The 288,358-nt window shown below is 42.1% G+C and overlaps 2 protein-coding genes across 2 annotated transcripts; both read right to left on the minus strand.

Annotated features, from left to right (window-relative positions):
* Positions 1–317: 317 nt before the first annotated feature.
* Positions 318–128,687, minus strand: samd12 (sterile alpha motif domain containing 12). Its single transcript, XM_060824179.1, has 5 exons — positions 128,555–128,687; positions 94,239–94,414; positions 63,037–63,172; positions 53,129–53,269; positions 318–1,663 (listed from the first exon to the last, which is right to left on the minus strand). The coding sequence occupies exons 1-5, from the start codon at positions 128,565–128,567 to the stop codon at positions 1,641–1,643; spliced, it is 489 nt and encodes a 162-aa protein (XP_060680162.1). The 5' UTR covers positions 128,568–128,687; the 3' UTR covers positions 318–1,640.
* Positions 128,688–272,598: 143,911 nt separating this feature from the next.
* LOC132815327 (tumor necrosis factor receptor superfamily member 11B-like) lies at positions 272,599–282,397 on the minus strand. The gene is made up of 4 exons (XM_060824181.1): positions 282,156–282,397; positions 277,597–277,969; positions 276,652–276,834; positions 272,599–273,987 (listed from the first exon to the last, which is right to left on the minus strand). Exons 1-4 carry the CDS (start codon positions 282,171–282,173, stop codon positions 273,668–273,670), a joined length of 894 nt encoding a protein of 297 aa, XP_060680164.1. The 5' UTR covers positions 282,174–282,397; the 3' UTR covers positions 272,599–273,667.
* Positions 282,398–288,358: the final 5,961 nt, after the last annotated feature.

Raw genomic sequence — 288,358 nt, forward strand, 5'->3', positions numbered from 1 at the left:
ACATAAATCCAATAGATTGGTATAGTCGAGAGAATCATTCATAGTTTCTGCAAGTAAATTAACCATATGCACATTTAGGTATAGAGAAAATGAAAAAGAAACCCAACTAACCTAAAAAAATTACTTCACAGTATACAACAAAAGCACTTGAATCAAAGCTGGTTATCTGTAAGATTAATTTGTATGATTAATTTAACCTTTAAAACAGAAAGTATAATTCCACATTTGTTAGACTTCACCTTTCAGTTATGAAGGATGCAAAAGTGAAAATCTGAAATATTCTTTAGTAAATCTCTACTTAAAACTTGGGTATTTGCAGAGTTTTTTGAAAGAACATTAAATTAAATCAATCCACAATGAAAGGATTCTGCTATTAACAATTTACATCAAGCATTTTAGGAAAAAAATCAATTTCAATTTTCTCCACTATATATTTTTGCATGGCATATTGCTACAGACTGGGGAATTAATAGGTCCTCTGCCATCAACAACTACAAAATTCTACTGTGTTGATTTTGAATATATTAAAGTCAATAATTTTGCAGTGCAACTTACTAGTAAATCTTAGTCCTAATCTGGTGTTTCGCCAACCTTGTTCAAGCTGCTGAATGTTTGGGGAATGCATGCAAATGTATGTAGTAGAGAGAAGTATTGAAATAAAGAGCTTCTCTCCAGGTGGTATAATGCCTAAGTATGAAGGGAGACATATTACATATGTTTGTATATGTTGAGAAGGGAAACAGCAACAAAGTTGTATTGGCAGTTAAACATGAGCTTGAATGTCCTTGGAATACTTTGACATCCTACAATTTAAGAGCATCCCAGTTTTGAGTTCTCTACCACTGACAGTGCTGTCTTCGGTTGTCAGGTCCTTAAGTTCTGGAATTCTCTCCCTAAATCTCTCCTTTCTTCCTTTAAGATACTCTTTAAAATCTATCTTTTTGACCAAATATGCTCATGTGACTCAGTGTTAAGCGTGGTTTGATAACATTCCCACAGCAGGATATTCAACTATGTTAGAGTTGGCTATGTTTTCCAAAAGTTGTGTACTACCAAAAGAAAGTCTAGTGAAAAAGATGTGTTGGACAGTATTTACTTAAATTCATTGTTCCAACTACTTTATCCCAAGGATAAAGATGAAAGCTTCTCTCCTCCAACTTCCAATCTGTCCATTGGTTGAATTATCTCTGCACATTGGTCAAAAATTGCAGTTCTGAATTCTCACTACATTACCTTCAGGTGTAAAGGAGCACTTGCTCTGGCAACACATGGAGGACCTAAAGGGTGAAACTCACATCTGATGCTCTCACTAAATAAAGCTTTACCACACATCACTGTCAGAAAAATCAAAGCTTTATGGTCTCCAAGCATCAGATCAATTCACAAAGGTCAGCCGACGTATTTAAAGAATTTAACTTCTTGATTTTTTTCATGTCTGGATGGTTTCAATAATTTACTTGCATATACCCAAAGTCCATGTATTCCCAAAAGCTTTAGCAAACGTTGTTCAGAATATCTTTTTTTTAACTATAGGAGAGTTGTTTCCAGCGTGAGAGGGCACTTCTGGTTAGGAGCAGAGTGGAAAGCCACAGATTTGCTTTGTGTCGAGAATTTGTCGCAAGATCTTCAGAACCACACATTTATGGTGAGCTATCCAGTGAAGCTGCAGGGAAAATAAAATAAGATCAGCTCCAAACACATGATATGGTACAGTGTAAGAATGTAAACAGACTATTTAGAGCAGAATGCAAAGTCTCCATACAAATACACTGACTTTGTTCCCTAAAACTTGGGTGGCATGGTGGCTCAGTGGTCAGCATTACTGCCTCACAGTATCAGGGACCCAGGTTTGATTCCAGCTTTGGTCGACTGTTTGCGTGGAGATTGCATGTTATCCCCATGTCTGCATGGGTTTCCTCCACATACAAAGATGTACAAGTTAGGTGGATCAGCAATGCTAAGTTATCCTGTAGTGTCCAGGAACGTGGGACACGGGCGGCACGGTGGCACAGTGGTTAGCACTGCTGCCTCACAGCGCCAGAGACCCGGGTTCAATTCCCAACTCAGGCGACTGACTGTGTGGAGTTTGCACGTTCTCCCCGTGTCTGCGTGGGTTTCCTCCGGGTGCTCCGGTTTCCTCCCACAGTCCAAAGATGTGCGGGTCAGGTGAATTGGCCATGCTAAATTGCCCGTAGTGTTAGGTAAGGGGTAAATGTAGGGGTATGGGTGGGTTTCGCTTCGGCGGGTCGGTGTGGACTTGTTGGGCCGAAGGGCCTGTTTCCACACTGTAAGTCTAATCTAAAAAAAACGTGCAGGCTAGGTGGATTAGCCATGGTAAATGCTGGGTTACGGGGATGGGTAGTGGCTGGGTTTGGGTAGGATCCCCTTCAGAGGGTCAGTGCAGATTTGATGGGTGAAATGGTCTCTTTCTGCATTGTACAGATTTCATGAAACATAATAACACTTACATAAAAACTACCTTTAATGTGGGAGAAGTCATCCCAAAGTGGGAATGGACAAAAATGCCAAATGAGAAGATAGTAAAATGGGTGACATCAACTTGGACAAAGAGCTGAATTCAACTAGCATGTTACATGATTTTGAGGAAGGTAGAGACACAGGACAGTTTTAAGTGGAAATTTTAAAAGTCAGAAAGGCACGAAGACAGAAGGAGTTTGAGCACTGGAGGAAATTAAAAAGGAGCAAGTCCATAAAGAAATTTTAAGCAAAGATCAGAATGCTGAATTCAAGGAGTCAGGGAGCGATGAGCCAGTGAGATTATGTTTTCCAAGTGAAAGACTGGAGATCAGGTAAAAAAGTATTAAAATACTCATATCCTCAGAAATTACGATTCAGGGTGCATGGAAGTGAGAAAAACAGAGGAAAAAAGGATAGGCAGTATGATGCTGTTAATACTTTGGTTTTCCACTTTAGTTTTAAAAAGATGTATAGTGCTCCTTGCAACTACTTATTTTAAAATTACTTCAGCTACTATAATTTTGAATGGCTTCTGGCATTAGGAGGTACTGTACATCAGGACAACAGTAACGTGCAAAGTTATTGCTGAACATCAGCTTCTACCAGTATTTACAAAGTCTATCTGTATAACAATGCCATTCCATTAACTTTTTGTTTAATTCTAATCTTCTAAACGAGAAAACAATGTATTTTGAAGAAGGATGCACACTATGAGCTAAATTGTGCCAAAAGAAAGAATGCTCTGATGTCAGGAAGCAATTGGGGTCATTTAGCTGCATCACCATTTGGTAGGACAGACACAGGGATTTTGCCTGCAACGGCCATTGAAAATCCAGCTGGCTGGGAAGCTAGTTAATAACTAGGTGGCATCAGAGTTCACGTCCCTCCATCCCAGAGGAGTGTCATAACAACTCCAAATAGGTTGATTCAAAATATTAAACTAATAAGTGGCAGGCAGGTGGTTGCTCTGGCAAGTTGAAGGCAGGAGCAATATTTAACAGGCGGTCAGCATCTGTGAGGCTAACTGCAGACAAAGCGGGCAATGAAAAAAATGTTGAATAAGGGAGACTGGGCAGGATCAACAGGTATCAGAGGAATGATTCCATCAACATCTAATGAAGATTCATTGGAAATACTGCTCCAGGCTGTGAAAGGTATGGGGAGAGAAGCGCCTCCCAGTGAACTGGAGGGGACAGCAAACCTTACCAAGAAGGGTAGCTGGAACTGGCTGACAATGTCAGCAGTCAATGTGGTTATGATAACATGGATGTAGATGGAATTGTTTCAACAACATGGTATATATGATATAGCAAGATGATTGACATAAATGATAGCAGGCATGCAGCTCTGCATATCATACATGGTGCCCATGTGGGAACAGGTGAAACCCATGCACCATGTATGACCAGGCCAAGAGACAGTGAAGGCTCAGATCTGTCAGAGTTGATCACTGCATTTCCAAGACTGAATGGCAGTTAACAGCAGACTCCCAGTGTCCATGACAAGGAATGGGAAAGCTGGCATATGCATCAGCACTACGAACATGAGACACAATAGACATAATGTCTAAATCTGATTCCAGGAGAGAGGCATTCATAGTGCCAGGGAGCACAGAAGAACTGGAGGTGCAGGTACGAAAGCTCATAGCAGTGGTGGTCCCAATGGAAAAGCTGGCATGGAAATGGAATGGGTTGCAGAGGGCAGCCTGTCACTGAGGGCAAGGAAGGTGTAATGTCCATGGAGTAAAGTGATGAGTCTATCAATCCTTCTGACTAACACTGGTCTTCCTGTGGACCTTGATGATCTCAGGAAGCTACAGATCAGGGACGGGCAACAGAAGTTGACTGGAGGCGAAAAATGTGTATATCACTCTTATTTTTCCCCTATTTCTAATAGTGGTTGAGGCTCTGACATCAGAGGAACTGCCACCATTTGATGAGAGAGTGACTCATCAGTTCATCGCACCCTTCATAAGCACAGTCACATTCAAGTCAGTGAACATGGATTCATGGTTAGAGATGGGACACTTGCTGGTGAGAAGTGCATAATGTGCATGAATAGACAATGGAAGCAGTGACAGCTGTGGCCTTAGTTCTTACTTGGTTTTGCTTATAGGTAACTGTAATCTCAAACTATGTGGGCAATTGTCAGTTACACAATAGCTTATCAAGGCAAACTGTTATTAAAAAGTTACAATTTCAAAATAGTGATGCAATATTACACAACAGCAATGCGGAATGGGCAATAAGTAAGGAAAATAAATCTGCATTAACTGTGTAACAGTGGCATGCTGAATCTTTGGATCACTATTAATACATGATCTGGTAAAATATTTCCAGTCTCAGATTCTGATTGTTTACTTATTCCTATACAATTTCTTAAACTTGGAGGAACTGTCTGGGCGAAGTTCACAGCAGATAAGTGTCTTATTTTTAAGTGTGACCTCCAGAAAGTCTGCAGTAGTGTGTAGAGTGGCTTCTTTCTTGATTATATGTTTTCTGAGATATGTTTCTTGATTAAACTTAAAATATAAGCAATAACTATTAAGTTAACCTGGGGCATTGTTTGTAGGGGAATAAGACAATGTTATTTTCTGGGTGTGTAGATTGTGAAGGAGCAAAAATGGCCTTAGTAGAGTGATATGCGCTTCTTGTCAGATGTGGGAGTTGAAAGAGAGTTTAAGGGTTACTGCGGATTATATCTGCAATAAATGCTGTTGGTTGTGATCCTTATTAGATCGAATGGAGAGACAGTTTGAAGCAATGAGAAATTTTCAACAGCAACAGTATGTGATGGATGGCAGTTATAGGAAGAGGGTAATGTCTCAGATACAGTCACAAAGATGGGATAACTCTAGGAAAGGTAAGAGAGGTAGACAACTAGTGTAGGGGGAGTCTTCTGTGGCTATACCCATTTCAAACAAGTATGCTGTATTGAAAAGTGTAGGGGTGATTGATTCTCAGGGGAACATAACACCAACAGCCAAGTTTCTGGTATCAAGACTGGCTCGAATGCAACGGGGCTCGTCGGGTTCCAAGAGATCAATTGTGTTAGGGGACTCTCCAGTCCAAGGTATAGACGTTTCTGTGGCCAGCAGCAAAAAAGCAGAATGGTGTGTTGCTTCCCTGGTGCCAGGATCAAGAATATCTCAGAGAGGGTGCAGAATGTTCTACGGGGGCGAGGGGCCAGCAGGAGGTCATTGTCCACATTGGAACCAACAACATAGGAAGGGAAAAGGTTGAGATTCCGAAGGGAGATTACAGAGAGTTAGGCAGGACTTTAAAAAGGAAGTCCTGGTGAGTAGTAATATCTGGATTACTTCCGGTGCTAAGAGTTAGTGAGGGCAGAAATAGGAGGATAGAGCAGATGAATGCATGGCTGAGGAGCTGGGAGAAGGATCCATACTTTTAGACCATTGGAATCTCTTTTGGGGTAGAAGTGACCTGTAGAGGAAGGACGGTTTCCACCTAAATTGGAAGGGGTCTAATATACTGGCACCGAGATCTGTTTGAGCTGCTCAGGGGGATTTAAACTAGTCAGGTTGGGGGGTAGAATGCAGGAGATAGTGAGGAAAGAGATCAATTGGAGACTGGTACAGTTGAGAACAGAAGTGAGTCAAGCAGTCAGAGCAGGCAGGGACAAGGTAGGACTAATAAATTAAACTGCATTTATTTCAATGCAAGTAGCCTAACTGGGAAGGCAGATGAACTCAGGGCATGGTTAGGAACATGGGACTGGGATATCATAGCAATTACAGAAACGTGGCTCAGGGTTGGGCAGGACTGGCAGCTAAATGTTCCAGGATACAAATGCTACAAGGAGGATAGAAAGGGAGGCAAGAGAGGAGGGGGAGTGGCTTTTTTGATAAGGGATAGCATTACAGCTGTGCTGAGGGAGGATATTCTTGGAAATACATCCAGGGAAGTTATTTGGGTGGAACTGAGAAATAAGAAAGGGATGATCACCTTATTGGGATTGTATTATAGAACCCCAAATGGTCAGAGGGAAATTGAGAAACAAACATATAAGGAGACCTCAGCTATCTATAAGAATAATAGGGTGGTTATGATAGGGGATTTTAACTTTCCAAACATATGACACTGCCATAGTGTTAAGGGTTTAGATGAAGAGGAATTTGTGAAGTGTGCACAAGAAAATTTTCTGAATCAGTACATGGATGTACCTACTAGAGAAAGTGCAAAACTTGGCCTACTCTTGGGAAATAAGGCGGGGCAGATGACTGAGGTGTCAGCGACCATAATTCCATGAGATTTAAAATAGTGATGGAAAAGGACAGACCAGATCTAAAAGTTGAAGTTCTAAATTGGAGAAAGGCCAATTTTGATGGTATTGGGCAAGAACTTTCAAAAGCTGACTGGGGACAGATGTTCACAGGTAAAGGGACGGCTGGAAAATGGGAAGCCTTCAGAAACGAGATAACGAGAATCCAGAGAAAGTATATTCCTGTCAGGGTGAAAGGGAAGGCTGGTAGGTATAGGGAATGCTGGATGACTAAAGAAATTGAGGATTTGGTTAAGAAAAAGAAGGAAGCATATGTCAGGTATAGACAGGATAGATTGAGTGAATCCTTAGAAGACTATAAAGGCAGGAGGAGTATACTTAAGAGGGAAGTCAGAAGGGCAAAAAGGGGACATGAAATAGCTTTGGCAAATAGAATTAAGGAGAATCAAAATGGTTTTTACAAATACATTAAGGACAAAAGGTTAACTAGGGAGAGAATAGGGCCCCTCAAAGATCAGCAAGGCAGCCTTTGTGTGGAGCCGCAGAAAATAGGGGAGATACTAAATGAGTACTTTGCATCAGTATTTACTGTGGAAAAGGATATGGCAGATATAGAAAGTAGCGAAATAGATAGTGACGCCTTGCGAAATGTCCATATTACAGAGGAGGAAGTGCCTGATGTCTTGAAACGGTTAAAGGTGGATAAATCCTCAGGACCTGATCAGGTGTACCTTAGATCTCTGTGGGAAACTAGAGAAGTGATTATTGTGCCCCTTGCTGAGATATTTGTATCATTAATAGTCACAGGTGAGGTGCCAGAAGACTGAAGGTTGGCTAACGTGGTGCCACTGTTTAGGAAGGGTGGTAAGGACAAGCCAGGGAACTATAGCCAGTGAGCCTGACGTCGGTGGTGGGCAAGTTGTTGGGGGGAATCCTGAGGGACAGGATGCAAATGTATTTGGAAAGACAAGGTCTGGTTAGGGATAGTCAACATGGCTTTGTGTGTGGGAAATAATGTCTCACAAACTTGATTGAATTTTTTAAAGAAGTAACAAAGAGGATTGATGAGGGCAGAGCGGTAGATGTGCTCTATATGGACTTCAGTAAGGCGTTCGACAAGCTTCCCCATGGGAGACTGGTTAGCAAGGTTAGATCTCATGGAATACAGGGAGAACTTGCCATTTGGATACAGAACTGACTCAAAGGTAGAAGACAGAGGGTGGTGGTGGAGGATTGTTTTTCAGACTGGAGGCCTGTGACCAGTGGAGTGTCACAAGGATCGGTGCTGGGTCCTCTACTTTTTGTCATTTATATAAACGATTTGGATGCGAGCATAAGAGGTACAGTTAGTAAATTTACAGATGACACCAAAATTGGGGGGTAGTGGACAGCGAAGAAGGTTACCTCAGATTACAACAGGATCTTGATCAGATGGACCAAGGGGCCGAGAAGTGGCAGATGGAGTTTAATTAAGATAAATGCGAAGTGCTGCATTTTGGGAAAGGAAATCTTAGCAAGACTTATACACTGAACGGTAAGGTCCCAGAGAGTGTTGCTGAACAAAGAGACCTTGGACTGCATGTTCATAGCTCCTTGAAAGTGCAGTCACAGGCAGATAGGATAGTGGAGAAGGCGTTTGGTATGCTTTCTTTTATTGGTCAGAGTATTTTCAGGAGTTGGAAGGTCATGTTGCGGCTGTACAGAACATTGGTTAGGCCACTGTTGGAATATTGTATGCAATTCTGGTCTCCTTCCTATTGGAAAGAAGTTGTGAAACTTGAAAAGGCTCAGAAAAGACTTACAAGAATTTTTGCCAGGGTTGGAGGATTTGAGCTATGGGGGGAGGCTAAACAGGCTGTGGCTGTTTTCCCTGGAGCATTGAAAGCTGAGGGGTGACCTTATAGAGGTTTACAAAATTATGGGGGGCATGGAGAGGGTAAATAAACAAAGTCTTTTCCCTGGAACCGGGGAGTCCAGAACTAGAGGGCATAGGTTTAGGATGAGAGGGGAAAGATATAAAAGGGGCCTAAGGGGCAACATTTTCATGCAAAGGGTGGCATGTGTATGGAATGAGCAGCCAGAGGAAGTGGTGGAGGTTGCTACAATTGCAACACTTAAACGGCATTTAGATGGGTATATGAATAGGAAGGGTTTGGAGGGATATGGGCCGGGTGCTAGCAGGTGGGACTAGATTGGGTTGGGATATCTGGTTGGCATGGAGGGGTTGGACCGAAGGGTCTATTTCCATGCTGTACATCTCTATGACTCTAATCACTGATCTGTTAATTATTTGTAAGATAGCCAACTTGTGTCCTTCAACAGCATTGAAGACCAGCTTATGACTTACAATTACTGTCAACAGATAGCAGTGCTACACCTATTTAATGTTATGTATTTCAAGAATCACCAATAATTTTGTCTTGGCATGAAACCATTCGCAGTTATCACAGAAAACAAAGACAATTGATATAATAGTAAATAGTTCTTTTTTCATAAGTATGTCTAACATTAATAAAATAATATTTAAAAGCTATTTTAATACATAAATGTTATTATGTTAATAAAATATAAATGCCAATAAAATCTAATTTTGCAGCAGGCATTCAACAAGACAAGATATTTAATGTTTTGGGGATAATCTCCCAGAGCCTAAGCAGAGGAAAGTTTCCTCTATGCTAGACGTGGTAATGTCAAGTCCACCTATGAATTTGAGTTTTGCTATGATTAACGTAGAAGAAATTTTCCAGTTTATTTAATATTTTGCAGTTACAGAGTCAAATTTCTGAAATTAAATACCTCTGATTTACAGTAGCCTTCCGGAACTAACTTAACACCACAGCCTCTGTAGAGGTTTCACTTCTATTTTCTCATTGCTCTTTCGGACAAATGAAGCTGAATTCTTATGCTCAAGGCCAGATACACTCAACATCCCATTTTGTTTCCTTGCAACAGTACATTGCTGTTGAATATTTTTTCCCACATCTATCTACATGTCTGGCCTTTGTCTGCACTTCATTTGATACTTAAGAAAAATACATGCCTGTTCTTATGCTCCTAAAGTTTATCTCATTTACATTGAAATCAGTCAGAAGGCATGTTTTCAGAGAGTAAGGGACAGGAACGAGAACAGATTCCAGCTGTTGCACTGAATAATTTGACAGCCGGTTTCACACAAGCTGTTGGATTCCCAAGAATAGAGCAGACAGTCATGTCTTTTTAAGTAGCACATGGCTTAGGAAGAGGAACATGGAAGAAAAGAAAAATGGAAATTGACAGTGGAAGTAACTAACGTATTCAATTACTCATGCTATACAATGAAAATAATGCAGTTTAATTTTTAGAAATTATTTCTCTTCCATCCCCCACCTCTTACAATAATGACAATGAGCAATTTAATTTTGTTAAAGGTCTGACGTAAATGAATATGATCAAGAAACAACAGAACAAATGTGTGTTTTTAAACCTAGTTGCCTGCGAAGCACTTTACTAGTGTACTTCTAAAATAAAATTTTAGGCTGTTTGTCAATTTCAGCCAGGACTGTGGCCACTGAAGTTACTCATGGACATAGTCAACATTATGGTCAGCTAGCAAGGAGTATGACTCTAGTAGTCTTTCATTCCACCCCAACCACATTTCAGTGGTGCAGCCCTAAGCTTTAGTGTCAATTAGTTAAGAGCTTTAGTTGTCAACTAAGAAACTCAGTTAACCAAAAAGGCACAGTTGAAATGTCATGTGTAATGTTCTGGGCAAGCCTGTAATCCATTAAATAGAAGCAGAATTATAAGAACGGTAAACAGGAAGTGACAGTGTCCACATCAAGAAAAGTCCAAAACCATCGAAAACAAGGAAGAAACCAGCCAGTCTGGGGCAATGGGGGGACTAGGTTTCAGTCAGTCACTCGGGCTGACCCTCTGGGAGCTCTTGTCCAGAATGTTGAAGGGTCTGTCCAGAGCATTGTCAAAGCTGAAGCTGACTCATGTCAAGGGCTTAGATGAGCTGTCACAAAGCTAGTCCTTTTTTCCTAAAAGCTGTTCCTTGACTCAAGGATACTCTATCCTTGATTTTTTTTCAGAGGGTAATAAACCAGGCCAGACTCCGGTCAGTCTGGTTTGGTACAGAGATGAAAAGGATTTTGAGAGGCCTTTTGTTTATATGTAAATGGATGAGGCTTCAGGCCAAAGTGGTCATGTTTTAGAAGTGACCTGTATAATGAAAGGGGAGTGGTTAGCTTTCTAGCCGAGCAGTTCTGTCCAGAACTAGTTGGGAGTTCAACAATAAGCTGTGTGGAAACACTCTTCTCTCTTTCTGCCCGTCTAATTTCAACCTTTAAACATCTGTTCCATTTTTTAACTGTGTTTTAAGGGGATTTGCTTATTGGGACTGTTGTGTACATGTGGACAGCATTATTACGTCTAGTTTGGATGGACTGAGTTCTGTCAGAGTTCTTTATTTGTGTTTCACCGTGTAATTTTGTAAGTAAGTTTTTTTTGTCTGTTTTAAACCTGGAAGTCAACCTCGCTAACATAATCCAGGTAATTTTCACTATATGCTTACTAAAACAAATTGCAAAGTATGGTGTGGGCTGCCTGTTTAAGGATGTTTTGAGTGGTCTGGCTTAGGCCATAACAGATTGGGGGATCTTTGCGGGATTTAAAACAGAGAGCGATGGGTGCTAGTGTCTTTATTTCAGATGTGGGTTTGGTTGGATGGACAAAGCTTGGGATAATAATATCTCGTTTAATAGCCAAAAGGTTTCTGGAAGTGAATGTAGTGATACTGGAAGTTTTGCAAAAAGTGAATAAGACCAAGCTGCAGGAATTACCAGAGAAGCTGGAATTGGAACTGCCTGCTTCTGTGAGGAAAGGAGAGATAATTACAACAGTAGCTCAACATTTAAACCTGGTGGAGAAACCATCAGAATCTAGAAAAATGCAAGAATTCAATTGCAAATGAAGAAGCTTGTATTAGCGGCGAGGAATAAGGAAAGGGCAGCAGAAATGAAACAGCTTGAGTTATGATTAAAAGCAGAAGAAAGAGAAAAGAGAGAGCAGAAGAACAGAAAGAAGAAGAGAGAGCATCAGAAGAGAGGGAAAAAGAGAGAGCTTTTGAACTTCTAAAACTGATACTTAAAATGAAAGTCAGCTTAAAAGGCTGGAGATAAAGGCTGAAGATAACCTTAGCAAGGAAATAGTGCGAACTCATGTGGAAGAGCAGAGAGTTAAAACAACACGGTTAGCAGCTGAAGTAGCTGATGATTATGAGCTGGTCCATAAAACTTGGTTTTGCTTCCAGAATTAATTTCAGTCCATAAGAGATAGAAACTGGGGCAAAGAGAAATCCTCACATGGCAAGGGAAAGGTAGATCTCAGTGAAAGTCATAAGGATAACTTACCACAGGGTAAAAAAGAAACCCTTGAGGGGGACAGAGAAGTTAAAAAGCTCAGGTGTTTTCATTGTAATAAAGTGGGCCACACAAAATCACAGTATTGGTGGGCTAGGAGAAAGCCAGATGGGGGAAACTGGACAAACATGGAAGTTTTGTTGGACTAGTAACAAAAAACATGACCGACGTTAGACAACTGCCTCAGAGTGTACAAGATGATCAGAGGTTGATTAAGGAGGAAGTGCCAGATCGGCTTAAATAATATACATGCAAGGGTAAGGTTTATTCACATAGGCCAAGAGCAGTAGGTAAGGAAGTTACAATGTGAAGGGGCACTGGATCCTCTCAGTCGGTAATGCTGATGGGTAAGGAGATATGTACTCCTGAGGGACTATTGCCAGAAAAGGTACTGGCAACAGGAATTCATGGTGAGACAAGAAGTGCTCAATTATGTAAAGTGAGGCTACAGAGTCCACACAAGGGTGGAGAATTTATGGTAGGAGTGCTGGACAAACTCTCAGCTCCAGGAATACAACTTGTCCTTGCAAATGATATAGCTAATTCATCGGTAGGTGTGCTGCCTCCTCCAGTTGAAAAGCCAATGGAGACGCTGGCAACTGAAGACCTGGAGGATGTTTATCCAGAAATTTTCCCTGATTGTGTAATCACAAGATGACAGAGGCACAAGCAGGAGGGATCAAAAGGCACAAATAATGCTATGTCAGCTTCCTTATTCGAGACATTTTTTGATCAGATAAGTGGAACAGAAAAGGAGCAAAGAGAAAGCTCTGCTACAGTTATTGAATTACAGCAGAAAGATGAGAAGTTAAAAAACAGTTATATGAAAAGGCACTTTCAGAGAAGAAAAATGAATGCATCCCTGTGTGTTATTACTTAACAAATGATGTCTTAATGAGGAAATGGAGACCATCACACATTCAAACAGATGAGAAATGGGCAGAGATTCATCAAATTTTTGCCAGTGTATCAAAAGAAAGAGCTGAAAGTGGCGCATAAGCTACACTTGGAGGTCATTTAGGGGTGAGGAAAACATAGGCTAAAATACAAAGACATGTTTATTGGCCTGGACTACACAAGGATGTAGTTGCATTTTGTCAAATGTGTCATACATGTCAACTGATCAGAAAACCACAGGCAGTAATGAAACCTGCACCTTTACTATCTATTCCAGCATTTGAGGAACCTTTCACAAGAGTCTTGATTGATTGTGTAAGTCCCCTATCTCAAACAAAAAGTGGGAATAAGTATTTATTAACAATAATAGATGTGTCAACTAGATTTCCAGAGGCAATCCCATTACACAATATCAAGGCAAAAAGGGTTGTAGAAGAATTACTTAAATTTTTTTACTAGGTATGGACTGCCAATAGATATCCAGTCAGATCAAGGATCGAACTTCACATACAAACTAATCAAAGAGGTTATGGATAACTTGGGAATAAAGCAATTCAAATCTACTGAATGGTAGGCACGTTGCTGACCATTATCATGCCAAGGCCAAATCAGAAGATGTCAGCCTCCCTGCAGGAATGGATGGTAGATGGGAAGGTACACTGGTATGATTTCAGTAACATGGACATGTCATGTTGCTCACGAAGAGCTGTCATTTCCAGCTGCACATGATGCCACAATGTGTGGAGTGGAGCCCAGGTGGGAAATGCTGCATATGAACTGAACTCTCCTAGGCACGATGAGGCCAGCTGGCAGTGTGAAAGTCTCAGAGAAACATCAGATTACTGTCTCCACAGATCTCCTGAAAGCACCATAACGATGACACAGATCAAACCTACCTTCACTGTGGGTCTTACTTCTCTGAGGAAACTGCAGGCATTGCCTGCTCCGACACCAAAGCCAACAAGAGCAGAATCAGAAGCTGCACCAGCTACACAGGCACAACAGCCTGCACAAGATGGCCAACAGAAACAATGTTCCATCAGCTATCTGCACATGACCCAGCAGCAAAGTCAACAATGCCTTAGGACAGCACTACCAGCTGCCGAATGAGCATCAGCACCATCTACCCAGGAGCCTCGATGGAGACTGTCACTCTCCATTCCTCTGCAAGTGCTCCATTTCAATGAGCCACTGGAGACTTCTGCACAATCTCAGTGGCATCCAATCACATATTCGGGAGGGGGGGGGGGGGTGAATGATATTCTTCTTGCTAAGGCTCACCCATCTGTTAACTAGCCCTTGGATACAGGATGTCAGGCAGCCAGGGTAGTTGGCTTTTCCACCATTTCAAGATTTCCTTTAGGGCAGGGTCCAATCAATGATAGCACAAAGCAATCAGAGCACCCTATCAGTAACATCGCCCACTCCATGACTGTGTAGACTATAACCACATCAGCCAGATTTTGCAGGTCTATGTCACAAAGCCGTCATTCTGGAACACTCAAGTGACTGCACATTTTAGCCCTACTTGGTACGAAGGGATGTGTTGGTGACAAAACTACCTCCTCAAACCTTGGCTCCTGACTCCTGTCAGAAACCCACAAACTTGATGTTGAGGAGAGGTGCAACTCTGTGCATGTGTCCACATGGGCCATTGTAGAGCAGACCATTGGGCTCCTAAAGGTGAACATAGAAAAATACAGTGCAGTACAGGCCCTTCAGCCCTCGATGTTGCACCAACCGAAGCCTACCTAACCTACACTAGCCCTATAACCTCCATATGCTTATCCAATGCCCGCTTGAATGACCATAAAGAGGGAGAGTCCACCACTGATACTGGCAGGGCATTCCATGAACTCACAACCCACTGAGTAAAGAATCTACCCCTAACATCTGTCCTATACCAACCCCCCCCCCTTAATTTAAAGCTGTGTCCCCTAGTAACAGCTGACTCCATATGCGGAAAAAGGTTCTCATGGCCAACCCTATCTAAACCCCTAATCATCTTGTACACCTCTATCAAATCTCCCCTAAAGCTTCTTTTCTCCAATGAGAATAGCCCCAAGTGCCTCAGCCTTTCCTCATACGATCTTCCTACCATGCCAGGCAACATCCTGGTAAACCTCCTCTGCACCCGTTCCAGTGCCTCCACATCCTTCCTATAGTATGGCGACCAAAACTGCACACAATACTCCGGATGAGGCCGCACCAGAGTCGTATACAACTGCAACATGACCTCAGGACTCCGGAACTCAATTCCTCTACCAATAAAGCCCAGTATGCCATATACCTTCTTCACAGCACTATTTACCTGGGTGGCAACTTTCAGAGGTCTGTGTACATGGACACCAAGATCCCTCTGCTCATCCACACTACCAAGTAGCCTACCATTAGCCCAGTAATCCATCTTCTTGTTACTCCTACCAAAGTGAATGACTTCACACTTAGCTACATTGAACTCCATTTGCCACCTTTCTGCCCAGCTCTGCAACTTATTTATATCCCGCTGTAACCTGCCACATCCTTCTTCGCTGTCCACCACTCCACCGACTTTCGTACCATCCACAAACTTGCTCACCCAGCCTTCAAGCCCCTCCTCCAGGTCATTTATAAAAATAACAAACAGCAATGGTCCCAAAACAGATCCTTGTGGAACACCGCTAGTAACTGATGTTCGTACTGTTCAGTAGTGAAATGCAGAATATACTTTCCCAAAACAGACAGAAAGAGTGTGTCCAATATCATAGCTGATTATTGTATTTTTAGATTAGATTAGATTAGACTTACAGTGTGGAAACAGGCCCTTCGGCCCAACAAGTCCACACCGACCCGCCGAAGCGCAACCCACCCATACCCCTACATTTACCCCTTACCTAACACTATGGGCAATTTAGCATGGCCAATTCACCTGACCCGCACATCTTTGTGACTGTGGGAGGAAACCGGAGCACCCGGAGGAAACCCACGCAGACACGGGGAGAACGTGCAAACTCCACACAGTCAGTCGCCTGAGTCGGGAATTGAACCCGGGTCTACAGGCGCTGTGAGGCAGCAGTGCTAACCACTGTGCCACCGTGCATTTGCAAGTGTGTGTGTGTTCGCGCATGCATGTGCTGTATGTGTGTGTATGTGTGGGACTATGGTTGGACAAATCAGAACAGAACGTAAAACCTCACAGCCACGCACTTCCAGGGGACTCAGATACATGGATATTATTCTCTTCCTGTTCTGTTTATCGTGAACCAATTTGTTGAGAAGCTATTATGTATTCTTTTCAACAAACCTCATTGACTGAGAAATGTTTAACTTTGCACTATCGATTGCGAATAAAGCCTGTCTTTTTTTTCTGCTTGTGACGTCATAACTTTGACACTGCAAGCTAAACTGGGAGTTGGGGAACTGGAGCTGGAGCTGGATGAACTACGGATCATCCGGGAGGCTGAGGAAGAAATTGAGAGGATGTACAGTGTGGTGGTCACTCCTCAGACACAGGATAAGGACAGCTGGGTTACAGGAGAAAGTGAGGTCTGCAGATGCTGGAGATCAGAGCTGAAGTCCTGATGAAGGGCTTATGCCTGAAACATCGAATTTCCTGTTCCTTGGATGCTGCCTGACCTGCTGCGCTCACAGCTGGATTACAGTCAAGGGGAGGAAAGGGAACCAACAGATAGAGCAGGGATCTTCTGTGGCCATTTCCCTTAGCAATAAGTATACCGTTTTGGATACTGCTGGTGGGGATGGCCTACCGTGGGAAGCCATAGTTGTGAGGTCTCTGGCACTGTGGCTCAGAAAGGAAGGGGGAGAATAGAAAAGTGCTAGTGGTCGGGGACTCAATAGTTAGACAGGAGATTTTGCAGTCAGGAACGGAACTCCCAGAAGGTATGTTGCCTACCTGGTGCCAGGGTCAAGGATCAGGTTTACAGGATTCTGAAGGAGGAGGGTGAGCAGCCAGAAATCATGCTGCATATTGTCAACAATGATATAGCCAGGAAAGAGATTGAGGATCTGAAAAGTGACTACAGAGAACTAGGTTGGAAGCTGAAGAGCAGGACAAGTAGAGTACTGATCTTAGGTTTGCTACCGGTGCCACGAGATAGTGAGGTGAGGAACAGTCAGCAAATGCAGCTTAATATGCGGCTGCGAGGCTGGTACAGGAAGGAGGGATTCAGATACCTAGACCATTGGGATACCTTCTGGGGAAGGTGGGACCTGTACATGAAGGACGGGTTGCACATGAACTGGAGGGACACAAATGTCCTGGGAGATTTGCTCGTGTGGTTCAGGAGGGTTTAAACTAATTTGGCGGTCAGGTGGGACTGAGACTTACATATCTAAGAAGGGGGGGCAGTAGTAGATGGGGCAGTGACAGGATGTAGTGAATCTATCGGGAAGGTTTCTCACGTGATGAAGCAAAGGGAATCGGTTAAAATGTGTTTGCTTTAACGCAAAGAAATAAGAGTGATGAACTTCGAGCATGGATCAGCACTTGGGGCTTTGATGTTATGGCCATAACGGAGACATGGGTTTCACAGGATAGGAATGGTTGCTAGATGAACCAGGGTTTAGAACAGGGAGGGTGGAAAAAAAGGAGGGGATGTAGTATTGCAAATCAGACAGTGCATTACAACTGCAGAAATGGAGGTTGTTTAGGAAAGTTTGTCGACTGAGTCAGTATGGGTGGAAGTTAGGAAGAGCAAGGGAGCAGCCACCTCATTGGGGGTTTTCTACAGACCCCTCAATAGCAGGAGAGATTAAAGAACTCATAGGCCAGCAGATTTTAGAAAAATGGAGATGTAGCAGGGCTGTTGTTATGGGTGATTTCAACATTCCCAATATTGACTGGAACCTCCTTAGTGTAGATGGTTTCAATGGAGCTGTTTTTGTCAGCTGGGTTCAGGAGGGTTTCCTTACTCAGTATGTAGACAGGCCAACGAGGGGAGAGGCCATTTTGGATTTGGTGCTCGGCAATGAGCCAAGACAGACGTCAGATCTCGCAGTGGGAGAACACTTTAGTGACAGTGACCACAACTGCCTCACATTTACCATAGCCTTGGAGAGGGAAAGGAGCAGTTACCAAGGGAAGATATTTAATTGGGGAAAAGGAAATTATGACAATATCATACAGGGGTTGGGAAGTACAGACTGGGAGCAATTGTTCCACAGAAAGGGCACAACAGACATGTGGAGACTGCAGTTGTTGCGAGTGATGCACAAATTTGTTCCTCTGAGACAGGTAAGAAGAGGTAAGATTAGGGAACCTTGGATGCCAAGAACAGAGGATCTTCTCATCAAAAGGAAGAAGGCAGCTTACATAAGGTGGAGAAAACAAGGATCTAGCACAGTTTTAGAGGATTAGAGGTTTGCTGAAAGGAGCTCAGAAATGGACTGAGGAGAGCCAGGAGGGGGCATGAGAAAGTCTTGGCAAGAAGGATTAGGGAGAACCCACAGGCATTTTACTCATACGTGACGAATAAGAGAATGGTCAGGGAGAAGGTAAGGCCAATCAGGGATAGTGTAGGGAACTTGTGCATGGAGTCTGATAGGGAAGCCCTAAATGAGTTTTTTCTTCAGTTTTCACTGAGGAAAGGGACCTTGTTGTGAATGAGAACTTTGAGGAGCTAGGATACAGGCTTGAACAGATCAAGTTTAATGAAACTGATGTGCTGGAAATTTTGGCAAACATTAAGATTGATAAGTCCCAGTCCCAGATTAGATTTTTCTGAGGCTGTTCCAGGAAGCAAGAAAGGAGGTTGCTAAGCCGCTGGTGAGGATATTTCCTTCCTCACTCTCCACGGGAGTCGTACCAGAGGATTGGAAGGAGGTGAATGTTGCTCCTCTTTTCAAGAAGGATAATAAGGAAATCCCTGGCAATTATAGATCAGTCAGTCTGTGGTCAGCAAGGTTTTGGAAAGAATTCTGAGGGATAATATTTATGACTATTTGTAAAAGCATAGTGTGATTAAAGGCAGTCAGCATGGCTTTGTGAGGGGCTGGTCATGCCTCACAAATCTTACTGAGTTCTTTGAGGAGGTGACAAGACAGGTCGATGTAGGTCGAGCAGAGGATATGACGTATATGGACTTCAGCAAGGCATTTATAAGGTTCCCCGTGGTAGGCTCATTCATAAAGTCAGGAGGTATGGGATACAGGGAGATTTGGCTATCTGGATTCAGAATTGGTTGGCTGACAGAAGGCAGGGAGTGGTTGTAGATGGAAAGTATTCTACCTGGAGGTCAGTGTTGAGTGGTGTCCCGCAGGACTCTGTTCTTGGGCCTCTGCTCTTTGTAGTTTTTATAAATGATTTGGATGAGGAGGTTGACACAAAGGTTGGAGGTGTTGTCAATAGTATTGAGGGCTATTGCAGGCTGCAGCGTTGACATAGACAAGATGCAGAGCTGGGCTGAGAAATGGCAGATGGAGTTCAACTTGGATAAATGCAAAGTGATGCGTTTTGGAAGGTTGAACTCAAATGTTGAGCATAGGATTAAAGACAGGATTCTTGGCAGTGGGTTCAAGTACATAGGTCCCTTAAAGTTGCCACCCAAGTGGATAGGATTGTTAAGAAAGCATATGGTGTTTTGACTTTCATTAACAGAGGGATTGAGTTTAGGAGCAGCGAGGTTTTGCTACAGCTCTAGAAGTCCCTGGTGAGACCACACTTGGAATATTGTGTCCAGTTCTGGTCGCCCTACTATAGGAAAGATACAGAGGCTTTGGAGAGGTTGCTAAGAAGGTTTACCAGGATGCTGCCTGGACTGGAGGGCTTGCCTTATGGAGAGAGCTCGGACTTTTCTCGCTGGAGAGAAGGAGGATGAAAGGTGACCTGATCGAGGTGTACAAGGTAATGAGAGGTATAGATAGAGTTAATAGCCAGAGACTTTTCCCCAGGACAGGATTGACTGGTACGAGGGGTCATAGTTATAAGATATTAGGAGAAAGGTATAGAAAGGGCATCAGAGGAAGGTTCGTTACGCAGAGAGTTGTGAATGCAAATGTTGAGTGCAAAGCAAAATAATAATATAATAATATAGTCAGGAACAGAAACTTCAAGTCATGGACTCTAAAGTGGGAATGCAGGTTTACACTTGGGTCAAGCAACATCTGTACAGAGAAGAAGGTAGGATTTACATTTCAATGTGATAGCCTTTAGTCAAAAAGGTCATCAATCCAATTTAAGCTTCCAATTAGGAGTGGTAGCAGAGGAAACATATTCAAATAAACTACATTTCTAAACTGAAAGTGAAAAAGGATTTCCAAAGGGCAAAGTCAACTATTACGATTCCTGAAAAAAACCTGAAGGTCTAACCCCAAGATCATATAATAGCAACAACTATTGGCACTTTCAAATACTACATCTCACTACTTTAGCACAAGGTTTTCCATACAATGGAGCTGATTGAAAGACATGTTTAAAAGCTACCTTGGAAAACTGAGATACAATACAACATAAACTAAAGATATGAACTGGTGAAGACTTGCTACTTGCTAGCATTGGAAATGGAATAGAATCTCTACATTCAAAATTGTAATAACCATGTCCTCTGTATGTAACACAAATGATTTATGTGGACTCCATTTATTTGAAGGTCTCTGGTGGGTTTATTTATAGCTAAACAATACATGCAGTATGAAGCTGAAAAATGTGTTGCTGGAAAAGCGAAGCAGGTCAGGCAGCATCCAAGGAGCAGGAGAATCGACATTTCGGGCATAAGCCCTTCTTCAGCAATGAGGAGGGTGTGCCAAGCAGGCTAAGATAAAAGGTAGGGAAGAGGGACTTGGGGAGGGGCGTTGGGAATGCAATAGGTGGAAGGAGGTTAAGGTGAGGGTGATAGGCCGGAGAGGGGGTGGGGGCGGAGAGGTCGGGAAGAAGATTGCAGGTCAAGAAGGCGGTGCTGAGTCCGAGGGTTGGGACTGAGATAAGGTGGGGGGAGGGGAAATGAGGAAGCTGGAGAAATCTGCATTCATCCCTTGTGGTTGAAGGGTTCCTAGGCGGAAGATGAGGCGCTCTTCCTCCATGTGTTGTGTTGCCATGGTCTGGCGATGGAGGAGGCCAAGGACCTGCATGTCCTTGGCAGAGTGGGAGGGGGGTTATAGTGTTCAGCCACGGGGCGGTGGGGTTGGTTGGTGCAGGTGTCCCAGAGGTGTTCTATGAAATATTACGCAAGCAGGCGGCCTGTCTCCCCAATGTAGAGGAGGCCACATCAGGTGCAGTAAATGATGTGTGTGGAGGTGCAGGTGAATTTGTGACAGATATGGAAGGATCCCTTGGGGCCTTGGAGGGAAGTGAGGGGGAAGGTATGGGCGCAAGTTTTGCATTTCTTGTGGTTGCAGGGGAAGGTGCAGGGAGTGGAGGTTGGGTTGGTGGGGGGTGTGAACCTGACGAGGGAGTCGCGGAGGGAGTGGTCTTTCTGGAACACTGATAGGAGAGGGGAGGGAAATATATCCCTGGTGGTGGGGTCCATTTGGAGGTGGCGGAAATGACGAAGGATGATACGATGTATATGGAGGTTGGTGGGGTGGTAGGTGAGGACCAGTGGGGTTCTGTCCTGGTGGCGATTGGAGGGGCGGAGGAACAGAAAGTGGAGGAGATGCGGTGGAGAGCATCGTCAACCACATCTGAGGGGAAATTGCGGCAATCTGGGTTGTTCGGTATTGGAATTGGTCCTCCTGGGAGCAGAAGCGGCAGAGGCGAAGAAATTGGGAATATGGGATGGCCTTTTTACATGGGGCAGGGTGGGAGGAGGTGTAGTTTAGGTAGCTGTGGGTTTATAGTAAATGTCCGTGTTGAGTCGGTCGCCCGAGATAGAAATGGAGAGGTCTAGGAATGGGAGGGAGGAGTCTGAGACGGTCCGGGTAAATTTGAGGTCGGGTTGGAAGTTCAGAGTGAGGACCAGTTCAGTCAGTTGAAGGAGGGTGTCAGTGGAAGGGTACTGGTTGGGTCGGCGGGCAAGGAAGAAGCGGAGGGCTTTGAGGCCTTTGTGATGAGGGATGGAGGTGTATAGGGACTGGATGTCCATGGTGAAGAGAAGGCGTTGGGGGCCGGGGAAGTGAAAATCATGGATGAGGGAGAGGGCGTGGGTGGTGTCCCGAACGTAGGTGGGGAGTTCTTGGACTAAAGGGGACAGGACCGTGTTGAGGTATGCAGAGATGAGTTCAGTGGGGCAGGAGCAGGCTGAGACAATGGGTCGGCCAGGGCAGTCAGGTTGGTGGATTTTGGGCAAGAGGTAGAAACGGGCGGTGCGGGGTTGTGGAACTATGAGGTTGGAGGCGGTGGATGGGAGGTCCCCTGAAGTGATGAGGTTATGGATGATCTGGGAGATGATGGTTTGGTGGTGGGAGGTGGGGTCATGGTTAAGGGAGCAGTAGGAGGAGGTGTCCGCGAGCTGGCATTTAGCCTCAGCAATGTAAAGATCGGTGTGCCAAACTACCACTGCGCCTCCCTTGTCTGCCGGTTTGATAGTGAGGTTGGTGTTGGAGTAGAGGAGTGGAGGGCTGTACATTGCAAGGGTGAGAGGTTGGAGTGGGTAAGAGGGGTGGACAGGTTGAGGCGGTTAATGTCGCGGCGGCAGTTGACTATGAAGAAATCGAGGGCGGGTAAGCGGTCAGCACGGGTTGTCCAGGTGGATGGGGTGTGTTGGAGGCGGCAGAAGGGGCTGTCAGAGAGTGGGCAAGAATGATGGTTGAAGAAGTAGGCGCGGAGGCGAAGGCAGCGGAAGAATTGTTCGATGTCTCGCCGCATGTTGAACGTGTTAATCCGAGAGTGTAGGAGGATGAAGGTGAGGCCTCTGCTGAGGACTGATCTTTCATTCTCAGAGAGGGGGAGGTCTGGAGGGATGGTGAAAACATGGCAGGGCTGGGAGCTAGTACCTGGTGTGGGACTGGAGCTGGGAGTGGGGGTGGGGTTAGGCGTGGGGGCGGAGTTAGGCATGTGGGTAGGGTTGGGCGTGGGGGCAGAGATCAGCATGGGGGTGGGGTTAGGAATGGGGCAGGGTTATTTTTCAGAGTGAGGACCAGTTCAGTCAGTCGAAGGAGGGTGTCAGTGGAAAGGTACTGGTTGGGTCGGCGGGAAAGGAAGAAGCGGAGGGCTTTGAGGCCTTCATGTTGTCGGATGGAGGTATATAGGACTGGATGTCCATGGTGAAGATATTTTTCAGAGTGAGGACCATGCAGTATGTAGTAAACTCTGGTCAGAGTCATACAGCATGGAAACATACCTTTCGGTCCAATTTGTCTATGCCAACCAGATATCCCAATCTGACCTAGTCCCACTTGCCTACATTTGGCTCATATCCCTCCAAATCCTTCCTATTCATATACCCATTCAGATGCCTTTAAATGCTGTAATTGTACTAGCCTCCATCACTTCCTCTGGCAGCTCATTCCATACATCCACCATCCTGTGCGTGAAGAAGCTGTCCCTCTGGTCCTTTCCCCTCTCACTTTAAACCTACGCTGTCTAGTTTTGGACTTCCCCACCCTCAAAAAACCTTAGCTATTCACCCTATCCATGGCCCTTATGGTTGTACAAATCTCTATTTGGTCAATCCTCAGCCTCTGATGCTCCAGGCAAAAAAAGCTCCAGACTATTCAGCTTCTCCCTTTGTTCAAACTTTCCAGTCCCAGCAACATCCTTGTAAATCTTTTCTGCACATTCTCAAGTTTAACATCATCTAGGGTCATTGCCTGTGCTTCAGGTTCTACAGTACAGACAGCCTGTGGTAATATCATGATGTGCAGGTCTTGTGGAGATCTAGAATGTAGGACAGTTTTATGGTGGGTATGAAAGACTATACTTGCCACACAGCTTTCTTGCATTTGATGTCCTGGTTGCAGTGTCTATACTATTTGTTAGATCTAACGCTTGCAAGTGCTGTCATCCAGCTACAATAGCTTCATATTTTCTATCACCACCAGCAATAAGTCAGTGGTCTGACATTTCTTTTTTCCAAGTCATTTTTTTGGAATGTTTCAATAAGTATTGAGGAAATCACCAGCTCCATTATCTGTTCTGATAGTTCAGCCACTAAAACGTAAATTTCCATTGTCTTTGTTAAGGTATCTACTGACAAAGTGATCTATTAATCTATGGAACAAGAATCCCAAGCAATGAGTTCTAAATTTGACTCTAACAGGCAGTCAATTTTCTAGTACTTTTCGTATCTTTTCGACACTTTCTGGTCCTGTTCAGATAAGTCTGTGATATCAACTTCAATGAAACCCTGATTATGAATCGTTGAGTATTTTCACAGAATGCCCTACTGGTTCTGCAGATGTTTGATCTGTGAAGCACAGCTGTATCCTTTGTTTAAAAGATTTAGTCTCTTATAGGAAATCTGTGGTTTTCCAGTTCATGGTGGGGGATTTGGCATAAATTCTTACACTATTCTTTTGTCTTTCACTTTTATATTTCACAATGTGCACTCCTTTTGTGTTTGCAGCACAGTCTTTGGTGTTCGTTTCTATTTTTGACTTGATTCTATTTTACAGCTTCTTTTATTGATTCCATCCTATTCCCAGCTGCAGCTCACTTATTTGTTGTTTGAATTTAGGAGTCCTTTCTCATAGTTCGGTGCCAGGCTAATTCACCATGGTCATTCACATTTGAAGTAGCCTTTGGAAAGGAAAGGCTTGAATGAGCTGGATAGCTGCATGAACCTGGTTAACTCAGATCAATTTCTTTTGTTGTCTGTCCCCTGGAAACTTCTCGATTGCTGTTGTATTATGTTTGCTACTCTTCCCCTTGGTCTTCTGTAGACTTGAATATTTCAATGTTTTCCAAGTCAGTCTTTCATCTTCTACTGATCAAATATAGGAGCTATTTTGAACCCTTGTTGTCCATACCCTTACTTGTATCACGTTCCATTTACTCACCACCCATGTTACTAACCCACCCTGGCGAATGCTATCTGAATGCCTTGATTTCAAAATTTCCTTCCTTGTGTTTAAATCTCTCCATAGTCTTGTACCCTTCCTTTTTCTGGAACCTCCTCTAGCACTACAATATTTAGAGAACTCCCTGCTCCTTCACTTCTAGCTGTTTATGCATCCCTGACTTCCTTTGTTCCAGCATTTGTGTGCATATCTTTGGCTAAGATTTACATTCTGAAATTACTTGCCTGAATCTCCCCAACTTCCTCATTCATCTTTAAGGCACTCCTTAAAACCTACCCCGACTCTTCTAAATGGTTTTGTGCCTGCTTACGTTCCCTTGAAGCCTTCTGGTGCACTTCACTATATTAAAAAGGACCATATAAATGCAAATTGGTGTTTCTATAAACGCTATAATGAAAATCAGTACTATAGAATTACGTTTCCTTGTAAAAATGTTGAAATGATTTAAGATAATTGTTCGATTTGAATTTTATCCTGAAGGGTAATGAATATTATCTGAGTAATAAAGAATTGAGATGTATTTCAAGTTAAAGGCCAGACAGTATTACTTCTGTAGTGGGGAAAAGTGATTGAAAACATTAGCAGATTCCATAAAATGTTCAAACAATCTAGACAAGAATGGATTTAGAAGCATGTCACATTAAACTGAAGCACTGTAGATTTTTCAGGGAGAATTGAGTTTGTGGTATCTGGTGAAAATAATTTAATTGGATGTTCAAAGGGTTTGAAAAAAAATCACAACAGAAACTTCTGAGAATGTTTAAGGCATGGGGGCTGGTAATTAAGAGTACTAGCTATAAATTAAGTTTGCAATGTTATTCTTAGCATGTAAATATAACAAGATTTTTTGTGAGTCACTATATTCACAGAAACAGTATCGAATTGGCTGGGTATATGGAATTGAAAGCTGCATTTAAATCAAATGAAATTAGAATCAATTAAAGGGAATTGCTAGAAAATTCTGGAGATCCTCAGAAAGGTAAAGATGCCTTTTAAGGGTCAAGATTTAACTGTCAAGAGGCCAAGACATTGAATGTCTCTGTCCCCTTTTCCCTATAGTGATACACACTGAGCTGGTACAGGTTGTGAGCTCACGAGAATTATGGTTCTATGGAATTAATGGAAAATTAGCTAACTGGATTGACAAGAGACTTGGCAATAGGAAACAAACGGAAATAATTAAAGCAGAACAAGCTGTCTGTGCATTGACTAAACAAATTACACTAGCAACTGTTTTAAGTCCCCTGCTGTTCAGACTATCCAGAATTGATTTGGGAAGCAGGCATCTGCTGAAATCTAGCATTGCTAAGCAACCAATTTAAAGGTCAACAAATAGCATTTAAAAAGTAGTTCAGTACTCAATGATGCAGACTTACTAAGCAATAGCAGGTGAATTTTTGTTGCAGATATAAATCTGACATATTGCATATTGGAAACAAATGCAAATTTACTTTTATCTGTCCTTGGGGTGCAACTGTTGCTGATAAGGCCAATATTTATTGTGCATCCCTAATTACCTTTGAAATACCACTGGTGAGCTGCTACCTTAAACCCCTGTGGTTATATGTTTATGTATGCTAACAATGCTGGTAGGAAGAAAGTTTAAAGATTTTGACCCAGCAACAATAAAAGAAAAGCACCTGCAATGCACCCTGACGTGTCTGTACTTGTGTTCTTCTAGATAGAAGAGGTTGAGAGTTTAGAAGGCGTTACTGAATTAAGTTTGCCAAATTGTGGCAGTGCACTTATAGATGTTACACATTACTGTCACTGTCTGCTGGTGGTGGATGGGGTACTGAACAAGTGGTTTGTTTTATCTTGGATTGTGTTGAACATTTCAAGTCCTGTTAAAAGTGCATTAGCTCGACAAGAGGAGAGTATTCAATCATATTCTTGACAAATGCCTTGCACACAGTGGACAGGCCTTTTTCCTGGGCTAGATTTGCACATCACGATGGGTTGGAATGGGGTTTTCCCAATTTTTCCTTCCCCATTGCTTTAGCTTCTATCTCAAATTTCACCTCTTTCAGAGGATCATGTGACTTTGGTTGTGGTGCACAGTTTGCCTATTAGGCCAGAATGGTCTTCCAATTGTATGGAAAGGGCGGCTTGGTCAGATAGTTCTTTGCTGTCTGTTGCTGTTTGTACAACTGATGAGGGATCATCACCAAATAAGTTTGCATGTAAATACATCGTTTCCAGGGAGCAGCCATAACATTTGCATCATAAGTTTGCTACCCATTTCTTTTAAGATCAAAATAATGGAAATATTGGTTATCCATTCAAAACATAGCTCAATATCATTGCATCTCAGAGCATATTACTAGATACTTTTAAGATATAATCTAAACATTCAAACAAAAAGTCACAGTATATAGAAGACATGATGGGGTGGTAGTTCTCCACAGTTTAATATCGTCTCTGTTCTACCTAAGACAACATTCTCAAAAATTGCATAATGGTGGCTTTGACAGAAACATCCAACTGTTTGTGTAAAGTGAACAGAAATAAATCACAGTGAAAGGGAAATAGCTTGTAAAAAAACACAGGTTTTTCTATTTAGACACTTGCATAACTTTTTTAAAAAATCTGTAAAATAATTTCACTGGAGCCATTTCTGGTATGGAAATCACTGCTCTTGGGAAAACATTGCTTGAAGGTGCAATTCTTTTTATTTTGAAATAAACAGAATCTATTCAAAATAAACTAACATGTGCTTAACACAGCATAAGGGTAAGGAAGTTTTGTTGAACTTATAAAAGACACTAGTTTAGCCTCTGCTGGAATATTGCATCCAGTTCAGGGCTCTATATTTTATTAAAGATGTAAAGCATTGGAGATAGTGCAGAAGAGGTTTTCAAGAATGGTTCTAGAGGATGAGGAACTTTAGTTATGAAGGTACATTGGAGAAGCTGGGATCTGGGAGAAGAGATGGCTCACAAGGGATCAGATTGAATTCTTTAAAATCATGAGAGATTTGGACAGAATAAATAGGGTGAAACTGTTCTCACTCATGAAAGGATTGAGAATCAGAGGGCACAGATTTACATTTATTAGGAATAGTAGAAATGATGTGAGGAAAAATTTCAAACAATGATTGGTCAGAACATTTCATGGAAATGTGGTGGGGCCGGTTACATTAAAGTGTTCAAGAGAGACTTTGACAGTTATTTGAAAAAAGGAATACTGCAGAGCTACAGGGAGAATGCAGGAGAATAGCACTTGGAGAGCTGACGCCAACAAAAAAGGGACTGAATGGACTTTCTGTTCCGTAATAATTTGTGAACACAGGTCATCATGCTTACTTCACATGATGCATAGAACATAACTCAATGCAGCCTTTCATTTCTGCTTTTTGATTTTAAAAAAATCTACAGGAAGATCTCATTGTAACTTGATAGCATTTGTACCAGTTTTCTATGATTTTAAAATCTTTTTCTAAATTTAGTGGTTGAGTGAGACACCTGTGTGAAAAGTCATCCCCTGTAGTTCCTACTGGAAGGCTTAAGTGTGGAACCTCTTTGTCCTGGTGCCATGTATTAAGCTCCATAAGTCTTAATCTGTAAAATCTTTCACTGTATTTTTCAGAGAAATTGTGTGCGTCACAGAGTGGTGTCCATCAATCTATTTATACTGGTTGAGTAACTGTTCCTCTTATTGAGCAACACGGGAGCCATTTTCCAATTGGGTCTGTTGTGGATTTCTTTAACAATACTATAATGGAACTAAACTTCTAAAAAACAGAGCAGAGCAAAGTTCTTAAATCCCATTTTATGGATTACGTGTTAGCAGAAGAATGTCACCTCCTACAAATCTCATTTTTTGTCATGCTCTTTTTAATTAGAGTTCCATTCAATAGCCTATTGAGGAAATGCCCTGACATTTAATGTAATTTAGTACACAACAATATAGAATAACAGCTCCAAAAGCCTGAGCTGTAAGCTTGATTTATTTTTTGCAGAAGAGAAAATAGGAAGCTATGGTGGTGGAGGAAAAATGAGATTTGAGAGTTTTTTGCTTGGCTGAGATTCTAAACTTCAAAATTCTGTTGTGAAAGAGTGAACCTGAACTGTTGGCTCATGTTAACAGAAAAGATTAATATGCAAACACCGTTGGACTGTGTACACTCAAGTTTCAATGTGGGATATGTACAGTGGCAAACAAATAGAGGTCTCAGTTCAAACATTGACTGTCTTTCTTTCCAGTATAATAACTTCATAAAATGCTATTAATTTTAACCCAGTTGAATAGTGGATTGCAATCTTCTCGAATATATTGTTTGACTTGATGTCCACCAATATACAATGAGTAGTTTCATTTTCAAATGTCTAATTAAAGATGACTCATAAATCTAAATGAAACCTAATTAATTTTGAACAGTAAGTCAGGACAATTCTATTGTCCACTTTATGCTACAAAAACGTAAAGGTGAGAGATATTTATATTAATTTACAAACATTACTCCTGTAACGCAATTTATTTATCAGATTGCGAAGCTATTAGCTCATCTGATGTTTTCCAAAAAAAAGGGAAGATTTCACATTAAAGTAACTGTTCTTGACAGAGGCCTTAACTTGGTTGGAGTGAGAGGATAAACAGGGTAGGAGGATTTCAAAAAACAATACACACTGAAAAACAGAGAAGTAGCACTGTTAGAGAAATGCACTGATTAATTGTCTCATCTTGAATGAAAAGTTTATCTATGAACTACTTCCTGTTTCTATGAACATAATATAGACACTGTATTATGCTGCCACTCTCAAACTATGCAAGAGCAACCCATTCCTAATCATGTTACAATTAGAATTTACAATTTACGACACAAATATAGATTTTTCATAAGAAACTCCAGAGTGTTCAACCAAACCAGAGTCCACGAATAATGATCTAATTCAGAACTTTCTTTCCAAACCACCACCTACTTCAGAGAATTTTCTTCATGATTTCTCATTTCAAATACTTTTAAAACTTAATGGTGAAAGTCTTAGATCAAATAAGCACATGTTTATTTGGTGAAAAAATGCCGCAGTGATTTGAAGAAGAACTTAAAGAGCATATTAATTAAAACAACTAGGCTGAGATAATCATTAAAATCTCTGGTTTATTTAGGAAGTTGTTGCAGAAGGGAAAGCAGGCAACCACAGTGAACAGAGGACAGACATTAAAATGAATTAAGATTTTAAAATTCACCCATTTAGTTTTCATTATTCAAGGTGCTAAATACATTCCAAATAATGACAAATATAAACTCCATTTCTCGACTGGCGAATCATGTTTTTGTGGATGATTCATACTGATGGCATTATTCCTGGATTTGTGTTGATTTGTTGAGAGAGTCCAATATGGAAAAGCAGCTCCCTGGAGTACTCTCGGTTAATAACTAATGAAATCAATTTATATTGACCATATTCTGAGGCTCAGTATCTTAAGAATATTCATTTTGCAAAATTAAAAAGCCCTGAAATTGGTTTTTAAAGAAATACTGACATCAAGGTTCCCTTCAGTTTGCACCAATCATAGCTTTAAACTAAATAAATTGTTCTATATTTTGTCCTTTCTTTCAATGTTGTTATGATTTCATTTCACTTGAATAGAATTGCCTTTCTTCAATTTATAATGCTTCCACTTTAGGATGCAAGTTCAAGTAAGTGTTACAGCATTTTATCACATCCTGTAGCTAACAAAATTGGTTCTATTTACAATACTGTAAACGATTACCTCCCAAAGCATATTGAAAGAAAAATGATTTGCACCTGACTTTGCAGACAGAATTTACTCAACACTAGAAACCACCAAATAATGATCAACTTAAACTGAACACTGCAGATTAGAAATGTACATGTGTGACAGCATAAGAAAAAATACTGTGGGTGCAGGAATAGGCCATGTGCCCTCACAAAACTGCTCACCATTCAATAAGATCACACCAATTCAACCATAGGTTACAAAGGAGCTTAAAGATTACATTTGATCAAGGGAATGGCTTATGAGAATGCTAGAAATAGTGATAGGTCTAAGCATTGGGAGTAAAGGAGGCTCAAGAAACCAGTATGGATAGGGAAATGAGAATATGAATATAGGCTATTGAGAAACAAATGCAGATTGTAAAAGCTTCTATTGATATGTGTAAGGAGAAGGATTAGCACAATAAATGATGCCATTACAGATGGGGAAAGGAGAAGAAAAAGAAAAAGGTGGAGAAACTAAATAGATACTTTGTGACTGTGTTCATGAAAGAAGTTATGGAAAATCTCCCAGAAAGAGAGTCATAGAGACGCACAGCACAGAAACAGAGCCTTCAGTTCAACTTGTCCACACCAATCAGATATTCTAACCCAATCTAGTCCCACCTGCCAGCACCCAGCCCGTATCCCTTCAAACCTTTCCTATTCGTATACCCATCCAAATGCCTCTTAAATGCTGTAATTGTACCAGCCTCCACCACTTCCTCTAGCAGCTCATTCCATACATGTACCACCCTCTGTGTGAAAAAGTTGTCCCTTAGGTCTCTTTTGTATCTTTCCCCTCTCACCCTGAACCTATGCCCTCTAGTTCTGGACTACCCCAGTCCAGGGAAAATACCTTGTCTATTTATCCTATCCATGCCCCTCATGATTTTATAAATCTCTATAAAGTCACCCCTCAGCCTCCTACGCTCCAGGGAAAACAGCCCCAGCTCTCCCTATAGCTCAAATCCTCCAAACCTGGTAACATCCTTGTAAATCTTTTCTGAACCCTTTCAAGTTTCACAACATCTTTCTGATAGGAAGGAGATCAGAATTGCAGGCAATATTCCAACAGTGGCCTAACCAATGTCCTGTACAGTCGCAGCATGACCTCCCAACACCTGTACTCAATACTCTCACCAATAAAGGAAAGCATACCAAATGCCTTCTTCACTATCCTATCTACCTGCGACTCCACTTTCAAGGAGCTATGAACCTGCATTCCAAGGTCACTTTGTTCAGCAACTCAACCTTACCATTAATTGCATAAGTCCTGCTAAGATTTGCTTTCCCAAAATGCAATACCTCTCATTTATCTAAATTAATCTCCATCTGGGATACCTGATTGGCATGGACGAATAGGACCAAAAGGCCTGTTTCCATACTGTACATCTCTCTGACTGGATGCAGAATGCCAGGTTCTTTTCACTGAATGGCGCACTCCTGTTAATTTTCCTGCCTCGATAGCGTATACCTTGATTCTGGTTAGCTTGTCCACTCCTCCAGCCTAGCAATCCTGGTTAGAATTCCCTTTCTTCTCCTCCAATGAATGCAACACATCTCACTATATCCTCTCATCCTACACAAACACTCAACCAGGATTGTAACTCTCACTTCCTTATATAGGACACGTTGAATATCAGCTGTTTTCCAAACACTATAGTGGATTGATGTCCTGATCCCTGCTTTCTTGCAGAAAGTAGTCAAAGTTTAAGTTAAGATGACTCAACTGGGTGAAGTCAAGCTCATTTGTGCCTCCTTGTAGTTTCCACCTTGATAGGCTAAACTTTTTTTTAAAATGAAATTTGCTTTTTCCAGTTCTTTGCGCAAGCAAAATACTTCAGATGCTGGAAATCAAAAAGAAAACAGAACATACTGAAAACACGCATCAGGCTGTGTAACGCCTGCGGAGAAAAGCATAGCTAACACTCGAGATCGATGATCCTTCACTAGAACTTTGCACAGGTTTTTGTCTTAACTCAAGGAATTTGAACATTTCCATAGTTTAAAAAAAGATTTTCAAACAAATGTTATTCATTGAACCAGGAAATAGTGTGTTTGGTGACCTCAGGAAGGTGGACACTGGGATGCCAGGATTTAGGATCAGTGTAAGCCAATTAGCTCCTCAAGCATACTCCACCATTCAATTAAACCATGACTGGTTCATATCTTAAATCCATAAAGTGCCTCATTCAGAATCTCCACAAACCCTTTCTTAACAGAAATCTCTCACTCAAATTTTGAAACTTTCAATCAACAGGCTAATGGAGGAAGATGATTCAAACATCTACTGCACTCAATGTGAAGAACTGCTTCCCTACATCAGTGCAGAATAGTTTCAAAGTGGCTTGCTAAGTGATTATAGGGGGCAGCTCAGAGCCAATAACAGAAATTGCTGGAAAAACTCAGCACGTCTGCCAGTACCTCTGAAGAGAAATCAGAGTCAATGTTTCAGGTTGAGTGATCCTTCCTTAAAAGCTGAAGAAGTTCTGAGGAAGGGTCACTCGAACCATAACATTAATTTTGATTTCTGTCAGCAGATGCTGCCAGACATGCTGCTTTTCCAGCAATTTCTGTAGTCGCTTCGGATGTACAGCATCCACAGTTCTTTCGATTTTTACTTAGCACTTAAGAACAAAGCATGTTGCTATGGATCTGGCCAAGGATAGTAGATTTCCCTTCTCTAGCCGTCATTCATGATCCAAATGCATTTTTTTTTAAAACAACAATTGATGACAGTTTCATGGCACCATTACGGAGACTAGCTTTCAATTCCAGATTTTGTTTGAGGAATTAATTGTATTTAAATTGCCATGGGGAATACACCAAAGAAACATTATTCCCCAATCTTTACTTGAAAAAGCAGAATGTGTGGGTGTGTTCTTTCTATGCCTTTCAAAACTAAAAAGAAGTTTGAAGGACAGCTATTCCCTGGTGCATTCTCCATAGCAATCAGAACCATCGCCTCATGGAGAATAAATTATTGTTCCCTTTGGGATTTGGTATTCTTACATTTCTGTCCTAATGATTGCAAGGAGAAAGGCTGGAAAATTTGTTGAAACAATTCTCAAAATAAATAATTAAATATTAAAATGGTGCTTCGTTTAGAAAATCATTTTTGTAACAGTCTTATTTGTACCTTCAAGATGGCAATTGGTGGCACCTTATAAGTACCTAATTGCGTGGTGAACATGTACCTTCTTAGGTTGAGCATTGAAGTTTTTGAATCAAGATATACAAGAGCATCTGGTTTGAGAAACTCAAAGTAATTGCAAGTCAAAGATTGACCTGTGTGTGTTTAATAAGGTAACAGTGGAATATATTGGAAACTAAACTGAAAACTACCTCTGAGCTTCTTGAAGTAGATAGGATGCTGACTGTGGTCTCAAAAAAAAGTTTTAAATTATTCAAAGGGTAGGAAAGGGAAATTGGGCAACATTATTTCAAATCTTCTCATGGGTCATCAAAGACACACCACATTGATGTGGGGAGAAATTATGAGGAGGAGTGCTTTTCTTTGTGTCTGGTTTAGTTTTATATGGGCAATTCACCACAGAAGCAGGCATTTGAAGTCTGGGTCCACAGCAGTTTTGAGGAAGCAGACAGATTTCCAGGGTCTGGGGACCAGAAATAGCAGATATGGGGGGAAAAACTGTATTCCTGCAAAACAAGAACATAGTGAGGCTTACTCTTGAACTGGGTGGTATTGAAGGAGAATTAGAGGGTCACACATCAAAATGTTAACAGGAGGAACTCAAGAAAGCTCATACACTGAAGAATAGCAGGGACACTGAAGTGAACCAAAATTTCAAGACAAGGGGGGCACATAGTTAATGGAGAAGATTTTAAAAAGATATGAGGTACTTTTTTTTTACACAGAGGATGATTTGCATATGAATGAACTTCCTGACAAAGTGGCAGATGCGGGTACGATTACAACATTTAAAAGACATTTGGATAGGTACTGGAAAGGTTTGGAGGGATATGGGCCAAGAGCAGGCAGGTGGGACTAGTTAATGTTTGGGATTATGTCTAGCATGGACTGGTTGAACTGAAGGGCATGTTTCCATGCTGTATGACTCTGTGAGACCTCGCACACCTTGGCTTGGAGAAATTAAGGGACCGCAGGATCCTGTAAAGTATAAGGAAACTCTTGGGGGGTGGGGGGAAATAAAAGTGCACTAGCAAGTGTGTTGTGATTCAACAGATAAAGTACAAACATATAGTACAAATATAGCTTTGTTAATACCACCTTTTTAAATTCATACAGTATGCATATTTTGTTAAACCTTGTGGCGTAATTCTTTTAGTCAATAACCATGTGTTTGAATTGCTTTAAAAAGATGGCATTCTCCACTGCTATTATAACAATATAGTTTGAGCAGCAACTCCACATCAAGTGAGACAAGGTAAGGACATGGGCTGACATGAATGATCACAGCTGGAATGGAAATTAAACCCATGCTGTTGGCATTATTCTGTACCACACACAGAGCTAAGCCAAAGCAAATGATCTTTTTAAATGGAAAAAAAACTTTGTATCTGGAATTTATTATGGATAAATTTAACATTTCACAAATATAAAATTGGCTTTTTGCGCCAGTGTGGGCGTTTAGCAGCAATGACGAAATTAGAATGTAATTAAAACCCAGCTACACCTTTTTCAACTAGCTAGATCAGTTTTCAAGTATTTGAGTGTTTACAGTGAGAATAGCTCCCTTCGATCAGAAGCCACTGTCAACTCTACTAATCCTCGCAATTGCATTTGGTGAGCTGGGCTACATGATCAGGAATGCCTCTACACAATTCCAGAGCACGGGTAATGAATCGCTGATGGCATGTCTTATATTTCTCTGTATATCTGCAGGCTCCTGGGCTAAGATTTATACAGAAGTGGTGGTCCTGCCCACTGGCTCAAAACCCATCTCTGTTGGCCTTGGAAGCAATGCAGTTATTTGGGGTGGAAGCCTGAGATCATGACTCTGCCACTGGATGGATTCCACTTTAGTTGCTTGATTAAAATCACTCATATTTTGATCACTTGTATAAAATCTTCTTTGCTGTAGAATGACTCCAGGCTTTCTTGTGGCAAAATGGTAGTGTCCCTACCCCTAGATCAAGAGGCCTATGTTCAAGTCCCAGCTGCTCCAGAGGTAGATAATAACATCTCTGAACAGGTTGATTGGAAACAAAAGGTTAAATAAATAAACATTTTTTTTAAAAAATGACTCCAGCTTTTCCATTGAATCGATGTCCATTCCTTGCTAGTAAACCTCAAGCATTCTCTTAAAGCACAATGCCCAGAATTATACACAATACTTCAGCTCAGGGTTAACCAGTGCATTGTAAGATTTAGAGCAATCAATTTATCAGCAAGATTAAGTCAATCTTTCATCCACTTTCTTTACATCCCAACATTTAGGCATTGTTGGCAAAAACAGGAATGCTACACAGTTTTGATTTCAATGACGAGCTTCTGGTGAAGGTTACAGTGCTTAAAATGAACGCAGAACTTAGGCAAAACTAAATGCCAAGACTAATTAGATGATCAAATTGTGAAGATAAACTTCACTCAAAATATTCACTCCGGTAGTAAAAGCAAGTTCCTGTTAAGCAGAACAGAAAATGAGGTTGTTAACTTTCCGTTAAGAGATAACACGGGTTGTCCTCTGACGAACAAATCAATTCTGACAATAATAATCAGCTGGAAGTATTCACTTTGTTTCTCTCCTGGCAGACACTAGCTGGCCTGCTGTGTGTTTCCAGCTGTTACTTTGTAGTTGCAATACTTCATTCGGTTTTTCCAATTTAGCTAGCAGGATCCAACAAATCATTCAAAATGCTTTCTCATTTGTTTTACTTTCCCAGTAAATGAAATTTATTCATTGAAATGGTTTTAAAGGTCTACATCAGAGTTTTTACTAAAAGGTCACAGCTTCCTCCAAAAGCGTGGGTCTGATTTGTTTGCCTAGAGTTAATGGAGTTGTATTTGAATTATATATTTCAAAACGTGTGCCAAATTTCCCAGAATGAATCAGTACCCATTAGCTTAATCGATGAAACAGTTTTCTTCAGATCCTATCCTTGCTGCCAAATCTCTTTTCTTCAAATTATTTTGAAATACAAGCAAAAATTTGAATATTTTCAATGAGTTTATTCTTGTAATTGTGATTTTTCTATTAAGTGGCTGCTTGAGAATGAGAAAGGACACTTTGATTTTATATTTTTGAGCCCTTTGAAAATGTTGCTCCTCAAACTTGAAATGATTTTCTTTCGAAATGCCAGTCAGACTTTTCTTCAGCATTATTAACATGATGAGATTTGATCACCTTCCTGGACATTCAAGACCAATGAAATACTTCTACCGGGGGTGGCATTTTTCCCTTCTCAGTCAAACTCTGTTGCACAGGGAGGTAGCATTTGGAGATCTTTGTTCATGGGATCATGCACAGAAGTGGTTACTTCTCTTCAAGAAGGCATTTGAAGGAAGGAATCATGGACTTAACGAAAGGGAGTAATGTTATGTCCCATGATTTCATCATGGGCGCAAGAGGAAAATGATATAATAAGAACACATCGAGGAGGCAAGAACAAAGATTCTGCCAGTCTTGCCTGAAGTTGCCACCTCAGTCAGTGCTGTCTCAGCCAACTGGAAGAATGCCCAGCATTGTAAGAAGGTCAATGACCTTCTCTGATCTGCTGGTGAAAGGCCACTATTTACTTTCTGCTACCTCATACCTCTATCTGTGCTCCAGTTCCCACCTCCCGCCAAAGTTCATGTTTTGTCACTCTCACTATTGCCTGCAATGTCTTCCCTCACCCACTCCAAACCCCATCACCACAAATACTGAATGTCCTCTGCACTGCCTACACAATCATTCAGGACAATTCTCCATTTTACACCCCTCCTCCCCCTGTCCTCCCTGCTCCACATACAATAACAGTAACAGCTGTGTCAGTCATTTTCATCTCCCTCAAAGCCTCCCTTTCTCACATTCCAGGAGAAAACAGCCCACAATAGGGCAGAAGGAGCTGAGACTAGTATTGGGCTGCCCAACAATCAACTCTTCATCCTATACCTGACACCAACTGCTCAAGTGGCTGACTGACCACGTCGAAACCCTGGGCCGATACAAAAGGCTGCCGTTGACTTATTGTGCTGGGACCCTCTGACTGAAGGCTGTTTCCCTTACTTGACGGAGGACTGCTGAATACTGCAACAAGCTTCTTGCCTTTGTTTCTGTGCTAAATGGCAGGATAAGACAGAAAAACTCTAAGACTCATATCTCTGGTTCGGGGGTAAAGAACAAAATGCCTGAGTAAGGCAAATTTGCTGTAAGCATCCAAGTAGGCTCAAAATGAGACAGTAAGCAAGCCATCCTGAGATGCAGCCTGGTCAGTCTTTGAGCTGGGTTCCTGTCCCTGTGTGCGAAGTATCCTTGCAGTAATATTTCAGAGAGAGTGGGCCCTGAAGAGCAGCTTTAAAGTGGAGAAGTGTCCTGGAAGTGGATTGTAGATGTGCCAATATGATGCAGTGGGACATACAAGTGTCCATGGCCCTGTGGAGTGAGCAGTTGTTGCCCATGCACTTCACCTAGAGTGTGCCCAGGATGGAGGTCCTTAGGGACAGGCAGGAACCTGCTCAGGCTTCCATGTCAAGATTTCCCACCATCTAGCTTGTTCACAGCAGTTATTCGATACCAGCTGAGTATTAATGAAGTGAAATCTGCAATTTGTTCAGTTGAGAACAATCGATTAACCTTCTTAAGAGGCACCTCATCACTGCCTAGCAAGAATATCATCTCACCTCTGGAACGCTATTCAAAAATGCAGCTGATTGCAGCTGACGTTGAGATAGACCCCGCTTGACTTTTCACATGATTCTCCCAGATTTATCACCATGGTCCAAGTCATTTAGACTTCTAAAAGATTCCACCCAATGTTTTAAAAGGAATCAGAATAACATCTTGTGATATATTCACTTTTGTGTGCCATATGACCCAAGTTCAATGATGACTGCTGCTTATTGTACACATTTTCTACTAAGTCACAGCATTTTGAACAGATTTCTGGGAATTTTGAGCATAGTGAAAGGCGCTATACAAGTAAAAGAATGACCTTATCTGCACACTGTTCAAATGGTTTCATAAAGCTCTTCAATTTACTCAAACATATTTTCTTCTGACCATTTCTGTTTTGTTTTTGTTCCTATCCTTGTTTCAAAGCATCATATTTATCAATTTCAATTGCTATTTCTCAGCTTGACTTTGTAATTGATTTAGAATTCTCATTGCAATGTTTGGCCTCCTTCACTGTTTGCACTCCTTGTGTTCTCCCACCTCCCCGTCAGTCTTACCTTTATCCTCACTTCTAAATCATTGATTTGCATGGATCCTCGAGGCATCTCATTAGTCACTCTGTCACAGCTCCAGAAATTATCATCATCTTTCTTATTTGATGCAGTCATTTGCCAACTGAATTCAATAATTCTCTCCTTACTCAGAGATTTTTACCTTCTAGGCCAAACTCTGTTGCGCAGTGTCAACGTCTAGATACATAAAGGTCCATAGAATTCCTTTCAATTCTTGTAATTGATTTCCTCCAGATCAATGCCATGTATGCAGGCAATTGAACCTTGCTATCTTTATCTCTTTCAATACCTTCAGTGGTTGAATTTCCTTGAAAGTGATTACTTTGGACCTTAATATTTGAGGAAGACAATATTAATTCTGTCAAATATTTCAGTAGATATGGCCACTAGAAAATAAAATGGATTAAGCTGCTTTAAAGTAGTATTTAAAGATATTTTAATGACAAATTTACATAATCCACAGTTTTACACCAGATATGACAATTCTCTGTGGTGTTCTAGATAGACCAGTGGGTCTTTTCTGCTCTTTTTTTTCCTCATATTGTTTGAAGGTATGAAGAGAAGAGGAGAGTAGCATAATTAAGAGTTTGCACAATTGGACAATTGCAAAATTGGGGCGGCATAGTTGCTCAGTGGTTAGCACTGCTGCCTCACATCACCAGGGTCCCAGGTTCAATTCTGGCCTCAGGTGACTGTCTGTGTTGAGTTTGCACATTCTCCCAGTGTCTGCGTGGGTTTCCTCCGGGTGCTCCGGTTTCCTCCTACGGTCCAAAGGTGTGCAGGTCAGGTGAATTGGCCAAGGTAAATTGCCCATAATGTTAAGTGCTTAAGTCAGAGGGAAATGGGTCCCAGTGGGTTACTCTTCAGAGGGTCAGTGTGGACTGGTTGGGCCGAAGGGCCTGTTTCCACACTGTAGAGAATCTAATCTTTATATTGATAAGAGCAGCTTGTAAAGTTTAAGTTAGCTCGGCTGGCCAGAGAGCTGCTTGGTGATGCAGGATGATGCTAACAGCATGGGTGCAATTCCCATACTGCAGAGGTCACCATAAAAGCCTCAATTTCACCCCTCACCTGAGGTGTAGTCACCTTTATGTTCAGCTCACCACCAGTCAACTCTCTGAGAGCAGCCTACAGTCCTCTGGGAGAATTGTGATGTCCAATTTTCACTTAACAAGAACTCGTGCAAAGTACACAGAAAGGTTAGTGAGAAAAGATATATGTTTAAAAAGAATAACCATTTACAGTTTTAAAACCAATGTTACAATCACTAAACAAACAGATTGGCAATTATGTTTAAAAGGATATTGACAGAACTGTGGAAACATGCATCAGATTTTCTCAAGTGGAAAATTAATACCCACTACTAGATCAAGTTACTTCTTCACAGACTATGTTATAAATTGAATTACAATGTATTGTATATGAAATGCGATAAGTTAATTGCAAAGGTTAACTTTCTTCTCACACACCATTCATGTGATAAGGTTATTCATCTATAGAAATTTTGAATCCGTTTATAAAATCTCTGCAATTTACCACAATAATTTATGGTAGTTATAAATCTTTATCAATTCCTCAAAAAAGCTATTCTAATATAGAAAATTGAACTAAATATATCACTTTTTGTTTTGATAACTCAACAGATTCATGGAGTAGGATAAACCAAATAGGCAAGATTAGGTTTAATTCTGTCTATGTAGAACTGGCTAAGCTACAGCTCAAGAACATGGAAATGAAGAACACAGGCCACTTGGACTTTCAAGGGATAGGACACGAATAGGAGAGGTTTAAGAGGGATATCGACCAAATTTAGGCAATGGAGACTAGTTTGGCTTGAGAAAGCTGGTCAACATGGACAAGTTGGACTGAAGGGTCTGTTTCCATGCTGTATGACTCTACGATTCGATGAAAGATCATCGTAGTACCAACTCCACACAATTGACAAGTGTGGTGTTTCACTTTTAAATTAAATTGTCGGTTGCCTCATTTCCTACCCAAATCGCAGGCTAAGTGTTGAGCACTGCTTTTGATTTTATGACAGATATTTACTCAAAATATTTTCCATGCTAGCATTTGAATTTTTGAAATTTTTTGCTACATACTCTTCGCAAAATGTTATACTGCTGCATCTGAAAAATTGAACCATTGAGGTGTGTATTATTCAGATGGCATATAGATGAAACACAATGTGTGTGTGTGTGTGTGTGTGTGTGTGTGTGTGTCACACACACACACACTTTATTATAATTAGTAATACAATGATTAGAGATTCTCAAACATTTACAGAATGGCAATGGTTAATGCAATATTGGGGCCTATGTCTAATGGGCAAAATGAGGGATTGTTGGCTTTGCTTAGAATAATTGCTGAGGTGTGAATTTCAAATCACAGATCTTTGTTCTGAAGAAATACACCAAAGACACTTAGTGCAGCAAGAAGTCATTTGATCCATGAAGGTCATTTAGGCTCTTTGCTTGAGCATTCCAATGCTAGTTTCTCTGCCTTGGGCTCTATCCATATTCCATATTTTCCATTGTTAAAAATATCTTTTTTTCAATCTCTTCCTCTGCAATGGTCTTTGCTTTAGTCAGTTCCGAAGGCAAAGAATTCCATGCATCAACAATATGCAATGTAAATTAATTTTGTACAAGCTCTCTTCACTGTTTTAATAACATGCTTAATTTACTGTTCCCTTAGTATAGATTCTATAATTGGAGGAAACAGACTTGTTTGCCCAACTAAAGCCTTCATAATTATAAGAAATGTAAATTAATCAATGTTGTAATCATGTTTGTTTAACAACACTAGCAAATACAGGAGCAGGGATGTTTTGCACAATTGAACAGGGCCTTGCTGAGACCATACTGAAACCAAATGTACGCAGTTTTCATCTCCTTATCTGAGGAAGGATTTTCTATCTAGGAGGAGAGTACAACAAGGTTTTACCAAGTCGGTTCCTGGAATGATAGGACTGATGTATGAAGCGAGACTGGATTAGTTAAGACTACATTGGGGTGGCATAATGGTTGGTACTGCTGCTTCATAGTACCAGGGTCTCGGATTCAATTCCACTTTCAGCTAACTGTCTGTGCAAACTCCACAAGTTCTCCCAGTGTCTGCATGGGTTTCCTCCTGCAATCTAAAAATGTGCAGGTTAGTTGAATCAGTCATGCTGAATTGTTTCATAGTATACATGCTAGGTGGGTTATCCATGGGAAATGTGGGTTTGGGCAGGATGCTGTTTGGAGAATTGGTATGGGCCTAATGGCCTGCTGCCACACTGTAAGGATTTTATGTTATTTTAACTGAAGTTTAAAAATCTCATGGAAACATCGGCAGAAGGAGTGATCCCAATGAGCTGGGGAGCTGAGAAGCAGAGGTCACAGTCTAAGGATTAAGGGAAGGCCATTTAGGACTGAGATGATGAGGAATTTCACCACTATGAGTGGTGAACCCATGGAATTTTCTGCCACAGAGAGTGATTGCAACCAAAACATTGAATGTTTATAAGAAGGAATTAGATATGCTTCTTAGGGCTAACAGCATCAAAGGGTATGGGAAGAAATTGGGATTGATACTGAGTGGGATGGTCACTCACTGGATGGTGGAGCCGGCTCGAAGGGCCAAATGGCCTATTCCTGCTCCTATTTTGTAAATTTAAATGTTTCCACTTCACCATCTTCACACTCTCCTCTCCCAATTACCTTTGTCTCCCTAATCAAAATCTGTCTAACTCAACTGACGCAGTTTCCACAGTTTTCTGAAGAAGAGAATTTCACAGACTAATGACTCTCAGAAAAAAATTGTTTCTCCTCATCTCAGTTTTAAGTAGGAGACAACTCGCCTTTAAACTGTGCTGTAGTCCTAGATACCCCCTACCTCTGCAGAGGAAAGCATTCTTCCCAGCATTCATCCTGTCAAGTCCCCTTTGGGGACACTCTCATTGGGTTTATCAGTGGGGGTTAGGATGGGGAGAAAACCTGTGCATTTTCACTATTTTTCACCCCACCCGCACCCATTTTCACCAAAGCAAGACTGGGCTTGTCAGTAATGCTTTGCAGTCATAAAGAGTTCTTTTTTAATATTCACACAAAGCATTATAGCCAAGTGAGCCTGGTACAAAAATTGCTTCTGCCTGCAATCCGCGCACACACACACACACACACACACACATCAAGGAGTCAAGCTTTCAGAACAGCAGGGGAGAAAATAGTTAAAAAAGTGAAATCTAAAGAGTGAAAAGTGCTTCTCAGAACTGCTATAATTGCATATCTACAAATATTAAAAGCAGTTCTAATCTCTGTAAATTACTCAAATTAGGAGCGGAATTCAATTACATTAAGCAATTTAAAATGTGAGACAATAGCCAAGACTGACAAAGAACAAAACATAAAACTCTGAACGCAATCTGCTAGAATTAGCTAGATATTTTTTCACTGCTTCCCTTTAATTACTTTTGGCTTTCTGCATACCACTTTCATTACTAGCATTGTAAAAGGCTCTCCTGGGTTTTGAACAATTAGTGTTGTAAAACATTTACAAAAGGGCAAATGTAGTCTAAACAGAACTACCCAATGGGACTGATTACATCTATTGCTAATAACAGGACATTCAGTTTGTAGGTATGTGTGCAATGTAAACCATTACAGTGTAAATTCATTCAAACAGATTTGCTATTTCTAAAATGTTTTAGCACCAAAGCTGTTAATTTTGATACACAAAAAAGTACTTTCAATTAAATGCGATGGCTAATATTTATGGAGCTTAGATGAGTGACAATCATAAATTACTAATGCTATAGTACAGACTGCTTAAAATGATCAGTCACAAAGGAAATTTATCAAAACAACATCCACCCTTAAATGTTTGCGCAGTTCTATATAACAATAGAGATATTGCAGTAATTGTAGCAAGTCAAGAATAATTAAACAACTTTTCCTGATTATGTTGGCAATCAAATACACAAAGGAAATGTTCCCAAAATAGTTTAACATAAGCATATTATAATGTTTAGACATCTTTTCTACTAGCACATTGAACAGAATTTCTAGTGGACCAAAAACAACTGGTAATTGTAGCTTTCTCCATCTATAAAATATGACCGGAGTATGAACTTAAAAAGTCATAGACCAATGGATGTTCTTCAGAAGTTTGAGACTGCGACTAAGACCTTAGGATTGTGAAGCAGATTTAGGCCATTCAGCCAATCAAATATGCTCTGCATTCAATCATCTTCTCGACCCAATTCCCATGGCTTCTCCCTTTTCTCATCTTTAATCAAGAACCTATATGTGTGATAAATAAACTCAATGGCTTTGCCTCAACAGCCTTCTGTAGCAATGAGTTCCACAGATTCATCACCCTCTGGCTGAAGAAATTCCTTGTAATCTCAGTTCTAAAGGTCATTCCTTCACTCTGAGGCTGAGCCCTCAGGGCCTACTCTCTCCTACTAGTGGAAACATCTTCTCTGTGTCTGCTCTATCCAGGCCTCTCAGTATCTGGTAAGTTTCAATGAGAACCCGCCTCATCCTTCTAAACTCCATCGAGTACAGACCCAACGTACTCAACTGCTCCTCAGGACAAATCCTTCATCTCTGGGATCAACCTTGTAAAGCCCCTTTGGACCCCCTTCTAGGCCAACATATCCTTCCTCAGATACAATGACAAAAACTGCTCAAAATGATCCAAATACAATCTGAGCAGAGCCTTATATAGCTTTAGCTGTATGTCTCTGTTCTCGTATTCTAACCCTCAGTTCAATCATTGCATAAAATATCAGAAACTTCATTCTACAATTGATGATGTCACCAAACGTTCATTCAAACATGGGAATGTTCCAAATATAAATTCTAGATATTTATGAATACAAAAGTTTTTATAATCACTCATTGCTACTGTTGAGTTGATTATACAATTGAGGATACTGATTAACTGGCAGGATACAATTCTGAAAGGATACAGAAAGTAATTAGAAATTATAAGTCTCACTCTTCACACTCATGATGATTGGAACAGATGCCAACAATAGCCTGATCTCCATTTCCAAAGGAGAATGCAGACAAAAACAAAGTAATTCATGAATAGATAACAGGTTCAGATAGCATATGGTCACTACCAGTGGTCAGATATTCAGTTCAGAGTTTTCTTTTAGGTACAAGAGTGAAATTAGACTTGGACGTCTTCCCAGAGTAACAAAAACAAAATGTCAATATAAAGTTTGAATGACTAAAAAAAAGATTGTGTACATAGTACACCAATCACATCTTCAAGTCAATTCAAAACTTTTCATAATTAATTATTTCTGAAGCTCCTCCTTAAGAATTTTTCCTAATTGTTGGAACGTATCTATTCTGCACTTTCTAGAATATCCCTTTAGATGTTTGTCACTGCATCTCTACTGAGCTGTTCCTTAATCAAAGTTGCCAGTTCACATGCACTTGCCCTCATAATTGCCCTTATTTAAATTCAAAATACTTGGACTCATATGTCTTAAACTGTCTGTAATATCCAATCATTTTATGGTCGCTGGTACCCAAGGTTTCTTTCACTATGATGTCAATAATTAATCATATCTCATCAGTTTAAAACCAAGACTAGTATAGCTTGCTCAATGGTTGGTGCAATAACATGCTCGTCTAATAAACTGCCCGAAAATGTTTGATGAATTCCTCATCAACTATTTTCTCCCCCATCTGATTTTTCCCCTTTACACGAAGGTTAAAATCCCCAATGATTATCACTATGTCCTTTTGATAAACTCCCATTATTCTTGATACACTGGCCTAGCATGTGGTTACTGTTAAGGGGTCTGTACATAACACCCACAAGTGACCTCTTGCCTTTGTCATTCTTCATATTTTCCCAGATTGCTTCTATGGCCTGAATTTAGGTCATTTCTCTCTATTGTACTAATGTTATCTTTAATTAACAGAGCCACTCGTCTATTCTTTCCTTGCTTCCTGACTTTCCTAAATGTCACATGTGCTTCAATGTTCAGGTTCCAATCTAAGGAGCAGGAAGGCATCTCTTGCAACGTAGGCATCCTTGCAAGAGGATTCGCAGTGAGGTTAAAAATGAGGCAAAAGTGTGGACTACAGATGCTGGAGATAAGAGTCTAGATTAGAGTGGTGCTGGAAAAGCACAGCAGGTCAGAGAGCATCCGAAAAGCAGGAAAATCGACATTTCGGGCAAAAGCCCTTAATCAGGAATGAGGCAGGGAGCCTCCAGAGTGGAAAGATAAATTGGGGGGGGGGGGGGGGGGGGAAGGGCTCAGATGCTGCCTGACCTGCTGTGCTTTTTCAGCACCACTCTAATCTAGACTCTGATCTCCAGCATCTGCAGTCCTCACTTTTGCCGAGTTGATTTTAACCTTACTGCAAATCCTGTTGCAAGGATGCCTGCCTTGAGGAAGTTCTCCTTCTTCAGTGAGTCTCTCTCTCTCACTGCAACCCCCAGGTCATCTCCTCTGCCTTGAAGCTATTATTGGCTATCTTCACAACCAGCCCCACCCCCTCCCATTTATCTGTCCACCCTGGGGTCTCCCTATCTTCATTCCTGACGAAGGGCTTTTGCCCAAAACGTCAATTTTCCTGCTCCTGGGATGCTGCCTGACCTGCTGTGCTTTTCCAGCACCACTCTAATCTAGACTCTGATCTCCAGCACCTGCAGTCCTCACTTTTGCTGAGATTCCAATCTAGGTCATCCTGCAGCCAACTCTCAGTAATGGCCACAGATTGCACTTACTTATCTCAATTAATACTACTAATCAATCTGTTGTTTCGAATACTACATGAATTCAAATACAGTGCCTTCATTTTTGTCATTTTATTACTTTTATGGATTTTAGTCTTGTCTGATTTGCTCTTAGATCTGTATTCTTTGTCCTTTACCGTCAATGTCTGTTTATCATTTCTCACATTATCCTTGCAAATGTTTTTGAACAAGGTCATAATGTTTGTAATTCTCCAGTTTTCTGGCATCTCCCCTGAGTTTAGGAAGGCTGAAAGATTATGGTGATTGCCTCTGCAATTTCCACCCTCATTTCCTTCAATATGCTTGGATTCATCTCATCCGGTCCAGATGCTTTGTTAACTAAGTCTCAATGGCCTATCCAACACTACCTCCTTATCCAACTGATCTTTGGCAAGGCTGTGGTAAACCTAAATAACAATGAGACATGGAGTGGAAAGTTACCAGTGTTTATGCTTGTAACCACTACCAGCCTGAAAGTGATACCTTTGGATAGTTTAGGTTTGGCATTTCAATTAATCAAACAGTCAACCACTATTCAACTCGAAGTAACCCAGAGGCAAATGGCTATTTTGCTGAGGTTTGCAAGGTACTAACTGCCTGTAGAGATATTATGCAGCAAACAATCAATCAATGCCTGTGGAAAAATAAAGGAATTCTATTAGCTTTAAGATCTTATGAAAGGAGTGTGCTGAAGCGTTAACTGTGTATGCACTAAAAACACAAGGCACACCAGCAGAAATTACAGAAATATGAAATTTAGGATTGAATGTTTGAACTGTTATTGAAGTCAGCCCAAGTGTAAACCACAGCAAGTACACAAACACTATTTTGAAAACAATTTAATTACGAATCTGATCAAATATTTTGGAATTTTCAAATGTATGCATTGGATAATTCATTTGCATTAGGTTATTTGATCAGTAAACACCATGGGGTACTTTCATAACCTTTTCTCTCCCAACAGTACAACTGTCTTAACCAGTATTACTTGCTTAGAATGAACAAAAAAAATGAAAGAAAGGATATTTCAAAACTCTTTATTCAAAATAAGTCATAGGAGAAACTTGAAATGTTGAAAAAGAATGTTTGTTACTTTGCAGCTGATTTAACAGCATACTTTACGGCTACACTTCAAAAGGACATACACACTGACACCTTGTTATAACTCAAAGTACAATTTTCATGCAAACAAAAAGCATGTTAACATCAAACAAGTCAAAAGCTCCTAAACATGCAATTTCATATTCTACGAAGTCTTATTTCGTAACTTGACAACTGTATTTAACACATAACTGCTGTTGATTCACTTTTCCCAACATACCTCAGATGTTAACTATTAGAAGAATATTGACCTGCAGTTTCTACTGGCCAAACTATTGCACTGGCTACTCCATTGCAAATGGGAGTTGCACACAGGAACCCTGTGGAACTTCCATAGTACTATAATATAAAGGAATTGCCCAGGGAATGGAAGGCTACACTGGACCATTCCAGTATGCTCTGGAATCTACCAAAAGCCACTATGTTAAGAAAATGGCGTCTTCGAAAGGGTCCGACAAAATTGAGTAATATAGGTCAAGAGAGGTCAGATTATTAAATATGTAGCCTAACTCCTGAGTAACTACGTAACAGATCCCATACTTGCCACATACACATCCAACAAGTCCTCCTTCAAAACATTTCCATCCACAATATCTGACCCAAAACTTCATAATGGACCCACCCTGTCCCCACCAATGTCAGACCCAACCCAAACACCTTCCCCATTTCCTTCCACTGGACCCAACTCTCCCTCCTCCACTGCCACTAGTCCAGAGTCTACCCCAACCACTTGGCCTCTGGATTGGACCTGAACCAACCTCTTGCTAATGGACCAAACAGCCATTCTTCTGTCACCCCACCCACCCTACAAGACCCAAACTCTACCCTCCCCACCTACCATACACACCCCATCATGACCAGATTTCACCAATCCATCCCAACATATCCTAAATACTTCATCACTTATCTCATCTGCTTGGAGTTACCCAAGTTCTTAGAATGCTTTTGAATCCCTCTAGGTAGACACATTATTCAGGACACCTTTTAACATGAGAATGCTGTTGTACACCAGCCAACACATGGTCCTTGACAGAAAGTTTATCCGATTCCAGTGGCAAGGATAACTCAATGACTGGGGATCTCCTTACTGCTTCAGCCTTCATCCGCCATTGCACATGAATATCTTCCTCCTGAATCACTGTTTAGGACTTGTTTAGGATGGCACTTTGTCTGCTTCTTCCCCTCTGACCTTACCATGGGTAGCTTTGCCAAAGGGGTGCTGAGAATTCCTGATGGCATTGCTCTTAGGATAGGAAGGGGAAGAGGAAGGAAATTAGAAATTGGCGACTAATTTCGCTGCTGAATTCAGACTACAAAATCCTGTCCAAGGTCATCGCCAACCAGGTCAGGTCTGAGGTGGGATCAGCGATTCACCCTGAGAAAACCGCTGCTGTACTAAGTAGGATGATCTCTCAGAACCTCGAGCTCCTCAGGGATACGACTGCCTAAGAGCAGGACAGAGGGCTACATTCAAAGTTTGGGAGAAGATTTGTATCTCGGGTGCTCGTTGTTGTGGTTCTGTTCGCCGAGCTGGGAATTTGTGTTGCAAACGTTTCGTCCCCTGTCTAGGTAACATCCTCTGTGCTTGGGAGCCTCCTGTGAAGTGCTTCTGTGATGTTTCCTCTGGCATTTATAGTGGCTTGTCTCTGCCACTTCCGGTTGTCAGTTTTTGCTGTCCGCTGCAGTGGCCGGTATGTTGGGTCCAGGTCGATCTCACCCACAGATTCTATCAACAAACACATCGACCTGGACCCAACATACCGGCCACTGCAGCAGACAGCAAAAACTGACAACCGGAAGCGGCAGAGACAAGCCACTATAAATGCCAGAGGAAACATCACAGAAGCACTTCACAGGAGGCTCCCAAGCACTGAGGATGTCACCTAGACAGGGGACGAAACGTTTGCAACACAAATTCCCAGCTCAGTGAACAGAACCACAACAACAGAGGGCTACATGCCTGCTCATCAGCCTGGACCAGGAGAAGACCTTTGACAGGATATTGCACACCGACACGTGAGCTGCGGTTTCCAAAATAGGCTTTGGGGAGAGAATCTGGAATTGAATCTGACTGCTCTACACCAACAGCAGTAGTGCAATCTCCATCAGAATGCTTCCCAATCATATCTGGAATCAGGCAGGGCTGCCCACACTCTCCTGCCTTGTTTTGTGCATTGTATTGAGCCTTTTGTGGAGTGTGTAAGGAAGGATGTGACCCTGAGAGAGGTGACCTGCAGTCAGTGCACAGACTCATGAGCATTTGTGATCAGTTTGAACTGGCCTCAGGAGCCAATGTAAATCGAAGAAAAAGTGAGGTTATGTTCGTTGGGAACTGGGCCGACCAATCTTACATCCCCTTCACCATCAGGGCAGATTACCGGATGGTGCTGGCAATATTGTTTGGAGGGGCTGGGACATATACAAAATCTTGGGAGGAGTGCATCACCAAGGTGAAGTAGAAACTAGGCTGTTGGGATCACCGCTCCCTCTCCATTATGGTTGCTAGGTGTGAAGCACTCTCTCTGTCATTGTACATGGCCCATTGCCAGAATCTGTACTGTTGCAATCACCTGAGCCATTTTCCACTTCACCTGGAGGTCTAAGATAGTCTGTAGCCACAGGGACATCATGTCAAAGCTCTGGATAAATGCTGTGGAATGAATGAATGTACCCAACACTGCCCTCATCCTGATGGCCACCTCAGTATGCAGCTGCATCAAGCTGTGCATAGACCCTTTGAATGCAAAGACTAAGTGTCACTTTATTCTGAGGTTTTACCTGTCCCCAGTGTTGCCAAGGATGGGGCTAGTTCATTGCTGCAGAACACTCCAAGTAGTTGGACCGTTGAGTATCACCTGTCCTTCTGAGAGAAATTTGCAAAGTCAAACACCTTTGACAACAAATCCATCTGGAAATAGTCAACACGTGGCATCTTTCAGACTCTTCCAGAAAAGCAGCGGGTGGATCCTATCAAGTCGTTCCCTGAGCAGACTGCCAAAGTCATTTGGCATAATGCCTCATTACCAGATCTTTCCAATAAACACCAAGACATCACTTGGCTGGTGGTGAGAAGGGTACTAGCCAAGAGATTCTTCATGTACCCCTGGATGCTCTCTGCCACCGCACCCAGGTCTCGAAGCAGCTGCTGGGGGATGGGGTGGGGGTAGAGACTGCCATACATCTCATTCTGAACTGTGTCTTTGCAAAGGAAGTCTGGAGAGACATGCACTGGTTTTTGTTGAGGTTTTCTCCGAACAGCCCTGTGACACACGGCTCTGTACTCCATAATCTGTTCACAAAATGCATGCAGAGACAAACAAACATCGACTGCACCTGGAGAACTACCAACTCGGTGAAAGATGCTGATTGGTCTGTCCAAAATTGGTCGGTCTTCCGGAGCAAGGAGTTGACCTGGACCAAGTGTTACAGACTGGCACATTTCAAGGTTCCAGGACTGTGTCCAAAGATACGCAGGTTAGATGGATCAGCCAAGCTAAATTGCCCAAAATGCCCAGGTATGTATACGTTAGGTAGATTAGTTATGTGAAATGCAGAATTGCAGACAATAAATGTTAAGGAGAATTGATTTGGATGGGAAGCGCTTTGGAAGGTTGGTGTGGACTTGATAGAATGAATGGCATGCTTCCACACTGCAGGGGATTCTATGATGCTGTGTGCTAAGGGACACATTAAAGCTTGGGCAGATGCCACCAAGGCCCAGTGGGGAAAGACTAAGGTCTTTCTTTCTGCCCAGATTAAAAGTCTGTTCAGGTATCAGACCCTTGCAGTGCCTTAAATGTACATAAATATAGACTTGTACAAGAAAGAAATGCCTTGGGTTTGTTTGTTGGTTAGAGTCAAACTCCAATGCTTGTTTATTTCTCCATATGCTACTGTACAGAATTGAATTGGTCTAGTGATTATGTATGTATATAAAAATATTTTATGTATAAAGTACATTATTGAAATAAAAGAAGTCACAATAGTATTTAGGAAATGTAATAGCCAATTTGCAAACAACAATCAGACAATGAGCTGATAATCTGGTCTTTTTTGTGATACTAGTTGAAGGTTAAACTTACAAAGCACATCAGGGAAAGCTCCAATCCTCCTCTTTGTGCTATCATAAAGGATCTTATACGTTTACCAGATGTATAAGGACCTTGGTTTAACACTGCAATCTCTGGCAGTGCAGCATTTGCTCAGGACTGCACTAGAAATGCTAGCTGTGATCTTTGTACTCAACTCCTGAAGTTGAATGTGAACCCAGACACAGGTGTGACTCAGAGATGACAATGCTGCTAATAATGTTAATTTGCAAATACAATCATTTTCATGTATTTTGCATCATTTAAAAAGTATCAAGGGAAATTCACAGAATTTCAATGTAAATCCAATAAAAATGGACAATAACTAAAAAGAGACAATAGTAGGGGGTAACATTTTTCAAAATAAACTCATGGGATGTGGATATGACTGACTGGGCTAGCATTTATTGCCCATCCCAAGTTGCCCTAGTGGTGGAGAGCTGGTTTCCTGAGCCCCTGCAGTCCATGTACCGTGGATAGACCCACAATGCCCTCAGGGAGGAAGTTCCAGGAGTTTGACTCAACTTAAAAAGAGGTTGGTTTTAAAAAGAATCTTGAGGGAAGAGAAAGAAATAAAAAAAAGGTCAAACTGTTGGTAATCTACTCAAGTAGATGGCTGAATGGAAGACTTACGATGGTACGGTGGAAAGAGAGGATGATCAAATTGCTGGAGAGGGAGTTATGTGGAATTTGCTGCTGAGGAGTGGGGGAGGGGAAAGTGGTCATAGAGCCAGATGAAGTTAGGGAGAGAAGATTTCCAAGAATTGAAACAGGCAGAGAAGAATTACAAAATTAAGCAAAAATGTTTCTATTCCTTACAGTTTTTCATTTCAAAACTTGTGTTTGTTGTTAAACACAAATTGGATATAAAGATCAAAATCATATCACATTTTACCAAAGGGCATAATTGTTGCCTCTTTTAATTTAACTTGTTTTTTAATTAATGCACATTGCAATGAAACTCATCTAGTCAGGGACATCAATAAATATTTTTATTTAATCTTGACTTTAGAATAATTAAATGTACTACTTCAAAATTCTTAGTTTGATTTAAAACAATTTAACAATGGAGTTAAAATGATGGTTACTGATAAGGAGGATGGCAGCTATTGATTTTTTGGAAGCCTTCAGCGTATATGAATTTGGCCCAATAGCTTTACCCAACACAGTAATCTGTACCTTGTGTAAGTAGCTGTAAATTGCGGACTTCCTCTCTGACTCTCAGGTGCAGAACCTGCTGAAGGACATGCTGTCGTTGAGTTTCTTGGACAATACCCATCCTTTCCAACTTCTTGTCTGTCAATCTTAGAAGCGCTCGACCTGAGAATACAAAAACATTTACTGCTTCTGATGAAAGGTCACTGTCTTGAAAACTTAAATACTGTTTCGTTCTAAAAAGATACTGTTAGAGCAAGTACATTTTTCCAGAATTTTCTGATTTTATTTCAGCATCTGTAGCCTTTAATTTTGCAAATTTTACTTACGTTTTAAATAAGCAACAGCAGGAAAGTAAGTCAACTCTTTCTGTTGGGAGGAATAATCTCAGAACCATTACCTTTAACCTGATGAGCTGTCTTTGTGGGCAGCACGGTGGCACAGTAGTTAGCACTGCTGCCTCACAGCGCCAGAGACCCGATTTCAATTCCCGACTCAGGCGACTGACTGTGTGGAGTTTGCACATTCTCCCTGCGTCTGCGTGGGTTTCCTCCGGGTGCTCCGGTTTCCTCCCACAGTCCAAAGGTGTGCAGGTCAGGTGAATTGCCCGTAGTGTTAGGTAAAGGGGTAAATGTAGGGGAATGGGTGGGTTGCGCTTCAACGGGTCGGTGTGGACTTGTTGGCCCGAAGGGCCTGTTTCCACACTGTAAGTTATCTAATCTTTTATGAGCTTTACTCACAGATAACCAATATGGCAGAGCTTCCCAAAGCTGGGGTGGGCATACAAGTGGGGTCACTGACTGACATTTATGGGTCATGACCTGAGGCTACAATGGCTTCAATAAAGCTCTGACTGGCTCCTAACAGCCATAGTCCTGCTCCAACAAACTCCTGTTCTGACAGTACCTACCCCCTCACCATTTATTCTCAAATCTGCACTACTTCTTCCCTTCCCCTCTTCCTCCTCCCCTTCACTGCAAGGTCATATCAATTTTCAATCCTTGAAATGGGGCGTCATAGTGGAAGAAATTTTGGGAAGGACTCATAATTACATCCATTATAAATATACTATGCAAAACACAGTGGCCTTAGACATATGAGGTCTTCACTTCAATACATGATCACTAGAACTGTAGATTTATTATGTCTGTCTGCATGTATTAAAATGCACTTATAATTCTTGCTCTTCGATTGAGCGCTGGTCCAGTTTTATACAGGTGGTCAAATTGTCATCATCAGTTCAGAATGGGATAAACCCACTTAAGGAAAAGCACAGCAGGTCTATTTGGTGAAGTTATCTTCCAGCATAGGAGCCTGACATCGAGATCCAGTAAGGTTTCAAACATGGCAAGCACAATGTTCACATTCTGGAAACATACCTCACCTCAAAATAGACATCTTGATTCCACTCTTTACAATCAACATTTACATTTGTAACTTTCCTCATTAAGTTTCAGCCGAGTCAGTGCTTGTCAAACATCATGCCTATGTGTGACCCTGTTTTAATGCCTCAGGCTTCCTGTGACTCCACAGTGAAATCTTGGGAATGGGAAGGGAAGGCAGTGTTCAGAAAGTTGTTCACAGAGGGGAGTTGAGACTTGTTTAAAATCAGCTGGGTTTTCCCTAAAAAAAAACAAAGGCCCAACTTTTTGCATGCTGCGGTTGGAGCAACAATCAATCTTCAGAAAAAAGGCACACCCACTGATCAAAAGAAACATTTAAAAAGATACTAAAACTCAGTCATAGCTCCATCACCATTGCAGTCTCTAAGCTTGCAACCCTAAAACCTTGTCCTGTGACCCCACTGGTGATAACGACTCAGTTTATGAAACCTGATCAATCACCTACAGATAATCAGCTGGTTTGGCCTTACCTGTGGTGAGAGAAACAGTGTTCACATTTCAGCTTGTGCTCCATTACCATAACCTGAAACATGACCTCGGATTCTCTCTGCACAGATGCTACTCGACCTGGTGAATATTTCCATCTTGTGCTTTTAGATTTTAGCAACCAAGATATTTTGCTTTCAATCAAATAGCTTTCTGCTTGGCTTGTAGTCAGAATGCAGCTACAATGTAAATGAATATCTGTCAGTAACTAGCATATTTGTCACTTGACTATCAATGATCATTTTACAAATCAAAGTGAATCAATCAAATGACTCTCAACTGAAGTATATTTATTTAATGGGTTTGTCTTTTTGTCTGGGGAGAATGTCCAGCTCATTCAACTGGACACAAAAGGAAAAGGATCTTAGTTTCAGCAATTTATGAACTTGAGCTGAATAATTGCTACAAAAATGACTACAGTTTAAAAAGGTTAATAAAAATAAAATGCTGACAAATTCGGAAACCTGCAACAAAAACAGGTTACACAGTTTAAACACTCAGCCGATATTAATCAGAGAGCTCAGGGTGCTCTTGATGATAAAATGGAAACAGTCACCAATGCAATCACTTGATCTCCGATTGGTCACAACATAGAGGACACTGCACCACGAGTGGCAAAAGATTGCTAGTTTCAAAGGTAGATACTATGATCAGAACTGTGTTAAATTCTTATTTGTCATAAATATTTTCACAATATTGCCCCTGTTAACATGAGACCAATTCTGCATGAGAATAGTTCAATGCTTCACATTAATTGAATTGTAATTACTATCCCAGAAGGATAGCAATTCTGACTTAATTCTTTTTGGCTCAGGTATAAGTTCCTTTGATGTTCACAATTGATTAATCTAAGATCAATAAACACAAACAGTGAAATTGTGGAGACTACAAATTAGGCATTTTAAAGTCACATCAGCATTTTTATAACAAATTTATTCAGTATTTTAAGGAACCATTCAGATAACCTCTTAAAATACTACAGTACCTCTGAGAATTACCAAAATGAAAATCTTGTACTTAGCACCGAAGATTTATGAAGGAAAGAGGAACAAAGTAAATGAAGGCAGCTGCATAAAGCATTTCCCAAAGCAGCCTCAGTTTTGAGGTTATGAAAGTTCGGATATTTTTTAGTCTGTCATTTGCAAAAGAAGCAAACAAATGTTTTCTCTCTCTGGAAATGATTTATACTATTGAATGTCCTTGTGTCGTAATATCACAGATATGTCACTGGTTGTGTTCTGAAAAAAAAAGGTATTTCATGATTGGAAATTACCAGTACCTTCAAATTCAAGTTAATACTGCTCTTAACCCATTTGAAACCTATTCACTTTCACAGAACTAAAAATCAAAAGTGGAGTGAAAATGCATTTGGAGAAGAGAAACCGTGGACTTTCCAAGCGCACAATTATTTGGGAGGAAGTGTCAAACTTACTTCTAAAAATCAGAAAAGACAACAATTAGGAAGATAGACCATCTGCTTATTCTATTCAATTAGGGAAGAAAGAGAATCTTAACATGTAAAGTGAGTGCATTGCATTTGGACGGGTAATACACCAGCATAAACAGTAGAAATTTGAAAGGCAGCTTAAGCTGAGCTGAAACATGTTTAGCTGAGGTACAATTAGCTGTTTGTGGAAACAGTATCATCATTAGGACAAGAAATTTCATTATGGAGTTCTGGGAACTCAAAATGGACCAGTTAAAAAGGAGATGACATTCGTCTGCACTTTATGGAGGTATTTAATGTTGAGGGAATGTTCATTGCCTGTTCAGCCAATGACGGAGTCACTGACTAGACCTGCATTTACTGTCTATCCTTAGTTTACCATGAGAAAGTGGTGAAGAATTGCTTTCTTAAACCGTTGCAGTCCTTGGAATGCCAGTACATCCCCAGCTCTGGTTAGGGAGGAAGTTCCAGGATGTCATTTCTTCACTGTAGTTGAACTAACAAGTTAGTTCCAAGCCAGAATAATGTACGGTTTTGAAAGCTACATATATTTGGCGGTTTTCTCATGCACGCTCTGCATTTGTCCTTCTGGAGGTAGGGGCTTTGAAGGTGCTGCTGAAGGAGCCTAGGTGAGTTGCTGCAGTGCATTCTGTCATTGGTACACACTACCATCACTGTGTGTTTGGGGGTGAATGTTGAAGGCAGTGAATATGGTATCAATTAAGCAGGCTGCTGTGTCTTGGATGGTATCAAGCTTGTTGAGTGTTGTTGGAGCTGAATTCACTCACTCATCTGCCTGACTTGTGTCATGTCCATGATTGGCATGGAGAGACAAGTTACTCACTGCAGAATTCCCAACCACTGGCCTGTCGCCACCATTATGATATTATACATGCTGGTTCAGTTCAATTTATTTCTTATTTTAAGCTTACATTCTGTTTGCTTTTTAAAACATAGATTGATGCTTTCTTCCATCCAGTTGTTTACTGGTGAGTCTACTCTTTCCTTCTTCCATCACGTTACCTTAAAGTCATGTAGGTTCAGTGCTTAGTGGTTCCCATCAGCATAGAAGCTTTGAGAAGGTAAAGTCAGTTAAGTAGATCACAGTAAGGTGGGGGAGGTGAGAGGACGTGTACCAAAGTTTAGGAAAAAGACATCTAGAAGTGACAATCATTTGTGACATTTCTGACAGTGACATTGTGCTGTGGTTGCACAATACAGGCTCAAGTGGAAAGAAACCGAGAACTGGCCACATCGGTGGCACCTATCCCATGAAAGGTTTGACTGAGGCTCATCTTTAATCTATTTGAAGAGCTGATTACCACCTCAGGTGGTCGCAAACACTTGTGGCTTCCTTCAGGAAGAGCCGCCTCCTCGATGAAGCAAATGGCCAATCAGTACCCACTGTCCTCAGTTTGTTTTACTCTGGTCCCTTCCAACACACCAGCAAAGATAGAGTCTCTCAATTGGTAAATATAAAAGGCAGGTCACTGGTTCTTTGCCTGAACATTGGCTTATGTCAACATCTTCAGTGACAGCAAGAAAATGGTCAATTGCATTCCCCTCTAGCCCATCCAAGGTGCCATCGACTGCACGGATTTAGCAATGAGGAACAATTGATAGTGACTCTTCTTCCTTGAATTTCCAAAAGGTTAACTCTTTTTGTCCACAAAGACTGCCAGACAGGCTGATCTTATCCAGCACTTTCTGTTCTTGTTTCAGATAAGGAAATTCGTTTCCTTCCCAAAAAGACATTTGTAACCCAGCTGATTTTTCCTAGAATGATAATGGTTTTGTGGTTATAATTAAACTCCTAATTCCACATATTTATTGAATTCAAATTTCACCATTTGACATGGCAGGATTTGAACCGAGGTCCCCAGAACATTACCTGGGTCTCTCTGGGTTAATAGTCTTGTGATAACAGCACAAGGCCATCACTTGCCCTTATAATATTACACAAAATATTTGTACAGCATTTTCTAGCATCATGCTTAACCTTGGTCTGGACAATATTTGACAGAGGTCAAAAACATTGCAAAAACATCCAAATCTAATCTATAACATTGCAATAGCTATGCATCTGATTATACAAATTTTAATTTTGATATGCAATATATTTAAAATAAAATCTGCTATTAGTTATTCTCAGAGTGGAACAATTTCCTGAGAATAGCAGGAATTAATTAAAATAATTCATTCTCTCACTTGCAAAGGCAAAGGGAAGTACAAATGAAAGTTGTATCATTCTTCATTTTAGTTAATGGCTTTGACAAGCCACGTTTGTTCCAATAACAGTACGTGGTACAGAAATGCAATTAAGACAAGTCAGCACAATTTATTCCCAACAGTTAGTCACTCCAAACACTTCCCTAGCAACTTTTGAAATGCGTTATTTCTTAGCTTTCATCTTTACCCGTGAAAGAACAAGAGATTCACTTCACTTCAAAGAAGGGGAATTCAGCTTGAATGCAAATATTCCATGGAACACCTTCACAGTACAGTTTTCTTTCTTGGCTCAGACATTAAGAATCAATACAGATAACAGTATCTAGGAGCCCTAGTTCAAAAGTAGAGAGCTTGTTCTGGGATGAGGTGTCAGGCATCTGGTCAATATTGCCCACACGGCACAGCTGACTGACAGAGCCAAGTGAGTCAATGCTGGCCTGAGAGAGGACACTGATATTAGAGTCAAGAGTAGAGTGGTGCTGGAAAAGCACAGCAGGTCAGGCAGCATACGAGGAGCAGGGGAAAAGAAACACCATTTTGGGCAAAAGCCCTTCATCAGGATAACTGATATTAGAGTGCCTATCCTGCCAGTGGGATTTTGAGGAGCATCGCAGCTCATATTTTTCTAGTGACTGAAGATTTACTGTACTCGGTTCATGTCTCTGATGCACTTGGAAGGACAGGCAACGCTGTTGCCTAATAGATCATAAGTTTGGGGCTAGGTTTGAGGTTCTTCTCATACTGTTCTTCATATGACCAAAGGTTGTGTTGGCACACTGGAGGCAATGTTGAATTTCATAAATCTTTGTCCTTGCTGAAAAAGAAGCTCCCAAGGTAGGAGAATTGATCCACATGGGAATGTAATTCACTGTGGTTCGTGATAGTCATGGGATAGTGTTGCATGGTAGGAGCAGCCTGATAGTGTACCTTTGTCTTCCAGATGCTTAGTACAAGACTCATTCGCTCATTCGCCTGCATGATCGGTTAATGATAGCTTGATGCTCAGCCTCAGATTGACTGTGTGCACATGTAAGCATCATTTGCAGACTGAAGCTCAATGACAGGGGTTGAGTGGTCTTGATTCTGGACTGGAGACGATGTAAACAGAGCAGACTTATTCATCTTGTTTCCAGCTGGAAGCTTCATTGATATTCGGAGTGTTGCAGTGAGGAATTTGGAGTTGGCATTGGTGCATTGACATACCCTTGCTTAACACCCCTTTGCACAAGCATTTGGTCTGTGTTGAATTAAGGATAACATGTTCTTGTATAGCAGGCAGAGAATTGTGATGACTCTTTACAGTCAACCAAATAGGAGGTAGACTCTCTATAGTCCCTCCCAATTGACTTCATGAGATAAAGATGGCCCATATCTGCTATTCTCTGCACTGTTCTTGGTTTTGTCTTGTTGTGAAGATTACATGCGCTCAGTCTCTTGAATGACAGAACCTAAATTGTGACCTTTCTTGTAGATCTTCATTGCCATGCCTCCTGGTGGTTGATCGACATTTTTCACTTCTCCACTTCCAAGCCACAAAACCAATCCTGATTTACTAAGAAGTGAGACATCTTCTTTTCCAGGATGGTATCTTAGAATGAGGCATCAACCCAGTGAAGCTACATACAGTTACCTGTGGACGAAATGCTCAAAGTAACAGAACATGAAACAGAGCCAACAAATATCTAGCTCTTTCCAGTCAAGAATGGTGAAGAATATCCAGGAAACTAATATGATGAAGAGACCCCACAGGTCCAATCTCAGTCACAAAGGAATCTGAATGAGGGCAAGTTACAAGATTGAAGCTTTTTTTCCCCGATATTCTTCAGCCAAAAATACGAAATCTGTTAATTCAATTGGTCTCTTCCAATGTTCCTATCAACACAGAGCCCATTGGGTCAGGGAAACAAGTGCCTTCACAATAAAACAGCCTGATACTTCTAACAAAGGTTCACTGGACATGAAATGTTAACTCTCTTTTTCTTTCCCCAGATGCTGCCAGACCCGAGTTTACCCAGCATCCTCAGTTCTTTATTGCTATTATCCTGATTTCTGATGCTTTCAAAACAGGTTTACTCTCAACTCCAATGCAAGAGGAACTTATGTTAACTCGCTCTCTTTATAAAATAATCTTCGTTGAGAGACTTTCTACAGAGAAATTTTAAAACATTTTCCTTCTTTACAATGGCTCTTTACAACCATTATCTGGGGTATTTAAGTAATAAAACTTCAAGCTGAATATTGTTACTTAACTAAGTTCTTGAAGATTATTTAAAAAGTGCATCTTGGAAATTTTAAATAGCAACAGTTAATATTTTTCCAATTGAAGTGATTAGGAACTCTAACCTGGGTCTGCCTGAAAATGTGGCAGTGGCATAAGAAGTTGGAAAAAGTGGAGAAAAGTAGGAATGTGAGTTGCTTTTTCCATACAGCTATCATGGACATGATGAGCCAAATGGTCTCCTTCTGAGCTGGAACCATTCTATGGCTCAGTGGTAGGCTTGATGGACAAGATGAATTAGGAGAAGGCTTGAGGGAGAGTGGAAATTTGGGTGAGATGTCGAACGAGGCCAAAAAGTCACATTGGTAAGTGCTAGACGCTGAAAAGAGATTGTTGCTAGTGAGCAGCGAGAGGCTTATTGGCATGGATCATTACTTAGTATTACCCTCACTAACATTAATTTACCAATTTCCCATCAGCTGGATAGAAACTAAATGTGGAAATTATTGACATAATAATCAGAGTGGTTGGCTGTGAATTCTAGGTCACCACTTGCTCTTCCAGGCATCTTAGACATTTGGCACCAACATCTCAGGGTACACTCCATGGGCAGTGAGCGCATGCATCCCATGTGCACGATATTGGCATTGATCATGTACCAACCTTAATGCATCATCATGGCACATTTCCACCAACTTACAGTAGTGTTACACATCAACGCTACACTTTAGGATGCACTAACAACCCATCATTGAAACGTTGTTGCAAGGACTCTGTATGCAAAGATGTTGATAGGCAAGAGAATCAAATGTTAAATCTGGGATAATTGGGAACGCGACATTCAAAACACCAACAGATTAGCCACAATTATATTGAATGGCAAAGTACTAACAAAGAGCCAAATAGCTGTTAACTCATATGTTTGTATCTATGTTTGATAATGGATTATTCACAGAATGCAACATTATAGATATCACCTCCCACCTACCCACAACACAGTGTTCTAGCAGACTGTCCTTACTCCCAAATCACCCTACTCAGAGAATGTTATTATACACTCTGGAAAAAGTAGGACTTGAACTCAGGTCTCCTGGTTCAGACATAAGGACACCACCACTGCACCACAAGAGCCTAGTTAAGCTTTCCAAGTTACTTTGCTCAACCTGCTCTGATATGGATAACACACTGGAGCGGGGGTGGGACGTGAACCCAGATCTTCTGGCCAAGCTGTAGGGACTCTATCACTGCACTACGAGAGATATAATAATATAAATTGTTTTCTGAAGAACCTGTTCAGAGATGTTATTATAAAACTCTGGAGCAAATAGGACCTGACTCTAACTTTGCCACTTTGCACTTTGGAACACTTCTTTAAGGGCTCTTGTGGCAAAGTGGTATTGTGCTTTTTATTTAATGAACTATCAGTCTCGGACAGCACCAAAGCCTGTTCAGTAGTAAATCGGATATTTTCTAATCAACCTGTCCAGAGATGTTATTATAGTTTGGATCAGGTGGGATTTGAACTCAGGCCTGCTGGCTCATATGTACAGACACTATCATTGCACCACAAAAGCCCTAATAAAAGTGTTCCAAGTTCTTAATTCAATTGTGTCCTTGACATGTGGAAGTTAATATGATGAACCCAGGATTAACATCGGTCAAAAGAGAATTTCACTTCAGGACATTTTAAAGAATGATTCATTAGTAATTACTATCAAACTTTTAAACAACAAAAGTTGGTTCATCCAAAGGCTACCAAAGTAGCGAAGTATAAATTCAGAATAGATACAGCATGGTGAGATGAAGCACAATGCAGAGAACCAGAGTGACAGGATTGGAGGCTCCATTTGACCCTCAGTCAGAGCACATCATTTAAAGTCACAACGAATGCAGAGAGCTTGGGGTTGGGGAAAGAAGAGAACAAACAGCATCAGCTTCTGCTGTAGCCACAAGTGAAAAAGGTAAAATTAGCAATTGATCCCACTTCACAATTGTTGCACAGCTAATTGGGAGCTAGAATGGTGAGCTGGGAGGAATGAAATCTGAAAAGATCACATTTCCTTGACTACTAAGCATTTTTAATGGCATTTTGACATCTTTGCCCAACCCCAACATCTCCCTCCTCCATATTAGTTAATATTTACACTACCTGTTATATCATGCTGTTTGAAGGACTCACTGTAGGTCTGATATTGATTGGGACAGTGTTTCTTTAACCATTTACAAACATCCTGCTGGGTCCATAAAGCCACTGGTTTACTTAGTTTTACTTGCCCAGGGTTTGCCTGCAAAAGAATACAAATTCCATAAACATTTGGATTAGAGCAAACAATCTGTACTGTTTCTGATAACTGAGCCTTTTCTCAATAAAACATTCACACAAGTCAAATTGTGTGTGTCTTTTTTTTAAAAAAGGGCTTCCACCTGCACATGGCTGTCTTTTTTAAACTATTCCTTTCAAGTCTAATTAAAGGATGAAGAAAAATGTGCTGACATTGGATTGTAGTGACGGCTAAGATAAAAAGATTAATTTAAAAAGATTGTATTCTCTGCACTAAAGTATGAATTTCTCAAAAATCAGTAACAAATACTGCAACATTATTTTCCAGCGTATAAAACCAATATGCAGTGCTGCCAGCTCTAATCACCTCCAGGTTATTATATGCATGAATTTATAATAACTAAGTAGATACAGTCTTGGCTAGACAGTTTGCAACATGAAACAATTCCTTCCCACTAATTTAGTGAAGCATTTGAGAATTAGATAAGCAAGCTGTCATCTAATGCTGGAATTTCAGAGACTGTCTCATTATGCGGTGAGTTGCATCATTTACTTATTATTATTGATCTAAAGTCTGAAAAATTAGTATAAAACATTGGAATGTGAAGCCATTTCTGAGGTCTTTCATTGGCATTGAATCAATAAGACATACACAGTTCTATAAGACATAATTCTGTTTTCCTGTGGGTCCCAAAGTAAAGTATGGCTGTGGTTTTACTTACATTACTTCCCACCTCAGGTCACTTCTGACAAAAAAAGAACTCCATAAATAATTCTTCCACAATTTGCACACGCCCATTGAGCCTACTATTTCGGTGGTGTGGTTTGATTAGGAGGAGAGGCAGTGGCACAGTGGTAATGTCATTGGACTAGTAATCCAGAAACCCATGTTAATTTTGGGAGGAACACTGGCTTGATTCCCAGCATGACTGATAGTGAAATTTGAATTCAATGAAAATATGGAATAGAACGCTAGCCTCATGGCAACCACTTCAATTGTTGGTTAAAAAATAAACTAGTTTGCTCATGTCCTTTAAAGGTAGGAAACCTGCTGTCTTTCCCTCATCCAGCCTGTGTGTGACTTCATTGTATATACCAGAGCGAACAGGATCCACATCAAAATAACTCTACATCTTAACAGAATAGTGTACAGGGCAGCAAAGCAAATAGAAATACTGGAAATATCTTGTGGCTTTGTCAGCCTTCAGGGAAAATACTAGTTATGCTTAAAGTGTTGATCCTGTGGCAGAGTTGCTCGAGTCCGTTTCCAAAACACCACCTAATTGTTTGGTCTGCTGTGGTAACTTCAGCATCTTCAATCGTATTTTCAGATTTCTAGCATTTACTCAGCTGGTAAGGCAACTGAGCAGATGGACCAGCTTCGATGTCTGTTCTGTGTTGAATCAATGATTTCATCTGCTGCAGCACTGGAATGTTATAACTGACCTTTAGGACAAAGCGAGCACATTAAGTATTCCTGCTCCTTATTATTGCATTTGCTAGATTATGAGAGAACTTGGATCATAAGACACAACAAAAGTTTAGGAAGAAACATAGAAAAAAAATCCTGTCCACATAGGTATTTAATACTAATATTTACCATCACAGAACAAATTGAATGTATCAAGTCTTATGAATTATAGAAGCTTAAAAGTTTCTCAATGGTGTTACACTTGTCATTATTGGCATTTGCAACTGTCACTTTAAATAACTGATCATCTTCGCTGCCATCTAGGGTACTGCCGACATCACATTTCTTAAATGACTTCACAATGCTCTTTCGTTTTATGAACAGTCACAAATTGCTCATCCACACATGAAATGACATAGCCCTGCATTTATCCTGTTGGTGCCAAGTCATGACTTCAGGCCTTCATCCATGTGCCATACTTCAAATGCAGAGTTTGTTTACGTGGCTCATTTATTAAGCTGTGCTTGGCTACTAAGGCCATCTGGAATCTAGCTGGTCTTCAAAATCTACAACTCTTTCTTTTGTGGTTTCTGTTGGGTGTGTGCCCAGAACAGGTAACTACTAATACAACTTAGTATTTTAGAAGCACCTGCATGCTCAACCACCAACTCTCCAGACACAACTCATCCTTTCTTCATTCACTCATCCCTTGGATGAAATGTCAACAATTATTTGTGGAATGTCAACCTTTGGTGCTGCTTTTCCTTCTCAGATCAGAAACAGTGGCAGCCTTTTTGCTGACTTAAGTCAAAATGACAGTGCAGTGGCTCTTCTCCTGGTCAGATGTTTTTAAATGGTGCTAGAAGCAAGAGAGAGTCAATACTCTCATTTGACAGAACATCAAAGTTAGGGGAATTTTATCATTATTGAGAACTGTCCAACTCTAATTAATGTTCTTCCTACGTTGCATTAATCACAAATCCATGAAATTCAATTTGCTTTACTTTGTGTTCAGTTCAAATCTTCTCCTATCCCAATTTCACATGCTTAGCCTGCGTCTGTTCATAAAGTTGCACCACCAAGACACTGCCTTGCCTAAATAGGCATCGTTACCTGCTACTGCTCATCTGATTTTGGTCGATACAGAAATTCTATTCCTCCTGTAATCTGGAGTCCAATTTTTCACCTCTTCTTCCAGTTGTAGCTACTTTGCGTGTCAATGAAAAGTCTGCTTCCTCTTTTTCAAATGTTCACTTAATCTAGTTCTATATCTTTTTTTTCAGTTGAAGGAAGATCAAGATGTCTTTCTGTTGCTCTGTTTCCATGCGCTTCCTTCTCATTACCTTATCAACTGCAGTTTGAATCTTACTTGTTTAGACATTCAAATCAGTTTTAGTTTTAAAAGCTGTAATGCCAACATGGTTTGTAACTCCTTAACACATGCTAATGACCAGTGCAATGTGGTAACTTTTGGATTTAAATAACTGTGTCTAATGAACTGACAAATATGGTCCTGTCCTCAAACTTCTGCTGGGAAGCGAACAAGTCCAAATGTTAGAAGATGAACACATCAGGCCCACAAGATCATTCAGTTGCTAGAGTGCAGATTCTCATTGATGAGCAATGGATTTTTGTTTTGGTGAGGTACTATTGAGTATTAGGGAATACCTGTCGACTGGAGAAATGAGGGAGCTAGGAGCTAATTTCATTTTGCAAACAAACATCTGCAATGAAATAGCGCATCATAGAATAATTTTATACTTGGCTGGACAAAAACAGCACTGAACGCAAAAACATTTTTGCAGCTACTGCTAATAATTGATCATAGTGAAAACAGAGTGTGTCAGAATGCCACCCAATGGATGGATTTGGAAAATAAAATTCTTGTTACTTATCAACCAGATCTAGACAACATTATCATGGTGTGTTTGTACTCATATCATTAAAATACACGAGACCAGAAGAACATTCCATCGATTACAAGCTGCCTCCCTCCCTTGCGGATGAATCAGTCCTCCCCCATATCAAACACACTGCTTGGGGAAAACAGAGAGGCAGGCAAGAGCAAAGAATCTACTCTGCGTGAGGCTACATCAATGTCCTTGACAGGAAGTCGCTAAGTAGCATCACTACTAAAGGACCCAATAGCCATATTGTGCAGGGTGAGGGAACCAACTGCTTAACCATGTCCTCAGCAGTCTGTCACAGACATATCTATCCATGACAGATTGGTAGGAGTGACCACTGCAGAAACCTGTGGAGATGACGTCTCATCTTCACAGTGAGGATATCCTCCATACTATAGTGGTACCACCACCATGCCAAGTGGGATAGATTCACAACAGATCTTGTCACTCAAAATTGGGGTCCAAGATGTGCTGTGGGGTATCAGCAGAAGCAGAATGTATCCAACTACATTCTGTAACCTCACAGTGCAGCAAATCACTCACTGCACAAGCATCACCAAACCAACCATCAAATCTGGTTTAATGCTGGAGGACATGTCGGGGCAGCACTAGACATACCCAAAAATGAGTGAACCCACAACCCAGACCTATGCATATGCCAAAGAGTATAAGCAGCAGGTGATAGAGAGAATGCCAAGTGAGGTTACAATCAATGGATCAGATCTAAGCTCTGTGAATGGTGCAGACCACCTAACAATAATGAAAGGCTTAGCACATTAGTGCAAATGAAAAGCTCAAGCATTTACAACCATCTTCAGCTATAAGTAGGGACTGCATAGTCAACTTCGACTTCCTCTTGAGGTCCCCAGTTTTCAACCACTTTGCTTCACTTCACTTAATGTCAAGAAGTGGTTGAAAGCCACTGGCTACTGCAAAGACTATGGATCCTGACAACATCCTAGCAATAGTATTGAAGGTGTGTGATAGAGTCATACAGCACAGAAACAAACCCTTCAGTCCAACTCATCCATGCCGAAAAAGATTCCCAAACTAAACAAGTCCCTCTTGCCTGTGTTTAGCCCATATTCCTTTAAACCCATCCCATTCATGGATCTATCCAAATACTTTTAAAATATTGCAAAAGTACCTGCATCTGCTACTTTCTCTATCAATTCATTCCACATACGAACTACCTGTGAAAAAGATGCCCCTTAGGTCCCTAATAAATCTTTCTCTACTCACCTTACAAAATATGCCCCCCTGATTTTTAACTTCCCCATCCTAGGGGAAAAAAAACTTTGCTATTCACCTTACCTATGCCCCTTATGATTTTATAAACCTGTATAATGTCATCCCTCAACCACCCAAGCTCCACAGAAAAAAAAAGTCCCAGCCTATCCAGCCTCTCCTGATAACCTGAACCCTCCAGTCCTGGCAACATCCTGGTAAATCTTTTCTGCACCCTCTCCAATTTAATCATATCCTTCTAGACTAGGGTGAACAGAACTGTACACAGTATTCCAAAAGAGGCCTCACCAACATCCTGTACAACCTTAATATGACAACCCAACTCCTATACTCAATGGTCTGAGGAATGAAAGTAAGCATGCTAACTGCCTTCTTAACACCCTGTCTACCTGTGTTGCAACTTTCAAAGGCAACATACCTGAACCTCTTGGTATCTCTGTTTGACAACAGTATTCAGGCCCTACCATTAATTGTAAAGGTCCACGTTTGAATGCCTCACATTTATCCAAATTAAACCCATCTGCCATTCCTTGGCCCATTGGCCCAGTTGGACAAGTTTCATTGTAATCTTAGGCGACCTTCTTCACAGTTCCAAAACAGGCCTAACCCTAACCACCACCACTGCAAACATAGACATCTGACAAAAGGTAACATTACCTTGATATATCATGTCCACAAAATGGAGCACAAGTGTAATTCAGCCAATCAGCACCACAACAGTCCACTCTCAATCTCAGCCATGTGATGAATGGTGCAATAAACCATGGCACTTACATAGCAATACACTGCTCACTCACACTCAGTTTGGGTTCCACAAGAGCTACTTTCTTATTGACATCACTACAGGGTCTGTCCAAAGATGGATGGGAAGTGCGAATGACTGCCCTTGACGTCAAAGTAGCATTCAACCTAGTATGGGATCAAAGAGTCTTTGCAAATACAAAATCAATGGGAATTGGGGGAAAACCTCTCTACCAGCCCAGGTTGTACTCAGCACAAAAGGTTAGCATTCAACAACATCAACCATCATAGCCACAGGATATTATCCTGAAGAGGTCCTGTAATAACGTTCAAGAGCCAGCAATCTTCAGATATCTCATGAATACACTTCCCTCCATCAGAATAGGAGATGAAATTCACTTGTTTATCCTTGCAATCATCAATAGACAACCTTCATTGGTAACACAATCCTGCTCCATTTATTTTGTTTTTGCACAATTAAATGTTCCATTGGACCTGAGAATAATACAAGGGTGCTTTTTACTTCACTGCTTGTGCCAAGTAATTCCTCTCTGCCAGTAACCGAAGCTTTGTTCAATAACACATTACAGAATGCACTATCAGGAAATACACACTCAGTATGCTTGAATGCAGGCTTGCAGATACAGGACATTTTGTATTACATAAACAACAGGCAAACTGTGTGAAAGCATCACCAGTTTATTTTTTCTTCATTTTAATGTTATATTATTGGCATCTTGTGATTGGCTGAACTGTTTGTACCATTTGAGGGGAGGAGCTACTTTGCAGTAATTTAGTTTTTATTACAATATTATACACAGCCAATACAATTCAGTTTTAATCAGCATCAAAGAAAGGAGGGTTGATAACTTAATTATAGTTTGTATTAGGTTTATGAATGAATATTATTACCAAGCATGTTGTAATGGATTGTCAACTAAAGAATGCAAATTAACTAAAAGTAAGAGCTCTAAATGCCTGACTTGCCTATAAATCATGCATTTTTTAAAGAAAACAAAATGTCTAAGTTGCGCTGTTTTGATGCCACAGTAATTATTACATCTACCAATTCTGTATGTGTGTGAGGCTGCATTTCATGGTTACCATTGAAGCAATGGTGCTCGCTGCTGACGTCTCAACTCTGCCCACAAAGACCTAACGATATATATTTCTCAGAGATTTGTTGAAACCACAAAATCGAAGGTTTGAAATATGCATATTAGAAATATCTGTAAGTTGGACATGAGTGTTTGGCAAAGACTTCCCAGCCTCTGGCCCCCAGTCATAAGTAGGCAGTATTTATATGCCTTGTTTTGTCATTTCTGATAGATTGAACATGTTGAGTTTATACTCACTGGAGTTTAAAAGACTAATAAGTAGAAGGGTGTCTAAATGAATTGTAGATAATCGCAAGAGACCAAAGTGGGTTGTGGTTTTCTGATTTAATCCTTTACTCACCTCTCTTGTTGGAAATAGTCATTGTCTTTCACTTGTGTGTTGTGAATGTTACTTGTTTCTTATCAGCATAAACCTAAACGTTTTTTAGGTGTTCCTGCACATTGGCACAGTTACTGCTTCATTACTGTTATAAATTTCTACCTAAATTATATTGTTTAATAACAGTATTGTTAAATTTCTAATGTACATATTTCAAACCTTCTATTTTACTGTTTCAACAAATCTCAGGGAAAAATATATAATCAGTGTATTTCACTTCCTAGTTTACAGCACATAATGATATTGTCAGCATAATTAACTGCTTACTCAGATAGCAATCCTGTTTCTTGACTAGGCCCCAAGTTAAAATTATTGTTGGGAAAGGGGAAATTCATACCACAGCGATTGCTAGGTCTTTGTGGGCAGAGTTGAGACGTCAGCAGCGAGCACCATTGCTTCAACGGTGACCATGAAATGCAGCCTCACACACATACAGAATTGGTAGATGTAATAATTACTGTGGCATCAAAACAGCGCAACTTAGACATTTTGTTTTCTTTAAAAAATGCATGATTTATAGGCAAATCAAGCATTTAGAGCTCTTACTTTTAGGTAATTTACATTCTTTAGTTAACAATCCATTACAACATCCTTGACAATAATATTCATTCATAAACCTATAATTAAGTTATCAACCCTCCTTTCTTCGATGCTCATTAAAACTGAATTGTATTGGCTGTGTATAATATTATAATAAAAGCTAAATTACTGCAAGGTAGCTCCTCCCCTCAAATGGGACAAACAGTTCAGCCAATCACAAGGTGCCAATTATACTAACATGCAAATATAGAAGAAATAAACTGGTGATGCTTTCACACAGTTTGCCTGTTGTTTATGTAATACAAATGTCCTGTATCTGCAGGCCTGCATTCAAGCATACTGAGTGTATATTTCCTGATTGTTCAAAAAGACATTGCCTGCATATATAGTTTCCCCTCATTCCAAATGTATTACTCACTTTACAATGATTGTACATTCTATTTCTTAAAATCTCCTTCAAAAACATGTTGCAGTCTGGTAAATTTATTATATTGATTGATCATGTTCCTGTTCATGAGAGAAAAAAAAGGATCAGTACTGCAGAATGCACTAAGCTTCGGTTACTGGCAGAGAGGAATTACTTGGCACAAGCAGTGAAGTAAAAAGCACCCTTGTATTATTCTCAGGTCCAATGGAACATTTAATTGTACAAAAACAAAATAAATGGAGCAGGATTGTGTTACCTCTATTCAATCAGATGACTCTGCAGAATTATCCCTCTAATTTCATGACTATAAGAAGCTCCAAGCAGTAATTTTTTTTTTATATAAAATCTCCATGGAGATCTACGGGATTTGATTCAAGAGGGCACTGCTGTGGGATCACAATCCAACACAGAGTCTGACCAACTCATTCTTAAAAAATGCTGATCAACAACTATCAGCAAGACTTAGACTGATGCTTCAAATCTTACCACAATGGAAATTCTAATGGCGCTCAGCACATTATGATCTTTTCTATAGGTTGCTCTGCTTAGTAACAACGCCATCAGGTAGCTATATAGGGATAATGGCTCTTATGATTAAATATCATGGATTTGAAATATTAACTTTTTTTATCCACAGATATTGACTTGCAGTATTTCTTTCAGATTTTTAACATTTGCAGGTTTTTTTTTAAAAGCAACACATTCTGTTTGTTGCACTGCAATCCAGTAACTCACTATAGTCTTTGCATGAAGTGTCTGGGCATCACACCATTTTGTAACTGAAGGTTCAGTAAAGGTTCCATCTGTTTCAGTGGTGAGTATTAGTTCACGTGAACCACATGCTCCCTCTGCTGCTCCTTTCCGGTACAACAGCTGTCTAATTAAGCCAATTGACATCTCAGCTGCGTCACTATCGCCCAGAGCAGGGGCAAGGACAGACATCAGAGAGCTGGTGCTGCTCCGGATCAGGGTCCCCAGCCCCTGGTACAACTGAGGGCCCAAACTGATTGCTCCAAAAAGCCAACCTGTAGACATTCCACAAATTACTTTTCTTGAGATCAGCTTCCAACCTGATTTGCACACAATGCATATTGAAATTCCTGCATATTGAGTCCCCCATGATTGTCGTTATAGTTGTTTCTTACTTGGTTTTCCTATCTCTAGATTTGTTTTCTGCCCTGACTCTCCAAACCCTGTCCACCATCTACAAGACAAGTCAGGAGTGTGATGGAATACTCCACACTTCACTGACAGCCACAGCCCCAACAACACTCAAGAAGCTTGACACCATCCAGGACAAAGCAGCACGCTTGATTGGCATCATATCCACAAGTATTCACTCTCTCTACCATCGACACTTGGTAGCAGCAATGTGTACTCTTTACAAGATACACTGCAGAAATTCACCAAATATTCTCAGACAATACCTTCCAAATTCAGACCACTTCCAACGAGAAGGACAAGGGTAGCAGATATGTGGGAACACCAATAGCTTCAAATTCCCCTCCAAGACACTTCCCATCCTGACTTGGAAATATATTGCTGTTCCTTCACTATTACTGGGCCAGAACCCTGGAATTCCCTCCCTAATGGTATTGTGGGTCAACACACAGCGGGTGGATTGCAGTAGTTCAAGAAGGCAGCTCACCACCACCTTCTCAAGGGCAACTAGAGACGGACAATAAATGCTGGCCCAGCCAATGATGCCAGCATCCCACAAAATGAGTAAATTTTTAAAAAATCTTTCCTATTGCTAGGATGTCCGTATATAACTTCTATCAGTGTCTTTTATCTTCGTGGTTCCTCAAATCTCTACGCACAACTTCTACATCTTCTGAACCTAGCTCACTTCTCGCTAACAATTTAATTTCAGTCCTTACTAACAGAGCAACACTGCCCCCTTTGCACATCCTTTTGATATGACATGTACCTTGGATATTTAGTTCTGAGCCCTGATCCCCTTGCAGCCATGTTTCTGTGATCCCACAACTTTGTACCTGCCAATTTTATTCTGCGCTACCAGCTCAATTACCTTGTTTCATATGTTGCATGCGTTTAAGTGCAGCAATCCTGCGCTGACTTCCCCCCCCACTCACTTCTTATTGTTATCATCTTATCTGCTGTGCTTGAAGCTAAATTCCTGACCCTTTCCATATTCTGTCCCATTACTTGTTCTGCAAACTTTAACAACCTCTCCTGAGCCCTCCTCATTAAAAGCTTTTCCATGATTTTTCATGCAACTGAACATCTCTCCCATCCCCTCCTACCACCATCCCAGTATTTGGTTTAAAGCCCTATCTACAACGCTAGCTGTGCAATTCACCACGACTCTAATCCCAGCATGACTCACATCCATCCCATTGGAACAGCACCTTCCTTCCCCTGTACTGGTGTCAATGACCTATGAATTTAAACCTGTTTCTCTCACACCAATCTTTAAACCATGTGTTTTCATCTTTAATCTTGTTGATACTGTGCCAATTTGTTTGTGGCTCTGGCAGTAATCCAGACCTTACCACCTTTTTGATTCTGCTTTTTAATTCAGCCCCTAGCTGCTCGTATTTCCTCAACAAAACATCTTTCTATTTATATCATTGGTACCTATGTGGTCCATGACAACTGAATCTTTCCCTCCCACTCCAAATTCCTCTGCAGCCCAGATGAGATATCCTGAACCAGGCAGGTAACCCAGCTTCGGGACTCTTGATCCTGGCCACAAAGAACAGTGTCTATCCTCCAGAATACATAATCCCAGATTACAATAACATCTCTTTTCTCCCCCCTGTTGAATGGCTCCCTATACCATGGGGCTGTGGTCAATTTGTCATCCGCTCCATGGCCCCTACTCTCATCCACACAGGGAGCAAGAATCTCAAACCTTTTCTTTAACAAACTCAAAGGCTGGGGCTCCTTAAACTTACCTCCTGGGTTCCTCTACCTGCCTGTTTCATGGTCACACCTTTCTGTCCCTGACCCTGACTGAATTTGAAGTTGTTAATCTCAGGGATGTGACAGCTTCTTGAAATACAGGGTCTAGGTAATTCTCCCTCACCCTGATGTGTTGTTGTGTGCAAAGTTCAGACTCCAGCTCATCAACTCTGAGCCAGAGTGCCTCAGCAACTAACACTTGCTACAAATGTGATCATTGTGAACCCCAATGGGTTCCACCAACTCCCACATCACACAGGTGCAACTCATCGCCTGACACAGCATCTCTATTTTCTTTACTTAGAATCATAGAATCTCTACACAGTGTGAAAAGAGGCCATTCAATCCATTAAGTCTGCACTAATCCCCACCCACCCCACCCCACTTCTGAACAGCATCCCACCCAGACCCAGCACTCCCACTCCACCTTATCCCCATAACGCCACATTTCCTAATCTAAGCCACCTCGTCTGCACATCTTTTGGACACTATGGACAACTTAGCATGGGCCAGTTCTAACCTGCATATCTTTGAACTTTGGCAAGACATCCAGACAGATGTAGGGAGAATGTGCAAACTTCACACAGGAATCGGATCCTGTGTCTGGCCTTGTGAGGTAACAGTCCTCACCACTGAGACACCATGCCGCCCCTTAGCTCTTAATTTGTTTTTTAAAAATCCTACTAGTGTTGTTGTTTGTAATCTGTAAATATTTCTCCTATTTATTGTCAATCTGAAAGTAATCTAGAGTAGATAGTCAAATTAACTGCTATTATCAACCAATGAACATATGGTTATCCTGTGATGTCAATCTGTTTTATACTGGTGACCTGATCCTAGGCAATACTTTATCCTGTTAAAAAGAAACCTTACAAATGATGATCCAAAAAAAAACAAGCAAAATGTACCTCTTCCTCTCTGCACTGTATTCCCACACTGTCTCCAAAGGCCCCAAACCATATACTCCCTTAGGAGATGCCTCTCCCTGGATGTGACCTCTCCTTCCTGGCCACGTGAAGCTTACTGACGTTTAATGAGGCAGGCTTGTTCAAGAAATGTAACGTGAAGGAACAATGCTCAGCAGAAACTCATCCCAAGGAAGAAGAAACATACTAAAAGGGGAGGATGGAGTGGATAAGGGAAGCCAAAGCAAAAAAATTAAAGCAAAAGAAAAAGCATATAACGTGGTGAAGATCAGTGGGAAGCCGGAGGATTGGGAAGACCATAAAAACCAGCAAAGGACAGCCAAATAAGCAATAACAGCTGAGAAGATGAAATATGAGAGCAAGGTAGCTCGTCATATAAAAGAAGATTAGATTAGATTTTAGATTAGATTTCTTACAGTGTGGAAACAGGCCCTTTGGCCCAACAAGTCCACACCAACCCGCCAAAGCGCAACCCACCCATACCTCTACATTTACCCCTTACCTAACACTACGGGCAATTTATCCTGGCCAATTCACCTGACCTGCACATCTTTGGACTGTGGGAGGAAACCGGAGCACCCGGAGGAAACCCACGCAGACACGGGGAGAACGTGCAAACTCCACACAGTCAGTCACCTGAGGCGGGAATTGAACCCGGGTCTCTGGCGCTGTGAGGCAGCAGTGCTAACCACTGTGCCACAAGATTGCAAGAGTTTTTTTTTAAAGACACATTAAAAGGTAAGAGAGAGGCAAGTGGATATTGTGTCACAAAACTGGTTCCTTTTTTTTAACTAAAAGCTGTTCCTTTTCTCAAGGATACTGTGTCCTTGTTTTTTTTCCAGAGGGATTGTAAACGTTCCTGGTGCTGATTTGACTGGTTTGGTACAGAGATTAAAGGGAACTGAGAGACCTTTTAGTTTATACGTAAACAGTGAGACTTCAGGCCAGAATGTTCATGTTTTAGAGGTGATCTGTATAATGAAAGGGGAGTGGTCAGCTCTCTAGCTGAGCAGTTCAGTCCAGAACTAGTTAGGAGTTCAACAGTGAGCTATGTGGAAACTCTCTCTCTCTCTTTCTGCCCTTCTAACTTCAACCTGTAAGCATCTGTTCCATTTTTAATGGTGTTTTAAGGGGATTTGCTTATTGGGTCTGTTGTATATATTTGTAAGAGTATAATTAAGTCTAATTCAGATAGACTGAGTTCTGTAAGGGTTCTTTATTCTGTTCTTTGTATTTCATTGTGTAATTTTCTGAATAAATTTCTGTCTGTTTTAAAACCTGGTAATCAACCTGGCTGGCTTACTCTGGGTAATTTTCACTGTACATTCATTGAAACAAACGGCAAAGTTATGGTCAGAGCTGCCTGTTTAAGAACTCTTTGAGTGGTCTGGCCTAGTCCATAACAGATTAGGGGCTCTTTGCGGGATTGTAAACAGCGAGTGGTGGGAGCTAGTGTCTTTATTTCGGGTGTTGGTTTGCTTGGGTAGACAAACCTTGGGATAATAATGGCTCTTTCAGTCACCAAAAGTTTTCTGGAAGTGGATGCAGTGACATTGGAAGTTTTTGCAAAAAGGTGAATAAGACCAAGCTGCAGGAATTAGCAGACCAGCTGGAACTGGAACTGAGGAAAACAGATAATTACAGCCGTAGCTCAGCATTTAAACTTGCTGGAGAAACCCTCAGTCTATACAGATGGCAAGAGTTCAACTGCAAATGACGCAGCTTGAGTTAGAGGCGAGAGATAAGGAAAAGGGCAGCAGAAATGAAACAGTTTGAGGTACGATTGAAAGCAGGAGAGAGGGAAAAAGAGAGAACAGAGAGCAAAGAAAGAAAACAAAAGAGCTTTTGAACTTCCAAAACCGATACTTAAAAAGGAAAGTCAGCTTAAAAGGCTGGAGATAAAGGCTGAGGGTAAGCTGAGTGAAGGAGAGAGTGAGGGTGAGCAAGCCCCTGGTAGTCAGAAGCCGAATGAGAAATTGTTTAAGTATGTTCAAACATTGCCTAAATTTGATGAGAAGGATTTGGAAGCATTTTGTATCTTATTTGAAAAGGGGGCTAACCATATGCAGTGGCCAGTGACAATGTGGGTTTTTGTTGATCCAAACGAAACCTGTAGGCAGGGTAAGTGAACTATGCACATCACTATCAGAGGTGGTATCTGGGGAGTACGAGGAGGTGAAAAAAGCCATTTTACGCGCATATCGGCTTGTACCAGAAGCCAACAGGCAATGTTTCAGGGAACCCTGGTCAAACCTGTATTGAGTTTGAAAGGATCAAACAGAGTAATTTCAATCAATGGATAACAGCTTTAAAAATTGAGCAAACCTATGATGCCATTAGCAAGATAATTATTTCGGAGGAATTCAAAGATTCACTGCCTGAAGTAGTGTGAACTCATGTGGAAGAATTAAGACAGCAGGGTTAGCAGCTGAAATGGCTGATGGTTATGAGCTGGTCCATAAAACTCGGTTTGGCTTCCAGAATCAATTTCAGTCCATGAGGGATAGACACTGGGGCAAAGAGAAATCCTCACATGGAAAGGGAAAGGTAGATCTCAGTGAAGGTCATAAGGATAACTTACCACAGGGTAAAAAAGAAACCCTTGAGATGGACAGAGAAGTTTAAAAGCTCAGGTGTTTTCATTGTAATAAAGTGGGTCACACAAAAATCACAGTGTTGGTGGGCTAGGAGAAAGCCAGATGGGAGAAACTGGACAAACATGGAAGCTTTGTTGGTCTTGGTTAGCACTGCTACCTCACAGCGCCAGAGACCCGGGTTCAATTCCCGCCTCGGGCAACTGTCCGAGTGGAGTTTGCACATTCTCCCTGGATCTGCGTGAGTTTCCTCGGGGTGCTCTGGTTTCCTCCCACAGTCCAAAGATGTGCGGGTTAGGTGAATTGGCCATGCTAAATTGCCTGTAGTATTAGGTGATGCAATAAATGTAGGGGTCTGGGTGGGTTGCTCTTTGGAGGGTCGGTGTGGACTTGTTGGGCCGAAGGGCCTGTTTCCACACTGTAAGTAATCTAATGTAATCTAGTAACAAAAAGCATGATAGAAGTTAGACAACTGCCTCAGAGTGTTCAAGATAATCAGGAGGTTGGTTAAGGAGGAAATGCCAGATCTGCTTAAAAAGTATACATGCAAGAGTAAAGTTTATTCACATAGGCCAGGAGCAGTAGGTAAGGAGGTTACAATATTAATGAACATAGGATCCTCTCAGTCGGTAATGCTGAAGGATGAGGAGATACGTACTCCTGAGGGACTATTGCCAGAAAAGGTATTGGCAACAGGAATTCATGGTAAGACAAAAAGTGGGCAGTTATGTAAAGTGACGCTACAGAGTCCACAAAAGAGAGGAGAATTTGTGGTAAGAGTACTGGACAAACTCTCAGCTCCAGGAATACAGTTGGTCCTTGCAAATGATATCGCTGATTCACCGGTAGGAGTGCTGCCTACTCTAGCTGAAAAGCCAGTGGAGATGCCAGTGGAGAACTGAAGAAATGAATAATGTTTTTCCAGGAATTTTCCCTGATTGTGATCTTGTGATCACACAGAGGCACAAGTTGAAGCAGGAAAGATCAAAAGGCACAGATAATAAAGCTGACGTAGCTTTATCCGAGACCTTTTTTGATCAGATAAGTGGGACAGAGCGTAAACAAATAGGTAAATATGCAAGTATTTTAAGCTCTGCTAAGCTGATCGAAATACCGCACAAAGATGAGACTTAAAACAGTTACATCAAAAGGCATAGACAGAGAAGGGGAGTGAATGCCTTCCTGTGTGTTATTACTTAATAAATGATCTCTTAATGAGGAAATGGAGACCATCACACATTCAAGCAGATGAGAAATGGGCAGAGATTCATCAAATTGTTTAGGCAGTAGGGTTTACAAAGGAGGTGCTACGATTGACACATGAGCTACCACTTGGAGGTCATTTAGGGGTGATGAAAACACAGGCTAAAATACAAAGACATTTTTACTGGCCTGGACTACACAAGGACATTTTTGAATTTTGCCAGATGTGTCATACATGTCAGCAAATCGGAAAACCACATGCAGTAATAGTACCTGCACCTTTAATACCTATTCCAGAATTTGAGGTAGGTCCCCTACCTCAAACAAAAAGTGTGAGTAAGTATTTATTAACAATAATGGATGTGTCGACTAGATTGCTAGAGGCAATCCCATTACACAACACCACAGCTAAGAGTTATAGAAGAACTAGTTAATTTTTTTTACTAGATATGGACTACCAATAGAGATCCAATCAGATCAAGGATCCAACTTTACACGCAAACTATTCAAAGAGGTAACTTAGGAATAAATCAATTTAAATCTACTGTGTATCATGCAGAATTGCAGAGAATGCTAGAGAGATGGCATCAAAGACTAAAAAACCATGTTATCGTCAGGATGATCCAGATGATTGTGATAAAGGAGTTCAGTTTGTGCCTTCTGCAATCAGAGATTCACCAAATTCAGTCCATTTGAATTCATTTTTGGGCATGAAGTAAGGGGACTGGTAAATTGGTTAAGTCAGAATTCAGAGACCACCCATTTGGATTATGTGTCAAATTTTAGAGAACGATTAAATAGAGCTGGAGAGTTGGCTAGACAGCATTTAAAAGTATCACAACATACAATGAATCAGGAAGCGGATAAGAAATCAGAAATTCGCAATTTTGCAATTGGGGATAAGGTATTGGTGTTACTTCCAGTAACATGTGAGCCTTTAAAAGCAATGTTTAGTGGACTTTATCAAATTGAGAGAAACTTCAGTGAGGTGAACTACTTAATAGGGACTCCAGACAGGCAGAAATCTCACAGAGTGTAATATGAATATTCTCAAAAGGTATTTTGATAGGGAAGGAAAGCAAGAGGAGAAGGTATTAATGATTACAGCATTCAAATGATTCTGAATTGGACATTCCTCAAATCAAATTGGACAATGGGGTAGTTGTCAAAAACTGGCATAAATTATTGGCTTACCTTCCACTAGAAAATCAAAATGATCTGAAAGAATTTTTGTTATCACATGGGGTGACATGCAGAAATAAACTGGGAAGTACTAACCTAATTGTGCATGACGTAGATACTTTGGATGTAGGTTTGCTCGCTGAGCTGAAAGGTTCATTTCCAGACATTTCATTACTTTACTAGGTGACATCTTCAGTGGACCTCATGCAAAGCAATGCTGAAAATTCCTGCCTTCTATTTATATGTTTGGGTTTCTTTGGGTTGGTGATGTCATTTCCTGTGGTGATGTTATTTCCTGTGGTGAAGTCACTTCCTGTTCTTTTTCTCAGAAGGTAGTAGATGGGGTCTAACTCGATGTGTTTGTTGATAGAGTTCTGATTGGAATGTCATGCTTCTAGGAATTCTCGTACGTGTCTTTGTTTGGCTTGTCCTAGGATGAATGTGTTATCCCAGTCAAAGTGGTGTCCTTCCTCATCCGTATGTGAGAATACTAGTGAGAGAGGGTCATGTCTTTTTGTGGCTAGCTGGTGTTCATGTATCCTCGTGACTAGTTTTCTGCCTGTTTGTTCAATGTAGTGTTTGTTACAGTCCTTGCATGGTATTTTGTAAATGATGTTAGTTTTGTTCATTGTCTATATAGGGTCTTTCAAGGTCAGTAGCTGCTATTTTAGTGTAATGATGGGTTTGTGGGCTACCATGGTCTGAGTAGTCTGGCAGTCATTTCTGAGATGTCTTTGATGTAGGGGAGAGTGGTTAAGGTTTCTGGTCGCGTTTTGTGTGCTTGTTTGGGTTTGTTGTTGAGAAAATCGGCGGACTGTGTTCATTGGGTACCCATTCATTTTGAATACACGGTATAGGTGATTTTCCTCTGCTCTGTGTAGTTCCTCTGTGCTGCAGTGTGTGTTGGCTCATTGAAATATTGTTCTGATGCAGCTTCGTTTGTGGGTGTTGTGATGATTGCTTCTGTAGTTCAATATTTGGTCCGTATATGTTGTTTTTCTGTAGACACTGGTTTAAAGTTCCCCATTGGCTATTAGCTCTACTGTGACATCTAAGAATGGCAGTTTCTTGCACGTGAGTTCCCAGAAACATGGCATTCCAATTGGAACTCTATCAACATGCACATCGAGTTACACCCCATCTACCACCCCCCTGTGAAAAGGAACAGGAAGTGATTTCACCACAGGAAATAACATCACCACAGGAAATGACATCACCAACCCAAAGAAACCCAAACATAAAAATAGAAAGCAGGAATTTTCAGCATTGCTTTGCATGAGGTCCACTGAAGATGTTACCTAGTAAGGTAATGAAACGTCTGGAAATGAACCTTACAGCTCCAAAATCTCAACCTGAGCTACAAGTGTTCTCAAAACTCACTATGACGTAGATACTGTTCCGATTAAACAACATCCTTATAGGCATAACCTTCTAAAGTTGGCACAGGTTCAGAAAGAGATGGAGCGCATGCTCCAAAATGGCATAATCGGCGTGTGGTACAGTGACTGGAGCTCACCCATAGTCATGGTGCCAAAGCCAGATTAACCCAACGGTTATGTGTGGACTATCGCAAAGTCAACACCGTTACAAAGATTGATGCATATCCAATTCCACAGCTGGAGGACTATGTTAAACAAGTGAGACAAGCAACTTATATTTCTAAGTTGCGCTTACTCAGAGGCTACTGGCAAGTAACTCGGTCAGAGACAGCAAAGGTGATTTTGGCTTTCATAACGCCAAATGGACTATATCAGTTCAAAGTCATGCCATTTGGTGTGAAAAATGCTCCAGTCACATTTCAGAGATTGACTAATAAGGTCATTGCCAGATTACCCAACTGTGTGGGGTATATTGATGACCTGGTGATTTTTTAGTCACTCATGGAAGGAACATTTACAGCATTTATCGGACTTGTTCGATCAACTTCGGGAGACAGGCTTGATGGTAAACCAAGCTAAAAGTGAATTTGCCAAAGCCCAAGTCACCTTCCTGGGCCATGTTATTGGACATAGACAAATGGCCACACTGGATGCAAAAATGAAAGGAATTGGGAAATTGCCCACACTGTCAATGAAAAAAATAGTACTATGGTTCCTGGGATTGAGTGAATTTTACCAAAAGTTTGTGCCGAACTTTAGCAGTGTGGCTGTTCCACTCACCAAATTGTTAAAAAAAGGCAAGAAGTTTCAGAGGACAGCAGACTGTCAAAAGGCATTTGACTGCCTAAAAACTTTGTCCACCACTGCCCCAGTATTAGCCATACCTGCTTATATACAGCCTTTCAAGGTGGCTATCGATGCCATTGATGTGGGTGATGGGGCGGTGCTCCCACAGGAGGATGACGAGGAAATAGAAAGACTCATCGGGTGTTATTCCAGGATGCTGAACATTCATCAACAGAAATATTCAACGGTGGAGAAAGAGACCTTAAGCTTGGTGTTGGCATTACAACACTTCAGTGTCTATATTACCAGCAATGCTTCTGAGACAATTGTATACACTGATCATAACCCATTGACATTTGTGGAAAAATTTAAGGACAAAAATGCCAGACTGTTTAGATGGAGCTTGTTGTTGTAGCTATTCAATTTGACAACTTGTGAAAACTTGATTGCTGATGCGTTATTGAGGCTCAAATGAGATACGGAGACATTCGGTGGAGGATGTGCCGTGGCCCGTATTTGCATGTGGTTGTGCATGTTTATAGTTAGTATAGTGTATATTTGTGTTTAGATATTAACCAGGTTTTTGAAGGGTTTTAAAAATGAAGCTCTCTCTTTGGTATTGATGGTTCATTTTTTTTAAAGGGAGGAGATGTCACAAAGCTGCTTCCTTTTTTTCTAAAACCTGTTCCTTTTCTCAAGGATACTGTGTCCTTGGCTCTTTTGCAGAGGGGTTGTACACAGCTTGGCTAATGTAAGACCCTGGTTAAGATGGAAGGGAAGCGGAAGAAGGGAAATTATAGGCTGGTTAGCTTGACCTCGGTCATTGGTGAAATTTTAAGAGTCCATTATACAAGGATGAGATTGCAGAATATTTGGAAATGCTGAGTCAGCGCGGCTTTGTCAAGGTAAAGTCATGCCTGACAAATCTGTTAACATTCTTTGAGGTGGTAATGAGCAAGTTGGATAAAGGAGAGACAATGGCCTTAGTCTATTTGGATTTCCAGAGTGCCTTAGACAAGGTGCTTTCAGGAGCCTAATAAATAAGGCAAGGGCTCATGGTGTACTAGATGGAGTTTGGAAGGATAAAGGGGTGATCTCATTGAATTTTGCAGAATACAGAGAAGCCTGGGTAGAGTGGGCTTGGAGAAGATATTTCCACTAGCTTACAGAACTTTAGTTAGGTCACACTTGGAATATTGCGTACAGTTCTGATCACAACACTACCAGAAGGATGTGGACGTTTTGGAGAGAGTACAGAAAAGGTTTACAAGGATGTAGCTTGGTTTGGGAGATTCTAACTATGAAGAAAGGTTGGATAGACTGGGTTTATTTTCACTGGAATACCGGAGGTTGAGAGGTACCTGATATAGGTTTATAAGATTGTGAATGGCAGGGATAGGGTGGAAAGTACGAGGTTCTTTTCCCCAGGGTGGAAGGGTCAATTATGAGGACGAAGGCACAAGGTGCTAGAATTAGAGGGATACAGATCCTGTAAGTAAAGACTGTTTTAGTTTGGAAAGGCAAAATGTGTCAGTGCAGGTTTGGAGGACCCAAGGGCCTGTTCCTGTGCTGTATTATTCTTTGTTCACTAGGTGGACAGACTGCGACCTGAGAGCATTTGCTCAGAGCTCCACCCTTTAGAACTGACATGTGGAGGAATTTCTTCAGCCAGAGAGTGGTGTACTTTGGAATTCACTTTCTGGGAAGGCTGAGGAGGCAAGTCATTGAGAGTGTATAAGACAGAACTAGATAAGTTCTGATTAGTTAGGGGATCAAAGGGGAGAAGGCAGGAGAATGGGGGTTGAGAAACATCATGATTGAAAGGTAGAGCAGACTTGGTGGACCGAATGGTCTAATTCTGCTCCTTTATCTTATGACTCGAGAACCCCAGTTATTGGGCTCTGGTCTACCCTATTATCCTGGGCCACATTCAAGAAAGGTCTTTACTTAGAAGGCAATACTGCTGGTATGTATTAACCAGAAGTGCATGAATTGCACAGAGGTTGCACTGTCATTTCAGACATCACGCTGGGTACAGCACAATGACAGCACGTCTCTGTTGTGTTCACTATGTACTTGTGATATATTAAGATAGAATTTCCACAGGGTTCTCTTCACATCTCGCTGTATGTATGGAGGAAGATCAGAAGAAATTCTAAAGAAAGTGGCTCTTTAGTTCTTTGCCTGAACTCCTGGTTATCTTCTAGAGAAGGTTACAAAAAACACAAACAAGATCAAATACAGGACTTTATTGAAGGGTTATATCTGGATAAGTAATCATAGTCCATGGGAACCCTTCAAATCTCATTGTTATTGAAATTCTAAGCACCCGCTGGGGGCCAAGCACTCTGTTAATGTGCACTGTTTGCTGCCAAATCCAAGTGTGGCTTTGACCTGAAGGGTTATATTGCCAGGTATTCCTGAAAACGATTAACATTTTGAGTTGAGCCAACGCTCTGTGAGATTTTGATTTAGGGGTTTGTGGGGGAATAAAAAAAAAGAGGCTCACTCCAGAGAAAGAGACATTCTTCCTGAAAAATCAGGAAGCTGGTTCTGAGAATAATAGAGTTGGTTTTTGGACCAGCGAGGGTAAAGGAAAAATCACAGTTCAAATCGTACTGATGTGCATTTTGGAGAAGACAGTGGGATTTGATGATGTTCCCATTCCCCTGAAGGTTTTGGCCTTCTAGAAGTTGGAGGTGATAGGCTTGGAGGTGCTGTTTGAGAAAGTCTAAAGGGAAGAGACCTGCAGGTGGTACACACTGCAGCCATGACATGCGGTGGTACAGGGAGTGCAGCCTGCTCTCTCCTTGATGGCGCTGACCATCTTCAATTTTGATGCTTGCCCGAATAGTATATTCCATCACACGTGTGACCTATAGTCAGTGATGAGGCTTTAGGAGTCAGATATTGAGTTGCTAGACAAAAACAACCCCAGGTTTTTCATGGAGTATTTGGTCATGGTGATGCAATGAAGTTCATGCTCTGTTGAACGTGCTTACCAGCTGGTAATTATGTAGTACAAATATTGCCTGCTATTTAAAAGATTCACATGAATGAATCCAGACATGAGGGTCTTCACTTATGAAGACAGATTGGAGTAGGTGGGGCTATTTCCTTGCAGAAAAGAAGGCAGAGGTTAAATTTAATAGCGATATTCAAACTCATGAGGGGTCTGAAGAATAAAGATATTGGCAAAGACTGTGACAGCATTTTATGAGTTCTAAATGGTACTGCAATTATATCCAAAATTGACTTTGTGGCTTTTCTGTAACACTGCCATGAACATCATGCAACCATCAGCAAACATGTCCACATGTGATCTGATAATGGGGGGAAAAGAAAAATGATGGGGCTCAGCATACAGCGCTATCGAACTTCAGCAAGATGTCTTCAGTCAGATGGTTGGTCTCAAACAATCACAATCATTTCCCTTTGTGCTGGGTATGACTCCAACCATTGGAGAGATTTCATTGCTTTCAGTATGGCCAATGTGTTCTCTAAATTTTCTTTTATTTGGAGCCAATAGATCCTAGCAGACCCAACATCCTGGATGAAACAATATTGGAAGTACATCTGTTAGATAAATTATAGACTCAAATTCATAATTGCTGATACCACAAGAAACCTCGTAAGAGCAGGAGGAGGTCTAATATTCATTCTTTCTTACTATCTCCACCAGCAAGAAATATTCTCCAGTTTTGCAGTGAAACAGCACAGGTACAAATACATTGGACTTGTGTGAAACACTACCAGAAGGTGTGGAATACTTAAGTACTTTGCAGTGCTTGATAGGTCCCAAAAAATATGCAAATCAATCCAAACCAGTAGAAAGATGATAAGTGAACTGCATTTCTGCATCTCGAACTACAGATATTATAGCTGTAATTTTACTGATGGGTGACATTCAAAAACTTTCAACTTCTGTCATTCAAAAAAAAATACAAAGAAGACTAAAAAATTTACGCAGAGTTGTGAATGCATGGAATGCGTTGCCAGTGGTGGTGGTGGAAGCAGAGTTATTAGGGACATTTAAGTGACTGCTGGACATGCACATGGAGAGCAGTGAATTGAGGGGTGCATAGGTTAGGTTATGTTATTTTAGATTAGGAATAATCCTTGGCAGAACATCGTGGGCCAAAGGGCCTGTTCTGTGCTGTACTTTTCTATGTTCTATTGTTGCCCTTTAATTTCAAGCCTTTCAACACCCATTCCTTCATCACAATTTATATTCATGACCATCCTCAATTTTGTTTGTAAAGATTTTTATCCATCACAATGTTATCTTCTAGCTCATAATTCCCATCCATGTCACAGGTTTCTTGAAGTTTCAGTTTTCTTTACATAATTCCGGGAACATATCAAGAAAAAAAACACTTTAAAGTAACCATGACTTTCCTTTCCAACTCCTTAATGAGGGTGCTCCTTAGATCAATTGATCTTTCCAAGCATTGTATACAATATCATTTTGGTAATTATCCTTTTTCTCAGTTCCCATTCAAGTTTAACTACGTTTAGCAAAAGTCCTGGAATTTCCCAGCATTTCCAATACACTGGCTGCAGCTGGTCAAGTAAAAGTCTCTCAACACAACTTGTTACAGCAATAAATGCAGCCTTGCTCCCCATTCTCACTTAAAAAAAACTGCACTTATTTATCAGCTGTTAATTTCAATATTTAAGCTACTCGATGGGCAAATGTAATACATACCAGATAATTTATTTATATTAGGAACATATTATTTTCCAACATAACCCTGTCAATATTATTTCTGACCCGAGCCATCAGCCTTTCTGTATAAAGCAAATTGGATCTGTCCATTATTGTTACCAATAGACACGTCAGAAAGAAAAACATTATCATCAATTTTGTGTTCATCATTTCATTTGCTTCCATTTCTTCAAACAAACAATGTGGTTTAAATCTAGATACAAACTGAATACTTGGACTACAGATCTCAATTTCCCCTCAGTTAATATAATGGCAGATAATCTCTAAAAAGGACATATTCAAGGTAATCAGTTTAAGAACAATTGGTATAATTGAACTCTACTTTAGCATTTTTGGATTTTCAAAAGACCTTTGATAATAGGTTATACAAAAGGTTGTAGCACATGCTCAAGGTCACTGGGGTGAGTCAAGACATGAGCATGAATGCAGGATTGGTTAAAGGACCGAAAGCAGAAATTGGGAAAAAAAGGGTCATTTCCCTTTATTAGACCATTGCTAGTAAGGTACTCTCAGGAGCACAGCTGACCTCTCTCAATCTATTATTACTCAGTCAGAAGTCACACGACACCAGGTTATAGTCAACATATTTATTTGAAATCACAAGCTTTCGAAGTATAGAAGTTTTCACCTGACAAAAGGCGATACTCTGAAAGCCTGTGATTTCAATTAAACCTGTTGGACTATAACCTGGAGTCATGTGACTTCTGACATTGTCGACACTGGCACCTCCACATTATTATTATTATGAGTCAGCTTCTTTATTCAAACTGTTACGTATGAAGCTTGGTGATAATACAAAGTTAGTGACAATAAACGTAATTCTAATTCTAGTTGAGAGAATAAAACAATGTAGTGGAACCATTAGGTTATGTATTTTTTATCAAGAATAGAAGAGAATACTATTTTAAAACTGGAAAGCAAGCTTAATATATTGGTGTTCATTGTTAATAGCAAATTAACTTGATATGTAAATTTATTCAGGTACTGGGCATTGTTATGCAAATCAACTTGTTCAAAAATGTTACTATACAGCTCTGGAGCAGAGGGACTTCAACCAGGGCTCCTGACTGAGAGATAGGGACGCTACTATTGCACCATGAGAAGTGGGAATTAACTACATGTGGGAGCACATTAAACTGTCTTGGATTTGAATTTGAATTTTGGATTGGAAGGTGCATGTTTGTAATGTACATCACTGCAAATAAATGTTGTTATAGAGTCATAGTGCTTGGAATCAGACTCTTTGGTCCAATTCATCTATGCTGACCATGTTTCCCCAACTAAACTAGTCCTATTTGTCTGCATTTGGCCCATAGATCCCTCTAAACCTTTCCTATTCATGTACCTGTCCAAACATCTTTTAAAATGTTGTAATTGTACCCACATCTACCATTTCCTCTGGCAGTTCATTCCACATATGAACCACCCTCTGTATGCAAACTTTGGTCCTCAGGTCCCTTTTAAATCTTTCTCCTCTCACCTTTGACCTATATGGTCTTGTTTTGAACTCCCTCAGATTTAGGGAAAAGAACTTAGCTATTCACCTTATGTGCCCCTCATGATTTTATAAATAACAGAGAAAACGTTCCTCAGAGCAGCTGAGAGCTGGTGAGGGGAGTGGACTGGAGGTTTGGAATGGAGCGGGAACGGTTGCTCGATTTGGGTGTGACGCAGATAGTCAGACCACATGTGGAAGCCAATGTGCTCAGATACTGCAACATAATGTTTATGTGTAATTTATTTACATAACTATCCTTTTAACTATGTCTTATTTCTGTAAAGTAATGTAATAACTTTTCATTTTTATTCCTCTTTTTGTACCTTTGTACCGAAGTATTTGTACTTAAGATGCACCATAGAAGGCAACATTGTAAAACTTTTCACAGTACCCCCGTGCATCTGTACTGGAGTACATATGACAATAAAGGATACCATAATAAGGTCACCCCTCAACCTCTATGCTCCAAGGAAGAAAGTCCCAGTCTATCCTGCCTCTCCTTATAACTCAAACCCTCCAGTCCTGGTAACATCCTTGTAAGTCTTTTCTGCACCCTCTCCAATTTAATAACAACTTTCCAGAGCAGGGTGACCAGAACGGAACTCAGTACTCCAAATGTGGCCTCACCAACATCCTATATAACTACCACATAGCATCCCAACTCCTACGCTCAATGGTCTGAACAATGAAGGCAAGCATACTAAATGCCTTCTCAACCACACTATTTACCTGTGACACAAATTTTAAGGAACAATATCCGGAAGACTAGATCTGATGGTTCCATAATACTAACCTGGTGCCTACCATTAACTGTCTAAGTCCTGACCTTGTTACTCTTTCCAAAATGCAAAACCTGGCATTTATTCAAATTAAACTCCACAATTGTCTCACTTTGTGGTTGCTCATCATTGGAGTTCTGTGCGTAAGGATTAGTCACAAATTCTACCTTTCTCCATCTGGCAACCTGAGATATGTCACTCAGTGGAATTTGGATATTCATTTATACACAGCACAACGTTAACAAAACAGATTCAGCAAGCAATTAGGCAAATATGTGTTGAATTCTGCATGGGAGTTAAAATAAAAAAAATTAAGGAAATCTTGTTTCAGCTGTGCAAGGCTTTGATGAGACTACACCTGGAGTATGCTGTACAATTTTGGTTTCCTCAGTGAAGGACAAATGTTCTTGTCTTATAGGGAGTGCAACAAATGTTTATGAGGTAAATTTCTGGGTTCACAGGGTTGTCCTATATGAGAAGATATTACACAGAAAAGATATATATTCTGTGGTGCTGAAGAATGAGAGATTATTTCATTAAAACACTACATTCCAAGAGGGTTGTACTGGGTAGGTGTTAAAAGATTATTTCCTCTGGCTGGAGAGTCTAAAATTGGAAATGCTCTCCATTGTAATAGGTTTGAGTATTGAGGTACACTAGAAATCCAGTTGGAGTTGAGATTGAGACCAGCTTTGTTTTTACAGGATAGTGGAAAAGGCTTGAGGATCATGTGAGTTACTCCTATATTTATACTCTAAGCGTACTTTAAAATAGAAGGAAAATTTAGAACAAAGAACACTACAGCACAGGATCAGGTCCTTCAATTAACCAAGTCTGCACGTGATGTTTCTCTAAACTAAAAACCTTGTGTCTCTATATTGACCGTATGCCCTTATTCCCTGCTTATTCACGTATCTATCAAGATGTCGCTTAAACATGGCGATCGTATCTATCAATATCTACTCCTTTGGCAGCACATTCCAGGCATTTACCATCTTTGATGTAAAAACAATTTGCCTCTCACAATCTCCTTTAAACGTTCCCCCCTTTACCATAAACCAGTGACCCCTAGTAATTGACATTTCTACCCTGGTAAAAAAGACATAGACTCTCACTTCTATCCAGGCCTCTCATTATTTTGTAAACCTCTATCAGGTTGCTTCTCAGCTTCTGATATTCAAGTCAAAATAAACCAAGTTTGTTCAATCTCCCCTCATAGCTAATACCCCCTAAATCAGGCAACATTCTGGTAAACATTTCCATACCTTCTCCAAAGTCTCCACATCCTTTTGGTGGTTGTGGCAACCAGAAATGCACCCACATTTGGCCTAACTAAATGTCTATACAGTTGCGATAAGACTTACCAAATTTTATACTCTATGCCCCGATGGTGAAGTAATAATGCCACATGCCTCTTGACCATCCTATCCACTGTGTTCCACAGTGGACCTGTATGCCTAGATCCCTCTGTATATTAGAAAAGCTCTGCCATTTATTGTGTACTTCCCTCCTTCATTTGACCTTCTATATTGCATCATCTTGCATGAGTCTGGATTAAATTCTATCTGCCATTTCTCTGCCTAAGTCTCTACCTATCAATATCCTGCTATATCCTCTAATCAACCTCCTACATTCTCCTCCAAAATCACTTACATACACATTACAAACACCATTCTGTCTCATATGCAGGAATGTGGATGACTATCCATTGTAATCCTTACTTCATTGGCAGCCATTTACTACTATTCTACTGCTACTATCAAATTAAAACTCTCATTCAGTCCCTTCTATTCAGAAATGCTTTCACAGCCATCCCCTGGCCAATCAAATTTGTTTGCGTGATCATCCCCCGAAGCTAGGGTATATCATATCTAAATCGTCTTGGGGAATCACGGAGTCAGGAAATCATTTGCATAACGGTTCCCAGGATTAGGGCATCTACATTTACAATATTTCTGAGGATAACCTCATCCTACCATTGTTCATGGGGTAACATATTGTTATGCAAGGGTTTCCTTTGTTCTGGTCTTCTTTGGACTTGACTTCACACGTCTGTGAAGAGGGTCAAAGGGGGTCACCTAGTTTGTAGAGGCTTTATAAACTTTAACTGTTTGCAGAAGTTGGTGTGTGCAAATTGCATCTTGTTGCTTCTTGGCCTTTTAGCTCGGAATATGTGCAGTTTCTGTTCTTATCAGTTCCTGAGGACCAGAGGAAGAGATTCTGCTCGAGAGCTGCAGGTTCGACGCTGCGGACGTGCGCTGGCGGGGGAGAAACCACAGGGATCATGTTGTGAGTCATTGGAGCTGCTGGAGACCATCGCTGGATCGTGATTGGACGCTGGGGGATCGTTTGGTTGTGCTGACCTGCTCTTGGTGGATCTTTATGCTGGCTTCGGCCTAACGCCAATTCAGGTATCAGCCAACCTCAGAGCTATGGCCTCAGCAGCCGCTCGCAGCCCTGGCCAGGGCATTCGCACCACAGTCACGGTCGATCGGACGGTGTTTGTGAAGAAAGTTTTGCTGGAGTGCTGTGGGTTTGCAGCAGCGGACGTGTACTGCCTGCAGGATTTCCCTGCGGCAGGCTATTTCGACGTGACCTTCAGGAGTGTGAAGAATTGTGAGCAGCTCCTGAAGGTCTTCAAGGAGAAGGAAGGGAACCTCTGTTCTCCATCTTGTCGGCGGTCCCGTTGTGTGTGCTACCTGTGCAGAGGGGTTGGGTTGTAACAATCCAGATGTACAACCCTCACGTCCCAGCAGCAGAATGTCCTGACCTTCTTGAAGAGATACGTCCAGGTCGAAGGAGAGAGTACCGATGTGGTCGATCCTTTTGGGATCTGGACCAGCAAAAGACCTGAGGGTCGATGCCAGTGGGAATATCCTCCACCCACCCTCCAGCTTTGGCATCAGAGGAAGCAGAGGTTACCTGACATTCGCAGGGCAGCCGAAGGTGTGCCGAACCTGCGGGAGGTCAGGCCACATGGCGGAGGATTGTAAGGTGACCGTCTGCTGAAACTGCAAGCAGGAAGACTACCCGACCAGATGACCGGAGGAGGCAACACGAGCCGTGGATCGACTAAGACCAGCAAGGTACCACAAAATAGCACGGGAACGGTGTCTGGAGGCACCCAGAAGGAAGGGCAGGTTGTAGCGGAGCAGACAGCGGGGAGATGCAGCAGCCGATCCAAGCTCCTTCAAAACAGACGGAGGAAATGGAAGAGGAGGGATCAAAGGAAGCAGAGGATTGGATTACGGTCAAAAACAGGAAGAGCAAATCTCTCTGGGGCCCCAAAGCCACCCAGAGAAGGGGGAAGCGACACCTGCAAGTCGAGGATACAGGCAGCTCCTCCGATGGTGAGGACGGGCGCAAGAAGGGTCGTCACCAGAGGAAGAGACAGAGCGCCGTGGGGAGAAAGGAGGGCAGCACTGCCCAAGAAGGGAAAGATGATTCCTCTGAGGGGATGGGTAAAGGCCTCCCCTACCCAGTGAGAACCAAGAGGTATCCACCGGCCCACAGCTCCAGGTAACTGGGAGCAGCGGTCCCGTGACAGCCCCGCTGTCAGATGGAGAACTGGACGGTGCGGACCCTGGGCTCGACACAAAGACACCAGAGCGGGGAAATGGCTTCAGCGTGGAGCCAGACAGCTACCTCAGCCCCGGGAAGGTCCAGCATTTGCCGTCACCACGGGGATGCACACAGCTACCCCAGAGGGGCAAGACCAGCAGCAAATGGACACTGTTAACCTTGTAAATTGTTAAAATGGGGTTTAAAATTGCCAGCATCAATGTGCATAGCATCAAATCGGCTACGCGATGTGTTTCAACGATGGCCTTCCTGGCCAGCGTTAAAGCCGCCCTCCTGTTTCTGCAGGAGTGTGGGATACCACACATCAGCAGCTACAGGAGATAGTCGAGCTTGCGGGCCTATGGGCCGTCAGTTTGGTCGGGGGGCAACGATAGCCGCGCCTCTGGCCTGGGTATCCTGTTGCGAGGAGGCAACTTCACCATCACTGAGGTTAAGGAGGTGGTGGGTGGGCGCCTCCTCGTCGCCGACGTTATGTACAAGAATGCTCCCCTGAGACTGATCAATGTGTACGCCCCAGTGGGTAAGAGTGAACGGTTGGCCGTCCTGCAGCAGCTTCCACTGTTGCTGGCTACGTCCAGGCCAGTCATTCTGCCCGGAGACTTTAACTGTATCATTGATGCAGATGGACAATCCGGCGGGGGGGACGCCACATCCAGAGCCCTAATGGACACGGTAAAAGATGCCAAGCTGCACGACGTCTTCAGCGCCCCTGCAGACGGAGCACAGCGTAGACACACCTGGTCACGGGCAGACGGGTCTATCCGCTCAAGGATAGATTACCTGTTTGTGTCCCGAACGCTCTCGGTCAGATCCACCGACGTCAAGCCGGTGTTCTTCTCTGACCACTGCCTCCTGCTGGCCGACTGTCACCTACAGGACGAGCAGCGGGCGGGTAAGGGAACGTGGAAGCTGAACACTAAGCTGTTGACCCCGGGAAACATTGAGGTTGGAGAACCGTGAAGCCCCTCTGAGTCCCCAGCGGACTGGTGGGAAACAATAAAAGGAACATCAAGAGATTCTTCATCCTCAAAGGTGTTCAGGAGGCGAGAGAGAGGCGGGGAAAACTGTCCCAGCTCCAGGAAAGTATGCAGAACCTGCTCCTGCTGCAGACGATGGGGGTCGATGTCACCCCTCAGCTAAAAATGTAATTGTACAGACCTGTAAATAGGAATGATTACTCTGTTTCGGTATGCAAAGAAATGGAATGTTTACATATGTATGGCATATCCAACTGTACAGACCAAAGTATTTTATGAATAAAGTATATTTTTGAAATTAAAAAAAAGTGTGTGAAACCTCGGAAAAAGCCTACCAATTTCACTTGCTGACCTACTGCTCTGCTTCCTCTCCACCATTCTACTTTAAACCCTCCCGAGTGACACTGGCAAACCTCCCTACCAGGATATTAGTTCCCTTCCAGTTTAGGTGCAACCAGTCTTCCTTGTACAGGTCCCATCTGCCCTGGCAAACATCCCAAAGATCTATACACCTCATCGACGTCCTACACCAGCGCTTTCGCCACGTATTTAACTTAACTATCTCCCTATTCTTAGCCTTATTGACATGTCGCAAAATAAAATTTTTTTCAAAAAGCAATTTTGGCTGACTTACATAGACAAGACAATACAGTCTCAAATGTATCAATTAAGTTTTATTGGACTTTTTTAAGGGAAAGAGCAATTGAATTAAACATCAAATTGCAGCTACACTTACCTTCACTGATTCAGTTTCTGCCACATGAACACTCTTTGGACTATCATTTGATTCTATCCTTAAAGCCTTTTCATCGTTTGAATTCAATACTTCTGGATCTCCAAGTACCTGCAAGCTCACATCTTCAGTGCAAACAGCATGATCCACACCATTCTGGTTAAGATTACAATGGATAGCTGTAAAATTGAAGATTAATAAAACATAAGTAAGCATTTAAACTTTGCTATTATCAGCTGAAACACAAGTTGTGTCATCAAGTTCCCATTTTGGGAAACTTGTACATGTTTTTGCTTGCATGAATTTAGACCCCAATTGGACACGGTTGCTAACAAGTTGAATTTTTCAGAACATAGATTCAAAAAGCACCAACCAGTTCTAATCCACCTACTAACCTGAGTGGATAAGGAGTTCTAAGTCTGATTAAAGCAGGCTGTCTTATCAGTTGAAACTCAATTACTAACACATTTTCCACTGAGTTCAAAGGTTGTGGGTTCAACAATTCATTCTCCTGTGGGTATAAATGATGCCTGCTCCTCTTTGAAGTAACATTATGCAGAATTATCCCAATATCCTCAACCATCACAAAACAAATTATTGTGATTACTTTCCAATTTCTGACAGCTCACTGTAAAATTTGGCTACTGCAATTCTTACGTTACAACAGTGACTACACTTCAAGTGCTACACTTTGGGAAGCCCCCACAGCCAGGAAAGGTGCTATAAAAGAATAAGTTTTTTTTAAAACTATGGGCGTTCACAGGCAGCTATTGGTTTCTATAGCAGGTACAAATGGAACCTTAAAAGGGGATCTGTGTAACTTTGGTCAGTTTAATTCTCTTTTCCTTATCTTTGTTCCTCAATAATGCTGGGACTGATTAGTTTGGTTGGTTGGATGGCTGGTATGTGATGCAGTATGATACCAACACTGTAAGTTCAATTCTTGTACTGGCTGAAGTTACCATGAAGGACTCTCCTTCTCAACCTCTCCCCTCACCTCACCTCAGGTGAAACCACCAGTAGTCATCTCTCGAATGAGAGAGCAGCCCTATCTTCTGAAAAGACTTGACTTTTACCATGCTGCAAGTAACCTTCCACAACTAGTGTCATTGCTAGGAGATACCTATGTTTATAGAAATTCAAGATTGCCAAGTGCTAGATGTGTGACTTTCAAAACTAGGAAAAGCATTTTAAAACAATGACAGTGCTTCATCTGAGTGAATAATGTGAATTGTGTCATCAAGCATGCGCCAGAGCAATGTTGCCCTGTGGGAGTTCAATGTTCGCCAAACTTATGGAATATAAGATAACCTGAGCACAATAATACAAACACATCTAATAGTTATAAAATGAAACTGCAACAGGTTTACAACTTTTAGCCATCGAAAATCAAGATCAATACATTTACTGCCAGAGTTAGGGGAGCACCTTATAAATGGTTTTGCAATCCAACCATTCTGCAAAGTTTAGTCTCCTTGTATCATCTCAAAGACTGGGGACAATCTTGCAACTGAAGTGTTCCGATAGTGTACTCCAAGAAAAATTTCTTCAAGAGTAAAATATAGAAACTCACTCTCTTTTATTAGAATGGATGTACAAGGAGATTCGAGGGATGGAAAACAAATGTCTATGTATTGACTTCTGTACTCTGACCCTCATAGAACAAAGAGCATTGCAGCGCAGGAACAGACCATTCAGCCCTCCAAGCCTGCGCCAATCCAAATCTTCTGTCTAAACTTGTCACCTATTTTCTAAGGGTCTGTGTCCCTCTGCTTCCTGCCCATTCACGTATCTGTCTAGATACATCTTAAATGTCACTATGGCGCCCATCTCTACCAACTCCGCTGGCAACATGTTCCAGGAACTCACTACCCTTTGCATAAAAAACTTTCCATGCAATCTCCCTTAAACTCTTCCCCTCTCACCTTGAACTTGTGACCCCTAGGAACTGAGTACCCAACTCTGGGAAAAAGCTTCTTGCCGTCCATCCTGTCTATACCTCTCATGATTTTGTAGACCTCAAATCAGGTCTCCCCTCAACCTCCATTTTTCAAATGAAAATAATCCTAATCTATTCAACCTCTCTGAATAGCTAGCACCCTCCATACCAGGCAACATCCTGATGAATCTCCTCAACCCTCTCCAAAGCATCCACATCCTTTTGGTAACATGGCAACCAGAACTGTATGCGGTATTCCAAATGTGGCTAAATCAAAGTCCTATACAACTGTAACATGACCTGCCAACTCTTATACTCAATATCCCATCCGATGAAGGAAAGCATACCGTATGCTTTCTTGACCACTCTATTGATCTGTGTTGCTACCTTCGGGGTACAATGGACATCAATTTTCCCCAGGGCTTTTCCATTTCCTAAATAGTTCCCTCTTGAATTGAAGCTTCCAAAATGCCTCACCTTGCATTTGACTGGATTGAACTCCATCGGCCATTTCTCTGCCCAACTCTCCAATCTATCTATATTCTGCTGCAGGATTTGACAGTCCCCTTCACTATCTGCTACTCCACCAATCTTAGTGTCAACTGCAAACTTGCTAATCAAACCGCCTATACTTTCCTCCAGATCATTTATGTATATCACAAACAACAGTGGTCTTTGCACAGATCCATGTGGAACACCACTGGTCACTGGTCTCCATTTTTAGAAACTCCCTTCCACTACTACTCTCTATCTCATGCTGCCCAGTCAGTTCTCTATCCATCTAGCTTGGACCTTGGACCCCATACAACTTGGCTCTCTCCATCAGTCTACCATGGGGAACTTTATCAAATGCCTTACTGAAGTCCATGTATATGACATCTGCAGCTCTTCCTTCATTATTCAACTTTATCACTTCCTCAAAAGAATTCTACTAAGTTGGTAAGACTTCCCTGCACAAAACCACATAGGCAATCTTCTTCCAAACATAAATAGATCCTATCCCTCAGTATCCTCACCATTGACGTCAGGCTCACCGGTCTATAAATACCTGGAACATCCCTGCTATCCTTCTTAAACAAAGGGCCAACATTAGCAATTCTCTAGTCAATAGACAATAGGTGCAGGAGTAGGCCATTCAGCCCTTCGAGCCTGCATCGCCATTCAATATGATCATGGCTGATCATTCCTAATCAGTATCCTGTTCCTGCCTTATCTCTATAACTCTTGATTCCACTATCTTTGAGAGCTCTATCCAACTCTTTCTTAAAATGAATCCAGAGACTGGCCTCCACTGCCCGCTGGGGCAGAGCATTCCACACACCCACCACTCTCTGGGTGAAGAAGTTTCTCCTCATCTCTGTCCTAAATGGTCTACCCCGTATTTTTAAGCTGTGTCCTCTGGTTCGGCACTCACCCATCAGCGGAAACATGTTTCCTGCTGCCAGAGTGTCCAATCCTTTCATAATCTTATATGTCTCAATCATATCCCCTCTCAGTCTTCTAAACTCAATGGTATACAAGCCCAGTCGCTTCAGTCTTTCAGTGTAAGGTAATCCCTCCATTCCAGGAATTGACCTCGTGAACCTACACTGCACTCCCTCAATAGCCAGAATGTCTTTCCTCAAATTTGGAGACCAGAACTGCACACAGTACTCCAGGTGTGGTCTCACCAGGGCCCTGTACAGCTGCAGAAGCACCTCTTTGCTTCTATACTCAATCCCTCTTGTTATGAGGGCCAGCATGATATTAGCCTTCTTCACTACCTGCTGTACCTGCATGCTTGTCTTCATTGACTGGTGTACAAGAACACCCAGCTCTCTCTGTACTGCCCCTTTACCTAAATTAATTCAATTGAGGTAGTAATCTGCCTTCCTGTTCTTGCCACCAAAGTGGATAACCATACATTTATCCACATTAAACTGCATCTGCCATGCATCTGCCCACTCACCCAACCTGTCCAGGTCACCCTGTAATCTCCTAACGTCCTCCTCACATTTCACCCTGCCACCCAGCTTTGTATCATCAGCAAATTTGCTAATGTTATTACTGATACCATCTTCTATATCATTAACATATATTGTAAAAAGCTGCAGTCCCAGCACGGATCCTTGCGGTACCCCACTGGTCACTGCCTGCCATTCCGAAATGGAGCCATTTATCACTACCCTTTGTTTCCTATCAGCCAACCAATTTTCAATCCAATCTAGTACTTTGCCCCCAATACCATGCGCCCCAAGTTTACTCACTAACCTACTATGTGGAACTTTATCAAAAGCTTTCTGAAAGTCCAGGTACACTACATCTACTGGATCTCCCTCATCCATCTTCAGAGTTACTCTGGGACCTCTCCCATTTTCAAGGATGCTGCAAAGATATCTGTTAATGCCCCAGTTAATTCCTCTCTCGCTTCCCTCAGTAACCTGTGATAAATCCCATTTGGACCTGGGGACTTGTCCACCTTAATGGCTTTTGGAACACCTGATACTTCCTCCCTCCTTATGCTGACTTGACCGAGAGTAATCAACATCTATCCCTAACCTCAGCATCCACCATGTCCCTCTCCTCAGTGAATACCGACGCAAAGTACTCATTAAGAATCTCACCCATTTTCTCTGACTCCACGTAAATCTTTCCTCCTTTGTCCTTGGTGGGCCAACCCTTTCTCTAGTTACCTTCTTGCTCCTGATTATATGAATAAAATCCTTTAGGATTTTCCTTATCCCTGTTTGCTAAAGCTATTTCATGATCCCTTTTAGCCCTTTTAATTCCTCATTTCAGATTTATCCCACTTTCCCAACGTTCTTCCAAAGTTTCATCTGTTTTCAGTTGCCTAGACCTTATGTATGCTTCCTTTTCCCTCTTCACTAGTCTCACAATTTCACCGGTCATCCAGAAATCTTACTATTTCTATCCCTCATTTTCACAGGGATATGTCTGTCCTGCACTCTAATCAACCTCTCTTTAAAAGCCTCCCATATATCAAATGTAGATTTACCTTCAAATCCACATTCCCCAACTCCTGCAAAGTTTTGCTATAGTTGGCCATCCCCCAATTTAGCACTTGTCCTTTAGGATTGCTCTCGGCTTTGTCCATGAGAATTCTAAAAACTTACAGAATTGTGATCACTATTCCCAAAGCAATCTTCTATTGAAACTTCAACCACCTGGCTGGGCTCATTCCTCAACGCCAGCTCCAATATGGCCCCTTCTGGAGTTGGACTATTTACACACTGCTCTTACATACATACCCTTACAAACTTTGCTACATCCAGATCTCTAACACCAAGTGAATCCCAGGCAATGTTCCTATTGCTCCTACATCTTTCTATGATCTCTCCATATATTTGTACCTCTATCTCATGTTCGCTTTTGGGAGGCCTGAATTACAGTCCCAACATTGTTCCGCAGCCTTCCTATTTCTGCGCTCTGCCCATATTGCCTCACTGCTCGAGTCCTCCATAGTGCCCTCCTTCAGCACTGCCGAGATAACCTCTCTAACCAGTAATATAACTCCTCCAACCCTTTTACTTCCCTCTCCATCCTGCCTGAAGCATCGATATCCTGGGATATTTAGTTCCCAGTCATGCCCTTCCCTCAACCAATTCCCAGCAACATCATATACCCAGGTAACAATCCAAGCCCTAAGCTCATCTGCCTTACCTACTAGACTTCTCACATTAAAACAAATGCACCTCAGATCACCAGTCCCTTAGCATTCATCATCTGCTCCCTGCCTACTCTTCCCGTTAGTCACACTGACTTCGTTACCTAGTTCCTTACAGGCTTTAGTTACTACCTCCTTACTGTCCACTCACCACCTCATTAGTTCCCATCCTCCTGCCATACTGGTTGAAACCCTCCCCAACAGCATTAGTAAAAGCACGCCCAAGGACATTGATTCCAGTCCGGCCCAGGTATAGACCGTCCAATTTGTAATAGTCCCACCTCCCCCAGAACCAGTCCCAATGTCTCACAAATCTGAACCCCTCCCTCCTGCACCATCTCTCAAGCCATGCATTCATCCTGCCCATTCTTTCATTTCTACTCTATTTCAGCTTGATGATGTTCGGTCTTCAGCCATTCCAAACATAGCATTTGGATATTCATAAGATCCTTGGTTCATTCTTTTACAAACTTCACCTTTGATGCAGTATGTGCCCAATCTTTTCACATACATCTTTCCAAGTATCTATAAAGATGGGCGCAGAGCATACTTGCTGCCCTTCAGCCTGTCAAAACTGCATACTTCAACACAAATGTTAAGTGCTGTCTATTGTACACGTACATCAACTATTTGTGAAACCAACTAAAGCCTTCGGTTGTTTCACACTGCTACAGCGTAGGAGCAACAGAAGTGGTGCTTACCATTAATAGGATGCAGCTCTCAAGCCAAAAATTGAGTAATGTGACATATGAATTTCGGTGGCTGTGTGATCTCAGATATATAGGTTGTATGTACCAAAAACTGGCAGATCATATGGGCCAGCACATCCCTTCTGCTTTTCACAGTAGGTACCATCTGTACCCATCAAGCCAATGCTTGCAAAAATCTAAAACATTAGATGCGATTACGTGATTAGAGAATATTTTTACTAAATAATCCTGTGTTATGAGAATTATACTCATAACCAATTTATATATTTGTATATATCCAATTTAAGATAAACAGTCAAATATGCTGCGTGCTCTGCTTTTGTGTATTACAGCTACATTTATTAATAAACAGTGCATTACATTGTGTACATGTTCTTTCTGTCTGTAAAGTGTGGTTGGTTCAACTTAAAAAATAACAAACAATAACCATCTCTGGTTATTCTTCAGAGCAATGCCTTGGCCTATCAGGAGCAACCTGCCCAGATTAAATTTAAACAAACAGAACTAATTTTCAGTTTGTCATTTTCTAACTGGCAGATTTTCCATGGCAACACCTCTACCAATTAGAGTCTACTTGTAAACCAACCAGCAGTTTATGCTTATCAAGTATAAAAAGTGCTCGTATTGTAAATATCCTATTGAGTGGAAGACAAAATGCTTCAGCAAAATGCATGTATTTTTAGCAATTCTAGTTCTTTAATTCCTATTTCTGTCTCAAGATTCAAAAGAAAACATCAAAGGACAAGTGTCTTTCTGCAGGCTTGTCTTGCTTTCGCAGTGTTTCAGAGTGGTCTCTAGTCTAACAGCAATGTGGTCAATGCCTCATAGTTCCATTAGGCATGCATGAGAGTGGTCCAGTGAGTCAGATCCATAGTTCTAACCACAACAAAGTTACACAACTCAATATTGTAAAGGTTCTAAAAATGAATTTGCCTTATTGTCGTATGTTATCAAATGAGTACAGTTAAAAGGCTCTAGAAATGAAGCACACTAAATCTATATGTGGTAAGTTAATGGGCAACATTGTTTTACACAAAACTATGTTTGAAGTATATAGGGACATGTTGTATAGATAAAGGCCATTCATCAGTGGTGTCTCTTAGTCATAGAGACATACAGCATGGAAACAGATCCTTCCATCCAACTCATCCATGCCGACCAGATATCCTAAAATAATCTAGTCTGATTTGCCAGCACTTGCCCTGTATCCTTCTAAATCCTTCCTATTCATATACCCATCCAGATGCCTTTTAAATGCTGCAGTTGTCCCAACCTCTACCACTTCCTCTGGCAGCTCATTCCATACATGCCCCACACTTTGCGTAAAAAGGTTGCTCCTTAGGTCCCTTTTAAATCTTTTCCCTCCCACCCTAAACCTATGCCCTCTAGTTCTGGATTCCCCCAACTCAGGGAAAGGACATTGTCTATTTACCCTGTCCATGCCCCTCAAGATTTTACAAACGTCTATAAAGGTCAACCCTCAGCATCCAACGTTCCTGATAACAGCCTGAACATGCTGGCCGACTATTCTCACTCCACACCTATTTTCTTTCACAGATCATGAGCATCATTAGTTTTACCAGCATGTGTTCCCATCCCTTATTGCTAAAGGTGGTGAGCTATCTTCTTCAATCGTTGCAATTACCCGTCAAGACCTTGATGTTAGAAGATTCAGCAATGTTGATGATATGTCAGGGAGTAGTTCAAGACATGAGATTCATTGTGAACCATTCCTATTTTAGAGCTGCTGTGGTGTCACACAATACTCTGGAGAGTATCCTCAGTGTGAATATTAAAATTTGTTTCTGCAAGGACTGTGAGTTCACTCCTTCCAATACTGTCATGGACAGATCCATCTGTGACAGGTAAGTTGATTAGATTCCCTACAGTGTGGAAACAGGCCCTTCAGCCCAACAAGTCCACACCGAACCTCCGAAGAGCAACCCACCCAGACCCATTTCCTTCTGGCTAATGCAGCTAACAGCATGGGCAATGTAGCATGGCCAATTCACCTGACCCGCACATCTTTGGACAGTGGAGGAAACCGGAGCACCCGGAGGAAACCCACGCAGACACGGGGAGAATGTGCAAACTCCACAGACAGCCGCCCAAGGCTGGAATTGAACCTGGGACCCTGGTGCTGTGAGGCAGCAGTGCTAACCACTGAGCCACCGTGCCGCCTTTTGATGAGCATAAAAGTTCCATCCCACACCCCCTAACCCCCATGCACCTCACCTTCTTGCTTCTTAACACTCTGTCTTCAGGACTTATTCAGGTGAGTCAGGGCAGCTACTATGAAGTTAATTTTGGTGTTGGCCATTAAAGTTTGCATGTAAAGTACATTCTATTTATGTGACTTTTTAGTGCTTCTTCCAAGTGGTAGTAAACATGAACAGTACACATATGTTAACTATGGAGACTGGTACATGGTAATCAGCAGGAGACTTCCTTTCCAGTGTCTGATCTTCACAAACTTCAGAGTCAATGTTCAAGACCCCAGAGGGCACTCTTTCTCAATGATATTCTGCTGCAATGGCCCCACTTGTAGGCTGTGCTACCAGCAAGAGAACACACCATCACCAATCTGGAATGTGAAGCCTGGAACATTAAGAAAGGGTCTGATTCTGTGACTATGACGATATCAGGGTTTTGCTAAACAATGACATGCTCTTCCAATTTTGGCCCAAGTTGTCCCTTAGCAAAGGGGAGGAGTTTATAGGATCAGGTTGGAGTGTCTTTGTTATAACAGGCCGGAGCTGAAGTTTATCTCGGGTGGTTTGTACGGTTTTATTATTCTTGTAGGTTAGTTTGATACAGTTTGCAGTCTAGCTAGGTAATTTCAAATGGACAATTAAAAGCTGTGCTTCTGTGCTTCAGATTTCTTCTCCTACTGAACAGCACTGTACCAGAGGGGTCTTCATGACAATGAATTTTAGATGCTTAAAACTTAATAATTAATTGAAGTCACAGTTTGCTGTAAAAAGATAAATAACTGAGGCTTTTGGTGTTGCAAAATAAATGCAAGAACACCAAATTTCAAATGATCACAACAATATGTCATCCAGCAGAAAAAAAAGATGCTGATTGGTTGATACATCAACTCTGATTACCCAAAGCATTGCCATGGAGAAAGCAACAGGGAATTAAGCTGTCCATGCTTTTAGGTTATCCACAAAAGGCAAAGACTTTAACACAGTTCTTTTCTTTGCAGAGAAATGGTCCTTTCACAATGCTTCTGGCAAGTGTAAAGTGTCATGTTCCAAGTTTGATCAATGATTTTAAATAGGTGTTTGTGTAGTTATTAGCTCACTCAGGGTTGTTCAAGAAGTATTGGTCAATCACAGAAACACATCCAAGACTTGACATTTTGCTTTGAGCTTTGCAAGCACGTATTGGTTTAGAATGGTCTTTACCTATAACAAAGGACTGATGGAGCATGTTGTTTGATTTGAACAGCAAGTCACTGGAATAAAATAACCTCTGTACCCAGCAACACACTGGCACCAAAATTCATATACCCAATGGTAAGAGACAATAACAGAAATTGCAGGAAAAGCTCAGCAGGTCTGGCAGCACACTTGGAGAGAAATCAGAGTTAACGTTTCAGGTTGAGTGACCCTTCCTCAAAATTCAAGCTAGACCCAAAACATTTACACTGATTCCTCTCCAAGTATGCTGCCAGACCTGCTGAGCTTTTCCAGCAATTTCTATTTTTGTCTTTGACTTACAGCATTGGCAGTTCTTTTGGGTGGACAGTAGTTTCTCGGGCAGAATGTCTTATTCAGCTGATGCCAGCATTCTTTTATTGGAAAATATCAGTTGCGAGACTGCAAAGTACCAGCAAAAACAACAGGAATATGTTCACACCTTGTACCTTCTTTGAATTACCCAGGAGTTTGTAGACCCTATGGTTCCCCTTTACTTGGTAAAACAACTCTGACTGGCTAAGGCATTATAATGGTCAGCCCCATTTGTTTTATTCACTCGTGGATTGTGGGTGCTGCTGACTAGGCCTGCACTTATTTACTATCCTGACTTGTAATGTGCTGTCTCAGCAGTGTTGGCGAATTTACCCAGTATTATAAATTGTAATTGTTAGACATTTTACTTGCATGCATTTATCCTAATGTTTTAATATGTCTCACTTTTCAGCAATATTCATGGTCTATATTACCAACTTACTGAATTTAAAAATTCTCAGTTGTACTGGTGGAACTTGAGCTCATGTCTCCAGTTCAATAATCCGCGCCTCCAACGTACTCCTACAATAACAAGCAGTAAGGTACCACATGCCATTAAACAGACAGATGCTGCACAGTGTAACATACATGGCATTAACGATCACCTTTACAGGGATTTCTTGATCATAGCATCTTCTTAGGGGAATTGAACAGATGCCACTTTAAAAAGAAAGCATGCCTAGCACCTTGAAAACCTTGCACTATTGCCAGTTCGATTCACTCAACTCATGGATCAAACGTAGAAAAGGCTTTCATTTCAAGTCTACCTAACCTCCAATGTGACAAATTAATATTCTACACACAAGAATGCTAATTTCATAACATTTCTTTCTTTGCTACACAAAAAGGTTTTCCCATTCAACACAACCTTAAATACAATAAAATGTCACACCTAATACAGTCAGTAAAAATAAAATAAAATTCAGCTTATTGTGCAAGATCATCTATTGTTAATTTTACTCTTTTAAAAAAAAAGGTGAAGCATATTTTGTTTTTAAAATGTCTGCTACCAAACAATAATGCTATAATGGTTTTTGGCGAACAAATGTTATGCAGAAAATTATCCTACCAGTGTCTAATCAGCAGCCTATTGAAAACATTAGAATTCCATGTTTGCACACAGACAGTCAGATCAGGACAAGGTTTAGTATGGCCACGTACCACAAGGTTTGGATTTTTGTTGCTATGATCGAGTGAAATGACGACAGGTGATGAAAAAATTATGCTAATGGATGCACCTATTTCTGTTCCTTATCCTGACTTACATGTTGCAGAAAGGGAGAGTGCTGCCCACAGCTTTATTGGGCTAAATTTAGAGCTTGACTCCTAGAAGGGTTTGAAATATTCTTGGGAGCAGACAACCACTGTGTAAAGCTGAATGGTTCCAATCTATCGCAATAGGGTCAATGAACACAAAGTGTTTCATTCGACTGAAAGAAGAAGTTTTGAAAAAATGTTTACTCCATAGCAATTACATTATAATAATGTGAGCATTCAAGGAGCTGAAACCTGGGATAGGCTCACAATCAGTTCCACCCAATTTGAAGAGGCAGATGCTTTCAATTTATTTTTCAAAAACATGCACACAGTCGCCAGCCACAGCAATGGCCGCCAAGCAGGACTGGAACCTGGCTCTTTTCCCTAGCATCCTGCTGCCCCTGCCACTAATTTGCCATCATTTTTGACCACACACCAATTAACCCCTTCCCCCTTCACTCATCAGACACTTGGTTTGCTTCCCCCTCAGCGTGAGTACACAGGCTCCTGACCTTGGAGTTCAGTGAAAGTGATTGTTAAGCAAGGCTACCATGCATCAGCTTCCCAAGCTATCTGGGTCAAAATGGAGAGAATCCAATTGATTTTTCCCATATGCCATTTGTAAGCCAGCCTGATGATACCCCCTGCAACAGACCAGGCACCAATCTAGATGCTAGATCAATAGACCTGACAAAAAGAAGTGATCCACTAGATTGGAAGATTCCATTGCCCAGCAATTCATCTTGAAGCCACCTCAATCAGAAAGAGAGTTCCTCTGCTAACCACTCCAAAGGAAACCTTGGATCCTCAAAAGATGGCGGTGGAGTGGCACTCCTCAGCCAGACCTTGTCCTCTCTGTCAATTTCTTTTTCTTTCCCCATCTATGCTTTTTAAAAATTTTCTTCTTGGTGATGTCCTGTAGCACAAACTTGGACTCCCGACCTCCGTGTGGACCCGGCATGGCAATCTCTTGGCTTATTGTGGTGTTCTCTCAGGTCGGCGAGGCTGTCTCTTGGGGGCCTGGTGTAGCTGCAGCATGGAGTTCTGGCCTAGAGATGATTACAGAGTGGTCTCCTACCCTCAAGATGAATCCCAGAGTGGTCCAGAGTCAAGGCCCAATGTGGACTAGACCTAAGAATTTGTATTTAAGAAACTGTAGCTAGGTACCATTGTACCTAAGATGGCACCATAAGTAGTGACTTGTAAACATTTCACCGTACATGTAACAATAAAGCTAATTCTAATTCTAGTTTTAAAATAATGCTGTGCCAACTGACTACTGTACTGTGTTTTACTGAGCTTTGTTGCATGGTGTGTAGGATAAGTGTGTAGCTTGGATATCTACCAATTCTTTATGTGAATATCATTTTCAGGCAAACTAAATCAAAGAGGGGCCTGTGGACAGAAATAAGGAACAAAACACACACATAACTAGAAAGAATGTGTTAAAAGTGGAAGATTGCAAGATATAAAATTATAAGACTGAAGCTTGGGCAATTTAGAATAAATCATCCGCAGGAAAAAGATAAACCAAATGTGTGTATTACATTCTGCATTGTAATGTTGCAGTTTATAAAGATGACCAAGTTATATTCAGTAACCAGTATCGTCAAAAAGGACCTTTGAAGGGTTAAACCTGAAATTACCACACAGAGCTTAGATTGGGTTTAGAATAGAGTGTGGCAAATGAACAGAGTGGGTGGGTAGTAGTAAATAGTTGGAAAGACGTCGTGGAGAGGGAGTTCCAGGTTCTCTTCATTCACTCCACCTATCTGGTGGCATTTGATCTCACTGCTCATATTTTGCCTGTTATTTTTCTTTCCTTACTTCCTTTATAATTGATCAGAGAACCAAAATGAGAAAAATTTAAGAAACAATAAATTTGAACAAATAAAATGATGTGCTGGCATGTTTTGGAAGTAAAGCGGAGTTATTAAAGTACATATCAGCATCCATCTTCATATCATACCAAGTTGTTTCTGATGGATGAAATAAAACTGAATCTTTGAATGGCAACAGAGTGTAGGTGCTGACGAGAATTCGGACTCACAAGACTAGTTATATAGCTGGACACAATTCCGAACAGAAAGGATGAGGTATATTTCAAAGTGTTGCCACAGTTAAACAGTTTGTAGAGGCTTGGTGTTGCTCCCATCAAATGTTGATAGGCCTGTTTGTGTTAATTATTCTCAGAATTTAAGAATTAATATATAAATAAGTGTTGCAACTTTTGGCATGTTTTTATGCATCATCACTCCAGCATGTGATCACCTCCCGGATGTCCCAAAATACCTATGGAAATTAATCCATTTGGGTCTAAATCTTTATACTTCAGGTAACTGATAGAGGATGCCAGAGCCTCAAGCTATCAAACCTCCTGGAGAATGACAAAGTGACATAGTGAGACAGTGGCTAGCACTGCTATTCCACAGCGCCAGGGACCTGGGTTCAATTCCAGGCGGAAACTGTGGGCAACTGTGTATGATGTTTGTGTATTCTCCACATGTCTGTGTGGGCTTCTGCTGGATACTCCAGTTTCTTCCCACAGTCCATAGATATGCAGATTAGGTGAATTGGTTATGCTAAGTTGCCCCAGGTTGATAAATGGTAAATTTATATCAGTTCCCCGACATGCAACGAACTACAATCAATAAGAGTAGGCAACAACACCCCCTTCACGATAATCCTCAGAACCAACGTTGTGCAAGGTTGCATACTCAGCCCTTTACTATACTCCTAAACACACGAGTGTTTGGCCAAATGCAACACCAACTCCATTTACAAGTTTGCTGACACCCTGGCAATGGAGAGGTTTGAGTTATAAAGATAGGCTGGGACTTTTTTCAACTGAAATATAAGAGGTTGAGGGGGTGACCTTATAGAGGGTTATCAAATCTTGAGGGGCATGGAAAAGGTGATAGCAAAAGGTCTTTTCCCTAAAGGTGGCGAAGTTCAAACTAGAGACCGTATTTTTATGAGGGGCAATCTTTTTTACACTGAGAGTGATTAGTGTGTGGAACGAACAGCCACAGGGAGTGGTGGATGCAGGCACAGTTACAACATTTAAAAGACATTTTAAAAAGTACATGAATAAGAAAGGTTTGGAGGGATATGGGCCAACACTGACAGGTGACACTAGTTTAGTTTGTAACATGACCAGCGTGGACTAGTTGTACCAAAAGGTCTGTTTCTACGCTGTATGATGCTATGACTCTATGACTATGACCACCGTTGTAGGTTAGATCTCAAACGATGATCTGATGGAGTTCAGAAAGGAGATAGAGTGCTTAGCGCCATAGGGTAAAAACAACAACCTCTACATTAACGTCAGCAAAATAAAGGAGTTGGTCATGGACTTCAGGAAGCAGAGTGGAGGGCACACCCCTGTCTGCATTAATGGTGCTGGGGTGGAGATGGTCAACAGCATCATGTTCCTGAGAGTGACCATCACCAACAATCTGTCCTGGTCCACCCACATTGACACTATGGCCAAGAAAGCGCAACAACGCCTCTACTTCCTCAAGAGGCTAAGGAAATTCAGCCTGTTCAGAAAGACTCTTGCCAATTTTACTACAGAAAGCTTCCTATCTGGATGCATCATAATGTGGTTTGGCAACTACTTTTCCCAAGACCACAGGAAACTACAGAGAATCATGAACACAGCCCAGTCTATCGGGTAAACCACCCTCCCATCCACTGAGTTCACCTTCACTTCCCAATGAAGCGGGAAAGCAACCAACATAATCACCCTCCCACCCCAGTTGTACTCTTTCCCACCTTCTTTGGTCAAGCAGAAGATATACAAGTTAAATCCACATACAAAAGATTCAAGACCAGCTTCTTCCCTATTATCAGAGTCTTGAATGGAGCTTTTAACTATTAATGTTGAACTCTCTGTGTACCTTCTCAGCAGCTGTAACACTGTATCCTGCCCTGTGTTCTGTTATCCTGATGTACTTGTATAGTACGACCTGCCCGTAAAAGCACATTAGACAATACTTCTTCACTTACCTCAGCACACGTGACAGTAATAAATCAAACCAAATTAATGGAATCTAATTTGAATATGATCATGAAATGAAGCACTCCATGTTGTCATTGCTTGTAACAAGCAAAGCTCTGAAAGTGATCACATCACAATTGTACCAGATCAATCAAGACTTTGAAAAAAATGTGGCACCTCTTCATGCCCTTGAATTGCTAACACAGAGCTTGTAAAAATTCATTTCCCAGCCTTGGCTGACATAGAATATTCTACTCCTCAGCGAACACACCATTTCAAGGTGCCCACAAATCTCTCATACTCCCTCGACAACAGCTCCCAGCTCAGCAATGCACTGCCACTTAGCTGATTTATGTTTTCAATTACACCAAGTTTTTAATACATACTTTTCAGATGCCCAAGGAGTAAACTCCACAGTACAATACAATGCAGCAACTAACTACAATTTATAAAAAAAAATGCTCTGATTAACAATTCATGAATCAGATGAGCAACTTACAGATGGGAAGTGAAGGAATCAGAGCCGCATGAAATGAGTTACAATGGATCAAAAAATATTGGGAAAGTGAGGCCTAGTGGTGTTATTGCTGGACTGTTCACCTGAAGACCCAGATAATGTTCTGGGGACCTGGGCTCAAATTCTGTCATGCTACATGGTGGAATTTGAATTCAATTTTTTTTAAAAAAAACTTCGAATTAAGAGTTTAAATGAAGACATTTTGGAAAGACCCATCTGCTTAACTAATGTCCTTTAAAATTGCCATCCTTATCTGGTCGGGCCTACACATAACAGCAAAAGGATGGGCTAGTAAATGCTAGCCTGGCCAGTGATGCCCTCATCCCCATTAAATAAAAGAACAATATCCACTTCAAATAATAAAAAAATGAAAATTGCGATTCCATGCATTTTCCATTTAGAACCTGACAGGATTCTGGTCTGAATGCAGATCAGATCCTCTGCTGTTTGCATTATTGAAGAAAAGCAAAGCACATCAGATATTTCAGCTTCCATTCTCTCAGATAATGACCAAGTCAAACTTCTACTGAAAAATTGTTACTGTTACTTCAGTGACTCCAATGCCTAGTAAATGGCAAGCCCTAAAAAAAAGTTGCTGCACATTTAGTTTTAAGTTTTATTGTCATGCGTACTCAAGCATGGGGTACAAGTGTACAGTGAAAAGTGTACAATGTTGCCACACACGGCACCATCTTAGATACAACGTACCTTGATATGAAACCTTAGTTATAGAACTAGAAGAAATAAATAAAGTTAAAAAGTCAAACATTACAGTCCTTTATTAAATCATGGGCCTGTGGATGCTCCAAAGCTGGACTTTCCCCAAGAGGGCATGCTCTTCCTGTTTGTCGTAGGTAGTTTTTGTGGCAGTCCTTGAATGGAATTTTGTAGATGACGTTAGTTTTGTCCATTAAGTTTGTCCAAACTTAAAAGACCCAGTACAAACCATGTAGGACAAACAGGAAGAAAGTTAGCCACCAGGATACACGAACACCAGCTAGCCACAAAAAGACACGACCCTCTCTCCCTCGTAGCTCTACACACAGATGAAAAAAAAAACCACCATTTCGACTGGGACAACACATCAATCCTGGGACAGGCGAAGCAAATACATGCCAGAGAATTCCTAGAGGCCTGGCACTCCAATCACAACGCCATAAACAAACACATAGACCTAGATACCATCTATCAACCCCTCAGAAAACGGACAAGAAATGACATCACCACAAACCCCAGGAACCCCATGCAGGACAAACATATAAATAGAAAGCAGGAGACAACAGCTTCGCTTCACTTGGAGGTTGCCACTGATGATGTTACCTAGCCAGGTAATGAAACGTCTGGATATCAAACCTACAGCTCAGCGAGCAAATCTACACCCTAGACCTCAACCTGAGCTACAAACCTTCAAAAATCTTGCATTTACAAGGATGTTGCCTGGTCTGGAAGGAAGATCTTATGAGGAAAGGCTAAGACACTTGGGTCTGTTCTCAGTGGAAAGGAGGAGGCTGGAGGGGATTTGATAGAGACATGCAAGATGATCAGAGGATTAGATAGGGTAGGCAGTGAAAGTCTTTTTCCCAGGATGATGATGTCAGCTTGTACGAGGGGGCATAACTACAAATTGAGGGATGATAGATTTAAGACAGATGTCAGAGGCAGGTTCTTTACTCAGAGAGTGGTAAGGGCGTGGAATGCCCTACCTGCCAATGTAGTCAACTCAGCCACATGAGGGAGATTAACAATCCTTAGTTAAGCACATGGATGATGACGGGATAGTGTAGGGGGAACAAGCTGAGAATAGTTCACAGGCTGGCGCAACATCGAGGGCCGAAGGGCCTGTTCTGCGCTGTATTGTTCCATGTTCTATGACTTGTGGCAGACCGTCAAAGAACCCCCCCCTCCCCCAGCCACTGCTGACTCTACCACTACCTCCACAACCAAACTCCCTCCAGAACATAAAGTAGAGAAAGAAAAACTACTTAAAGAACTGAAAGAAAGAAAGAAAGAGGCCAGAGTGGACAAGTCTACTTTTTCGGGGGAAATGTGCAGGAGTCAATGCTGACATTTCGAACACAGAATTATGATTCATGTGAGAAGATACTGCCAGACCCAGTGGATATTGTTATCCAATTAGTGCAATACATCCCAAACCTTTTTCTTGTGTGATGCCATTTTCACATCTCAGATTTAGTCTGCTGCTGGGTGAAAATTAGTAGGACTCCAAGAGTTGTTGAGTAGGAGGGGAGGGGGCCTCAATTATTGAAGAGATAGATGGAGGACTTCAGGTACTGCAGCAAAGATGTGAAAAGAGATTAACATGTTCCCACTTGCCTCAGCCTCCTCCCATCTCCTTCACATGACAATTGTTGTAAAAGTGTGCAGAATGAATATTCCCAAAGACTCTCACACGGCAAGAATTGAGCCTCAATGAGCAGTTGATCAGGCAATGTCCCGACAATAGAAAATATGCAAACATTTTGTAGGAACCACACAGCTGTTTGGGCTCAGCTAAGCTTCATGTCAGCCCTTGCTGCTTCAGAGATAAATCTAAACTCTTGCCTTACAACCCACAGTTTGGGAAGTCCAGGATTAATGGCTGTCACCAAACCATCGCAAAAAGACAACTGGAATAGAATATCGTAACCTTCAATGGTCCGGCAAGGTCACAGTAATCTGCAACCTTAACTTTACCTACCCCCTTAAATGCATACCCTTAAATATCAAAATAATTAATTGATCCCTTCCTTGAGAAGGACTGACACTGTGGCTCAGCTGTTAATACTGTTGCCCCACAGCACCAGGGAATCAGGCTTGTTCCACCCTTGGCTGACGTCTGTATAGAGTTTGCAAGTTCTCCCAATGTCTGGTGGGTTTCCTCTGGGAGCCTAGTTTCCTCCCACAATTCAAAAATGTGCAGGTTAAGGTGGATTGGCCATACTGAAATTGTCCATAGTGTTTGGGGACATGTCAGCTAGTTGGATTAGCCATGGAAAGCGTGGCGTTACGGGATATGGTAGGGGATTGGGTCTTGGTGGGATGCTCTTTGAAGGGTTAGTGCACACTTGATGGGCTGAATGTCCTCTTTCTGCACTGGGTTCTACAATTCTATGATTGAATATGAATGGAGCATCCGCAGCTCTCAGGAAGAGAGAATCGCAAAGATTCACAATACGTTGAAGTGAAGAAAGAGCTCAACTCAGTCGTAAATTACAGTCCCCTAATCCTGAGATTATAACCTACACACTGTGCATTCCTCAGCCTCTATCCAATCACTATCAACCTCTTAAGAATTTAATGTTTCAATATAATCACATTTCATTCTCCCCAATCTCTAAGAATATATTCATTGTCTACTCAATCTCTCATCACAGAACAATCTCATCTCAAGAACTAGTCTAAGGAACCTTTGTTGTATTTCCTCAAGATTAAGTTATGTCCTTTCTTATTGCAAGGGAAGAACCACACATAGTACTCCAGACGGAGTCGTTCCAGAACAAACATCATCTGGGATTATAACAATACTATTTGCTTTCTGACTTGTGGTAGCTGTATACTAACTTTTTTCACTTATGTTTTTATACATATATGGGATGCAGCCATCACTTGCTGGCCAGCATTTATTGCCAGTCCCTAGTTGCCCTTGAGAAGGTGATGAAGAGCTATCCTCTAGAACCATTGCAGTCCATGTGCTGTCGGCAGACCCACAATGCTGTCAGCAGGGGATCCTAATATATTGACCCAACACCTCTGAAGGAATTGTGGTATTTTCCCAAGTCAGGATGGGATCTTACTAGAGATGGTGTTCCCTTGCATCTTCTGTCCATGCACTTCTAGATGGAAGTAGTCATGGGTTTGGAAGTTGCTGTCCAAGGATCTTTCATGGATTTCTGCAATGCACCCTGTAGGTGGTACACTGTCCTGTAACTGAGCATCGGTAGTGGAGGGAGTAAATGTGTGTGGATGTGGTGCCAATCAAGGGGGATCTTTGTCCTGAATGTTACGAAACTTGAGTGTTCTTGGAGCTGGACTCATTCAAGCTATTAAGGAGTGTTCTATCACACTCCTGACCTGTACCTTGTAAATGGTGGATAGGCACTGGGGAAACAGGCAAGTTACCTGCTGCAGTACTCCTAGTCAGAAGTCACATGACACTAGGATATTGTCCAACAAGTTTATTTAAAATCACAAGCTTTCGGAGCACTGCTCCATTAGGTGAAGTGCGAAGGACATGGCGTGGTTTCTCTGCTCCAGGGAATTACTGGACAAAGGGTACTCTATCAATTATGTCCTACGTCTGTCTTCTGAGGCAGTTGTTCTGATTTTTCACTGTGGCCTGTCAGATGAATTGAGTGTCGTATCCCATTCTCGTGAGGGCACCTTTCAGTATTAGTAAGTATCGGTTGTGTCCCTCTTTAGCTGAGCAGATCCTGTGTATACGCAGGGCTCGTCAATAGGGGATGGCTTCCTTAACCTGCTTAGGGTGGAAAACTAGAGGAGTGAAGCACCGTGAGGTTATCCAAGAGCTTGTGGTAGATTGAGGTACTGAGGTGCCTTTCTGGATGGAGATGTGTGTCCAAGAACGAGACTGACTCTGAAGAGTATTCCATGGTAAGTCTGATGGTGGGATGAAATTTGTTGATGGCCTCACTTCGTCACTTCAGTGATTCTTTGCTGTGAATTCAAAAGGAAGAAGATGCCATCGATACATCTGATGTATAGTGTTAGTTGGAGGTCCTGTGGGGTGAGGAGGTCTTACTTGAACTTGTTTATGAAAATGTTACTGTATTGGGGTGCATGATGCCTTGTGCGTATGGATGAAGAACTGGTTGTCAAAAGTGAAGATGTTGTGATCAAGGATGAAGCGGATGAGTTGTAGGATGGCAGTTGGTGTTGAGTACTGAGACTGTTGCAGTGATGCTGGTATAGAGTGCCGAAAAATCCATTGTGATGAGGAATGTTGCTGGTTCAACTAGTCCATGGGTACTGAGTTTGTGTTAGAAGTCTGTAGTATTGCGACATAAGCTGGGCATTCCTTGTACAATGGATTTCAAGATGCCCTCAAATGTAGCCAAAGAGGTTCTCACACAACCGGAACTCTATTAACAAACACATTGAGTTAGACCCCATCTACCATCCCCTGAGAAAAGGTACAGGAAGTAACTTCACCACAGGAAATGACATCACCAACCCAAAGAAACCCAAAACATAAATAGAAAGCAGGAATTTTCAGCATTGCTTTGCATGAGGTCCACTGAAGATGTTACCTAGTAAGGTAATGAAACATCTGGAAATGAACCTTTCAGCTCAGTGAGTAAACCTACATCCAGAACCTCAGCCTGAGCTACAAATCTTCTCAAACACTCACAGGTTCCTGTTGCCTGACATGATGGAACATCTGGGTCTGTTGGCACTGTGTATCTTCAAAAGGCAAGGGAAGTCTGCTATGCGAGACGTACACAGGATAAGAGGGCATAGGATAGTCTGAAGGTCTAGATCAAAGATCTTGATCAGTCTGTTGAGTTGATAGCGGTGTTCTTTGGTCAGATTGGCAGGTAACATTGTCTGTAGTGTTTCTGGTTGTTTAGTTGTTGGTACGCTTCTGTTCTGTATTCTGTATGACGATGGCTTTTCTTTTGCCGATTTGATGATGTTGCGGTTGATCTGGAGAGCCTGGATGATGTTGTGCTTGGGTTCTGCACTATTTTGTGAGTGCAGCTGATTAATCGAACGCTAACACATCTCCTGATGGCTTGAGCGTACATGGCAAGCCTAGAACAGCAGCCCCCTGAAGGGGTCCCGTTCGATTGTTTCTTCTTTGGTACTGCACTGCGGATCTCTCTGTCAGCTGCTCTGGTTCACTGGTTGTCTCATTGGGCTCACTGCTGACATCTTGGGATTTGTGAAAGAATTCCCACAGCCTCATTCACCTGATGAATTCCTCTGTGTCTGCCACAAGACCAATGGGATCCATTTTGGTATTTGTGAGAAAGCGAAGCCTTGGCTGTGAACTTTTATTTTGTCTGGTTGAAGTATGTGGTCAGACAAGTTGATGATGTGGTACTGGGGAGGCTTGGTTGCTGCTTGTGGTGATGCCCAGGTTCTCAGGGTTCCCGTTCTTGGCATGTATATAGGTGGCATAGTTCCACTGCCTTGTCTGCTAGGCAGTGTCTTACAGCTGGTCCTGAGACCAAGCTGAGAAAATTACCTCTATCTTAGTTTCAAGGTTGTGGCATTCATCAGAAAAAGTAGCAGCACTCCGAAAGCTTTTGTATAAACCTGCTGGTCTATAACATGGTGTCATATGACTTTGGACTTTGTCCACCACAGACCAACACTGGCATCTCCATAACATGCAGCATTCCTAACCTCTTGTAGTCACTATATTTTTATATAGTGAGTCCGGTTGAGTTTTGGTCAATGATAATCCTTAGGATGTTAATAACTGGGAGGTGGGGATGGGTTTAGTGATGATGATACCATTGAATGTGAAGGATGATGATTAAATTGTGTCTTATTGGAGATGGCCATTACCTGGCATTTGTGTGGCACAGTGTTAAATGGCCTGGATATGGTCCAGGTCTTGCTGCATTTGGACTTGGTCTGCTTCAGTTTCTGAGGAGACACAAATGGTGTTGAACATTGCACTATCAGCAGCAAACATCCCCACTTCTGACCTTCTAACAGAGGGCAGGTCATTGATGAAGGAACTGAAGATGGTTGGGCCTCAGACTCTACCCGGAGGTACTCCTTCAAAGATGTTCTGAAGCTGAGATGACTGACCAAAACAACTACAACCATCCATGTACCAGGTATGGCATCAACCCGCGGAGAGTTTGCTTGAAAAGCTCAACAGGTCTGCAGCACCTGTGGTGAGAAATCAGAGTTAATGTTTCATGGCGAGTGACCCTTCCTCAGAACTGTTACGTTAACTCTGATTTCTCTCTACAGAATTTGCCAGATTTGCTGAGCTTCTCCAGCAATTTCTGTTTTTATTTCTGATTGACACCATCCGCGGTTCTTTTGGTTTTTGTTTAGCAGAGGGTTTGCTCCTGATTCCAATGATTCCTGCTTTGCTGGGGCTTCTTGATGTCACACTCAAGGACCTTGATGTCAAGGGCTCTCACTTTCATCTCCCCTGTAGAATTCAGGTGTTTCATCCATGTTTGATCCAAAGCTGTAATGAGGTCAGGAGCCGAGTGTCCCTGGCAAAATCCAAACTGGGCATCACTGAGCAGTTATTACTGAGTAGGTGATCCTTGATAGCACTGTTGATGGCACCTTCCATCACTTTACTGATGACCAAGAGTAGACAGATGGAGTGGTAACTGACTGGTTTGGATTTGTCCTGAATTTTGTGTATAAGACATACCTGGGAAACACTGTCAGACAGACGCCAGTATTATGGCTATACGGAACAGTTGGGCCATGCGTGTAGCAATCCTGGAGCAGGTCTTCAGTACTATTGCTAGAATGTTGTCAGGGTCCACAGCCTTTGCTGTATCCAGTGTCTTTAATCATTTCTTGATATCATGTGAAATAAATCAAACTGGCTGAGGATTGGCATCCGTGACACTGGGAACCTTTGGTGGAGGCAGAGATGTGCAAGGACATCCTGGTCCCTCTGAACACAGCATTTCCTAGTCACTCCCATTTAAAAACATTCAGCTCTTATTTTTCCGCTCAAAATGAAAAACTTACACTTTGCTATATTGTACACCATCTGTTAGGTTTCTGCCCAGTTACCCGATAGCGACATTGCCTCGATCACCATTGATTTCCAACAGCCCTTTGCTTCTGTTCTACAATTGCTTTATAGATTCTCAATGTTGCTTCTAGGCCCCAAATGTCTGTTTGAACTCCTTCCAAAAGTGGTGCAGTCCAGAATCACATCAAGAAAAAAAAATCCTCTTTCAAAAGATCCAACTTGTATTCCACTTACCCACAGAGTCACAAAGTATCTGGATTACTTAAAACTAATTAACTTGTAGCTTCAGCACAAAAACTGACTTGTAAAGTACACAGACAGCAAGATCTCACTTGCTAACCCCTGGCTTTTGAACTTCTCTCTAATCTGGAACCGAAATGAATAATTTAAATTTCAAATGATAGGGAAATCATTCTCAGACTTGCTTGTCTTCAGTTCCCAGCTGCAGTTGGGTCCACCTGCAGTTTGAAGGCTTTCATCCTTCTAACGCTGACCTTCAAAGAACACATGGAAGGACAATAGGTGTATATGTACCCCGTTCAGCCCAGCAACTTCTGAACTTAAGTTACCTTATCGAAAAAAATTGATCCCCAAACTAAAATTACATTTTCATAACAAATCCCTACACACATCACTTTGGCTCTGATGAAGAGTCATCTAGAATCAAAACTTTAGCTTGGTCTCTCTATGAATGCTGTCTGACCCACTGTAATCTCCTGCATTTGTTGTTTTCACCACCCTAAAATAATTTTCTTACAATACAATTAATTTTATTAATGGTTTAAAAATTAAACAGAGCTGCCTTGAAAATCCCAAGAAGCAACAATGCTAGTTTGTGCTGTCACCCATTTTCAGTGTCACAGCTAAGAAGATCTACCCCATAAAAGAAATTGGAGAACAGGGTATTTGCCACACTATCTGTCCTGACAATGTCCCTCTGACCTTTCTCTTCAAAAAAATGGACCACTGATTATAAAAAAAATATTTTCTGTAAAACTAACAGGATTTAATGGGAATACTTCTTTACAACTACAACTGGATAAATGCAGGGACACAACATTTAAAAGTCTCTACAAACCCAAGATATTTTCAATTTGTGTGGGTTTAAAATAAACTGAAGGTAGTGTCCCATCTTACTCTCACTGCAGTCCAACAATAATGCACTCATATTCTGTATGTTATTCTGAAATTAAGTTTGAATTCCAACGTTACTTAACTTCTAGTTTCTACACAAGGTTTAGAATGGATGGACAAAAGTTCCTGAATTACCAAAATAAAACACACCCTCTATCTGCACAGATCCATTGTCTGAGAAGGAAAGGGAGTGAGTGAAGTTGGAAGGGAGGGAAACAAAAGGAAGACAAAAATATAGAAAATAAAAATGAAGATAGTACACCCTTCTCACTCCACTGTGATACTCACTAATAGCATTTTACAATGCACAATATAAATTCCAGCTTGTTTCAACATATAAACTAGGATAAAAAGTTGAACACTCAACCCATTGAGCCTGTTCTGTCATTCAGTAGGTACATGACTGATTTGGTTGCTGATCATACTTCCAACTTTCAGATAGCTTTTTACCCCATTGTTTGTCAAGAATACGTCTTGTGATGTGATTGTAACTTGGTCAAGAAGTTCTGGGCTCAAGTCCCACCTCTGAACAGGTTGACTAAAGTAATGATACCTATCACTGTCTTAAAAATATTCAGCACCCCATCCACAAAGATCCAGTCCTTCCAGCACAAATGCACATGTACAAAAAGCACTGCAGAAATTCATCAAAGTTCTTTGGACAGTACCGTCCAAACCCATGATCACTTCCATCTAGAAGCACAAGGGGAGGAGGTAAATGAGAACACCACCTGCAAGTTACCCGCCAAGCCACTCACCTTCCTAACTTAGAAATATGTTACCATTCCAACGTGCCACTGGTCAAAATCATGCAACTCCCTCACTAACAGCATTGTGGGTCTACTTACAGCATGCAGACTGCAATGATTAAAATAGTTAGCTCACCACCACTTCTCTGGAGCAACTAGGTATAGGCAAAAATCTGGGCCCAGCCAGTGAAGTCCATAAACTCCAAATAAGAAAAAAAATCCAGCATCCACATACAAAACATAAGTCCAAATTAAAACATTGGCTGCTAGTTTGGAGGCAGGTCAATAAATGATGCTCAGCTTGTCCAATTATTGTGCAGCTGCAAAGAGCAAAGCAAATAGAAATGTTGGAAAAACAAGATAAGTCATTATTAAACTATACAGTATTTTCATTAAACCATTTGATGTACTGCATTCGGCTTTGGAGAATGAGAGTTTATCAAAGAAGGCCTAACAAAATTACAGAACAGAACAAAACGATTCCTAGTTTCGAGTGGAGTTATTTGGAAACACTGGAATAACTTGAGACTTTTCAGCTAACCCATACGAAGCTATTGGGAGAGATGACAGGAGATCAAGGCAGAACAAACAAGACGGCAGATTGCTAATGTTGATCTTGCTTTGAGCACCTCCTGTACAGTCGTAACCTTGTATGCCTCACTCTGTCTAAGCATGCTATGATCTGTATTTCCTTGTTTGCTATGATCTTCCTGTACTGTTTGCAAAACAAAGCTTTTCACTGTACTTAGATACATGTGACAACAATAAATCAAATCAAATCTTAAGGTCAAAAAGAAAAAGTCAACTCTTGAACAGTAACTCAAATTAAAGTACAATAGAATAAGCAGCACAATTTGGAACCAGATCAAATAAAACAGTGATGTGAAACGCCCTTACAGAACAAAGAGTCATAGAGTCACACAGTCATAGAGATGTACAGCACAGAAGCAGACCCTTCAGTCCAACTCATCCATGTTCACCAGATATCTTAACCTAACTTGGTCCTATTTGCCAGCACTTGGCCCATATCCCTCCAAACCCTTCCTATTCATATACCCATCCAGATGCATTTTAAATGCTGTAATTGTACCAGCCTCCACCACTTCCTCTGGCAGCTCATTCCACACATGCACCACCGTCTGCGGGAAAACATTGCCCCTTAGGTCCCTTTTAAACCTTTCCCCTCTCACCCTAAACTTATGCCCTCTAGTTCTGGACTCCCCCACCCCAGGGAAAAGTCCTTGTTTATTTACCCTTTCAATGCCTCTCATGATTTCATAAACCTCTATAAGTTTACCCCTCAGCCTCTAACGCTCCAGGGAAAACAGTTCCAGCCTATTCAGCCTCTCCCTGCAGCTCAAACCCTCCAACCCTGGCAACATCCTTGTAAAATCTTTTGAATCCTTTCAAGTTTCACAACAAACGTCTGATAGGCAGGAGACCAGAATTGCATGCAATATTCCAAAAGTCCTGTACAGCTATAACATGATCTCCCAACTCCTCTACTCAATGCTCTGACCAATAAAGGAAAGCATACCAAACACCTTCTTCAATATCCTATCTACCTGCAACTCTACTTACAAGGAACGATGAACCTACACTGATTAACACTTGAAAACAGATCTATGGGTCTGTCATGAAGGCTGAAAAAAAAAGTCAGCTGATAGGATTGAGATGTGTAGTTTCTTTTTTAAAAAAGATTTAGCAAGGCGAGTTGAACAGCTTACCACATTCCTATCTCCTTAGTCTTCCAAACTTCCTGTATGAATTGTTTCCTTAATTTGAAAGCAAGAAGGATTTTGCAACAGAGGTTCCAAGTCACAAGGTTTTAAAGGAAGAAATGAAATTATATGAGACAACTTCAAGAAATTGACTTTTAACTTTGAAGAAACTTTGTCAAATGCTTGATCCCACTGTGATTAATTATGTATGACCTTTTGACAAAGTGCCATATAATTAGCTGCAAAGGAGCTCTGTTTCTTACAAAGGACAACATTGGCTCATCTAAGGTAGTAGGTCTTTTATTAATTCTGTTTTGGTAGGGGTGTGGGTGTGAAGGTGGTACCATGACATTCCTAGACTATTCTCTAGTGTACACTGATTGGAGACGTGTAAATATTTTCTAATCAACCTGTTCAAAGATGTTGTTACACACCTCGGAAGATGGGATTTGAACTCTGGCCTCCTGGCTCAGAGACAGGGACATGACTATTGCCTCATAGGAATCATAGAGATCTACAGCACAGAAACACTTCTGGTCCAACTCGTCCCTGTCAGCCAGATATCCTAAATTAATCTAGACCTATTTGCCAGCACTTGGCCCATATCCCTCTAAACCCTTCCTATTCATATTCCCACCGAGATGCCTTTTAAATGTTGGAATTGTACTCGCCTCCACCACTTTTTCTGGCAGCTCATTCCATAAATGCACCACCCTCTGTGTGAAAACATTGCCCCTTAGGTCCATTTTAAATCTTTCCCCTCTCACCTTTAACTTATGCCCTCTAGTTTTAGACTCCCCTACCCTGGGAGATAGACTTTGACGATTCACCTATACATGCCCCCCATGATTTTATAAACCTTTATACGGTCACCCCTCAGCCTCCGTTGCTCCAGGGAAAATAGCCCTAGCCTACTCAGCTTCTCCAGGAAGAAATTGAGGGCTACACATGCTGGAGATCAGAGTCAAAAACTGTGGTGCAGGAAAAACACAGCCGGTCAGGCAGCATCCGAGGAACAGGAGAGTCGATGTTTTGAGCATGAGCTCTTCAAACATCGACTTGCCTGCTCCTTGGATGCTGCCTGACTGGCTGTGTTTTTCCAGCACCACACTTATTGACTATTCAGCCTCTCCCTGTAGCTCAAATCTTCCAACCCTGGCAACATGCTTGTAAATCTTTTCTGAACCCTATCATGTGGGAACTCTTTGGGAATCAACATAAATCAGTTGTGTGCCGTAACACTCAGGGATCACCTGCAGGAACTAAAAAGATGATCAATTTACCACGATGTTAGACATGTGGATTAGAGGGTACGGGAAAGAGGAACAAATAGATGGAAATGAATGTCTAGCTGATGCTAAACAGAAATGTTGATACTTGTTTATAATAATAATTTGAGTAAAATCACTGCAAAAGATTAGCAAGCTTTGAACATAACTAGAGTTGTGCTGTGTGTTTTGTGACATTTTTGTGTGTCTTTATGATTCAGATCAACCTTGTCCACAATTCCAGGCTGAAGTTGTGAAATTTGACACGAGTAGGCCCACTTAATGAAGTTTCTATTAAAAAAAACTTATTTTAAAAACGTGAATATTGTTTTTAAACTGTTCAAGACTGTTTCTTTAAGTCATTGTCAGAAGTTGTAAATTAAGTTACAAGCAGTGGACAGAACACATTAAAATATTTTGTGATAAACCAATTTTCAGCTATAGAACTGAGAGTACAACCTTTCATTACAACCTTTCATTTGTAAAGTAGACAAAGTAACAACTTCTACCATAAAATGAAACAACTACAGATGCTGCAGGTTCGAAACAAAAACAGAACTTGCTGGTGAAACTCAGCAGGTCTGGCAGCATCTGTGGGAAGAAAGCAGAGTTAATGGTTCGAGTCCAGTGGCTTTCCCTCAGAACATGCGGAGTTTCACCAGCAATTTCTGTTTTTGTTACAACTTCTATTCTGCAGCTTTGAGGATTTTATGCTTGCGATTATGCAAAGTATTCTTCGTAGAAACTTGACCTGTAATTGCATCAGTGTCATTTCAACTGTATTTTATACAAAGAGAGGCAATTCCACACTAGGGGTGGTTTACAAAGCAAACACATGAAAAACTGGTAAGCTGTTACAAACCAGCTAAGGCAGGTCTATGATGACAGTTCAAGATATATTCTTATTACCTGGAAACTTTGGATCTAAAATGGAGAGAGCATTATCTTTAGGCTTGATTTGTATTTCGACATTGAGTATGTGTCTTAATGTACACACAAAAAATGAAAGTATGAGCAGGAGTTGCTTGTAAATGTGTTTAAATTCATTTAAAGTTATGCTTTTGAAAACCCCTCAAGGTGAATAGTTCAGTGTTTTAGAAAAAGAAATATTACGGTAAAATAAATTGAGTCTATTGCCTAGCAATGAGGCGTCCTATAGCAGAGAAAAATGGAAACAGAAACCAGTTATTTCTCGAAGATAGAACCATCCAGAAGGACGTGAGTGTGCTGGTTTATTTCATATAAAAGCAGGTCATTCAGGGAGAAGAGGCCTATAAGAATAGCAGGAGAAATGCAGGCCCAGATGCTTACAATATCAGTACAAGAAAAGCTCCAGAGACAAACAAACAGTGTGGAAGAGGCAGTTAAGGATGCATGTTAAGAAGTAAGTGAACTGTGTTGTCAATTTAAGGATTAGATTAGATTAGATTACTTACAGTGTGGAACCAGGCCCTTCGGCCCAACAAGTCCACACCGACCCGCCGAAGCGCAACCCACCCCTACCCCTACATTGACTCCTTACCTAACACTACGAGCAATTTAGCATGGCTAATTCACCTGACCCGCACATCTTTGACTGTGGGAGGAAACCGGAGCACCCGGAGGAAACCCACGCAGACACAGGGAGAATGTGCAAACTCCTGAGTCGGGAATTGAACCCGGGTCTCAGGCGCTGTGAGGCAGCAGTGCTAACCACTGTGCCACTGTGCCGCCCACAATTCTTGTGAATATATATTAATTAAAGAACACCACATCAAGTGAATTCAGACATTATCCAGAAAGAATCCAAGTACAGCCACACTACAGAATGGAAAACTTTGAAGTGAAAATAAGATGACCCTTCATCGAGGTTTGAGTACCTTAGGGTGTTGCTGAAGGCAAGGTCAAATCTTTATTTCTGATATGCGTAATAAGATGGTTTCACATAGTTTTATAAAATGCATAATAGTTTGTGACTTTTCACTTGTAAATAATAAACTTTGATACTCTTTTGTAAAAATACTTTTGGAGCCTCTTTAGAAGGATAAGGGGGGGATCTGATTGAAACTCACAGAATACTGAAAACCCTGGATAAAGTGGATGTGGTGAAGATGTTTCCACTAGTAGAAGAGATCAGGACCTGAAGGCACAGCCTCAGAGTGAAGGATGGCCCTTTCAAACTGAAGTGAGGAGCAATTTCTTCAGACAGAGGGTGATTAATCTATGGAATTCATTGCCACAGAGGGCTGTGAAGACCAAATCACTGTGTATTTAAGACAGAGCTGTTGAGATTAGTAAATGGATCAAGGTTATGAGGAGAAGGCAGGAAGTTAGAGATTGAGAAACATATCAGCCATGATTGAATGCCAGAGCAGACTCAATGGGGTGAGTGGCCTTATTCTGCTCCTATCTCTTATACATTCAGTGCTTGACTACTGCAGTGACCAAACTTCAAAAATAAACCTTATGGGCTATAAAGCCAGATTTCATTCTGGAATCCGACTTATCCCGTATTACCATCAGTTGGGATCAGAACCGTTCTCTCATTCTGACTAGCGTGACAGTAATTTGAGATTATATCTTGATGCATGGACAAAAAAATCTTAACATCCCCTCAGCACATAATCCCACTTTACTTCGGTGTGTGAATGCAGACAATAGAAAAAATAAAGTCATGGAAGCAAGATACTTTTTAAAATCATGAGTGATTTTCAGACATATTTTTGTCCCATGTTTTCATCAGAGGTTCTGAAACTGGGTGCCAGGACTCCAGCTGAGGCTGTGAACTGACATTTTGCGGTCAGAAGCTTAGAGACAGCAATGGCTGCCTTGGAATTTTGACCAAGCTACACAGCTGCTCTTCTATTGGAACAGGTACCTGCTTTTACAGCTCCCTTCTGTCTCCAAAGTGACCCTCCCCTCCTCACTCGCTACTCTGCCCATCTTCCCTCCACTTTGTGTACCACCACAACCCATCAGTCTCTGCCCCATCCCATCTCTACTCTTGAGATCTACCCCATATCACATCTCTACCTTCTTCAATACCGCACTTAACTCCCCTCTCTGCCCACCCCAGCTCTCTGGAGGGGTTGAAACAACTTTCAAGCTTCACCACACTGTCACAATGAGAAAAAGTTTGAAAAAGCACCAGTTGAAATACTGGTAGGCTTTCCCAATCAACATTTTGAGAGTTGAGAGTTGAAAATACAATTTTCAGAGCATACTTGTTCAATGTTATATACTTAAAATGGCAGGTCAGTCAATATAGTTTCAAAAGGTTACTCTGGTAAAATTGCTCATCATAAATTTCAGCTAGTTTCTTATGGCTAAAAAAAAACCAGAACCAGAAACCAGGTACAAGAACTCTGGGGAAAAAACCCACCAAAAATCCTGTCAGTACTGTTCTACAGTCTGATTTAAAAGATGTCATGCTCTGAAAGCTGCTGTTGTCAAATAATACTAAATGCAGAAATGATCTAGATGAAAAAGAGCGAAGAAATTAAACATATATGTGGCTCAGTCAAGAAGGTTCCTTCTTCACTTATTTTCTCCTGGTACCCTACCTACTTGCAGAAAAGCATCGGAAGACTTTTAATATCTTACACATTCGAAACTCTCACAGATCAATCTTAAAAGTTTACTTGCAAATTAGTTTACTATTTTGCACATAATAGCAAGATTACTATGGCTAGTTTTAGTGACTTTACTTCCTACAAATCAAGTGACCAGAGGTTTAAATCCCACTTCAGGAAGAGGCTACAAAAGGCCTTGGTGGGGCAGGGCTGTGTGCAGTGGTGTCAGTCCCTAACCGAGATAAATGGGAGATTCTGAGGCAGGAAGGACTGCTGGTTAGAAAACCACCCAGTAAAACCTGAAAGAATAATGGTTGATAGGAACATGATCATATAAAAGGTGACCCCACATAACAAGAAGAAAATACAGAGAAAGGAAGGGTTATTATTAAGAAGAAAACTTTTGGTCAATAACCATTGCATCTATGTATCAGCTATACACTTTCAAGATAAAATTTAACTTAAAATCTAATTGCATATGAAATTCAATAAATGGCTTATGGCATTACTGCTTCATACATCTCCTGCATCTATAAGGATCAAATCAGGCTCGTGGTCAAACATTTACATCCTGTGACAACACTCGTGAAACTAAATATCACCCAAAAGACAGCTATTCACTTGACCTACCAATGACTATTGAATCTAATACTCACCCCTACACCACTTATCCAATGTGGCTGCAAATATATATTTGTCACAGGATGTAATGTGGTGACTCAACAAGGTTATTCCAGCAGTGCCCTCCCCTGTGACTACTTATCATCAAGAACAGCAGCAGGAATGCTGAAGGTGATAGTGTCCCTGTAAGAGACGCTTTTCAGATGTCGATATTGCTCACTTCCTCATCTCTGTATGTAACTATTTTGGGAGCATCAGAGACTTCAGTAGTGGATGAAATGGATCACTGCCACCTTCTATTTCTATCTTACTTTAGGTGTTGCTTTGTCACATCACCAGCATTCCAAGAATAATTTTTTTAAAGTGAAATTGAATGATTTACATAGAAAACCCAATCATGGCTTAAGATATCAGAAAATGTAGATGTGTGGCCTATCTGCTTTAAGATAACAAAGAGGAGGAATGTGGTGCAGAATGCAAAACTTTCCATTCATTAAACAGTGATGTAGAATCTTTATCATCCATTGAAGAAACAATTTTCAAACTTAAACAAGGAATGGCACTTATAATAGTAGTGTTTCCCAAGTATTACACAAGAATATATCTCAGATTTGGGCTACCATCTGGGATCCATAAACTTCTAATTCACAGACATTCGTGGTAATTGATGGGTGTCTGCTGGTGGCAGTAGGTCCACAGATTTTTGATAAGATTGTTTAGAGTAGAGGACAGCAGAATGCCAATCCAGGGTCACCTAACTCAGGAAATAAGCACTACTAATTTTGAGAGCATCAGTGCCCAGTTTGTAGATATTTGCATTCCCCCACCACCCCCCAAACTGCTGATGACCTCATCTGCATGTTTTATTTTTGTCTGATCAAGAATCTATACAATTTTCTCAGTTTTTGAGTTCAATTCCCCTAAACAAACAAAGCTCTTTCAGGTCACAGACTACACCCACCCCACTAGAGGTGCAATAACATAACCATTTTTTTAAACTTTAAAGGACATAACATGTTGGAGCAAATTGATGCATATAAAGAGGCTAGGATCTTCCCATTCCTAGGTATATCACTTATCTTCAAAGAGAAAGTCCTCACCATTTTAACAGTTGAGGGGATTCAAAAGTGGGAATAGACTGAAATAAATGGGTAGCTGAAACATCCCCTTCAGTCCTTCAATGATTTTCGACTGCATTAAAGGGTCGCTATCCCCTTTAAAATATTAAGCAAACCTGGTTGTCTTTACAAACAAACATTGGCAGCAAGGTCACAAAGTACGTGGATAATGAAAATGGTACACAACATCGACGGACCCCATCACAAAAGATTTGCCAAGCATTGTCAATGAAGGTTAAAGAAAGATCGCAGCACCAGACATACAATTCTGCCCAAAGCCAACTACCTGGGCTGGTCGAACACGTTTACAACCCAGAGTTTAGCAACATTACCAAAAATTTTCGAAGAGCTGACTTGCTCTTTTGAAGAAAAAAATACTTCCATCTTTAGCTTGTTATGCTCCAAACACAGAGCAACATTAAAGCTCCTGCTGGCATCTTTCCGAAAGCATGCAGCAAACGTGCCATTAAATCTGAATGAGAGGCGAGCACAGAGACACAGAGAGCCAGCTCAAGTCAGCTGGCTCATCAGCTGGAGTTGGTCTTCCTGCTTTCTGCAAAAGGAAGTCAATTAATCCAGTATTTCAAAAATTTCAAAAAATACACATAAGCAACCTCACCTTGCACTGCCATTATATCAGCGGCTCTTTAATCCCAGCAGTATCCATTTAGTGTCCCTACAGTCATGGTCCAAAGCTAAAGAACTCTCCCCCATACAGGATTCTCCACAGTTTCTGTCGCTCCGCTCCGACCTGCACTGGGCAGCACGGCGCATGTGCCTCTGGAACCTGGGACTTGTAGTCTCCCTCCAGCACTTCCCAGTGACTGGCTGAAGCGGGAGGGAGCAGCAGCGAGCGCATCGCACTTCACACAATGCGAGCAGCGAGACCAGCATTGCAAAAGCCCCGCGGAGTGGCAAAGTCCTCCCACGGCAATGCTCTAGCGCTGATTAGGATCTTATGGAGATGAACTCTAATTCCCAATGTGCTTTGAAACGTAGCAGGTTGCTAAGGCTAAAGGGTGGCACAGCAAGGCTGTAATGTCATTGAGAATTCAAGCAATCGTGTAGTCATCTTAAACATTTCCTACTGCCAGCAATGACGTGACCGATTTACAGAGAGCGGCAGATAAAAGAGCATTTATGTAAAAATTTAAAGTGAATCGAATCATTTTGAAACAAAAAAAACACGAACTCCTTGATCAGGGTTCAATTCTTCACAATAATCCCTTACTTACTAAATTTTAATTTTATTTAATTCTGAAATTATTTTAGACAAAATTTCTTGGCATTTGAAGTGCTTGCATTTTTAACCACGGAGATGGAGATGAGTCTAGTAAATTACGTAATTTATTTCATGGTAATGTCATTTGAAAGCCATGTGATTTAAACACAAATTCCTTCCTTGTATGTAAAGTTTTCACTGACATTCTGTTGAAAACTGTATTCTCTTGAACTTTAATTAGCACAACCCATACGAGACTGAGTATAATCGTAAAATGATCTTTGATCAGGTTTTCAGCTTACTGCTCAGCCATAGCCTCCTCACATGCCCAGGATGGGTTCTGCCAGGGCCACTCAGCTCCTGACCCTGTAACAGCCTTAGTTCAAACACGAACAAAAGAGCTGAATTCCAGAGGTGAGGTGGGATTGAGAGGCCTTGACATCAAGGATGCATTCAACCCAGTAAAGCTGGAATCAATGGGTATCTGGGGCAGACTCTCCATTGATTAGAGTTTTGGATGGCTCAGTGGTTAGCACTGCTGCCTGATAGTGCTAGGGACCCAGGTTCAATTCCCACCTTGGGCAACTGATTGTGTGGAGTTTGCACATTCTCCCCGTGTCTGTGTGGGTTTCCTCTGGGTGCCCTGCTTTCCTCCTGCAGTTCAAAGATGTGCAGGTTAGGTGACCAAAAAATATAGCAACAGAATTAGACTAATTTAGCCCATCCAGTCGATCTCTTGGTTAATATGTTTCCCAAACCAATTCTCCTGTCTCCTCCCTGTAACCCTTGATCCCTTTACTAGTCAAGAACCTATTTGTGTTAAATACACTCAATGTCTTAGATTCCACAACACTCTGCGGGAATGAGTTCCACAGGAGCACCGTCCTCTGGCTGAAGAATAACCTCCTCATTTCAGTTCTAAATGGTTGTCCCTTCGCCCTAAGTCTATTCTCAGAAAGGTTACATTGCCCTTGGAGGTATTGCAGGGTGGGCTTATCCCATTTAACCTATTTTTTAAGGGTTACATTGCAAGGAGAGTTAATATGAACTAACATTCTATTTCCTGTAACTTATAGGGATAAAAAATGATTTGATCAGACATTAAGGAGAACATATTGGTACTTGGGAAAAATATATTTCCATTGTGGGGGTGTGTAGACTAGGAGAATATAAAAATTACAGTCAGATCTTTCAGTAGTATAACTAGAAAACACTTCCATGCACAGCTGGTGGTTGAACTTTGAAACTCTCTTCTGGATTAATGCTCAATTACTCGTTAATTTAGATGTGAAACTGACAGATGTTTGTTAACTGAAGGTATCGAGGGATGTAAGAAAATTATGAGTTTATATCAAGTTGGAAATAGCTCAGTCATGATCTCATTAACTTTTCTCACTCAAGCTGAATGTTTGCTGTGTTAGGGTGACTCAGGTGAAAAATGGCAGGTGTGTCTTTTTTACAAAATTCTGGACCCCATTTCCCAGCTTTCCAATTTTCAGAAGTGTTTTTTTTAAGGGTATGAGCAGGTTCAGGTCACAGGTCCATACTTGGCACTAGTAGATGTTGCTGGCTCCTTTGCTAAGAAGGGCATTTCCTACTGCTCTGCAATTTTCATTGACAAGAGCCAGCTTTTAAAAGTGTTGTAGTCCACAGCAAATGAAAGATGTCCTAAAAATAGTCTGAATGAAGGGTCATTTTGAAAAGGTCACCTGCATAGAACATAGAACGATACAGCGCAGACAGGCCCTTCATCCCTCGATGTTGCGCCGATCTGTGAACTATTCCCAGCTCGTCCCCCTACATTATCCCAAAATCATCCATGTGCTTATCCAAGGATTGTTTAAATCTCCCTAATGTGGCTGAATTGACTACATTAGCAGGTAGGGCATTCCACGCCCTTACCACTCTCTGCGTAAAGAACCTGCCTCTGACATCTGTCTTAAATCTATCACCCCTCAATTTGTGGTAATGCCCTCTCATACAAGCTGATGTCGTCATCCTAGGAAATGTTCTTTCACTGTCTACTCTATCTAACCCTCTGATCATCTTCTATGTCTCAATCAAATCCCCCCTTAGCCTTCTTCTTTCCAATGAGAACAGACCCAAGTCTCTCAGCCTTTCCTGATAAGACCTTCCTTCCAGATCAGGCAACATCCTGGTAAATCTCCTCTGCACCTTTCCCAATGCTTCCACATCCTTCCTGTAATGTGGCAAGCAGAACTGTACACACTATTCCAAGTGTGGCCGCACCAGCATTTTGTATAGTTGCAGCATAATATTGCGGTTCCGGAACTCAATCCCGCTACCAATGAAACCTAACACACTGTATGCCTTTTTAACAGCACAATCCACCTGGGTGGTAACTTTCAGAGATCTATGTACATGGACTCCAAGATCCCTCTGCGCATCCACACTACCAAGAATCTTTCCATTGATCCAGTACTCTGCCTTCCTATTATTCTTCCCAAAGTGCATCACCTCACAGTTAGCTGCATTGAACTCCATTTGCCACCTCTCAGCCCAATTCTGCAGTTTATCCAAGTCCCCTGCAATCTGTAACATTCTTCCAAACTGTCCACTACTCCACCGACTTTAGTGTTGTATGCAAATGTACTAATCCATCCACCTGTTCCTGCGTCTAAGTAATTTATAAAAATGACAAACAGCAGTGGTCCCAAAACAGATCCTTGTGGCACACCACTAGCAACCAGACTCCAGGCTGAATATTTTCTATCAACCACCATTCTCTGCCTTCTTTCAGAAAGCCAGTTTCTAATCCAAACTGCTAAATCACCCTCAATTCCATGCCTCTGCATTTTCTCCATCAGCCTACCATGTGGAAGCTTACCAAAGGCTTTACTGAAGTCCATGTAGTAAAAAGTGAGGTCTGCAGATGCTGGAGATCAGAGCTGAAAATCTGTTGCTGGTTAAAGCGCAGCATGTCAGGCAGCATCCAAGGAACAGGAAATTCGACGTTTCGGGCTAAAGGCCTTCATCAGGAATGAGGAAAGTGTGTCCAGCAGGCTAAGATAAGAGGTAGGGAGGAGAGACTTGGGGGAGGGGGCGATGGAGATGTGATAGGTGGAAGGAGGACAAGGAGAGGGTGATAGGCCGGAGTGGGGTGGGGGCGGAGAGGTCAGGAAGAAAATTGCAGGTTAGGAGGGCGGTGCTGAGTTTGAGGGAATCGACTGAGACAAGGTGGGGGGAGGGGAAATGAGGAAACTGGAGAAATCTGAGTTCATCCCTTGTGGTTGGAGGGTTCCCAGGCGGAAGATGAGGCGCTCTTCCTCCAACCGTCGTGTTGTTATGTTCTGGCGATGAAGGAGTCCAAGGATCTGCATGTCCTTGGTGGAGTGGGAGGGGGAGTTAAAGTGTTGAGCCACGGGGTGGTTGGGTTGGTTGGTCCAGGTGTCCCAGAGGAGTTCTCTGAAACGTTCCGCAAGTAGGTGGCCTGTCTCCCCAATATAGAGGAGGCCACATCGGGTGCAGCGAATGCAATAGATGATGTGTGTGGAGGTGCAGGTGAATTTGTGGCAGATATGGAAGGATCCCTTGGGGCCTTGGAGAGAAGTAAGGGAGGAGGTGTGGGCGCAAGTTTTGCAGTTCCTGCGGTTGCAGGGGAAGGTGCCGGGAGTGGAGGTTGGGTTGGTGGGGGTGTGGACCTGACGAGGGAGTCACGAAGGGAGTGGTCTTTGCGGAACGCTGATAGGGGAGGGGAGGGAAATATATCCCTGGTGGTGGGGTCCGTTTGGAGGTGGCGGAAACGACGGCGGATGATACGCTGTATATGGAGGTTGGTGGGGTGGTAGGTGAGAACCAGTGGGGTTCTGTCCTGGTGGCGGTTGGAGGGGCGGGGCTCAAGGGCAGAGGAGCGGGAAGTGGAGGAGATGCGGTAGAGGGCATCGTCGATCACGTCTGGGGGGAATCTGCGGTCCTTGAAGAAGGAGGCCATCTGGGCTGTACAGTATTGGCACTGGTCCTCCTGGGAGCAGATGCGGCAGAGACGAAGGAATTGGGAATATGGGATGGCATTTTTACAGGGGGTAGGGTGGGAGGGGGTGTAGTCCAGATAGCTGTGGGAGTCAGTCGGTTTATAGTAGATATCTGTGTTGATTCGGTCGCCCGAGATAGAAATGGAAAGGTCTAGGAAGGGGAGGGAGGAGTCTGAGACAGTCCAGGTGAATTTGAGGTCGGGATGGAAGGTGTTGGTAAAGTCGATGAACTGTTCAACCTCCTCGTGGGAGCACGAGGCAGCGCCGATACAGTCATTGATGTAGCGGAGGAAAAGGTGGGGGGTGGTGCCAGTGTAGTTGCCGAAGATGGACTGTTCCACATATCCTACGAAGAGGCAGGCATAGCTGGGGCCCATGCGGGTGCCCATGGCAACTCCTTTAGTTTGGAGGAAGTGGGAGGATTGGAAAGAGAAGTTGGTGAGGACCAGTTCAGTCAGTCGAAGGAGGGTGTCAGTGGAAGGGTACTGGTTGGTGCGGCGGAAAAGGAAGAAGCGGAAGGCTTTGAGTCCTTCGTGATGGGGGATGGAGGTGTACAGGGACTGGATGTCCATCGTGAAGATAAGGCGTTGGGGACCGGGGAAGCGAAAATCATGGAGGAGGTGGAGGGTGTGGCTGGTGTCCCGAACGTAGGTGGGGAGTTCTTGGACTAAAGGGGACAGAACTGTGTCGAGGTACACGGAGATGAGTTCGGTGGGACAGGAGCAGGCTGAGACAATGGGTCGGCCGGGACAGTCAGGTTTGTGGATTTTGGGCAGGAGATAGAAACGGGCGGTGCGGGGTTGTGGGACTATGAGGTTGGAGGCGGTGGATGGGAGATCCCCTGAGGTGATGAGGTTATTGATGGTCTGGGAGATGATGGTTTTGTGGTGGGAGGTGGGGTCATGGTCAAGGGGGCAATAGGAGGAGGCGTCCGCGAGCTGGCGTTTGGCCTCAGCGGTATAAAGGTCGGTGCGCCAAACTACTACCGCGCCTCCCTTGTCTGCCGGTTTGATGGTGAGGTTGGGGTTGGAGCGGAGGGAGTGAAGGGCTGCACGTTCTGAGGGTGAGAGGTTGGAGTGGATAAGAGGGGTAGACAGATTGAGTCGGTTAATGTTGCGGCGGCAGTTGGCTATAAATAGATCGAGGGCGGGTAGGAGGCCAGCACGGGATGTCCAGGTGGATGGGGTGTGTTGGAGGCGGGAGAAGGGGTCGTCAGAGGATGGGTGGGAGTCTTGGTTGTAAAAGTAGGCACGGAGGTGAAGGCGGCGGAAGAATTGTTCAATATCTCGCCGCGTGTTGAACTCATTAATCCGAGGGCGTAGGGGAATGAAGGTGAGGCCTCTGCTGAGGACTGATCTTTCATCCTCAGAGAGGGGGAGGTCTGGAGGGATGGTGAAGATCCAGCAAGGCTGGGAGCTAGAACCTGGTGTGGGACTGGAGCTGGGAATGGGGACAGGGTTAGGGGCAGGGACAGAGATCGACATAGGGGCGGGGTTAGACGTGGTGACGAAGCTTGGTGTGGGGGCAGGGTTAAGCGTGGGGGCGGGGTTAAGCGTGGGGGCGGGGTTGCGCATGGTGACGGAAGTCGGCGTGGGGGCGGGGTTACGCGTGGTGGCGGAAGTTGGCGTGGGGGTGGGGTTACGCGTGATGACGAAAGTCGGCGTGGGGGCGGAGACACCTGAGGCGTTGTGGTCGTGCAGGTTAGTGATGTCACTGGGGGCGGAAGTGGCTGCGACGACGGCAACCGAAGGGGCGGAAATGGTTGTGGCGACGAAAGAACCGTTGTCATTCCCGGTAGCCACGGGTGTCGCGAGTCCGTCGGCGATCTTCCTGGCAATTGTGGAAGCGGTTGTCTGTGTGGCGATCGCGGAGGCTGTGAGGTCGGTGGGGGCGGAAGTGACGTCACGGTCGTCATCGGCCGTTGGTGCCGCGGGCACTGTAGCGGCCACGTGTGTAATGGCATCCGACAGATCGCAGAAGCCGATGGAAGATTCTGGAACAGTTGAGGAACCACGAGTGTGGGGGTAAGTACATGAAAGCTTTCGGTACTTACTGTCTTTAATTTCTGATATGGCTAGGAAGAACTGTTTGTTTAGTGTATGGATTCTTCTGTAGATGAAGAACAGAAGAGGTCCTTTGCAAGTTTGTGAGTGTTGTCCTGAGCTGGGGTAGGGCTGATTGCAGGGAATGTAGGTAGCGACGCATGGCTGCAAGGGTGGAGCGGAGGATCCGGAGGGAGGTCTGTTGCTGGAGGCTTCGGATTTGGTGTAGGTACAGGTTGGGTCCAAATTTTGTTGTTTGGAATGTAGTCCGCAGTCCGTGCGGGATCAGTCGGTTCCGTAGGCAGGTGCTGAGGAAGGAGATGTGGCTGTGGTAACGAGTCTGTTTGAGAACGTGGCTGAAGAGCTTCTGTGCAGAGGAGATGACCTGGGGGGTGCAATGAGAGAGAGACTCACTGAAATCCTTGTAGAGGGAGGAAGAAAGCTTCTTCAAGGAAGGCATCCTTGCAAGAGGATTCGCAGTAGGTTAAAATCTTCGAGTAAAAAGTGAGGTCTGCAGATGCTGGAGATCAGAGCTGAAAATGTGTTGCTGGTTAAAGCACAGCAGGTCAGGCAGCATCCAAGGAACAGGAAATTTGACGTTTCGGGCTAAAGGCCTTCATCAGGAATGAGGAAAGTGTGTCCAGCAGGCTAAGATAAAAGGTAGGGAGGAGGGGTTTGGGGGAGGGGCATTGGAGATGTGATAGGCGGAAGGAGGTCAAGGTGAGGGTGATAGGCTGGTGTGGGGTGGGGGCGGAGAGGTCAGGAAGAAAATTGCAGGTTAGGAAGGCAGTGCTGAGTTCGAGGGAATCGACTGAGACAAGGTGGGGGGAGGGGAAATGAGGAAACTGGAGAAATCTGAGTTCATCCCTTGTGGTTGGAGGGTTCCCAGGCGGAAGATGAGGCGCTCTTCCTCCAACCGTCGTATTGTTATGTTCTGGCGATGGAGGAGTGGTGGAGTGGGAGGGAAAGTTAAAGTGTTGGGCCATGGGGAGGTTGGGTTGGTTGGTCCAGGCGTCCCAGAGGTGTTCCCTGAAGCATTCCGCAAGTAGGCGGCCGTCTCCCCAATATAGAGGAGGCCACATCAGGTGCAGTGGATGCAATAGATGATGTGTGTGGAGGTGCAGGTGAATTTGTGGCGGATATGGAAGGATCCCTTGGGGCCTAGGAGAGAAGTAAGGGAGGAGGTGTGGGCGCAAGTTTTGCAGTTCCTGCGGTTGCAGGGGAAGGTGCCGGGAGTGGAGGTTGGGTTGGTGGGGAGTGTGGACCTGACGAGAGAGTCACGAAGGGAATGGACTTTGCGGAACGCTGATAGGGGAGGGGAGGGAAATACCTACGTTCCCAGCAATCAGCCCTACCCCAGCTCAGGACAACACTCTCACAAACTTGCAAAGGACCTCTTCTGTTCTTCATCTACAGAAGAATCCATACACTAAACAAACAGTTCTTCCTAGCCATATCAGAAATTAAAGACAGTAAGTACCAAAAACTTTCATGTACTTACCCCCACACTCGTGGTCCCTCAACTGTTCTAGAATCTTCCATCGGCCTCTGCGATCTGTCGGACGCCATTACACATGCAGACGCTACAGCGCCCGCGGCACCAACGGCCGATGACGACCATGACGTCACTTCCGCCCCCACCGACCTCACAGCCTCCGCGATCGCCACACAGACAACCGCTTCCATGATCGCCAGGAAGATCGCCGACGGACTCGCGACCCCCGTGGCTACCGGGAATGACAACGGTTCTTTCGTCGCCACAACCATTTCCGCCCCTTCGGTTGTCGTCCTCACAGCCTCTTCCGCCCCCAGTGACATCACTAACCTGCACAACCACAACGCCTCAGGTGTCTCCGCCCCTACGCCAACTTTTGTCACCACGCGTAACCCCGCCCCCACGCCGACTTCCGTCACCCCGCCCCCACGCCGACTTCCGTCACCCTGCGTAACCCTGCCCCCATGCTTAACCCCGCCCCCACACCGAGCTTCGTCACCACGTCTAACCCCGCCCCTACGTCGATCTCTGTCCCCGCCCCTAACCCCGTCCCCACTCCCAGCTCCAGTACCACACCAGGTCCTAGCTCCCAGCCTTGCTGGATCTTCACCATCCCTCCAGACCTCCCCCTCTCTGAGGATGAAAGATCAGTCCTCAGCAGAGGCCTCACCTTCATTCCCCTATGCCCTCGAATTAATGAGTTCAACACGCGGGCTTTAGCCCGAAACGTCGAATTTCCTGTTCCTTGGATGCTGCCTGACCTGCTGCGCTTTAACCAGCAACACATTTTCAACGCTGAAGTCCATGTATACCCGTCAACTGCCCTACCTTCTCAAAAAACTCAATGAGGTTTGTGAGACACGACCTGCCCTTGACGAAACCATGTTGACTTTCTGAAATCAAATTGTTGCTTGCTAGATGATTATAAATCTTATCTCTTATAATCCTTTCCAAACTCTTTCCTACAACAGAAGTAAGGCTCACTGATCTATAATCACCCGTATAATCTCTGCTGCCCTTCTTGAACAAGGGCACAATATTTGCAATCCTCCAGTCCTCAGGTACTAAACCTGTAGATAATGACGAGTCAAATATCAAAGCCAAAGGCTCTGCTATCTCCTCCCTAGATTCCCAGAGAATCCTTGGATAACTCCCATCCGGCCCCGGGAACTTGTCTACTTTCACTCCTTCTAGAATTGATAACACCTGTGCATAACTAACCTTAATCCTTTCTAGTATAATATCGCTTATCTCATTCTTCTCCTCTACAATATTCCCCTTTTCCTGAGTGAATACCGAGGAGTAATATTCATTTAGCACCTCTCCGATCTCTATAGGGTCCACACTCAACTTCCCACTTCTGCCTTTGACAGGCCCTATTCTGACTCTAATCATCCTTTTATTCCTTACACACCTATAGAAAGCTTTAGGGTTCTCCTATATTCTATTTGTTAAAGACTGCTCATGTCCTCTCTTTGCTCTTCTTAACTCTCTCTTTAAATCTTTCCTAGCTGATTTGTAACTCTCCATCGCCTCATCTGAACCATCTTGCTTCATCAACACATAAGCCTCCTTCTTCTTCTTACCAAGAGATGCAATTTCTGTTGTAAACCACGGTTCCCTTACCTTATCACTTCCTCCCTGCCTGACAGGGACATACCTATCAAGGACACGCAATATCTGTTTCTTAAACCAGCTCCACATTTCGATTGCCTGCATCCTCTGCATTTTGCTACCCCATTCTATGCATCCTAATTCTTGCCTAATTGCACTATAAGTGCCCTTGCCCCAACGATAACTCTTGAGCTGTGCATGTACCTATCCTTTTCCATCGCTAAACTAAACATAACTGAATTATGGTCACTCTCTCCAAAGTGCTTACCTACAACTAAATCAAACACCTGGCCTGGTTCATTACCAAGCATCAGATCCAGTGTGGCCTCCCCTCTTGTCAGCACTTCAATGTACTGTGTCCGGAAACCGTTCTGTACATATTGGATAAAAACTGATCCATCCGACGTACAAGAGCAATAATATTTCCAGTCAAAGTTGGGGAAGTTAAAATCTTCCATAATGACCACCCTGTTCCTTTCACTTCTACTCAGAATAATTTTGCTAATCCTCTCTTCCACCTCCCTGGAACTCTGCGGAGGCCTATAAAACTCTCCAAGCAGTGTAACCTCTCCTCTCCTGTTTCTAACCTCAGCCCACACTACCTCAGTAGACAAGTACTCATAAAAAAATTCTCTCAGCCACCGTTATACTATCTTTGACTAACAAGGCCACACTTCCCCCTCTTTTACCGGCTTGCCTGTTTTTAATGAAAGACCTAAACCATAAATCTGCAACATCCATTCCTCACCCTGCTCTATCCATGTCTCCGAAATGGCCACAACATCGAAGTCGCAGGTACCTAGACATGCTGCAAGCTCACCTACCTTATTTTGGATACTTCTGGCGTTGAAGTAGACACACCTCAAACCAGTTTACTGTCTGCTAGCACATTCCTGTGACCCTGAAATCCTGTCCTTCCTGTCTCACCTCCGGTTCCCATCCCCCCTGCTGAGCTAGTTTAAACCCACCTGAATAGCATCAGCAAATTTCCCACCCAGGATATTAGTACCCTTCTAGTTCAAGTGAAGACTGTCCTGTTTGTACAAGTCCCACCTTCCCCAGAATGAGCCCCAATTATGCAAAAACCTGAAACCCTCCCTCCTGTACCATCCTTGCAGTCACATGTTCAGCTGCTATCTCTCCCTATTCCTTGCCTCGCTATCACGTGGCACGGGTAACAAACCAGAGATAACAACTCTGTTTGTTCTAGTTCTCAGCTTCCACCCTAGCTCCCTGAAATCCTGCCTTACATCCCTATCCCTCTTTCTACCTATGTCGTTGGTACCTACATGGACAACGACTTGAAGCTGGTCACCCTCTCCCTTCAGGACCCCAAAGATACGATCCGAGACATTATGGAACATGGCACCTGGGAGGCAACACACCAACAACCATCACTGTCTCAACACATCTGAACTCCTGCTTGACTGCCAGCTTTCGCTGGCTAATCACAGCTATCTATTTCACAATGTCTACTTATACAAAGTTTTGCAGTCAACTGTTTTGCAATTTCAGCTGCTGAAACTTTAAAGGATCTGGACTGTTAGTGGATTATATTGAAAGTGATTTCTTTAGTGAAAACTGATGATTGAATTACTTTTATAAAGATTTTCTTTACACATGCCCCTGTCATTATATAGTTCATCACTTGTATACAGTTATACAATGGCATTGAAATGCCACAGCCTGGGGGTGGGCAAAGAGATTATGAGGCCATGGTACTGTTTGGAGGACTATACCCTGAAAAGGTAAGAAAGAGGAGTTGCAAAGGGTGGTTGGGGAATGAGGCGGAATGGCTGCTGTATGGAGACTGGAAGTGGAGTGAGGGATGAGAGCGGGAGGCCCTTTCAGTCATCAGGATAAACTCTCAAGCATTGGGAGTGGCTTTTAAACAGCATGCCGTGGCACTTGGCTGCTTCTGAACCTTTCCTGGTATCAGCTGGCCCAACTATAGTCAGAATCTCTCCGAAGAGAACAGTCCCAACTTCATCAATCTACAGCCATAACTGAGGTTTCTCATTTCTGGAACCATTCTTGTAAATCACTTTTGCACTCTCTGCGATGCAGTCATATTTCTCCTATAACACAGTCCCCACACCTGTACACATCCATCCATTGAGGTTACCTTGTAAAAGTAACATCACCTCCTTGCTCTTGTACTCTAGATCCCTATTAATAAAGCGGAGAACACTGTATGCTTTATTAACTGCACTCTCAATCTGCCCTGCCACCTTCAATGATCTGTGCACACATATACCATGATCCTTCTGTCCCCCTTTAGAATTGTACCCTCCATGTTTTTCAATGTTATTCCAATCAAAGTACATCACCCCACATTTTGCATTGAGCCTCATAAACAACCCATCCTTCCAGTCCATCAACTTGTCAGTGTCCTTTTGGAGTTCCAATCTCCCAAGTTTCATGTTATCAGCATACTTTGAAATTGTCCCATGCACACTACAATTCAGATCACTAATAAAAATCAGGAAAAGCAAGGATCTCAACACTGACCCCTTGGCAGCTCCACTACAAACCCTCCTCTAGCTCAAAACATATTTTTAAATTATTACTTTTTGTTTTCTAACATTCAACTAATTTTTTATCCATGTAACTACTATCCCTTTTATATTATGGCCTATAACTTTCATCACAAGTCTACTTTGTGAGATGATATGAGGAGGCGTGAAGACTTGAGGAGGTATGAAGGGAAAATAGGGATATGAGAAAATTGGCAGTGCATTGGGAGTAGGCTAGCATGCCCAGCTCTATTTACTAGGGCATTGGCCCAGTATTAATGATGAACTTTAAGCTCCCAAATGCTAACCTGCTCAATCATTCATCTATCTCCATGTCTACTCCATTCCCACATGTCCCATTGATAGATCCTCTAGTATCCACTATGGATGGATTTCACCATGAAATGAACATCAAACAAAATTCCAACAATCTAATCTCATGCAAAAATGCCAGACAAAAGACACCACCATTCTATAAGAATTGTATCCATGCATCTTTAATCTGAAGAAAACATAGATTTTAATAATCACATCAAAGACCTTTAATGACATCTCAAAACTGGCATTCAAAGTTTCTGTACAAACCTTTGCTGAACTAGATAGTTCAGGACCTTTTAAAACTCAGCTTAGCATTCATAATGAATTCGGTTATCATACTATAACCATTTCAACACACAACGGAACTTTATGAGATTCCAAATCAAATGGCCAGTCAATTAAAGTACACAAGCGACAGATCTCTGGACTTCTTTTTTGAGACCTGTTGAAGGATGTTGTGACTTAAAAAAGCTCCAAGCAATTAAAAAATCACTTCAATTCCCTTTTACTTGTTTCATATCATAGGCCTAGAAGGTCATTGAAGTTCCACAAATGAGTCAACCTTGTCAACCTTGTCAACCTTGTCAACCAAGACACCTCCTCCACTTGTATCATATTGCTGCTTCTCCAAGCATAGATTCTCTCTCTCTCCATGCAAGATCAGAGTGGGGGAAATTTTGATTTGATGAGCTGGAGCAAAGCAGCAGTGTGAGAAAGGCAGATTTCACCTTTTATTCACTCACTGCTCCTCCAAGCACAAGTCTGCAATGTTTTTGCATTCACAGTGACACCTCTGCCTGCAATTGTTTAGCCCAACTTGGACCATAGAGGAGCCAAAGTGTGAAGTAGTACTGCACTAGGGCGAACTGTTTCTGAATTTCTCCACTTTTTTTTTCTTTTTTGTGGGCTTCTTTTGATGTTTTGAGGGCAAATGTGCCCACCACTTCTATGTGTTTTTAAACTTGTCCAGTACACCAAGTGAACGGAGATATATTGATCAGTCCAATATAAAAAGTGCTGCCTTCTTGCCTGGTCAAATCTGCGACCAAGGCTAGAACCTCCAAGATTTGGTCACCGACTGGTTCTTAAAGTAATCAATGTCAGATTCATTAGTTTGCAGATCCTGACATTTCCACCAGGATCAAATGCCTGAGCCCAGAGAGCTTTGGACTCTGACACTTACAGTATTAAACAAGAAAGAAGAAAATCAAATAATGTCTTAACATGCACAAAAACAAAAAGAAATCATCAAGATAAACTGTATGGGTGAATACCTTAGAATAAAACCCTTTCCATCCTCAGTGTTGTAAAATTAGTAATGGTATTGAAACAAAAATTATGCAAAGTCTAGGTCACTGTGATATTTCCATTATGTAATCTTTATTTTTCTGTCATTAAATTTAAAATCTGACTCCCAGTTCCACCTTGAGAAGTCATTTATTTTTAAAAAAAGGTGAAATAGTTCTGTACACAAAACACTTGCTAAGATAATTTTCACCAGCTCATTTGCAAGCCTAAGAAAATAATAATTGAGAGAGAAGACCATGTGGATCAAAGAACCTTCTCTGCTATTCAATATGATTATGGCTGATATTGGGGTTCAACTCTACTTTTTTTGTGTGCTCGCCACAGTTCTTGATTCCTTAAGAGGTAAAAATCATTCAGTTTCAATAATAAATATATTCAAGGAGTTACATCCAAGCTCTCTAAGGTAGAGAATTCACACAATCTCTCCAATAGAGAAGCCCGACAAATCTTTGAGTGAATATATTTTACGTCAACCTAAACGTTTGGTCTGTTATTCTTCAACTATGCTTCGTATAATTGCCAACTTCGGGAAACAACCCCTCAGCATTTACACTTTCATATCTCTTCAAAGTCTTCAATGTCTCAATGTAATCATCTCTTAGTTGTTTAAACTTAAGAAAATATGAACCCAATGTCCTCAACCTCTCCTCATATTTCTGTCCTTGAGTAAATGTTCATGGTATTACATCCAATGCAAATATACATCTCCAATATGGAATCCAAAATCGCACACAGTATTCTGGTTCTAACAAAGCTCCATACAATTTTAGTAAGTATATTCTTGCATCTAGTCCTCTTTCAATAAATGCTAACATACCATTTGCTTCCTTCATTTCCTGCAGTATTTGCATGTATTGTTCCTTGCACAAGTGTCTCTGAACATCAAAATTTATAAGTTTCTCACCTTTTAAAATATATCCTGCCTTTATATTTAACAACCAAAAGGAATAATTTCACACTTCCCTACATTATACTCCATCTGTCACCTTGTTGCTCACTAAAATAACCAATCTATATCTCTTCACATTCTTTAAATGACCTCTTTACAGCTTACATTCCCAGCTAACTTTGTATTATCAGCTTAGATTTATTTCTCTCTCTCCTCATCTGAGATATCTTCAAAAAACTAATAAATTTGTCAAACAGGACTTCATTTCATAAAATATGTTGACTTCTTCCAATCAGACTTTACTTTTCTAGGTGCAATGTTTAGACTTTCTTAATAATAGATTGCAGCATTTTCCTGATGACTGATTTGAGGTTTGTTGGTCTATAGTTTCATGCTTTTTGTCCTCATCCTTTCTTCAATGCAAACTTCCAATCTGCTGGAAAATTTTGGAAAATTGTAGTCAGCACACCCACTTTCCCTGAAGCTATTTCTTTTAAAGCCTTAGGAGGTAGGCCATCAAGCCATTGGGATTCATCAGATTTTAGTCTGTTAATCTTCTGGGTCTTTTTTGAGTAGATTTGAGAAGATTTCAACAAACATATCGAGTTAGACCCCATCTACCACCCCTGAGAAATAGAACAGGAAATGACATCAGCACAGGAAATAACATCACCACAGGAAATAACATCACCAACCCAAAGAAACCCAAACATATAAATAGAAAGCAGGAATCATGTACACTGCTTCACCTGAGGCTCACTGAAGATATTACTTAGTAGGATGATGAATCTTCTGGAAATGAACCTTCCAGCTCAGTGAGCAAACCTACATCTCCTGGATCTTTTCTCCTACTTTTATGTTAAAACTAGGTTGCAGATTCTTTCACTTATGTAACTGAGGGCCTTGGATTATCTGAGTCTTGTGTTTACAGGAAAATCAGGCAGCAAGATATATTGCCTGTAAGTAAGGCAATAAGAAATAGGAACAGGAGTAGGTCATTCAACCCTGCTCAAGCCTGCTCCACTATTAAATAGAATCGCAGCTAATCTGACATTCCTCATGTCTACTTTCCTACAGTAGCTCAGTGTTTTCCACTGCTGCCTCACAGCACCAGGGTCCCAGGTTCGATTCCAGCCTCGGGCGTCTGTCTGTGTGGAGTTTGCACATTCTCCCCGTGTCTGCGTGGATTTCTTCTGAGTGCTCTGGTTTCGTCTCACAGTCCAAAGATGTGCAGGCCAGATGAATTGGCCATGGTAAATTGCCCATAGTGCTAGGTGCATTAGTCAGAGGGAAATGGGTCTGGGTGGGTTACTCTTCGGAGAGTGGTGTGGACTGGTTGGGCTGAAGGGCCTGGTTCCACACTGTAGGGAATCTAATCTAAACCTTGATTCCCCTAGTGATCAATAATCTATCTCAATCTTAAAATGTCACAAGGACTTGCCCCCATAACTCTCTGTGGCAAGTTGTTCCAAAGGCTCAAAAAGCTTTGACAGAAGAAATTCCTCCTCAGCTCAGCCTATAAAGCTGGAAGGGAAAGAACATACATCTGCACATGGACCTGCTCACCTCCCTGTCTAATTTTCATGTACTCCCTGTGTCAAGGAAATCCAAAAGCCCAGGACTAGGAATAGACAAATTTGACCACTTCACATTACCTTTGAAATTACTACTGCCTATAAGTCACATGGTCATCTGACTACAATGAAATTTTATAACATCGAAGCAAGTTAAGAAATTTCTCTTTTAAATTGGCTCTCGCTACCTGTTTAATGCGTTAAACAAAGTAACATTAAAAAGTAAATAATATCAGCACAATTATCTCATTTTTGGGTTGTTATTGCCCAATGATGTAATTGTTAGGCAAGTCAGTTAAACATAATCCTGTTGCGGTGGTCTTTAAACATAATAGAGAAATCGTGCTTAATCAACCCATCAGCAAACAAAGTAAAAAAATTTCAGAGTTCTCATATTTAACTAGATGCCATGGTCACATCAATCCAATCTTGGTGCTGTTCCAGTGAAGAGCTCATGGTGTTGTCAATCTATGGAACTATATAAGATGTAACAGCTAGCAAAAACCATTGTAAAAATATCTCATACTGTCACTTGACCGTTTTACAAAAGGGTACTTTCCTAGGAATATTGCAAAACAAATGCATAATATTAAACAATGCCAGCTGGCTGGACTAAGAATAGAAGATCACTGTGGGGTAAATCTCAACAGCAGGAAGAAAATGCACCAATTTGAACAGAAGGAAATTAGTAGGAAAAATCAAAGCCATGACACAAAACAGCATGGTCAAGGGAAATACAAATGTAGGTGTAATATGTAGCAGTATTAATGGCATTTGCTTTGTTCTATAGCAGCTCAGTGGGTAAGCTCTCCTGACCTGAACCAGAAGAAACCTGAGTTCAAGTCCCAGTTCAGGACTTACTAACCATCCAGTTATTAGTGCAGGAAAGCTACTATACATTGATGCTAGTTCCCAGTCTGGACAAATGGGGAAGTTAGTGGCAGGAAGCCACCTGCTAAATTTCACCCCAAAAATATGATTGATATGAAGTCTGATTACCCAGCATTCTTCACTTCTACGCAAAAGTTGAAGGAAAAGTGCTTCTGAAACACCAAATGTGATCACGTGATTTTTTTTTGTTTAAATTTCACGGAATTTTATGTCTTTGTATAGGGTAATAAGTTAACATTGACATATGGGATTAAACCAACGATAATAACCATTAATGGCTACAGCAGCACTGAGAGGTCAGGATTTCTGCAGCCAGTAACTTGTCTCCAACCTCCCCAGTGCTTTTCCACATCTACACGGCATCACTAAGGAGCACAATGGAATTCTCTTCACTTGCCTGAAGAGTGCAGCTCCAACAGCACTCGAGAAGAAAAGTCTCATTGATTGTCAGCCCATCCACTACATTCAACATTCCCACCCTTCACCACAGTGATGCATAGTCCCAACATCATCTACCACCTACAAGATGCATTATTTAACTTCCTTTCAAACTTGTGACCTCTTTCACTTAGAAGGCTCGGCAATACCACCACCTGCAAAATCCCCTCCATTGTGATTGTCATCAGACTTTGAATGTTGTTAAGATCCTAAAACTCTCTTCCTAACGGCACTGTGAATGTTCCCACACCACACATACAGCAGTGATCTACCTTTGTAATGGCAATGAGGCCTAGTCAGCAATGATGGAATGGTTACAAACCAATTATCTGCATCTGCAGTAGATACAGATGGTGGAATGACAATGACAAATGTTTAAAAAACTCAGTATTGACCAATTTATGGTCATGTGTTTTGCCAAAGTACTGAAACACATCAAAATTTGAAATCCATTAATACATCTTCTCCGTCTATCTATTATTATCATTTGTGTGAGCGAGAAAATTCAGTGTCAAGATTATTAATCTATTCAATGGATTCAGCTGGCAGTGTGAATAGATCTCTCAGACCAGGAGTACACTATGTTCTGACTTGGATGGCCACAGACACAACTTGAGCAGCTACTCATTTGCCACTTGTGCAACAAGGGACTGCACCTTCCTTCCCCCAGCCTCAAGCAGTTGAGATTTTCTAGGCCAGTGAACTGGCAGTTCTGATGTAGTGTCCCTGCTTTCGAATTGTGAACTTGTTTTTCTCTACAGATACTGCCAGATCTGCAACGTTTATCCAGCACTCCCTATTTTTTGTTTAGATTTCCAGCATCTGCAATTCTTGGTGTTTGTTAGAGAGTGATTACAATGTAGAAGGAGATCTTTTTACTCACTGTGCCTCTGCCACCTCTAATGAACATCCCATTTGTTTCCAGTATCCTTGCAAGATGTTCATTTTCTAAATGGCCACCTATTTCCTTGTTGAATGCCTTGAATATTTCCATCACACTCTCAAGCAATACATTCCAGTTTTGAGGTACTTATTGTGGAAAAGGTCTCGCTCATGTCATTTTTGCTTCTTTTACTAAATAGTTCACATCTGTGCTATATCATTCCCATTACTTTCGTGAATGTGAACATTTTCTCCTTTTTTACTTTGTCCAGGCCCCAAATGGTTGTGAATATTTCAACCAAATCGGCTTTTCTTCTCCAAGGAAAACAGTGTCATATTCTCCAATCTATTCCTCACCCCCTAAGGTCATTCTGATCAACTATCTGCACTCTCTTCAATGTCTTAACATCCTGCCCAAAGAGTAGTTCCTAGACAGGATGCAATAATTTGGCTGAGACAGAGTCTTATACTAGCTATAGCTATTTTGACGTTACAATGAGTGGTTGGCCACTGTATTGGACGTAAGTTAGGAACATAGGAGAAGGTAGAGGCCATTCAGCTCCTCGAACCTGCTCAGCCATTACAAATCTGGGCTGGTCATCTACCTCAATGCCTTTTTTCTGCACTGTTCCTACATCCTTTGATGTCCTTAGCAACTGGAAATCTATCAATCTCTGACTTGAAATTACTTAATGATGGAGCATTCACAGCTCTCTGGGTTAGAAAATTCCAGAGGTTCACCACCTTCTATATGAAGAAGTTTCTCCTCATCTCACTCCTAAATATATTGCCTTTTATTCTGAAACTGTGGCCCTTGTTTCTAAACTCCACAGCTATGGAAAATATCATTTCTTTGTCTAAATTGTTTCTCTTTAAGAATTGGAAATCATCTCTCATTCTCCTAAATTCCAGAGAATGCAGTCCCTATCTCTCAATCTGTCCTAATAAAACAGTCCCACTATCCAAGGATCAGTCTAGTGCATCTCTACTGCAGACCCTCTATGGTAAGTTTATCAGGCAATAGGTTAGCTGAGGAGAATTGCATTTAGCACTCCAGGAGCAGTGTCGCCAGTGTTCTATGCATTTGAATCAAGACTTCTTTGCTCCTGCATTCAATTCTGCTTTCAATAAATGCCAACATAAAGGCTTTCTAAATTGATTGCTCCCTATAGATAACAACAGTTGCAATCATGTGCTATGTAAGAAATGTGCTGCACTGCATCACTACCAAACCTCTTCACTAACCTTCAAATTGTTCAGGAAGTGGGCTGAAATCAGAGTTTTGATAATGTTGGTCAGTCTGTATTTTCTGCAATAGATTTCCAGAGATCATAGATCTTCAGTGAGCATTAGGCTTAGATTTCACACTACTTCACACTGATGAACTAACAGCATACATCAAAAGAAATAATATCTTTTGGTCAAAGTGTGATTTCCTCACAATATACAATTATTCAGATGGCTTGAACAAATTCTGTTACTCAAACAGAAGTTGCTGGAAAAATTCAGCAGGTTGGTGACTTCTGTGGAGAGAAAGCACTGGGTTCAGTGACATTTCTTCAGAAGTTTTGAGAAAATGATTGAGATTTTCCAGTAATTTTTGTTTATATTTCTGATTTTCAGCATACACAGTTCTTTGGTTTTCTTGAGCAAATTCTGTGGCTATGTTTGGCAGCATTAAAGGTGAGACTTGAATTAAATACTTTATTATCACATAATGCTTATTTCCTTTGCATTTTCTGGGTATTGGTTCTTTAAATTGCCTTTTGAAGGGGATTATGCATCATATGTTTTGAGATTCACAACCAATCACCAGCAACAGGTTCTTGGATCTTAATTAATATGACAAATGAGGTCTGATTTTAAACACTAAGTGGAGGATAAGTGTCAGGAACTCATTGCGAAGTTTACAGAAAATAAAACAAGTTGTACCTATCACCTCAGATATTTTTATAAGGACATCTATTTTGTGTCCTGTAAACTATAATTTTATTGTGTATTGTCTATACAAAACAAATGCAGTGTTTTACTGAATACTTAAAGGCAAAATTGTTTTGGTGGATAGTTATTAGTTCTGGTCATGATACATATTATGAAATCAGTCCAGTTTGTGGAATTTCAGTGTCACTTTAAGGCTGTGACACTTTATATATTCGTAGACCAGTTTGGATCAAGTAAAACCCTGTTTACATTGCCTGGCTAAGCAGTGGGAGGATCTTTAACTCTGCCAGCTTGGAGCTGTAAGAGGAGGTCTAGTCCAGTTTAATGACAGGGCCTCACTAGTATTGCTGTGCCCAGCTGCCCATTCAGAATGGTCACCCAGAGAAAGCATCGAGTTGCAGTGTGCAACCAATGAAGATCGGATTGCCAGGAAAAACCAGCTAAGCTGGCAGATAGATCACTGTGGCAAGCGTAGGAGGATTTTATGGGAAAGATTTGGAAACTTAAAGCTGCAAGAGTCAAAATGCTCTTTGTAACATCCAAAAGAGCATTTATTCCCAATTTGCGTTTATTCCTAAGGTCTCTGCCTAAGTCTGATGGGTACACCAAATGCCCAAGTAAACAGTGATGATAAAACAACAGCAGGATTGGAATATTGTTTAGATTTTAACTCATATGCAATCAGCTTCTTCTCTGAGGAAGGATTTACAATTCCCCATTCCCAATGTGGAGAGTGCACTTTCCAAGATGGGAACATACGCAAGGAATACTCTCCCAACAGTTAAAGTAATAGTTGCACCTTAATGTTACTTACTCTCCATAATGAGTTTGGACTGTAAGCATTGCCTAAAGTTATAACATTAAAAGGCTTTTCAGGGTGAGTTCCATTTTAACCACTGGCTTTAATTTTTGTTTACCTACGCTGCTAGGAAGCCATATCATCAATATAAATGAGGATTGACATAGTAGTGGCCAAACATACAATTTATACCCATAGGTAGAAGATCTGGGGTTCATCTGGTACTGACAAAAGTAGTTAACATTGATGTCTGCAGCACAGAGTAACTTCTAAGAGTGACTGTTTGTGCCAAAACAGAAATCTTGGACCATTTGTTTTGAATTGTATCTGAGTAGAGCTGACCTTGACTGAGGTCACTGTGAGATTGTTCCCCAGCTGGAGGAAGAGTGTCTAAGTAATTAAGGTGTAACTATTGTTAGGACGGAAACTACCGTCCCGGTGTTCGTTTTGGAGAGAGAGAGAGAGAGACACCCGACCAGATTCAGAATACAACCCGCTTTATTTGGGAGAGAGAGAGAGAATCGTCCGTGATACAGCAAGCTGTCTGGCTTGCTGGGGAAGGCGCGTTCCAACCCTTCTGCTCAAATTCGCCCCAGTTATACCCCTCGCTGGCCAGTGTTCCCGGTCAGGTGTCCACGTCTGGCCTTCCTGTTGGCTACTCGTTCCCGGGCAAAGCGTTCCGCTCTCTGGTTTGAGCTGTCTGTCCGTTTGCCTTGGAGCGGGCAGTCCCGTAGACATTGTGGGGCCACTGGTCCCGCTTATTTAATTAGTGTTTTACCAGAAACAATAGTTCATTACCATTTAAGTGAGTAGTTTCGATGGTTCAATTGACACCTCAAATAATCCAATTAACAATGTCTACCAGTTACAAATTCCAGAGGTACAATTAACAGGCTGTCTATCAGCTAGCCTCTGATCAGATTAGGAGGCCAGCAGTTTCCAGTTCAGTGATCATGATAGTTTAACCATTTCAGGCCCGGTATTAGAAGCACTTGTTACAGTTATAGTTTTTTCCCTCCCTAGATCTAGTGTGCCCACCCCACTAGTACAACTACCCCAACACTCCCTCCCTTGGCCTCTATTGAGGCCACACCACCCCATGCCGTAAGAAACGCAACACCACGAGGCGACCGGGGTCTGGTGTGCCAGCAGACGCCCCCACAGACGTCCCTTTGTTGTATCCGAGTACGTTGTCTTGACCAGAATCACCGGTTCTAGGGAGACAGTCATGTTGGGATGAAGGGTGCCCTACGCAACACGCCGCAACACAATTTACAAATAGATAATTAAAACTACATGCAAATCTAAGTTAATAGATAAAACAACTCCGGCAGGCTTCTGCGGAAATGACAAAAGCACAAAATTAATCAAGCATGGCAAAAAACATGGCAAAAAGACAAACAGAGCACTGTACGCGAGTACATAACAGTCGCAAGAGATTTGGAGTGGAGGAATTAAAATAAGTAAGGTGTCCGCAGAACGCAACTCTGTAGTCCAAAGAACCCCCAAGTGTAAACATTAGTTGTGAGTGTACGCTACCAGTCAGGTACTCGCCAGCGACCGGAAACCCATTGAAAAACTGTACTGTGCCCCGGTCATTCCGCAGGCCAGGATGCTTCACAGGCCTGCAGCTCTGTCCGACACGGATGCAAAAGCCAGGCCTTCCCATAAAAACACGAACGTAGGCCAGCACTTCCGAATTCAAGGCGCGACTGTGCCTGTCTTAGGTAGTCCCTCACCTGAGGAGACTCACCCGTCATTGGCTAACCAGTCATTCCTTATTGAGCAATGGATAACCGTATCCATGTCAGAAGCGGCAAGGACGAACTCCGGGCAGTGGCCAGTGGCTCTCCGGTGGCCCCCGAGACCAGGCGAATCCATTGGGCGATATCGGATGATGTGTAGTAGTCACTGATGTGACCAGTAGACGAGTCGCCGGTGCACACAGCACACCTCAACCCATGACTGTAGCATACAACATAAATTTAAGTGTTGCCAATGTAAACGGACAAAACAATTAAGGGGTCTTTGGACAACAGGCCTCACAATCCCAGGGTCTGAAGTGGAAGGGTTAGTACTGGGTAGTAGGAGGAAAAGAGGAAGCACAGACACGTACAGTGAGCCATAACACCCGACGGGAACAGACGAACCCGAACCAAAGGCACCGCGCCAGCTGTCATGCACCGGAGATAGAATGTAACAGTGCATTGCATACAGGACGGCAAAGCCGCTTCCGCTCTTCACTCGGAGAAGAGATCTCTGGCAGCGGGGCGCCCAAAAAGGCAATTGAAACCCGAGTTAAACAGTCAGGAAACAGCTGGCTGTACAAAAACACAACAGGAATGAGAGAATAGCTAGTCACGACAATTGAGCTGGACATTGGTAAATGCAGTCATCGTGCAGGGTTTGTACTAACTGCAACTTGTACTTGATCCAAAATCACAAGTCAAAAAGTTTGTCAGGAGTGTCAACACGAATAGACAGGGCAGGCTCCGCTGCAGGGCAGCCAAACTTTTACTGTGACCAGAAAAGGACACTATGCAGGGGATCAGCAAATGTACTGCATGTAACAACCCATTATACATTCTCACAGGAAAATCTTAAAAGCGGGATGTCCTCATTTGTAGAAGACTTCGCGTCGCGACAAAAATGAGAGAAAAAAAAACCCCAATCTAAGCGCTTCTTCAGTTCACCCCCAAGAGTACCCCGGAAAGTTCTACAAGAAAACGCATGCAAGACAAACGTATTCAGAAATCATAACACGGCGGCGATAGGTCGATCTCCGTCTCAGTCTCCGCCGATCTGCTTTTCCCATGGGAGGCATCCGCACACTCTTGCAGTACAGCTTGGTAGGGCGGGGGTGCAGGAGATCTAGCATCGTCTTTGCCTGTAAATGCCCGGTCTATGGTCTGGGTCACTTGGGCTCTAATACAGGGAATACAGCAACAGCCACACGTAATAAAAATAGCAATGGAAATGCTCAGCCCTAGGGCTAGCTGCCCTAGGATTGTCCCCCACTGTCCGAACGAAACGCTTCCATCACACTGCGGGTTGGGGCAGCTACCGTGGTATGCCTGGTAACTCGGCTTCTCTGGCCAGGGCTTCAGCGGCTGAAACAAACTGAACCCTCCCAACACCACTACCTCGTTTCCAGTAAGTCTACGTCGGTCAAATCAGTCCTCCGGTTTTCGTGATTTCCCAGCGTATCACTCACATCCCTTACATGTTAGTCCTGTACTCCTAAGTCTCCGTTCGTCCTTGTTTTGGGAAGCATATGCTTAACCCGATTTCGTCAGCGCGGGGGGAAGCATACGCTTAACCCAGTACCGTTAGCGCGGGGGGAAGCATACGCTTAACCCAATCCAGTCTGCGCAGGGGACCTGTCTACGTTCCCCTCTCTATTCGTCCCTCACCAGATCCACACTTCAAGGTACTTTAATACTCACCAATTCCGACTCCTAGTGTAATTACTCACCGATAATACCCCCGATTACCGATCCACTCCCGAACCCCACTTTCTTGATTCGCCGGACTCCGGAGTTCCAAACACCGATACCTAGCAGGCAAACAGACTGGCCCGATTCTCTTTCCCCAATTTCGGTTGGCAAGGGCTTGTGAGGCACCGAATTAAACTAAGCATTTAGAATATTCAAACACTACACAAAAGGGACCTTTACACAAAGGGCGTCCCCGGACCCGATTTAAAGTGGCCGGCCTTTCGGCGACCCTCAACCCCTGCCAACAGGCATGTCTCTACTCCTTCCACACGTTCAGGCTCACCATCTGTTAGGACGGAAACTACCATCCCAGTGTTCGTTTTGGAGAGAGAGAGAGAGAGAGAGACACCCGACCAGATTCAGAATACAACCCGCTTTATTTGGGAGAGAGAGAGAGAATCGTCCGTGATACAGCAAGCTGTCTGGCTTGCTGGGGAAGGCGCGTTCCAACCCTTCTGCTCAAATTCGCCCCAGTTATACCCCTCGCTGGCCAGTGTTCCCGGTCAGGTGTCCACGTCTGGCCTTCCTGTTGGCTACTCGTTCCCGGGCAAAGCGTTCCGCTCTCTGGTTGGATGATTTGAGCTGTCTGTCCGTTTGCCTTGGAGCGGGCAGTCCCGTAGACATTGTGGGGCCACTGGTCCCGCTTATTTAATTAGTGTTTTACCAGAAACAATAGTTCATTACCATTTAAGTGAGTAGTTTCGATGGTTCAATTGACACCTCAAATAATCCAATTAACAATGTCTACCAGTTACAAATTCCAGAGGTACAATTAACAGGCTGTCTATCAGCTAGCCTCTGATCAGATTAGGAGGCCAGCAGTTTCCAGTTCAGTGATCATGATAGTTTAACCATTTCAGGCCCGGTATTAGAAGCACTTGTTACAGTTATAGTTTTTACCCTCCCTAGATCTAGTGTGCCCACCCCACTAGTACAACTACCCCAACACTATCAAAGGCATTCTATTGTTATCTATTTTATTGGATGTGATTGCAGAGCATGAACAGGAGAAGAGAGTTTGAAACAACACTTTAGGAGATTTGCTTTCAGTCTCCGAAGGAGGAGAGGCATTTAAGCAAAGAAGCGAGAGGCAACTGATATTTATTTTTGGATGAAGTCCTGAAGCCAAGAAAATCTACAAACAGGACTATACCTCTGGCTATTTAAGTTGCCACTGCACTCAGTTGTTATGCTACTGGGTCATTTTACACAGTCACAGGTAATCTGTGTAATAGCATTCAGGGTGCCCCTGAGCAAGCATTTGTCAAATAACTGACACCATTTTAAGGAGAATTAGCCAATTATTACAACTTCACATGGCAACGTGGGAGCAGTGTGATAGGGTCATATGGTTTCATCAAAACACTGAGTTCCCAAACCAACAGGGGACAATTGCATTGCACTCTTTTACTGTTAACCGCATCTCCTTCCTAAACAGAAAAGGCTACCATTCCCCAAATAATCAGATTTGTTTGATCAGTTGCAGATAAAGATAACATCAAAATCAGATTTACCAGAAGTTAACATGATGGCTGTGCCCTTTTCCACCATCCAACTGAGCACGTAAGAAATATAGTCAAGTAAATATCTAGCTGGTGACTGCACCCAATCTTATTAAGGATCACAGTCCTTCTGAAAGTGACAAAAGAGCAACAGAGGAGCTCTGCAATGAAGTACATCTACCCACCAGAGTTATGATTATGAAAACCATTTGGGGTTTGATACCTGCGATGAAAATTTGTTATATGTTCCTGAGTGTGCATTCTGCAGAATTGTCACAGGCTATGTCCTGATTAAAGTTGCCATCCGCATTCGTACAATGGTGTTTTCAGGTGCCATGAAGTCAGAGAAGCATGATCTGGACAGCATGAGATTTATCACAATGACAGCATTTAGAGGGCGAATGCTAAAGTTTGGGGGCAGAACTGCCAATGATATGCGTGATGATAGATTTGGAATAATGCAATTATCTCTCAGGTTTGGATGGCCTGACAAGGTTACAGAGGTGGGGATGTGAAGCTATGCGGCATTTGATAGCAAGGATGAAAAATGTAGAATTGAGGCTTTGCTTAATAAAGAGAAGTGTAAATTAGCAAGGAGTGAAAGTTAGAATATGGCCAGTGGAGTATTAGATGGCTCATTGTTTATGTAAGGTAGAAAGATAGCTGAGTGCATTAGAATAGCTGAGGTAGCAAAGGCACAGATGACTGTTTCAACATAAACAAGCTGTGTTAGGGCTGGACTTAACAACAATGGGGAAGTGGAAATAAATGTTCTTGATAATGAAGCAGATGTGTGTTCCAAAGATCATCCAAATGTTATGAATAGCCTAGTTCAGCATCATTTGCCAGGCAGAGGGATTGAATTGATGACTGGGAAGTGCTGTTTGTGATAGGAGCTAAAGCTCATCCAATAATGGACATTGGACATGAAGTGTGACATATCAAAGGACAAGGTAGGGAATAGTGAGGTAAAGTTGGGTGTCATTATTGTGCATTTCGAACTGAAGTTGTCTAAATGGTGACACTGAGAAGCAGTATGTAGATGAAAACTAGGAGGACACTAAAAACAATTCTTTTGGGGACTCCAGACCTAATGGTGGGGGAGAGGGAGGTGAAGGTTTTGGTAAGTAATTCTCTGGCTACAACTGGACAGATATGAATATAACCAGTTGAATGATGTAGAACAGGCATCAGGCGACAATTATTTAAAATCCTACAGATTGACCAAGAAGGATGAAGAGGGATTGTTTATCATGGTCATAACTGTAGAGCATTGTGACTTTAATAGAGATCATTTTAGTACAGTGGTATAGCAAAAAACCTGTTGGGAGAGAATCAAATAGGGAGTTTTATTTAAGATCTGCACTGACCTTGGACAACACAACATACTCAAACAAGAGATGTGGGAGTTTGGAGATTCACGAATTTAAGATAGAGGCATCAAGTACACTTTATTGGGGAGAAGGTGATGGTGATAAGTTCAAAAGGAAGAGTCCATACCAAAGGATAAGGAATTAATCAATTAACACGAGAGGAAATCAACCTTTGTTGCAATGAAGCTGCTGGTCTCAAGGTCACACTAATGTATAGTTAGGTTAAGAGGAAATTTAATGCCTTTTGAAGGGACAGTGGTGACATGGGTATTGATACACTGTAGATTTATGCACATGTACATGAATTTCACATTATTTTGTTCACTTGATTATTGGTGTGCATCATGTACATTTCTTTGGCATGTCTTCATTCAGAAGGCCGACTACACTGACATGCTTTATGATTTAAATCATTGTTGAGCAAAAGACACTGCAGGACTTCTCATTTGTTTCAGTAACACTGTGTTAGAGTTTAGTATTTATTGGATGGTAATGTATGTGGTGTGATTTATATTCCCGAGGCAATGTGACATGGTTGAACATGCAGCATCTGCTGGCCTCCCCAGAATGATGTGTCGAGGTCAATGTTTACAATGCAGCACATCAGATGAACATGGCAATCATGAAGCAAAACATGGGGCTGTTGACAAGTATGGAGTCTTGCCCAGTATGAAGCTCTACAGAATACAGTACACAAAGTGTCCAGAATTGATGTAATCTGTTGTCATTGCAACACATGGGAAGAGATGCGGAGCAACATGGAGGAACTGCTAATCTCCTTTGATTAGACAATGAAGGAGAAGAAGAGGACAGAAGCGTTGCTGCATTGCTCCAAGATGCTGGGAGCAGTGAGAGACACGTCAGGGATATCAGAAACAACATCATCTTCAGTCATTTTGCCAGGAATGAAGCACCTACATAACCATTGAATAATTCAGCAACTGAGAAACAGTTGCCACCACAGTGACTATGAAAGCAAAATAGCATAGGAAGCAATCTCCAATGAGAGTAAGGCACATGAAAAAGTCCTATCTCCCAGAAGAATCTTTTTAGCATTTGGTAGACCTATATCAAACCAAAAAAGTGGTAATACTGGTGCAAACATTTCACTTGATACAAGGCTGTTTCAGGTTTAGCAATCAATTCAAATAAAGACAGCGGGTCAATGCTCACCTCTGTGCAATCTGCAATGTTGTCAGTGTGATGTTACAATGGCTTTAAGAAATGAATTTTGTCCTTTTTATTATGAAGGCAGGTTGAGTCAGAGGTGTAGAGTAGTCTGCTCAAGGTCAAAAAAGTAACAGATTGTGAAGCCTTAAGGTGTTTTTTAAAGTTGGCACAATAGAAGCAGCCTGAATGGGTGGGGTCAAGCTCCCACAGAGCCAGGATTTTTAGTTTTAGCTTTCTGCAGTTGCTGGGGTCTTGAAGCTGGATGTGAAAGCTCTTATTCCTCTCTCTGTTAAAGCTAAAGCTGGGGTTCTGTTGCTGCTGCTAGAATTTCATGTAGAGTCATAGAGTTATAGAGATGTACAGCATGGAAACAGACGCTTTGGTCCAACCTGTCCATGCCGACCAGATATCCAACCCAATCTAGTCCCATCTGCCAGCACCTGGCCTATATCCCTCCAAACCCTTCCAATTCATATACCCATCCAAATGTCTCTTGAATGTTGCAATTGTACCAGCCTCCACCACATCCTCTGGCAGCTCATTCCATACACGTACCACCCTTTGCGTGAAGAACTTGCCCCATATCTTTCCCCTCTCACCCTAAACCTATGCCCTCTAGTTCTGGACCCCCCCACCCCAGGGAAAAGACTTTGTCTATTTATCCTATCCATGCCCCTCATAATTTTGTAAACCTCTATAAGGTCACCCCTCGGCCTCCAACCCTTCAGGGAAATCAGCCCCAGACTGTTCAGCCTCTCCCTGTAGCTCAGATCCTCCAATCCTGGCAACATCCTTGTAAATCTTTTCTGAACCCTTTCAAGTTTCACAACATCTTTCCGATAGGAAGGAGACCAGAATTGCACGCAATATTCCAACAGTGGCCTAACCAACGTCCTGTACAGCCGCAACATGACCTCCCAACTCCTGTACTCAATACTCTGACCAATAAAGGAAAGCATACCAAACGCCTTCTTCACCATCCTATCTGCTATTGAACTGAATTTGCTTTTGCCAAGGGTGCGTTTATAGGATGTTACTATATTGAAATAGTTTAGTAGTGGTGGCTAATATATATAATATATTATTGTATTATTTTGTTAAGCATTTCAATAGAGTACAGTTAAGCCAAATCTTTTATTGTTATTTTGTCTGTAATTTTACAGTATGGTTAAAATAAAGTATGCTTTACTTAAAGTTGAATAGTTTGTCCAATCAAACTCCATCTGAAATGCACTTACCTTTAAAATGAGAAAAAGTTGGTGTCTAGACTATCTTCTTAGTATATTTTGAGGGGATTGGTCTGGTCCATAATGCAGGTGACATTTTAGCAAGCTAGAGGCTATGTGAAGTAAACCTCTCTTACAATGAGGTTTCAATATATACTTCAATCTTTAGCAAAACCCCTTCATAAAGAGAGCAAATTTTAATAAATGAAAGCAAACATCAGAGAGGTTGAGTAAAGATTAATGGCTTATTTCCCTTAGCAGATAACTGTGAATATGGGACCTGATTGGAGGTTGCATTGCAGTTGAATTATTCGTAGAATTTCAATTAGCTTTATTACAATCCAGGCAAGATTTGACTTTAGTAAAAGTGGTGCAGTTAGGGAGACAAGCTGAAGTATGGAGCAGAAATCAATTTACATTCAAAGCGATAGCGAAGGTTTTTGGGGAAAAAAAACAGTGAAAATAGCACAATGCGTCAAGCATAAACGTGAAATCACACTAAGTCTGAGGGTGATGAAGCGTGAAGAGAGGATGGCAGATGCCATTGCATATTGCTATCTTTAGCAGGAAGAGGCTATATTGGTATGAAGATTGTCCTGTCAAAATTATGGAGAGCAATTTCCGTAGGAAGACTGGCTATTTTCAAACAGTTTATCATAATAAAGAAATTGTAACCCCAAAACAGAAGGAAAAAGCTCACAATTATGAGTAATAACCAAGAGATTGAAGATCCTGACAGCAATAACAATGAAACAAAAGAATCAAATGAAAAGTGTCAAAGTGCTGACATCAAAGTAAATGGTCACTGAACTAACTACTCAGAGGCCCGTATCCCATCACCAAGTTACCCTTTACTTACTTGTGCACAGTACACTGGCTGTGACCAGCCAGCTCAGAGTCAGTCACCTAAACTGAGGAGATTCTAATCTCCTGGTTATATTGGTCAACCAGGGCCTTCCTAGTTGGCCCAGGTTAACAACCAATATCAATGACCTCATGGTCAACAAAGTCAATCTAGTTCCAATCACTACAGGCACAAAACAAATTTTTAAACTTAGCACGAGGCAGACCACGGGGATAGATTTAATTGGCCTAATCAAGAGATTCTTCAGCCATCCACAATTTGACTCCAGGGATCAGGAAGTATCCAACTCTAAGTCAAAACCCAGTTGACTGCAAGACTGCAAAATGAAGACAGAACATCACTGAAATGTTGTAACTCAGAAGGAAAAGACAGTAAGACTTGTGGGTGATACAACTGGTCTGAATCATTTTGCATACCTCAAAATTGAACTCCAGTAAGAACAAGATGTTCATTTCTGAGTACTACTGTATTTTGTTTTACTATTTTTCACATAGATTCATATAGTTCAGAAACAGACCATTCGGTTCAACTCATCCACGCCAATCTGATCTAATCCCATTTCCCAGAATTTGGTCATTATCTCACTAAACCCTTCATATTCATATACCCATCTAGATGCCTTATAAATATTGTAATTTTACCTGCATCTACAATCTTCTCTGGCAGTTCATTCAATACTAGCACCCATTCTCTTTGTGAAAATGTTACCCCTTGGGTCCTTTTTAAATCTTTCCCCTCTCACCTTAACTCTATGCCCTCTAACTTTGGATTCGCATATCCTGGGAAAAAGACCTTGACTATTCACCTTATCCATGCCCCTAAAGATGCTATAAACCTCTATAGGTCACCCTTCAGTCTCTGATAAAAATCAAGTGTATTCTCTACTGAGTAGAAAAACTTGCAGTTTTGAAACATGTTAATAGGGTAAAGGAAGTAGACAACAAGGAGAAACAAGATAGATTCAGAGGTGAATTCTCAAAGTTGTTTAGTGACTTGTAGAAGCTCAAGACATTTTACCACATAACATAGAGAGTAAATGCCAAGAGCAGCATGGTGGCTCAGTGGTTAGCACTGCTGCCTTACAGCACCAGGGTCCCACGTTTGATTCCAGCCTTGGCCAACTGTCAATATGGAGTTTGCACATTCTCCCCGTGTCTGTGTGCATTTCCTCTGGGTACTTCAGTTTCCTCTCACAGGATGTGCAGGCCAGGTGAATTGGCCATGCTAAATTGCCCATAGTGTTAGGTGCATTAGTCAGAGAGAAATAGGGCTGGGTGGGTTAGTCTTCAGAGGGTCGGTGTGGACTGGTTGGGCCGAAGGGCCTGTTTCCATACTGTGTGGAATCTATACTAATCTAATTCACCTATCAACATCTAAAATGGCCTGCACTGACTTTGAAGAAGATAAAATTGACGTAATATTTCACTAAGAAATGTATCACCAATGATCAACCACAGGAAACTGTAAGGATTTATGTGGGCCTAATGCAAATAAATAAAGCCAGAAGGAGAGATAAATCCATCCAATAAGTGGATGGAAGTTTGGTGAAGCTAGCAAAGTGCACCCATTTCACCAAACTTGATTCTAAAAGGGAGATTCCAGATGCTTCAACTGACTGAAAAATCCAAACAAATAAAGACATTCAGCACACCATTTGGAAGATATCTTTAACAACTTATTTTTCAGCATTACCTGAGCACCTAAAACCTCCCAAACATCTTTGAGGGATCAGAATGCATTATCTGCCACATGAGTATAATTTTGATGTGAGCCAAAAGAGAGTCATATTGGACTTGAGACATTTAATTTTGTTTCTGTTATCTCAGATGATGTCAGACCTGCTGAGTTTCTCCAGCATGTTGTATTTTGATTTCAGTTCTCCTGCATCTGCCATACTTGTATTTTAATGGATAACATTCCAATTCACTTTCAACCATAACTGATAGAAGGGGTAACAGCGAGACTGAAAACGTTTCAAGAAGCAGGACTACCTTTGAATGAAAAAGGTAAATTTTCACAGCGTACAATCATGTTCTTGGGTCATAATGTTCATGCAACAGCCTTTAGTGTAGACCTACAGAAATGTGTAATGATCAAGCATTTCCATCACCCAGAAATGTCATGGAACTGTACAGGTTTTGTGGAAATTGTCAACCAACTAGGCTAATGTTTATCAAGCCCTACACAGATAAATATGCCACTGTAACAACAGTTTGGACAGAATTATGAAGGTGTTGGAACAAACATCAGAAGTCCTTTGAAAAACAGGAAATGCTCTTCTTATAAGAATCCAGAACTGCCGACAAGAGCAGTTGCAGATGCAGCATCAATTAACTTAATAGCAATGTCATTTCATATCCAGAAAGAGAAAAAAATGAATCAGTCTACTATAGTCCAGGATATTGACAGGGATGGAACTAAGGTTTGCTGATTGAAAAAGCAGCTATATAAGGGTTGAAATTTACTAGAGAAACTGATAATAAAACATCAGCAACATTGTTGAATACCATGGTAATAGAGTCCAAGGATTTCACATAATTCAATGACACTACAATCGAGTACATTCAGGGACTGTATCAAACCCCCAGGCAGGGATTCAAGATCAACATGGGGAAGGGACAATCATAAAAGTAATCATTAAAGAAAAGATTTTAGATTCCTAAAAGCTGTCTTATAGAGGCCCAACTTTTTCCAAGATGCAATAATAGATACATAGGTATGAATGTGTTTAGAAGTCAAAAATGGAACCGTGGAGCATCCGAACCTATATTTGTTGTCTATTGAAGCAGAGACTGTGTGCGTAACCTGTGGTATAGGCTAGCAATTCAATATGCCTAGAAGGAAGTGGTGTCAGACTGGAGGCTGCAAATTTGCTTCTATGATTGGGATAATTTTTGATCTATATTTTATTAGTTTGTTTAACTTGGATATTAAAGCTAATGATAGTAATGTTATGCTGATTATTTTCTAATGATAGCTTTAATGGAGTTTCCTAGATTTAACATGTGATGCATTGCGAAAAGTAGTTTATGTTTATTTTGGCATTTGTAAAAACCTATGTCTAGTGGTCACATGAACTTTTATCACTTCCCAAACAATCATGTAACTATTTTATTTATATAGTCAAATCAGCAGCTGTTGAGGGTGTGACTTACCCTACCTGAAGTTCCAGTCACAATTTATTAGTTTCATGTTCATATTTGTGACCCAGACATTTTAGTTTAAAGTTGCAATAGACTGCCCAACATTTTGATCATGGGCAGGGGATTGATGGGAATTACATCCTTAAAATTCACTGCAAGAGGTATTAAATAATCTGCGAGTACCAGATATACAAAAGGAAGATCACTCTTAAAAGTTTTGCAGAATGATAGTATTGTCAGATATTAAATATGAAACTCTAGCATATTTAATGACAACATCAATTGTAGGCATTATATTTTAAAATGTTTTGCAAATAAAACAAAGTGTCAATAATAAATTATGGGGAATTATAAGATTTAAATGACATTTTCAAAACATACCCATGTAACACACACCAATTAACATCATTCGTGCTAATATTTAAGCAGAAGCTGATCTGCCTACATTAAGGTTAATCTAAGAACTTAAAATAAAGAAATCTTAAAAATCCTGGTTAAATAAAAAAAGAAAGTCCTTAAAAAATGAAGCAAATCAATAAAATAATCAGACTTTAAAACAAATCATGATCTGAGAAAGATGTTTTTAATTTCAAGTTTTAAAGTTATAGTTAAAAGCTATTGAAGAATTTGTAAACTAAGATTATCAATAAACTGTAAAAATTACTTCAATACATAAAGGATGAAAATGATCATTAATGTAACTCAATATAACTTCAGTTTGAATGGCGCTCAGTTGGCTAGACAGCTGCTTGTGATGCAGAGAGGTTCATTTCCACACCAATTGAGGACACTAGGAAGTCCTGCTTTCTCAACCTTACCCCTAGCCTGAGGCATGTTGGCCCTCAGGTTAACCCACCAGCAGTCATCTCTACCTTGCGAATGAGAGGGGAGCCCTCAAGTCCTCTGGCACAATAGTGACTTTCCCAGGGCATTTGTTCAGTCTAATGTGAAGAATTCCAGGTAGTTTTGTCAGGATGAAACCTTTCTCTTGGCGAAAACCCTTCCAAAAAATTCACCATAACTCGCACCTACTCAAAAAATGTAAGTTTCAGACCTTAGTATAATCCTCTGCCAAATTGTACTTGGATAAATTTGGAAGAATTTGAAGATCAGCCTTATTATAAATTCATGTTGAACTCCTGGCCTGAATTGATCCACTTTGTGACAGTTTACTGCAAACAGGGCTGGGAAATAGTGCACAGCTTTTTAACAAGCAGAAGCTATTTAAAGGAATAGATTAATTATTAATAAACAGAGAATGCAAATTCACAGCAAACATGTGGCTATCAGGATAAATATAGTCTCCAGCATCAAGAGAATCTGGAGGTAGGTCAAGAAAAGGGAAATAGCTTTTAAGTCTGCCAAGACTTCCATTATAACAAATAGATGACTAAATATATGGTTCACTAAGTGACGTCTCTGGCCTTTTACATTAACAATTTTACATTTACAATTCATGTTTTGGCTCAAACCTTCTGGACGTTGGTAATACTGAAATGATTGCCTCTTATTATAAAAATCACTCTGCCCTGAGCTTTTTGTTTTTTCAAGCCAAGACATCCTGTCCCAGCTACAGCAGCAAGGATTCAGTGTCTCCCATCCATGGGGAAGAACAGTGAAGATGAGAAGTGCAGAGTACTGACTCTCTTTTTACAACTTCAACTGCTGCATTCAGGTGCAGTAAGCGTTCACAGAACTTAAAGGTTGCCCATGGGTTAATGAAGGGTGCGGAGACTGAACAGAGGGGCTGAGTCGGGGAGGGTTAGTTGAGGATTGTGAAATCGGGTTGGGATGACATGGTAGATTGGGATTGGGAAAGTTAATTCATCGGGAGCTGAGTAGATGGCTTGTGGGGAGGGGCTACTGGAGGTATGGAAGCTGCCTCAGCATTAGGGCAATTGGGCGTCAGTTGGATGGAGTTAATCAGAGATTAAACACAACTTGGGTAAGTAACTAATTATTATCTCAATCAAATGTGCAACACTGAGATTAGTGTGAGAGGTGTTTGTAGTTTCTCTAGGACAACATAAAGCAGTCCAGTGGACATTGAATGTTCCTGAGCAATTACAGTGTGGATGTTAGGGCTTGCAATTGGGCTGAAAGTGGAACAATGGTAGATATGCTAATTTTCACTGCTGTTAACATGAGAAGATCTCCAGCTTCATTAGCATGACTATATTAAATCAGGATACATCTTACTATTGCCATTTAAATTGTGTCTGTTGTCATGCACCTACTTAGAAAGGCAACTTCACAAAAATAAGCTCATGTAGCTATCCTGCATCATGCTTATTCAATGACTCACTGACTAGCCTTAATGCAGTGGATACTTGGCTGTCATTCCTCCAAATATTTTTCAAGTTTTTCCAGTTTCAGCGTTACACCTCAGCTTTCAAGAAATGATGTGTTAGAAACGGGTGATAGTGATTCAGTACTGAAAATGTGTTGCTGGAAAAGCGCAGCAGGTCAGTCAGCATCCAAGGAACAGGAGATTCGACGTTTCGGGCATAAGCCCTTCTTCAGGAATGAGGAAAGTGCATCCAGCAGGCTAAGATAAAAGGTAGGGAGGAGGGACTTGGGGGAGGGGCGTTGGAGATGTGATAGGTGGAAGGAGGTCAAGGTGAGGGTGATAGGCTGGAGTGGGGTGGGGGCAGAGAGGTCAGGAAGAAGATTGCAGGTTAGGAAGGCGGTGCTGAGTTCGAGAGATTTGACTGAGACAAGGTGGGGGGAGGGGAATGAGGAAACTGGAGAAATCTGAGTTCATCCCTTGTGGTTGGAGGGTTCCTAGGCAGAAGATGAGGCGCTCTTCCTCCAACCGTCGTGTTGTTATGGTCTGGCAATGGAGGAGTCCAAGGACCTGCATGTCCTTGGTGGAGTGGGAGGGGGAGTTAAAGTGTTGAGCCACGGGGTGGTTGGGTTGGTTGGTCCGGGTGTCCCAGAGGTGTTCTCTGAAACGTTCCGCAAGTAGGCGGCCTGTCTCCCCAATATAGAGGAGGCCACATCGGGTGCAGCAGATGCAATAGATGATGTGTGTGGAGGTGCAGGTGAATTTGTGGTGGATATGGAAGGATCCCTTGGGGCCTTGGAGAGAAGTAAGGGAGGAGGTGCGGGCACAAGTTTTGCATTTCTTGCGGTTGCAGGGGAAGGTGCCGGGAGTGGAGGTTGGGTTGGTGGGGGGTGTGGACCTGACGAGGGAGTCACGGAGGGAGTGGTCTTTTCGGAACGCTGATAGGGGAGGGGAGGGAAATATATCCCTGGTGGTGGGGTCCGTTTGGAGGTGGCGGAAATGACGGCGGATGATACGCTGTACATGGAGGTTGGTGGGGTGGTAGGTGAGAACCAATGGGGTTCTGTCCTGGTGGTGGTTGGAGGGGCGGGGCTCTTGAGCATGGAAAAAGACCCTACGGTCCAACCTGTCCATGCCGACCAGATATCCCATCTCAATCTAGTCCCACCTGCCAGCACCTGGCCCACATCCCTCCAAATCCTTCCAATTCATATAACCATCCACATGCCTCTTACATGTTGCAATTGTACCAACCTCCACCACTTCCTCTGGCAGCTCATTCCATACACGTACTACCCTTTGTATGAAAAGGTTGTCCCTTAGGTCTCTTTTATATCTTTCCCCTCTCACCCCATACCTATACCCTCTAGTTCTGGACTCCCTGACCCCAGGGAAATGACTTTACCTATTTACCCTATCCATCCCCCTCATAATTTTGTAAACCTCTATAATGCCACCCCTCAGCCTCCTATGCTCTAGGGAAAACAGCCCCGGCCTGTTCAGCCTCTCCCTATAGCTCAAATCCTCTAACCCTGTAAATCTTTTCTGAACCCTTTCAAGTTTCACAACATCTTTCCGATAGGAAGGAGACCAGAATTGCACGCAATATTCCAACAGTGGCCTAACCAATGTCCTGTACAGCCGCAACATGACCTCCCAACTCCTGTGCTTAATATTCTGACCAATAAAAAATGGAAATATATAGTAATTGATTTACACAGTTGTCATGATATGGAATGCAGCACGTCAATTAAAGTTGTCGGAATAATTGTACCATCTACAAGATGCACTGCAGAATTTTGCCAAAGTTATTTAAACAGCACTTTCCAAACACATGATTAATTCTGTCGAGAAGGACAAGGGCAGCAGATACATGGGAGCACCAGTGAATGCAAGGTGCCCTCCAAACCTGAGTTAGAAATATATTGCTATTCCATCACTGTTGTTGGGTCAAAATCCTGGAACTTCCTTCTGAATGTTATTGTGGTAAAAAATGAGGTCTGCAGATGCTGGGGTCTACTTACAGCATGGTTCAAGTACGCAGTCTACCACCACCTCCTCGAGGACAATGGAGGAAAGGCAATAAATGCTGGCTAGCCAGTGACACCAACGTCCCATGAGTGAATATAATAAAAACTTTGGAAAACAGTTATTCATTGATAACTTCTCATAATGCTAAAAAACCTTATTTTTACTGCATGCTAATAAAAGTGTCAATTATCCAAATCATTAAAGTTTGAATAGCTGAAACTGCAATGCACTTTAAATAATTTAATCTTGTGTAAATAAATATTACCAAATTAATAGCTGAGATCATATAGTCAGAACTGTTAATCCAGCAGGTGTTTGTGTTTCATGAGAGATTAGATTAGAGTGGTGCTGGAAAAGCACAGCAGCTCAGGCAGCACCCGAGGAGCAGGAAAATCGATGTTTCGGGCAAAAGCCCTTCATCAGGAATACAGGCAGAATGCCTGAAGGGTGGAGAGATAAGTGAGGGGAGGGTGGGGTGGGGAGAAAGTAGCAGAGAGTACAATAGGTGAGTTGGGGAAGGGATAAAGGTGATAGGTCATGGGGGGGAGGGTGGAATGGACAGCTGGAAAAGAAGATAGGCAGGTAGGAAAAGTCATGGGGACAGTGCTGAGCTGGAAATTTGGAACTGGGGTGAGGTGGGGGAAGGGGAAATGAGGAAACTGTTGAAGTCCACATTGATGCCCTGGGGTTGAAGAGTTCCAAGGCGGAAGATGAGGTGTTCTTCCTCCAGGCGTCTGGTGGTGAGGGAGCGGCGGTGAAGGAGGCCCAGGACCTCCATGTCCTCGGCAGAGTGGTAGGGGGAGTTGAAATGTTGGGCCATGGGGCGGTGTGGTTGATTGGTGCGGGTGTCCCAGAGATGTTCCCTAAAGCACTCTGCTAGGAGGCGTCCAGTCTCCCCAATGTAGAGGAGACCACATTGGGAGCAACGGATACAATAAATGATATTGGTGGATGTGCAGGTAAAACTTTGATGGATGTGGAAGGCTCCTTTAGGGCCTTGGACGGAGGTGAGGAAGGAGGTGTGGAGGCAGGTTTTGCAATTCCTGCGGTGGCAGGGGAAGGTGCCAGGTGGGAGGGTGGGTTGTGGGGGGGGGCGCGGACCTGACCAGGTAGTCACGGAGGGAGCGATCTTTGCAGAAGGCGGAAAGAGGTGGGGAGGGAAATATATCCCTGGTGGTGGGGTCTTTTTGGAGGTGGCGGAAATGTCGGTGGATGATTTGGTTTATGCGAAGGTTGATAGGGTGGAAGGTGAGCACCAGGGGCGTTCTGTCCTTGTTACGGTTGGAGGGGTGGGGTCTGAGGGTGGAAGTGCGGGATGTGGACGAGATGCGTTGGAGGGCACTCAGGAGCCCCATGATTGCCTCTCACACTCTCCTGGGGCAGCTGGCCTGACTGAAGTTGGCACAGCACTGGCTCGCCACCCCCATTCACCTCTCATGGGTAAAGATGAACCTGCCCTTGGGGGAACTTACTTGGTGCGTTGATCCAGGATATCTCCAACCCTTGCTCCCGAACACAGGGATGAAAATGAACGTATCACTTGCTTTTACTCCATGATAAATGTTAAGATAAACTGCAATGGCACTTCTGCACAAATTATTCACAGGCATGAGAGGTACAAACTCTGGCGTCAGTGGGAAATTAAATGGGGGATTAAATAGAATCATAGAGATGTACTGCATGGAAACAGACCCTTCGGTCTAGCTCGTCCATGCCGACCAGATATTCCAAATAAGTCTAATCTCATTTGACAGCATTTGGCCCATTTCCCTCTAAACCCTACCTATTCATATACCTATCTGATTGCCTCTTTAATATTGTAATTGTATCAACCTCCACCACCTCCTCTGGCAGCTCATTCCATACACGCACCACCTTCTGCATGAAAAAGGTGCTCCTCAGGTCCCTTTTAAATCTTTGCCTCTCACCTTAACCCTATGCCCTCTAGTTTTGGATTCCCCCACCCCAGGGAAAAGACCTTGGCTACTTACCCTATCCATATGCATCATGATTTTATAAACCTCTATAAGGTCACTCCTCAGCCTTCTATGCTCCAGAGAAAATAACTATAGTCTTTTCAGCCTCTTCCTTTGGATCAAACCCTCCAGCCCTGGCAACATCCTTGTAAATCTTTTCTGAACCCTTTCAAGTTTCACAACATCCTTGCTTACAAATGTCAGGATGTTGGGAATGCAATGTGTTCATTTCCATCTGTTAAGTGTTGATGAATCCAAATATCCAAATGATTTGACGTTGACTCATCGGTGGCAAGGGTTAAACTTTCTTCAGCACAAGTAACAATTGTTGCATTACAACGTCTGAGCAACTGCTTCAGAGCACTAATATTACCCGTTATGATCTGGACGGAAGCTGGTATTTATCTAGGGAGGTGGTGGCATAGTGAAAATGTCACTGAAATAATAACCTAGGAGCTCTTGTGACACAGTTGATTTATTAATCCTTCTAGGCTGGAAGGGCTGGGTTCAAGTCTCATGGAGATGTGCCACAACATGTCTGAGCAGGTTAATTGAAAATAACTGGAAGCTGACATTACAAGAAGAGTAGTGTTTCCTGAATCTACACCCTTATGCATGTTGATTGCATTTTCTTGCAATGTGTGCCGGATTGCAAACAATGAGTTTCTCTCTCTGTCCTCCTGAAATCTTTTACCTGTTCACATATTCTTTTTATATCTCCTTCAGAATCACTAAACCGTGCTAAATGAATCACTGATTTGTCCTCAGGATATTAGTGTCTATTGTTAAAATGTAAATACACATAACTCATCTTGACTATTGTGATTGTCATTGATGCTATGATTGTTATATAAACAAATGTCACATTACATTTGAGAGTTCTGGATTGTCCTTTATTTGAATTGATTACACTAGAACATCTACTGTAATGTAAATAAACATATCTCCGCTCTGAGAACGATGGCCCATCAACCTGAAACATTAACTTAATGTATTTCCCTTCTCAAATGCTGCCTGATCTGCTGAATATCTTGAGCATTTTGCATTTCTAGTTCAGATTTCCAGCATCTGCAGTGCATAGATTGTTTTGCCTCACTCTGAGGAATTTGATTCTTTTGATCACACCTAAAACTGATTAAATTACCATTTCCATGGGAACGTGGTTATCTCAGTTTATTGTCTTACTCTCTCTTACTTCTGTTTGTGTCAGAGTTTTTCATGCTATTCCAGCCTGCTTACTACTAATTGAAATGTCTCCCTTCTGTTTTGTTGACGTGCATCTTTCCCTAAATCTGTCTCCTATTGGCGCCATTGGGTCTGATATTGCACGAGCAGTTAAATATCTCAATAGTGTAATGTACCAATTTACCCTTATAAAGCAACTCACAGACACTGGAGAATTCTTAGGTAATTCAGGCTGCTGGGAATTATGGATATACTGCATATGAACCATCAGTTGCAATCAATGATGGTGCTGCAAAAGGGCATTTCTATCCAGAATATTGTGCTCAATGTGCAACTGACTCGGACTAACAGGCTGTTGATGTGTTTGATGCCTATAAAGTCAACACCTCATTCAACCTCTATCAAATCTTGATAGGTAGACATTCATTGCCACCCAGCACATCACCATTGTTAGGAGTGACAGAAAACAATTCTGGATGAGTGGTGCTGGAAGAGCACAGCAGTTCAGGCAGCATCCAACGAGTTTGATTTCGCTGCTCCTCGGATGCTGCCTGAACTGCTGTGCTCTTCCAGCACCACTGATCCAGAATCTGGTTTCCAGCACCTGCAGTCATTGCTTTTACCTGACAGAAAACAATGCCTGACTATCACAAAATTTAGGAGCAAATTATGGCTGATGCTAGAATCTGTACTGAAAACAACATTTGCTGGAGATCTCAGTGGGTCAGACAGCATCTGTGGAGAGTGAGCAACCTAACGTTTCTAGTCTAGATAACTCTTCATCAGAGTTGAAATGAAGTACTGACGGGATAGTCTTTATGCTAGAGTTTGGGGGATGAGGGTATGGGGGTGGGTGTGTAGTGGGTGTTGGACACTAGTGGAGGAAAGATGTTGATAGTTCAGATTAAGTGATTGGAATGCAAGAATGGTAGAGCAATGGTGTGTCTACCCGCTAGATTTGAAAGGACAGACAGTTGCACTGGGGTGAGGGTAAGGGGAAAGAGGACATGTTAGTAGGATTAACAGGTAAAGCTCAGAGAAAGGGAAGGAATGGAAGCTGGTTCATAATTTGAAGGCACTGAACTCAGTGTTACATCCAGAAGGCTATAAAGCGCCTAAACTGAAGGGGAGATGCTGTTCTTCCAGTTTGCGCTGTGATTCACTGGGACACTGCAGCATGCCAAGGACAGACACGTGGACATGCGAACAGGGCTATTCGGGCTTATGCCCGAAACGTCGAATTTCCTATTCCTTGGATGCTGCCTGACCTGCTGTGCTTTAACCAGCAACACATTTTCAACTGTGATCTCCAGCATCTGCAGACCTCATTTTTTACCCGAAGATTTTAACCTACTGCGAATCCTCTTGCAATGATGCCTTCCTTGAAGAAGCTCTCTTCCTCCCTCTACAAGGATTTCAGTGAGTCTCTCTCTCACTGCACCCCCCAGGTCATCTCCTCTGCACAGAAACTCTTCAATCTTCTTCCTAACCTCTCCGCCCCCACCCCACTCCGGCCTATCACCCTCACCTTGACCTCCTTCTACCTATCACATCTCCATCGCCCCTCCCCCAAGTCCCTCCTCCCTACCTTTTATCTTAGCCTACCTGGCACCCTCTCCTCCTTCCTGATGAAGGGCTTATGCCCGAAACGTCGAATTTCCTATTGTTTGGATGCTGCCTGACCTGCTGTGCTTTAACCAGCAACACATTTTCAACTGCGATCTCCAGCATCTTCAGACCTCATTTTTTACACTCTGTGTCCAAATGATCAACATTGAATTCAAACAACTTCAGATGATTATCCCATCTCGACCCCTCTGTTTTCATTCTGCTCTGTAATTTTATTTCACTTATTTTATTTACCTTTTTTAATATTTTTTTTCACTGTTCTGTACCTCTTATTTCTTGATTGTCTCTCTTTCTCTCACTCCCCTCTCTCTCATCACCTTTTTTCTCTCCTCTTCCCACTTTGCTACCCTTCTCCCCTGGTTTCCATTTTGCCTCTGCTTCACCCATTCCCCCTCCCATCCCTCACATATTTTGTCACATAGCACTGGCTTCAGCCTTGGTCATTCACAACTCCTAATCTCCCTATAATCTCTCTCTGCATTGTCATTATTGTTACCTTTGCTTCTAGAGCCATGACTCACCTTCTCTCAGTCTAGTATGAATACCTCCCTATTTCTCCCTCTTTTTAGCTTTGACAAAGGGTCAGTTAGACTCAAAACGTCAGCTCTTTTCTCTCCTTCAAAGCTGTTGGCCCCAGAAAACATTGAGGAGCTTAAGAGGGATTACACAGGTTGGAGAACCGAGAAGCCTCTCTTTGAGTCCATATGCAGACTGGTGGGAAACAGTAAAAGGGAACATCAAGAGGTTCTTCATCCTCAAAGGTGTTCAGGAGGCGACATTGAGGTGGGGAAAACTGTCCCAGCTCCAGGAAAGTATGCAGAACCTGCTCCTGCTGCAGACGATGGGGGTCGATGTCACAGAGGACCTCAAGGAGGCGAAGGGCCAGCAAGCCTCGCTCTTTGCCTCGGAGGCTTCCAAGATAATCTTCCGGTCCAGGGTCCGCTCAGTGGAGCAGGACCTTCTTCCAGAAGGTGCACAAAGAGAGCTCCGTGCTCAGCAACCTGAAGGAAGAAGATGGCTCGAGCTGACGTCATGAGGATCAATAAATCCTTCTATGCCAGTCTGTACGATGCGAAGCCAACCGACAGCGCGGCCTTCCAGTCGTTCCTGTCCTTTATCATTGCGGTCTTAGATGACAGAACACGGGAAAGGCTGGACCAGCCGGTGTCTCTGGATGAGCTGACCAAGGCCCTGGAGTCCTTCGAAAAGAATAAAACTCCCGGAAGCGACGGCTTACCGGTCGAGCTCTATTCCGCTCTGTGGGACTTGATTGGCCAGGACCTGCTGGAGGTGTATGTCAGTATGCTTTGGGCAGTTACCATGAGTGAATCCACAAGGAAAGGTATCATCAACCTCATCTACAAGTGGAAGGGGAGAGGAAGGAACTCAAAAATTGGAGACCAATCTCACCATTGAATGCAGATTAAAAATTTTGTCGAAGGTAATCACCAACCGGGTCAGGTCTGCTCAGGGGTCGGTGATTCACCCTGACCAAACCTGTGCTGTACTGGGCAGGAAAATTACTGAGAGTCTCGCACTCCTCAGGGATACAATCGCCTACGTGCAGGATAGAGGGTTGGACACCTGCCTGATCAGCCTGGATCAGGAGAAAGCCTTTGACAGGACATCACACAGGTATATGAGAGATGATCTCTCCAAAATGGGATTTGGGGAGGGAATCTGCAATTGGATCAGACTGCTCTACACCAACATTGTCAGTGCAGTCTCAATCAATAGGTGGGAATCAGATAACTTCCCAATCAGACCTGGAGTCAGACAGGGCTGCCCTCTCTCTTTTGCCTTGTTTGTGTGCTGCATAGAGCCATTTGCTGAGTCCATCAGGAGGGATGCGAGTCTGTGAGGGGTGACTATTCCTGGCAGCGGGGGCCTGCAGGTTAAGGCCTCCCTGTACATGGATGACATCGCCGTTTTCTGCTCGGATCCGCTGTCCATGCGCAGACTCATGTGCATATGTGACCAGTTCGAACGGGCCTCGGGGGCTAAGGTAAACCAAGGCAAGAGCAAGGCCATGCTCTTCAGGAATTGGGCCGACCAATCCTTGATCCTCTTCACCTGAAGGTGCTGAGTATTTGGTTCGGTGGGGCTGGGATGTGTGTCAAGTCTTGGGAGGAGCGTATCAGCAAAGTGAGGCAGAAACTGGGCAGATGGAAGCTACGGTCGCTCTCCATCGTGGGAAAAAAACCTGGTCATCAGGTGTGAGGCACTGTCATTGCTATTATATGTGGCACAGGTCTGGCCTATTCCCAGAACCTGTGCCGCTGCAGTCACCCGGGCCATCTTCCAGTTTATATGGAGATCAAAGATGGACCGGGTCCGAAGGGACTCGATGTATAAAGATCTGGGCAATGGGGGAAAAAAATGCACCCAATGCCACCCTCATACTGATGGCCACCTTTGTGTGTGGCTGCATCAAGTTGTGCGTGGATCCCCAGTATGCAAACACCAAGTGTCACTATGTACTGAGGTTCTACCTGTCCCCAGTGTTGCGAAGGATGGGCCTGGCCTCGCTGCAGCGGAACGCTCCGAGTAGTTGGACGGTTCCGTATCACCTGTCCTTCGTGGAGAAGTTTATGAAGAAAAACACCTTTGACCACAAGTCCATCAGGAAGTGGTCAGCACGTAGTGTCCTTGAGACCCTTCGGGAAAAGGAGAGGGCGGATCCTATTGAGCTGTTCCCTGAGCAGACTGTCAAAGTCATTTGGCAGAATGCCTCATCACCAGAACTTTCCAACAAGCACCAAAACATGGATTGACTGGTGGTGAGAAGGGCTCTGCCTGTGAGATCCTTTATACATGCCTGGACTCTCAGTCACACTGCACGCTGCACTCAAAACGGCTGCGGGGTGGGGGGATGAGACTGTCACACACCTTCTTCTGGAATGTGTGAAAATACGCAGAAAAAGTCTGGAGAGGAATGCAGTGGTGTTTGTCGAGGTTCGTCCCAAGCAGCTCCATGCCGCGGCACTCCGTGCTCTACGGCCTGTTCCCCGGGATGCACACCAAGGCGAACATCAACTGTGCCTGGAGGATCATCAACTCAGTGAAGGACGCTCTCTGGGTGGTCCGAAACCTGTTGATCTTCCAGCTGAAGGAGTTGACCCTGACTGAGTGTTGCAGACTGGCACATTCCAAGATCCAGGACTACGTGTTGAGGGACGCGCTGAAGCTTGGGGCAGCTGCAGCCAAGGCACGGTGGGGAAAGACCACTGTGTAACATCTGCCTGCCTAAGAAGAACATGGGGCCCACCCAGTCATTTGGGCTCTGCTGGCGCCTCAGCTAAATATATGGATATATGATTGATAAACATACAGACCTGTATATACAAATGATAAATTCTGATCTCTGTATGCAAAGAAATGGAATGTTTATGTATGTATGGCATGACCAACTATACAGACCATCAAAATATGTTATGAATAAAGTATATTTTTGAAATAAAAAATACTTTTCTCTCCTTACAGATGCTGCCAGACCTGCTGAGATTTTCTAGCATTTTCTCTTTTGGTTTCAAATTCCAGCATCCGCAGTAATTTGCTTTTATCCAAGTCAACAGGGAAACTGAGAGAGCTATGTAGACATTGAGAGATTACAAATAATGGGAGACAGCAGCTACCTTTACTGTTGAAGGAAGACAAAAGATGACGTCTGCTCCTCACAGCATTAGATGGAATTGGCTGAGAATCCTCCAGTATCTGTTAATTGCTTAATAGGAATAAATGTTTAATTGGAGCATGGAAGTGTTACTGCATTATGCCATTATATACTTGTTGTGTAATCTCAGACATACTGACACTAACAGGGCATTGAAAGCTGATCAGACTAGAAGAAGTGGAAAAATTAAAAGGTAATTATAAGTGACTGGGCCACAAAAATGTGAAAACATCAGTCAGCAAATAAAGTATGTGAGAATAAAGCTGATTGAAGTTGAGAATTCAAGTTGATTGAATAAGTTATGTTTCCCATGGGAATTAAGAATAACCATGTAAACTAAACAAGTTTGAATGTGTCCAGAAGATGAAATACCTTAGCAGATTTCTTTCAATGACAATGATTGTATTTATATAATCAATTCAGAAGTGGTCAAAACTTTCAGAAACTCTCCAATATGGAGACATTTTTCTATGTCCCACCTATTGCACTGATGGCAGTTGTGACAGTCAAATACATAGAGTCATAGATCTATACAGCATGGAAATAAACACTTTGGTTGACTCATCCATGCTGACAAGATATCCTAAATTAATTTAGTCCCATTTGTGAGCATTTAGCCTATATCCCTTTAAACCCTTCCTATTCATATACCCATACAGATGGTCTTTGAATGTTGTAATTGTACCAGCCTCCACCACCTCCTCTGGCAGTTTATTCCATACACACACCATCCTCTGCGTGAAAAAGTTGCCCCTTAGGTCCTTTTAAATGTTTCCCCTCTCACCTATGCCATCTAGTTTTAGATTTCCCTCCTTTGGGGAAAAGACCTTGTCTACTCACCCAATAATTGTCTCTCATGATTTTATAAACCTCTATAAGGTCACCTTCAGCCTCCGACACTCTGGGAAAATAGCCCCAGCCTATTCAGTCTCTCCCTTTGGCTCAATCCTGATGGTATCCTTGTAAATCTTTTACTGAACGCTTTCAAGTTTCAATGGTCAAAACCAGAAAATTATGAGCAAACACAATGGAAAAAAAAACACATTGGGGATGGGGCTGGGGTGAGTCAGAGAAAAGCACTCAATGGATGGAGCTAAGGGGGTGGGCTGGGTTAGTATTTCACCTTTTATTCTTAGTAATATAACTGCCTTGGCAAAAACCTGCTGCTATGATGCATCAAGTCTTAAGAGTGCTGAATGATTTTTAGATTACCGACAGTGTAGAAACAGGCCCTTCAGCCCAACAAGTCCACACCAACCCCCCGAAGAGTAACCTACCCAGTCCCATTTCCCTCTTGCCAAAGCACCTCACACTGTGGGCAATTTAGCATGGCCAATTCACCTGGCCTACACATCTTTGGACTGTGGGAGGAAACCCACACAGACACGGGAAGAATGTGAAAACTCCACACAGACAGTCACCCAAGGCTGGAATTGAACCTGGAACCCTGGTGCTGTGAGGCAGCAGTGCTAACTGCTGGGCCAGTTTCCTAAAGCCACATGTTATGGAGCCAACCAGGAATTTTAAATCTGGTGATGCGTAATGAAGTAGCTTTAGTGAACAGTCCCAAAGTAAAAGATCATTTGGGAACTGTGACCATAACATGGCAGAATTTAGCATTACATTTGAGAGGGAGAAACTTGGTTCAGCAGCAAAACTTGAACAAGGGTAATGACATATGGCAAAGGTGGCCGGAGTGGATTGGGAAAGGAGTTTAGCAAAAGAGACAGTTGAGCAAAGGCAGGTATACAAGAAAATAGTTCAAAGCTTACAGTGAAATTATATCCCGGTGAGGAAGGAGGAGTCCAGGATGGGGACAAACGGACCCGAGTTAACCAAAGAAGTTAAGAATAATATCAAATTAAAAGAAAGAAAACATACTGTGTGGCAAAGATTAACTGTAAAACAGAGCATTAGGAAAGATTTAAATGCCAATAAGAGATGAGAGGAAAATAAACTATACACATTAGCAAGTAACGTGAAAATAGACGATAAAGGCTTTTTAAAATATCTTAAAAGGAAAAGAGAGGTCGAAGTGAACATGGACTGCATTTGGAATATTGAAAACAGTTTTGGGCCAAATATATAAGGAAGTACGGACTGGTCTTGCTGAGATATTTGTATCATGGATAGTCACAGGTGAGGTGCTGCAAGTCTGGAGATTGGCTAATGTAATGCCATTATTTAAGAGAAGTTGTAAGGAAATGTCAAGGAACTATAGACCAATGAGCTTGACATCAGTGGTGGGTAAGTTATTGGGATTCTGGGGGGTAGGATTTACATTTGGAAAGGCAACAACTGATTAGGATAGTCAACACGGCTTTGTAGGTGGGAAATCCTGTGAACATAATTGAGTTTATTTGAAGAAGTGGCAAAGAAGATTGATGAAGGCAGAGTGATAGTGGTTGTCTATCTGGACCTTAACAAGGTATTTCACAAGGTTCTGCATGGTAGACTGGTTAGTAAGGTTAGATTACATGGAATACAGAAGGAACAACTCAATTGGATTCAAAATTGGCTTGTATGTAGGAGATAGAGGGTGGTGCAGAGGATTGCTTTTCAGACTGGAGGCCTGTGACCAGTGGTGTGCCACAAGAATCATTGCTGGGTCCACTGCTTTTCATCATTATATAAATGATTTGGATATAATTAGTAAGTTTGCCAATGACACCAAAGTTGGTGGTGTAGTGGACAGTGAAGAAGGTTACCTCAGAGTACAACAGGATCTTGATCAGATGGGCCAATGGGCCAAGGAGTGACAGATGGAGTTTAATTTAGATAAATGTAAGGTGTTGCATTTGGTAAGGCAAATCAGGCCAGGACTTATACACTTAATGTTAAGGTCCTGGGAATGTTGCTGTTAACAAAGAGATCTTGGCGTGCAGGTTCATAGTTCTTTGAAAGTGGAATTTCAGGTAGATAGGATAGTGAAAAAGACATTTGGTATGATTCCCTTTATTGATCAGTGCATTGAATATCAGTGTTAAAATGTCAGGTTGTGGCTGTACAGGACATTGATGAGGCCACTTTCAGAATACTGCATTCAAATCTGGTCTCTCTGCTATAGCAAGGATGGTGTTAAACCAGAAAGAGTTAGGAAAAGACTTACAAGGATGTTGCTGGGACTGGAGGGTTCAAGATACGGGGGAGATTGGATAGTTTGGACTTTTTCCCTGGAGTGTCGGAGACTGCAGGGTAACCTTATGGAGGTTCATAAAATCATGAAGGGCATTGATAGGGTGAATAGCCAAGCTCTCTTTCCCAACATAGAAGTGACCAAAACTAGCTGATATAGATTTAAGGTAAGAGGGGAAAGATTTAAAAAGAACCTGAAGGGCAATTTGTTTACACAGAAGGTGGTGCATGAATGGAACAAGCTGCCAGAGAAAGTGAGGGAGGCTAGTACATTTACAGCATTTAAAAGGCTTTTGGATGGGTATGTGAATTGGAAGGGTTTAGAGGGATATGGACCAAATACTGGCAATTGGAACTAGATCAACCTAGGATATATGGTTGGCATGGACAAGTTGGTCCAAAAGGTCTGTTTCTCTGCTGTACAACTCTGTGACTCAAAGTATTAAGGAGAGAGATCAGGAGAATGGGTTTGAGAAACATAACAGCCATGACTGAATGGCGGAGAACACTTGATTGGTTGAGTGGCCTGTTTCTGTTAAAATTAGAAGAAGCACTTGTGAAGGGTCCAACACAATGGAGCCAGCAGCAGTGACTGAGTTTGTGGTCTGTTGTAAACGACATGTGTTATGAATCCCCCCAGTGTGGACAAAAACAACCAGTGGAGTAATGTGCAATTTTACACTCCTTGTGTGTTGGGAGGAGCTGGTATTGGACTGGGATGGACAAAGTTAAAAACACGCAACATCAGGTTCTCTTCCAACAGGTTTATTTGGAAGCATTAGTCATGACACTAATCTTTTGTTATAAATTGTGCTATTATCCTGCTCCACAGCTACCGGATGAAGGAGCAATGCGCTGAAAGCTAGTGCTTCCAAATAAATGCTCTCCTTACGGGTAGTTCTCCTATAACATAGTAGTTGTGTTCTACTACTTGGTGTATTTGAAAATCGTGCAATATAAGTAATTGGGCCAATGTGAAAAGCAGGGTTGGAGGTAAACCACAAAATATCAGTAAAAATCAAAACAAAAATAGTTAGCCTAACAATGATAGCCTAGTTTAAGTAAATCTTTAAATCATGTATTTTAATGTGTACTTAACACTTGAACAACACTGTACCTTTCATGAAACTCTTCACCAGAAAGCATGCAGGCTGACCACGTGATACTGATGCACAAGTCAGGGTTGTCCTCAGGTTAGAAATAAGGTTACTTCTAAACGTAGACTACAATTTCCAGTTTCAAGGCTTGAAGAGCTGATTAGGCAGCATCCAAGGAACAAGAAAGTCAATGTTTCGGGCGTAAGCCCTTCATCAGGAATGAGGAAAGTGGGTCTAGCAGGCTAAGATAAAAGGTAGGGAGGAGGGACTTGGGGGAGGGGCGATGGAGATGTGATAGGTGGAAGGAGGTCCACCAATCACATCTCCATCGCCCCTCCCCCAAGTCCCTCCTCCCTACCTTTTATCTTAGCCTGCTGGACCCACTTTCCTCATTCCTGATGAAGGGCTTATGCCCGAAACGTCGAATTTCCTGTTCCTTGGATGCTGCCTGACCTGCTGTGCTTTTCCAGCATCACATTTTCAGCTCTGATCTCCAGCATCTGCAGACCTCACTTTCTCCTTGAAGACCTGATTGCATTCTTGTTTTATATGAACACACTGAATTTTCATTTTGCAAACAGGATCCTGAGGCTGTTTTGCCGTTCAGCTGGTGCCTGGGTTCATAAAATTATTTGGTTACAGAATCTTATTTTTGTCACTATCAGGTGCATATTTCCTTGACAGTCGAGTCATAGGTAGATAGGATAGTGAAGAAGGCATTTGTTATGCACCCTTTATTAGTCACAGCATTCACTATAGGAGTTTGGAGTTCATTTTGCGGCTGCACAGGATGTTGGTTTGGCCACGTTTGGAATATCACGTGCAATTCTGGTTTTCTTCCTATCAGAAGGATGTTATAGAAATTGAAAGGGTTCAGAAAAAATTTACAAGGATGTTGCCAGAGTTGGAGGATTTGAGCTATAGGGAGAGGCTGAATAGGCTGGGGCTGTTTTCCCTGGAGTGTCGAAAGCTGAGGGGTGACCTCATAGAGGTTTATAAAATCATGAGGGGCATGGATAGGATAAATAGACAAAGTCTTTTCCCTGGGTTTGTGGGGGCAGGTGCTGGAGGTGGTGGTTCAGAAATGGAGGACATAGGTTTAGGGTGAGAGGGGAAAGATATTAAAGGGACCTAAGGGACAACTTTTACATAAAGAGGGTGGTGTGTGTATGGCATGATGTTTTATCATAGTCACCAGTCTAGTTAAGCATCAAAGTGCTTGGATATAAGAGTTTATTAAAATGGAGCATGGTTTTGTTAAGAGGGGGGTCATGTCTGACAAACTTGATTGAATGTGCTGATGTGCTGATGCAATACAAATTAAGTTTTAGCCTATCAACTGTGCATGTCAATTGTCAATCTTCAGAACTCAGTGGACCTTAAAACATTAACTCTGCTTTCTCTCCACAGATGTGGCTGAAGTTTTTCCAGCAATTTCTGTTTTTGTTTCTGATTTCCAACATCCAGAGTTCTTTCTGTTTTTTATTTAAGGCAAATGATACGTTAGCCCTTATACTGAAAGGAGCAGGCATGTCTTGCTGCAACTGAACTGAACATTGGTGAGATCACACCAAGAGTATTGTTTGATGTTTTAGTCTCCTTATCTGAGGCCGGATGTTCTTGCTACAGTGGGATTACAGTGAACCTCAGATAGTGGGACTGACATAGGAAGACTGGTTGAATTGACTAGGATTATATTTGTTGGAGTTCAGAAGAATGAGAGGAGACCCTGTAGAAACCTATAAAATCCTAAATGGACTAAACAGAGGAAGTATGTTCTGATTTCAGAACCAATAGAGGGAAAACCATTTCGGTCTGAGGTGAGGAGAGATTTCTTTACCAAGAGTGCCTGTAAAATTCACTAATACAGAAAGCAGATGAGGCCAAAACATTGTATGATTTCAATAAGGATTTGGATGTAGCATTTGGAGCCAAAAGATCAAAGGAAATGAGGGAACAGCAGGAACAGGCTTTGAACAGGCTAGAGTTGGATGATAGATCATGATGAATGGTGGAGCAAACTTGAAGGGTTGAATGGCCTACCCCAACTCCTATATTCTATGTTCTTATGATCAGTTTTCTAGACAGGACTGACCATAGTGCCTCATGAGGGTCATACTTAAGGGAGTTTTTTTAATTATAACTGTGCCCTGCTCGAACAAGACCTCCAGAATGGCCAACTATTAGACACCATGACATCATAATGCCAGTGACCATCAAGATCACCAAAACGATGAATTTCTTTGCCTTTGACTCCTTTTGGGGTTCTGTTGTTGGTATCTGCTACATTTCACAATCTACTGCCCAGAAGTGCATATCTTAGATGCCTGATGTCTTGTTTGCTAGACTGCACCAGTCTACTTGCTAATGATGAAGCCAGTTCGAACCAGAAAGCTTTGGCATTTGTCACAGTGTTTGCTACCCAAAGGCACAAGAAATGACAGAGCTGAATTTTTTTGTTTGCAACCTCATTGATGTAATTGAAGAAACCTGTGTGATTCAAAAAGGAAGCATCCCACATCCCCAGAGAATCAATGTAGTCCATGTAACATTGGTATGTACTGATGCAATCCAAATTAAGTTTTAGCCTTTCAACTGTGCATGTCAATTGTCAATCACTTAACTCAACCAGCAGTCTTCATCAATGGAAAGGGATTGTACGCTGATGTTTTTGAAGTTTGGACCATATAACCAACGGAAGAATGCAGTGAATAGGTGAACATGGCAAGATCTGGGTATTGTCACCTGTTATATAAAGCAAAATCATAACTAATGTATTTTGTGAACCAGATGACTGTCAGTTATGTAAAAAAATCTCCAAGAAAGATGATCATCACACAGACAGTTATCTGAGGTTGGAATGGAACCTGGGACCCTACTGCTGTGAGGCAACATTACTAACCACTGAACCACTGCACCAACCCTTTTTTTTAAGAAACCCTGACTATTCACCTATCCATGACCTTTATGATTTTATGAACATCTATTGCTGTGAAATGTGATTTTAATCAATACGAATGGTTGTGTTTTCAGTCATCCTGGGCCTAAATTCTGAAATTCAATACTGATACCTCTTCTTTCTCCATCAGTTTTTTTGGAACGAAGGCACATATCCTGTTTGCCTTCTTCACCACCCTATCTACCTGTAGTGACACCTTCAGAGATCTATGGACTTCTACACCAAGGTCTTTTTGTTTATTAGTACTCCCGAGGGATGTACCATTCTTGGTGTATGCTTCCCTTGTTAGATCTCCCAAAATGCATCAACCCTCACTTATTGGGGCTAACTTCCAACTACCATTGCTCTGCCCCATTGACTAGCTGATCAATATCAGATTGTAGCCTAAGCCCATCCTCCTCACTACCAACAACACTACCAATTTTTTTGCAATCTGCAAATGTACTAATTATACCTTTTACATTCATATCCAAGTTGTTAATGTTTAAAACCATAAACAAGGGTCCCAGCACCCATTCCTTTATCACACACTTTCTATTACAAAATCCATCATTATCCTTCACTTCCTATATATAAGCCAGTGTTAGATTCAGTTTACCAAGTTGCCTTGAATCCCATGGGCTCTTACCTTTTGAATTAGTCTTCCATGTGGGACCTCATCAAAGGCCTTACTGAAGTCTATGTAAACTATATCAACTGTACTACCTCATCAATATATTTAGTCACCTTTCCAAAAAAAAATTAATCAGTCAGATCTCCTTCAATAATCCATGTTGACTGCCCTGATCAACCCCTGCCTTTCCAAGTATTGGTTAATCCAGTCCTTCAGAAGTTTTTTCAATAATTTCCCGACTGACTGATTAACTGATCTGTAATTTTCTGGTCTATCCCTATTGCCCTACTTGAACAAAATACCCATATTAGCTCTCCTTCAGTCTTTTGGCGCTTCATCTGCAGTCAACAAAGTATTAAATATTTCTGCCAGATCCCAGCAACCTCCTCTCTTGCCTCCCAAACAGCCTGTGATACATCTCATCAGACTCCGGGAATTTATCCATCTTTACTAAAGCATCTACTAGTCCCTCATTATTAATCTTAATGTGTTCTGGAACCTTACCATACCATCTGAAATTCCTGACTACAATGTTCTTTCTCCTCCTCAAGGTCAAATGAGTAATATTCATTTAAGATCTCCCCTTGTCTACTGGTACCGTGTATAGGTTGCCCCTTTAGTCTCTAATAGATCCCACTCTTTCTTGGTTATCCTCTTGCTCTTAATACACTTATAAGAAAGGGGTTATCTTTGATCCCAACAGCCAGGTGGCACCTCTTTGCCCTCCTAATTTCCTTTTTACACAACCTCCTACAATCTCTGCCCTTTCCTGCATTTTTAGAGTGGACCACGTGTCAAGACTGTGGTGTGCTGCCAGGGTTCACCTCCTCGTGTGGAGAGCATCCTCAATCTGACTGCCCCAAGTGTCCAAAGCCCTGGATTGGTATCAGAGGCTGCCCTTGACTTGTAGTGCCCAGTCTCCAACATGGATATCACCTGTAGCAAATGGTCCATTCGTAAGTGATACTGAATGAGTGACAATGAAATATTCATGAAGAATATGAGGAATAAATGGGGGAATATGGGAAGCAGGAGAAATTATAGGGGGTATGAGGGAACTGGTAGTGAGAGTTAAGTAGCATAAGTCATGGAGTACTGGGGTAATGTTCCTTAGAACCCAGTGTATTTTCCAAGCAGTAGAGTAAAAAGTGAGGTCTGCAGATGCTGGAGATCAGAGCTGAAAATGTGTTGCTGGTTAAAGCGCAGCAGGTCAGGCAGCATCCAAGGAACAGGAAATTTGACGTTTCAGGCATAAGCCCTTCAACAGGAATGAGAAAGGGCTTATGCCCGAAACGTCGAATTTCCTGTTCCTTGGATGCTGCCTGACCTGCTGCACTTTAACCAGCAACACATTTTCAGCTATTTTCCAAGCAGCCTGCCTAAGCAAATGCACTCTCCTGATGCGACCTTGGGAATACCTAAGGAGGCAACGGATCTTAACTTGCCCATTCACATCTATGGGAGATGAAAATGTGGCATTTATGGGGGGAGCAACAAGTTCAGGTTGATTAAGTCAGTTAAATCTGAGCTGGATCCTGGCCCTACTTCAGCTGATTTCATCAGGCCTCAAATTAAGGACTGCAATATTGAAATATTGATGTGTATTTACTGACCAATTGATGTCAACACAAACAGAATTTTGGCACTTTGTTTTGCTTGCCTATGGAGTCAAATTGGAACCTGCTTAGGCAAGCATTCATCTATACTTTCCTTAAGATTCTTGTCCCTAGGTGTCTTTGGCCTTACAGATATATTTCTTTTAGTGCTATCTGTCTAAACAAAATCCATAATCTCTAAATTTGATGACTTCTCGAACCTCTTCTGAAAATCCATTTGTATAGCATGTGACCTAATCAAATTACATGGAAGCATGCTCACAAACTAGGCAAGACTAATTGGTCTTACATTTCCTTGCTTTCATCCTTCAAGTGACTCAAAATAATGGAATTTCAATAAGAATTCTCAACTTCAAATAGTAATAGCAGTAATTTAAGACAGTGCAGTTCAAACTCATGGTTAACATTTCGTTTAAAGGTAAGCTGATAGATACACACTGAAGATAACATCCAGCATAAATTGTGTCTGGGCCCATTCTTCTCCAAAAAACAATGTCCCCCTTTACACTTTGACTTCTTTCTGTCAATACCAAATACAGCTTGCCTTTAAAACTGTCATCTTCATGGATCTGACAGTCAGAGCTCTTTCTATTCCAGAAAGTAAGGCACTTTTTGAAAAAAAAAGAATAATTTAGCTACATATAACATAAATTCAATGGCCTGATGAATTTCATGTCTTACTTATCCCACTTGGTGGCACTAGAGGGTTGAACAATGTCAATAATTATTACAAGAAAAAATATTGCCCGCTGACATGAAATTAGGTCACTTAGAAATTAAGTTTGATCAAAGTTTCGGCTGAAGCAGTTCTGAGTTTTTGCATTTAAAACATTTTCCCTTTGTGTTTCAAACATTGTCAGATGAATAATAATTGAACATCAGGTCAGACCCTTCTAATGTGCTCACTGAAAGGTTGAAAGCATTTGATGTAGTAAAGTAAGGCACTTGAACAGTGTGGGTGCAATGGTTGTGCAGTGTGCTTCTTGTCATCACTGAAAAGCATGCAGTTGCCGTGTCCAGCTCAAATTGGAGACCAAAAACATACACGCGCATGACGTTTTCTGCTCCTGTGCCTTTCTAAGAATGCTGAATGATAATTGTAAAGAAATTCTTGCCCATCTGTCAGAATTAAGACCAGTTCTGTGGCCTGGAGCTCCCCGTTTCACGATATCCTCTTCATGCTCACTGATCCTCCGACTTGCAAGGTTAAGGGAAATTTGTTTGCTTTTCCAAGGTATGTTGCCGAAACCTCATTGGAGGTATTTTAAAAGCTTGGCAGTTGATTGAGGGGATTTGGTTCCTTGAGTCTAATTGACATTTCGATTGTCCTTTAGTTGCAAGGCTTACTTCTTGCACGTTTTGAGTCACACATGCAAATGACTAAGATTCTTGTGTGCAGAACTCCAACAAATTGCAAGTCAGAGGAGACATAAGTATCAATCAACAGCAAGCAAAGTTGGTGCATTAACATCAGATAAATTACTAAAGATATATGAAAACAATCGATCAAACATGAGCAGTTATACAATGTTGCCAATGAGGTAAGATGGCAAAACCAATAATCATTTCAAACATGGTGCAAAGTCCCAGTCAAAGTGGTGTCCTTCTTTGTCTGTATATATGGAAACTAGTGATAGTGGGTCGTGTCTTTTGGTGGCTAGTTTCCTGCTTGCTTATCCAATTTAGTGTTTTTTACAGTTCTTGCGTAGTATATTGTAAATGCTGTTAGTTTTGCTGGTAACATCTAATGGATTCCTTAGGTTCATTAGGCGCTGTTGAAGTGTGTTGGTGGGTTCGTGGACTAGTTTCCATACATACAGACATAGAAGGAGCTACTTTGACCAGAACAACACACACTTCCTCGAACAGGCGAAGCAAAGGCACACACAAGAATTCTTAGAGGCATGGTATTCCAAGCAGAACTCCATCAACAAACACATCAACTTAGATCTCATCTACCTTCCCATGGAAAAAAGAACCGGAAATGACATTACTCACTTTAAGAAACCAAAACCTATAAATAGAAAGGAGGGACATACCACCATCATTTCACCGGAGAATCTCACTGATGATGTTACCTAATTATGGTAACAAAACATCTGAAAGCAAACTTACCACCTCAGTGAGCTAACTTACACACTTAAATTAGTCCCATTTGCCCTCATCTGGCATGTATCCCTTTAAAACTTTCCTCTTCATGTACCTGTCCAAATATCTTTTAAATGTTATAACTGTACCTGCATCTACCACTCCCTCTGACAGTTACTTCCACATGCAAACCTCCCTCTATGTGAAAAAGTTGCCCCTCAGGTCCCTTTTAAATCCTTCTCACCTTAAATATATGACCTACAGTTTTGAACTCTGCGTACCCTAGGGAAAAGACCTTTGTTATTCACCTTATGTATTACCCTTATGAATTTATAAACCTTTATAAGGTCACTCCTCAACCTCCTAAACGACAGTGAAAAAACTTCTAGCCCACCAAACTCCTTATAATTCAAACCATCCAATTCCAGTAACTGTACCATCTCTCTTACTTGACTGCAAATTTCTTTTGATTTACAAGTTGTAGATGGGGTAAGTACACATCTCTTGCTTTCTTTTCCCACCCTCACCATAACTCTATGCTTTCAGATATCAAAAAACTGCCATCAAGTCAGGGAGTAGTAGGAAACAACAAAGAGAAACCAATTTTTGAATTGTGTTTAGGTCAGAATGGTTGTGGTTATAAAAGGATGGAGGTCTGATTACTCCCTGGTTGTGTTCCCATTTTCAACTTACTGGAAATTTGGAGAATAGAGTCTTACTTAAAAGTATTAAGAGAATATTCCCCAGAGTTTAGTCATAGAGTTGTACAATATAGAAACAGACACTGTGGTCCAACTAGTCCACATCGACCATGCTCCCAAACTAAACTAGTCCCATTTGTCTGCATTTGGCCCACATCCCTGCAAGCGTTTACTTATACAAATGTCTTTAAAATAGTGTAGTTGTACCTGCACCTATCTCTTCCTCTGGCAATTCATTTACTAGAAGGTCTTTGAATGCATTGGTGTCTTCAGAAGCCAAGCAAAATACAATCCCATGTGCCTGTAATGTTACAGATCATGGAGTCCACTTAAGTGAACTGCCCAGTTATATCTCTTTTCTTTTGTTTTATCCCTTAACTGTGTCTGTTTGTCTGTCTGTCTTTTTGTGAGTGGTATTAGAATTAAAGAGGACTTGCATCGTAGACATTAATTAGATTATTTTGTGGTTTAACTTCGCTTCGCTAAAACTACTGCATTATTAATAAATTCTTAAAACGTTTGTTTAAGCTTTAAAGCTGGTGTATAGTATTGGTTATTTACAACATCTGGTTCTAACTATTCAAAATGTTCATTGAAGTTAATTTTGAGTGACATTAAATGCTTTACTGTTACTGTGTTGCAAATACAGGATAGCAAAGCTGATTTGATTTGGCTATCTGTCTTTCTGCCATAACAGTCCACAGGTTATAAGATCATGAATGAGGGATTCAGCAGGAGATAAGCTATGGGAAGGTCAGAGTCAGGAAATTTTACAGAAAGGTTGTAGGCAAACTTGGTGTTCAAAAATTCAACTTTAAGAAGACGAGAGCTGCAGATTGTCTTAATCAGCTTAAGACTATACTGGGGGAAAATGTTGGATAGAATGAATTTTCTGTCAGAAGAATCATTAGTGAGAGGGAAACTAATCATTAGTAAGAGGGAAATGAGACTGGGTGGTTTTCTCTTCGGAGGGTCGGTGTGGACTTGTTGGGCCAAAGGACCTGTTTCCACATTGTAAGGAATCTAATTTAAAAAAAGACAATGACATCAGTTTTTCCAATGTTCAATTAAAGGAAACACCTGTTCTTCCAGGAAAGAGTTCATTAATCTGAAGCACAAAGAGTCTCAGGAGTTCTAGTTCAGCATTCCCATAAGGTTAACATACTGGTGCAGTTGGCAGGAGGAAAGTAAATTTAATGTTAGCATTCATTTTGAAAGGGTGAGAATATAAGAACAGGGACATACTGCTGAGGCTGTAAAAGGCTCTAGTCAGACTACATTTGGAATATTGTGAGTAGTTTGGGCCCTTGATGTGCTGGCATTAGAAGGGAATCAAAAGGAATTTACAAGAATGATCCTGGGAATGAAGGGCTTGTCGAATGAGGAGTGGTTACGGACTCTGGATCTGTACTCAATGACCTTCTGACTCTGATCTTCCCATAGCCTTAGAAGGATGAGGAGGAATCTCAGAATACTGAGAGGCCTGGATAGAGTGGACATGGAGGAAATGTTTCTACTAGTAGAAAAGACTAGGACTTGAGGTACAGCCTCAGAGTGAAGGGACAACCTTTAGATAAGGAGGAATTACTTCAGTCAGAGGGTGGTGAATCTGTGGAAGGGGATCAAAGGTTACGGGGAGAAGGCAGGAGATTGGGGTTGAGACACATATCAACCATGATTGAATGACAGAGCAGGCTCAATGGGCTGAATCACCCAATTCTGCTCCTATGTCTTATGGTGTTTTGGATGACAGGAAAGCAAAGTAATAAACTAGACATTTAAAGACTCTGAGAAGATGTTGGAGACATAAAGAAGTATAATGTCTGTCTCCATATGGAACTTGATTTGTGATTTCAGATGATACCTCTAAGGGGAAATGTGATCTCTGGAATTATGTTAACTCTTGTAATATATACACTAAACTGGGGCGCTTACTGAGAACAAGTATCAGGAGGTTTATTCACAAAGCAACTATGTACATTACAACTTGATCACAGACATCAGTATGGTCAGGGCCCTAACACGTAACAAACTGATTGACTTTGTGGCGATCTGATGGATTACAAAGTATGGCATCTGTAATCCAAGGCTGGGCTAGTACCAGAATATCACATGATATGACATCATTCGAATATAATTCATTAGTTCTCTTAAATGCATACCTGATCATAGGTACGTGCAATATTGCAACAAGTGTTATGTAGATAGAAACATGAAGTTAATTTTTTTCTGGCTATGACCAAGTTATGTCAGGATTTCTTGGAGGGTTTGCCGCCATGAGGCATCATGCATTTTCTTGCCATATCTTATCGAGTTCACTCCATGGCATCTCCCATGTCCAATTTCCACCTGATTTTACCATGCGCTGTTCCAGAACAATTCGCCACTCAGCCGACATCCTGGGATTGGCCACTGTCATTTGCACCTGAATAATATTTTACAAGCTTTTGTGCACCCAGACAAGCAATGCCAATCCATGACTGTCTTGCGTGGTTGCTGATATTTGCCCCAGACATGGCACTTAGGGGAAGTCAGTCTTGGTGCCTCTCTTTGAAGGCAGAGTACTGGAGGAAGAGGGTCAATGTCCTTCTCCACGCTGCCAGGGTAAATGCCTCATCTGCCCTCCAAACCACACTGTAAGTAATCTAATCTAATACATCAAATCACATTATCATAGCACCCACAAATGCTCTAAAATTTGCAACCCAAAGCTGGAGCAAAGACAAACTATTGCAATGCTGGAAAGCTACAGAAAACAGAAAGTGTTGGAAACACTCAACTGAGTTCAGGAACATTTGCAAAGAGAAAAATAGAGTTAATCTTTTAGACCAGCAACCTTTAGCCAGAATTCAAACTGAAACAATTGCATTGTAGTTTCAATTTTATTCATTTATTTGTTCTTTATGATGAGTCCATTCATTAAAATTCAATGACTGAACTTGCAGCTCAGAAATTCCAGTAAAATTGAGACATCAAATTCTCATCTGGAAACTTCTTCACAGGATGTTGCTACAGATTTCTGTTTCTGTCAAAATTGCCACATTGCAAATTGTTTGCCGTTTTATTGCATTCAACTGATGCCATAAGGAAGGAATAACAGGTGCCTCATCTGGTTACCAAAACTAAGATTTGTTCCTACTTGCTGTGCAATCATGGTTCAGAATAAAATTGAACAGTGCAAAACATAAAACAGTACAGCACAGGAACAGATCCTTTGGTCCTTTTTCAAGTCTGAGCCAACACATTTTGCCCTTCCATATTAAACATGTCTTCAGTTCCAGGATCCACATCCCTCTATTCCCTTCCTAGTCATGTATTCATCCAGATGTTTCTTGAATGCTGCTAGCTTCCACCACTTCCTCTGGCAGTGTGCTCCAGCCACTCACCAACCTTTGTGTGAAAAACTTGCCTCGCACGTATCTTTTAAACATCCCCCTTTGCAGATTAAACCTGTGCCCACTGGTAACTGACCCCTCCACTCTGGGAAAAAGCCTCATGCTTTCTGATCTATGCCTGCCATTCAAAATCTTATAAAATTCTTTCAGGTCACCCTTCAACCTCCTGCATTCCAATGAAAACAAACCCAGTCAGTCCAATCTTTCCTTATAGCTAAAATCCCACATACCAGTGACATTCTATTAAACCTTTTCTGTACCCTCCACATCCTTCTGGTGCCATGATGATGGGAACTGTATGTAATATTCCAAGCGTGGCCTAACTAAAGATCTGTAAAGCTGCAGCATAGCTGCCCTCATACTCAATGGTGATGATCCATAGCTGTCTAATTCCTTCACTCAGATTGAGGAAACCACACTTGACTTTGAATTCTAGTTGTATTTGTTGAGAGTTTGTATTGAGAAAGTGAGAAAGTCAACTCTCTCAGAAGGGAAGAAGTGAGGACTGCAGATGCTGGAGATCAGAGCTGAAAATGTGTTGCTGGAAAAGCGCAGCAGGTCAGGCAGCATCCAAGGAACAGGAGATTCGATGTTTCGGGCATAAGCCTGAAAGAAGAAGGGCTTATGCCTGAAACGTCGAATCTCCTGTTCCTTGGATGCTGCCTGACCTGCTGCGCTTTTCCAGCAACACATTTTCAACTCTTTCAGAAGGCCAGGGCCAACAGTATTGTGTTTTTATTGGTCTTGCCTTCTAATTTGTTCCTGATGCATTAGCACACACCAAACATTAGAACATCAGTCATCTCACAGCCAAATTGAAATATCTCAAATGACATTGTACATCCCCGTGCAAGTGGCCATTATAGAGTGCACTTAGATTCAATTTTAATTTGGAGGCATCCTATGGTGTGGCTGCACGCCTTCAGCAGCAGTCTTGGTGCTTGCTACATCTTTCAAGTAGAAAATGGGAAGGACTCCCACTGATGAGACTGAAGGGGAAAAAAATTGGTAGCCTCTCGTTATGCAGGTTTCTGACATCTGTACTCTATCCCTGGTGAATCTGGTGATTTGCCATGGTTTGGAAGCACTATTTAAAACTGATCACTTAGTTGACTGACCTTAATTGATCTTGTGGAAGATTAGCTAATTTTGACAGAAGTATGTGTGCAACAGAACAGTGCAGGAACAGCACTGCACCAGAATTAACTACTTTTGTATGGAAATGATGCAGTTCTATAGCATACCACTCCATACCTGGTTGTTATATTCCAACAACTTCGATAATCTTCATTATTGGTCATTTTACCTTTGTCCTAATAAATGTGGAAAGCCACCGTAGAGCATGCCAGCTATCTGTCTCCTGTGATTCAATTTACATTTTGGACAAGTTAAATGACTCATTGCTGTCTGTCTACAATTGCATTTGGCTTCTGTAAGAATGTTTTTCTTTTCAGTGGTGGATGGTTCAGCCCAATATTTGTGATCCTGATTTACGATTCACCAAAATTGCCTTTCCACCCATGGAATGGAAGAATTCCTCAGTGTTTGTCACCATAAAAGGTATGATTTTCTGCTCCATCTTGTTTATTGTGTTCTAATTATTTGTACTTTGCAAATGTTTCTGCATGGGTGGCTTCAGGTTTTAACTGATGGGTTTATTACCATCGCTAGGTTTAGATTCCTGTTGCTTGATTTATGGTGTTTATCCTTCCTGTTAGTAGTAGACCTTATTTATTGACGATGTTTAATCCTCCAGTGGGGGTGGGGGTGGGGGTGGGGGAGGGGGGGTATCTGATCTAATGTGAGAAAAGATACATTTCGAATGTGAGAAAAACAGCAAAACTGATTTGGATGGTCTATTTCTCTGGTGGAGATCCTATATAATTTCCAAGGTTCACAAGTTGTAGGCAAACTCATGTGAGCAGTGTTAGGTTGGTATATTCTGCCCTTCAGGATGGATGTTCCAGGATTTTGATCCCGTAACAATGAAGAAATAGCAATATGTGTCCAAGAAAAGATGGTGAGTGGCTCAAAGTGGAACTTGTAGGAAGTTGTTTTCCCATGGGTCAACCCTACAATTTTTTTCTTGGCTAGCCATGTACAGATGCCTGTAACAAGCCTGCTGGCTGTTCTGTACCGTGTCAGAGATACCTAGTATTCATGTCCCTGATTCTAAAATCAATGAAGGAGATCACTTGGTACACTATGACACTTTGAGACAACAAGCAATTAGGTCTCACATTCTTTTCCTTCCACATTGCTCTGCAATTATTTTCCTTTTCAGATAAAAGTCCAACTTTCTTTTGAAAGTTATTACTTTGATTGCTTCCACTATACTTTTAAATTGTGCATTCTACTTACCACAGAAAAATATTCTCACCCCATTTTCTCTTGTTCTTTTGTCAACCATGTGACTAACTTTAGTATTTTATGCTAATGGTAGTGATGGGGTGATTTGGCTTTCTCGTTCCAGCCATGTAATTAGAGATCTGCTATCTGCACAATGTTGAATCAGGCCACAAGATGAATTAATATGCATCTCCACCCTCAGAATGTCCTCAGTGTTGTTCTTGCAACTTTTCCTACTCTTAATAGACCCCCTTTCCAGCACTTCACTTATATACACTTGTCTGATCAAATGGGACTAGTTAAGTTTAGGAAGCTTGGTCAGCATGGATGCGTTGGATCAAAGGGTCTGTTCTGCGCTGTATGACTCTACGACTCAGTGTTCTTACATTCTGTGACTTTCCTAGACTCTAATACCATCACCACTGCTTCAAAATCACTTCACCGTCCTCCTAACAACTCCATCCTATGTGATCAGACTTCCTGCTTCTTCGACAGAAATTCATAACCTATTGAAATACATTCATTTTTATCTACAGAGGCTTAAAAAGATCATCATAAATTTCATAAATTGTCATTAAGGACACTGATTCATATTTTTCATTGCACGCAGAAGTTCTGATTTTAATCAGAAATTAAAAGGACTTGATCTCCAAGAAAACTAGGTTCTCATGTCCATTTCCACTATTGATTCAATTGTATTCTATTGCCAGCATAGAACCATAGAATCAAAAGGAGATCTCTGGTAGCCTGAAACAGTGATGTCAGCCAGTAGGCTAAGCAGAATTGATGAAATGTTGCACTAGAAGGCTCAGCAGGTCAGGCAGCATCCGAGGAACAAGAGAGTCGATGTTTTAGGCAGGACTCTTCGTCAGGACTGGGGTTCAGAGTTAAATGTGTGAGGGGGTTGGGGGTGGGGGGGAAGAGTGAAGGGAAAAGCAGATGATAGGTTGATGAAGGTTGGAGGTGATAGTGATACGTCGGTGGGAAGGTGGAGCAGATAGGTGGGAAGGAAGATGGTCATTCAGGTGGAAGATTGGAACAGACACATTGGATAGATGTAGAATATCTTAAATTTTGAAACAAGTCTGTGGAGATTTGATCATTGATAAAGGGGAATAATACTCCAGGCTTCTAAGATTAGGTTTTAAGGATAAAGATCTTGTTTTCTGTAGTTAGTATGCTATTAAAATAACTCATTCTGGATTAGTGGTGCTGGAAGAGCACAGCAGTTCAGGCAGCATCCAAAGTGCAGCGAAATCGACGTTTCAGGCAAAAGCCCTTCATCAGGAATAAAGGCAGAGAGCCTGAAACGTGGAGAAATCAGCTAGAGGAGGGTGAGGGTGGGGAGAAAGTAGCATAGAGTACAATAGGTGAGTGGGGGAGGGGATGAAGGTGATAGGTCAGGGAGGAGAGGGTGGAGTGGATAGGGGGAAAAGGAGACAGGCAGGTCGGACAAGTCATGGGGACAGTGCTGAGCTGGAAGTAACTCAGTTACACATCATTCAACAAGGCCTAACTTTTCAATGTTTTTTTACAGGGAGAAAAGCGCATATAATGATAAAGTTCACATCAACTCACTGATTTTCTACGCTGAATGTATCGGCAAAATCTGCACTGAGCACATTGTAGAGGAGGAGGGAGTCACTGACAGGAACAGTTAGAAGTGAAGTGACTTCTTATGCTTTACCAAGCATTTAATATTCATGTGTCTGACTGGTTAATGACTATTGGCAAGCTATTCAATCATAAACATCCCTTGTTCTAACATTGGGCTGCAATCCCATCAGCACTCAACTCTAACCTGGAAAGGCCATGATGTGGAGGTGCCAGTGTTGAACTGTGGTAGACAGGGTCAGAAGTCACACCATACCAGGTTATACTCCTACATGTTCATTTAAAATCACAACCTTTCGAAGCGTTGCTCCTTCATTATCAGGCGATGATGAAGAAGCAGCGCTCCGAAAGCTTGTGATTTCACATAAACCTATTGGGAGTATAACCTGGTGTCATGTGACTTCAAAGCTGTAAAGGCAATTAGGAATTGAGGGTTATGCAGAGAATATAGGAAAACGGAGTTGAGGAGTATCAGATCTGCCACAAATGTATTGAATGCCAGGCATACTGTAGATCCAAATGCAATTTGCAATACCTCACCAAAACCCAGTAATGAACTTACGAAAATGTACTACTTCAACAGGATGATAAATGAATATAAGGGATTTGAATTGTCCTTGGCTTTGCAACATTTCTCACAAAAGCAAATCCTTTCTTTGGCTATACACATTTGCTTGACTACCTTAGAGAGTTCCTATCCTTTCTTTCATTGCTATCTAAGTAGGTATGGCACTGACTGCCATTAGCTGGTGGCTCTCTGCTTCACAATGAACCACATTTCTTCACAGAACCTTCTGCAGACATGACTGCAAAATTAATGACCATCACAATTCCAGTTTTATAGTTAAAGATTCTCCCCAGCATGACATCATTGTTTAGCTTTGAAGAGTTGTCCCAACATTATCACCCAAATTCTGGCAGAATAATTTTTAAAAATCAATGATATTTTGTCTAACAGTTTGTTATGTTTAAATAATATCAGAGTCACAATTTATCAAGTACACGTTTGAATTTCCTTTGGAAAGTACCAGGCTTTGAAGGGGATAGATAAATGTTGGCACAGCCTTATGTACAGTAGGGGAATTCTGAAAGTGGAATAACTAAAACAATGTTTTTCTTCTGTGTTAAGTTGCTTTATGCTGAAAATTTAATCTCACTGAGATTTTCCCTTTAATATGATATTCATTCTTTTAAATAACAACAAAGTTTCCAAATAATAGTAGCGAATTCCCTGGCAATAAATGCTAAAACATTTTCAGTATCAGAACGGCAGGTTCAAGCTCTTTAATCATGATTTTGCTCACGACTGGAAAGTTTGGGAAATATGATGGGACACTCGCTATGACTTAAAGGGAAAAGCAACGCAGATCAATTTTAGTACATTAATCTATAGGCTGTTGGGGATAATCTGCTATCGGGGTACCTACATTGGGGCTAGGGAGGGGAGCACCATTATTAAAGCAGACACTGTCAGGTACCAGCTAAAACACAGCCATGTAAAGTAAACCCAGCCACTGCAGGCCACATTCCTTGGGGATTAGAACATGTCCGTCAGTTTCAAATCATCCTGTTACAATCTCTTTGTTAATAAAGGAAACCGGTAACTATCGGATAGTGTAAATCGCACCGATACTACACTTGATTGATAAAGTACTTGTTAATGCCTCCGCTGACGTCAAGCTCATTTGGGTCCTGTGTTAAATGATAATATCTGTATATTCAACTATGGAGAACTATTGTGAACGCCCAGACAGCCAGACGCATAGCAAGGAGGAAACCCTTCCAAACAATAAACTTTTAAATTACAAGATCGGAAACTGCTGAACCCAGGATGTCTACCCATTGTTCAGCACAACAGGAGCTGGACAGGTATCTTGGGGCAGCCAATAGAGACACTAATCCCTTCACAGACAGGTGAACCGACCAATGAGAGAACCGAACGAGGGGAACCTGACCGGGAACTCGAGGAAGCGCAAAGTATAACTGCTCCAGGTCCGTAGAGGAAGAGAGAACGCCTTCTCCAACGAATTGCATGCTCTTGAATTCATTGTATAGCTTGCCAGTCTTGATTCTGTAATAAACGGTGTTTTTGCTCCAAACTCTAGCCGGTGTGATCTCTCCTTCCAAAGAACACGTGGAGACGAGACCCTACGGGTCCGTCCCAACAGCTGGTGAGCCTGAACGTGGGAAGGGAAAGAGACGACCGCAAGTTGGCCACGTTGGCGGACCAGAGGGCAGACAAACTTTCGGCCGAACTTTTAAAAGGCGAGGAAGCGCCTGTTAAAGCAAAGACTTCCTGTAGGTAAATTTTTTAGTTAGTCAGTCTTTGTCTGCTCCCTGATCCTCACCAACACAAACAGTACTTTTAAATCAGTTTAGCAGCAACGTTGCAGAGTCCATACTGGTAAGCTATTTTCTCACTTCTTCACTAATACGTGCCTGTTTTCGCGGTACTGAAGTGACTAATTGACCCATGGCTAGCCTTAAGTTAATGCGTGGATTTCGGATCCTGGACGCAGTTTTTTTTGAGTTGAGTTTACGCGTGGATTTCGGATCCTGGACGCGGTTTTTGAGTTAAGTTAATGCGTGGATTTCGGATCCTGGACGCAGTTTTTTTGAGTTGAGTTTACGCGTGGATTTCGGATCCTGGACGCGGTTTTTGAGTTAAGTTAATGCGTGGATTTCGGATCCTGGACGCAGTTTTTTTTTGAGTTGAGTTTACGCGTGGATTTCGGATCCTGGACGCGGTTTTTGAGTTAAGTTAATGCGTGGATTTCGGATCCTGGACGCAGTTTTTTTTTGAGTTGAGTTTTCGCGTGGATTTCGGATCCTGGACGTGATTTTTGAGTTAAGTTAATGCGTGGATTTCGGATCCTGGACGCAGTTTTTGAGTTGAGTTTTACGCGTGGATTTCGGATCCTGGACGCGGTTTTTGAGTTGAGTTTTACGCGTGGATTTCGGATCCTGGACGCAGTTTTTGAGTTGAGTTTTACGCGTGGATTTCGGATCCTGGACGCGGTTTTTGAGTTAAGTTAATGCATGGATTTCGGATCCTGGACGCAGTTTTTGAGTTGAGTTTTACGCGTGGATTTCAGATCCTGGACGCGGTTTTTGAGTTTTTTAAAGTGTGTTTTTCCCGGAGGTAACAAATGATTCCGGCAGCCCAATTTTCAGAGGTGACAAGGGACTCTGACGGGCAATTTTCAGAGGTAACAAGGTGCCCTGATGGACTGTCTTCAGAGGTAACGAAGGCTCTGACACGCGAGACGTCCAGTACTGCAGTAATTTTCTTCTGAATGGGGGATTTTGTTGGGCCCGACGCGCTAGTGGGGAGAAAAAACTCTGGGTCTGAGTTAAGGTACAGCGTGGCTTACGGAGCCTGGACGCTTTTTGAAATTAATTAATACAGCGCTGACCGCACTTGACTGATTGGATCCTTTCTCTTTTTAATAAGCACTTTAACTCTGACAACTATCGATAGACACACTCGCTGCTAGCATCCTAAGGGGACAGAGGGCGGATCTCATCTCCTGGATAGGGTTTATCCGCACATGCGTCTGCCTTAGACCGGTTGTTAAGAGCAGAAGTCTGCCACGCGAAGGTCAGGCTTTGAAAGACGCTGTTTTTAAAGCGGTACCCATCAGGGGGATCCGACATGGGGGACTTGATTTCGGACCGCCGAGGATGTAATGCCTCGAAACATGTAACTAAAACTGGGGATGAGGGACTGCGACAGACGGAGACGAGGGTACGGACACACCGACAGTATGCGTGGCTTGGCATGTATGTGGGTGAAAACCAGTGTGGGGCCGGCCCAGTGAGAGAGGGAGTGAGTGAGTGAGTGCAGTGATTTTTAACGGACGTGGCGAACGGAGGTGTCGCAGCAAATGTTTCATCCCAGGTCTCGGTGTACAGTGGACCGGCGCCGACAGCCTGAGTGACGGAGAGGGACCGTGGGAAGCCGCCCAGCAGCCGAAAGCAGTTTTACTGGTGTCGGAGTACGTGAGTGTTGTTCTCTACACTTAGCGGTTTGGGATTGATCACTTAACGGTCTGGGATTTTTCTCCATAGTCTCGTCTTGATTTTTAGGATTAAATACCGCTTGTCCCCCCACTATCGCTTTTAATTACTCTTATCCTTGGATGTAGGGAGGGGGCGCAGAAAGGGATGGTGGAGTTTTTTATTTTAATAACACTACGGTTGTGGAATCCTAAGACGGTAAATCCCGGGATGTCCCGTGCTCACCCTAGTTTTGGCGGGTCACCCTTCTCTGGGCGGGTCACCTTAGTTCTTGGCGGGCTTTCTTGCTTTTGGCGCGAAGGCTCAGGTTGGGCGGGGCCAGCTGACTTTTGGCGCGAACGCTCAGTTGGGGCGGTGCCCGTTCGCTTTTGGCGCGAATACTCACTCTTGGCAGGATTGCACAGTCTAGAAGGGGCTGCTCGCCTGCGGACGTTCCGCCACCCTATTAGCTCAACTACCGCGCCACCACTACACCGATGGGTCTCTCAAGCGTCATTGCCCTACTCCATGGGATTACTCGATGAACAGGTCCTCTTCAGTTACTGGGATGTCGATATGAATCATGCCTCTAACCACATCTTGTTTGACAGGTTGTACCTTTTACTTTTAACTATAACGTCCCGACCAACAACATGCGCATTGCCGTATCGCCATACTGTGCGTTTTCATTTACAATGTTTTGTATGTCCAGTGCTTGGCCGTCCCACTGCCCAAATATCCTCCAACCCACTTATTTTTGTTTCTCTCTCTTTTTCCCCCACTGGTCACAGGCCTCAGGCCTCCAACTAGGACGTGCTACTCAGCACACAGCAGGGTGCTTGCCCATCTCTCTTCCTCGCGGCCGCTCACTCATCTTTTTGTCCGCCGACATGGGTGTTTAGGCCATCCCTTTTCCCCTCGTGTTCACAAAGTGCCAAGAACGAGGGGGGGCCCACCTACTCCTTCTTCCGTCTATGCCCTCCAAATTTTAATGCCCCTTCTCACGCACCCATTTTTACCTTTTCTCCCAAGTCCACAGATTTTTTCTTTCGCTAAAGCATTATGGACACTCATTTTAAAGCAATTTCCTCCTGCTACTTGTCCCCCCCCCCTCAAGTTTGCGGCTAGGGAGGGTTGAGCTACCACTGCAACAGACACTGCCATTTCCACCCCTTAAAGCGGGTATTGGCAACCGTGCGGGGTGAAGATGCCAGCCAGTCTACCTGGCTGAAGCTACACTCTCCGATGCTTTGAATATGCAACCTGTAACTGCCAGACACTACCAAACCTTCCCCAGTGGAATCTAGTACAGACTCCTCTTGCCGATTGTACTGCCCTATCCTACACCCCGCTCTCCATTCCCCACGCCGTGGTCACGCCCCTTCATCGTCTCCTCCCAAACCTACACACTTTATGTTCACCGCCGGATCTGAGGTCGTCTTAGCTTTGTCTTTCACTCAGCCTGCATGGGTTTCACTGAATAGAGAGTTTTCCGCTCCCTGAGGTTTGCTACTAGGACTTCCCAACTCTTATGCTTCCTGAGGTTTGCTACCAGGACTTCCCAACTCTTATGCTTCCTGAGGTTTGCTACCAGGACTTCCCAACTCTTATGCTTCCTGAGGGTTGCCACCAGGACTTCCCAACTCTTATGCTTCCTGAGGTTTGCTACCAGGACTTCCCAACTCTCATACTCCCTGAGGTTTGCTACCAGGACTTCCCAACCCTCATGCCCTGCCCAAATCCTTCAGTCTCCTCAACTGCGAGTACTCCTCGCCAATTCATCTGTTCATATCTTTTGCGACGCGCAGGTTCGCACTGAGAACGGCAGGGTGACCAGGTTCCTCTATGAATCCTCTCCTAGGGGTATCTTTTAAAGGCTGCTACTTCCCCCAAATTCATCAAATCTTCATGTATTTCACGTAGGAAACTGCTACACAGCCAATTTCTGCCCTGATCTGTCTGACCAGCTTTTTGAGATTCTCTCTCTCTCTGTCTCCTTTCCAACATGCCCGCAGCACCTGCGCACACTCCTTTGGCTAGAGCACACGGCCCCTCTCACAAGCAGGTTCTTCATTAGGCCAGGATCGTCCTTGCACCTCTCGTTCTGCGCCTCATTCAGGGCAACAAGCCCCCTCAGGGAATTGGTCCAACTTCGTACCACCGCAAATCTCCCAATTGCCCAGAGTTTTGCTTTGCTCATGAGGCTCCCAGTGAGAACGGCCCCGCTCCATAATCATCATCATCATATCTTGTACCGAGCTGGCTGGAAACACATATGCCACTACACGCACCACTTCTCTCATTGCTCCAGGTCAGCAGAACCTAATATATCTCTAAAATCACTCGATGAGACACGACCTGATGGGGAGGTGCAGTCTGAGCTGGAAACATGCAGCCCCACCTTGACACGGCCCGACATGGGTCCATTTCACTGATATCCTTACTCTTCGTGTACTTTATTCCGCTCTCTAAACTCTTCATTCAGCCTTATCTTAAGAGATCCACCTTGTTTATCATGGACTCCGCTTCGAGCGGGCAAATAGCCGCCAGGATAAGTTTGTGCTCAACCCCTTTTTGTCTACATTGGTCTTTCTCCATTGTATAGGTGCCTTTCCTGATGTTACCAATACTTTCTGCCTCACAGTCGCGGATCGCTCCAATATCCTACCCAAGTGTCTGGGGGCGACAATCCCGCCCTGCTTGCTAAAGGGGGTTCCCGGCTACCTTGCCGCTTATTCTGCGCGCCCTGTGAGGCTAGGGGCATCTCCTGCGCTTTGTCTTCCCGAACCACACACTGGAATTTCACCTGCTCTATTGTCCTATTACCACAGAGTTGATGGGGATCCTCATCATTTCCACCTTTATAATAAACGGTCTCCATGGGCGCCTCATCGAACGATTGTCCTACGACAACACCATTGGTTGTGCGCCCCGAGCACCGGCAGTTCCCCGGTGTGCTAATCGAAACTACTTGTGTCCCTTACTGTGCATTACCAAAGCGTACCATTTGCCTTCCCCTATGCAGTCTATTGTGGTTCCCTTCTCACTATTACCAATCCCACTTCCCTCTCGAGGGACTTACTCTATTTTTTCGACACAACTCCTGGACGAATGTTTTTACTCTTCAAACATTGCCTTTTAAAACATACAGGCGCCTGCGCTCCTGCAGCTGCTAGCACACATTCCCACCGAGTCATAACTGCCACTCGTACTATCTTGCATTTGTATCAGTGTCCCGACTTTCATCTACCCCGTGTAGTGCTGCTGCTCAAATGGACACGGATTATCCTACTAATTGTCTTCCACAGTCTGCGCACACTTGATTTTAACTTTGTCAGAATATTGCGACTTGACACCTTTTGCGTGACTGCTCCCCGCAATTACCTCACCGACACTGGACCAGTGTCATGATTACGTTTTTTACATTTTTCCTCTGCCTCTTCGTAATTCGACGAACATTAAAACACCTATAGTATAATCTGGGTACCCCTGCCTCGACTGCCTTTTTGTGGCAGCCCATGCACGAATCCCTCTGACTTCCCTTGTATAAAGTTGTACCCCTTCCCTTACGTGAAATCACTCCGTCCAACTCGCACAGAGTCGCTCTATTTTTATGTGACTCCTCCTGGTAGATATTTTTCATTGCAATACTGCCACGTACAGGTCCACAACTCATAAGAAAGGTTATGGGTTTCAGACTACCTTCATTTTTTTTTCACCATTGTCTTCTCATATCTGCTCCCTCCATTCCTCTTGCACAAATGGTTGAGTACACTCTTCCTGGTTGCATCTGACAGTCCACATGAGCACAGACCTTATGTTCAGGAGTACTGACTGGAGAATTTGGGGACTGCCTCTCGTCCGTTCCGGTCTCCCAGACATGCCACCCCAAAGACCCCATACAACACAACACTTTATTTCCCATTGTAGTCACATAGTTCCTGACTGACCCCGCCATATATCACCCTGGTGATGCGGGGACTCCTTTTTACTGCATTCCCACAGCCCCATCTCACCGATTTAAAGGTGATGAGGTATTATTACTTTTCAACCGGACCCCCATACGTTGAGCTCCACCAGGAGACGCCGCTGCCACCAACTCCGACAACACGACAGCCTGTGTGTGACCTCCTACAAACGGACAGGGACATATCCAATACATGCTGTAATGCGACTTCCGCTCGTGAGCCATGATACCGGGTTTCTTGCTTACGGCTGGTTGCGATAAGGGCGGGCGAGTGGGGACCTCCCAATTCTTTTCTTCATTGCTATAGTACCGCCGTTGCATGAGCTCGGGGTTCGGGCGTAGTAGAGGCTATCTCTCCAGGGCGTGTCGGCTCCCTCAATGGTTTTCTTCCGAATTCATATGATCCTGTTGTGCATCCTGTTGTGCTCATGACTAAATTTTCATCTTCATGTACATTGAATGAAGCCTGATTGTCCAAAGAGCCCCTACTCATTTATTTTGCCCGTCTAAATTGGGGATATGTGAATTGATCCTTCCATAAGGATCAATTATGGAATTGATCAAGAGGGCGGCACGGTGGCACAGTGGTTAGCACTGCTGCCTCACAGCGCCAGGGACCTGGGTTCAATTCCCGCCTCAGGCGACTGACTGTGTGGAGTTTGCACGTTCTCCCCGTGTCTGCATGGGTTTCCTCCGGGTGCTCCGGTTTCCTCCCACAGTCCAAAGATGTGCGGGTCAGGTGAATTGGCCATGCTAAATTGCCCGTAGTGTTAGGTAAGGGGTATATGTAGGGGTATGGGTGAATTGCGCTTCGGCGGGTCGGTGTGGACTTGTTGGGCCGAAGGGCCTGTTTCCACACTGTAAGTAATCTAATTAAAAAAAAAAATTAAAATAACAGCGGGTGGGTGAGATATACTGTGCGCCCTGGCAATTGAAACACTGCTGTTCTCGCAAGCGGCCCTTGCGGACTGTCCACTATTCCTGACTGGCCTCAGCCACTCTCGGAGGCCACTGACCATGCTACTGAGCTGCCCACGTCTGTCCGTGTGGCGGTGAAATGGATGTCGCCATCTATTACTCAATGCAGCACGACTGGTTAGCCAATGACGGGTAAGATCCCTCGGGCGAGGGACAACCTAAGACAGGCACAGTCGCGCATTGACATCGGAACGGGTGGCCTCCGTTCGTCTCCATTTGATGAGATTTCTGCCTGCTTGCATCCGTGTCGGACGGTTGGACAGCACTGCTGCTCTCTGGAGCATACTGATCTACGGGACCACCGGGGCACACTACAGTTTCACACTGGGTTTCAGATCTCTAGCGGGTACCTAACTGCTGGTACCAGGCTGTTCCTACTCCCTTTCCAAACTTACAACGCCTATTTACATTTGCCGGCTCTTTGGACTACAGACTTGCGTTTACTAAATGGCTTACTCATTCTAACGCACTCGCGTACATTTCGCCAGCTCTGAATGACTTATTGCAATGCTTGTCTAATCCTGTGCTTTTCGTTATTTCTGCAGACACTGCCTCAATTACTTCAACTATTAGTTTAGCTTAGCATGCAGCTGTGACTATCTATTGCTTAATTGTGTAGCGGCGCGTTTTTCAGGGCACCCTTCATCCCCACATGACTGTCTCCTTGGAACCGGTGAGTCTGGTCGATACAACACCGGACACCGGTCGCCTCGTGGCGTTCCGTTCCTTACGGGATAAGGGGGTGTGGCCTCTTTCGAGGCCAAGGGAGGGAATGTTGGGGATAATCTACTATCGGGGTACCTACATTGGGGCTAGGGAGGGGAGCACCATTATTAAAGCAGACACTGTCAGGTACCAGCTAAAACACAGCCATGTAAAGTAAACCCAGCCACTGCAGGCCACATTCCTTGGGGATTAGAACATGTCCGTCAGTTTCAGATCATCCTGTTACAATCTCATTGTTAATAAAGGAAACCGGTAACTATCGGATAGTGTAAATCGCACCGATACTACACTTGATTGATAAAGTACTTGTTAATGCCTCTGCTGACGTCAAACTCATTCGGGTCCTGTGTTAAATGATAATACCTGTATATTCAACTATGGAGAACTATTGTGAACGCCCAGACAGCCAGACGCATAGCAAGGAGGAAACCCTTCCAAACAATAAACTTTTAAATTACAAGATCGGAAACTGCCGAACCCAGGATGTCTATCCATTGTTCAGCACAGCAGGAGCTGGACAGGTATCTCGGGGCAGCCAATAGAGACACTAATCCCTTCACAGACAGGTGAACCGACCAATGAGAGAACCGAACGAGGGGAACCTGACTGGGAACTCGAGGAAGCGCGAAGTATAACTGCTCCAGGTCCGTAGAGGAAGAGAGAACGCCTTCTCCAACGAATTGCATGCTCTTGAATTCGTTGTATAGCTTGCCAGTCTTGATTCTGTAATAAACGGTGTTTTTGCTCCAAACTCTAGCCGGTGTGATCTCTCCTTCCAAAGAACACGTGGAGACGAGACCCTACGGGTCCGTCCCAACAGCGCGACTTCAGTGATATAGTGCTGTCAATCCCAACGTTCTACTTTAAGTTTTAGACCTTGATCACCTTCAAATGGTGATATGGTGTCAGTCTAAACTGTGCTGTTGAATACTGTGTTCAGTGGCATCCAAAATTGTTGATGGAAGATATAATTGATTTTTAGCTACTAATGACATATCCAGTAATTGTAAATAATTAACAAAGTTTTCTCGATACCTCAGCCATGAAGATAGCAAGCTCACTAGGTCACTCACTGACCTGTGATTATGTCAGTCACAAGAGGATTGCCTTTTTTTTATTCATTGGATATGGGGATCCATGGAAAAATCAGCATTTATTGCCCATCCTGAACTGTACTTGAGAAGATGGAGATGGCACCATCTTGAACTCTGCAGTCCATGTCATGTAGGTACATCACATGCTGTACTGTAAGGCAAGTTGCTTTAGTTTTTTGACCCAGCAATGATTTAAAAAAAGGCAATAAATTGACTTCTTAGGGAACTTGAGGATGATTGTATTCCATTGCATCGAGATTTATAAATCACCTAGGTGACTAGAGATTGTAGATTTGGAATGTAGTATTGAAGATGACTCAGTAAGTAGTTGCAGTGTATCTTATCCACTGAGTCAAGAGTGTGGTACTGGAAAAGCACAACAGGTCAAGCAGCATCTGAGAAGCAGGAAAATCGATGTTTCAGGATCTAATGAAGGGCCTTTGCCCGAAACGTCAATTCTCCTGCTCTTCGGATGCTGCCTGAGCTGCTGAGCTTTTCCAGCACCACACTCTCGACTCTAAACTCCAGCTGTGCTCATTTTCACCTCTCTTAACCATTGAACCTATTTGTGCTAGAACATGCTGGTGTTGGAGACAATACATGTTCAAAATGATGAATGTATTGTGATGAAGAAAGCTGCTGTTCCCTGGATATTGTCATGTTTCTTTATCATTGTTCAAGCTGCATTCCTCCAGGCAAATGATAATATAGCATGATCTTTCTGACTTGTGTCTTATAGATAATGGAAAGGCTTTGAGAAAGGAGACATTGTATTAAGTGATTACTTTATCATAGTAGTTCTCAGGGCAAGAAACATTAAGAATTGAGATTAGAAGAAATCAGTAAAGATAAAAAGACATCTTAGGGAAGGTAACTTTTATTTATAATTGACTCTTCAAAGACCATTGCTTGGATCTGCTATAAATGAGAGTATGTGGAGAATTTGAATTAATATTGGTGTCCTGTAATGGCAGAGGATCCTAATTTTAACAGCCTTCTGCTGAAAATAATAATTTGTGCTTCTTGCCCATTTCCACTTTGGGGGACAATTCTATCAGAGGAATCATCAGCCTCAAAGGTATGGCCAAAGTTGACTCTTTCTTTTCCTCTGCTGGTCACCAGCCACCTGGGGGAGAAATGAATAAGTGACAATTTAAAATCATTTCCACTAACTATTTCAGAGTACATATGAAGGGTTTGTTTTCAATGTTAAGATGTTTTCAAGGCAAAAGGATATTACTTCAAAATAATAGAAATTACAATGACCTACATTTATAAAAGTATTTAAAAACATGATACAGAGGCAAAAATCAAATACAAATTTGTCAAACACAAAAAAGTCATACTAGAAAGCTGGCCAATAAAGGGTACATTTTTAAGGAGATAGTTTAAGGAGGGGAGAGAGGTGTAAGCATTGGGGGAATTAGGAGTTAGGAATTTCAGTGCATGGTGCCGAGGCCACTGGAGCAGCAATCCAGTACAGACTGGAGTCTATGGAAGGGACTGATTCCAGATGACTGTCGTATTGTTAGGGCTTCTTGATGCCACATTTGGTTAAACACACCCTTGGTGTCAAGAGCATTCACTCTCACCTTTCCTCTGGAATTTATCTTTTTTCCCCATGTTTGTGTCAAGTGCTGATTGCCCTTGGCAGAACCAGACTGTGTACCAGTCAACAGGTTATTGTTCAGCCTGACTGCTCTCTTGATTATCCTTTTCATCTCCTTACTGATGACTGCAAGTAGACTAGTATTGGCCAGCTTGGATCTGTCTTGTTTTTTTGCATACATCACGTGCCCGTGCAAATTTCCACATTGTTTGCCAGAGTTGCTGTTGTAGCGACACTGAAACAGCACATGCTGATCATCCTATCCATTCAGTTTAGTTCATTTAAGGTAAACATTCACATTTGACATTTGTGGAGGTTAATATTCCAAACCACACAAAAGTGCATAATCTTTGGATAAATTGTTAAATGCAGGCTCTGCTTACATGTTTAGCTAAAAATAGGACATTGTATGACACTACTTGAAGATCATTCCCAGGATGTGATAACCATGTCCTCATCAGCATTAACCTCTTCATTATTATCAAAAGTGGGTGAATTTGTTGATCTTTTCAATATCATTTGTGTGAACTTGCTGCATGTAATATTTTTGCAATTTTTAATAAAAGTGATTGTACATTAAAGACATTCACCGAGTGAAGGATTCTGGGACATTTCTGAGAGATGTGATAGAATACTATATGAGCGTAAGCTCTTTCATATACGTTATGTTTTTTATATTGGGTAATTGTCAGCTCCAGATCATGCAAGGTCTTAAAACCATTAGGGGCGCACAGTGGTTCAGTTGGGGTGGCACAGTGCTGTCTGACAGCTCCAGAGACTTGCTTCGATTCCACCCTCAGCTGACTGTGTGTGGAGTTTGCACATTTTCTCTATCTTTGTGTGGATTTCCTTTGGGTGCTCCAGTTTCCTCTCACAATCCAAAAATGTGCAGGTTAGGTGGATTGGCCATGCTAAATTGCCCATGGTATCCAGGGATGTACAGGCTATGTTGGTTAGTCATTAGAAATGCAGTGGAGGGGGGGGGGGGGCACGGGTCTAAGTGGGATGCTCTTTGGAGGGTCAGTGTAGACTCAATGGGCTGAATGGCCTGCTTCACCAGTTTTTATTTTTGCCATGCTGTGTCAGCATTTACATTTTTCTCTTTATTATCTTTATTTGTACATCCTCGCCACGTTTGTTGACATTCAGCTAATGGAAAACTATGTTGGATGGCTGCAATAATGTCTTGATTTATTCCAAATTGCTAAGGAAAGTTCATATTTAGTCAAAAGGCTCAGATTTTGTTCATGTTCTCAAGTACTTGTTGAAGCATCCTTTTCGCTTCAAATGCTGTGCATCAGAATTTTGCTCTGCTTCTGCAGTTGGGATTCTCATTCAAACCACAAAGGGTCATGTTGCCAAACTACTAGAAACAAAAGCTGCTGCTCAGATGCTGCAGAAAAATAAATTGAGGTTTCGATTTAGAAGGAATAGAACTGCAGGTTTGGCAGCATTTGTGGAGAGAGAAACAGCTAAGAATTTAACAGTTCTGGGAAATGGAGAGAATAATTATTCAAATTGAAGAATTTCACAGATGGGATTTGAAATTTCCCTGAAACACCATCCTGTTAGAGTGAAAGGCAAGGTTGGTAAGATTAGGGAACAATCAATAAATAAAATTCTAGTCACGAATAAATAAAAACCCTACAATAGATGTAGACAACTGGGATCAAATGAATCTCTTGAAGGGTATAAAGGGTGTAGGGGCATTCTTAAGAAGGAAATGAGAAAGGCAAAGATGAGATATGAGATAGCTTTGGCAGATAAGGTTAAAGATAACTCAAAAAGATTCTATGAATACATTAAGAGCAAGAGAGCAAGATTTTGAGAAGATTTGTAGCTTAGGTTGAGGTTCTGGATGTAGGTTTAAATGTAGGGTCGAAATTAATGTGTTTATTGATGGAATTCTAGTTACCCAAACCACTATTACTAGTTTCCATACATACAGACAAAAAAGGACATCACTTTGACTGGGACATCACACACATCTTGGCGAAACAAAGATATGCTTGATAATTCTTAGAGGTATGGCATTCTAACCAGAACTCCATCAATAAACACACCAATTTAGATCCCATCTACCTTCCTTTGAAAAAAAAGAACCTAAAATGTCATCACCCCCTTAAGAAATTAAGACCTATAAATGCAGAGGCGGGACACACCATCAGTGCTTCATCAGAGACTCTCACTGATGATGTTACCTAGAATGGTGACGATACGTCTGAAAACAAACCTTCCAGTTCAATGAGCTAACTTACAAACTTATCAACCTGAGCTACAAATCTTCTCAAAAATCATTAAGATAGGATTTACATGCATTTGGAGAGGCAATGATTGATTAGGAATAGTCAGCATAGTTTTGAGGAAAATCGTGTCTCACAAAACTGAGTCTTTTTAATGAAGTAACTAAAAAGAGTGATGAGGGCAGAGCAGTGGACATTACTAACTTGGGCTTTAGCAAGGCCTTTGACAATGTTCTGCATTGTAGACTAATTAGTAAAGTTAGATTTCTTGGGACTCAAGGTGAGCTTGCTAATTGGATACAAAATTAGCTTCATGGTAGCAGGCAGAGGGTGGTGGTGGAGGATTATTTTTCAGATTAGAGGCCTGTGACTAATGGTGTTCCACAAATATCTGTCCTGGGTCCACTTTTATTGGTCATTTATATAAATGAGAATATAAATGGTATAGTGAGCAGTGAAGGAGGTTACAAAGAGCTCTTGGTCAATTAGGTCAATGGCTGAGGAGTGGCAGATGGTTTAATTTGGATAAGTGTGAGGTGTTGCATTTTGGGAAAACAAATTAGGGCAAGACTTATGCAATTAATGGTAGGGCTCTGGGTATTGTTGTAGAGCAAAGAGACATAAGAATTCAAGTACATAACTTTTTGAAATTTGCATCACAGGTAGACAGGGTGGTTAAGCACACTTAGCACACTTGCCTTCATTGCTCAGACCTTTGAGGATAGGACCTGGGGTGTCATGTTGAGGTTCCACAGGATGTTGTGGGGTACTATATGCAGTTCTGGTCACTCTGCTTTCGGAAGGATATTATTAAACTGGAGAGGGTTCAGCAAAGATTGACCAGGATGTTGCCAGGACTGGAGGGCTTGAGATATAAAAATAGACTGTAAAGACTGGAACTCTTTTCACTGGATTGTAGGAGGTTGAGAGGTGATCTTATTGAGATATATAAAATCATGAGGGACATAGACAAGGTAAGTGGCAAAGGGCTTTTTCCTGGGATGGGGGAGTTCAAAACTAGGGGGGCATATTTTTAAGGTGAGAGGAAAAAGATTTTAAAAAGACATGAGGACAACCTTTTTTTACATAGAGAATGGTTTGTGGAATAGACAGTAGTGGATGCAGGCACAGTTACAACATTTAGAAGTCACTTGGCTAAGTACATAAATTGGAAAGGTTTGTAGGGATATGTGCAGGCAGGTGGGACTACTTTAGTTTGGGAATATGGTCGGCATGGACTAATTGGACCAAAGGGTCTGTTTCCATGCTGTATGACTCTAGTACTTTACTATGATGGGAATTACTTTTCCCTAATGCTTTCTGTAAACAAGTGAAGGTGCATTCGTGGGTGAACATGCAGTAGTCACTTTGGAAACAGCAAGGGATAGCAATCTGGCAGTAGTGGTTAGCTCTTGATTTCACCATATAAGCTCCCTTTGTGGTATTGGAAGGATGTCCCAGGGGACAGAGGAGATTCCCATTAAGGCCAAAGCCCGGCAAGAGGTAGTTTGGCAGTGGCAGACCAAGAGTATGAATCCTACCCCCATATTCTCTGTATTGTAGCTGCAGGGGCTAGTGAAGCATTTACAGCCAGAGGCCATGTAAAGGGTTTGCCTGACAACAGTGATGACATTTCTTTTTGAAAAATGGAAATGCATGACAAGATCTCCTTAGAACAGTGACGCCTCCATGATTAACCAACCCCTGCCCTGACCCCGGTCAGCAAATGTGGGGTCAAGGACCAGCAATCATTTTTAAAATGAGTAAGATTCCACATAATATCTGATCAAAGGTCTTGTGCCAGAATAGGTAATCCTGGCATCTTTCTATACAGACGGTGACACACCTGCTAAGTATTTCCTGTTTTCATATTTTTCTGCTACTATTTCAGATTTCCAGCGTCTGTAGTGCTTTGTGATTGCTCTTTGGAAACTTTGCTAACTCTGAAGTAAGATGGGTTCAAAGAAAATAGTTGTTTGAGTGTCAATCAGTGGACTGATTCACTCTCAAACAGCAAATCTTTTAGGCATGTTAAACTGAAATTTTGTTATGTGATTGCTAAGTTAAGTATGTGAAATGATTACTCAGCCCTGCATTCACATTTCAGCAGTTGGAAAAAGAGTCTTACTCATTGAAAATAAACATGACTAAGTTACTTGTGATTAATGAGTTATTATGCAACTTGTATTGTATTGGTTTCCTTTCCCTGATGACTTGCAAATAGTGATTTTTTTATATATATATATTTATGCATATGACTCACTATTTACTGGAATATGGTAATTTATATTGAATTGCAGCAAAAATTACCCTAATTGTAAGGTCAACAATTTGAAAGGCAGTAGTTCCAAAAAAAGAGACTCTTTTGGACTCTTGAACATTCAAGTTCAGATCACATATTGTACCACTGAACAAATAAGGATAGGAGAAATAGCTGATGGGAAACGTTTCTGAGCTTTTGGGCAAAGTTTGTAGTGGTTTGCCATTGACTTCTGCAGGTTGACTGATCAGAAGCCTCTCCTGCTTTTAATCAAGCACTTTGGAAGGATGTTTAGGTCAACAAACAACTTGGTAGGCAAAATTATAAAGGTGTTTTCCATGGCCAACAAATCCAGCATGGGACTCGAACTTGGATCGTCTGGCCCAGGGTTAGGGTCACTGTCACTGTGCTACATGACCACCATGCAAATAATATAGTAATGAGAACATATCAGGAGTAATTTTATTGTAATATATCTCATGCCACAAAGAAAAATAACTAAAATGAGAAATAAACCCATTAGAATAGATTTTCCCAAGCTACAATATACTTTTGTTTATTTTAAGATATTATGCATCTCTAAAAATTTTTGTAAAATCTCTTTTGGAAATAAGGAAGGAAACATTAACAGCCCAACAAGTACACTCTAAGTCCTCATTTCCAGCCAGTCAAAACATATGAAAACCAAGTCATATTTAACCACTGCCAAAAACAGTAGTCTTAGAGTCATAAAGATGTATAGCACAGAAACAGGCCCTTCAGTCCAACACGTCCATGTCGACCAGATATGCCAGCCTAATCTAGTCCATTTGCCAGTAATTGGTCCATATCCTTCATTCCTGAAGAAGGGCTCATGCCCAAAACGTCGATTCTCCTGCTCTTTGGATGCTGCCTGACCTGCTGCACTTTTCCAGCAACACATTTTCAGCTCTGATCTCCAGCATCTGCAGTCCTCACTTCCTCCTCCAATATCCTTCATATACCCATCCAGATGCCTCTTAAATGTTGTAATTGTACCAGCCTCCACCACTTCCTCTAGCAGCTCATTCCATACACGCACCATCCTCTGTGTGAAGAAGTTGCCCCTTGGGTCCCTATTAAATTTTTTGCCTCTCACCCTAAACCTATGTCCTCTCATTCTGAACTCCCCCAACCCAGGGAAAAGACCTTGTCTATTTACCCTATCCATGCCCTTCATGATTTTATAAACCTCTATAAGGTCACTCCTCAGCCTCTGACTCTCCAGTAAAAACAGTCGGGCCTATCCAGCTTCATCCTATAGCTCAAGCCTCCAACTCTGGCAATATCCTTGTAAATCTTTTTTGATCTATGAGCCTGCACTCCAAGATCTCTTTGGTCAGCAACATTCCCCAATCCTTACCGTTAAGTGCATAAGTCCTGCTCTGATTTGCCTTTCCAAAATGTAGCACTTCGCATTTTTCTAAGTTAAACTCCATCTGCCCATTATCCCATCTGATCAAGATCCCGTTGCACTACTCTGATGTAACCACAGTTTGGGTAACACTGAGGTAACCTTCTTCACTGCCCACCCCACCTCCAATTTTGGTGTCGTCTGGAAACTTACTAACCATACCTCTTATGTTCTCATCCAAATCATTTATTTAAATGAAGAAGAGCAGTGGACCCAACACCAATCGTTGTGGCACACCACTGGTCACAGGCCTCCAGTCTGAAAAGCAACCCTCCACTACCACCCTCTGTCTTCTAACTTCAAGCCAGTTCTGTCTCCAAATGGCTGGTTCTCCCTGTATTCTATGAGATCTAACCTTGCTAACCAGTCTACCATGAGGAACCTTGTCGAACACCTAACTGAAGTCCATATAGATCACGTCCACTGCTCTGCCCTCATCAATCCTCTTTGTTACTTCTTCAAAAAACTCATCAAGTTCTTGAGACATGATTTTCCACATCTTTCACCAAATTGCTTGTAACATGAGTGGGGAAACAGAATTACCCGATCCAAGCTGGCAATAGAAACTAGGATCATTTTTAGGCTCTGCCCTCATTGCAATTTTTCACAGCAAAATGTGGATGCCAATTTGGAGTCCAAAGCACTATTCCGAGATAATGTTATATAGATGACAATTTGTATCCAAAAAAGCATTGAGCTTTTGAGGTGCAGCAACCCCATGTCCTGAAAGTGTTTTCTCAATACCATTGGTGGAGAGCCCTCTGACCTTTAGCAAAGTAACAGTCAAAGTCTGTTTTGTGACTTCAGGAGAACTTGCAGGTGACTGTGCACCGATCCACCAGCTGTCTTTGTCCACTGAGGAGGCAGAGGTTATAGCTTTGACAGACATGGGAGTGCCAGTGTTGGACTGGGATGGATAAGTTAAAAGTCACACAACACCAGGTTATGGTCTAACAGGTTTGTTTGGAAGTAAAGTACTAGTTTTCAGAGCACTGATCCTTCATCGGGTAGCTATGGAGCAGGATCGAAAGAGGCTGTAGGGACTTTGCCAAACTGTTGCACTTCCTCGCTTCAATAGTACACACCCCAGGCAGAAAATTCTGCTCCAGGGGAGACAAGCTTGGAATTGGGAAGGGTATAATTAGATGGGGTGGTGGAATTAAATTTCAGTGGATCATTGTGCCCCACTGCCAACTGAAGACCTTAAGTGATTAATTAAATAACATTGGAATTAGTTCAACTGAAAGTGAGCTTGCCACCATTTAACATGCCCATTAGTCAACTTTTGAGGACATCTATTAGCATGGTTGGGAGTTTGGTTGGTAGAACTGGGTTTGGATTTTCCTTAATTCAAATTACTCAGCACCAGCTTGAAGGATTGGACATAGAGTGGGGGAGATTGGTGGGTAGGGGGCAAGGGGGATGGTAGTATGGTAGTTGTGATGGTGACTGCTGTTAAAAATACTGCTTGCATCCAATACCTGCAACTGCTTTCCACATGGTCCTAAATATCAGAAATTGATGTTGATGCTTCTCACAAAAATCGTTTACCTTGTTCTTTAGTCCTCTATAATCCTTAGGGACTTGCAGCAGATCTGTTAAATACAAGAAAAATTAGCTAGGCAAAATCGAAGTCTGTCATTTCCAGATTATATCTCATGGCAATGCCTTGACTAATGATATCAAGCTACCAGGATTAATATTTCAACAAAGCTTTGCAGTTAACAGTCAGGCATCATTAACCGATGCTTTCTCCATGGCATCACCTCTGTCAAACAACATCCATTTGCTAACCAATCAGCACTGTCACCCTATACAGTGTAAATATTGGTTTCCCTTTACTTTGGTATTTCTTGAATATTGTCCTAATGAATGCATGACAAAAAGCTTTGACAAGATGTATCTGTTTTTTGCAAGATTCACATTTTGTACTTCAGGCAATTATTTATATCGTGTTTCTTATTTAAAAACTACCTGCATGATAATTAAACTTATCAGGATTTGCACTTGCATTTTGATATGTGGTTTATGTTTTGGAAGCTTATCTGAAATCAACTTAGCATATTAGGAAGATCATGGTTCATGTGTTTACCAGATTTGTATTTAATATATTTGACACTGGAAAATAGATTTCTGTGCCTCAAATCACAAAGTTCCTCTTTTCCATATTCATTGTATTTCTTTGAAAAGTAATTACAATGTGTAAGTATCTTGCACAAGTCTGTTGCTTGGAACTACCACTTCTGAATTTGAGTTCAAAACTGGCAAAGGTTAATATGAAACAAAAGATTTACAGTTATTTCTGAGGTGTCACTTACATCTTTTACTGTGAAGACCAATGAAAAGTGCCTATTTAGTTCATCTGCCATCTTCTTAATTTCTATTATTAAATCCCAGAATCACTTTTAATTAAGACCAAAGCTCACTTTATGAATTCTTTTTTCTTTATTAAATATATTGAGACACTCTTATTATCAGTTTTTATATTTTTAACTCGCTTTCTCTCTTTCCCTAATTTTTCCCTGCTTATAATTCTTATAGTTATTTTTTGCTGTTACTAGATTCAGGCCAATCTTTGTCCTGCCACCCATCTTTTCACAAATATTGTCATTTACAAGCTCCAGCCCAAGAATGTTGTCCAAGTTTTGGCACATCCAGGCATTAGCTGCTTCAGTACCTAAGGAGTTGTGAATGATACTGAACAATATGTAATAATCAGTGAGCTTCTGCTGTCCTGATGCAATAATGGAGAGAAGTTCATTGTTGAAGCAACTGAAGATAATTTGGTCTAGGACACAATACTGAGGAGCTAGGGCTCTTGTGGCACAGTGGTAATGCCACTGCCTCTGCGCTAGGGGCCTGTGTTCAAATCCTACTTGCGCCAGTGATATGTAATAACATCTCTGAACAGGTTAATTAGAGCATATCAACACTGAGGGATTCCTGCAGTGATGTTCTGGAACTAAGATGATAGACTTCCAAAAGCCACAACTAACTTCCTTTATGTTAATAATGAATCCAGTCAATGATTAATTTTCTCTCTGAATTTTATTGAATCCAGTTTTCTCAATTTATTGATACTGCACTTGCACAAATGTCACCTCCATTTGATCTCAATAATTCAGTAAATTTGATCAGCTTTGGACCAAGGCTGTGATTAGATCAGGGGCTACGTGACTGGGGCAGATTCCAAACTGAGCATTGGTCAACAGGATGCTGAATAAGTTAAGCAATTTGATAAAATTGTCGATGCCTGTATCCATTTTGCTTTACGTTTTGTGAACAGGGCATGCTTGGGCAATTTTGCACATTTTCAGATAGATGTCAGTGTTGTAACTATTCCAATTCAACTTGTCTAAGAGTATTGTAGCACAATCCTTCAACACTACAGCTGGAACGTTGGCAAGGCCAACTGTACCTAATACCTTCAAACATGTCTTGAAGTGAATCAAATTAGTCATTCATGTTTTCCATTTCCAATAAGTCCCTGAGGAGCCGGTGTCAGAGTAACATGAACACGCCTTAGGTGAGACCACTCATTCTGAGACAGTAAATCACATGCCTACTCTCCATCAGGTCAGATACATATACCTTGGTGTTGCTGTCAAAGCGAGTAGTTGGGGGTTTCCAACACATCATCGGTGAACAGGAGCTGATATCGGAGACAGAGATGACAACGAAAATCTTTGTTCTTGGTTCTTCTTCTTGCTGTAAATTCCAGTTGCTAGCTATATCTCTTCAACCTCCATCCTTTGCACTGGCAATGCCTGAGGCTGAACTAGACTATTTGAATGTTGGCATCATGTTTGAACCCAAATTACTTGACTGGCGGCATTACTAAGATCATCCATTCTACCTCTATAATATCAACGTACTTCAGCTCATTTGCCTCTGGAACCCTCTTTACCTTTTGGCTTGACGACTGTCATGCACTCAATTCTCTGTGAGCCTGTTGTAATCCAAAACTTTGCTATGTCCTTATTTTCACCATGTCCCATTCACCCTTTACTCCTATGCTCATTGATCGACATTGGCTCCTACTTAATACCTTGTTTTTATAAAACTGCACCTTGTTTTCCAATGCCTCCATCTATGTACCACCCATTATCTCTCTAATCTCGCCCAAACCTACACAGCATCTTATACCAGTTGTGCACTGGCCTAGAACACTGAAATTGTACAGTATATGTGACTACTACTATTTTAAGCAATGCTACTACAGACTTGCCTTTTCCATACTGGTTTGAACCAGGCTGTTTAGTATAATGCTGAAAATGTGTTGCTGGAAAAGCACAGCAGGTCAGGCAACATCCAAGGAGCAGGAGAATCGACGTTTCGGGCATGAGCCCTTCTTCAGGAATGAGGAAAGTATGCCAAGCTGGCTAAGAGAAAAGGTAGGGAGGAAGGATTTGGGGGAGGGGCATTGGAAATGCGATAGGTGGAAGGAGGTTAAGGTGAGGGTGATAAGGTGAGGGTGATAGGCTGGAGTGGGGGTAGAGACAAGGTGGGGTGGAGGGGAAATGAGGAAACTAGAGAAATCTGAGTTCATCCCTTGTGGTTGGAGGGTTCCTAAGCGGAAGATGAGGCGCTCTTCCTCCAGCCGTCGTGTTGCTATGGTCTGGCGATGGAGGAGTCCTGTTTAGTACAATATAGATATGCCCTACAAAGGGAAGAGTTAGATTTAGGATAGACAGATGTCAAGATTTCATTTCATGGATAAAAGATTTTTAGTATGAGAGGTGGAAACAAGAGCTCTGGAATAATTTTAAGGTACGAGAAAGTGAGGACTGCAGATGCTAGAGATCAGAGTTGTGAATGTGCTACTGGGAAAAAAACACAGCAGATCAGGCAGCATCTGAGGAACTGGCTTTTGCCTGAAATATCAATTCTTCTGCTCCTCAGATGTTGCCGGACATGCTGTGCTTTTCCAGCACTGTGTTCTTGACAATAATTTTAAGATGTTAGTGGGACTGCAAGAGTTTTCTGAATGGATGAGGTATTATATGCTGATTGACCTTCCTCATCTTATTTGTTTTATCAATAACTCCAGTTAGGTTTTCACATTGTAATTGAAGTGTGGCATGGCAGGAAAAGCAAATATTTCAGCACTAATCTTCATCTAATTGATTAATTTAGATTCTAGAACAGTTCTCATTTTAGCATTTTAAAAATGTAAATATTGGTGCTAAAGACAAGTCAGAGAAAGACAAAAGGAACTGCAGGCCATTAGCTTGACATGAGTAGCAGGGGGATGCTAGAATCTGTTGTTAGACATGTGGTAACAAAACTCTAGGACGTTTTTTAACAAGCTTTAGCAAAATTTATGTTGATTTATGAAAGGGAAATCCACTCTGACAAATGTGCAAAGAGTCATTTTGAGTTTGTAACTAATTGGCAGATCAGTGGATATAGTGCATCTGGAATTTCAAAAGATTTTTGATAAGGTGCCACACTGAAGTTTATTATTCAAAATTAGAGCCCATGAGTAATGAATTGGAGTGGAGCAAGGATGGATTGGAAACAATGTAGGATGAACCATATAATTTCTTTCTAGGCAGGCTGCAACCAGTGGGAACCAAATTACTGCTGCTTGGGCCTCAGATATTTACAGTTTTTATTAACTACTTTGGGAATAGGAATCTTGCATTCATGATGGCAGCAGTGCATAGGCAGCATCCAGGGTCCTGTACCCAAGGCTCGTCCAATTCGTCAGCTTTTCTTTTTTCTGGGTTTATTTCCTTTTAACTTTACCTTCTGGGGAGAGCTCAGTTGTGGCAGCGACATCATTGACGAGGAAGGCAGAACGCGGCTTCTTTGGGGTCCAGAGCATGGCGGGGGCTTGGTTAGCCTGGAGCGGGACTCTGGCAGCGACGTTGAGGACGCAGCTGATGGAGCAGCGAGGCACAGGACCCGGCATTGACTGCTCCATCAGCAGAGGCGATGCCAGTGAGGTAAGCATAGCAGCAAAAGATGGCGTCTGAGGAATGACAACACCATTGTTGGTTCACACTGGCGGCAGTGAAGCAGTGACGGAAGGGTTATGGACTCTTCTTAAGCTGTAACTTTTTTTTTGAAAAGAAATTTATTAAGCTATTCAAAATGGTGCAGGAATCATGGTGACTGTGGAAGAGCTTCATTGTACTTTACTGTGTTTTTCACTTTCAAATGCAGGACAATAAAATCATTCCTTCATGTTTGGCTAACCCCTACTCCAACTCTTGTCATGATTAGATTCCCTATAATATGGAAACAGGTTCTTCGACCCAGCAAGACCATGCTGACCCTCTGAAGAGCAACTCACTCAGACCCATTGCCCTCTGATGAATTCACTTAACACTAGAAGCAATTTACCATGGCCAATTCACCTAACCTGCACACCTTTGCTTTAAAGGAGGAAACCCACGCAGACATGGGGAGAGCGTGAAAACTCCACACAGACAGTCACCCGAGGCAGGAATTGAGCCTGGGTCCCTGGTACTGTGAGGCAGCAATGCTACCCCAGGTTGTTGTGCTGCAGCAGCAATGAAACTAATCAAAACTACTGTTGGCTGATGATTTATACAGAAGGTGTTGGTGACTCTCCTTCCATTATATATATTACATGTGCATCTAGTATCATTTTGCCTGACTTTCTCTTTATTGAAACTGGTAAACAAATATGCTCCCAACAGTGACTCATTACAGAGGCCCACATGACTATGCCAAACCAGGAACTACATTGCTACAGTATTGTAGTTCTATCTCAAACATTCCCCTTTACATGATGTGGAGATGCGGGTGTTCTACTTGGGTGGACAAGGTCAGACGTCACAGGACACCAGGTTATAGTCCAATAGATTTATTTTAAGTCACAAGTTTTCGAAGCGATGCCCTTTTGTCCAGTGACCTGAAAAAGGACAGCACTCCAAAAGCTTGTGATTTCAAATAAACCTGTTGAACAATAACCTGGTGTCATATGACTTCTGATATTCCCCTTTACACACAAGGAAGAAGACATAAACGTTTCAGTTTCCCAAGTTACTCACTGTACAGACAACAACTTCTATGCATTCAGCGTTTGTTATTTTTCTCAGTTTCTGCATTTACACTGTGCACAGGATGAATTTTATAAGACCCTGAGTCATCTTTGGATTGGAGCTGTATTATTGCTTAGATGATTAATCCAGTAATAGTGATAATGGGACCTCGGTGCTAATTCTGCCATGGTAAATGGGGAATTTCAATTCAACAAATATCTGGAATTAAGAGTCTAATGATGACAATGAAACCATTGCCAATTATCAGTAAAACTCTGCCTTCAGAAATGTCCTTTAGGGAAGGAAACTGCCACCCTTACTTGGTCTGGCCTACATGTGACACCAGACCCACAATAATGTGGTCGACACCTCACTGCCCTCTGGGCAATTAGGGACTGGTAATAAATGCTTGGCTAGCCAGCGACGTTCACATCCCATGGATGAATTTAAAAAAACTATAGTGAGGCATTTGGCAGAATTGTATTATATGTGCGCAACTCCCATCTTGACATCTAGATGGACATCTATCTTTTATACCTTTCCCAAGCAACATGACGAGCGACATTGGAAGATACCAGTTGATGGATGGTTAACACTCTCTAAATGACTTGTTAACAACAAAACTCATCTAGTTAACATTCAGACTCCCATCTTAAGCTGGGTATAGGGAACAGTTGGCAGGGAAACCAGAGTGTGTACTTGATGGTTTCAGTTCACTACTTGCTCCAACTGACCTCTGTGTTGAACACCAGCAAACAATATCTCAGGGCATGATCCATGAACATCAGCTGTTACACCCTTTGTCTGTTTATATTGGTATCTAGCACCTGCTAACGCATCACAGTCATAATGGCAGCTCTCCAATACACTGCTCTTGAAATGCAGACTGGCAATGCAGGGCACCTATCTTTGGAAGGTCACAGCAGGGACAATTCACGTACAGACTGTTTTGGCTGCATTTTGGGGCTGCTTGCTGTCTTAATGCCCACTCGGTTTGTGCCCAGTTGGATGCTCATACCATTCATGCCCTATTGTGCCTTGCCAAGCCATGTCGGTTAGCATGTTGATACTTCAACCAGAACCAAAGGTTTTCACTATAGCCATTTAGACAGGTTCCTTGGTGCAGACTGTTCAGATAGGTTGCATGTCATGTTTGCCAGTGTTCTACGGTCCTGTGGTGAGTAGGGACAGCTTAGTGAATGGTACACTGAGATGGCAATGAAATACCTACAACATATGCCTGAAAACACACCGCACACTGATTCACACAACTAATCAGGTTGGAAACTGTTTGGGAGTAGTCTTCAGTGCAGTCAACGGGATGCTGCTGCTAGCCAGGGGGTCTAGTCAGTCAGGGCACAGTTCACTCACGCAGTCCAGGAGTTTCATCATGATCAGCCATCAGCTTAGGAGGCTTATAGGCAGGGAACATGTCCCAGTACAGTCCAGGGCAGTGTTCAGCAGTCAGTCCTCAACACGAGCAGGCAAAGGAAGCACGTACTGTCAGCTGGGGAGTTACAAACAGTATTCAGGATATAATCATTCATGTCAAGATTAGATTAGATTAGATTACTTACAGTGTGGAAACAGGCCCTTCGGCCCAACAAGTCCACACTGACCCTCTGAAGAGCAACCCACCCAGACCCATTCCCCTACATTTACCTCTTCACCTAACACTACGGGCAATTTTAGCATGGCCAATTCACCTAACGTGCACATTTTTGGATTGTGGGAGGAAACTGGAGGAAACCCATACAGAGAATGTGCAAACACCACACAGACAGTTGCCTGAGGCGGGAATTGAACCTGGGTCTCTGGCGCTGTGAGGCAGCAGTGCTAACCACTGTGCCACCACATCAAGGGGCTGTTGTCAAAATCACTCAGAGGTCTGGTAGAAATACAGTGCTTCTGTTAATCTTTCAGGAAGGCTCAAGAGGTGGAGCCTGTAAGGGTAGGATGGGATCAAGCACAAATCTCAGCCACAGTAAAGTTGTTAACTTCAATTCTGCATGTTGGAGCATACCAGCACCTATCTCTGGCTCGTTGGTGCCAGGATACACACAGGCACATGGATTGCCCCAGACTGCATTGCAGAGCTACTTGCTTCTCCCTTATAACACTCACTCATTTTGTGCCTACTTTAAATCCCATAGCATCCTGTTTGGCCTTGACTTTTGTTACGTTGTCACTTCAGCTGCACCTTAAAAGCTCACAGTATTTCTGTGTTGCTGTGTCCATCACAGTGTCAGCAGTGATTAGTTAGGGCATAGACATTTTCTCTGTCAATCGTACACCTACAGTATGTATCAGCAGTGTACCTGGAGAACACACTGCATGTGCTTCATCAAATGGCCTTGTCTCAAAGTCGAAGGGGAGTCCTGCTCAGTCAAGTTAAAGAGGGTTCCAATCAATTGCAGGTCCAGGTAAGGTGACTAATGGGCCTCATTCACTCTTAGGGGATTGCATATGATTAGTCAGCGTCTTGGGACCAACAAGGTCATAGAGTCCATTTGACCATTGTCCAGGCATTGGGCCACAGGCAGTCCTGCCAGTCCAGTGCAAACAGACACGGGACTCACTGATCATCAGTCGGGGGAGCACTCAAGGGTCTAGACACTCAAGAGCTGGAGCTATCTGCTGAAGACATTTGGGATGGGGGGGGTGGGCCGCAGTCAGTCTTGGGGGTCAGAAAAACATATGTCAAGGGGATGGGTTGGTGTGTTGTGAATTTATGAATATTCAGTGCAGAGGATTGAAGGCAGCAACTCAGGACGCAGAGGGGACTAAGATGTTGAAAGGGGGAAATTCAATCTGTAAGAAAGAAGAGACAATAGTGTATGGAGGTGATGGCCCCTTGTGATAACCAGAGGGGCTTATTGATAGTCAATTATACTTGGAAAGTACAAAGCTGGGTGAGGGAAAAGAACAATAGGATCTCAGAACACAACTTCACCAATCACTAAAAGCTTTGCCCCAGGGTTATCAGACTGTTATAAAAAGAAGCAAGAAGATATTAGACTTTCCTACAAGAGGGATAGTATTGATAAGTAGGGAAGATGGGCTAAGCCTGTTTCAAATCTTGGTTAGACTGCTTTTAAGGGTACTGGGTGCAATTCTGGTTGCCATCTTATAAAAAGGATATACAGACAGTGGGGAAGGTGCAAGCAGATTTACAAGATGATACCATCTTTGGGCGTATATTTTGGGAAAGAATTGATTAGCTTTGTCTTTTCCTCTTGAAAAAAAATAGAGTGATCTAAAAAGTATCTTTAATTCTGTGATGAGTATTGATTGAAAGGGAATGTTTCTTCCTGTGGCGTCATATAAAAATAGTCATCAAACATTCAGTAAGGTATTTGGAAGAAACTCTTGTCACGACGACTGGTGGGAATGCAGAACTCACTACCACATGGAGTGGTTGTGCAAATAGCATAGATACATTAAAGGAAAAGCTGAATAAGCACATGATAAATAAGTAAATAGAAGGTTACAGTCATAGATTTAGATGAGAAGATGTGGGAGGAGACTTAAGTAGTTGGGCAGAGTGGTCTGTTTCTGTACCGAGTATTCAAGTTAAGTTTATACAATTGCTGAGGTGGTGAAAAGCAGTGGAAGACCACCCCAAGGCCTATTTGCCTACCACTTCGTTTTCCCGCCACCTCCAGGGATGTGGAAATCCCATCCACCACAAACTGAGATGGCTCAACCTTCAAGAAGGCATCACAGAACTACCTATGCTGTGTTCACCAAAGAAACTGCAGAAAACAAAGACAATACTGAGTTTGTATGTTAAGTGCTACCACTCAGCAAGAATCCATTTCAGGCTCTTCCCCAAATATTCTTCCCAGACTTGCTAAACTGTTTATGTCACACAAAAATGTATCATGTTCATACCTGTGTTTGCAGGCATATTCCTGCTGATTGTCATTGAACTGGATTTTCCCTTCTGTTACTTAGTTTCTTCCAGCTCAATGACAATCTACACTGTCTACCACACAACCCAGCAAGGCGTATCAAGTGGTAATCCTCTAATCAGCTTACAGTGTCTGAGAGGGAAATATAATAAGGTGGAGACGGGGAATAGCTGAGACACTAATTGCAAGTTGAGCAAGTCAGAATTGCGGTAAATCAAGCCATTATCGTGACACAAACATGGGCTTTAAATCTTTACTGGATTGACCTTAAACTGTGAGCACAGGTAGTGCTTATAACTTTCAAGGTTGGTAGGTAGCACTTAGCAATTTTCTCTGTGGAACAGACAGTACGCGTTGTAAACTTCTCCATCTGACATGTTGACCTTTCTAAACAGAAAGAGTTTCATTCAATTAACGTTCAGAGTGTTTCAAATTCCACATGTGAATGGCAAACTGACAGTCAGTTGCCATGGTTCATTTATGCTCAGGAATTCTAATTTCCCAGATCTTCAAATGGCTTTTTGGCAACAAAGTCTAATGCTAACTTTCACGCTTAAGACTCTCATGAGTGTAAGAATAGTAACCAGGAAGCAATAGTAAAGAAGCACGTTCTCAACTTGACTTGTCAAAAGTGAAATGTTAAAAGTTCTGGAGTGTTGACTTTGCTGCATGGGCAGTCAGGAAGGGTGCTATGATATGCTGTTTTTCCATTGTCGCTGACTATTATTTCCCTTGAAACCCTTCCACACTGAAGTGTCTGGACATGCAATTCACTGAGGAGGTGGTTTTGATAGCAAAGAAACAGGGTCTGAAGTCTCAAGAGGAATATCAATCCAAAGATGTGCATGTTAGGTAAATTGGCCATGCTAAATTGCCCATGTGTAGGTTAGATGCATTAATCAGGGGTAAATGTAGGATAATCGGGTCGGGGAATGCGTCTGGATGGATTACTCTTTGGAGGGTTGGTGTGGACTTGTTGGGCCAAAGCACTTGTTTCCATACTGCAAGGATTCAATGATTCTATGATGCTTGTTGCAAGGAACCATGCCAAAATTTAAAATAAAGCAAAGAGCTGCAATGTTGAAAATTTGAGGCAAACACAAACAGAAATTACTGGAGAAACTCAGAAGGTCTGGCAGCATCTGCAGAGAGAGAAACAGAGTGAACGTTTCAAGTCCAGTGGATCCTTCAGAATTCCTTCAAGTTCTGAAGAAGTGTCACTGGAGTCGAAATGTTAACTCTGCTTTCTCTCCGCAGATGCTACAAGACTTACTGTGTTTCTCCAGCAATTTTCCATTTTTAATGCAAAAGATTCAATTTGCCTGCTTTCCCTGGCTGCTTCTGCATGAAGTGTCTCTTCATTGCCCAGTTTGTGAATCCAGCGCTGGTCTGTGCAATCAGGATTTAAAATCATGTTGACAATCTAGGATCCGAATATTTACATCTTAATGAGTGCTCTTTTGAGACCCAAAGCTGCACAGTTAAAATATCAGCAGGCAAAATTGATTGAGAAAGAGGATTGGAGAGGCAAATAACCGTCATTTTAACTACCCACTCCCCATTTCCACTCCTACTTGCCACTCCTATTGTGCCTCAACCTGCTGAACAAAGACTTTGGAATGCAGATTCAGAGTTCCTTGTAAGTGGAGTCACAGATGAACAGGATAGTGAAGAAGGCGTTTGGTATGCTTGTTTTTATTGGCCAGTGCGTTGAGTATAGGAGTTGGGAAGTCATGTTGCAGCTGTACAGGATATTTGTTCGGGCACTTTTGGAATACTGTTTCCAATTCTGGTCTCCATGACAGGAAAAAGGTTGTTAAACTCGAAAGGATTCAAAAAAGATTTACAAGAATATTACCAGGTTTGAGCTATAAGGAGAGGCTGAATAGATTCGGGCTGTTTTCCCTGGAGTGTCAGAAGGTGAGAGGTGACCTCATAGAGGTTTATAAAATCATGAGGGGCATGGAAAAGGTGAGTAGCCAAGCTTTTTTCCCCAAGGTAGCAGAGTCTAAAAGTAGAGGGCATAAGTTTAAGGTGAGAGTAAAAAGATTTAAAAGGAAACTAAAAGGCAGGTTTTTTACATAGAGAGTGGTGCGTGTATGGAATGAGTTGTCTGAGGAAGTGTTGGAGGCTGATACAATTGCAACATTTAAAAGGCATCTGGGTGGGTATATGAATAGGAAGGGTTTAGCGGGATATCAGCCAAATGTTGGCAAATGGGACGCAAATAATTTAGGACATAGGTCAACATGGATGAATTGAACCAAAGGGTTTGTTTCCATGCTTATAACTCATTGATTCTATGACTCTATAACTAAATTGCAATGTTCTGTTTGACCTGATTCCTGCTTCTTCCAGAATTGCAAAAACTGCTAAATATATTGACTACTTCTGATTCTGATGTTACTTGCTATACAAAGCTACTTGCCTGCTGAACAAAGACTTTGGAATGCAGATTCAGAGTTCCTTGTAAGTGGAGTCACTGACGGACAGGATAGTGAAGAAGGCTTTTGGCATACTTGTCTTTATTGGCCAGTTCATTGAGTATAGAAGTTGGAAGGTCATGTTGCAGCTGTACAGGATATTTGTTAGGGCAGGGAGAGAGGAGATGAGGAAACTGGTGAAATTGACGTTGATGCCGTGTGGTTAGAGAGTCCCAAAGCAGAAGATGAGATGTTCTTGCTCCAGGTGTCAGGTGGCTCGGATTTGGAGGTGGAGGAGGCCCAGGACTTGCATGTCCTTGGCAGAGTGGGTGGGGGAGTTGAAGTGGTTGGCCACAGGATGGTGGGGTTGTTTGATGCATGTGTCCCAGCGATGCTCTCTGAAACATTCCACGGGTTGGCATCCTATCTCCCCAATGTCAAGGAGACCACATCAAGAGCACCTCTGCCCCCACCTCATCCTAGATCCAACCTCCAACTCAGCACTCCCTCTTGAACTGTGCCTCCTGTCCCACATATATACGCCACCCTCCACTCTACCTATCGCCATCACCCCCCACCTGCATCTACCTATCGCACACTAAGCAACCTCCCCCCCAGAACCCCCCCTCCCCCCCCATTTATCTCTTAGCCCCCTTCCCTCCACACGCACATTCCTAATGAACGGCTTATGCTCGATACGTCGATACGTCGACTCTCCTGCTGTTTGGATGCTGCTTCACCTGCTGTGCTTTTTCAGCACCACACTTTTCTCCACCATTTCAAATAGCTTGAGAATAAAAAGATATAGCTGAAAGGGAGTCCATCTTCATTCCATTGCCTCTGTCATAGGTTCTCAGCCTTGAGCCATCTCACCAACGATATCTGCCATCTATCCCAGACCCACCAACATCGAAGTCGCCACTCTTCAGGCACCATCTCTTCATCGCTGGGTCAACCTCACCAAAGCTGATGTCGGCTCCCATGCTGGGCTCACACTCACACTCACCCTGCAACTTTGTTTCTCCATACACCAGCCAGTTTCAAAACAATTTCCACCCTACTGTTGTTAGAATACCAAATGGACTTTCAAGTTCTTAAAATTTGCCTGTCCCTGTGTTTTTGTTTTTGCTGCTGTTTACCTATTATTTACTATCTATGTTACTTATCTCTGTGATCTGCCTGTATTGCTCACAAGACAAAACTTTTCACTGTGCTTCGGTACACGTGACAATAAATTCAATTCAATTCTCCAAGATTTTATCAATCAAAAACTAAAGTTATAGTAAGTGAACAGGAGTCCCCAACCCACCAAGAAAATTGTGACTCAATAGTTTTTGGCCATTTGAAGGGGTTAGATATGATCATACAACATAGCACATAATATAAATTCTAATAATCTTTTGCTGCAAGGCATTTCCAACTATTTTAATTAGAAGTATTGCATAACGTTTTAAGTTAGACAGCACAGCAATTTTATGAATGGAGAAGTAGGGCAAGTGTCAAGTCTGAATGTAATATGTACCAATATTTATCATGGGGATTTCTGACACAAAATAGAATGTGTTGTGGAGCCACTTAATTTCAATTCCTCTTTCAAGTATTTGAATATAGATTGAGTTGAATATTGTGCCAACATAATCATTTTTAGTTCCAATCTCAAGATTTTATTTTTGGGTTAGGTTTCTATTTGCATTCATAAAGTATTGAAAGGTCCCAAATCTTTTATAAGATCACTGAAAAGAAACCGTTCATTATCATTATCTCATGGACAGAAATCAGAATTTTAATTTTCTCCATTAGAAAACCATATCTTTAATGAAGTGCCTATTTTGTTTCAAAGTGGACATTCTGATTTAGTTTAATTGATTTGCAATGAGTAATGCCATGTTTATTTGTTGCACCAGTTGTTATAGATTGTAAATAAAGAACAGGGGCTGAAAGTAAGGTTATCTCTAATAAATGAGTATTTGTGTTTTCTGGAAAGCTGACAGGGATAAGTTTATCAATCCCAACATGAAGGCATTATGAATGACACTTACGATTAACTAGGATAATGCAGAAAGAAAAAAAAGTTCTATTCAAATATCTTTCGCAATCTCAAAAGTCAACAAATAACTTTGCAACAAATGGACTATGCTCAATGTTGTCATTTATAAAACACAGCAGCTGGTTAGCTCACTGTGCGGTCACACAGACAGGAATAGTCTACATTTTAATTAAGTTGTTTCCCAGATAAATATTGATCAAATCCTTGAGTTGCTAGAATCCATTATTCAAGGAAGTGGTAACCTCCCTTCTTAGTGGGTCATTCAGGATTGAAGACAACTTGAAATGGCTGATAAATCCAATCCTGATGTCCTGTTCTCTGCCACATTTGGGGCAGCTGAGTACTTGAAGGATTGGGTACATAGGTTAATTGGAGTCTCCTGACGCAAGTCAGGAATGTGATGGAATACTCCCTACTTGCCTGGGTAAGTGCCACTCCAGCAATACTCAAGAAGCTTGACACCATCCATGGCAAGCAGTCTGCTTGAATGACATCAAATGCTCAAACATTCACTCATTTCACAAGCGATGATCAATAGCAGCAGTGTGTACAAGATGCACTGTAGAAATTCACCAAGACTTCTTAGAAGCAACTTCCAAACGCACATCCACTTCCATTGAGGAGGACTATGGCCATAGATACTTGGGAACCCCATGACCTCCAAGTTCCCCTCTAAATCATTCAACATTCCAACTCAGAAGTACGTCACCATTCCTTCAGTGTCACTGGATCAAAAATCTGGGACCCCCATCCTAATGACATGGTGGGTCTACCTGCAGTAAATGATTCAAGAAGCCAGCTCATTACCTTCTCAAGGGCAACTACAGATGGGCAATAAGTATTGCCCACATCCTGTGAGTGAACTAAAGTTAGAGTGGCACAGTGGCTCAGTGCTTAGTACTGTTGCCTCACAGCACCAGGGTCCCAGGTTCGATTCCAGCCTTAGGCGACTGTCTATGTAGAGTTTGCACATTCTCTCTGTGTCTGCATGGGTTTCCTCCGGGTGCTCCAGTTTCCTCCCGCAGGCCATGAATTGGGCATGTTAAATTGCCCATAGCGATAGGTGTATTAGTCACAGGGAAATGGGTCTAGGTGGGTTACTCTTCGGAGAGTTGGAGTGGACTGGTTGGGCTGAAGGGCCTGTTTCCACACTGTAGGGAATCTAATCTAATCTAAATGTTGTGAGTCATAGGCCAGGGATTCTCTGGAATCAGTTGAGATGTTTGATCTCTTCAAAGACGCCGTGCAAATATCCCCGAACCAGTGCTGTTATTTTCCCCCACCGCCACTCCCTCACCACCCGATGCCTGGAGGAAGGATGCCTCATCTTCCACCTCAGAACACTTCAACCCCATGGCATCAATGTGAATTTCACTAGTTTCCTCATCTCCCCTTCCCCTACCACACCCCAGCTCCAACCTTCCAGCTCAGCACCATCCCCATGAACTGTCCTACCTGCCTATCTTCCTTTCCACTTATCCACTCCATCCTCCTCCACCCATTGTACCCTTTGCTACCTTCCCCCACCCTCCTCTCTGACCTATCACCTCCATCCCCACCCCCATTCACCTATTGTAGTCTATAATACTTTCTCCCTACCCCCACTCCCCTCTCATTTATCTCTCCACTCTGCAGGCAGCCTGCCTCTATTCCTGATGAATGGCTTTTGCCCAAAACATCAATTTTTCTGCTTCTCGGATGCTACCTGTCCTGCTGTGCTTTTCCACCACCACTCTGATCTAGACTCCAGTTGGTTAACTGTGGCAATGCAGTAGGTCCAAATTGATCCTCCCGGGGGATCGACAGGAGCGGTGGTTGCTTCGACAGTGGCATGGGAGACCTGGTGCAGGGACTCCTGGAATGGACTGTGCGGGAAAGCATGGCAAAGGCCAGGAAATTGAGCTCCTGGAGCAAGTGTGGCTGAGCACTTTTGAAAGACCGTAATGATAACTGATATGACACAGCGTTATTTGACCCTAGTCTTCACTGAGATAGCTTTTGGATTAGTGGTGCTGGAAGAGCACAGCAGTTCAGCTTTATTCTTTAATTTTCTACTTAATACTGAGAAGTATTGTAATGCTTAACTTTTAAACTTGTTCTTTCTTTCTCCATTGTTCTTATGAATCTGTACCTAGGTACCTAAGATGGCATTTTACATGACCACATTGTACACTTTTCACAGTACTCCTGTACTTCTGTACTTGAGTACATGTGACAATAAAATCTCAATCTATATCTAAATCTAAAGTTGGCGGGGAGAGGACATTAATATTGGAGTAAACTTTCGTACTGGATTTGGATGTTCTTGCAAAGGCAGCACTGGTGGTACTTTAGGTTATCCAAGTCTATGAAGCAGATAGGAGCATGGGAATCACTACTACGTGCTAAACCATGATATTAATCTTGGGTTTAACATCCTGGTTCTCAGATACTCATTTCCTCAATCAGCTGAAGCCTGAGCTTGGGGAGGGTGGGGTGGGGGGGGGGGGGGGGGTTTGGATATTGGAGGTAAGTTTGAATTCTGTCAATCATATCTGCCTTCATTGTGACGAAGCTCCTAAGCTAGATCCAGGACCTCTCTGTTGGTCTTAATCAGTCAGAGGAGATTTTAAGTTGTGGAATTTGTTTGGAAAAGGATCTTCATTTTACAGGTGTTTAGAGAAAGGCCCTACCTTTTGTATAATATGGAGAAGGAGTTGGTATGACGATTTGCTCAGTTTCTGAGTGAACCTGCACAGAAGTCATCTAAATATTAACAAGCAATGACTGAGGTTGGACTGGTTTTGGCTTTTGGTTTGAGGGCAGTATAAGTTGAACAATTTCCTTTCCGTTCTCAAAATTAGTTCCACGCTTGCAAGTAATTTGCTGGAAGCGTGGTGCACTATTGAAGCAAGGAAAACTGGTATGACACAGCGTTATTTGACCCTAGTCTTCACTGAGATAGATTTTGGATTAGTGGTGCTGGAAGAGCACAGCAGTTCAGGCAGCATCCGAGGAGAAGCAAAATCGACGTTTCGGGATAGAGTCAGTGCTGGTTCTATCACTAAAATACTGCCTGGTAGTGCCTATTGAAAGAGGCAGAGAGTGATGGCAAATTTCTGAGGGTAGTTAAATTTAGGAAGAATACTCCATACTTTTGTGAGGTCGAGAAATGCTATGTACAGACATTGGTGTTGTTTCTTGAACTTTTCTTGAAGATAAAAGATAGAAGAGGATGAAATAATGGTCTCCTTTGACGTAACAGCCCTGTGAACATCCATCAACATCAACCTGGCCATGGAACCACTAACTATACTATTAGAAGAACCAAAAAGACACATACACTAAACACCCCATCCACCTGGACACTCCGTGCAGGCCTCTTACCCGCCCTCGGTCTCTTAATAGCCAACTGCCACCACAACATTGACCGCCTCAACCTCTCCACCCCTTTCACCCACTCCAACTTCTCACCCTCGCAATGTGCAGCCCTCCACTCCCTCCGCTCCAACACCAACCTCACCGTCAAACCGGCAGACAAGGGAGGCGCGGTAGTAGTTTGGCGCACCGATCTTTACACTGCTGAGGCTAAACGCCAGCTCGCAGACATCTCCTCCTACTGCCCCCTTGACCATGACCCCACATCCCACTACCAAACCATCATCTCCCACACCATCCATAACCTCATCACCTCAGGGGATCTCCCATTCACCGTCTCCAACCTCATAGTCCCACAACCCCGCACCGCCCATTTCTACCTCCTGCTCAAAATCCACAAACCTGACTGCCCCGGCCTATCCATCGTCTCAGCCTGCTCCTGCCCCACCAAACTCATCTCTGCATACCTCGACACGGTCCTGTCCCCTTAGTCCAAGAACTTCCCACCTATGTTCGGGACACCACCCACACCCTCCACCTCCTCCATGATTTTTGATTCCCCGGCCCCAAACGCCTTATCTTCACGATGGACATCCAGTCCCTATGCACCTCCATCCCCCATCGCGAAGGCCTCAAAGCCCTCCGCTTCTTCCTTTCCCGCCGAACCAACCAGTACCCTTCCACTGACACCCTCCTTCGACTGACTGAACTGGTCCTCACTTTGAACAACTTCTCTTTCCAATTCTCCCACTTCCTCCAAACCAAAGGAGTGGCCATGCCTGCCTCTTCGTCAGATATGTGGAATAGTCCATCTTCCGCAGCTACACTGGCACCACGCCCCACCTTTTCCTCCGCTACATCAATGACTGTATTGGCGCTACCTCGTGCTCCCACAAGGAGGTTGAACGCTTCATCCACTTTACTAACACCTTCCACCCTGACCTCAAATTTACCTGGACCTCTCAGACTCCTCCCTCCCATTCCTAGACTTCTCCATTTCTATCTCAGGCAACCAACACAACACGGACATTTACTATAAACCGACTGACTCCCACTGCTACCTAGGTTACACCTCCTCCCATCCTGTCCCCTATAAAAACACCATTCCATATTCCCAATTCCTTTGCCTCCACCGCATCTGCTCCCAGGAGGACCAATTCCAATACCAGACAACCCAGATGGCCTCCTTCTTCAAAGACCGCAATTTCCCCTCAGACATGGTTAACAATGCTCTCCACCGCATCTCCTCCACTTCCCGCTCCTCCGCCTTTGAACTCTGCCCCTCCAATCACCACCAGGACAGAACCCCACTGGTCCTCACCTACTACCTCACCAACCTCCAGATACATCGAATCATCCTTTATCATTTCCGCCACCTCCAAACAGACCCCACCACCAAGGATATATTTCCCTCCCCTCCCTTATCAGCGTTCCAGAAGGACCACTCCCTCTGCACTCCCTGGTCAGGTCCACACTCCCCGCCAGCCCGACCTCCACTCCCGGCACCTTCCCCTGCAACTGCAAGAAATGCAAAACTTGCGCCCACACCTTCCCCCTCACCTCCCTCCAAGGCCCCAAGGGATCCTTGCACATCCATCACAAATTCATCTGCACCTCCACACACATCATTTACTGCATCCGCTGCACCCGATGTGGCCTCCTCTACATTGGAGAGACAGGCCGCCTACTTGCGGAACGTTTCAGAGAACACCTCTGGGACACCCGCACCAACCAACCCAACTGCCCCATGACTGAACACTTTAATTCCCCCTCCCACTCCGCCAAGGACATGCAGGTCCTTGGCCTCCTCCATCACCAGACCATGGCAACACGATGCCTAGAGAAAGAGCGCCTCATCTTCCACCTAGGAACCCTCCAACCACAAGGGATGAATGCAGATTTCTCCAGCTTCCTCATTTCCCCTACCCCCACCTTATCTTAGTCCCAGCCTTCAGACTCAGCACCGCCTTCTTAACCTGCAATCTTCTTCCCGACCTGTCTGCCCCCACCCCCTCTCCAGCCTGTCATCCTCACCCTAACCTCCTTCCACCTTTCGCATTCCCAGTGCCCCTCCCCCAAGTCCCTCCTCCCTACCTTTTATCTTAGCCTGCTTGGCACACCCTCCTCATTCCTGAAGAAGGGCTTATGCCCGAAACGTCGATTCTCCTGCTCCTTGGATGCTGCCTGACCTGCTGCGCTTTTCCAGCAGCACATTTTTCAGCTCTGATCTCCAACATCTGCAGTCCTCACTTTCTCCTACACTAAACACCACCAACTTCATTAGCAAGAACAATATCACCAAGCTAATGGACCTGTGCCTTACCACCCATTTCACCTTCGACAAAAAACCTACAGATAAACCAATGGAACACTAATGCGATCTCCGATATCAGGGTTCTTAGCAGAGGCAATAATACAGAGAGTCAAACAAACAGCTCTGCCAACCGTCCAACCCAAACTTTGGGGCTGCTACACAAATGACACCTTTGTCATTACTAAAAGACACAAATTACAGGAAACCTTCAAAACAATCAATAATACCCTGACTGGCATAAAATTCACAAAAGAGGAGGAAAACAACAACAAACTGCCATTCCTAAATGTCACAGTAGAACGAACAGCCAATGAGGAACTTGAAACCAGCGTCTGCAAGAAAACAACACATACGGACCAAATACTGAACTACAGAAGCAATCATCCCAACATCCATAAACAAAGCTGCATTAGCACATTATTTCAATGAGCTACCACACACTGCAGCACAGAGCAACAATGAAGAGCAGAGGAAAATCACCTGTACAGTGTATTCAAAAAGAATGATTATCCAATGAACACAGTCCGTCGATTTCTCAGCAACAAACACAAACAAGCAGACAAAACACGTTCAGAAACCTTGGCCACTCTTCCTACATCAAAGACATCTCAGAAATGACTGCCAGACGAATCAGACCTCTAGGCATCATGGTAGCCCACAAACCCACCAACACACTAAAACAGCAGCTAATGAACTTAAAAGATCCTGTACAGACAAAAAACAAAACAAATGTCACTTACAAAATACCTTGCAAGAACTGTCACAAACTACATTGAACAAACAGCCAGAAAACTAGTCACCATGAACATCAACTGGCCACAAAAAGACATGACGCACTATCACTAGTATCTTACATACAGATGAGGAAGGAACCACATCCATCCTAGGACAAGCTAAACAGAGACACGGATGAGAATTCATAGAAGCATGGCATTTCAAGCAGAACTCTATCAACAAACACATTGATTTGGACCGCATCTATCACCCTTTGAGAAAAAGAACGAGAAATGACATCAACACAGGAAATGATATCACCACAAGAAATGACATTCCCAACCCAAGGAAACCATAAATAGAAAGTGGAACATAACACTCGCGCTTCACCGGAGGCTCTCTGATGTTACCTAGTATGGTGACAAAACGTCTGAAAATGAACCTTCCAGCCCAATGAGCATTCTTACATCCAGATCTTTTCTTGAACTTGGCATGTAGAAATATAAAAACATTAATGCAATAATAGCAACAGTAGAAAACATTTAATGTGATTAAATGGGAACAAATAATGTTTGACAAATCTATTTTTGTGCATGTAACCAGCAGGGTAGGTGAAGATCAAACATTGCGTGCAGTATACTTGAATTTTCAAGAGTCCTTTGGAAAAGTCACAAAAAGATTTGCTCATATAAGGGCTCATAGGGTTGAAAGCAATGTATTAGCATGGTAACAGATTGATTAAAGGACAGCATATGAATAAATAGGCCATTTCCAGTCGAACAGACTGCTACTAGTGGAATGCTGCAACAATCAGTGTTTGGTTGCAGTACTTTACAATTTATATTGATAACTCTGATAAAGAACCTAGTGTAATATAATCAAATTGATGACCATACCAAGAACAATATAAAGTTAGGTGGTAAACAGAGCTGTGACAAGCACACAGACAGTAGCCTGTGATTGGCTGCGCGGAGGCTGTTTTGCAGATGGGAAGGTTAGAGATTTCTAAAGTATGTGTTTGGGGTTGTTTACTTGATACATTCACATCACTGATCTCAATCTTTTTGGAGTGATGTCAAGACCACTGACTAGACAGTGGCAGACAGATAGTTAAAATCAATTAACTTCTCAGTTGAGTTCAATTTGATGACTCCACTGAGATCTTCCTGACAGTGGCTCACCCACTGAGACTGATGTCTGAAGGTAGGCCTGAGGCCATCAATAACTTCTTTAACAGCCCTCATCCCAGAGCTATGGGGATCAGAGCTACAACTGTTTCCACAGACCATCTCTTGGAGTTCTTCATGATGTTCTTGCAGCTGTGGTTTACTTTCTTTAAAAAAAAGGTCAACAGTCTTTGGAGGTCATCTGTATCTCAAGGTAAATTTCTTATCTTCCAACTAGATTGGCAGTGCCCAACTCTCCTGTTGAGACTGCTGGTCACCCTCAGCCTTAAATGCTCCAGTTGGCCTTCCCATCTGTGTCACCCTCCACTACCTCTAATGTAGTGGCAATCTAATAATTGTTGCTCCATGGAGGATTACACAAGCGAGCATGACTCAGATATTTTCCGAACGAGCACGGAAATTGACACAGACTACATTTGAAAAAAAGTTATAAATTCCAGACAAAGAGGATTATAGTTCGGTTAAGTTATTATGTCTAAACTTATTGTGTTTATAAGATTAAACACTGGTGTTCAGAGATATTTGTATATTCTTGTTCAAGAAATATGTGAAGTCGATTGCAGACATAGCAAGCAATTAGGAAAGAAAATGGTATGTTAGCCTCTCTTGCAAGGGACTTGGAATACAAAAGTGAGGAAGTCTCAAAGCAATTGTGCACGCTAGTGATGAGGCCACAGCTCTAGTACCACATTTTGTCTTGTTGTGGAGAAAATATAGAGAATCACCAGGAGACGCAGAGAGTTCTTCAAGAAATAGGTCTTTTATTTGCAAACAAAAAACCGTGACATTGAGAAAGCTGATTCTCAAATGCCCACAAACCTCAGGGTCCGTGGATTTTTTTTATCATGTTTCTGTCAGCTTATCAGTATGTCCAACTATATTAGTCAAAGTACCTCATTATAGCTACACAATAAACCAGTGATGTTAGTTCCCATTATCTCTTTAGTTGTACATTCTACTTAATGTTATTCTAATGTCATGGTTGGATATTTATTATCACTTCTGCTACCTTGATCTCCCATTGCCGACCCATCATGATAGATATTCAACTGTTCCATCTATTACAATAGTCTCCTGTCTTAAGCTGACTCTACTAACTATTAATTAGATATTTTAATGTAATGTCCCAAATATTTACAGTGCCAATCCTGTCATAATAACACTTAACAGAAAAACTTGCTTTATTACTTGTGTTATCTCATCTCGGCATAGTGACCTTTCAGCCTTAACCGTACTCTGCTAATTGGTGTAAGAGCATTCCACTATGGTTCTCCCACCCTGCGCCTGCCTTCCACAGAAGACAGGTTGCTAGTGGTCTTCATGCTTTAACCCTTCCCATGCTTTCATGTTCTTTATTTTCCATATTCCCCTCTTTGAGACCTACTGGTCTCACCCAGAGAAAGAGAACAATAGGCTCAACCTCTCTTGTGCCTAATCCAAACAATATAGGTCCCAAGGCGGACTACATAATTTTCAGAGTCTGAGACTTAAAGTGTTCTTCCTCCATTCCTGGGGTCCCTTGAGCCAAAATCCTGTCCTCCAATAACCAGAACAGGAAAAAAGACCCAAGATCCCTCACAATTTAGGATCCGTGCATTCTTCAGACGTATTATCGACGTCCCCACATGGACATATTCCTTGCACTGTGGCGGTTGTTAGATCATTATCATAGAGTGGTGAGGTTCCATCAGAGGAGTAAGCACTTCCTGGGGTAGCTGAAATGACCACAAGTTGCCGTGTAGTGACACGACCTAAAAAGGATTTAATAAAAGGTAAAGCACAACAAAAGATTAAGGCAACAACAAGCAAAACCGCACCTTCAATCAGACCAATCTTGATAAACCATGCTCCCAAGACTCTAATATATTATTCAGCCAATCAAAAGCCTGATGACCAAACCCCACATTGTCTTGTAGCTCCCGTTTTAGTTTTTCCATTGCTTTAGTAAAAGATCCCTCAGGGCTAGTGTTGTTAGGTATAAAGATACAGCAATGTTCCCCAAACATCACACAAACCCTGCCTTTTTCTGCCAGTATCCAATCTAAGGCCTATCTGTTTTGCCATGTCATTTTATTGGTAGCATCCAATTGTTCTCCCAAGGCCACAAGGGCATCGTCAGTATAATTGATAAATCCCTGCTAGTTGTAATAACTGTAATTAATCCATTCAGCATTCTTGATAAGCCCTATCACTGGGATGTGAGCTTCTCAACTCGCGGCAATTTTATTGCAGGCTTTAAACTCATTAGGAATACCTCTTGGCTGTTCTCTGTTATCAATCTGATGGTCAGATCAGGGACATACCGTCGCTTAGTTCGGCGCAACGCTGATTGTGATGCAGAGTCAAACTGCGTGCGTGGTGATATAGCTACCTCATGTCGGAGCATTACACGGGCACAGATGCCACTCAAGTCAGCAGGCAGCATCGGGCGCAACCCTCCTTTCTTACCACACAGCCACCAAATATCTGCCAGTGGGACGCGTTGAGAATTTAAAACAGCCCTAAATGTGCTGTCCACCTCGAGTTCAATCATAGAAACAGTCCTGTCTAGCCATTATTACAGCCGTATAATTTGCCCATTGATACCAGTGATTGTCATGGGCGCGTACCCATGTTAGGGCAGCAAGGACTGCAATTCTAATATGTCTTTGCCTCCCAGCCTGAGTGACCCTGGCATTACCAGTCCAGGTCTCCAAGTCTGAGTATGCAGACCTGGCATCAGAGAGGGGGTTATCAAGCGTATCCCTCATGTCTTCCCCATCCCCAGTGCCAGGAAAACTATGTGCCACATCTCCATCACAATCATTTCTAGAATGATCAGTATCCCCAAGAACTTCACCTGTACCTTGTTCTGAACCCTGCTGAGGTGTACTAGCCTCCTGTGTGGCCTGCCCGTGTCCAAGTTCCTCAGCCTCAGCTCCACTTACCTCAGTGTTAGAGTTAGTTTGTGCTAGCGGGAGAGCTTTAGTACAATGATTAAGGTAGTACCATATGTGTCGCCCTTCCACTTGGATGGCGATAGGTAATGCCTTAGTCACCATGAAAGGTCCCTCTCTCCTCGGTTCATTCCAGCATCTTCGAAAAGCCTGCACGTACACCCAATCCCTGGTTGTGATAGGTCCTTCCTCATTGACAGGTGTCGGTTCCCTTTGTGTTTCCTGCAGGTGGATAGTCTCATGTATCATAGTTAGCTGCTGCATACTTGCTTAAGTTCCAAGCTTAACCTCTCCAAGCTAGGCCCTTCTGATGGGCCTCTCCACCTGGGCACTGGCATAGGTCTACCTGTGAACATCTCATGCGGTGTTAGGTTGGTCATGCGATTAGTCTGCATGTGATAACTCATTAGCACCAGCGGCAGTGCATCAACCCAATTAAAGTTGGTGCTTGTGCAGATCTTGTTTAATTTGGCTTTCAATATCCCATTAATCCTTTCCACCATACCCTGTGACTGGGGATGATACACGCACTCAAACCTCTGTTTGATCCTCAAAGACTACAGCATCAACTTAACTACTTTCTGAATGAAGGTAGACCCATTGTCTGAACTAATTTCCAATGGTATACCAAACATTGGGATAACTTCATTCATCAGAAATTTCATGACTGTCCCAGCTCTTGGTTTCAACCTTATTTCCACTGGGCTAACTGATTTCACTCTCCTCAGATCTGTATCTTGCTGTGACCACAAAGTAGCTGGTACTGCATCCAATTACTCATTACCATATTGATCATCTTCCTTCACTGTCACTGGCATGCTCCGCTGGGGCATTACTCTGACTTCCTTCAGATTCCCTGTCAAGCTGCAGCATGCTAGGATTTTAATATAGCTGCCATCCCCAGATTCCCAAACCCCTGTCGTGAGGGTATGCCATTCCCTGACTGTTTCTACATGTCTGGTCATTGGCCCGAAGTCTTTAGATTGATATCCCTTATTTACCATTAAGGTTACATGTGGTGCAGCACCTGGTACTCTATACCACTTTTTCAGGAACGCATCTCTCTCTATTTGCAGGATCACTCCCTGCTGCCCTAATACTATTGCTTCACTTCTCAAATGTTGTGGAGTAGTGACTTCCTGCTGCCACTACCTATCTAACACCTCATCCTGAGACTCATCAAATATCACTGTACAGTGCAGCTCAGACTTAGGTGGTCTTGATTTAGTCAACAGCATCAACACTTCTTGCTTCCCACATTCTCCAAATGTCTTGAATATCATTTGTTATATCCCCTATCCAATAAACATTAATATCTTTAACTGCTTGCATCACTAATTGTGTATTGGTCTTTTCTATGACCAAGCTCTGCTGTATGCACTCCAATCTTACCTCTAACTGTAGTAAAGCATCCCTACCTTACAAATTAACTGGTGTCTCTTTAGATACTAATATTGCAGAACTATTTCCCTACCTTCCATTTCTAATCTTACTGGAGCTGTAAATCGGGTTAACTGTGATTTTCCTGAGAACCCTACAGTTTTAACAAATTTACTTAATATGGGAAGGTGAGAGGCATTCCGCAGCTGCACACAAGTGTATGTGGCTCCAGTATCTATCATCACCAGTGTCTGAGGCCCTTCTATATTAGCTTGTATTACTGGTTCTTGATCAGCCTCCCATGCTATTGCAAGGTAGTGTCTCTTCCCACCCAGGTTCTCAGGGCATCCCTAACACATCCCATACGGGTTAACAGGTCCTGCTGGGCCTGTGGGTGTCTGGGAAGTGGCCACTAGGGATTCCTGCCGTCCAGGCTCGCTGTAGGACCGAGAGGGCCCGGTCCAATAAGGGCAATTCCTCCTAAAGTGGCCTGGCTGATGGCATCCCCAGCACATCATTTCTGCCCCCCCTTGAGCCTGATTATTTATCATGTATTTTAGTCCCCCATTCCGACGTCCCAGTCCTTGGGGACTGCAGTTCTGTTTAAGCTGTTGTTTAAATCTGCCCTGCCCCGGATACGTCACCTATGGGAAAGCTGCTCTAAAAATCTCCATTGCCAGCATGGGACTTTCTGGCCCCTGTCTGGCTACCTGATAGGTACCCCCCCTCCCCTTGCGCAGGCACTTGGTTCACACCAGTGTTGATCATTGTGTTGGTTCTGACTGGCAACACCTCTTTAGCCTTCTCTTTTTCTTTCTTTGCAAGCTCTTCAAGCTGCACTTGTGCCTGCTTCCTTTGCAACTCCTCCTGCTGTTCAGACAGTTTCTCTTTGTCTTTCAAAACCTTTCAACTGCATGAGCTACATGATCTCTAAAATCCTGGTGGCTCATTGAGGATGCCAGACCCATCACCTCCTCAGCCTTGACCTGACTTGGGAGGGCATTGTCTCTATGATGAAATTTCAGAACATTCTGGTCAGCAACTGTTTAGTCTCTATGTCTTGCTCTGATTCCAGCCTCCAAGTACTGTTTCTGCAAGTAGGCAGCTGGGTTTTCATTATCTCCCAGTGGATCCCCTCTCAGAGCCTGGGGAGTCCATTTTGGGGGGATAATCAGTCTCTTAAGGCCTGCCATACATTCTGTCTCACTCGATCAAACCCAACCCTATCAATCTTCAAAAGTCCTGATCCACTTTCCCGCTCCCTCATGTAAACTGGGCAGCGCATTCTTCAGCCCTTCCAGATCCTGAGTTCCCCAAGGAATGTATTGTGAGTTTCTCCCCTCTTTTATAAGAAGTGGGAGCCCTCTATCCCTTTACTGACACTACTTCTCAATAAATCCCCCTCGGGCTCTGAGTCAGATGCTATTTCTAATTCCTCCCAATCTTTAGGTACTGGGGCCTTTTTCTTTCCTTGTCTCTTATCATCCCTTTCTGCTTGTTTTGTGTCACTTTCATTGCTTTTCTCCTCAGCCCTCCTTTCGGATCGCAATGAGTATTCCTCAATTGCTTTTTGTTCCCTTAGCCCACACAGCACACTAATCTCATGTTTCAGCTCTTCTTGCTCTCGTTATATAGCTTCTAAATTTGCTCCTGCCTGTCCCTTTTCTCTCTTTCTCTTCTTTCCCTCAGTTCATTTTTGTCTTCTGCACTTCCATCCCATTCTAACTGTCCCTCTATTTCTACTGTTCCCTTTATTGGACACTGCTTCAATGCCTCTTCATTCGAGTAGGGAGGAGGTCTATTCAACTTCTCCACATCTGGGTATCGAGGAGGTGAGGCGGGGGAAGCTGATTCCTATTTTTCTGTTTCCTGGATCTGCTCAGCTTGTTCTTTTGCAGCTTCCCTAGTCACCACAGGTGCCTGCCAAGCTACCTTCAGTTCCTCACCCTCTTTCCTGAAAAGTTTCAGTATTTCCATCTCCTGATCCCTTTTTTGGTTTCTATTTTTAGATTTATCTTTCAGCTTATAGTTCTTAATTAATCCTTCCATCTCATTGCACATATGTATATCAAAGGTACCTTCGTTTGGCCATTTAATCAACAAATCCATAGTTCGTTTTTCCCATTTCTCAGAAATTTTTAAAATATCATTTCTGTTGTGGTTCTGTTCGCCAAGCTGGGAACTTGTGTTGCAGACGTTTCATCCCCTGTCTAGGTGACATCCTCAGTGCTTGGGGGCCTCCTGTGAAGGGCTTCTGTGATTTCCTCTGGTATTTATAGTGGTTTGAATCTGCCGCTTCCGGTTGTCAGTTCCAGCTGTCCGCTGCAGTATATTGGGTCCAGGTCGATGTGCTTATTGATTGAATCTGTGGATGAGTGCCATGCTTCTAGGAATTCCCTGGATGTTCTCTGTTTGGCTTGCCCTATAATAGTAGTGTTGTCTCAGTCGAATTCATGTTGCTTGTCATCAGCGTGTATGGCTACTAAGGATAGCTGGTCGTGTCGTTTCGTGGCTAGCTGGTGTTCATGGATGCGGATCGTTAGCTGTCTTCCTGTTTGTCCTATGTAGTGTTTTGTGCAGCCCTTGCATGGGATTTTGTACACTACATTGGTTTTGCTCATGCTGGGTATCGGGTCCTTTGTTCTGGTGAGTTGTTGTCTGAGAGTGGCTGTTGGTTTGTGTGCTGTTTGAGTCCTAGTGGTCACAGTAGTCTGGCTGTCAGTTCGGAAATGCTTTTGATGTATGGTAGTGTGGCTAGTCCTTTGGATTGTGGCATGTCCTCGTTCCGTTTTCTTTCCCTTAGGCATCTGTTGATGAAATTGCCTGGATCCAATATACCGACCACTGCAACGGACAGCTGGAACTGACAATCGGAAGCGGCAGATTCAAACCACTATAAATGCCGGAGGAAACATCACAGAAGTGCTTCACAGGAGGCTCCCAAGCGCTGAGGACGTCACCTAGACAGGGGATGAAACGTCTGCAACACAAATTCCCAGCTCGGCGAACAGAACCACAACAACGAGTTCCCGAGCTGCAAATCTTCTCCCAAACTTTGAATATCATTTCTTGCCACTGGAAATTTCTTACTCAGTATCTGAACTGCAGTCCCTTTATCCAGCCTACAATATAATTCAGTCCAACTAATATATTATCTTTGCTCTCATAAATCACTTCCTCATACCATTCAAGTCTGGTAGTGCTTTATTCAATAGAATAAGCAATTCCTAACTTTATAACTTGCAATTGTCCTTACCAATCTATCAGTTTCTAAACGTCCTCAATTGCAGCTAGTCAATACAAACAACCTATTCTCATTCAGTCAGCCTAAATCAATCTAACACTGCGCCTTCAAAATGCATCAATCACTCATGGTTTCTTGAGAAATTCCTTTCTCAAAAAAACTATCTTAAATTCTTACAGTGGAAGATAAAATCAAACTACCCCTGGATCTCGTGCTCCAGGGAAACAAAACACAAACATTTAACCACCAGCAAACAATTATGCATACAAATCAGATCACAATGGTTAAACTATAAACTCTCTCTCTCTCTCACACACACACACTCACACAAGAGCTCAGCCATAAATCAATCTCTCTCAGCCAGAGCCTTACTTAAACAGACCCTTTGTTCATTTCCAAAAGTCTAATTATCCTACAGACCTTACCTAAAACATTTATCAGTCTAGTAACACTATAACACTAAGACTATTCTCTGCTATTTTCACTTTTAATCATCCACTACCAATTTACCGGCTTTCTAAACAGGTCTATCAGCGCTTCCTGTAAAACAGTTTCCCCTTACTTATTCTGCCCTATCTATCTATAGCACCTTATAAAACAATTTCCCTATACTTATTCTGCGAATAAAAAGTGAGGTCTGCAGAAGCTGGAGATCAGAGCTGAAAATGTGTTGCTGGTTAAAGCACAGCAGGTCAGGCAGCATCCAAGGAACAGGAAATTTGACATTTCGGGCATAAGCCCTTCATCAGGAAAGGCTGATGAAGGGCTTATGCCCGAAACGTCGAATTTCCTGTTCCTTGGATGCTGCCTGACCTGCTGCGCTTTAACCAGCAACACATTTTCAGCTCTATACTTATTCTGCCCTATCTATCTATAGGATCTTATATTTCTGTTCTATCTATCTATAGGGTCTTACATACACCACGTGGAATTTTTGCTACTTTTTATTCTTACTCACCCCTTACCCCACGGCAGAGTTTTCTTGACCAATTCTTCACGTCTCCTTCAGCAGCAATTTACCCCTAGCCCTTGGATCTTGGATCGGAGAAACCCTTCGGCAGGTTCCCACATCTCTGAGTCCCCAAGGACCACTCAAAGTCAACAGAATATAGTCTGAATTCACAGCTAAAATGCTAACCTTTTTTATTGGGTACCCTTATTCTGTCAGTCTTGGGAGTGCCCCCAGTGAACCAAGAAGCGCCCTGTTACTGCCACCATCTGCCCAGGTGGGTCTCTGCACGACCTGCTCACTGCACCAAATTTGTTGTGGAGAAAATATAGAGAACAACCAGGAGACGCAGAGAGTTCTTCAAGAAGTAGGTCTTTTATTTGCAAACAAAAAACCGTGACATTGAGAAAGCTGATTCTCAAATGTCCGCGAACTCAGGGTCTGTGGATTTTTTTTATCATGTTTCTGTCAGCTTATCAGCATGTCCAACTATATTAGTCAAAGTACCTCACTCTAGCTACACAATAAACCAGTGATGTTAGTTCCCATTATCTCTTTAGTTGTACATTCTACATAAGTTATTCCAATGTCACGGTTGGATATTTATTATCACTTCTGCTACAGTGATCTTTCATTGCAGACTAACCTATCATGATAGATATTCAGCTATTCCATCTATTACAATAGTCTCCTGAATCAAGCTAACTATACTAACTGTCAATTAGATATTTTAATGTCATGTCCCAAATATTTACAGTCCCAATCCTGTCATAATAACACTTAACAGAGAAACTTGCTTTATTACTTATGTTATCTCATCTCGGCATAGTGACCTTTCAGCCTTAACCTTACTCTGCTAATTGGTGTAAGAATGTTCCACTATGGTTCTCCCACCCTGCCTTCCTGCCTTCCAGCCTTCCACAGAAGACAGGTTGCTAGTGGTCTTCATGCTTTAACCCTTCCCATGCTTTCATATTCTTTATTTTCCACAGTCTCTGCTTAAGGAAGGATGTAATTGCCTCAGAGAAGGTACAATATATTGATTCCTGAAGAGAGATTGAGAGACCTTATCGAAACACAAAGGATTCTGATAGGTTTTGATGCACAAATGCTGAAAAACTGCTTCTTCTGCCCCAAACGTCTACAACTGAGACACTGGTTTGCGGAGGGTAGTGATTTTTAAAATTTCTCATATGCCCAGGTGTGTGAATGCTCAGATTCTGAGTATGGTCAAAACTGATATTGATGAATATTTGAATTCTAAGATCTTTATGGAATATGGGGATCAATGGAAAAATAAATTGAGGTCAAAAACCAGCCAAACTCTTACGAAGTGATGGATCATCGGTCTCAGGAGGGAGGTGGAGGAAGGTGATGTGATTCTAATCTTGTTCCTAATTCTTAATGCAGATTTATAGTGAGGAAAGAATTCCCACCCTTCTTGCAGGCACAATGCACAACCGGATTAAAAGATACAGGCTGCCTTGAATCAGGTCTTCTGCTCCTGTGTGCTGGCTGACTGCAACAATCATATAAATGACAGACAGCACCAAATTAACATGCTTTTGCAACTCAATGCATTTGTTCATCATATATTGTACTAGGGGTTAGCCAATTGCCTTTAAAGTCAGATCAACATATTTAATCAGTTACATTTTGCAACTAAAATGAATGATCACTATTGACAGTTACCCACATAACAACAGCAAGCAATCAATTGGAAAGCACGGTGAGGCAATCTCAGAATGTAACAGGCATTATGTGAATGCAAGTTTTTAATTGTTTTGTGAAGTCTCTCAAAATGCAATTCAACAGAACCTATTAAAGCTGGATATATTTCAGCTGCCATTCAGTTGTGAAACAGTTATGAGTACATATTTATTTTGGAGCAAGTCAGCACTTGCTGAAGTTGTCTCTGCTCCATAACTGATGCATGTGACAGCTTATTAAGGCAAAACCTGCTCCCTAGTAAATTACAACATATAGCTGGAACTGCAGTTGATAATTACAAGGCTGTAAAGGTTAGGGCTAACTTGTCAAACCAGAAAATGGTTCAATGTTTTTTTTATGGCTGTGTTTTGTAGTAACACCACCTCTAGGTGGCACAGGAGCATGTAGACATAGAAACCCCACCTGATTGTTATGGACACAGTTGATCTCCACCCAGATGGATAATCTAGTTAGCCAGCCCTTGATGATCAGTGAGTGTCAGATGAGGCAAAGCCCTCTGTGCAGTCAGTATCCTCCCAGCCTCAAATTCAGCAGGAATGACTATCTGCTTCTTGCCCGGTGTGGGTAACTGCATTGCTCAATGGCCAGAGTTATACATATGACCTTTACCCCCATTCTCGGCCTTTGCCATCACTCCTCTGTAATATGGGCATTTTCAAATGCGGTCTCCTCTACAGTGGGGAGACTGGACGCCTTCTCGCAGAGCGCTTCAGAGAACATCTCCGGGACACCCACACCAATCAACCCCACCAACCTGTGGCCAAACATTTTAACTCCCCCTCCCACTCTGCCGAGAACATGCAGGTCCTGGGTCTCCTCCATTGCCATTCCCTCACCACCCGATGTCTGGAGGAAGAACGCCTCATCTTCTGCCTCAGGACCCTCCAACCCCATGACATTAATGTGGACTTCACCGGTTTCCTCATTTCCTTCCAGCTCAGCACTGTCTTCATGACCTGTCCCACCTGTCGATCTTCCTTCCCATCTATCCTCTCCACTCTTCTCTCCGACGTATCACCTTCACCCCGCACCTCCATCCATCTATTGCACTTTCATCTATCTTCGCCCCAGACCCACCCTTCTCCCATTTATCTCTCCATCCCCGAGGATCCCAGCCTCATTCCTGATGAAGGGCTTTTGCCTGAAATGTCCATTTTCCTACTTGGATGCTGCCTGACCCACAGTGCTTTCCCAACACCATTCTAATCTTGACTCCAGCATCTGCAGCACCAACCTCTGCCTGATTGACCTTTATGATGTCACCATCTATTTCCCCACATTCTATATCTTCCATGTCCTTCTCCATAGTAATCACTGATGCACAATACTTGTTTAGTATCTCTCCTATCTTCTGCAGTTCCACACATTGGTGGACTTCCTGATCTATAAGGGGCCCTATCCTCTCCCTAGTTACCCTCATGTCCTTAATATATTTGTAGAATTCCTTTGGATTTTCCTTTACCCTAATTCTTTTAACTTTTTCTCCTCTCACCCTAAACCTATGCCCTCTAGTTCTGAGTAACTGTGCCTCTTATGCTCGCATCCAAATCATTTATGTAAATGACAAAAAGTAGAGGACCCAGCACCGATCCTTGTGACACTCCACTGGTCACAGGCCCCCAGTCTGAAAAACAACCCCCCACCACGACCCTCTGTCTTCTACCTTTGAGCCAGTTCTGTAGCCAAATAGCTAGTTCTCACGGAATACAGGGAGAATTAGCCATTTGGATACAGAACTGGCTCAAAGGTAGAAGACAGAGGGTGGTGGTGGAGGGTTGTTTTTCAGACTGGGGGCCTGTGACCAGTGGAGTGCCACAAGGATCGGTGCTGGGTCCTCTACGTTTTGTCATTTACATAAATGATTTGGATGCGAGCATAAGAGGTACAGTTAGTAAGTTTGCAGAAGACATCAAAATTGGAGGTGTAGTGGACAGTGAAGAGGGTTACCTCAGATTACAGCAGGATCTGGACCAAATGGACCAATGGGCGGAGAAGTGGCAGGTGAGTTTAATTCAGATAAATGTGAGGTGCTGCATTTTGGGAAAGCAAATCAGAGCAGGACTTATACACTTAATGGCAGGGTCTTAGGAAGTGTTGCTGAACAAAGAGACCTTGGAGTGCAGGTTCATAGCTCCTTGAAAGTGGAGTCTCAGGTAAATAGGATAGTGAAGAAGGCGATTGGTATGCTTTCCTTTATTGGTGAGAGTATTGAGTACAGTTGGGAGGTCATGTTGTGGCTGTACAGGATATTGGTTAGGCCACTGTTGGAATATTGTGTGCAATTCTGGTCTCCTTCCTATCGGAAAGATGTTGTGAAACTTGAAAGGGTTCAGAAAAAATTTACAAGGATGTTACCAGGGTTGAAGGATTTGGGAGAGGCTGAACAGGCTGGGGCTGTTTTCCCTGGAAAGTCTGAGGCTGAGGGGTGACCTTATAGAGGTTCATAAAATTATGAGGGGCATGGATGGGGTAAATAGACAAAGTCTTTTCCCTGGGGTCGGGGAGTCTAGAACTAGAGGGCATAGGTTTAGGGTGAGAGGGGAAAGATACAAGAGACTTAAGAGGCAGAGGGTGGTGCATGTATGGAATGAGCTGCCAGAGGATGTGGTGGAGGCTGGTACAATTGCAACAATTAAGAGACATTTGGATGTGTATATGAATAGGAAGGGTTTGGAGGGATATGGGCTGGGTGCTGGCAGATGGGACTAGATTTGATTGGGATATCTGGTCGGCATGGACAGGTTGGACCGGAGGGTCTGTTTCCATACTGTACATCTCCATGACTTCTCCTCCCCAGGGAAAAGACTTTGTCTATTTATCTTATTCATGCCCCTCATGATTTCATAAGCCTCTATAAGGTCACCCCTTGGCCTCCGAAGCTCGAGGGAAAATGGCACCAGCCTGTTCATCCTCTCCCTATAATTCAAATCCTTCAACCCTGGCAACCCTTTCAAGTTTCACAACATCCTTCCGGTATGAGGGAGACCAGAATTGCTTACAATATTTCAAAAGTGGCCTAACCAATGTCTTGTACAGCCATAACATGACCTCCCAACTCCTATATTCAATGCACTGACCAATATAGGAAAGCATACCAAATGCCTTCTTCATTATCCTATCTACCTGTGACTCTACAGGCCGAAGGGCCTGTTTCCACACTGTAAGTAATCTAATCTAATCTAATCTACTTTTAAAGAACTATGAGCCTGCTCTCCAAGGTACTTTGATCAGTAATATTCCCTAGGACCTTACCATTAAGTGTATAAGTCCTGCTTTGATTTGCCTTTCCAAAATGCAGCACCTCACACTTATTTAAATTAAATTCTATCTGCCACTCCTCAGCCCATTGGCCCATCTGATAAGATCCCATTGCAGTGAGGTAACTTACTTCGCTGTCCACTACACCTTCAATTTTAGTGTCATCCACAAACTTACTAACCATACCTCCTATGTTCACAGCCAAACCATTTATATAAATGACAAAAAGCAGCATTGATCCTTGTAGCATACCACTGACCACAGGCCTCCAGTCTGAAATGCATCTTTCCACCATCATCCTTTGTTTTCTACCTTTGGGGTGGGGGAGTACAGAACAGGAGGGCATAGGTTTAGGGTGAGAGGAGAAAAAATTCCCTCTGTATTCCATTAGATCTAACCTTGTCAAACGCCTTACTGAAGTTAATATAGATCACGATACCTGGTCGGCATGGACGGGTTGAACCGAAGGGTATGTTTCCATGCTGTACATCTCTATGACTCTATGACTCTATGACGTCCACCACTCTGCTCTTGTCAACCTTCTTCCTTACTTCTTCAAAAAACTCAGCCAGGTTCGTAAGGCATGATTTCCCACAAACAAAGCCATGTTGACTATCCCTAATCAGTCCTTGCCTTTCCAAACACATGGACATCCTGTCCCTCAGGATTCCCTCCAACAACTTGCCCACCACCGAGGTCAGGCTCACTAGTTTATAGTTCCCTGGCTTTTCCTTACCACCTTTCTTAAGTAGTGGCACCATGTTAGCTAGCCTCCAATCTTCTGGCACCTCACCTGTGATTACCAGTGATACAAATTTCTTAGCAAGGGGCCCAGCAATCACTTCCTGAGAAGTTTATGGTGTCAGTTGAAAGAATTTAAAAGGGACCTGAGGGGCAACATTTTCATGCATTGGGTGGTGCATGTATGGAAGGAGCTGCCAAAGGAAGTGTGGAGGTTGAGTATTAATGAGTAGGTTATTGCTAGGCAAGTGCTGTCCGAGAGTACTATTGATGATGCTTTCTGGTACTTTAGAATAAATTGATGAGGCAATGATTGGCCAGGTTGGATTTGTCCCATTTTTTGTTTACAGGACATGTCTGGGAAATTTTCCACATTTTTATATTTTTCTTTCTTTCTGACTATGGGTCTGCAAACTGAGAGATACTATCCCGGTGGAGGCTGGTACAATTGCAACATTTAAAAGGCATCTGGATCGGTTAATGAATAGGAAGGGTTTGGAGGGATATGGGCAAATGGGACTAGATTAGGTTAGGATATCAGGTCGGAATGGATGAGTTGGAGGGAAGGGTCTGTTTCCATGCTGTACAACTCTATGATTCTGTCAGTCTATGACTCCTGGCCTGTGTCATAGTTCCTAGTCACTGCACCTGCTCCTGAATTCTCAGTCCTTGGCTCTGCTGATCCCCGAACTTCAGCCTTAGAAAATCCATCTCCAAGTATGCATTCAAGAGTGACGCGTGTGTGGAATGAACTTGCAAAGGAAGTGGTGGATGAGGGTATAGCTACAATAATTAAAAGACATTTAATAAGTACAAGAACCTCGATTATCCAAATATCAATTATCCGAATATCAGATTATCCGAAAGAGATCTTGAGGCCCCGATAGAAACATTACATCAAAGACATGTTGCCAACACTGATTGCGTCTTTTGTTTACAGTGATTAAACACAAACTCAGTTAACGGAAATGCTGCTGAGAACAGTCCTGGGCATTGATGGGAGCCCAGACACGTCTCCAAATGACTGACTTCCAGCCCTCACACTCTCCCCTCCCGCATTTTCCCTGGAGTTCTACACAGGCGTGTATTCTAAACCCTTCTTCCCCAGGTAAACTCTCCAACATTGTCCTGTACAGGGCAAAGGTGGAACCTGGCAAAAGGTTGCAGGAAAAAGTTGTGTGTGTGTCTGTGTATGTCTGTGTCTGTGTGTGTGCGTGTGTGTGTGTGCGCACTATTTGGAGATTCACCCCACAAAGACAGCAGCAGCAACAGTCTTGTTCTTGGTGTCCAGTCTAGCTGCCCCGGAGAGGGGGCGAGGGAGGCTGGGGAGGGGATGCCTTGGCGTCGGGAGTAGTTGGCACGGGGCATGCACAGGTGTGGGGGGGGGGGGACAGGTGTGGGGGTGAAGCGGGGCAGCGTTGGATGGGGTTTTGGGTGTTGCTGGGGAAGGGGGGCAGTGTTGGACGGGGTTGGGGAGGCCAGGCAAGCGTGAGGTTGAAGGGGGCAGTGTTGGATGGGGTTTTGGGTGTTGTGGGGGAAGGGGGGCAGTGTTGGACGAGGTTGGGGGGGCCAGGCAGGTGTGGGGGTGAAGTGGGGCAGTGTTGGATGGGTTTTGGGTGTTGTGGGGGAAGGGGGGCAGTGTTGGACGAGGTTGGGGGGGCCAGGCAGGTGTGAGGTTGAAGGGGGCAGTGTTGGATGGGGTTTTGGGTGTTGTGGGGGAAGGGGGGCAGTGTTGGACGAGGTTGGGGGGGCCAGGCAGGTGTGGGGGTGAAGCGGGGCAGTGTTGGATGGGATTTTGGGTGTTGGGGGGAAGGGCGCAGTGTTGGACGGGGTTGGGGTTTGCAAGGGAAGGGGGAAGTGTTGGACAGGGTTGGGGGGCAGACAGGGCGACAAGGGCTTGTGTGTGGTGTGCTGCTGCCTTGTCTCCTAAACAGAAATCTCTGAGCACCAGAGGAAAGGCATTGAATCAATTAACTGGATAATCAATTATCCGAACGAAATAGTGCCCGGCAATTTCATTTGGATAATCAAGGCTCCTCTGTACATGAATAAGAAATGTTTGGATGGATATGGGCCAAATGCAGTCAGATTTAGTTTAGTTTAGTTTAGTTTGGGATTATGGTTGGCATGGATTGGTTGGACCAACGTGTCTGTTTCCATGTTGCATGACTCCATGACTCTTGACACAATGACTCTAAATATGGGCTGTTACTATATTGGAATAACTAATTAGCAGTAGTTTATATATTATTTTGTTAGGCATTTTGTTCGAGTTACAGTTAAAGAATTCTTTTCTTTTATTTTGTCTGTATGTTATTATAGAGTAAAAATAAAGTGTGTTTTGCTTAACGTCGATAGTTTGACCAATTAAAATGCATCTGGAATTCAATGTCTTGCACTCACGTTCAAAATAAGAACAAGTTATGATCTAGACTATTTTTATAACACATCTTGATGAGGCTTGGTCTGGTGCATAACACATTGATGTCAAGGGCTGTCACTCTCATCTCACCCCTGGATATTCTATTCTTGTTTGAACCCAGATTTTAATCAGGTCAGGAGCTGAATGGCCATGCTGGAACGCAAACTGAGTATTAGTGTGCAGGCTATTGCTAGGCAAGTGCTGCCTGGAAGTACTATTGATGATGCTTCCTGGAATGAATTGATGGGTCAATGATTGGCCAGGTTGGATTTGTCCTGTTTTTTGTTTATAGGACATGCCTGGAAATTTTCCACATTTTTATATTTTTTTTTCATTCTGACTATGGGTCTGCAAACTGAGAAATGTTATTATTTGTTAAGATATAATCAAATATGCTTTTGCATTTTTCCAAATTAAGCATTAACGTGCAATTTAATATTATGTTTGTCAGACTAAAATTTTGTTGCAGTTTTATTTCTCTTCTGTTAGAATTAACAAATCTGGAGAAAAAAAAACATGGAATGGTTAATAGGAAATGTTCTATTGCATATGTTCTCAGGGCAGCTCTCTGACAGACCTATTCCTCCAGTTTCACACACCCACTTTTTCTCATAATCCGACAATGTTTTTCTCTTGACATACAAATCCAACTCCCATTTGATTACCATGATCAAATCTTCCACCAGTATAGATATTCAAGATCGAGAAAAATGAGAACTTTCAAATTCAATTTTAAATCATTTACTTGGCATTCAAAGTTAGCAATATAAAATATCGTTTTTTTATCTACTTTTCTTAATGCTAGCACAATTATAACAATATTTAGAATTTTGCTTTGCATCATTGCGTTTGCAAATTTGACAATAAGTTATTTCAGTCAAAGTTTTGAAGCTGTTTTATATTCCACTAAGAATGTGATCAGTTCAACAAGTACCCTTGCAAGTTGGAATAACAAACACATATCTTTATTAGTTTTAACTTTGAAAAGCTACACTCTCCACTAGCAACTGGAACTGGAAGAAAAAGAATGCAAAGATCAATGAACAAATTGTAAATGTTGTCCATGAGACTGAGTTCTGAATTAAATTTCAGAACTTATTTTGATGTATGATGTTTTGGAAATCTTTCCGAAAAAAACCATCAGTTCACTGTACTTATCAACTGCATCAATATTTTTAAATCTCCATGATGTAATGCTAACTGTAGCTTCAAACAACATTCTAATATATTCCATGATTCTAAGATAATGTTTGTTTTTATATCTCATTATATAAACTATGCACATCATTGTGGAAGCCAACTATTCAGTCAAGCTGCTGTAAAAGCCTTAACTGGGTATTTGGGTATGAACTTTTGAAGTAAGCTTTGGATTTTTATTTTGGATCCTGAACTGATTTGTCTTTTGCCTTATATGTGAACAGTTACTTGTTTCTCCAAATATGTGCTGGTTTCAATTTTGAAGTCTTTTGGCAGTTTAAACCCCTCGGAAAGTTCATGCATATCTGATGGTGCTTTTTCAAATTCTTTACCTCCTGCATTCCTGGTATCTTGGAATGTTGTATCACAGAATGTGTGCTGAAGTTCAAAACGATGCAATGCAAGGAAGCAGGCTGAACAGAAAAAGAGGACATGATTAAAAGACAGTTGGAAAAGCAGCCCTCTGTTTTCCTAGTCTACATTTCCTCTTCAAAGGATATGGGGAGTTTAGAATCAAGAATCATCCTACTTTAGCATTGAGATGAGTCATATTAGTCAGGACCCTGCTATCTGTGGTGGAGCTCTTGGAAGTGTCGAGAAGGTGACAACAGCAGCAGAGACAGGATCTCCTAGAAAATCGGTGTTGTTGTTGTTATTTCCAGAGTCGGACTCCTTGAGGACCAGAACACTTTGCAGATGCTCTGAAGCTGTGCTTGAGACTCCAGTTTGGACAGAAGATGAATTCTTATTTACATAATTTCTTTTTGTCCTTATTTGTAACTCAAAATGGCACCAGATAGTGGAGCCAAAACACTTTACACCGTATCTTCAAGATGTATGTGACAATAAATCATTCATGAAACCTTTAGCTAAAATTTCTTATTATTCAGGACAATCTTAATCAAGGTAGCATATCACAAAATGAGGGAAACTACAAATTCGAGTATGCAAAAGCAGTTTGGAAGACCTTCTGCATCTGTAAGTGTTATATTGTCAGATGATTGTGTTTAGGGTGTATCAGCAGAAATTTTAATTGGTGCATCACTGATATTTCCAAGCTCATCCAAAGAGGCCTCAAGATATCGATTTTACTCTGCCATCTTGGTTGATTGAATGGTTTCAGAGTTAGAGAATGCACACACAGTTGCAAATAACTTTCCAACAGCATGTTGAACTTGGGAAAAAATGTATATTGCAACGTATATGTATTTCACTCTAAACAACCCAGCATCTCTGATAGCCAAAACCAGGGAATGTGTCCCATAAGGACCAGAGAAAAGGACCCCAGGATGCATTTCTTTTCTTTGACACCATTATCTTTACCCTTTGTATTAATGTCATTGGCATAGCCTTGGCCAGATAAGCTCTCAATCAATTAAGGAGGAGAAAGTGAGAACTGCAGATGCTGGAGATCAGAGCTGAAAAATGGGTTGCTGGAAAAGCGCAGCAGGTCAGGCAGCATCCAAGGAGCAGGAGAATCGATGTTTGGGGCATAAGCCCTTCTTCAGGCATAAGCCCATCCTGAAGAAGGTCTTATGCCTGAAACGTCGATTCTCCTGCTCCTTGGCTGCTGCCTGACCTGCTGCGTTTTTCCAGCAACCCATTTTTCAGCTCTCAATCAATAAAGGCAATCTTTCAAACTCTTGTAGGATACATTCAGACACAAAAGCACTTGTAATTCCTTTCAATGGTGCAAACTCAAAAAGATGTTCCTTTATGGTCACTTCAGCATTATCCTTGACTGCAGATTTTGCTGCATCTACAATGTGAATGAACATTGGCCTATGTCTGATATGACTCACATTTGGTGTTCAGCACCAAATTGATGAGAAGTATTTTGCAGAATAAACAACTTCTAAGACTTTCTCTTTGGTAGCATTGGTGAGGAGTTGAGACAACTCATCCTGAAGCTTTTCCAGCATAAAGAGTGTGAGTTTCATGGTCTCTTATTCTATGCAGATGTTTTTTCATGACCAGATCAATCAAAGTTAGGTATTCAATACATTTTACAATATTTCTATAACCTGAACATTATAAATTTTAATTTCTCCCATCACATGCAAGGTTTTGCCCAAGGATAATTCACTCTCTAGCAGCTGGCTGCTCCAGGCTGTAAATCTCAAGCACTCGGGGGCATAGGGTAAGGTGAGAGGGGAAAAGTGGAAGGGAGATGGACAAGGAACATCTTTTACCCAGAGGGTGGTACATGTATGGAATGCACTGCCAGGGGAGGTGGTAGAATTAGATATGTTAGCAATGTTTAAGAGGCATTTAGACAGACACATGGACAGGTGGGGAATAGCGGGATATGGGCCATGTGCAAGCAGATGGGATTAGTTTAGAATGGCATCATGGTTGGTACAGATATGGTGGGCTGAAGGGTCTGTTCCAGTACTGTACTGTTCTATTGCATGGCTGTTAAACAACTTACAGCAGAAGCAATACACTGAGTCTTTTGAGACTTAGAATTTTAACCACTGTCTGTGTCTTTCTTCTCCATTAGTAAATTTCTTCTTGTAGTGCTGTGTAGAGAATTTTATTTTATATTCCCATCTTTCAGAAATTAAAATGACTGAATTTGCCAAACACAATCATCACACCTAGGCCATGTAGCAGGAACTCTATGCTGTGACTTGCTTGCAAATTCATTTTCCACTTACCTATTATCTGCCCCCTTGTCTTTTTTTTCTTCAGCCTTTTCATGTGTCAGTAGTTGAAGATGGTTCCTCAACTTCAGTGTTAGTTTGATGCTGTGAGTTGCCTTCGTTTTGAAGTCAAGATCTCAGCCATATTTACTGTGTCCTCCATTACTGCCACACTCTATCTCATACCTTCAGTGTTACACTGCACCAGTTTACTTGTAGCATGTTCTTGTACTAGCTATATGTAACACAAATCACTATGGATTCTGTTTACTTGAAGATCTCTAGTCAGTTTACTTATAGCTAAACCAGCACAGAATAATTTCTAGTGCAGTTTTTGCCTAGTGAGCAAACATGCAGAGTGACTGTAGCTCTTGGTCGTGTGATGAAATCCAGGAACTTCTTAAAGTAAAGTAAGCTTCTTAAAAGGACATTGCTCTTAAAGCAATAACCAATTATTCCTTTATTTTGCCAAAGATAACCCTGATACATGATAAGTGAAAACATATTAACATTAGGTAATAGCAAGGTCAGTTATTCAGAGATAAGGTTTGTACAGTTTATGAGTACAGAAGTCTTTGAATCCATATAGCAATGTGGCTTAGCGGTTAGCACTGCTGCCTTACAGTGCCAGGGACCCGGGTTTGATTCCAACCTCAGGTGACTATGTGGAGTTTGCACACTCTCCCCGTGTTTGTGTGGGTTTCCTCCAAGTGTTCCGGTTTCCTCCCACAGTCCAAAGATGTGCCGGTGAGGTGAATTGGCCATGCTAAATTGCCCATAATGTTCAGGGAGGTGTAGGGTAGATGCATTAGTTGGGGGAAATATTGAGTAATGGAGTGGGTCTGGGTGGGATACTCTTTGGAGGGTCCATATGGACCTGTTGGGCTAATGGCTTGTTTCCACACTGTAAGGATTCTATGATTTTCATGGTTTCAGACCATGATGTGGTGTAACCACTGGGAACATGGATTTTGCCCTTGACTGCTCTTGCTTCATTGACACATCATCAGTGTATCGACCTGGTGTTCCATCACGTTGTCATTGTCTGAGGGTTTTCTTTGGTGTTTGTTCTGCACATTTGGAGTATAATGCTTTTTCCTGAGCTTGCTTCTGTTCTCTATGAAGTGTGACCAGGACCTGAGCTCATTACACACATCGGATATCTCCGCAGGTAACCGAGTTCCCAGTGTGCTGTGTGACTCCAACCTTTTTTGCCTTGAAGACAGCTACAACTCCTGCACTTGCACGTTGGTCACACACCATCTTCAATATCCCCCTTGTTTGTCATCTCAGAGAATTTGGAAAATCTCCTGATGATAGTAACCCAATATCCAGAGGTAGAGGTCTGAGGTTTAACGCCATGACATGCAGAGCTTTTTCCATTGTCCTATAATTCAGTGTACGTTTGCTCAATGAGACTGTTTGTTCTAGAGAAATGTTCTTGTGACACAGAAACAGGCCGCAAAACCAAATCAACCTTTCTATCTCTGTATTTGCAACACAGTAAAGCTAAACCATCAAAGATCCCCAATAATTACTCCAATGGTTCCAAAGCAGATTTTTGAAGAACAGACTTTGTGAATAATTAATTCCACACACCAGTTTTGTATTTCAAACAAAAGACTTAAATATTTATTCAATACACAGTCAGTTTAACAGAGGAAATTTTAAACAACAGGGTAAGCAAGTAAATATCTATAAGTATAAATATCTCTAAACCCCAAATATTTGTTTTCAGACCAGATTCACACAAAAGACAGACAAATAAACAAACACAGTCAGGGGGTATATAAAAGGAAATAACAAAACTGACCAGATTACATAAATGGTTTTCATGATATGTTGTCTCACAGGCATGGGTGTGGTATCCTTGGTCACTTTCCTGAAACATTGATCAGAGTCACCTTCTCAGTTCACCGAGGCAAAGGCAACAATACATCTAACTCAGCTTTCTACCCATGCGCTGCTGGAATCTGGTGGATCACATTAGGCAGGGAGCTTTCAGATCTTCATGGTGTCTCAGCAGCAACCAAAAGTCATCTTGTCTGAAAACATCAGTTAAAAAAAAAACCCAATTCTGTTTCCACCCCAATAGACTGATCGACTCTTCCCAAAGCCTCAAGTACCATTCAACAACTGCCAACTGCTTGAACATATGGTCTCTTCTAGACTTTCCAGAACCAATTTCCAAGTACTGACCTCAATAATACCCAACTTCTGTGATGTGTTTAAACACAATTCTTTTCCTAGGGTCACCGTGTCTGTTGGAATCCTTTTAAATAAGAATCACCTTGTAACTAGCCTCCTGGCCTGAACTCACAAAAAAAAAGCTTGTTTGGCCTGTTCTTTTCTTTTTACCATTAGCTATCCCAAAGCCCACAAGTCACTTCTCACTCCAAGTTCAAATTTATTAAAAGAATAAACATAAAAATAATTAAAAGTCATTGAGGGTTCTAATAATATGGTGAGGATGTCATATAGCTCACAACCCATTGGCACGCATATCCTTAAAAAGTTTTCCAGTAGTCTGTGGTGCATTGTCAGAAATGATGTCTTCAAGAGCATCAAATGTGCCATTCAATGTGTCTGTCTTGGGTATGCTTGAAGAAGTGTTCACTTGTCTAACAATTGGAAATTTAGGGAAATAATCAGTGACTAAGTTAAGATTGTCTCAATTTGTGGTAAATAGATGGGTGGAAATGTTGGACCAAAGTACTGTTAGAATTTCATGTGGGTGTAAAAGGTTGTCTATACTGCTGTGCCTGGCAGCTTTGATATGCCTCATACATCCTCAGTAACGTTTCATTCATTATTGAACTCTAGCCAACAGACAGTAGCCCATGCTCATCATTTCATCTGCTCTATGCCCTTACGTTCTTGATGTAGTTGAGACAACATGTCCTGGTGAACAGTTTTTGGCGCAAGTACTTGTTTTCTTTGAAAATTACCCCTCATGAGATACTGAGGTCACCGCTGTAAGACCAAAAGCATCTGAGAGCGTTTAACACCTCTCTCATCACGTTAGGTCATTCTTCAGTGGTAACTCTCTACAGTGCCTTTACTTGTGGATCATTAGCTGTTTATGTTTGAAGTTGGATGCATTTATGCTGACTAAATGCAATAGATTGATTTTGAGCACATCTTTCATCATGCTTAAGGGAAACGATCATGTCTTACAAACAGATATGGTCTGTTTTAGATTTTCTTAGAGTTTTGGGCAGTTCCCTGAAATCAATCAATGACAGTTCTTGTATAGACCAATTTTTCTGAGAAGGGAAGGAAATGGTGAAATTAGATTACCTCAGAGTAAACTGTCAATGTTATTCCCGAAACAAGAGTGTTGGTGTAAAAATCATGAAGAGGTGATTTGAATCTGAATGCATTTAAGCTCATGCATGAATAGCTCCAGGAGGAAGCTATCTGCTGTTCAAGTCTATAAGTTAAAGTCAGAAGTGACTTCAACTTTTGAATGTGTTAGTATCAGGGAGTCTGGTGTGATACTGTATGAGTGGCATTTTTGTATACTATGTAAAGCTGTCATTTATCTTTTCAATTTATAAAAGAGTGTTTTAAGATCAGTAGGAATGTGCTGTGTTTAAACAGCCTTTGAATTTGTGTTATAAGTAGATAATTTGGTTTATTCTGTTTCATCTTAATTTGTTTGGTTAATAAATGTTAGTTTTACTATTAAAACAAATTTTGCAATGTTGCGTGCTTGTATTTCAATGGGAAATTAAAAGATAACAAAAACAATCTATCAAGCCAGGTTTCAATCTGGGACCTGACTTGTCCAGTACCAAAATCGGTTAGAATCATAACAATGTGATCAGGCAGCACGATAACTCAGTGGTTAGCACCAGGAACCTGCGTTCAATCCTGCCCTCAGGCAACTGTCTCTGTGGAGTTTGCACATTCTCCCTGTTCCTGTGTGTGTGTTTCCTCCAGGTGCTCTGGTTTCCTCCCATAAACCAAAGATTTGCAGGTTAGTTGGATTGACCATGCTAAATTGCCCATAGTGTCCAAGGAATGTGCAGGCTAGAAAAATGTGGGGTTACACGGATAGGAGAGAGTCAGGGTGTGATGCTCTTCGGAGGGTTGGTGTGGACTCAATGAGCTGACTAGCCTGCCTCTCCATTGTAGGGATTCTATGAATATCTAAGATAACGTATTAGCATTCCATTTCCTCCAACTCCCACTAAAGCTTTTCTTGAATGTGAAGGCCATACATTCTGGAAGAGTTAATGGATGGAATTTTATTATCTCTGTGGTGCAACACAGCATCAGCTTTGGAATTTCCTATGCTGTCAAGTTGGTCTCAATGAAGACACTTTTCTGCTGCTCTGAATACCTTGGTGATCTTGTGGATAGTCACGTTATTGAGATCCATACACACTGGTGGTCAGTCATTGTTAGCCTGCTCATCTGTGTGAAGTAACATCATTGTGGTTTCTTTGCCAAATTGCCTTCATTGTATAGTATTGTTAACGTGCCAATGTAAAGAATGAGTGACCCATTGAATGTAATTAGGTTAGCAATTATCAGTTACACTATTGAATTCCAACAATCCAGGTACATGTCCTTCAGAATTCAGACTAGTGGGTTATCTGCACTAGCTCCTGTGTAAACCTTCACTTTGTGTGCGTGATGATGTCAATTAAGACAAAAGCTTCTGGTTGCCTGATTATCCACACAGTGTGTTACATTCTGAATTTGGAATGCCTGTTCATCCTTTGTTGGAAACCATTCTGCACTGGATCTTGTCTCAGGTCTATTTTACACTGAACTTTGTGAATTGCCTCATGTGTATATAAATTTTCCAGTTCACTCCTTTCTGCTGTTGTCACATTGCTGCATCTGTCTTCTGTTTGGGTGTGCCCTGTTTGGAGCCAGATTCCTTGCAAAGTCTGGCACAGTTTCTTTGTGTGCCACACATCTTATAAGTCTTGGAAAGCAGTACGACTTTGCAATAGATGCAGTGACTGCATTACCACACAACCTGCCTGTTTGTTTACTGGTCTTGTTTCAGTGCCAATACTGCAGACTGCTATTATGGTTGCAGGAACTTTTGTCCATCAACAATGGCTTCATATTTTCTGCTCTCTGTAAGCAGTGTTTCAATGCTGTGACGTTTGTTTGTTTCCAAATGGTCTTTTTGGAGAGCTTCAATGGTGTTGAGGAAACCATAAACTCTATTATCGGCTCCAACAGTTCATCCTCTGATAAATCATATTTGCCACCCTTGTTAAGGCATCCGCTCACAAATTGAGCTTTTGTTTCCTGCGGCTTATGCCTTTAGCATTTCTAAGCAATTAATTCTAAAGTTGGCTCTTATAGGCAGCTGATCTTTTTGCATTTTCCATATCTTTCTGTTCTCTTCAAATAAGCCTGAAGTATTCACTGTGTGCAACCCCTCATTTCCAACTGCTATCAATACTTGCACAGCTTCTTAAACAGGCCTCTCTGCATTCATTGTTTAAAATGTTTGAATGTGGTTAGGATGTCAGTGTCTTTCGAGTGCAGCCATGAATTGCTGATCATTCAAACTTCGAAAAATGCCATCAGTCCATTTTATTTCCATGGCTGAGGGATTTGGTACCCAACCATTTGCTGTTGTTTTGTCATTTTCCAACACCACTGACCTACAGGCATGTTTCAGTCATTCTATCACTTCTTAGTTTTGCTTTGTTTAATTTTTTGCACTTCCCTTGTGTCTTCAGCACTGTACTTGGTGTTCATTTTCTATTTTTGGCTTAAAACTTATTTTAGTGTTGAGTGCGGTTTGCAGCTGGCTACCTCTACTCCTTTGTCCAACTCAATGAGTCTTCTAGCCTTCTTTTTGTTATTGGTACTTGTCTTTCTCTGTTTGTGGAACTGTGACCATGCTTGGATTGCTGTTGTGTTATGTTTGCTTTTAATCTCCATTGTCTCCAAACCTTTTTTGTTCTGCCTTTTTACTTTAAAGAAAACAAGCATTGCTGCACATGATGCAGTAAATTCTTGTGCTATCTATGTACAACAATAAAAATAAGCTATGCTCTTTTAGTTTACTTGAAGACCTCTGGTGGGATTATTAGTACTAATGAGTACTGACAGCATAAAGTAGTTCCTTTGCTTAGATTGCTACTGTGCAAAACGCCTTCCAGTCATGTGATGACAAACGGGTCCTTGGCTCATCTGCATGTTGAGCTTCTTAAGTGTATATCATTTTTAAAACAATAGCACATTAATAGTTCTCTTTGAACTAATTTTTCTTCTCGGGGTCTATTTTACATCTGTGCCAGTATTTATGCTCACTATCCCCCAGAGCAATCCAGTTGCTAGGTAGAACCAGCTGGCTCTTTCTGAGGGACTCCTTGCTAGCCTGCATGCCATGAGACGCTGAACATCCAATCTTGGCAACAATGCCATCTCACTTCCAGTGACACAGTGACACCATGAGGAGGTCTGGACTTCCCAACTCTGAAGCAGTTGGAACATGCTGGTGTTAGCTTTTCAGCTGGGAGTCGCCTGTAATTCCAGCTCCAGACCTAACTTCTTGAATCTTTTTATATTTTTCTTTTTCAAACACATACTCAATTCTGTGTTTTGTTCTGCATATTTCCAGTAGTTTCATGTCTGTTCCAAGACTTACAGCAATGGGTACAGATAAACCGGAAAGCATCAAACAAGCTACAGAGCTACATAATTAGTTGTTGGGGAAAATAATTAAGTTCTGTAAACCAACCATTTTCAGTTGTTTATAATCAAGGCAGTTTCTAAGTAGCTGTGGTAGATAATAAAAGACACTTTTTCGATTTAGAGCTATAGAGAATAGATAAAACAGATTTAAATTCTGTAATGCCAACAAGATTTGGTGATATTCTTTGGGAATATGGATAAATCATAAGAAAGAGGCAGAGGACAGCAGACATCCTAAAGCACTTTACATTAAATGAAGGGTAATCACTCCTATAACATGGGAAACAAAGCCACAAATTTGTTAATTGCAAACTCCCACAGACAACTATAAGATACTGATCAAATCATCAATTTTAATGAGCACATAGAAGAGTACAGCACAGGAATAGTGTTGTGCCAAATATGATGCCAAGTTAAACTAATCCCTTCTGCCTGCCCTTGGTCCATATCCCTCCATTCCTTCCATATTCATGTGCTCACCTAAAAGTCCCTTAAACGCCCCTTCTGTATCTGCCTTCACCACCATCCCTGGCAGCACTTTCCTCACAATCTCTGTGTAAAACACTTGCCCTCACGCCTCTTTTGAACTTTCTCCCTCTCACCTTAAATGTATGTCCCCTAGTATTGTACATTAGTTATTAGTTGAAGGATAACTTTGGCCAGGTTCCCTAAGTAAGGTTTTTTGTAATAGTGCTGTGAGACAGTTTATCTCCACATGATTATTGAACGTTTTAATGAAAAAAACAGCATATCTGACAATGTAGCATTCCCCAAGTAGTACATTGAAAGGTCAGTCTGTGTCGTATGTGTAAACCTCTGAAGATTAACTTGAACGCACAGATGAAAGGAATCAGAAACAGATATTATAGAAAGTCAAGTTTTTGATTAACATATTTATGCATTTCTTTTTGCTCCTGATTTCCTGTGAGAAAATACTCTGACTAAAACAACTGAGCCTCAAATGCAGTTCATTTATTTGTTTATTCAACAGGACCAATTGCTCATATGATGCATTCCAAGAAGGATGTGAGAGGGTGCAGAATAGACTCAAGAATTGTTACCAGGAGTGAAGAACTTTAGTTGTAAGGGAAGATTGAATAGGCTGGGGCTGTTTTCTTTTAATAGGAAGATATAGGGGAAATATACTTGAGGTGTATAAAAGTATTAGTGGTCTAGGATTGATCAAAAGATATATTTCCTTCAGTAGAGATGTTAATAATCATGGGGCATGGATTTGATGCTGTTATGAAGGTGTAGAGGTACTGTACCTTTTACTGTACCTTTAAAAGAGTTGAAAAGTTAGCAAGGACAAAGCACACAGAGTCTAGAACAAGGTAACAGTATAATACTTGGTCGAAACCAATAGTACAGCTGTATTGGTATAGAACCAAAACAAATTCAAATTCAGCCAATCACTTTAAATTATGCCCCAAGATACCAGAATTCAATCAAATTTGTATTTAGTATTTTGATAAATTTATAACCAATGAAACGGTCCAATGTTTTGGTGTATAAAACCAGATATTTTGCACGCGAGAGGGGAAACTGCCATACCACCAACAAATATAGACTGCAGCAGAACAGCTCTCTGAAAGGTACCTGTCTATAAGAAATTTGTGCAGCAGAACATCGAAAAGACAACAAAGGAAAATCTGAAGAGGAAGATATAAAGAGAAGATTTGACAGCTGACTGGTTTTGAAAGTTGAATTTATTTTGTAAATCTTAAACAGGATTTTTTTATCAGATGAGAATTGTGGAGTACGAGGTAAAACATAGGTTTAAGGGAAAGGAGTTGTAAATAGTTGTTGGTTTTGATATTCTCTTGTTGGATTTAAAGAATATAGTTGTTAATTTTTTTTTCTTTAAATAGTGACCTCTGGGCATAGTTCTTTGCCACTCAAATTTTAACAGATTACAGCATGAGGTGAATCATTTCTGTGTGGCTGATTTAAAGTAGCAGAGGGATTTACCCCATGTCGTAACAATGGAGATGTGAGCATAAGAGGTATAGTTAGTAAATTTGCAGATGACACCAAAGTTGGAGGTGTTGTGGACAGCAAAGAAGGCTACCTCAGATTATAACAGGATCTTGATCAGATGGACCAATGGGCTGAGAAGTGGCAGATGCATTTTGGGAAAGCAAATCTTAGCAGGACTTATACACTTAATGGTAAGGTCCTAGGGAATGTTGCTGAACAAAGAGACCTTGAAGTGCAGATTCATAGCTCCTTGAAAGTGGAGTCTCAAGTAGATAGGATAGTGAAGAAGGCATTTGGTATGTTTTCCTCTATTGGTCAGAGTATTGAGTACAGGAGTTGGGAGGTCGTGTTGCAGCTGTACATTGGTTACGCCATTGTTGGAACATTGCGTGCAATTCTGCTCTCCTTTCTATCAGAAAATGTTGTGAAACTTGAAAGGGTTCAGAAAATATTTACAAGCATGGTGGCAGGGTTGGAGGATTTGAACTTTAGGGAGAGGACAGGATAAATAGACAAAGTCTGGGGGATCCAAGATGGCGGTGACCCAGCAAGTCTGAGTCTATAGTGCTCCTTCCAAGACTTGGGCAAAATGGGTCACCCCCTCTACCACGATCACAAGATCATTTAAAATAGTTTTTACTTAATGTAATTAGTTGCTCAGTACTGAATTTAAACAATTTAATCTCAAGTAAAAATAACTAAAGGGAAGCGAGTCCGCAGTTCTCAGCAGGCAGGAACCCCTCCCCCACCCTCACTAGCTGCAGCAGAGGCATCTGCAGCCGCCCCGGGGGACTTATCTAAGGTGGTGAATCTCATGGAAATAATCTCTAAACTCGATGCAAAGATGCGAAGATTTCTGTCCCGGAGACAATGTGACTCACTCTCTGCCGCGCTACAAAAGCACAACTGAGACATCAAGGAAATTGAGCACCGAGTTGGAGGGGCGGAGCCAAAGGCTGCAACCTCCGAGACCATAGCAGAATCGGCCGTGGATCAGGTCTGGGCTCTCGAACAGCGAGTCTGGACCTTAGAGAATCACATTGATGACCTCGAGAATCGAGGTCGTCAAAAAAAATTCATTTGCTGGGCCTTCCCGAACGGGAAGAGGAAGGCCAGATTACAGCATTTCTCCAACAGTGGCTTCCACAGCTTTTAAATCTGGAAGCTGGATTCGGCCAGGTAAAGGTGGAATGGGCCTACCAGGTTGCAATACCCGGGCCCGGCTCGAACCAGCGCCCCCGCCTGGTCCTGTTCCAGCTGCAGAGCTATAAGGAGAGGTAGATGCTCTTAGAAGCTTCCAGAAATCTTGGGAAGGATCTCCAAATCATGATTTATAAAGGATCCAAGATTAAGTTATTTCAGGACTTTTCCCCAGCTCTGGTCTGAAAGAGGAAGGCATTTGATGAAGCGACGAAGTGTTTAAGAGATTTAAATATTCAGTACTCCTTGCGCTACCCAGCTGCACTAAGCTTTAAACATGAAGGGTCCATGTATGACTTCGGATCACTGGAAAAGGCCAAGGAGTTTTTGGACTCTCTTAGATAAATTGTAAGAGTTAATTGATGCTGTTTTGCTGTCCACCCACTCTGATTTACAACCCCCTTTTTTATATATTAATCCCTTTTTTTTCCTTACTGTTTAATATTATCTTCAGGGGGTGGGGAGAGGGATTTATTTATTTGTTCTCTACTTAGCGATTTTCTCCCCTTTATTATATATATAGGCTGGGGGGTCCAGTTAATGTTGGTGGGGGGAGGTGGTTACCTTATCCTAATTTATTTCTCTCTAGGAGCGGGGTTGTTTTCCCCTGTTATTTTGTATTATTATATTTAATTATTACTTGTTGAGGCTGTAATTTTATAATTATATATGTTTATACATGGTATTAACATTACCAAATATATCCAGATGTTGATGTGGGTGGGGCGGGGGGGGGGTGTAGGGTGCTCACTGTTAACTCTAGCTCTGTAGTATATTTGAATTTTCTTCATCCTATCGAGGGGCGCCTGGGTCAAGGGTGGGGCACTGGTTGGGAGAGGATACGATGGACTATTGGAAAGGAAGTGATACTCCCTGGAAACAAGGGGGAAAATCTCCATTTAAATACCTTTTTTTATTTAGAAATAGTTTTTTTACTATATTGATGTGAGTGTATTAAAGAGCCTTTATTTTTGTGAATTTTACATGCTCTATGCTCGGGATGTTTTGGATAGGGTTTCCCCTCCCGAGGGGTCTCGGACTTGCCCAAACGATTATGGTTGATCAGTCGGTTAAGTGGTGCACCTGGAATGTCAAGGGGAGTAATCACCAGTCAAAAGGAAGAAAATATTATCAAACCTCAAGAAAAAAAGGGTTGATATAACTCTCCTACAGGAGACACACTTATTGGATAAAGAACACTTGAGATTATGACAGGGTGGATTTGATCAGGCCTTTTTTTTCTTCCTTCAGCTCAAACAGTAGGGGAGTTGTTATTCTTATTCAGAAGAATTTCCCTTTCAAAATCCTAAATCAGATAAAAGACGAATCTGGATGATATATTCTGATTAAAGCCCTTATTATTGGGGAGCAATATGGGATCTTAAATGTGTACTGCCCCCCGGCACATCCTTTTAAATTTATAACGGAAGCCTTCTCAAAATTGATGGCTCTTGGTGTCCGTCATACATTTATAAGGGGAGACTTTAATTGTATTATGGATCCGGAAATAGATGGGATTCCCAAGAGTACTGCAGGAGTATCTCCCAGATCTAGACAATTGGTGGATCTGAACAAAGAATTAGGATTAGTAGATGTATGGAGATGTGTTCATCCACAGGGCGGAGTTTTTTTTTACTCCAATCCACATAAATGTCATACCAGAATTGATATGTTTTTTGCCTCCTCGATTTTTTAAAATTCCATATCATCCTGTAAAATAGGCAGTATAGCAATTTCCAATCACACTGCTGTATATATGGAAATCAAGGCGAGGAACAATGAGACATCCCCCGGCATTGGCGTATGGACCCCTTCCTGATGAAAGACAGTAAATTTGTAAAGTGCTTCTCTCAAAAATTTAAAACTTTTTTTAGAAATTAATTCAGGTACGGCTAGCAACCCATCAATGAAGTGGGAGACCATCAAAGCTTATGGGCGAGGTTTGATCATCTCATGCTCAGTGACCCAGACAAAATTAAAGGGAGAGCAACAGCGTCTGCTCGAAGCTCGCTTAAAAGCAGCTGAAACAGCGTACGCTGACGGACTTTCTATTATTAAATTACAAAGGACAGCTCTAAACACCACACTTACCCTAACGGCTAAGAGGGAAATATTATGTGCAAGACAAAGTCTATATGAATTTGGCGATAAACCAGATAGATACTTAGCATTTCTCGCAAAGAAAAAGAAGACCCCTCAAACAATCACGTCTATCAAGGAAAGTACAGGGTATTCTGACTCATGATCATAAAAGGATTAACGCAATCTTTAGAAAATTTTATTCTGATTTATATAAATCGCAGGATTGCAAAGACAGAACTAGGAGGATGCAGTCATTTTTTTAAAATCTGACATTTCCGGACCTAACTCTGGAACAGGTATTAGTCTTGAATGTTCCCCTAACAATCCAAGAAATACTTGACACAATCAGGCAACTCCAGAGCGGTAAGGCACCTGGCCCAGATGGCTTTCAAGCTGAATTCTATAAAGAATTTACAGGAATATTGGCTGGTCCACTCATGGACGAGTATAACGATTCATACAGCCAGGGCTATCTCCCGCCTTCGCTGAAAGAGGTGAATATCTCTCTTATCCTCAAAAAAGGAAAGGACCCAGAAGATTGTACGTCATACAGACCAATATCCTTGCTAAATGTAGATTTTAAACTCCATCTGACCCTTCTTTATGAAAAGTGGCAATACCCTTTCTAAAACGTTAGCATTGAGGCTAGAAAGGGTATTGCCACATATCATAAAGAAGGATCAGATGGGGTTTATTAAGGGCCGTAGATAATCCAATAATGTTAGAAGAGTTTTGAATGCAATTTAAGCCTGCCATCAGGGAAAGATACCAGGTGCAGTAGTCTCATTAGACACGGAAAAGACATTCGACAGGGTTGAATGGTCATATTTGTTTTACACGTTGGAAAGGTTTGGTGTTGGAAAGGTGTTTACCAAATGGGTCTCAACATTGTATAGTGATCCCAAAGCAGTTGTGGTTACCAATGGATTAGGTTTGGATAGCTTCAGTGTGGATGAGGGCTGCCATCAGGGATGTCCTCTTTCGCCATTGTTATTTACGCTAATAATTGAGCCACAAGTAGAAGCTATAGGGACTGACCCTAATATAACGGCCCCGAGGGTTGGTACAAGTAAACATATAATTACCCTTTATGCAGATGATGTTCTTCTATTTCTCAGTAATCCCTGATGTCCGTGCCTCACTTAATCCAAGTTATTAATACATTTAGTGTATTTTCAGGCTATAAAATTAATTTCTCAAAATCAGAGGCTATGGCAATGGGTGGCCTTGCTAGTATATCCCACTTATTGGATGGATCCCACTTTCCCTTTCGGTGGTCCCTGGAGGGTTTCTTATATTTAGGCATTTTTATTACCCCAGTATTTGGCCAGCTATACAAGGCTAACCTTGTGCATTTACTGGAGCTGCCCTGTCTCCTATACCCTATGAGAATGCTTCCGGTAATGCTGCCGAGGCTGGCACTATGTAAATTATATGGCTGGTTGGGTTCCTTTATCAGGAATCATAGACGGCCCCTCATTAAGCTGAAGAAGCTACAGCTTCCACAGGCAAGGGGAGGATTGGATTTCCCAGATTTTAAGAAATATCAGTTAAGTTCCCTATTAAGCTACATAGCCGATTGAGTCTTGTCTGGCTGGACATTGAGGCTTCTGAAGTAAAATGCCCACTTATTAACCTCTTGTTTTCAGACAAGAGGAAAATCATCACGGATCACTATAAAAAGCCTATAATACTAAACACAATTAAAACTTGGAATATAATGCGGGAAAATGAGGGCAACTCATATAAAACATCCCCCTATGCTCCAATAGTGGGACCATGGAGATTTCAACCGGGGCTTACAGATGCCACTTTCAAACTCTGGAGATCCAGGCGTATCTCCTGTTTAGGGGATCTATTTAAAAAAAGGGTCCTGATGTCTTTTGAACAGGTGTGTCGGAAATTTGGATTATCTAATGGAGACCTCTTTCAATACTTCCAAATGCGAGATTATATACAGAAGAAGACTACGTTATTAGGTAGTCTTTATAAATCAGATAGAGAACATAGAGTATTATGGCCAATGGGAGTATCTTCCGTCAGCACTATTTATCATTTACTACATGATGAAGTATTGGGAGATATGGACAATCTGCTTGAAACATGGGATCAGGATTTGGGACTGGAAATCTCTTATAGAAACGTGGAATGACATTTGGGAAAACGCCAGAAGAATCACCATCTGCAACAGAACTCAGCCCATTCAGTTGAAAGTACTTCATAGGGCCTATATAGCACCGGACCAATTGGCAAAGTTTAAGGCAGGAGCATCTCCAATGTGCCCCAAATGTAAAATAGAGCAGGGCACTCTTGTACATTGCTTATGAACCTGTCATAAGATCCGTAGATAAAGTAGCAAGTGCTCTGTCAGAAATCTTAGGCACGGAAATTTGAGTGGACCCTGTATCTCTCCTTTTGGGCTTTTCGAACTTACTCTCCCTGGATATGCACAGGAAGAGATCATTTTCTATTCTCTCTTTCTGTGCAGGGAAATATATTTTGGTGAACTGGGTGGCTGAGGGCCCCCCTGGACATTTGAATTGGCACAGATTAATCATGGAATGTATCCCCCTTGACTTCCTTACAAATATGGTGCACCAAAAGACTGCATTATTCCATAAAATATGGCAGCCCTTCTTGAATTACATAAATTCAGATATTTCGGCCATCCTAACAAGGGCCTTTATTTAATTGAGATGGCGAGCCTGGCTGGTCCGGGGCCCCTTGGGAGAGGAATCCTGCATGAATACGGGTTTTGTTACAATTTGATGTTAATACATTCCAAGCATGTATCTCACTACCCAATTTCTGTGTTATCCATCGGTTTGGGTTTTTTTTCTCTTCTTTGAATAGTGTAAGAGACTTAATTAAACACTCTGATTAGTTGTAGGTTAGATTAGTAGTCAGTTGAGTTTTGTTTTTTCTCTCTCGGTATCTTTTGATAAATTTTGGTTATTATTTATTTAAGATGTAATTGTATATCAATGTTTATACTTGGTTTTTTTCTTATTTGTAAACTTGTAAAAATATGTTAAATTATCAATAAAAGTATCTATATAAAAAAATAGACAAAGTCTTTTCCCGGAGTTGGGGGTGCAGTCAAGAACTAAAGAGCATAGGTTTAGGGTTAGAGGGGAAATATATAAAAGAAACCTAAGGGGCAACCTTTTCATGCAGAGGGTGGTACGTGTGTGGAATGAGTTGCCGGAGGAAGAGGTGGAGGCTGGTACAATTGCAACATTTAAAGGCATCTGGATGGGTATATGAGTAGGAAGGGTTTGGAGGGATATGGGTCGGGTGCTGGCAGGTGGGACTAGATTGGGCTGGGATATCTGGTTGGCATGGACAAGTTGGACTGAAGGTTCTGTTTCCATGCAGTACATCTCTACGATTCTATGACTATGAGTTAATGGAAGGATTGATCTAGACTGAAAGGTTTTCATCCAGGAAGTGGTGGGGCACCAGAATTCATTACCTGAAGGGGTGGTGGAGGCAGAGACCCTCAGTGCATTAAAAAAAACACTTGAATATGCACTTTAACCTCTATAACCTAATCATGAACTGGAAGGTAGGATTTGGATGAGTAGCTTTTGTTATATCTGACACAGGCAAGATGAGCTAATGACCCCCATTTGCGCCATCCCATTTTTACGCTTCTGTGATTACTTATTCACTTTAGTGTCCATAGGGTGTCCTTACCATGAGATTAAAATGCATATATTATGCATATTAGAATAATAAATTTGTTAAACGCATCAAACAAATGGAAAAAACACTCATGAAAACAATAGAACTTGGACAGCCAGGAAACTTAACAATTGTCAAAACACGAAAGCACATATGATTGACAATGGTGAATCCGGAATAAATTCATAACACGATGATACACGTTCAATCTAATAATATTTAGAGCTGAGATTTTCTCATTTTTATTTGCACTATAGTGGTGAGTGTGTTATTTGGTGACTAACATGCCACCACCACAGACAAGATAATTCATTGCCTTATGCACTCATCATCTCATTAAAGGTTGATAAGGGCAGGAAACTTGACTATGCACTTCCTATCAGGCACTCCAAAACTGGCGTGTCAGAAAGTAGCGGCCAGCAGCTTCTGGGTCTTAATGATCTCCAGTCAAGGTCTACTCTACGGGGCATCCAGTGGCGAGAAGGTGGACCTCTTTTTCTCTTCTCATAGGATGGGGGTTTTGGGAATCAAGGTGCAGAGTGTGGGTTTCAGAGGCCATCCTATTGTTGACCATCCTTGCTTCTGATTGCCCCCAAATTGGAGCAGTTGAAAACCAAACTTAGGGGGCAGGTCACTCTGGTTTTCTTACCACTGTTGATTGACCACTTTAGGGCCTTAATTGCTGGTGAGTTGAAAGTCTTGAGTCTATCTTCTTCAGCATTTAATTCTCAAGTTGATGAGAAAGGGTTCTCTTTCTTTCTCAGGCAAACTCACCCAATTAATTCCCATTTCCTGCCATCTCTGGGGGCTAAAAATTCAATCATAGATGGTGAAGAGCCAATTTGCAAGTGTATCCCATAAAAATACAAAACTAAATTGATATATTTTGATCAAAATTACAAGAACTGACCGCTTCAATATCACTAAAGTGGAATTTTTGTTAAGTTCTTGTACAATTGTGGTTACAAAGGCTTAGCAGTTGCTAAGGGACATTTTACAACAAGAATGCCAAATTTCAAATGATAGTTTATGCTACAGGACAAAAATGTGTAGATTCTGATAGCCTTAGTTATGAGCATGAAGAAAGCAATGGGAACAATCATGAAATTCACAATGAAAATTAAATATACAAATACACAAGACAATGTATCGACTAAGTGTTGTGAGAGAATGGCAGCAACGTGATTTTGTTTTAAACTAGATCTGTTTACTTATAAAACGATTAGATCGATAAGTGCTAAATGCATCCTCCAACGCATTGCTGCCCATTAATTTGTTTAGACAGCACAATTTTCCTGCACCGCATTGAACTTTTGTCTGAGGAACTTTCTTGACAATTTTTTTACAACCTTATTAAGTTTGGCAGCCCTCAGAATTTTCATTAAAGCTTCTGCAGTTACACTTGCACTCTGTTGCATCTTCCATTCGAGAAGGAGAAGCACGACTTGTTGCTGCTCCTCCTTGTCATTCCATGTTTGAAGCATGCTTTTTCTCGTTTTATTGAGGAGAGCTTTCCCAAGACTGAACACTTTCCGTTGGCCAACATTTTGACGTGCCACGAAGTTAAAGAGCGCCTTTTCACACTCTGTACTATCCTCTGAAACACAGATTAAACCAAATATTATTCAGATTCAACTTCAATTGAATGCTCAGATAGAATTCTTTCTCAGATAAAAATGTCAAGAATAATTAAGTCATTTGGTTAGGAGACAGTTTCAAAGGAAAATACAACTTTTCATTGTCACAATCAGTCTCTGGTTGCATCCCAGCTCACAACATATCATCAGTTAATAAGAACATTTGAGTCAAAGAACTGGTTTGTTGACAACAATAAATGGGACACAAATGCATGATCAGGAGTTGATCTCAAATATCCACGCAAGGAAACATTGCTTTAAAATCATAGCAAAAAATGGCGGATCTGATTTTCAACAGCTAGCCTTCAGTTTCTCCATTTAAATTGATGCAAGTAAAGACTGCAGTAACTTAAAAAGAAAACTGACTGATAAAAGCAGGAGGAATCTTTGCACCAAAATCCCTGGCACCAAATTGAAAAAAGGAGATAGCACTATTTTCGAAAGGAGAGGCAGAGGAAAGGTGCAGTACTAAATGTAGCTGAAAAGGAATATTCTACCTCCCATAGATGGTCAATAAGTCTCCAGAACAGTTGGGGAAAGAGTATGATTTCTATTCTGTCACATTACATATACAATGATTTTGCAGAAGGGCTATCTATACCCAGAGTTGGTCTCCCTGAATTCACAGGGTCCATTCTGAGGCATTTTAGGTGCATGAGTGATATTTGTGGGACATTTTAAACAACATGTAGACTGGGAAAGTCATGAGGGCAAAGATCGCTTAGATTAGGAGTTCATCAAAACCTGTTTTGGGAGAGTTTCTCAGAACAGTATGTTTTGGAGCCAACTAGATAACAGGCTAACTCAGGCCTGGTATTGTGTAATGAGACCGAACTAATTAATGTAAGCATGCTCCTAGCAGGCAGCAATCATAATATAATTGTATTTTTGTTTTAGATTGATGGCTAGAAGAATGGGTCCAAGTCTAAGGGTAAATAGGACGCCCGGACCAACCAACCCAACCACCCTGTGGCTCAACACTTTAACTCTCCCTCCCACTCCACCAAGGACATGCAGGTCCTTGGACTCCTCCACCGGCAGAACATAGCAACACGACGGCTGGAGGAGGAGCGCCTCATCTTCCGCTTGGAAACCCTCCAACCACAAGGAATGAACTCAGATTTCTCCAGTTTCCTCATTTCCCCTCCCCCCACCTTGTCTCAGTCAGTTCCCTCAACTCAGCACCGCCCTCCTAACCTGCAATCTTCTTCCTGACCTCTCCGCCCTCACCTCACTCCGGCCTATCACCCTCACCTTGACCTCCTTCCACCTATCACATCTCCATCGCCCCTCCCCCAAGTCCCTCCTCCCTACCTTTTATCTTAGCCTGCTTGGCACACTCTCCTCATTCCTGATGAAGGGCTTATGCCCGAAACGTCGAATTTCCTATTCCTTGGATGCTGCCTAACCTGCTGTGCTTTAACCAGCAACACATTTTCAGCTGGGTCCAAGTCTAATACCTGAACAACCTAAGCAGAACAGGCAAATCATGTTAAGAGATAAGTCAATAGTGAAATTTAAAGGGATAATTCAGAATAGAAAGAATGGAAACATTATAATGAGAGAGAAATTCTCCAAGGACAGAAATCACCATCCACGGTGAACCAAATGAATTAAATGTACCATAAAATTTTAGGAAATAGCATATAATTATGAAAAGATGAGTGGAAAATCAGAAGATTATAGAGTCATAGAGTCTTTTTGTGAGTTTCTCAGAAGAGAAGCATATAAATTGATCTTTCAAAGTATTTTTAACTAAAGTCAAATTGGCATTAACATGAAATTAATGGTGAACAAGTCAGCTTGTTACTTATTTCATCAGATGTTACTAAGTAGTGTAGTATGTGGTTTTCAGAAAGAACAAGGTCATCTAAGTATTCAGAGCAAATATATATTCTACCTATACTTATTAACATAAGCAAAGCAATATAATGTTTGGATTCTTTCCATTTTTATGTAACATAATGTGGAAATGTGCTAACATCTGTGATATGTTGAAACGTATGTTGAAACTGGTACTGAGATGATAGGATTGATGTATGAACAGACTATATTTACTGAACTATAGAAGAATGATGGGAGAGGAATCTCATAAAAAACTTGCAAAATTCTAACAAGACCAGACAGGATAACAGATGAAGGATATTCCTAATGACCAGAAAATCCAGACAGGTGGGCCGTTTCAGACTAAGACCAGGAGAAATGCTTTCAACCAGAGAGTGTGAGTCTGTAGAATTCTCTGACATAAATAGAACTTGGCCAAAACACTGATTGTCTTCTAGAAGGAGATGGATATCATTCTTAGGGCTAAAGGGATTAAAGGAAGAAAGCAGGAACAAGGTGCAGAAATGGATGATCAGCCATGATCTTATTGAATAGTAGAGCAGTCTAAAGGACCAATTGACTCTACTCCTATCATATTCTACAATGCTGAATATATGATTAAAGGCACTTTGCATTGTAGGATTACAGAATCAAAAAACACTTCACGTTAAATTTCTTTAGCATGGAAATACAATGTTATTTCAGAGATTGTTACTTACGCTGGAAATGTACAATTGAGCTGTAGCATAATATTGATGCAGTTACAGAGATAATATTTTTAAAGAAATCATTTGAGGTACCTTCTGAGCCATGGGGCTGACAGGGGCTACACAAATTGTCATGCCAGGCAGTACCAGGGATATCCAGCTTTAAGCCCAGTTCGGTGCAGTTTGTGTGCCTCTTACATTGTGCAACGGCAGAAGTCACTGATGAAAAGAAACCCTGTGCACATTTCCCACAAACTGTATTGCTGTATGGAGTGCCTGATAAATGAAGAATGATAAGTGAGTCATACATGAAATAAACAAAATTAAAAGATTTCGCAAAGGTGACTAACATAAGGAAAAAACTGTTTCTCTTTGAACAAATTCAATAAAACTAGTGCAGTTTTGTTCTTAATTTGGGAGATGAATACACTCAAATCTTTATATGCACTCAGATCTATTAAAACAGTGAGAAAGTCAGTTTCCATCATCAATGATCTCATGCTCCAAGCTTGAAATATAAATTATGTAAAAGAGACGTATAAAGGCAATGTCAAAACTTACAGGTTCTAACTTACAGTAAAGATTGTACAGGCTGTGGTTCTTTTCTCCAGAAAGATAAAGTTGAGGGATGACTGAATGGATATCTTGTAATAATAAAGGGATTTATTAGACTAAATATTGTAAAGATGCATGCACTTCTGCGAGAAGCCAAAATGAGAAATCACAGGTATTAGTATCTGGTTAGTTAATCCAATAGCACATTCAGGAGAGACTTCTTTACCCAAAGAATAGTTAGAATGTGGAAATTTCTACTACTTAGAGTGATTGAGGTGAATAGCATATATGTCTTTAAGGTGAATTCAGGCAGGAGAAAGTAAGAGAAAACTATACTGGTGCTGTCCAACTAATATATGGTGTGTGGACACTCCTGGAGCACAAACATTGGCACAGACCAATTAGACTAAGTTGAAGTAATTAACAATATTTTAAATGCAAATGAGAGCATATCTTTAAACATGCAAATTTGAAAAAAGATACCTGCTGTTTTAACTCCATATCCAGGAGGGCATGCTTTCTGCTTCATACAGAATTCATATTCCCAGAAGTAGCCATCTTTGCACTCACACACTCTGTTGTGAGTTGCATTGCATTCATGCTTAACATTTTGATTTTCTTTGCAAAAATTGTTACAGTATTGACATTTTTTCAAGTAATTCCAAAACTGAGTATAATGATTAGCTGAACAGGGTGCACACACAGTATCATGGTCTTTTGTACAATGCAGTGTCATATGTTGTCCTGGAGGGCAGCGACTGCAGGTTAGACCTTCGTGTTGAAAGGTAGGTACAGATGCCTTGCATTTCTCTGTACTTATATAAATAACAATGACACTAACCAAGGTGAGCAGTGCCTAGAGAGAAAGAAATGTTAACTTCAATTATACAGGTAGTATCTAGTTGAACGATCAATACATTTACAAATATGAAAGGATACATTTTCCTTTGTTCCTGCTTTGAGACTGTCACAGGGCAGAACTCCAACCCATGCTGTCACACATTTATGCAACACATTGTAGACTGCAGCAAAACTGGGGATTCATTTATATTAAAAGAGAACATGCTCTTTATCTTCTCGTGTATTATTCATGACAGCTTTATTTTTGTTAATATTCAAATATAAAAAGCATATCAATCCTGTTCAGATCAACTGAGATACTTGTTGGATGAACCTTTGGGTAACCTGATCCAAAAGATTATTTTTCTCTGTAGGAAACAGATTACCAGAAGAACAGTGCCATGACATATGGGTGGCACGATGGCTCATGTGGGCAGCATGGTGGCTCAGTGTTTAGCACTGCTGCCTCACAGCATTCGGGACCAAGGTTCGATTCCACCTTCAGGTGACTGTGTGGAATTTGAACTTTCTTCCCGTGTCTATGTGGGTTTGGTCTGGTTTCCTCCCACAATCCAAGGATGTGCAGGTTAGGTGGATTGGCCATGCTAAATTGCCCAAAGTGTCCAGGGATGTGCAGACAAGATGAACTAGCCATGGGAAATGCAGGTTTACAGGGAAAGGATAGAGGGGATGGGTCTGGGTGGGATGCTTTACAGAAGGGTGGTGTAGATTTGTTGGGGCCAAATGGCCTGTTTCCACGCTGTAGGGATTTTATGACAGCATGAATTCCTGTCCTACTGTTGGTTCCACACAGTTCCTGTTTCTGGTTTTCCCATCTGTTGAGCAGGCTGTCTCAGTCAAACTGCTAGCAATTTCTGAATGCATTCATGATGTGTGAGATGAAGCAAAAGGAAGCCCCCCGGTGTTCAAGCATTTTAAAATAGTAATAGTCTTATCGTATTTAAATTATATAAATCAAATTATGAATTTGAACAAAGAGATACTAGACTTGAAACATTATCTCCATTTCATTTTTACGCAATGCTGCCAGACCTGCTGAGATTTTTCTGCATTCTCTGTTTATTTTTATAGATTACCATTTCATAATAAGCATTTAATCAGGAAAGTACCTGAAGAATTTAGCTCACCTGGCAGGAGGAGAAACATATCCAAACTCGATTTGCTGCTCATCCTTCATATGTGGCTTGCCAATATTAATTACATGATAATAACTGCAACACTTAAATGTTGATATTCTGAGATTGCAGATCTTGCCTGCCTATTGCATAATTGCCCAATATCTGTCTTGTTCGGTGGAACTCCCCATCAGAAATGTCAAGATTTGGAGATGCCAGTGTTGGACTGGGGTGTACAAAGTTGAAATTCACACAACACCAGGTTATAGTCTGACAGGTTTATTTGGAAACACTAGCTTTCGGAGCACTGCTCCTTCATCAGGTGTTTGTGGAGTATAAGGTCGTAAGATGCAGAGCTTATAACAAAGTTTACAGTTTGATGAAACTGAAATTATGTTTTGAAAAATACCTGGATTGTTTGTTAAGTCTCTCACCTTTTAGAATAAGCATGTTGGTTTCAGTACTTTCATCTGTAAATTGCAAAACATTTAAAAGTTGCATTCTCAAGTGAGTTTTCACATTTGGGATCATGTCGGCCCAGATATTGCATTGAAGGTGTTAGCTGCCCTGTGTGAGATTGTCTGTGCCACAAAGGTCAGACTGATTCTAATTAAAAAAAAATGGAATTACAGAATGTTCCATGGAGCATGACACCATGTAAGATTCTGTAAATCCATTTTTTTGATTGGAATCAGTCTGACCATTGTGGCACAGACAGTCTCACACAGGGCAGCTAACACCTTCAATGCAATATCTGGGCCGACATGACACCAGAATGTAACTTTTAAATGTTTTGCGATTTACAGATGAAAGTACTGCAACCAACATGTTCATTCTAAAAGATGAGAGACTTAACAAACAATCCAAGTCTTTATCAATATATAATTTCAGTTACATTACACTATAAACTTTTGCTATAAATTCTGCATCTTACGATTTTATACTCCACAACCACCTGATGAAAGAACAGTGCTCCGAAAGCTAGTGTTTCCAAATAAACCTGTTGGACTATAATCTGGTGTTGTGTGATTTTCAACATCAGAAATGTGAACTCAAAATATTTTCCTTATTATATCTGGTTTGGGATATAGAAGAGAAAAAAATTGAATGAAGGTGATCATTATAAATAAAGCAGTATTATTTCTCTTTCATTTAAAATAGTTGACGTAAGTAAAAGTTCATAGCAATTGAAATTATAGAACATATTAGTAAATATAATTGAGGAAGGAAAATGTAAGAGAAGAATTTCAGAAGTATTTGTCTAATTGCCAAGCGAGAAGTTATTATAAAATATTACTCAATGTACATTTATGTTATAGCTATTATTTTATATTATAGAGTTACAGTCATTGAGGCATACAGCTTAGAAACAGACCCTTGGGTCCACCATAATCCCAAACTAAACTGGGTCCCACCTGCCTGCTCCTGGTCCACATTGCTCCAAATATTTCTTATTCTTGTACTTATCTAAATGTCTTTTAAAATTTGTAACACATCCACTACTTTCCACACACAAACCACTCTCTGTGTAAAAAAAAAGCCCCCCCCTTTTAAATTGTTCTCCTCTCACCTTAAAAAATGACCCCCTAATCTTGAAATTCCCCCACCCTAGGACGAAAAAAAACCCTGCCATTTACCTCTCATAATTTTAAGGTTTATAAAGCCTTCTACACTCCATGAAAAAAGGTCCTAACCTATCCAGCCTCTCCTTCAAACTGAAACCCTCCATTCCCTTTCCCTCTGCAGTCTCTTTGCTGATCTCAGGGTCACGCACTTGGATTAGATTACTTACAGTGTGGAAACAGGCCCTTCGGCCCAACAAGTCCACACCGACCCGCCGAAGCGCAACCCACCCAGACCCCTAACCTAACACTACGGGCAATTTAGCATGGCCAATTCACCTGACCCGCACATCTTTGGATTGTGGGAGGAAACCGGAGCACCCGGAGGAAACCCACGCAGACACGGGGAGAATGTGCAAACTCCACACAGTCAGTCGCCTGAGGTGGGAATTGAACCCAGGTCTCTGGCGACTGGGGGCGGTGAGTTAATCCTGGGCTGTTTCAGCTCAGATAACCAGCCACTGAGTGAAAACACCTGGGCAAGCCGGGAAAATGCTTCAATTCAAAAAAAAATAAGTCTTGCAGTTTGTTTGATTTCATACCTGAAACAAAAAGTAGAAATTGCTGGAGAAACTGGATAAGTCTGTTTCTCTAGAGATGCTTAGTGTCTCCAGCGGTTTCTGTTTTGGTTTCAGACTTCCAGCATCCACATTTTTGTTTGTCCGGTATTTTAATTGATTTTAAATAGACATCGCTGGAACCTCTCCTGCATGAATGTGAACAGAGGGTACACATTCCAACTCAAACACTGCAGAAGCCATCAAGAATATAAAGAAACTATTTACATAATGCTATTCTCAACCACCGAACAACTCAAAGCGTCTTAAAGTTGTGAAGCTCCTTCTTACCAGTACAGTTACCAGTGTAATGTCGAAACATTAAAATAATTTTTAAAAGTAACAAATAGAAAAGATGCATTTCTGATCCCAAAACTGTGAGGGTGTATTTTCCAGTCATTCGCCTACGAATGTTACCTTTTTTTCCCCTCTCTGAGTTGTATGTTTAGTTAGCCAGTAATGTTTTAATAACCGAAATATAGAGCTAGCATATTACACTGAGCATTGCGAAAGGGAAACTATGTCCCGCATATAATAATCGCTCGGATTATTACAGCCTGCTCAGTATCTCTGTCGCCTGTCACATTTGAACTCCTGAGTAGATTTTCACGGTGTATGACTCCTTGGTTTGCCTGGGTCCCTGTGTATCAATCACAATGTTGGAGCTGACTGGGTTTCTGTCACCTTCCTGAGACACCTGGTCTTCCACCCAACTTCCTCGTCCGTTACCGTCCCGTGGATTGTGTCCCGCCCCCCACACCCTGAACAATGATCACTTCTAAACTCTCCTCTTCTCTATTTGATTTTAACTTGTTAGAATCCCGGTACCATGCGCTAACAGCATTTCTCCTGCTCCCGCATCGGCCACTCTCCCACTCCGTACTCACCGCTTTGCTGAGATTCATCTCAGGGGCTGGAAGTTGTTCTCTTTGATGTGCTGTACAGTTGAGCTGAATGAGGGATCGACCTGCAGAGGGTTTAAATGCTGGATGACTGAAAGGGGATTTCCTCGAGTTTTGAGACGCCCCTCTCAAAGCCAGACAATTCCTTCTGGATTGTAATCAATTTTACAGTTTAAAGAAAACAATGATTGAGCTGTCCTCCCAAAACCGGACACGAATTGCTGATTCATCCACATTTTAAAAAATGGCTTCAATCAAATTTGACAGTCCGTTCAAAATGTTCATAAAAGAACACGTGCTTAAACATGAAGGGGCACTTGCTTACGTTCTAGTGTACTTGAAAGGATTTTTTTCCTCCTGAAATGTAATTGCTCATGTTTCCAGGTAATCTGATCCAGAACATTCATTTACAATGGTTCAGATGCTGTTCATTGAACTGTAATGCAACATGTTGGTGATGCTGTCCATCCTGAAACAAGAATATATTGGAATCACAGAGCAAATTAGACAGCATGTGTGAATAGAACAGACCACCTATATGCTAAAAACTCTTTGTTGGGATGGAGACAAGTATTTGTTATTCTGCAGGAGGGAGAATGAATCTCAACTCACTTTCAAGGTATGTGTGTATTCATCAATTAGGAAATGATAGTGCAAGTGAATAATCTACATAAATAAATATTTTTCACATTACCGTTTTAGATATTACTCACCGAGCTGTTCAGACTCATTTTCATCGCATATGGAGTTTGAACCCAAATCTCTAACCCACTGGTAGGGATGCCACATGGAACCACAAACACCTTTTATGCTGCTATTATACTTCATTAATCGCATGAAAGTTAGCTTGGAATCTTGAAAATATTCAATGCCTTTGCATCAGTCTTGTCATACTTTGAACAGTAATAAAGAGTTTAACATCCCACTCAGAAAGTTTCATAGCTTCCAATGCAACCCAAACAATAGTAAATAGCCTTGTAACAATCAATATCTACTGACTGAATTGTCAACTTTTATTACCTGAATAAAGTCTCTGTGTGATTCTTGTTGAAGGGAATTCTGGGGTGCTGATGTGCTGCGTAAAACACTATTATTTTAAGCACAGTTTGTTCTGCTGTTTTGCAAATTTTTTTGCTGAACTACACTTTAGTTTCACCCAGGAAGTATCATAATGTTACGAAGGAGAATTCATGGTGAGATTGTAGTTTTGGGATATTGGTTGGGCGTTGTATTTGAGTTTTCCACATCCATTTACAGCCAACAATAATTATTCAGACAGTTTTCATCTGGGTTCCTCTCCCTCTGCACTTCAGAGGCTTGCTGCTGTGCACAAGCTTTAGGTTGTATGAGACAAATTCCCCCTTGGAATGTCATACAGCATGGAAACAGACCCTTCGGTCCAACTTGTCCACACCAATCAAGTTTCCCAAATTAAACTAGTCCTGTTTGCTTGTTTTTGTCAAATATCTCTCTAAACCTTTCCTTCCATATACCTGTTCAAATGCCTTTTAAATATTGTAACTACACCTTCATCTACCACTTCCTCAGGCAGTGCATTCTACTCTCTGTGTGGGAAAGTTACCCCTAAGGCCACTTTTAAATCTTTCTCTTCTCCCCTTAAAAATATGTCCTTTAGTTTGAATTCCTCTACCCTAATGAAAAGACCTTGGCTCTTCACCTGATCTGTGCCTCTCATGATTTTATAAGCCTCTATAAGGTCACACTTCAACCTCCAGAGAAAAAATCTCAGTCTATCCAGCTTCTCCTAATAACTCAAATCGTCTAGTCCCAGCAATAGCCTGGTAAGCTTTTCTGAACCCTCTCCAATTTAATAATATCCTTCCTGTAGCAGAGTGGCACTGTACACAACACTCCAAAAGTGTTCCCACCAATGTCCTGTACAACCACAACATGGCATCTCAACTCACATATCATTAGTCTGAGCTATGAAAGCAAGTATGCTAAATGTCCTTTTAACCAACTTGTGATACAGCTTTCTGACCTGAACCCCTGAGTCTCTCTTTTCGACAACAGGATCTATCATCAACTGTTTAGGTCCTGCCCTTGTTCATCCCACCAAAATGCAACACCTCGCATTTATCAAAAATAAAACTCCATCTGCCAGTCCTCAGCGCATTGGCTTAATTGAACAAGGTACCTTTGTACTCTGAATGCCATTTGGAGTGATTGTTTTCTTTCTTAGGAAAAGGTCACCTCACTGCAACTTCTCAGATCACACAGCAGGACTGCAAGGTAGCAGCATTTCCAGGTCGCCACTCTAGTAACATGGTTACTGCAACTGGACATAAGCTCTTCTGAAACATGCCATGCTCCCTTCATGCAGACGTACTTCCAAAATGGTCAGTCATCTAGTTCTCCCATTCCAATTTATCAGGGAGCATTGAGGCTCTGTTCAGACTGCATTTGGAGTATATCGGCCCTGTATCTAAAGATGAATATGACAGTGATGGAGGGAATCCAGAGGAGGTTTACAACAATGACCTCAGGAATGAAGGGCTTGTCATTTGAAGCCAAGTTGAGAATGTTTGGATTCTTCTCAATGCAGTTTAGAAAGATAAAGGCAATTTCATTTAAACCTATAGAATACCGAGAGGCCAGAATAGAGTGGATGTGGAGAAGGTGTTTCCACTCGTAGGAGAGACTAGGACCTGACAGAGTGAGAGTAAAGCGATGACCCTTTAGAACTGAGGATGAGGAGGAATTTTTCCTGTCGGAGGATGGTTAATCTGTGGAGCACATTACAGCAGAGGGCTGTGGAGGCCAAGCCATTGAGTGCATTTAAGACAGAGATATTTAAGTTCTTGAATAATAAGGGGATCAAGGGCTATGGGGAGAATGCAGAAGAATGGAGTTAAGACCTATATCAGCTATGATCGAATGATCGAGCAGACTTGATGGACCATATGACCTAATTTTGCTCTCATAGTTTGTGGACTTATAGAGGCAACTGGTAATCAGTTTATCATAGTAAAATAGAAGCATTGGGTGTGCTATGAAGAGTTGGATTCCAAATGTGAAAATGATCCAAGTATTGTACCAGAGATTAAATTGATAAGATTTTGTCCATATTAAACTGAAATATGATGCTGTTTTCTAGTTTTGTGATCAGTGTCAATATACCAGAATTATTCTCAATTTCAGGCACGTTGCTTATAAGCAATTCATTAAGTAATTGACTATGATTTCTGTGATTTGCACAATGTAGCTTCTAGAGAGCTTGCTTGTGCATGCACCTGTAATAGAACAGCAACTGCTAGGGGGTGATGCTTATGAAACCTCAGCTGAAGCATTGTATACAGTTCTAGGCATCACACTGTAGAAAGGAAGTGAACACACTGGAGTGACTGTAGAAGACATTTACAAGGGTAGTTCCAATTATAAGAAACTTTGGGAAGAGGATAAATTGGAGATATTTGTTCTGTTCTCCTTGGATGTTAAGAGAAGATCAAATATAAGTTTTAAACATCATTAGTGGCTAGATAGATAGCTTGGGAGAAATTGTTCCTGCGCATAAAAAGATTAAGAATGAAAGGACACCGACTTAAAAGTTGCAAATAAGCAATTGTGATGTGAATTTTTTTTTGTTTAACACAGAATAATGGAACCCCGACAGTGTGGAAAGTGGGCATTTGGCCCACCAGGTCTGCACCAACCCTCTGAAGAGCATCACATTAAGAACCAACCCCCAACTGTATCCGATAACCTTGCATGCTCCATGGTTAATCCACCTAGCCTGCACATCCCTGGAGACTACAGGACATTTTAGCATGGCCAATCCACCCAACCAACACATCTTTGAACTGTGGGAGAAAATGGGGCCACCTAGTAGAAACCTATAAAGACACAGGAAAAACTTCAGACAGATAGTCACTCAAAGCTGGACTTGAACATGGGTCGCAGCTGCTGTGAGGAAGCAATGCTAAATCAGTCAATTGGTCTGGAACGGATTTCCTGGAAGTGTAGAGGAGTTGGTGTCAGTTGAGCTATTTGAGAGTGCATTGGATGATTATTTAAATAGAAGAAATGTGCAATGATTTGGGAAAAAAGACAGGAGAATTGCATCAAGTCATGATGCTCGTTTAGAGAGTCAGGCAGACATGATGGGCTAAATGGCCTCCTTCTGTTCCGTAACATTTCTTTAATACTGTGAATACTTTAGGGAACTGAGATTCTGGTTTTGACTATTATCTTCACCAAAATCCAGGCCTGTGACTATATGATATGAATAGTGACTGTTACCCATTTCAAAACTCTCAAAAATTTCAATCAGGCCTTTCAGAATGTGACTTTTTTCACCAGAGTGAAGCTGGCTACTTTCTTCAATTTACTGTGGAATTACACACAGTGATGTAGCATAGCCACATAACTCAGAAAGGTCAGCCCTAACCCTGAACCAAGGCCTTGCCACACTCTTCTGCTATCGTGATTTCTATTTTGGGGAAGTGCAAAGCTTTTCACTGTGCCTCGGTACAGTGACAATAAATTCAATTCAATTCAATTCAATACTCTAAGATATTAAGTTTTGGAACAAGCTCTGTTGATATCATGAGTCAATGTAGGCTACCTCAGAATCCATGGATTAAGTCTTCATTGCTGTATGCATCAACATAGCAGTGCTGAAAAGGATGAGCTAAAGTAGTTCTGTTTTTTTCCTGTTGCTTGTGTGACAACTGAATTTCTTCACATATGGCTATCCAGCTGTCCTGCTTAGTAGACCTGCTTATTACACACATCTGCTTTATATAATGGCCAACCTCACATTCCTTGCTGGCATCATATACACAAGCTAAATTACAATTTACAGATTCTCTCCCCTCAGGAACTAAACACAAAATTATTATTTTGACTGCCTTTCAAGTAGAGCAAATGGCACTGAGTGGGCCTTGCAGGATTGTGGGATTGCTTCCTGGTCAACATGCAAGGTGGCCTTGGCTCCTCTAATAGACCTTTCTGGAGGACTCCTGGATATCTCATTTGGACTTCCCTCAGACAGCTATTTTCTTATTGAAAAATGTTGATCCAACCTAAGGTGAATCTCAACCAATTTTGCCCCATCAAGCTTGGGCCTGAGCCTTTTACTACGATCACTGGTAACTGAACCAGCTGTTTTTCATAAGAGATTCAAACCAGCGTTAATTGTAAAGGTTCCCTGGTATAGATTCTCAGTTCAGCCAAGGTCTTGCACAAACTTAAGGTTTGGAGTCCAGAGAGAACTTTGCTAAAAACTGGCTGCAGCAGTATCAACTTCCATTAAATGGATGACCATTTAGCCAGATCTTTATTTTGATTGGTTCTGATTTGGATGTTGCTAAACTATTTAACTGTTCCAACCCAGATATATGTAGACTTTCCAGGGTACACACTCACCTGGATACTGGCCTATGAGTTACCTTACGAGCTTATGTCTAGTAGGACTCATTTGCTGTGTCCAATCCGTATACCAGCTGCAACTACCAGGCCTTGCCAGCCCAGATTCTGGAAAAAATGTTAACTGCTTGGCTGAAGCTTGGCTTTGTTTTGGGGTTTTGCTGGGGTCCAATCTAGAGTCCCTCCGATCAGGATATGTCCTGAATAAGGCTACGCAGTTTCTGGCACTCAAGAGGCACTCATACAGACTGCACTTCCATTAGAATATCTCACAACTCATATGTTTCACTTGTAGCATTTTCCAGTGAGAAAGCCAATTGTTCTGCCTGTTTGATGTCCATGGACTTCAGCTACCAGGTGCCTTTGCATGGTACCGTCATTAATCCCTGCATACCAACTGGTCTCTGAGCATCTCATTAAGGGATAAACCCATTTCACATACCTCTGCCAATTGTCTTAACCTAGTCAAAAATCTTGACATGGATACCCCTGCTTGTCGAATTGTCGAGTTAAAGTGATAGCATGTCATAATCAAAGGAGGCTTAGAGTCATAATATTCCTTAGTTAAATCTGTCAACTCTTGAAAGATTTTAGTGGCTGGTGCCTCAAGCAAAGCTGCAGGTCCACAACCTATCAGGAGAATTATTTGTTGTTTATTGTCTGCTCCAAAAATAATGCATTCTTTCCACACATTGGGCCCAGTCTTCAACAGGAGGGTCAAATGAGTCAAGCTTCCCAAGTAGTGAAGAAGGCGTTTGGTATGCTTTCCTTTATTGGTCAGAGTATTGAGTACAGGAGTT

This window comes from Hemiscyllium ocellatum, chromosome 4 (genome assembly GCF_020745735.1).
Source record: "Hemiscyllium ocellatum isolate sHemOce1 chromosome 4, sHemOce1.pat.X.cur, whole genome shotgun sequence".
Lineage (NCBI taxonomy): Eukaryota > Metazoa > Chordata > Chondrichthyes > Orectolobiformes > Hemiscylliidae > Hemiscyllium > Hemiscyllium ocellatum.

Excerpts from the sequence above, each read along its gene's own strand:
- samd12 (XM_060824179.1), bottom strand. Across the intron at positions 63,173-94,238 it reads CAGAAACTGAATCAGTGAAG|GCAAACCCTGGGCAAGTAAA; the intron begins GTAAGTGTAGCT and ends ATTCTTTTGCAG. Across the intron at positions 1,664-53,128 it reads TTTACAGCTACTTACACAAG|CTTCACTGGATAGCTCACCA; the intron begins GTACAGATTACT and ends TTTTCCCTGCAG.
- LOC132815327 (XM_060824181.1), bottom strand. Across the intron at positions 276,835-277,596 it reads ATATGGAGTTAAAACAGCAG|GCACTCCATACAGCAATACA; the intron begins GTATCTTTTTTC and ends TTCATTTATCAG. Across the intron at positions 273,988-276,651 it reads TCAGCCCCATGGCTCAGAAG|AGGATAGTACAGAGTGTGAA; the intron begins GTACCTCAAATG and ends TCTGTGTTTCAG.